The sequence below is a fragment of the Phyllostomus hastatus genome, unplaced genomic scaffold (assembly GCF_019186645.2).
Source record: "Phyllostomus hastatus isolate PE091 unplaced genomic scaffold, TTU_PhHast_1.1 phas_contig_283, whole genome shotgun sequence".
NCBI classification, from domain to species: domain Eukaryota; kingdom Metazoa; phylum Chordata; class Mammalia; order Chiroptera; family Phyllostomidae; genus Phyllostomus; species Phyllostomus hastatus.
Window position 1 is genome coordinate 14,617,306 of NW_025333833.1, and position 287,188 is coordinate 14,904,493.

A 287,188-nucleotide genomic window follows, 5' to 3' on the forward strand; every position below is an offset into this window, starting at 1 on the left:
CCCATTGAACACTCAGCCACATTGCCAACGCTCACTTGGATTCTGGAGGCCGTGTGAAAACAGCCCTCTCCCTAGGACAGCCTGGCTTTACCACTTAGCTTCCGCCCTCGCCATACCATCCGCCTGGTATGCATTCTTCCATGTTCAGGCCCGGGCAAGACCTCGGAGCTGAACTAATTCAACCCCACTGGGACCTCCATGTCACACTCCAGTGAAAAAATAAACTCAGGCCTCAGCCGGAGTGGCCTGCTCAGGGTCACAGAGCTGGTCAGAGGCAGAACCACAGTCCTGTCTCCAGGGAAGTCCTTTGCTCATTCTTTTCCACCACGCTTCGTCTTAGCGGCTGGGCTGGGAATTTGCTATCACAGTGACTTTAGAACGACGATACACAAATGCCACTCCAGTCCTCCAAGACCCCTAAAGACACTGTCCTATCTCAGGGAAAGAGCAGGAGCTGGGGTTTTACCTGGAGAGCCTGCAGGGATTTCTGTATCTTTAATCTTAGTCCTGTTTTGTCCAAAAGTTGAAGAGAGAAGTAGCTTTGGTTTTGGGGTTGTTTTTTTTTTTGGCAGGGGAGGGGCCAGCTTAGGCTCCATTATCTGATTTTACTGCTCTGTGACCCTTGGTGAGATCTGTAATCTCTTCATGCCTCACTTTCCTTATCCAGGAAATGGGGATCGCACCAGAGCACAAAGTGCTTTCCATACTTCCTGGGCCTCAGAGAGGCGCCCCCTAGTTTTCTCTGGAAATCCAGCAAGTCCACACTGCAGCTATCCAGCTATTTCCTTGGAAGTGTGAGAAACTGATCTTACTCCCTGGAACCTCCCACCCCCTTCTATCCCTTTGGAGTCTCCTCTGCTTGGGATCCTTTTGGGGATTATCAAATGCTCAGCAAAGTCGGTCACCACAAATTTGCACCTCATGGGTACAATAGGTGCTGCTTTTCGGTTTCCCGTTCCCTTCTCCGAGTGGCCCAGAATCTCGCTATGAGTTGTGGGACAGTGAAGTAATTCGGAATAGTATCTTCTGCGAGGATGACTTCAAATACCCTTTTCCACCTAAGAAAGGCTGAAAAGGCTGGGCTTGAGTCCTGGTGAGACAGCAGGTTCCTAAGGCATGTTCTTAGTTTTGCAAAGGAGGGCAGAAATGCAGGCAAACTCTTTCATTCCACAGCTGCTGGAGCCAAGGCTTTCAGGCTGGAATACTCCTCAGTCATGCAATCGGACTACAGCAGGGCAAGGCCTAACACCCTGGGTCCCCCTCCTGGCTCCGCGCTTTTTCCATCAAACCGGCTGCGGCTCACTAACTCCACCTCCGAAAGTGCTAAGGAAGTTCCCTCCCAGTGGCTGCCCAGGCGGGGTGGGGCGAGTTTGTGGCTTGGAAAGAACCGGGAAAACGACCTATTCCGACTCGTAGCACTCAGCCAGGAGAGGGGATGTGTGTGTGGGGTGGGGTGTGGTGGGTGGATTACGACACGAGGACCACTAAGTACCCTGAGGTTCCGCATGCTCTGGAAACAGAGCTCTGAGATTGGCTCTCGGTGAAGCCACCTTATTATCTCCCGGTCTATTTCCCCTGTGCAGTGTCTGCATGGGGGCGCCCTGCTTGGAGAGTTCCCCACTATAGGACGCACTGTGCTTGCTCCGGGCCGGAGAGGGCAAATTGCTACCACTGTCCAGCCTCTGGTGTTTTCGGAGGTCTCGGTGGGATTTGTATGTCTTCCCACTTTACGCCCCCTCCTGGAGCGGCGCGAGTTTGGGGTGGCTTTGGTCTCTATTTCTTCGCCACTCCTGCGATTCTTACTCCGGGGAGTTGAATCCCGTCCTCTGTCCTCAGCCCCCACCTTCTCAAACGTTGTCCAAACCTGCCACGTTAAAAGTGCGCGACTTCTCCCGGGCCTGCAGAAGGAGCTCCTGCAGCCCGGCATTCCTCGGATTCCAGCGCTGTGACGTCCCCGGGACCGCACGCCTCCAGCTCCCGAGCTCTGGATCCACGTTTCCGCGCTCCCCGCGCGCGCTCTCGGCCGCATTCCTCCCGCCCTCGGACGCGCGCCCGGAGCTCTCTCCGCCTCCCGGCCCCCAGTGCAGCCGAGCCGGGCCCGGGGGTGGGGGAACCGCGGCCGCAGGCGCCTGCTCCGTCCCCTCCCACTCGCACGGCCCCTTCCTCCCTCCTCTCCCGGCTGCTCGCGTTTCCTGCCGCTCGGGCTCTCCCGGCCCTTAAAAGTTCTTCCCAACTTTTCCTCCCCGACTGGGTGCTGCAGGCACAGGCGGGGGGCAGGTTGCTGTGCTCCTGCCCGCTTAGCTGCCTACCTCCGGGCTTAAGTCCTCGGGGAGCCGCAGACGCACAGTGACCGCTGGCGGTCCTTCTCCTCCCACTTTAGCCATCCTCCCCGGCCTCCTGGTCTCGTCCCCTCTCGGGCGGGACAGCCCCGGGTTTAGGTGGCTTTTCTGTACTCCTGCTCTGTGCGCCCCTGCGCCGACTCTTGCGCCCGGATCGCGGCGGAACTCTCCCTCCCCTTTCGCCTCCCCCGGCTTGTTCCCTTCGCCCCTCCTCCGCCAGCCACTGGAATCAATTCCTTGGGGAATTGGGGCTCCGCCGCCGCGGCGGAGGGACAGCCTTTCCGTGCGGGACTGCAGGGCTCCAACCGGGCCATGTAAGCAGGTAAGCGCTGTCTGGGGCGGAGGAGTCGGGCTGTAGGTTGGGGACCGCCTGGGTGTCCCGGGCGCCCTGCGGATGACTTGGGCAAAGGCTGGCAAAGCCAATTGGTATCTGAGGCGGCTCGGGACGCCGCGAGGGCAGCTGGGGCGCGAGGTGTCCGGGCCGCAGGAGTTTGCCGGGGCGGTGGGAGCCGCCCTCTGTGGGGCGCACAGCTGGTCTGGGGAGTTAGGTGGAAGGTGAGAGCTGTCTGCCCTGCTCGTGGTTAAACCCACACCCTCGCCCCCTCCTCTTCAATCCCTTCGGCTTTTTTGGGTTTGAGAGAGGGCCTCGGAAAGGTATCTGGGGATACCCAGGGGCTGGGGAGAGGAGGAGGAAAGACAAGGACAGTGCTGCCTCTCCAGCGGGATAGGAACGCGGCTCCCCACCCTCTGCTGCCCGGCAAAGGGGCAAGATCTTGGGAGGGAGAGGATTTTTCATGCCTTCCTACTAGGCCCTAGACGTGCCACCAAGATCCTGGGCTTCTTGGCCCCTACTTGGGTGATCAGGCTGGCTCAAAACTTGTGGCCACACAATTTCAGAACAGGTCTCCACCTCAAACTTTCTAACTTGTGTGTATTGACAACTTCTGAGGGCGGTGCTAATACACTCCCTCCTCTTTCTCCCTGGCATGACCCCTAAGTCTGGATTTTGAATACATGCCAGTGGGGCTCCCACCTTTTTGGACTAGCAGAGAGGTACTCTGACACTACCTCCATTTCCCTTTCCCTTCTGTTCCTGTCACCCCCACCCACAATTTAAGGGGATTGTGCGGTTTTCAGGAACTGGCTGGTGAGGAATCTCCAGATTGCAGGCTGCATATGTGGTTCCAGGGTTTCCACCAATGTGCTAATTTAAAGTGCGTTAGTTCACTCATTCATTCAACAAACCTAGCATTAAACTTCTCCTCTAGGCTAGGAACAAGGGATAAAAGATGCTATAACCAGATCTCACTGCAGCCTCGTGGAGGAAAGGAAACATTCTTGAAAATCCAATGGGGAATTGCAGTGCTGTGAGAAGTGCAAGGGAAAGCTTGCTCCTGGAAGTGAGAGGGTGACGTGTGCGCCCAGCTCACCTGGAGGACACAGGTAGCGGAAACAGCTTGTGCAAAGTGAAAGTCACCCAAAAACACGTACCAAATGAATGAGCCTGTCTGGAGGCCTGAGTGGGATTCATGGGCAGTGTGGCAGGGAGTGCCTTTAAGGAAAAAATATATCAGAAATTAAAGTGGAAGCATGTTACCCATGACAGGAACCAAGTCTCCTCCAGAGGAACCAGGGCTCTCCTTTTGGACACACCTCAGAGGTGATGCTGTTTCGCCTGTGCTATGAGCAGCAATTGTGAGACCAACTAAATGGTAGTTGGCACCAATTGGCCCATGCTGGGTTTCATTAAATGGTGCTGATCCTCTTTGCAAGAGCAGCCTGACTGTCATACGGTATTGATGATTATGCCACATCACAGACCCTTGTATGAAAGTTACCTGATGGCATGAAAAGTTTGCTGATGGCATGAAAAGTTTGTGCCACAGCAACGGTAGCCTTGATGCCTGGAGCTCAACAGCATGGTGCTCTTTCCCCAATCTGAATGGAAGACCATGCTGAGTGGGATGAGTTTATGCACCTGTCTCTATTTGTGAGAATGTGTGCTGCTTTCAAAAGTCATTATTGCTGCAGCACAGTTGTAAGGACTGCATTTCCTTGCTCTGAAACTTTATAAAAACTGAGGCTCTTCTGTCTGGTTGCTGTGGAGCCTGATGGTCCAGGATTCAGCCGATCCTTCCGAGAAAAGCTCCCTCTGGTGCTGTAGCATTCTCTGCATGGTTTGCCTTTCAAGGGTGCCTTTCCAGTGAGCTGGAGTGGCGTTGCAGTATTATTCATAGTGGCTGAGTCCTGGCCCAGGTGGCAGAGGGCCAGCTTTCAGTGACCTCAGGCCAGTACACGGGAGTGGGCAGAGCACACTGACTTCCTACAGTCTTGGGTGTTTATCCAAGCTCCTCCACAACACCTTCTCTTGTCTCAAGAATGGCCCCTTGGTGGGAGTTTGCCCGAAGGTCCAGGACCTGCATGAGAGAAATGGCTGGAGAAAAGCTTTCTTGCTAATCCCAGGTACCTTCCAGGCTTCTGTCCCTGGCTTACACACATAGTTACTAGAAACACTTCATTATTTGGGTTCGTGCATTCTGTGTCGCATGGCCAGCTGTAATGGAAAGAACAGTTAAGGCTATTTTAATGTGGAAGAAATGAAAGAATTCAGAGAACAATCAGATTTTTTTTAGGAGAGTTCTTACTTGCCCCGAATGGATGGGCCAGGGGTCAAGAGCTATGATGATTTTTTCCCCAGCACTTTCCAGCCTTATTAAGGACTTACGTGTGTTTTTTTTTGCTCATAAAATGGGGAGCAAACATAAGCCCTTTGATTGCACATTGTAGCCTACCTGCGATTCATATTTCCATTCTTTTTCACGTTCTATCCCACATTTGAACTTTTTTGCATAGTCACCAAGTGCTGTGTATCTTTTTTATTTTTAAATTAATTTTTAGAGAGGGGGAAGGGAGGGAAAAGGAGACAGAGAGGAACATCAATGTGTGGTTGCCTCTATGTGCCCCCAGCTGGGTACCTGGCCTATAGCTCAGCCATGTGCCCTGACTGGGAATCGAACCAGCAACCCTTTGGTTCACAGGCCAGTACTCAGTCCACTGAGCCACACCAGCCAGGGCCATTTTTTGAACTCACACTAAGCCTTAGAGCAGTGCTATGCACTTTGTAAGAGATAACTCGGGGGGTAGGGGGAAGATACGATGAAACAATCAGCCAATTAAAGTATTGCTGCTTGCACCGATTAAAAAAGAACAAGGGAAAACAAACAAGTTTTGGTAAGAAGGAGGTTAAGGTTAGTGTCTAAAATAAGACTGGGGTTCCCCCTCATGACTTGATTTACCCTTCCCCTGTCTGAGACCCGTGGAGGGCTTAGTGCGTGTCCCAAGGGTGTTTGTGTGGCCAGTTTTGCAGCTTTCTCGGCTCTCCGGGTGCTGGAGCAGGGAGCCAGGGGGAGGAATTCAAAACAGAGCTGGGTGGAATTCCAGCTCTGCCATCTTTTCACTGCGTGATGTTGGATGGACTTTGCCGCCCTTCAAGAATCTCAAATTCAACCTCAGTCTCTTTGCATCTACATGATGGGACCTTCGGTTTCCGACTTGGCAGAACATTTGTGGAGAATGCGGCGTGACGCTCCATGTGCCCCGCCTAACACAGTGCCTCACCCCGAGTAGGTAGGTGTTGGGTCAAGGATGGCTATTTATATGTTCGAGGAGTTCTGTGTGGCCATGAATGTGCCCTTTGTGTCATTTTTTCCCCCAGCAGCCTGAGTTCACATGTGTGCCAACATACACATAAAGCTTTGTCTTTGGCCTTTTTTTTTTTTTTTGGTCTATTGGCTCAGAGCAAGCGTGTTGGCTGGCAGCTGCCATGTGGCCCCTCCTGTAGGAGGGGGATGACAGTTGCAAGACTTGGCAGTAGGGGAGCTTGAGGAAGCAAAGCCACTTAGAGAAGGGCTGAGAAAAGGGTCCTTTCCCCTGTGTACTACTTACTATAGCAAGGGGCCCGGTATTTCTGATGTTGAAATCCAGCTAAGGAATGTTCGAATGAATCTGCCCGCCCTTGGCAAGAAGGCACAAGCTTCCCCAACGAATGTCTTTGCAATCTGAGTTCCTTCTTTGAAGCCCAAATGTGGAGTCGGCTTCAACACCTCTGCTGGAATGCCAGCCTCGGTCCGTGAGCTTTCAAGTTGCCTTTCATCTGAGAAGCCTAAACTACTTGACAAACATCAGCTCCTTGATCTTCATATCACCCTCCCAGGAGGAGGGAGTGTTAGAAGAAAGAACAAGCCAGAAAACATCAGTGGGGCAGGTGTGTGGTGTGTGCTCCTGAAGCAGAGTGGATGGTCACGGCCCGGCGGCCCGGCACCGGTTGCCCTGCGTGTGGTTTGCACGCAGGCCGGGAGGTCAGCGGGAGAAAGCGCAGGGAAATGCAGGTCTGGCTGGGAGTTTCGCCACAGGAAGGGAGAGGAAACCCACGTTGCCCGGACCGGCCATGCCTCTGCCATACACTGCATGCATGCTGATTATGAAAATAAATAATCTCTGACTTATTTATAATTCTGAATGAGAGGATATGATGCAATACTTGGGGATAAGAATTGCAGTCGCCAAAGATAAAAGCTAATGGCGACGAGAGGTACCTTTTTGCAGCAAGAGGGTGGTTGCGCGTCTAAGTTGGATTATAAATGGCACATTAACATTGTTTTAATTTCCTTTCCCTTTTTCCTGTTGGCTCTATATTCCCTGGCTTGGTTTTGTCTTGCTCTCCCGTCACGCTTTTGTTTGACGTGCTTCATGGTCCTTGCTATCAGAAAAAAACATATTGTGGCCGTGCTGAGATCGATCTTGTGTGTCAAGCTGGATACGTGGCAGATTTAGCTTGGTTCCTTAGGGAGAGAAATTAGGCTTATAATTAGCTTGACCCAGAGGCCTGCTGCATATCCTGTAACTCTAGGCGGCCACCCCATAAGCGCTTGATGTTGGTCAGCAGGGAGGGGATGGGAGAAAATGAGAGGGGGCTGGACTGGTGCCGTAACATCCTCTCGGAAGCAGAGTGTCCTCCTCACACTCGGGATTTTTGAGACTTTCAGTAGCGAGCTCACTGCATCCCCAAAGTGGGCAGCTTTCCTGGGTGTGCCACTGACCGACTTCATCTGGTTTGCCTCCCGAGTTTTTCGCTCCCAGGGAAGAGTCACTCATTGTTAAAAATTAGCAAGAGTTCCTAATGTTTACTTAAGTTCGCTAAAATGTTTACTTAATTTCCTAAAGCCTTTGGAAATCCGTCTTCTGGGAGTTCTTTCTTTCTTTCACACCCCATGCCCCTCAAGGAATTGGGGCATTAGCTACAGGCCACAGAGCTCAAGAGCCGCTGATCTAACAGGCACCTGGCTACCACCCAGGGTGCCCTTCCCCGGTGCCCAGCCCTGCTTCTGATGCAGTAGGTCTGGGGTGGGGCTCAGATTTTGGAACTCGGTGATGCTAATACTGTGGGTCCTTGACCTACTGTACTTGGAGAATCCTGGAGCTAAGGATCCTTGTTCTGGTTCTTCCAGTCCTGTCCTCAGGCTTGGTACGGTGGTCACTTCAGGTTTTCGCTGCATTGGTTTGACTCATTCTGTCCCTGGTTTTTCAGAGCTCCAGAGAGGCTGGAGTCACTTAATGGCCACTTATCCCTCCCCAGGCCCGCCTCGGAAGGCCTGAATTAGATGTTTCCATTTTAGTGGAACTGCTTGGCTGTCATCTCCGAGGCAGAGCCCTCTGCTTGGTTCCAGCTAGCTCGGTTCAGCTGGTACTTCCATCCCTCTGGGTATCGGATTTATATGCCAGACTCTCTACCAGCCTCCAGTTGAATTCACTCATTTGTTTCTTGCCACAAACGCTGCTGCTTCCGCCTCGGTCAGCGATACTGCCCCCTGTCGGATGACCTGCTGAAGCCAGGACCGCTGGCCCGCCTTCCTTTGCACCCGCAGTCTCTGTGCTCCAACACCAGTAACAAACCCGTCCATCCTGTGAGTTTTTGTCTCTAACATGCCTTTGGTTTGCTCCGGGCCCTCCATCCCCACTGCCTCCTGGGATGGTTCAAGAGTTTAAAGGCTGTGTTTTCATACATTCTTCATGTACTTTTTCCAATAGATTTTAAAAAACACACATCTGTTTTTTATATTATGTAAATGCTTCTTTTGCTTCTTATTCCTTGTGTGATAAGGCTTCCTTACCCCTGACGACCTTCCCATTCTTATCTGCTTCCCTTTCTCCCCCACCTCCCCTCCACCCCCTTAACATTTGGAGGTGTTTAATTCCCATCTCCTTTGTTACATGCATTCCCGTTCAGGGTGCCACCCAGGGTGCCGCCCAGGGTGCCGCCCAGGGTGCCTGCTCCTCCTTGCTGCAGTTCAGCTGAGGGGCCATCTTTCCTGACACCCCTTCCCACCGCCAGTTAGCACTCCTTTCTTTGTGGTCCCGTAGCACTTTGCAGTTGATCTATCTTGGTGAGTTTTCTCCTGCCACATATGTTTGCCTCCCTGTCTCCTCCGGTATGTCACAAGTGTCAGAAGCGTCTCCCTAAAGTATTTACGTCTCGCTTGGTTCAGAATCAGAATCTCCACCCTGTAAGGAGGGAGGTTGGTTCCAGTAGCCATGTCTTCAGGTTATGGGTGCCGACTCTACCCCAGTGTGCCCAGCACTTGAGATGATTTTGTTAAATCTCTCAACAACCCTGCGGAGTAGGTCGTATGATTGTCGCTATATCGCAGCGAATGAAATGGAGTTGATTTTTTTTAACAAAGTGTTTGTAGATCAATGAACGAATGCATTTCTGAAATGCTGACCTGAGGGTCTAGAGCCCAGCCTGGTCTGGAATTTCTTATTGATTCCCTAATAGGATGTTGTTCAGTGCCCTCATGAAAATGACATCATGTTAATGACTGTCTGTGAATTTTAAAAATTAAACAGATGTTGTTGCTGTTTGCTATACACATCTTATTCATTGGAGGAGATGAGTTACATCCCTAGGCTGACACTCTAGTGGTTTTGCTTTACTTGGATACTCGTAAAGATGTGATCATTGCTGCCCTGACTTTTCAAACCCAGGAAACCCTGCAGCTCAAGGGAGGGTGTGTCACTGTCGCAGATGAGTTAGTAAGCAGGGACATTTAGGGTTGAAGCATGAAGCAAAATTGCTTTTGCAGGGTTAGTTATATTAGAATATGCTTCACTTCCCATCTCTGCATTACTTTATACTGTATATTAAAGAGGAGAATGCTGAAATACCCAGTGTTCAACCTCTGGGTTACCAGTTTGTAAGTGGGGGAGAGAGGCCCTCCATGACTCCGGGCCCCTGCAGGCTTGCGGGTCTGCCCTTCCCCAGCTAGAACTGATCAGCAGCACTAATATCAATGATATTATCAACACATCCCAAGATGGGCTTTCTCCACTTTTTTAGTTCTCAAGTAAAAGGGATTAAGTCAGATTTCCTGGGCACGAGAGTGAATTTGGTGTGAGTTACCTGTGTACGTTGTATGCACTGCAGCCTGATAAGTAAGGTTTTCCACAATAATCCCCGGGAGGTCCTCTGCTTTCTGTAGACTGACGTCCCGTCATTCCCCAGGGGTCTGCCAAGCTGCAGCTGCTCCCTGAACAGGCCCAGTAATTCCCCTCCTGCGCCGATGCTCCTGCCTTGCCCAGGGACCCCGGCACGCAGCATTGCCTATCCGAGTGTCCCTGGAAGCCCGCTGTCAGTGCCACTTCTCTGGGTGCCGTGCCTGACCTCGCTCCCTGGCCAGGCCCTTCGGCCACTTGCTCTTGGCATTTTCCCCGATGTGCTCTGTGAGCTGGCTAACGTGGCTCATGCCCCTCCTCAGCCTCTCAGCCACTGGGAGCTGCCACCTGCCTCGCTGCTGTCCCCACCTCTCCAACCCCTGCAGACTCTCCCTTCTCGCTGCTGCTCCCCTGTCACTGCTCATTCAAGTCTGTCTCCTCCTTGCCCTGGGAATGCCTGCCAAGGCCGAGGCTGCCTCTTCTCCCCGTATTACAACAGCCCTTCCGTGAAGACAGCTATGTCAATGTCTTTTTGTCACCTGTCCCACTGCCGTCTCTTGTCCCATGGCTGCCAGTGTGGGGACCAGACCCCCCCCCCCCCACACACACACTACGGGCTCTTGATTTAAACAGGCTGATATTTTCACTCTCCCGTGTGGAATCTTTCTCGCCACTTTACATTGTTTAGAGATACATATGTTTGTAGTAAAAGGTATAAGGAATGTCAGAAGGATAAACGCCAGATACAGGGAGTGGGGTGTGGAGGAGGTGAGGACAGAGATGCGGTATTTTACTTCCTAAGCTGGGGGGTGGGGGCATGTATGTTTACTGTCTTCTCCCATAGGTCTCTCACAGGTTGAAAATATTTAGTTTTAATATCTTTAATCCTCCCTTGAGGACATTTTTCCATTGCTTTTAAAGAGAGAGGAAGGGAGATAGAGAAACATTGATGCCAGAGAGAAGCATCGATTGGCTGCCTGCTGTAGGTGTCTTGACTGGGAATCGAACCTGCAACCTTTTGGTTATGGGATGACACTCCAACCAACTGAGCCATACCAGCTCAAAAAAGTTTAATTTTAGAAACACACCGCATTGCCCGCTGTTAAGTGCAGACTCCCCAGCAGCATTCAAGGCTCTGCCTGCGCAGCTCTTGTTCCCCCCTGGCCTGACGCGGAGCCCTGGCTGGCCTCCCTTGGCTCTCCGCTGCCCTTCTCCAAACATTTCTCACGGTTGGAACCTGTGGTTTTGACTCATGCTGTTACTGTTCCTTTTCCCTTGAATTCCTTTGCACATCTAGTCACATAATAATCTCCTCTTCTGTTCTTCAACGTCTACTATGATTTTTACGTCTTCTCAGATGTTTTGTCTGACGTTCCCTTTTATCCTTAGGGAGAGTTCATTGTCACCTGATCTGTCTTTGTATGGAAGTTTACCCACTTCACTGTGATATACTCCGCATTGTATTATTGTTGTTTGTTCATCTGTCTCCCTGAAGTCTTTGCGGGCGTGTGTCATGTTGTCTTTACCTTTGGGTTCTTGGCACGCGCTGCCCAGTAGATATTCGATAGATAAGTGAGGACTTGTCGAGCAGTAGACGTGAGATTAATGCTTTTAATGGAAATAGTATTTTTCAAGGTGCGTCCAGAAGCACTTCAAAGCACCTTGTAGGGAATATCTCTTGGGCTCAGTATCTGAAAGGTAGACTGTCCATTGAGTAGGCTTACACGTGGATTTTCTAGTTCAAACCCATGGCTTGGTGTAGAAATGATTTCCCCTGCTTTTCCCAATGACCTTGTGGTGGTGGTGACGGTTGGGATCTGGGGTGTGTTCTGTTTTTCAGCATCCCTCCCCCACGCCCATCGCCATGCAGGGTGTGGACGGTGTCCCCGGCTGTGTGTGAGTCTAGGCTTGCACGGAGACCTGGGCTGGGACGCGGTCCCACTGGTCGTGAGGGCGACTCCTGCCATCAACCCTGCCCCCTCTGGGCTGGAGAAGCAGCATGTCCCTTTGGACGAGAGGCAGCAGAGTTTGTTTCTGTGGCAGACGTGTCCCACGACAGAGCTGTAGTGGCCGTCATGAAGGAGGACTGTGCTGTATTAGGTTTAGGAAGGGTGTGCTAGCCTGTCACCAGGGTCAGCGGTGACAGCTCAAGCCGGCAATTAGGTCTCATTAAAGACTCCAGCAGGCAATTAGCGTTCGCTTCTGCCAATGAAATCCGATGATCTATATTCAGCATATTCTTTTCCACTATGCATTTTGTAAAATGTGCTTTAGATGATGAAGGCGCACGGTTTTTTTTTTTTTTAGACATACACAAGTCTCCAAATTATCTCTTGAAAAATCAGGCTGTCGGAGTCCCTCCGTTTAGACCTGTGTGTTATACTCACTCACATTCGGGGTGATTGTGCTGTTTAAAAATCTGTACATTTTTAGAAGATCATATAAATTCTTTTATCCAAAGGTAAAAAAATTGTTATGGAATATCGTATAATTAGGAGATTTATGAAGGGGAACAAGTGTGACTAATGTGAAAAGAATGAAAACTCCAAAACAATGAAGTGACACCTACCGGTCTTAATTATAATCTTTAGAAAATTACTGTTTACTTAAGAGGCATCTAAAAATAAAGGCTGGGAAGGATGGTTTGTGTGGTGTTTCTGCCGGGCGGCTGTTTTGTTCCTTTTTTTCAAAATGAAGGTTATTCCCCGAGGGCCAGGTTAGGTGCGAGTGGGTATTTGATGCCCGTTCGTCCTTGCAAATAAGTTCGGGTGTTTTAGCTTTCCCTGTGAGTGTGAAGTGACCATTACACTTAGTCATTTAAGGAAAACCCTTCCTCCTTCCTTTGCTGACGGCCAGTCCTTTCTCCTCCCTCCTGTCTCCCTCTCTCCCTCTCTCTAGAATAACCCGACTTCGTTTGGGGGATTCCAATAGGTGAATTGCCGTGTCTGTCTTCACAGTTGGTGCTGGGGATGGTTAGTGCACGCACACGGGTCCAGACACCCCGTGCAAGGGACGACTGTTTCCGGGGGTAACTAGGGCTGTCTCCTCATTTTTGGATCCTCGATTTGCATTATTATTTCCCTCATTTGTTGACTGATAAAATGGTAATAATGACTGAGCAGTTTGAAGTCCATGTATGTGAGCGTATTAAAGACTTCAAGGAATCTTCTAGGAAAACAAAGCATGGCAAAGCGGAACTCATTTTATTAAGGACCTATTTTTTTAAATTTGATTTTATGGAGCACGTATCATCTCAAGAGACATTAATATCATGTAGCATACTTTCTAGAAAAAAGCTTGGCTTAGAAGGTTCCTGTAATAGAGATGTTAAACATTTTAAGTCTTCATTAGCATACCAGACTAACTTTAAAAAAATTAATTGGACTTTTGGGAGGGGCAGCACAGAACAAGAGCAAAATATCTGGCATTTATTCACAAAACCAACTTTGAGGGAAAGTTTCAGGGACAGTGAACACTGAGCCTGATGTCACATATTTATAATACAGTGAAGGCTAACATTCAGATTAAATGGGAGGCGCTGGGAGAACTGCATCCTCCAAAGAAAGATCCAGGTAAACTCACCAGCCCATCTTCTCAAGGCCAGAGGCTGTGGTTCATACATACACGACTGAAAAATCTTGGTTCTCCAAATCCTGGCAATCGGCGCTCCTCCGCCCTTACTTACCGTACTGCCAAGAGGAAAGCAAGCAGGCGAAGGAGGTATAAATCACTGAGGGCTCAGAAACACCACTGCAATTATTTTATTAATAGCTGCTACTGTTTAAGTTGTTTTGTGTAACTGGGCATTTAACAAAGGCACCGTGGCTGCAATGTGAACGCTTTTTTTTTTCCTCCAGCCTCTTTATTTTCCCCAGCTCATTCGCTCTGTATTTCCTTCATCGATTTTCCCTGCTCCCATTTCTGACCTTTCACAAAGCAGAGCTTCCTGTCTGGAAACCTCTTTTCCTCTACAACCTTTATACTCAGAGCAATCTTAGGAAAGACGTGTTATTTTTATCTGTAGTTCTATCCTTGAGGAATATGGATATTACAGGGGTTGTTTGCTCAAGTCTCACAGGTGGTAAATGGAGGAAGCGGGATTGGAGTCCGTTTTCTCTGAGCTCACCGCTCAAGTTCATCAGGCCCACGACATGCGGCCCAGAAGTCCACCCAGACCAGGGGCATCCGTTCTTTTTCTTTTACCTTTCCTTTCATCCAGCCTCATCAGTTTGTTTACTTAATGCATTTTGATGTTTTTGAAGGTGGGATTGTGTTTCTGTGGTCATAATCGTTAGGAGACTAACCTACTAAGGTACCCACTGATCATGTGACCATCTGGCATTTGCGATGTAACAAGTTTGAGTGGAGACATGTTGTGTCAAATACACCCCAGACTTTGCAGACTTAGTACAAAAAAAAAGGAATTGTAAAATATCTCATTGTGATTTTTAAAATTGATGACGTTGAAATAATATTTTGGATATAGTACGTTAAATAAAATCTATTTCTTAAAATTAATTTCTTAGCTGTTCTGTTTTGCTTTTTAAATGTGAGTCCTGGGAAAATTAATATCACCAGCTTGGCTTGCATTTGCGGTCCACATTGTATATTTTTTGGACAGCACTGTAGTAGATGGTTATCAAACTGTTCCTTGAGAGCTCTGGTCCCTGAGTGATGATGCCTCATGGGACGGGGGGCAGGGTGGGACACAGGGGTAAAGAAAAATTGTAAATTGTTATTGGTGATGGTGAGTAGCAGGCTCGATGATGACATCTTAGATGACCAGCCAAGAGAGACTGATACTAGCTGGCCTGTATTTACTACTTACCATGTGCTGTACTTTGTCAAGCACTTTAAGTGGATTATCTTTTTGATCCTTACAGCAACTCTGAGCAGTAAGCACTCTTGCAGGCTTACTTTATAGATGAGAAAATGAGGGCTTAGGACGGCTGAGGCAGGCACGAGACCCTACAGCCGGCAACCACTGGTTCACTCTGTAACACCGTTGGCAAGCAAACGCTAGTCAGTGCTGGCCCTGAGAGCCGGATCTGGGCGTGGGCTCTGAGCTGCTGCGCCGGTAGCCGTTCTGGGCCGCTGCCTCTCCGAGGGGAGAGGGAAAGCGGCACCTGGAGTGCAGCGGCCGCAGTCCTGTGTTCACGCAGCGTCTGAAGGGCGTGCATTCTTCTCCCCAGCACCGGCAGACACCAGCTTCAAATTAGGGAGTATCGTACAATAACGGATGCTCCTAACAAGGATGGCAAGTTATTAAAAATGATTAAATTGCAATTACATGGATGACGTATTGCAGAATTGTACCCCTGAAAGTTGTATGACCGATGTGACTTTCAATAAGTTTAATTAAAAAGACATTAACTATATATCAGAAAAAAAAGCATGATGAAATTATGCTTGATATACTACTTCCTTTGCTAATTCAAGTTTACCTGAAATGGGGAGATATTTATCAGAAATTGATTTTAGGGACGCTAAGCCCGCTTCAGAGCCAGCTCCATTTGTCCGTGTGTGATTCTTGAATCATACAAACGCAGTGGAATTTTCAGCACGGTTCATAAAGATCAATGCACAGGTAACACATCTTTCTTTTCAGATAGCTGATATTCTGTTAGAGCGTGCTTTGATGACTAGAAAGTCAGTTATCCCAACAAATAACTCTGGCTTTTTTTCCCCCTACAGTTCCTTTCCTTATGATCTGCCAAAAGAATCAAATTCATGCATTCAAATTCATGCATGCATCAATTATGATGCATGAATTTGCACTAAATTCATGCGTTCAAAGGCTGAATACTGACTTGCACTAGATTCACTGCTTGGCGTGTTTGCTAATCCTTCCATCATTTAGAGCAGAAGTGTGTTGAATAGAATCATTTCAGTTATGATTATGATATGGATAGAATTATTGAAAACTACATTTGTCAAAAAGTAGCATTTAAGTGGGAGTCAAAGATTATGTGAGTAAATACCTCACTGACAAAAAGAAGTAATTATAAACTATTAATGTCATTCTAAGTTAATTAATTTTGCTTGCCTCATTTTATACAGATGCCACTGGTATCTGCCTATTAATTCTACTTTTTCACAATATCTTTTCTTGGATCAGCTACTCTGTAACTTGCTGTATGTCGATGACCGTTGTATTCATTTTTGCTTTGGTAACAAAAAGGGTTTCACCGTCTTGGTAGCTTACGTCAATGAACACGTATTCTGTGCCTGTGTTCTGCGAGCTCTGTGGCTGGGCTGTAGCTCTTGGCGGCTCACTGGACTCCACTCGGCTCCACGTGTCCTCTCGTTTGGAAACGAGGCGAGAGAGAGGATAGCCCATGTCCAGCCTTGATGCTCCGATGGCTGAGGGCAGGGATGTAGTGAGAAGCGTGCAATCTCATTTAAAGCTGCTTCATGGAGGTGGCAAATAAGCCGTCTGCCCACATCTCATCGGCCAAAGTAGACCGCCAGCCAAGCCAAAACAGCACTGCGTCGGGGCCTGCACTCACCCCACGGGATTCCCAGACAACCCACGGGGATGTGGGTGGGGTCTGTGGTGGGAAGGGAGTCAGGGGTTGGGACAACCCCATCGTTTCTGCTTTCGTTGACTTCGGTCTTCCCTTGTGGTTTAGTATTTGCATTGTTTCTAATTTTAACACTTATAAATAGCATTGCTCTAAATGTTGGTGAACAAATTACATGTATTTACTTGGAGAGTATTTCTGGGGATATGGTTTCCAAAGTTGGCTTTCTGGGTCAAAGGGCATGAATTGCTTGTAGATCTTATTACACAGGGCCAGATTGCTCTCTCCAAAGACTGTATCAGTTTATGGTACCATCATCAATATTTAAGTATACAACCTTCCTCGTATCCTACTGGTGCTGGGTTTTGCAATGTTCATTTTATTAGTTTCATCATTGTTTACAGCTTAATTTTTGTCATTATTAATGATGGTATTTTAAAAGAAAAACTATTAGAACAAATTATATTGGTTTTCATCTATTAGTGAATAAAACAACGGCCACCTATAATTTTCTTTTGGATTGTAAAAGTCTTTGTAAAATGACCCATTTTCATCCTCTCTTTGTTTTCTTGGTCCCATGTTTTTCTCAGTATGACATTTCCTAAACATGTATTTATCCTGACTTTAAAACAAAGCAGTGAAAAAAGTGAAAACAAAAGATATACTTGATTTGAGGTCCTAGAACTTTTATCTGAATCAAATTAGAGGAATTATTGCTAGGGCCTTGGGTCGGTGTCTGAACCTATTCAGACATTGCCCTCTTGTGTGCATAACTTCAGATGTCTTCATTCCATGGTTTTCAGACTCACCGATGGCCGTATGGTTTACCTAGCAGAAAATACCAACTGAAACTTAAGAACCAGTCTTCCCTACCGTTTTCCCCCTGAAAGTGTAAACTAAAACTTTTTATTACCAAGTGTATCCTCTCCCTTGGTTTACTTTACAGAGTGTCATGTTACCTGGTACCACACTCGTCTGTGGCTTCTGCTTAGAAATAGTGGTGTCTAGACATACCCAGAGTGTCCGTGGTTCTGTTTCCCCGTGAGGCTTTGAGACTTCGCTGCTAAGGCAGAAACGCCGGCAGGGGAGAGAAGAGAAATCTTCAGGCCTGTGGGCAAGAATAGACTCCGTGTGTGTGAGTGTGTGTGTGTGTGTGTGTGTGTGTGTGTGTGTGTTGGGAAGGGAAGTGGTGCTGGCCTTAGGGAATGACTTTGGATTTTGCAACTACCCATGGGGTGCAAAAGCCTCCTACCTCACTTAGCGGAGCAATGTCAAAAATCCTCGGAACTGAGAAATGCACTCTGTGCTTTAAGGCACAGACTGGTGAAGCCTGTAAGAGACATTACAGCTCCGTGGGGAGCAAGTCCAAGTGTGTGAGGAGCAAGTTGGTGCGTGAACCAGACATCCGTGTGTGAACCAGAGTTTATTAGAGCAGTAGTAGTTGCCGATTGCAAAATGTTAGGAAGTGTATTAGTAGTGTGTATATTAAGACTCCTGTTAGTGTTGAAGAATTACGACCTTGGATAGATTTGCCATGAAAATCTTTGGATTTTTGTTCCTGAAGTGATTTCTTATTTCAGTTTAACCTCATTTTGTATAAGTCTTCTTAGGATTTGTTGCAGATTTCTTGTGGAAGATGAAAACCCACTGTTTATGAAGTTTTGTAACAGGTACATTTTGGGGAAACTGGATTCTGAGGCTCTAAGCAAGTGAGAATGAGGACTCTTCACGTTAACGTAGGAGAAACCAAGCAAGGACAGGACAGGAGCTTTTAGAGCGCAGTGCATTCAAATATGGTGCTTGTTTGTATTGAGTCGTTACAGATTTTGGTTGAATTTATAATAAGAAGGTGACTACTGAACTCTTCTTGAAGGCTATCCTGCTCGTTGTGAATGTTTTCTGAGACTGTTGAGAGTTTCAAAGACAAAAGAAGTGCTTGTGGTATGTTTCACTTATCTGACCTCTGTATTTCCGGACCTTTTGGGTCTGGGGTGGGTGGTCCCTGCGCAGCGTTGCCCCCGTGTCCCCTTGTCCACTCCCCTGGGCTGCCGAGTTTCTTTTCCGCTTTCCTGCCGGTGTTGTGCGTTGGCCCGCCGGTGGAATCACTTGTGCGGTGCGGTGGTCTGAATGTGCTCCACCCCAAATTCAGATGTTGAAATCCTGACCACCAAAGGTGAAGGTATTAGGAGGTGTGTGTGTCATTGGGGAGACGATTAGGTCACGAGGGCAGAGCCCTTGTGGATGGGGCTAGCGCTTTTATAAAAGAGACCCTAGCCCCGCGGAGCGCCCTACCACCTTCTGCTGTGCCAGGGTACAACTCAAAGTCTGCCACCCGGAAAGGGGTCCTCACCTGTGTTGGAACCTTGGTCTTAGACTTCCAGCCACCAGAACCATAAGCAATGAATTTCTGTTGTTTATCCACCTCCCAGTCTGTGGTGTTTGGTTACAGCTGCCCATATGGACTAAGACACAGCCTAACCTGATGGGTCGTTGTCAGGCAAAAAGTTATACTTGTGACTACTAGACTGTTCCAACAGTGTACCTGCATCCATCTGTCTGTTTCACTAACGTTGACTTTTAAATGTAACCAATAGCTTTTTAGATATAGGACAGGTTCTTATAACCCATTGTCTGTGCTATAGTGATCAGGACACGTTTGTTGGTGTCCATAAGTGGTTGGAGGCTGCTTATAAGGGGGGGCTGTGGCAGAAGCCTGTCAGTTTCCCTCAGGTCTCCTTGTCGTAGATCACTGGGGGACACCTCTGTTTCACTGGAGTGCTCAGCTGTCAAATACAAGTGCATTTCGGGGGTAGTTGTCTTGTAAGTGACCCACTGTCTTCTCTCCTTCCTTGCTTCTGGGAAGACCTTGGTCTCACAAACACTTTGCCTGTGATCAGTTACCCAGAACACAGAGATTTGGGCTCATCACTATTGACCTCTGCGCCTGTGGGTGTCACGCGGAAGCCCATTTTAAAAACAACCGTACTTCCGTTCCTAAAGTATCTCAGGAATCTTCTCACCAATTACCCCACCATTCAACATAGCGATTGTGTCTTTATGTTCTTTCTATTCTTTCTAAACCTTGTATTAACTGTATAACTGTGATCATGTCCTACGTATAGAATGTATTCAAATAGAGTAATATATCGAGAGAATACTTCTTGCTCTGCTTTTCTCTACACTTACCTTTTCAGACATACTTTTCCATTTCTACATAGTCACAATGTATGTATACATTTAATAGAAATAGAATAAATACACTGATTTAGTATGTTAAAACTAGCAATGTCTATTTATTGATTATTTGTGTTATTTTGAGGGGTTTTTGGTTAGTATATAAAAATTAATCTCTTTATACAAGTAATGTCCGTCTTTTGTTCTGATTATTTCTTTGGGTTGAATTTCCACAAGAAGGATTACTGCATCACAGAAAATAATGTACACGTTTTGGTGTTACTTATTGGCAAAACCACCCTTCCAAGGATTCTCCAATTTACGTGCCACCAGATTTCATAATTTATAAGGCTTATACTGAGTCATTGTTTTGTTTTGTAGATTAATATTCAGTACTTATCAGTATGATGTTGTCAACTTGGCGGCAAGGTCTTTCTTCCGTGAGTGGCCCTGGGTCAGTGCTCAGCACAGTGTGACTGAGTGAGTGTTAGGGAGACGTGCTGTCAGTGTTAGCATTTGCAAGATTGTAACTATTCATCTTTTTTTAAAAGAGTTAATTTATTTATTTTTAGAGAGAAGGGAAGGGAGGGAGAAAGAGAGGGAGAGAAACATCTATGTGTGGTTGCCTCTTGAGCGCCCCCTGCTGGGGACCTGGCCTGCAACCCAGGCTTGTGCCCTGACTGGGAATCGAACCAGCGACCCTTTGGTTCACAGCCTGCGTTCAATCCACTAAGCCACACCAGCCAGGACTATTCGTCTTTTTAAAAAAGAGTTTATTTATTTATTTTTAGAGAGAAGGGAAGGGAAGGAGAAAGAGAGGGAGGGAAACATAGATGTGTGGTTGCCTCTTGAGCGCCCCCTGCTGGGGACCTGGCCTGAAACCCAGGCAAGTGCCCTGACTGGGAATCGTGAACCGTGACCCTTTGGTTCACAGGCCAGTGCTCAGTCCACTGAGCCACACCAGCCAGGGCTGTAACTATTCATCCTTATGTGGACTTCATTGATTTTTAAATATTGGTTACAGATTTTATTTTGGAGTGCCAAAAAGCCATGAAGAGAAAATTTTTTAAAAACCTCCAGAATGCAGTTGGCCGACACACTGTGTGGGCTAATTCCTTTCCCCAGTTGTCTTTAAAAACACCCTGAATAGGCAACCAAAGTACCAATGCATGCAGCAGGCTGTCCTTGCTTCATTCCAACAGGTAGGGTGACTCAATTACCTTTATTCAGAACTTTTGAGTGCTAGCCTGATTTGCCCAGACACTCAGCCTTTTGGGCTGGGAATGAGCTCAGTCCCCTTGGCAATTAGGCTTCTTGGTATAATTGCTCAGCCGGTACCCGTCACTCCTGGTTGAACTCATCAGATCAAGTTCCTAAGAGGCAGAGCAAAGGACCAGACGCGATCTGTGGACAGAAGCATCTGTCTGCACCCAGACGGACGTCTCCGGTTGTTCTGAAGCATCTGGTCTGATTCTGACCCTCAGGCACGAACTCCTTGCTCCCTGGAGGCAGACACCCTCCTGCACCTCCAGGGCAAGGCGTGCCTTGGCCTTTCCCTGCGTGTGTCACTTGCTCTGTGTCCTACTTCACGACTTTCTTTCCTTTCTTGTTTTCTACCTTTTCTGTCGCCTGTCATTTCCCCACCCACATCCCAGACTTAAAGAAAAAAAAAAAAAAAACAAGAACACTCCAAAAAGTCCCTGGATTTTCAAATGTGTTGCCCATCGCCATGGCCCTTCTCTGCTGTGTCTGAGCCATTCCATACTGGAGTGTAACCTTGGTTCCCTCTCATTGGTGTATTTTGTGTCTGGGAGTGGTGTTCAAAGAACTCCTTCTCTACGAATGCTAGCTCTTTATGTATGTTTTTTTTCTTTCAGTGCCTGGGGACCTGGAGCCCTTACTAAGCAGATTCTAAAGGTAGTCTCCCATAGTGCACATTTGGTGATTAAAAGAATATTTTCCCATCTATGACTCTTTGCCCTAGGAAACCAAAGAGTGACTTCTTCGAATGGTATTTGGTATGTGTACACTTTAACTCCAGCCTGATTTTAATCACTTTGATCACACACACACACGTCTAAAAAAGCAACTGCCCATGAAAAAGGCCCCGCCATTATGAAGTGACTCCAGCGGGTTACATGAGAGTCCCTGAGGCCATGTAAGATGAAACCACTCTGGGCAGATGTGTAATGGGCCAAGTCCGTTTTGAATTTTTGCAAACTCTCCAACCATCCCCCATTATCACCCATGTGGCCTGCTGGAAAGTGCACTCCTGTGGAATTGCAGAAACTTGAGTCCTCCTTCTGCCACTAATTAGCTATTTTGGGTTTGGGCAAGGTGCTTAGCCACTCGTGACTCAGTTTCCTTGTCTTCTTCGTGAGTTAGCTGGTCCAGGTGAATGTGATTTTCAGGTTCCTAGCTGTGTACAGCCCTTTGAAAATTCAACAGCTCTACAGAATTTTGTGTTCCAACTCTGTGGTTGAATTTGTGGTCAGGCAAAGAAGGAAATCTCTGTGCTGTTCCTCTTCTCAGAAGAAATTACTTGTGGTCTGATTATTTTTGTCCAGGAAAAAATTCAAGGAGCATATTTAAGTATTAAATTAAAGAAACTTTTTTTTTTTGCAGTGGTAGTTCATGTTATGTGAAGGATTCTGTGGCGCACCCCCCCACCCCTTCCTGGTTTTTCCTTGTGAAAAATGGGGCTGTAATGTAGGCAATATACTTGTTATCGCATTCATTTAAATTAATGCTAATTGTGTTTGGACATATTTTCAGAGCTCCACCCTGGCCATTGAGGTCATTTTAGACAGTGTTAGATGTTGCCCTATCCGAGGCTGGAAATCACTGGGGTAAGAGCACGAGTGGAATTCAGCAGAAGTTTCTCTGTACTGGGGCAAAGGACACACATCCATTGCCCTCTGTGGAACACTCCCTTCTGTGACAGCGCAGACATAACTTCCAAACCTCTTCCCAGACATGTACTGGTCTGTCTTTCCGTTGCTGTGCAGGTCTTGAAAGTGCTGGCGGGTTGCAGTAGGTTATGTATGTGCCTTTGGCTTCTCCTGAGCTGTGATTTGTATCCTCATGGGCATTGCAACATCATCTCCAGGGTTTTAGGTTTCCTGACACCCTCCACGGCAGATTTCTTTATAGCGTACCCTTATTACGTTGGGCTTTTGAGAATTTCATAACTTATTTTGAAATAATTGGAGATGCTCAGAGTGGTTCAGACCGGAAGCTGGAAGCCCCCAGCCTATAAAGCAGTACGTGACAGGGAGGAGAGGTCCGAGAAGACTGGGGGGTGGGCCAGCAGTCTCCAGCCAGAGAGCCAGACCCCATGTGCAGGGGTTGCCGGATGTGAGTGTTGTCTGAAAAAAATAAATTTCACAGTATATGTGCTGTCTGTTTTTTCATCCTGTTCTATCTTGGGTTCTTTCTTATTTTTAAAAGCACACCCGATGTTGCTTACGTTCCATTCTAAGTAATTGGATTTTAATTTAACCAAAAATCTTTTCTCTACATTATACACCCAGACACATAGTTTGTTTTTATTGCTGTAAAGTGACATTCTTTCCCTTTTACTGCCTTGAAACATGCATACTGTTTTTACTTCTAGGCCAACTTTATCAAGGATTGGTTCCAAAAGTTCATAAATCAGTTAGCCCAAAACCAACAATCGATTTTCCTATGGAAGGGCGCTAAAATCGGTGCTTCCGTTCTGAGCCCTGCAGCAGGTGGGAAGGCTCCAGGCTTTGTAGCTGTGGCCAGGGCTCCTGGGACCAGCTGCCTGGGGACCTGGGCTCCTGCTCCCCTGGGATCCTTCGCAGAAACTGCCTTCAGTTCCCCCGTCGTCACATCCGTGGAGCCAGTCAGAGTAGTTACTCTGGGTTCATGCTGTGTTAGGAAAGGCTACCAACGAGGGACGTGTGAGGAAAATGGGAAGCTAGGGGAGGAGGTGGGCAGCGATGTGCTCCTATGAGAGCAGGGTCCAAGGTCACGCTGCCTTTAGAAAGACAGGTCAAGCCTGTCTCGGGTCCTTTACTGTAAAAATGGCAGGATTACCCGAGGACTAACAGCTCCTTGTCTTCTATAAGCTCTTGGTCTCCGCAGAGGTGTGAGTTGAGTGTTAAAAGTCAGAATAATTTTCATTATTTGGTATATAGTCAACTCCTGGTCACTATTGCAATTTAAAAAAATCTTGCATTGGTGTTTCTCTGCCTTTTTTTTTAAAGGAAATCTCTTCTTCAAAAAATTTTTTTATTGATTTTAGAGAGAGAGGAAGGGAAAGGGAGACAGAAACAGAGAGAGAGCAACGGTTTGTTGTTCCCCTTATTTATGCAGCCATTGGTTGATTCCTGTCTGTGCCCCAACTGGGGATGGGATTCGAAACCTTCGTGTATGGGGACAGTGCCCCAACCAGCTCAGCTCCCCTGGTTGGGGGTCGGGTGTCTCCCTGCTTCTCAATAGGCCTAGTGGCGGCCTCCTTTTTCCTCTCTCTCACCCGTCGAGCATTTTAAGTGTAATTGATAGCATCTGCAATTTTATTACATATTGAACGTGAAGTTGCACATGGTTTTCTTGCTGTTTTTTTTTTTTTTCTGGTGGTCTTCTCTAATTCACGTCCTTTACTTAGAATAGCCTGAGTCTGCCCACTGCACTTCTAGGCAGCTTCTTCCATTTAATGCCATTTGGTTTGGACTCAAGGAATGTTAGCTATTTTTTTAATGCTGGTTTAAGCCAAATGTTGAGTTTGTCTCAGAACCTAATGTAAACATGCATTGCACATACATTCTTGGTTTCGCTCTGCTGGTCTGGGTATTTGTATTCCGCTCGCTCCTTTTCGGAATATAGATAGTTATTTGAGTCTGTTGCATTAGCTAACTCTTGGTCAGTCATTTTTTGCAAGTTGTGTTTTTGGAAAGGAGGTACTTGTTTAATCAACAGCTTGCCTTAGTGGTGACTGTACCAACACCCAAATTGGCCATTTGATTTTCTGTTCAAGCTACTTTTGAATTGTCAAGAAGCTATATTACTGATCGGAAATATGGGGAAAAAACAATCTAAGAATCTTCTGATTTATATATATATTTGGAAATTAAATAAAAGCAAAGCAAGGCTCTCCAAACATGGTTGTAGGGGCCTCGGACCAAGTGCAGGGACTGCCGGTGGACCGGTGTCGTCCACACTGTCCTGACCGCTTCTTTGCCTCCTGCAGTGGGGTCCCCACTGAACTCGCCCTGCTCTTCCTTGTGTGTGTGCTTCTGCACAGCCACCACTCCTGTGTGTGTGCACGCTTTTCTCTCTGCTCCTTCCATCGTGTTCACTGTGGTTTCCAGAAACTTCTTTTCTGTGTGTGTGCTGGAGCAGGTGGCTAAGAAGTCCTTTTTGTCACTAAGGGATAGTCAAATACGTTATGAAAACAGCATATGTGTGTATGCATTCACATGAGAGGTCTTTTTATTCATGCTTTTAACATGCCATGTGTACCCTGGACCTTGTACTGGTTTATGCCTTTTTAACAAAAGGTCCTTTAAAAAAAGCATCTAGCTGCTTTATTATTTATTTTTCTTTGTATTGTTTTTCTTCTGCTTTATTTTTCTTTAACTGCCACTTCCGAAGATAAATTTCATTCTCAGCTGTGGAAAGCAGGTGACTCTCTCTCCCTGCAGTTCCTTCTGTGAAGCGGCATGTGGACCGGGGGCTGCTGGGAATCTTTTCTGTTCCTCTGGGATTGTAAAGGGAAGGCATCCAGCCTCCTCTGAGAGACACTGGCCTGGGGCAAACAGCCATTTAGGCCAGGTGGGTAGAAAAGAATGCTTATGACATTCTTTTCATCAGCTCCATGTGTGACCTCCAAGCAGGAGGTCAGGCAGTCAAACATTTGAGTGAACTGGTGAAATGTTTTGTATTTATTTACAAGGCTCTTAATCACAAGACTGATTCCAATAAACTCAACAAGTCACAGTGATGGAGGAAAGTATATGAGGCGTGCAGAGCAGTAAACATGGGGGCTGGAAGGACCTTCCGATGATGTGTAGCCTGCTCTCCTGTCCCTGCTGGGCTCAGTGGATTGAGTGCCAGCCTGTGAACCAGAAGGTCGCTGGTTCAATTCCTGGTCAGGGCACATGCCTGGGTTGTGGGCCAGGTCCCCAGTAGGGGGCATGTGCAAGGCAACCACACATTGATGTTTCTCTCCATCTCCTTCTCTCTCCCTTCCCCTCTGTCTAAAAATAAATAAAATCTTAAAAAAATAAATAGTGCTTATATTTAGAAATAGAGCAAATAACAGACGCCACCCATTCCTTAATCTCCCGCACGTGGGCCCAGCTGACGCAGATGTCCAGTGAGATTTTGGATGGTTCGGATGGTTTCTCTTCAGTCCTCAGCTCCACAGAACCCATTAGAAGTTCATTTTTGAAGATTCATCCTCTCTGTGTAAATAAACTATTTGATCATTATCTACCGTTTTTCATTCTTTGTGAAATGCATCATCCACCACAGTGGATGAGGAGAATAATAGTATTCTAGAGGAAAAAAGCTTGTATCTGGAACAGTTCATTTAATACAGCATTTAATCATTTAATGACTTTAATGAATGAAGAAGTGAAATCAAGGATTGTTGTTCCGGGAGATAATTCATGAAATTCTAAAGAAGGTTGTCCTGAATCTACCTAGGAGGTCTCTCTTATTAGTACTGGTAAATAGAGATTAGTGGCTTTGATAGGCTGGAAGCAAATTTTCATTGGGTAGAAACATCTCTGACATTGTCACATATTGTGGTGCTTCTTTATTTCCCCCAAGACAGTCATTCCGTCCTTCGGAAAAGAAGTCCACGGGTGCTGGGTGTGCAGTGCCCAGTTCAGTCCTTTGGCAAACACTGTCTGCTGTGTGCGAGGTGGAGGTAGTAGTTGGGGTAACGAAAACATACCAAAGCGTGGTTCCTTTTTTAGAGGGCCTTATTGCAAGTTCTTCGTATTTTAAGTCCCTGCTTTTTAAAGAGGACTTTTTACAAACTGTACATATTTTGAGTCTTTTCTCTTTCCTTCCCTCCTCCTCTGCCTTCATTTTTTTCCTCTTTTCACTTTATCTCAGAAGAGAGATGCATTTTACTTTGCTGGTGTGTTTTCACAAATGAACATTGATGGCTCCTGGGTACTGCTGAGACAGGGTTTTTGGAGGTGGGGGGTTAACCGATAATCCTTTCTTTAGCTATTTTAGCTCTGTTATTCCAATGAGATTTGGTGAGTTGACTTAGCAGTAACATCTCACATGTCCCCTTCCTTCTTCCCTCCCTCCCTCCCTCCGCTCCTCCCTCCCCTCCAACTTAAAAAACTGGTCTATTTCTCCCCTTGAAGTAGAGGACTTATTAGCGGGTTCCTACTGTATTTTGCCATGTATAATGCACACATTTTGCCCAAATTTTTGAGGGAAAAATAAGGCTACACATTATACATGGGCAGAACTCATTCCCACGTATAATGCGAATTACACATGGAAACTGGCAGTAAAACGTGCGTGTGCATTATACACGGGAGCACATTGTTTACACGGGAAGATACGGTGATTGTGGTGTGGACAGCAGGGAAACTTTTACTTTAAATTATGTCACTAGGGGCCACTCCCCGATTTAAATCAGGGAGGGCACATCTCATGCGTCTTATTTAGAGTCTATGTATGGATTGATTTTTGTCTTTAACTGTCTTAACCTTGATGGTAGGGTTCTCTCCCTTCCTATTTTGGTTGCTTAAGTTTTGGTGCAATAATGAGTTCAGAGAGGAGGAAGCAGCACGCACTGCGTCATGCAGACATGACGTTTGCTTTTGGGGAAAACTTCACATCCCCTACAGTGCTTTCGCAGCGGTGGAGGCAACCACACTGTATTGCGAAGGCTCAGACACAGCACTGATGGCGTCGGCTGGGTGGCGTGAGGCGGCCTCAGCAGAGGAAGGAATGGCTGGGTCTGGAGGGATGACCAGGGCCTTTAGGAAGGAGGAAGAGGAGAAAGAATGTGCTCAGGGGAGAGGTGTAAGGCGACCTGGGAGAGGTGGAGAGCGGATGCCTCTAAGTGCAGTGTGCGTTCAGGAAGCTGGGAGTCCGGCCTGCCTGGTGCTCAGGGCGTGGGTGGGACGGGAATGGGAGTTGCTTCGCAGCTGGGATATGACGGCAAATGTCTGAGCTGGGGAGACGTTTCCCTTCTCCCTCCAGTTCTTCTGGCTGGTCAAATAATTCAAATGACATGCAGCAGATTAACAGGAGAAAGTCAAAGTTTCAATATGTGCCCACAGGGAATTTACATAAGCATGACAATCCCAAAGACAGTGAAGAAAAGTGAGACATGTGTCATTTTGGACCGAGGATGAAGGAAGGTAAGCAATGCGCAGGTTGAAGACGTAGAGCAAACAGTTGGTAAGTCAGTTCTCACGGGGCGCCCAGAAACAACGGGGCACAAAAAAGAATCCAGGGACAGATTTAGGACCCGCTGCCTCATTGCGTTTTCTTCTTGGCCCAAAGCAGTCCAGCGTTCTCAAGCATAGACTGCCTTTCTGTTTCTATCTGATTCTGTCCCCAAAGAAAATAAATATGCACAGTCCTCACAGCAATATGCGTGGCCTGGGTAAGCGCTCAGTAATGGAGAACTTCAAACACACTTTACGAAACCACATTTCGTGTTTGTTTTGCTCTGGTGCTAATCTGGCAAGAATGACGCCCCACAGGAAAGTCGACATATCCCAATAAGTCATCTGTTTTACAGGAACGCTAGGTTTCAGCAAATGTAATATCTGCCTTGCGGACATTTTTCAGTGATGACTCTTTCAAACTTGTCCCGGGGGCAGGGGGTGGGGGGAATGACAGCAGTGTGTTATTTCGTTGGTCACTGCTGTCCTTGCAAAGGGTAGTCTGAAGCAGTGTGAATCACTTTTCAATTTGTATACATAAGTCATCTTCTTACACGGTGAGCAGGGAAAACGACCAAACCAAACAGAAAACATCAGACAGGAATTAGTGCCGTGGCTTCACCTGTTCGAGGTGGGTGGGGAAGGGCGAGGACACCGGGGAGGCAAATCGCTTCTCATTTTGTGACTGGGCTTGTCGGCTAGGCATGTGCCAATCCAGGGAGAGTTTTCCTGAGAACCTGGGGGTGGGGGTGGAGCGGGCCAGATGCGTCAGCCTGCTCGGGCCCAGGTGGAGGTGCACTTCCTGCATTCGGGGTCTGGCAAGAGGGGCTCAGAAGGACTGTACCCAGAAGGCAGGAGCTTCTTCGACAAGTCGGATACACCTCTCTTGATCAGATATGGGCAAAGGCCTAAGTGAGAATATCAGCCCAATCGTCGTTGGGCCAGGAAAGCTGTATTTTGCCAAATGTTTCATTTCCAAGGGCAGTGGTAGAGCAACAGCTTTTTGAGAGAGGGAAGGCAAATTCATTTTATGGGGTTAACAATACGATGAATATGCTGAACGCCGTTTTTAAAAATTCCAATACTGGGTCAATTTGTCATTGTCTTTTAATCCCTGAGGCCAGGCTTTTTCTGCCTAGTGAAGGATCGCTCTGGAATTTAGGGTAGTTGACTGGTCACAAGGCATTGCAGAAGTGCCGTTTCCTGGGCCGTGCTGCCATTTTATTAAGTCAGAAGACATATTGGGAGGAAGGATTTTTTCTCTTAAAAAATTTTTTTAAAGAATCTTTTCTAAAGGTTTTATTTACTTTATTTTTTAGACAGAGGGGAAGGGCAGGAGAAAGAGAGGGAGAGAAACATCAGTGTTTGGTTGCTTCTCACATGGCCCCCACTGGGGACCTGGCCTGCAACCCAGGCATGTTCCCTGACTGGGAATCGAACTAGTGACTCATTGGTTCACAGGCTGGCACTCAATCCACTGAGCCACTCCAGCCAGGGATGAATTCTTCTCTTGCGGTTAGATCTACTGGGTCATCGCCTTGGCTGCTGGAGGGGGATGGATGCCTGCTTGTTGTTGACTGGCGGGAAGGTACTTCTAGGAGACTGAATAGGGCTGAGGGTTTCCGCTTACTGTATTTTTCCATGTGTAATGTGCACTTTTTGCCCAAATTTTTGAGGGAAAAATAAGGATGCACATTATACATGGGTAGTGATAATTGCATATCTATATGTTTTTAATTCTTCTGTTTATGCTTATGCGTTAAAAATATAACTCCAGAAAGCTATAACAACATCTGTATGCAGTATAATACCCTGGAATACAATAACTGGTTTTGTTATAAATACAGATGAATGAAAACTTGAATTAAAAATTAAAATGAGAGATTTATTTCCTGAAAGTTTGGACCCAAAACGTGGGTGTGCAGTATACACAGGAGCACATTGTACAGGGCAAACTATGGTAGTGTGTGGTGTATACCAATGCCTTGCACACCTGCTCTTGTCCTAGGGGCACCCAGAGACTTCGTACACGAGGGTCCTGAGGGCCCACAGCTCATCTCTTTTGGAGCCGTGATTGTGTGGTGGTGTGCACGACACAGCCCCGGCAGTGACTGGTTTGAGCTGGGGAGTGGGGCAAAGGCTGGATCTGATGATGGCGGCGTTGGCGCTTCACTGTCTCAGAGTCCCCTCCCTGCCAGCCGGGGAGCTCATTAAAATGAGGTTCCTGCAAGGGACCCCAGATGTGGGAGATCACACTCTGTAGTGGTAGCACCTTGGGATCTGTACTTTAATAAATTTCTGAATAGTTTTTCAGTTGGAAAACTGCTGGTTCTTAGCTTCCCATCCACACACAACTGTTCTAAGCCCATTTTGAAATTTCGAAGAATCTCATCTCAAATGGCCCAGTGACGGGATGGTGGGTGAGCGGCCCAGAGCCAGTCTTTAGGCAGCAGTGGGGCACGTATGTGCAGCATGTCTTACAATCGTGACATCTTTGCGGAGAGCTTGAGAGTCTGTTCAAGCACTAAGTTCATTGCCCTGTAACAGGGGGTGTTTTATCTCGTCTGAGGACAGCCTCAGATGATTGATTTTGCTCCCTGGGGCTCTGTGTTGAATGTGCTTGCTGCTGTGGAATTCGTAGCCTCGGAACATCCAGATGGTAAAAAACAAATAAAACTTACCATTTTAGCCATTTTGCAGCATACAGTTCAGTACTGTCAAATATGCTCACATGGAAAACAGATCTTGCATGGGTTGTGCAACAGATCTCTAGGAAGTTTTCTTCTTGTGAACTTGAAACTCTAGTCCTGCGAAACAGCAGTTCTTCCTCCTTCCGTCCTCTGGTGACCACTGTCCTGTCTCTATGAATTTGACTGTTTTAGGTACCTCACACAAGTGGAATCACACAGTATTTGCCCTTTTGTGACTGGCTTATTTCACTTAGCATGATGTCCTCAAGGTTCATCTATGCTGTAGCAGCATCAGAGTCTCTTTCCTTTTTAGGGCTGAACCATATTCCATTGTATGCATAGACCACGTTTTGTTCATCCATTCATCTGTCAGTGCAGACTTGGGTTGCTTTTACCTCTTGGCTAACGTCAATAGTGCTGTTATGAACAGGGTGTGCAAAAACCTCTTTGAGATCCTGCTTCCAATTCTTTGGGAAATATAGCCAGAATTGGAGTTGCTGAATTATGTGGTAGTTCTATTTTTAATTGTTTTGGGAACCTCCATACTGTTTTCTCTATAGCAACTGTACCATTTACATTCCTATCCACAATGTCCAAGAGTCCCACATTCTCCACATTCTTGCCAACACTGATTTTCTGGTTTTATTTTTCCAGTCCTCACCGGAGGATATGTTTGACTTTAGAGACAGAGGAAGGGGGTAGGAGAGAGAGAGACACACACAGAAACATCCATGTGAGAGAGAAACATCGATTGGTTGTCTCCCACATGCACCCTGACCTGAGATTGCAGCCTAGGCACGTGCCTTGACCGGGCGGTGAACCTGCAGCCTTTTGCTGTACTGGACAACACAGGCCGTGTGGCCAGGGCTATTTTCTGTTTTTCTTTTTCTATTTTCTGGTGTGTTTTTGTTGTTGTTGTTGTTGTTGTTTTTAAGACATTTATTAGAGAGAGGGGAAGGGAAGGAGAAAGAGAGGGAGAGAAACATCGTTGTGTGATTGCCTTTCATGTGCCCCCTACTGGGGTTCTGGCCTGCAACCCAGGCTTGTGCCCTGACTGGGAATCGAACTGGTGACCCTTGGATTCAGGCCAGCACTTAATCCACGGAGCCACACCAGCCAGGACTATTTTTTTTTTGAGACTGGCTATCTTAATGGCTATGAGGTGGTATCTCATTGTGGTTTTGGTTTTCATTTCTCCAATGACTAGTGATATTGAACATTTTTTGCATGCTTCTTAAGGCCATTGTTTTGCATTTTATTATCTAGTAGGTTTAAATCTGGGAGCCTTCAAGAGTTGTAAACTAATGCATTCCCTATTATTGCCTTGGTGTAACATGGGAGAATCTTCTCAAGGTGATTGTGCTCCCTCCTGCACAGAAGCACATCGAGGAGCCATTAAAGAATCAGCAACTAAAGCTAAGAACCCTTGCTTGTTGCTTTAACTCTTGGAGAACATAGCCGAGTACCTTCGGTATCTTGGCACATGTTTAGACCTACCCAGAAAAAGTACAAACAAATTGAGAGGATCTCTAGCTATTGGTCCATTGTTAGGGGGTCACTTTTCATCCTGACAACACTACTCTGTGGAATATGATTAAGCTTTTTGAGGTGAGGTTATGGAGGGCAAGGATGGAGAAAAGGAATAGTTGATGTGACTGAGCTTTTTTGCAGAACGCTGAACCATCTCTTAGTGACAGAGCTTAGCATGTGCAGAAAGGACTGAGAAACTAAAGGCAGCCGTATAAGAAAAGGAAATAAATGATCAATTCCCCCTAGTCTAATGTTAAGTGGTGCTGACTAAAACAAAGGAAAATTGGTTGAATCAATCTGGTGAAAAGAAGAGTAATGTCTAAAACTCCTCAAATCCTGGAGAAGAGTCCATTTAACTCTGTGACAGCTAATTAGTAGTTTCAGGGTTAGGCACACCTGTTGAAAATTTCATTCTAGAGTTTAATATGCTAGGGTGAGCCCTGGGGCACTCGGGATTATTTGAGAAAAGGGACCTGTGTTGGGGCCTTGACTTCGAAGATGTCTTTTTCTGATAGAGCATTCCTGTGGGATAAGCACGGCTGCAGCCTTAGAAACAGGGGGCATTCCTGCCTCTGCATTGTCTGGTTTGCAGACCTGAGGGGCTGGGAGGGATTGTCTGGGCATTTGTTAGCTGGTAGGTTAATGGTTAACTCCTACGATGCAGCCAGACATAACACCTAATCTTTGATGAGACGTACTACTCAGAATGAATAATGGTTAACCATTCCTTACCTCTGACTAAGACCATATACCTTCCATACTTGTAAACATCTGAGACTGTGAAGGATTTTTTCTTCTTCTTCTGCAAATAAAATTTACATAGCACAGAAGTTTTATGACTCATTCCTTGCAAAGAAAGCAGGTGGTGTCCATGAATAGTTTGCAGCCTTTTAGGGACTAGTAGAATGATTGCTACCAAATTTTCATTTAACTCTATCGTGGCCGTATCTTGAGAGACCAATCAATATAAAATGGACTTTTCCACTGTGCAAAATATGGAAAAAAATAGCGCTGTTGTTAGCAGAAGAGTCTTTTAAAAAGTCTGCTGGGCAGCATGTAACAGTGAAATTTTCATATTTATGGGGTACAGTCAACTGGACTGGAGAAAGATAAAAAATAAAATCAAACAAAGGAAGCCAAGAAAGATTTGAGGTCTCCCTCTTCTCAGAGTGGCAGCTTTAAGCTGGGTGCCTTGCCAGTGACCTGGTGGCTGTCTCCCAGGACTCAGTCCCCTCGTTCCCCGCTAATGAGCTGGGGTCACCCGGCTCATGAACCAAGATGCAGCTTCAGGGTCATTATTTGTTACGAAGCTTTTGGTGCTTTTGCCTACTTAAGAACATTCTATAAACATTAGAAATAGCCTTTACGTTGTTGTTGCTTTGTTGTTGTTGTTGTTGTTGTTGTTTTAAAGCTTGGCTGGAAATCAGTCTTCGCCTGTCCTGAAAGTGTGTTAGAGTGTCGTAGTGGTGCTAATGATTTCACCCTCGCTATCAGGGTCCCAGCTATCAGGGCCCCAGCTTCCGTCCTCGGTAATCGGGCTCAGCAGTTGTTCTCAGCTTCCTTTCTTCCTAGAATCTGCCTGTGGTAGAAGCTGAGGCTGGCTGGCTGCGGGGCCAGCGTCTCTCTGGCTTGGAGTTACCCGAGGGGTCGTTGTAAATCTGTTCTGGACCGACAGTTGAATCTGGTTTGGAGTATTGCTTGCTTATTACAAACTCCTAAGTTAAAAAAGAAAAAAGAAAAAAGAAAGGACTTCCGGTCACGATAGTAGCATAGGCAGGCATGGCTCGCCTCTTCGCATGACCACATCAAAATGACAACAAAAATAGAGAACAACCATCACTCAGAACCATCAGAAATTGAGTTGAATGGAAGCTTGACAACTACGGAATTAAAGAAACCACATCCATCCAGACTGGTAGGAGGGGCGCGGACGTGGAATGGGCTGGTCCCTCAGCTATGTGTGATGGATAAAAATTCAGAAGGGATATCTCAGGAGCAAGTAGTCCCAGCCCCACACCAGGCTCCCCAGCCAAAGGCAGCCCCACCTACTCAGACTCACTCCCTCTGAGCTCCAGCACCAGGGTAGCAGCTGGAAAGGCACCAGTGGCGTACAGGGAGGACTGAAGTGTGTGGCATCAAGGTGAGCAGAGGCCATTGTCCCTTCTGTAAACCCTCACCCAACACAGGTGGCAAGCTGGTGCCATATCTGAGATTCCATCACCTGGCCAACACTATTTGACCCGCCTTGGAGATCCCCAGAGACTCTGCCCCACAAAACTTATGGGCCTACTCCAGCTGCTTTTCCATATGAATGGCTGATCTTGGCTCAAGCTACACAACTTTCTAAATCCTATCAAACAAGCAACACCTGGCCTCAGTGAGCCCGTGGTCCGGCGCTAGCAGCAGCCAGCCTAGATTCACAGCTAGGCTTCGCCTGGTAACAAGTAGCAGCCATGTCAGATTGCTTTATAGCTCAGGCAGGGTGGTCCTGGGCAGAACGCAGACAGGAGCTAACCTTGGCCTCCACTACCTGGGAGACCTCAGGGCCAGCACACCCAGTGGACAGCTACAGACCACATTGAAGCACCACCACCGTGCCCCTGCATAGCCGATCCTCCATGGAGGGCAGAGGTTGGTGGTCAGTGGTCACAGCCAATCACTGCAGCTGACTAGTGTGGGTAAATCCCTTCCATTGATCTGCCGACAGCAACCAAGGCTCAACTACAAGAGGAGGGTGTAGTCAGCCCTCAAGAGGGGCTCACTTTGAGTACCCAGCTTGGGTGAGAGAGGAGGCTATGCCACTGGACACCTACTACATTAGGCCACACTTCCAAGACACAGAGTCTAATACACAGAAATAAACACAAGGAGACTGTCAAAGTAAGGAGACAAAGAAACATGGCCCAAATGAAAGAACAGGTCAAAACTCCAGAAAAAGAATTAAACAAAATGGATAGAAGCAATCAGATGCAGAGCTTAAAACACCGCTTATAAGGATGCTCAAGGAACTTAGCGAGCACCTCAACAGCAAAAAAGATCCAGCCAGAAACGAAGGATGCGCTTGTTGAAATAAAGAACAGTTGACAGGGAAACCATAGTCGAGTGGATGAAGCTGAGAATCAAATCAATGATTTGGAACATAAGGAAGCAAAAAACAACCAATCAGAACAACAAGAAGAAAAAAGATTCCAAAAAAAACAATAGTGTAAGCTGCCTCTGGGACCACTGCAGAGATCCAACATTCCCATCATAGGGGTGCTAGAAGGAGAAGAGGAAGAGCAAGAAATTGGAAATCTGTTGACAAAAATAATGTAAGAAAACTTCCCTAATTTGGTGAAGGAAATCAACATGCAAGTCCAGGAAACACAGAGGATCCCAAACAAATTGGATGCGAGAAGGCCTACTCCAAGACACATCATAATTAAAATGCCAAAGATGAAAGATAAAGAGAGAATCTTAAAATCAGAAAGAGAAAAGAAATTAGTTGCCTACAGGGGAGTTCTCATAAGACTGTCAGCTGATTTCTCAAAAGAAAGTTTTCAGGCTAGAAGGGATTGGCAAGAAATATTCAAAGTCATGAAAAGCAGGGACCTACAGCCAAGATTGCTCTACCCAGCAGAGCTATCATTTAGAGTTGAAGGGCAGATAAAGAGCTTCCCAGGCAAGAAAAAAACTAAAGGAGTTCATCATCACCAAACCATTATTATATGAAATATTGAAGGGACTTACTTAAGAAAAAGGTCAAAACTATGAACAATAAAATAGCAAAAAATACATATCTATCAATAATTGAATCTAAAAAAACAAACCAAGCAAGAAGAACAGAGACAGAATCATGGATATGGAGAGCGTTTTCCTGGTTGTCAGATGGGAGGGGCTTGCGGGTGAAGGGTGAAGAGGTGAGGGGATTAAGAAGTACAAATAGGTAGTTACAGAATAGCCTTGGGGATGTAAAGTACCGTGTAGCAAACGGAGTAGCTAAAGAGTTTATACCCACGGACAGGAACAATGGTGGAGGGATTACCTGAGGGAGTGGTGGGTGCTGGGTGGAGGGGGGCAATGGTGGAAAAATCAGGACAACTGTTATAGCATAATCAATAAAATATAATGTAAAAAAGAAGACTGGGCTTTTTCCTTTGCAGCTAAGGTCTTTGAGAAAGCTCTGAGGGCTGGCTGCGCCTCCCATTCAGGCTTGGGCTCCTGCACGGGGCTGGTACCCTCACCTCACAGACACTGCCCTTGGAAAGGGGCCAAGCATTTCTCAACAGCCACAGTGCATATTTCTGTCTTTATCTTATTTGACTGTCCTTTGGAATTTGACATTGACCATGGCCTCCTCCTCCTTGAAGCGTTACCTTCTTGGGCCCCGCTGATGTTGCCGCCCCTGCCCTGGGTGTTCCGTTTCACTGCCCTTGGAGAGTGCTTCTCTGCTCATCACCTGTTGAGTGTGGGTGTGTTCCAGCATTCGACCCTCTGCCCCCCGCCCCCTCGGCCTGACAGTTTTCTCAAGGGTGTTCATCTGTGACTCAGACCCCTCTCTCTTCAGGGCCCACACATTCCAGCTGCCTACTGGATTTTCCGTGCGATTGACCGCAGATACCTTAAACTCAGAATGCCGCAAACGGAATTCACTCAGTTTCTTCTCAGACCCGTCCCTGTTCCCGTATTCCGTGCCTTCGTGCTGCTGTCACCTCCTGTTGAGTTAGAGACACGGGCCACTTGAGTCGACCGAATAAACTTCTCGTTCTTCTTACCTTTTTAATGCTGTGAACACCCAGCCCACTTCCTTACTCTAAGGTGGCTTTTTCAGAGTCACTATATCTCTTACCTCCTGCAGGAGGAGTCCCCAGAATTCTGGGCCTAGTCCCTTATCCTGAGGTATGTTAAGTTTTGTTTACCTATTGATCCATCCTTGATTGGGGTTAGCTGCGGCCAAGGTCATGCCATAGTCTCGCCAGGGCCTAGCAGAGTGGTGGTACCTTGGAAACCTGCAACTTGCTGAGGGTGTCTGAGCGCTACTCCATGGCTGATGGGTAGGCTGCCCTTGGCATTTAAAGATGGGGCTGGGATGTCAGCTGTGGGCTTGCTGGTCCCGAAAGCCCTGTTTCTGTGGTGCCTGTCATTTGTTTGTTGGCTTAAAGTTGGATGTGACAGCAATGGGCAGGAGGCAGTTTTGGTGCAGTGGGAAGATCACAGACTTGCAGTCCTTCCCTAAGGACTAGGGAGGAATAATGTATGAGAAGCACCTGATAAGAGCTGGTTCTCAATAATGATATGCTTGGGGCAATGACCCAGGGGCTGGGCTAGGTGCTCGGATGCAGCCGTGACAAGAAGGTTCCCTGCCTGGCTCAGTAGCAGGGGATGGAGGTCACAATCCTCACCTGAATTCTGACTCCGCAGCGTGAAGGTCTTCTCAGAGGTGAGGCTCAGGGCAGACTGTGGCAGCTGCTTTATGTTCCGTAATGTAAGTTGGAAGAGCTTTTTTTAGCCTCAGATGGACTTTCACACATTTTTATAACTAGTGGGGGAGAATCGGGGAATGGTGACATCACTGCTAGTGTTGTAATGACCAATTCCCGATTCTGCAATTTGGAGAAAGTACCTGAGTTTCCTGTTTCTCGCCCTTCTTGTAACAAGAAAGCTCTGTGTACAACATGGTTTGAGTCCTGGGAACCACCAGTCAGTTGCCCTAGGCTTGTCCTTACTGAGGAAGCTCAGAGGCTGACCTGTGAGATAACATAAATAAGTAAAAAGACGTAAGGCACCAACCCTGGCCAAGTAGCTCAGTTGGTTAGAGCATCGTGTCAATGTGCCAAGGCTGCCAGTTCGATCTCTGTTCACGGCGCACACAAGGATCAACCAATGAATGCATAAATAAGTGGAACAACAAATAGATGTTTCTCTCTCTCTCTGTGTCTCAAATTAATACATTTTTAAAAAAGACATAAAGCAAACCTCATCGGAGTATGTGAAGTCAGGTATGTTTGCTGCTGAACAGGTAGAAATACTTTATATGCAGATAAAATAAAAACAACTCATTGTTGCTGATGTTAGTCGGTGCTCTTCCTGCAGCTAACTATGTCACGTGATCTTCTCCAATTGCCCCGACGGCTTGTTCACAGACCAGCGTGACATTAGGAGGCTCCTGAGACCGCGGAGTGTTTTGCTCGGGGAGAGGAGAGCGTGAGCCCATAGGGAGCCTGTGGGGGTGTAACAGTCCTGCACCGAGATTGGAAGTGAGATCTGGTTTTGATCGCTCTGTTTTGTAAACTCTGTTTTCAAAGTTTATCTTGTCTCGCAAATACACACCTGCACATTGGAGATAAGAACGGGAGAAGGGCAGCTGATGATGCGTGTGGGGCTGTGTTCGAATACGGTTCCGTCCTCCTGATTACTGAGCTGTGTCAGAGCGCCGTGTCTGGGATGTGTCTCCGTGCCTCTCCCCACCCCGGCCCCAACCCTCTCCATGTGCCGGGGCAGAGCATGTGTTATTAGAGATTATTCTGAAGACTTAGTGAGTTAGTCTTTAGAAAGTAGCACTTAGAATGTCTGTCATGGTGAACACTTGTCTTGCCATGTTATTGCTAATTTTTATTGTTTATTTTTTTAACAAAATTGTATTTAAATTTTTACTCAGAACATTATGTTTCTCCAAATATAAACTAATATTATGACTTTTCATAACTTGAGTCTAAAATGCAAGATTCCCTTAATTAATTGGATTTTGTCTTTTCGGTTGGAATTTTCTTTCGAGGTAGCTTGTCTACTTTCGTGGGGTTAGGCTGCTAATCTATAGCATCATTAATCTATACTAGTAGTTTTTTTATTACAAATATGAGCAACTGATTTAATTTTTCTGTAATCTTTAAAAACTTTGAGGGAGATCTGCTTACGTCCCATGCACATAATTGATAGGAAGTGAGTACTCATCCCGCAGGTGTTAGTGTCCGGTAGCAGGACGGCATCCACGCAGCAGGCTGGACGTTGCACTGAGTCTCACCACCTCTCTGTTTCACTCATGCTTTTCACATGTGTTTCTGTTATTATTTCTAATGTTGTTGAGCTGTCTATTATTGAGAAACCCTTTTATGTAATCAAATAACTCGACCTTTGTTTTCAATAATTCTTCTAATTCATTTGATATTCAGCCACTATAGTTTCTCCAAAGCTTAAATTAAAATGCCAATCATTGTTCCTTAGCTTTAAAATAATAAAAATTTTGCCCTGGCTGGCGTGGCTCAGTGTATTGAGCTCTGGCCTGCAAACCAAAGGGTCGCAGGTTTGATTCCCAGTCAGGGCACATACCTGGGTTGCAGGCAGGTCCCCAGTAGGGGGCACTCGAGAGGCAACCACACATTGATGTTTCTCTCCTCTTTCTCCCTCCCTTTCCCTTTCTAAAATTAAATAAATAAAATTCCTTAAAAATAACATAAATAACATTTTTTAACTAATATTACAAATGTTTTTCAGGGCCTGTGATATACTGGGCACTATTTGCATAAATTTTTCTTATTTAACCTTTACCTCACTGTGTGCCCCATTATCGGAAGATGAGGCTCATCTTGCACCTCAGGCTTCCAGAGTGCACATCCTTTGCCCAGCCAGTAGGGACCGGAACTGGATTAAACCCAGTCTCTGTGTCTAGCTGCCGCGATAACAATTATTCAAAAATAATGGCTCTTAGAATTGGGTCTGTGTATGCCATGGAAAATATGGGAAATGTGTTTAAGTTAATTTTTCTCCATAAATATACCTGTTTCATATGGTGTGAAGAGTGCTTCTGCATTCATAGACACCACACAAAACTGTTTTCTTTTTAGGAGTTGTCTCATAGGCTTTTTTTAGAGAATTGATACAGACTGAAATTGGAAATAATTTAACAACTTTACAGAGAGTGTGACGGATCAACCATTAAAAAAAAGTTATAGTTACTTGAACTTCCACAGGCTTTCAGAGTTCTTTTGAGGGTGGAGGTAAAATGTATTTATTTAAACTTTAAGTTATATTTATTTTCGTTTGAGTAGGTAAAAGATCAACATAATGCAAGTTTTTGAAAGTACACAAGATTGTGCAGTAAAAAGTCTTCATTCTACCCATTTCCCCTAGTCTCAGTCCCTCTTATAGGTCAGTTGTTAGTGTTTTGTATAGTCTTGCAGAGCTATTTTGTATGCATATAAACACCTGTCTATCCCTACCCGCCTAGTACATACACCTCTGTCCTATATCAGTGTTGTCTCTTAGCCTGGAAGCCATTTATTTATTTTAGTTTACAAAAGGCCTCCTAATTCATCTTTCCTTCTGTGGATGTACCATTATTTGCCTCGTCTTCTGGGATAGAGCTTCTAGGTTGTTTCCAGATTTTGCAGTTACAAAAAATTCTTTCACACAAGCACGGGTGTTAGAATAAATTTCTAGAACTGGAATCGCTGGGTCCAAGGTTTGTGCATTTGGAATTTTAATCGATATTGCCAGATTGCTTGCCACAGAGGTTATACCCCCAGCAGTGTATTGGGGGACCTTGTAGACCGTCAGCTTTGGAGTCTTTCTCTTGGGGGTGGGAAGTAGAGAATTTAAAAATATTCAGGTACTCTGGAAATATTACATATATTTAAATATATAATGTATGCACACGTAAATATATTTTGATCCGTATTTCATTGTTGTAGAGTCATAGTTCCGTCTCTCTTTGGAAGCTGGCAGTTCTCACCACTGAGAGCTGTCTATCAGATGGAGAAATGATGAATAATAAGGCACTCTGAGGCACATTGGGATTCACGGCCTCTCTTTCTCTCTACACCCCTCTGCATTCTGTAAGATCCAGCTCAGTGCGGCCTTCTTCCGCGAAGCCCGTGATGGTTATGGCTCCCCGCTGGCCCGGGACCACAGGTGGACCCCGAACTCTACCACGTGCCTCCGTTACTGTTGATCCGCATCGTGTTTTCCAGCCGCGTCAGGGGGTCAGACGGTTAGGGGTGGCCTCTCTCGTGGCCCTGCCCTGTGACTTTTGTCTAGTTCTTGGCACGGAAACAATTACATTCGATACATGCTACTTTCTCAAGTTTTAAAAAGCCCTCCCAAACACTTTATTGTAACATTTTCAGCATAAACCTGAATATTTTTCAGAGTAGAAAAGTAATAATGATCATTGTAGAAAATGTAAAAAGTACAGAAAATGGTATAATGTAAGAAATACAGAAAATTATATAGAGCAGCAAATAAAAATCACCCAGAACCCTACTTTCCATAGGTAATCGCTCCATCAGTTCTTTTGTCCTTTTCTGTGTGTGTTTAATTTCATCGGGAACAACAGGCTGGCGTAGTTTCATATGCTCCTTTTCGCCCTGCCAACCACAGACAGTTCGAGTGTGTCGTTTTAGAACTTTTCCTGGGCGTGCACACACATAATGTAAAATGTAGAGAAAACTTCAGAACACAAATGAGAAACGAAACCACACCGTCACGAGGCTGCGCCTGCTTTTGCCACTCAGCGCTGCGGTCAGCTCCCTGCGTGTGAGTTCATACAGAGTCCGCTTCTTCTAAACGTGCGCACCGTGTCCCGTACAGTAGGACAGCCCAGTGGCATGCACTGCTCCCCGTCACAAATAATGCTGCGGGGAACAACGTCTTTTTACATAGATACATGCCAAATCAATCTTGTAGGATAGATTCCTAAAGGTGGAATTAAAGATCCTGCATGCCTGAGTTTTTACTGACGATGTCAAATGTCCCTTTTCAAATGCCTTACCTGAGTGTTTTCCAATACATATCACCTCAGTATCATTATCGGCACTGAGAATGATTACTCTCTTTTTCCAACGTGAGAGAGGAAAATATGGCGTTTTATGCATGTATAATTTACATTTCACCGATAGTGAGGTTGAGTATCCTTTTTTTTATCCTCACCCAAGGACATGCTTACTGACCTTTAGAAAGAGGGGAAGGGAGGGAGAGAGAAAATCACACCTGGACAACTGGGGACCAAACCTGCCACTCAGGCGTGTGCACAGACTGGGCATTGAAACTGCGACCTTTTGGTTTACAGGATGGTGCTCCAGCCAGCTGAGCCACACTGGCCAGGGCAGGTTGCATATCTCTATGTGGCTTCTTCAGTGTCTGTGTGCCTGTGTGCCTGTGTCTTTTAGCTATAAATTGTCTGTTTTTTTTTTTTTTAGTTTCTTATTATTCAGTTTTTTTTATACTGACTCTTTTGTCTGTTACATATGTTGCAAGTTTTTTTTTTTTTTTTCGCTCAGGTGGTTGTCTCCTTTGGCCATAAGGGCATTTTAAATTATGTAATAAAATCTGATCATATTTAGAAAAGACTTCCATACCTTCACATTTATAATGTATTTTTCTCTGGTGCTTTTATAATTGTGTTTTCTTAGATTTAGACTGAGTTCTATTGATTGAATGATTGAATTCTCTTCTTTTTTTCCTGTAGTTTAATCATGAAAATCGGTCTATCTTTCTATAATATTTTTATGATCTGCCAAAGGAGTGCCTTATAATAATAGATCAAATTAAAACTGAATGATGGAAGTTTACGTTGTTACAGATGAATATTTTTTGAGGATTTTCGAATCATTCTTCAGCTCTCGCTTAGCATGCCTTTCACACCACGTTCCCTGGTCACGTTCCCACAGCCCCCAGGACTTGGGCTTGGGTGTGTCATAGGGGATGTACAACTCAGCTCTGCTTTTATTATAATGTTCCATTTGAAAATAAAGGTATTCCTATAAAAAAAAGAACCAGAAAACCAGTGATTTGCCGATGTCTTTGAAGTCTGGGGTGCGGGGCAGGTTTCTCCGAGGGTTCTCCGAGGGTTCTCCGAGGGTTGCAGTGCCCCGGTGTCGGCCGAGCATGGGTCCGTGTGCACCGGAGCCGGAGCTCCTCCAGGAGCTGCCTGGGCGGGGCTGGCTCAGCCGCTCCTTCCAGCCCTATCCTGTTACAGCTAAGCAGTGTGTTCGGCAGTTTGACCTTCTGCTCTAGAACGCTTTGCATGCTGTTATTCCCCGTTTCCTCTCGGATACCTTTCTTGTCTGTATGCTGGGACCTGGTTATGCAGAAGCAGTAAATACTTCAGAGCATAAATATTTTCATTAAAACTGAAGTACAGGTCTACATCTGTGAGCACAAAAGTGAAGTGGAAAATTACTGAGTGCATTATAAGCTCAGACCCAAGAATGCCAGGAGGGTTTTATTTTTATGTTTAGAAAAGAAACATGAAGTGTTGTTTATCTGTGGGTGTGAAAAATATGTTAAAATAGCTTAGCATAACTATTTCAAACAGCCGTGCCCCATCTTAATTTGATAACTTTAGTCTTGTCCAAATACACTTGTCTCCTGGAGTGGATTAATGCCGTATTATTTCTTATTTGGACTCCTTTGAGTTACTGCAGACTTTTTGGCCATTTAATTCTTATTCCTCACCCTAATGTAACAGTTGACCTTGAACAATGCGGTGGTTAGGGGTCTCAACCCCCGCCCCAGTCAAAAATTCACATTTAACTTTTGATTCTCCCAAAGCTTAACTGCTAATAGTTGACTAGAAACCTTACATACAGTCAATTAACACATATTTGTATGTAATTTGTAGGTACGCTGTATTCTTACAATGAAGTAAGGTAGAGAAAAGACAATGTTACCAGGAAAATCACAAGGAAGAGAAAATACTACAGTATTATACGAATTCATTGAAAAAAAATCTGTGTATAAGTCGACCCATGTAGTTCCAACTTGTGTTGTTCAAGCGTCAACCGTATTGAATTGTTTTTTGGAAGGTGTCAAATCAATTTTAGTTCTTAGTATCATCCCTTTGGGGGCTGAGGCAGAAAAGCATACATCTCATCGCAAATGCTAGGCCCAGTTTTCAGGCAGTTGCTGCTGGGTCCCTAGTGGGTCGTGAAGTAATCTCCAAGAGCTGTTTCGTTCCATGAGCCGGACAAGAGGAATTCCAGGTTGCACAGGCACCTCTCTCTCCCTGAAGTTCACTTGTGGGGAAGATGACACATGGTCAGCACTGCTAATTATACTCCAAGGAGCAAAACCTCCCTCCCTCATCCTCTCCCTTCCATCCAGGGCTGTAGTAGTGACTGTTGGCCTTAGAAATGCCATGTGGCCACACGTGCTTTAGACGCCCAAGGATTTTATAGGTTTTGGCTCTCTCTTGCCTGGTTCGTGTAAGAGCTTCCTCTGTATGACTAGCTGCTAAGATCTTCTCTTTCCCCTCTCTTAGAAAAAATGAGCAGCTCCAACTTCTTAAAGTTAGCCCGTGGAACACAGTGGTTTCTGTTGGTGAGGTTGGCAGGTGAAGACGAGTGTCGCCATAAAGCGTGCGTTTGTGCAGGGGCAGGAACCTCCAGCCTCTCTGACCTCGAGGGAGGCTGGCCCAGGCAGTAGGGTGGACAGGACTGTGGGTGTAGCATGTGAGGAAGGAAGGGAGAAGGGCAGAAAGAGAGGAAGAGGAGGCCACTGGCAAGGGGGCAGAGACCCAGCCATTTATTTGGTTGTGTTCATGGACGCCAAGTGCCACCACTTTAGAAGTTCCCCACTCCTCTCCTGCACTTGCCTACAAGAACCCGTCGTGTGCAGGGTCCTCCCGGTGCAGTCGTTCTGCCCACGCAGGTGGCCTGGAGGGCGAAGCCCTCGTACATGGAGTGGGTGTGACGTGGGCCAGCACGTCAGCTTTCGTCATCCTCACGATCCCACACTGCCTCTGAGTAGAAACGGCGTCTATAGAAGTAAGTTGCGTGCTTACTACTCTGGGTTTTTAGAATGAGACCTAGTGTAGTAAATAAATAAGCTGCTTTCTTGGACAAGGGGATGGATATAAAAGAAAAATGAAGTATGGTAGGACAAGACGGGCGTTTTCTGGAGCAGGCTAAGTTTTCTGGGGGAAACCCTCGTGTCCCCCACCCATCCTAGAGTCTCTTCCCAAAACCAGTTTTCTGGGTCTCGGAGTTTTCATTGGCAGCCCGGAGGGGCGAGCGGGTGCGCTCTTCCAGGACAAGGGGATGAGAACTGGGAGCCCCCGGCAGCCCTGGCAGTCTGCAGCCGCCGCGGAGCTCCTGGCCGTGGACTGACACGCACTGCGGCATCCTGGGAACACGCGAAGCGAAGGGTGGCTGCAGGTTAGAATCCTTCCGGGCCGTTCCTGGTCCTGATTGATCATTGCCATGAAGTCTATAGAGGCTTGAAACCTATTTAAACAAATACAATTTTAAAAAGAAATTGTTCACTGAATATGGGGTCAGTGCCATCATAAGCAGATTATATAAATTCTGACATCTTTCATGTTATTTTTGTTTATATACGCGTATCTAAAATGGGAAACGCTTCTGTCGTCTCATTTCTAGCCAAGGATGTTTGGACAGATGTATCATGTAAGGACTGTGATTTTTAACGTGCTCTAGTGGTCAACACAATACCGTTACTGACAGGGCTCTGTCAAAGGTAGGTGCAGCAGTGGCAACTGTTTTATTCTGGGCTAGAGTATCATTTCTCAGGGAAATGCTTGTCTTGGGAGAAAAGGTTAAATTCAAGGTTATGTGTGAACCATGTTTTCCCCTCAAAGCTTCATAGAAACACTGAAATGATCTTTAAATGTGTAGCCCTGGAAGGGCCCTGGGTTGGTTGTGGAAGGGTCCCTCCCGCGCTCCGGCCACATTATGGGTGTGCCTTGGAACCATGAGACTGGAGGCGAGAGCGATGCTGGGTGTACCTATTATTAGAGGGCTGTTTTTTTGACCTGTACTTTACTACGACAGGTAACATTTGTTGAGCACATACTGTGTGCCACTTACTGAGCTAAGCTGCTGAGTCTAAATCCTCAGAACAGCCTTCGAGCTCTAGGCCATTGTTAGCGTTCATTTTATGGAGTAGGCGCCTAGTTTACAGGAAAGATGAGTTAAACTGATAGAGGTGGGAGGAAATGGAGTTAGGGCTGGAGCCGGTATCTCTGGCTCTGGGGCCACCCTGGAATGAGCCCTTAGCTCCGGTGCTCTTTCCTTGTTCATTGGTTCAGCCCACCAGCACGGCTGGTTTTATGCCTGCTGCGCACGAGCACCCCACTCGGCTCTGGAGCTCCGCAGTTGGTTGTGAAATGGCTGTGACCTTGAATGTGACTTGATGGCACATTGGGATAAGAGCTGTGAGAGAGGAGGCCCAGGGCTAAGCAAATCCAGAGAAGGGCCGTCGAACCTTGGAGAGGAGCAGTCTAGAAAAGTTTGCTGGATAGGTGCTACCAGCTGGGTTCTGAAAGACCAGATTGGAAAGCCAAGTAGGTCCTTTCAGGACAATAGCACCCAAGGGCTTGGAGAGCGGAAATGACGTGGTGGCTTCCTGCCTGTGCAGGCGATTGGTGCAGGTGGGGAAAAGGCAGGTGAGGGAGGGCATGGGGCATTGGGTGAGCATTTGGGCTTGGCTTTGGCACTTCCTAGCAAAGTCTCAACCTCTTCAGTCCTCAGCTTCCTGGTCTGTAAAATGGGGATACAAAACATGCCTATCTCAGAAGCATTAAATGACAGAATGAACTGGGACTTCTAAGTACAATGCTTGACATGTAGTAAATACTCAGTACATTGAAGCTGCAGTTATTAATCACCATCGTTATTATCACCATCCTCTTCCTCCTCCTCATTAGGCAAGGACCAGATCTTCATGGGCCTTCCTCATCTCTTATTTAATCTTTTGGAGCCACCTTAGCCTCCCCACGGACTGGGGAAAATTCTGAAGTCTCTGAATGTCATAGTGGGGGGTGTGTGTGAAATAAATTTCATAGTTAAGTGGCAGCAAGCTCATTTGGATGAAGTGCATTCTAATATAGCAGAGGCTGGGAGCCTATTCTGATGTCTTTGTTCTGGGGAAATTTGTAAGGAGGAAAAAGCAGTAATATTTGTAAGGAGGAAAAAGTGGTGTCACTTTTGCAAAAATCTCCTTAAACACAGCTGTCAAACCTGTCTCCTGGGAAGGCCATTTGCTCTCCTTGATCCTTAAGAATTCAGCCTCCCTAGATGCTGAGCTTCCTGGAGACCAGAACCACTCTGTGCTCGCCTTTGTATCTGCAGTGCCCGACGCTTGGAGGCGGCTCGGTGGCAATGAGTTGATGAGTGGATGCTAATGGTATTCCTTAATGTTCTGGTAGTTGATATTTCTAAAGAGGGGCAGATATCATTAAGAAAAAAAGATAAGGTTTATGCCAGTGCATTGTTTGGTAATTTTTCTGCGCTCAGCTACAGTATTCCCCTGCTCAGAGGCTATAGTGATTTCTTTTAAAAAATTTATTTATTTTAGACAGGGGAAAGGAGGGAGAAAGTGAGGGAGAGAAACATCAATGTGTGGTTGCCTCTCGAGTGCCCCCTACTGGGGATCTGGCCTGCAACCCAGGCATGTGCCCTGACTGGGAACCAGTGACCCTTTGGTTCACAGGCCAGAGCTCAATCCACTGAGCCACACCAGCCAGGGCTGAGCCACACCAGCCAGGGCGTGATTTCTGTTCTCTTGCACGCTGATACAGGCAGATGTTTCAGAGACAGTTAAGGTGTTTAGGGTAGGTGCACTTCAGTAGTTTCATCCTTACTGTCTAGCACACTGCCTGGCCCATCATAGGGCGTTGCTAATTATGTGTAATAATGACTTTCTTTTAAAAATGTCCCTTAGGCTATTTTCCTGAAATAGAATTTTAAGTTAATAAGGACAACAAATGTGACTCTTGTTTTCTTTTTTAAAAAAATTATTTATTTATTTTTAGAGAGAGGGGAAGGGAGGGAGAAAAAGAGGGAGAGAAACATCGATGTGAGAGAGAAACATCTATCTGTTGCCTTTTGTACACGCCCCAACTGGGGACCAAACCTGCAACCCAGGCATGTGTCCTGACTGGGAATCGACCTGGTGACCCTTAACTGTATGGACCACACTACTTAGGGCTTGTTTTCTTTTCTGGGCTCACAAGTTGGAGAATTGTCCGTGGTCAGTTCAAAGTTCAAGTTTGAGTGGAGATGCTCTTCTATGTAAAAGGTTGGCTTACGTGCAGTATGGTGTGACAGAAAGCCTTTGCTTCTCGCCTGGTGCCATTCCTCAGTGTTGCGTTACAAGGCCAAGGGTCTTTGGGTGGCATGGGTACAGTGTTTGAGGCCATGGACTTCAGGCCCCAGCTCTGCTCCACATCGATTTCTTGTTTCTGAGTTGGATCATTGGAGGTAAGTTTTGGCTGACCTGGAGAGCCGTCCCCTCCAGGGGAACTGCCTCCCCTCGCCCTCTCTCAGATCCAGTCTTTTATGCCATCACACTGATAAAGCACACACCTATTTTCCCCCAGGCACACTAGAGAGAGCCCCTTCCACCCAGCATATATCACTCTTTTATCTCGGGACAAATACTTTCTCAAAGTATAGATGGGTGAAGCTTCATGCCTTCCCCCACTCTTGTTCTTTTCATTGCATTTAACAGTTTTTGATTCATCTTCCTCAATTCTAGTCTGGCTGGTTTTTGAGACATTAGTAAGTTGTTCCTGTCTCATCCCTCCTCTGCGTTCCTTTCCTTTCTGTGTCTCTGCTTTCCTTTCTCTAGTCATGTGTAAGCTCCCACGAATCAGCGACCTTGGGGTGAGCATGACGTGGGATACAGGCGTCATGGACTGGTGCTTGTTTCAACACTGGAGTTGGCTCAGGAGGAGAGGGTGCAGAGGGATCTGTGTTCCCTGCCGCACTTACCCACGAACATATAAAAGCATATTGTTTTTTCTGGGATTTATTAGTCTTTTAAAAAGTCTTTAAATTTTTAGCTTTATTGAGGTTTAACTGGCATATATCATTGTAAGATATTTAAAGTGTCCATCATGTTGATTTGCTATATATATATATGTATGTATATATATGGTGGCCAAAAGTTTGTTTAATTTTTTCCATACGATGGCTCTAGTAGTGCTTAGTTGTCTTTGACTTCATTCGCAACAATTTTGTTAGATTGTATTGTGATAGCTGTCATATCAGCGCACATTAAAAAATCCTATCAAAATTGGTGAGCTTTTCTGTAGCTGTTTTAATATTGAAGATAGAAGGAGATATGCAACATTTTCAGCGTATTATGCTTTATTATTTCAAGAAAGGTAAAAACGCAACTGAAATACAAAGAAAGGTTTGTGCAGAGTATGGAGAAGGTGCTGTGACTGATCAAACATGTCAAAAGTGGTTTTCATAGTTTCTTGGTACTTTTGACTTTTGGCCAAATAACTCTTTGCTACGGGGCTGTCTTATGCCCTGGAAGATGTTTAGCGGCACCCCTGGCCTCTGCCCACTGGAAGCCAATAGCAGGAGATAGCCGACATACTCAAAATATCCAAATCAATAAAGTTATTAGTGAAATGAAAAATGTGTCTTTTATTTTATGGGAAAAAAAATAAACAGATTTTTTGGCCAACCCAAAATATTGTGAAATGATCCCCCCCTCCAGGTGATTAACACATCCCCGTCCGTCACCTCACCTGTTTGTCTGGTATTTCTTACTCCGTTGGCTTCATGGTGCCCTTTGTGTTGTGGCCGCCTCCTGACTCCCAGGAGGGACACCAGGCCCGCTTCTAAGTGCACAGAATAAAAACTGTAAAACACAGTGAGAGCTCAACAGTGTTAGCTAGGACGGTGTCTGTGGTAGGAGATAAGGACTTCAGCTCGTTTATTCTGCTGTCTTCCGAGGCACCATCCTTCCAGGGTAATTAGCTGCACTAATACCCTGCTTAGCGTTCACCTTTTCATTGGCTCGGTTTCCTTTAAACATCTGACTCATCCTTCCCACACACCTCCTGCATAACTTTCCACATGATCCAGTCTCATCAGGTAATTCCCCCCTTCTCTTTCTTCCCCTGGAGCCCTCCGACTTCCTGTTCTGGAAGGACTGGGAGGGGTAACACTTCTGAAAGACTTCGAGACAATTCCCCTACTTTTGGGCCCTTCCCTACTCACAGCCTCCACACTTGGCAAAACGAGACCACCTCCCCACCTCCTGAAACAGAAGAGACGACCTGGTGCCTTGCGCCTCTCAAGTTCAACGTCCAGGGGCTCACCTCTACATTGGCTTGCACTCCCGGGTGTTTCCTTCTGGGTTTATATTTTTTGATGTGGGGTTCCTGAAATTCTCTCCTTTCATCATGCCTGGAGCTTTTAGCATTTGTATCTTGTTCCCCTCCTCAATTGGAAGTGATTTCTCAATTGGGAAAAGAGCAAAACCATCTTTATTTTGTGACAAAGGAAAGCAATCTCCCAACCTCTAACTCCAAATTTTGATTATTGACTGGATTGAAGTCCCCAGACAGAGCAAGGAATTAAACCTAGGTATTCCAGACCCATTTTTAGTTTTCCTTTGTCCTGGTCTGTCTTTATTATTTGATATACACGAGAGTGGGCTTGGATTCTCTTTTGCCATCTTTCCCTGGTGAGAGTTTTTCCTTGAAGCAAAGATTTGATGGGAAAGTCCAGCGTGTATAGTCGGTGTTTTCTGTTGAATAATAAGCCCATCTTAATGAGTTAGGTTGTAAAGACGACTTGTCTCATTTTTGTTTTGCAACTAAAAGAACACAAGGAGAGGTCAGAGTTCATTGGGAACCACAGAGAAAATTAAAGGGCGATGAGTAAGTACCTAAAAAGAGAAGGTAAGACAGGTAGGACTATTTCTGTTGGAGAATCTGAGGCAGTGTCTTAATAAGAGTGTTAAATATGTGAAGGGGTAACGCGGAGAGGATGGGTCCTAGTGGCCCTTTTCAAGGTGAAAGAAAGACTTTAATGAGAAATAGGTGCAATTAGCAGGAGAGATTTAAGTGTATTTTACAAGAAGACATTTCAACACAGTGGAGACTGTTACTGAAATGAGCCACCAAGATACGGTCACCTGGGGTCTTTTTTGTCTTTGATGTGATTAGCCACCATCTAAAAATTCTCAACTTGGTAGAGAAGTGACTAAGCGCCATTACATTTTTTTCCAAATTGGTGCACTCTTTTGAGAGCATTCAGGCGCAGGTAGTAGGATGAAATCCTCATTTTTTTTATCACTTGCCTATTGAGGTTGCTGTATGAGAACCCTCATTGACCGATTGGACTTCCTGTAGCAGTCAGTATGCTTGACAACGGATGAATAGGGCCCCAGTACTGGCTTAAATGGAACATTAAAAAAAATGTGACCGAAAGATGCTAGCACATTTTGATTTTTATTCTTGTCTCGTATTGTGTTTGTTTGGAGCTCCCATTGCTTCTGTTTCAAACACTCCATTTATGGAAAATAAAATGAGCTTGGCATAATCTTCTTCCCCAGCCTCTCCCCGCTTGAGCTCTTTGTTTCTTCTTGAGCCACGTACCTTTGCCATCTTCCTTATTTTTTCTGGAATGTTCTGGACCCTGGGACAGTCTCCAGATGGTTGGTGTGCATCTTCGTCCACTCCTGCTTTCTCGCCTTAGCCTCTGCCTGGGCTGACCTCTCCGCAGCAGCCCAGCGTGGCTGCGGCTCCTCGTTCAGGTCCTTACCTCGCATTTCCCAGGACTCAGTGGGCAGGGAGGCGTCTTTCCTTGTTATCAGGGATTTCCCGCAATCAGTAGTCTGTGCTGAGTGAATAATCGTTTTTGAGGAAGTGATATGTAAATACAAGGAAGTATAGTCATTTGATGTTGGGGCCAAGTCATCTCCATAGTTACCGCTTGATGGAAGGCAACATGCTCTGTTCCTCCAAGGCTCTCCTTAGAGCTGCTGCTTCTGAGGTCGTGGCGGTGGGCTATCGCCGCCGAGAGAAAGGGTCCTGTTGGCTGCACACTGCATAGTGGGTGGAGGACTGGGCCTCGGAGCCAGCCTCTGCCACCCGCCAGCTTTGGGACTTTGGCCGGATTATACAGTCTCAGCTGGCTGTAAATTGGGATTGCGAGGATTACATGAGATAATGCATGTAAATCACTCAGATGATATTATAGCCGAAATGATAAATGACAACTGATATAATACTACTCCTCAGGGAAGACTTATTCCAAATTTTCTTATAGAGAGGATTAAGGAAAGGCAGAGAGATAAGTGGTTTAAAATACCTTTTTTTTTTTTTTTGGTCTGATACAACATTAATGCTCCAGAGGTTGCACAGGGGCAGGGTGGAGGTTTCTGCTCCCCTTTCCTCCTTCCGAGGACGGACGCGTTCCGTGCCTTTCTCTACACCGGTGGAAGTGCGGACACAGACACAGACACAGACACGATGACTGGTGTGACTTTTGTTTGCCTTGCATGTTACTCTGCAACTCTTCCCTCCCACCAGTGCACCATGGGCGCCGCTCTGAGTCAGTAGATTCAGATCGAACTAATGTGTAATAATGACATAATACCCTAAATAATACCCCCTGCCAAGATTTCTTTGGCCATTACTCCACTGTGGATGCTCGGGGTGTTTGTTGCTCTTTATACACAGCCCTTAAGATTCACTGCTTTTATTTCCAGTGAGTTTCCCCAAAGTGGCCTTGCTGAGTCACAGCACGTGTTAATTATAGTGCCGAGGGACTTGGGGTTACAAGGGCTGTATAAAACTTTGTTGGTTCCTGCCCTCTTACAATCTAGTGGAAGTACAGATGTGCATTCTTTTCCCAGGGATTTTTTTCTTTTTCTTATGCACATAGATTTCAGCAGGTGGTGATTTTTTTCCCCAGGGAAGTTTGAAATCCTTAACATTCTGAAACTTAGGTCTAAATCAAGAGAGTGGAGGGAGCCTCTTTGCATTACGTTTGCATGCTGTGTAATATTTGCTGTATTTATTCGAGATGAATTTGTCAGACGTTGTTCATGTTTAAGCTATTCAGCTCGTAGGAGCTAAGAGTCCAGTTTGAGGACTGACGCGCTGGACATTTGCCCTCCTGCTCTTGCTGTGCTCACACCCTGCAGGGCTGCAGGTGTCCCCTACGCGGGGGCAGCCGTCCCCATACACACAGCATCTTGTCCCCAGAGGCCCCGGCTTGCTCTGCCTCGGGCAGGCAGCTGGGCAGATTTTCAGCTGGAGGTCACCCAGGGTGACGGAGCGGTCCTACGCTAACAGATGATGGTTTTTACAGCAGCAGATTACTGTGCTAGAGGTAGACAGGTAATGTCATTTCTTCGTAATGTCAGAGAGCTACTTAGCACCACACAAATTTTCCTACGTACCCCCTTAGATGCCGTGTGTGTGTCTACTAGGCAGGGGGCGGAGGGAAGAAAGAACATTCCTGATGGCTCTGCTGTGCGTGTGCACATGTATGTTTGCAGTCTGTTTACATGGAGGTATCTACATGTGATACCTCGTGACCACCTCTGTTTAGAGGCTTTATTTTCTCCCATTAGTAATTATCGTTCGGTCCCATCAGGTGGGGTTGTGCAACTCTAACAGCTGACACTAGTTCCTACCTGCGTTCGTGCTTTCTCCCCTCTGAGTCACCGTCTGGGCTCTGGAGCAGCAGTTGCCTCTGACGCTCCAGAGCCCTCTTGGTTGTCCCCCTGGCTCCCTGGAGTGGGCGCCCATCTGAAACCCACCGGGCAGTCTGTCACGGTTCTCCGTCAGTGGGACTTGCACTTGCATTCACGTGTTGCCTCCTTATGAGGATCAGCCTTAACTTCAACAGTTCTGTCACCCTTGGCCTGTTGGAAAGCCGTTTTTGTTTTTACTCCTGTGCTACATCGCAGGCACTCGCTCTCTTTCCTTGGATTTCCTGCAGTGTTGGGTGAAATAACACCGATAACAAGGCAGTGAGAACAAACACATGAATGGTGCGTGCCCTGCACCAGCGCTGTGCCAGCCTGTGGATATTCCTAACTCCTGCAACCCTCCCAGCCGCTCGAGTGGTGGGTACTGTCATCACCCCGTGCTCTACACGCAGAAAGGGAAGTGGCCGCTGAGCCCTGGTCGTACAGCTCGTAAGTGGCTTCTGCGTGGGAATGCCTCCCCATCTGAGTGAGGCTGACTGGTGGGGCTCAAGAGGCCAGGGAAGAGGGCGCTGGACACGCAGACCCAGTTGCAGAGACTTGGCAGAGATGCTTGGCCTCTGCTTGTGTTTGGATAGGAAGTGACACTGATGAGTCCTCTCCTCTGAAAGCGCTGGACCTGGAAGGGAAGTCGAGGGAACTCGGGCTCTCAGGCAGGAAGGAAACGGGGGAAAGGGAGGTGTGGAAAACTTGGCTCCCGGAGGAGGTCGCTTGCAACGGGCTCTCACGAAGAGCCCCTCAGGGCACACATCGCAGGGGAGGGCGAAGCAAGTTCAAGGTGTGTTTACCCTCCGAGAGTTGCTTCTGTTTTGATGAGTGAGTCATATGACCAGGCTGGAAAACCTCTTTGGCTGCTCTTGTGGTTGTGTTTTTGAGATTGGTTTTGGAGGAGCTTGTGTGCGACGTGCTGGGATTGTCTCACAGCGCAGCCCAGTCTGGTGCTCTGGAAAGAAGCGTCCAGGTAAGAGCTGTGCTGCGGAGCTGGCGAGGGGAGAAGAGGGCACTGTGTGTGGCAGGGGCAGGACTCTGGTACTGGGCCAGGTCCTCTGCATAGAATAGCCTGGGGCCGAAAATTGGTCACCAGCCTCGGAGTCCATTTCTGCCATATCTAAATGAAGGCCATCGTGGGTGACTGAAAGTAGGCACCCCCCCACCCCCGTCCCCGCCCTGGTGTTCCAGTCTTCCTTATAGAATGTGCTTGCTTGCTCTGGTCATGGTTATTTTTATGTCACCAGGTTGTAGTCTCAGCCCCTATCTGGATATGATTACCGTAGTTCCCTGAGTAGGAACACCGGGTCAGATAATGTCCTTAGTGTCTGCATGATTTGGGGCACGTTCTTAACCTCTGCAGCCTCGGTGCCCTGGTCTATAAAATGGGGGCATTAGGAACAGCCTCAGGGCCCTAGGGCCCTTGGAGAAAACACTCTGCAGGGTAAATCCAGGCGCTCATCATTGCCTTGTTAGTGTCTGACAAAGGCGGGAATCTTCCATTCTGGTTCCCAGCTGGGATTAGCCCTGACGTTCCGGGGCCCAGTCTCCGTGGAATCGGAGAGTTGCAGATTCCACGGTCTCAAAGAAGGGTGGAGTCTTAGGACAAAGCATTCCTGGCGTGAATAGACAGAGAAGGCTCATCTGAGAAGCCAGCCAGAGTCAGCTCTTCTGGCACCGCGGATGATGCCAGTGGGACACGGAAGACTCCCGTATCTTACGCCTGATTGACTGGCCTTTGCATTTTATCCAAATTGTCACTTTACCTACAGAAAGAAGTTTTCCTGCCGCCTTTTAAAAATGAAATGAGCTCTGACTGTCCATTTGATCTAGTTAAACATAAGTTTTGTTTTGGAAGGGCAGGAAGGGGGTTCAGTTGGAGGAAAAATTCTGACCCCGTTTTTTCTGTAACGTACAATGTGGGCACTATTGTGTTATTTTACCAGGTTACTTGACAAATTTCCCTTGAAGAAATACTTTATTAAAAAACCCAACTTTTTAATATGGAAAATGCCAAGCATGTACAGAACTGGAGAGAATGGCATGGCCCCTCACATGCCTGTCTCCCACGAGCAAGGGATGTCAGCGTGGCCTGTGTTCCTTCATCTGTACCCCATCCCATCCCCCACCCCGTTATTGTTTAAAACACCCCAGATAACATATTGTTTTATCCATACATATTCCAGGTGGATTTTGAATGCCTTAGAAGTTTCAGTCAAGTCAAAAATGAAACTTTCATGTTTTAAGATTCCTTTTGTGGGAAGATTTTGTCTTTTTAGAGAAGGCAGTTATCCTCAAAGCTGGGGATGGGGAAATGATTTTTTTTAAAACAATTACCCGGGGTGGGGGTGTTCAACTCCTTGTCCTCCCAGAGTCTGCTTCTGCAGCCCCTCACCTGCGCCCCCTCTGTTGAAAACCCCATGATACTCCGTGGAGCTGGCCTGTTTCTCAGTGCTGGAGCAGGAATTAAAGATAGGGGACCGCTGCTCGGGGGTAAAAGTGATTCCAGGTGATGGGAGCTTTTCCTCTCAAGAACCATTTATTATTTTTAACAGCCATGGATGGATGGGGCTGTTTAAAAGTAGACTTTTCTGCCTTTTTGACCAGAGTAGGCTGGATATTACTTAATTGTTCCTATTTACTACAGGGCAGTTTTTGACCCGGTCTCCCATGCTGTGGAGTGCTTGTTTTTAGAGCTTATGTGTCCCCTCCCACCTTGCCACCTTCACCCCCGTCATCGTGCCCTTCCTTGTCTCCTTGAAACCTGCCGAGGCCCCGGAGGAGGGCCCAGGACTGTGTGCACACCAGGTGGGAGGGTGGTGGTGTTTCCCGAGCGCAGTGGTGGTGTTGGGATTGAGAACTTCGCGCCCTTTGACTGCTCTGGGGTGTTCTGGCTCCGCTTGCTGGTTTCCAGTGATCTTTCGCCGAGATGACGTGGTCGTGCGGCCACGGCTCGCGGAGGTGAGCTCGCACCTTGATAGGAACAGTTTCTCGGGGATCTTTCCTCTAACTTCAGATGTAGCGTAATGGAGCCTCGAGAGGTCTTGTGCATGGCTAGCACCCAGGAAAGCTGGAAAATGTGCTTTTGGACAGATTTCTCTCCATCTCACCACTGCATGTTTGAGAGTGAGTTAGGAGGCGAGAAACGAAGGAATTAAAAAATGTGACCGTTCTGCTTTTGTTGTGGCAGTTGCTTAGCAGCTGAAAGTTAGGGGCTTGCAGTTTAAGCCTTCCACAGTGATTTTACTTGGCTAAAAATAATTTGATGTATGGATATCATTTGGGCGTTCTACTGCAGTAAAATTTATAGAAGCAATGAATAGTCTAATTCTCACCAAGCCAAACTCACTTCTTTTTTGCCCTTCTCTGAGGGGGAAATCAGAGAAGACATTTTTCCAACCCCTTTCCTCCACCCCCGTTCCTTTTTGAAGTTCTCCTGCGGAAAGTGACCCAGTATTTTTCAAACCCAAGCTGCGCCGCACACGCGTTTATACACAGGACGGACTAGTTGCATCAGTTTTTCCTCTCCCACACCCAGACGAGGGTTACATAGTTCTGTGAGGTGTGCTTGGGAGCTGTGAAAATACAGAGTGCTAGAAAAGTTCCAGAGCCTGTTGGTAAATATCCAATGCAACTGAACAGCAGTTGGCTCCTAGTAGTGATTTGAGAACTTCAGGGGAAAAAAGGCAAGTGTCCATAGCATAGCTGGGGAGATAAAAAGAATGGGTGATGGCCATGTGTACGATTTGGGTTTTAATTTCTCTTTCAAGTCTCTAAAGACCCGACAGGTAATTCAGTAAAGAGGATTAGGCTGTATTGGGTTGATACTATGAACAATCCCTCTGCTTCTTATCCATCATATTCAAAGATTTATTACATCAGCTGAGTGGCTTTTTCTACATCATCAGAAAACCGTCTTTGCTCTGTGCTTTCAGCTGAGCAGGTTTTTCGTGGAGAATGTTAGGGAAAGAAACGAGAGTCAGGGACGCTGAGAGTCACGGAGGTGACGTCCGCGGTGGAGCTCCCGGGGAGCCGACTGACTCGTGAGGAGGGGGTTCCGGAAGGGACCGCGCTTTTCTGCATGTCCCTGTCCCTGCGCCGTGCGGTATAAAAGGCAGACGTGGTGCTTACAGAGCAAACATCCCGACAGACAGTTTTTGGCAGTCACGGGCACACAAGAATCCTGTTTGTCACCTCAGTTCCATTGTCGTTTTTGCAAAGAACTTCCATGGGGTGCCTCCTTTCTTGGGCCTTTGAGACCACCCCCAGCGTCAGGCACCTGAAGGTCTACAAAAGGGACACTTGGGTGGTGGGGATATTCTTTTAGAATTCTTGGTTCAGTTTTTCATCCCCCTACAGAGCACCAGTGAGCTGAATAACCTCTCATTCCGGTTTTGCACGGTTTAAGCCTCTCTTAAGCCACCCCCCCAAAGTCAGACCTATCTAAGGCTCCAAATTCCTCAAGTGTCACTGAGGTCACCAGGAGGCCCTGCCCTGGCTGGGCAGCAAACCTCCACTCCTTCAGGATTCATTCTTTCATCGCAACGGCAAATATTTATTTAGCTTCCTGCCATGTGTAAAGCTCCATGTTCGGTTTATAGGAGACCACACGCTGAATCGGACACAGACCTCTCCCTCCGGGATTCCCGGGGGGAGCTAAGACACAGGTGGGAATTTCTCCCGGGCGAGGGAGACGGGTGTGCCCTCAGCTGTGGAGGCACAGCCACGCAGGTTGTAAGACCCAAGGCCATTTGGAACCAATTCCCCCCGATGCTAGAGGAACCGTTGCTAACACCAAGCACTATATACATGTTACTGACTGAGATAGGACGGAGGCTAGTCTTGCCCACTCTGGGCGGGCTCCATAGGCTTTCCCTCGAGTGATTGACTCCTTCTGCCCTGGGTGGCAGTGCTGGGAGACACAGTTCATTTCTACTCTTGGTCCCTTTCCCCAGGGAATTGCCAGAGCCTCACAGAGCTTTGTGCTAAGCCCTGTATTCTTTGCTTTGCCCTTTTCTCTTCTTTTAAAAGGACCCTTTCCACAGTGCTTGGGAAGGTACTCAAAGCCTTCTTTTCACACCTGCCTTGCTGTCCTTTGAGCTACTGGCTTACAGTGACCAGGAAGAGGAAAGGACTGCACTCACACCTCCTGAGTGCCCCCCCCCCCACGTTTTCTCACTTACTGCTCACAAACGGCTGGGCAGGTGCTCTCTTTACAGATAAGTAAACTGAGGCTGAGGGAGGATCGATGACTTAGCATTCAGCACAGGCCTCTCTGGTTAACGCTAGTGCTTTGCCCCAAGGTTTGCCCGTGATCTTTTCCTTAAGAGTAAACTGGTTCTTTGAAGCACTCAGCTCAGCCTTCTTCTGCGAAGTGTCCTTCCTCAGCGTAGTCTTTAGCTCAACTTCCCTTTGCTCCTGGAGAGAAGGAGCTCGGAGCTAGAGAGCGCTCAGTGCTTGTGACACTTTCATGGTTTTTTTTTTTTTTTTGCTTCTGCTTCTTATTCCCAATTACTTGCATCTCTAAAGGGCTAGCATCTGACTCCCTGATCTGATGCTGCTTTTCTAAGATACACCTCATAAAAAGAGGATTAATAGATTTTATTTTGAAATGAGAATCAATTAATTAATGTTTTAGAAAAATCATGAGTCAGTACTGTTAGTTTTACAATCCATAGTAACAAAAAAGCCTGATTTTAACTTCCTGAATGGGTATCAGCAACAATTGCAGCCCGTATTCTGTACCAGATATATTCTTGAAGAGCAGATAAATAAAATCCTGCCTTTTGAGTTGCCTTTTTATTTTTAAAGGAGCTTCCCATTGAAACAAAACAAACACAAACACCTCGTAGTGAACAGAGTGATGACTGTCTCAGTGGATCTCTCTTGAAAAGCCAGCTCCATCAGGAAAATCTGAAGTACCATCAACATGGGCCCTTTCTAGAAGAGTGTGGCATGTAGTTCCACGTTGTATAATGCTCACGTGGTAGATATGATGAAGTCCTAGCAAACCACATGCGCCAGGCTTTTCACAGAGAACTTGCCAGCAGACTCCATGTCGATTCTGTCGTATGGTGGGATGTCGCGATCTTGGCTGTCTCTGCCTTTCAACGACACAGCAGAGGATTGGGCTTAAAATGCAGCAGGGAGCTGGGTTATGCTTCAGGTAGAACTGTGATCCGTTCTGGATAGTTAAAAAGTGGGTGAGTGACACACGGTATGGATTTTTCAGGAGCTTAAACATCGCAGGTAATTCCCAGATTCTTCGAGTGTTAAGATCATCTTCTCTAACCCTCTTGTTACAGGTTAGTGTCAAAGAGATCGTTTACCTGAGATAATTCAGGGGTAGCCTTTTCTGAGGGTAAGGAATGTCTTAAATGAGTGCCTGGAAGTTTTTTCCAGAAGCCCAGCTCTGTGGCCACACAGGTTCTGTGTGTAGATGCCATGAGCTTTTAATTTAGGTAAATGATGTGTGTGTATGTGTTTGTCGAAAATGGAGGAAATGTGCTTCTTGCTCTGGAGGAGTCTGGGGTCAGACTGTGCTGCTGCTTCTATGGTGAATCAGTTTGGTACCCTGAAATAAGTGATCTCTGGTGGGCGGGACCAGAGAAGTCCCACTTAAAGAGGCAGTACCACTTAAACGGAGCTGTAGGGAGTAGGTGTGGTTGCTGCCTGTTCAGCAACCTATTGGTTGCCTATTTTTTTAAAAACCTTTTGATTGTGAAAGTTTTTAGGGGTACAGAAAAGCTAAAAGGATAGTGCCATGGATAACTGGATGCCCACCACTGAGATTCATCAGCTGTTACCACTTTGTCATACTTGCTTCACCTCTGAATGTGTGTGTGGACTTGTGTGTGTGTGTTGTTTTTAGCCACGTGTTAGTAAGTTACAGGCACCATGACATTTTCGCCCCTACGTGTACCCCTTGGCATCTCCTAACACCACTCTCTTACACGACCCTAATTCCACCACCAAAAATGGAAGGAAATGAACTGTAACACATTCATCTCTAGTTCCTAAGCTCTATTTCAAATTTCTCTAATTGTTCTTGTCTTTTGTAGCTATTTTTTCCAAACCTAGATTTGATCAAGGGTCACACATTGCATTTTGTTTTTCTAACACTTAAATATCTTTTACTCTAGAACAGCTGCCTTCTAATCCTACCTTTTCAATTTTTTTGGTGTGCAATAAGTACAATAAGTGCATATTTATTTAATTTTTAATTTTATTTATTTTTAAAAAATTACTTTATTATTGTTCAATTACAGTTGTCTGCATTTTTCCCCCACCACTCCCCCCACCCCAGCCAGACCCACCTCCCTCCCTTGCTTCCACCCTCCCCCTTGGTTTTGTCCATGTGCCCTTTATAGTAGTTTCTGATACCTGTTCAGTTTTTGATTCATCACCTTAACCTATAGAAGGAACAGACCAGTTTTCTTATAACTTTTTTGTTGCTACCTTACCAAGGAAGTTTCTAGCAAACTGAAGATTTAAGACATTTTTTTAAAACTCGAGAGTCAGGCATTTCATAGGAGATATCTCGCCAAGTTGGCAGATGTTGCTCCTGACATATAACGTTTTCAGTAGTTAAAGCACTTTAATCTTTATTTGCAAAAATAATACAAGGCAGTTGTAAAGCGTTAGAACCATTTAGAAGTCTGTAACATACAAAGCGAGAGTTCTAGTTAATATCACCACTGGGCAGCCCTGAGATAACAATTCGTCATTTTGGTGAACTTACGTTCTTTCTCATTTGTGCGTGTTTTTCGTTTGTATGTTATCAAAACTGTGATAACCTGAACACGTTGTTCTGCAGCTTACTTTTTGTTTTTCACGAACTAACTGGGCATGATGGATGGAGTCCGAAAGAATGGGTAGCCAGGGTTGTTTTTCATAGTGGCGGGGAGAAATGTGCACCAAGCCAGCCGCATTCCTTCATCGGAGTTTAAGATGAGACACGCCCCGCTGTAAAAGTGCCTGGCCCAGGATAAGCTATGTGGCTTGTGCCCACAGAGCAAATATTTCCCTCTGTTCGAGGCTCCCCAGCTAATATAGGAATTGAATCTTGGGGTTTTGTGCTCTGTGTTTCAACAAGTTGTGGAAATGTGTGAGTAGTAAACTCTTCAGGGCTCTGTATTTGAATTCTGGCTCCCTTTCTGCCTTTTGGGGGCAGGTGCCTCCATACTCCTTTCTGGAGATATCACAAGATCGTCAGGTTGGCTTACCTTGGAGGTAAACACGATCCTCTGCCAACATAAAGCGATTTAGAAATGTTAATATATTTCACCAAGCCAAAGTCTCTACTGGCCTGTGTATTTTAAGCCGTCATAAAACATATACTTGTCATGCTCAGGAATGTGCTGAGGGCAGGCCTCAAAGACCGGCCAATGCAGTGTGGGGAGTGTGTTTTGCAGTGTTGTAGGGCTGTGCCCTGACAACTTGCACGAGGCCTGGGGTAAGGACATGGAGCGGCTGCTAAATACCGAAGCCACTTTATTCATTCAAGAATTCCTGCAAGTCGTTAGCCATGTATGTCCACCCACGTTGGGGGAGGGGGCTCAGGGGTAACTCTGTGGATGAAGGGTTTGAAGACCAGCTGAACCTGCCGGACTTAGGGAGTCCAGTTAACAGAGCAACCGCATGGACAGGAGATGGTCCTCTGAGCTTGATGGACAGCAGAAAGGCGAGGGGTCTGGAGGCCACTTGGCATTTCTTTGGAAACTAGGAGCCCCCGGGTGAGAGCAGTGCAGGCTCTGGGCGGAGTGAATGGAAGAGCCCCTTGGTTGTTGTTATTTATGGCTGTGTTCTCCATGGCAATGCTGCCCTCACTGGCATTTGGCGGGACCCCAGGGAGTCAGGAAATCTCGTTATTAGGAAATTAAATCATCTGTAATTTGGTGACAAGGAGTTTGCATCAAGCATTTTGTAACAACAAAATGACGGTAGGGTGGTTCCCCACATCTAGCTGTCGAACTATGTGGTAGAAGAAGGACAAGGAATTAGAATTTTAAGCACATTAAAGAATTTATCTATTTAAAAGTGTTTTTAAAAGGTGGCCCTGGCCAGGTGCCCTGTGGGAGCGTCGACCCAAACACCGAATGGTGGCGGGTTCCCTGCCTGGTCAGGGCACACACCTCGGTTGGGGGTCGATCAGGACGCGTGCGGGAGGCAACCAATCAGCGCTTCTCTCTCACATTGATGTTTTGCTCTCAAATCAATAAAAAGCATTTTCTTGGGTGAGAAGTAAGAAAAAAAGTAGGAAGCTGCTGACTGGATTGAATGTGTAGTTCCTCCATAGTCTGCTATTTATTCTAGGTAGATAAAGTAAACAAGAGGAGAAGTACTAAAATACTAAAGTCAACGTGGAGGCAGACCGTGCTAGTGAGAGCGAAGAGGCGGTATCACACACGGTCAGGAGGGGCAAGATAAGGTTTTGATCAGGGGATCATTTAAATCGGTGAACCTCACTTTTTTACTCTGGAAAACAGGGGTCACAAAAGCTACAGCGTAGGGTTATTCACGAGGTCGCGATGAGGTAATATGTGTTTAGAAGTTAAAAACAACTGGTCAGATTCCACTCTGATTGCTTCCTTGAGCGGTCAGGATTGTAGCGTGGAAAAAGCATGCACATCGCAGTGGCATGGACGGGTTTGGATTGTTTGCTGTGCAGGCTGCATTCTTGGACGAGTTCTTTTACTCTCTCTGAACCTCTGTTTCTTCAGCTATGAAGTGGATTTTATCCCGTCACCCTTGCCAGCTGAGACAGAACGCATGGGCTCTCCCCGGTGCCTTGCCGGTTCTAGAATCTGGACGTTCATCTTGGCGGGGAAGAGGGGGTGCCGTCTGTCCCGTAGCTTCCCTTCAGCGACTGACCTGCTGCTTCTCTGTCTGCAGCGATCCTGCAGAGTGCCACACTGGGTATGGACACCCTTTCCCGCGTCGGAAGGAGCGCGGCTGGTAGCGCCATCGCCTGGTCCTGAAGCTGCTAAGGCCACCTCAGGGGCGCGGACGCCAGGATAGGAAGGCAGCGTCCAAGGGCCACCGAGCCATGCCTTTCGGCCTGAAGCTCCGCCGGACACGGCGCTACAACGTCCTGAGCAAGAACTGCTTTGTCACCCGGATCCGCCTGCTGGACAGCAATGTCATCGAGTGCACGCTGTCGGTGGAGAGCACCGGGCAGGAGTGCCTGGAGGCTGTGGCCCAGCGGCTGGAGCTGCGGGAGGTAAGAGTCTGCGTGATCGAGAGTGTGAGCGAGAACTCACCCAGGGGGCCAGCCACCTGTCTTGTGGCACTTACCGTGCTCTTGAGCCTCTGCCTTGTGTTTAGAAGAATTTTGTTATACTTTAGCACAGGCTTGATCATACAGCCTTTAGGGGAGATGAGCAAGACACCCCCTAGAGCTTCCACAGGGTGGTGGCCTCCCTTTGTTTCCGCGGCTGAGGAGGTGCTGGGGGGATTGAAAATGAGAAACTCTCCTCGCCAGAGTCATTCTCTGTCTTTAAAAGAGTTGAGTGGAGAGCTGGAGCGGTGGCATTCCTGCCGCACCTCAGGGACAGAACTCCCATCTGGGGGGTGGGTGCATCTGCTTTTATTTCTGCTCGTTTGTTTCTATAGTTTCCTCTCCTAAGGAGAGAAGAAGAGAATAAGCACTTCGAGTGAGTGTGAGCAGTGAGGCTTTTTGTGGGGGCTTGGCAAATGGGGGTTGTGTTCTTTTTAAGATTCCTCCTGGCCCTTGCTTTCTTTGCACTGCCTGCGAGACTTCTTTGGGCTTTTACGCAAACACAGGGTTGACCAGAAAGACAGCCGTGCCGTCACTATTTAGAAGGGATCCTCACTTAGGGCAGTGTGTCCTTTCTAACAAGCAAGCCCTGTTTTTTTTCAGTCTTACAGCCGTTTCAGAGAAGAGTCGTGGTGAGTAATCCATACAAGCATTGGTGTCTTGAGAGCCATATGTCATACCGGCCGGTGGGTAAAGTGGCATGATTGAATGGTTGGAGCCATGTGTCATACCGGCCGGTGGGTAAGGTGGCATGGTTGAATGGTCAGAGCCATGTGTCATACTGGCTGGTGGCATGGTTGAATGGTTGCCAGTGCTGAAATGACTATAGTCTCCTGAGATTCAAGCCGTATTGAGGACAGATGAAGCTTAGTCATTGTCCTAGGCCCTGTGACATCATTGCCTAAGACCTCAGGGTGATCGAGAAGAGGTGGGTGGTGCCTGTTGGAAGTGATGGTGTTTGATGTCCTCACGATCCACCTTCCGTCCGTGCGCACAGGCACTGGGGCCACGGAAGGGCTTCCTTCCCCCTTGGTGTCTTCCGCAGACCGACGTTCATCCCCTGCGGGACTGCCCCACTGAACACTTCTGTCTCCTGCTGGTCGTCATGTTAGTACTCTGGGTGCGGAGCTCAGGTCTTTCCTCTGAAGTTCGTTTTCCAGCGCAGGAGACTGTCCTGCCCAGCAGATCTGTGTAGCTCTGACACAGTAAGATTACCATGTGCTGTCCTTGCTGGTTGGTGGCCGGCTCTTTTTTGCTTATTAGTAACTCATTGGGTGTGCATATTTAAACATAGGTATGTGCATGGGTATAAAGGAAGAACCTTAATACTGTAGATCGGTCAAGCAGGAGATTGGTCTAAATGCTTGGGAAAATTTTGGTTATAGATCATTTAAAAATATAGGTAGTGGTTTCACTGTGGAGTATTCCCACTAATTCACAATAGAGTAACTGAGTATTCTTCACATGCTTGGGGAGGCATATAGCACGTGTTTCAGTAGGTACAAGTGCAGGCTTCGGAGTCTTGGACTGGAGTTCAAGTTGTAGTCCTGTCGCTTTTGAGTTAGGTGACCTTACTTACTTACCTTATAAGGCTGCCGCAAGCATGAAGGAGATACAGTATGGAAAATGCGTAGTGCTGTCTCTAATAACATGTACTTGTTCCAGTTTGAGTCTTTTTCGTTGAAGACGATCTTGAGCAACTGCAGTGCATCAGGCACTGTTTTAGGGCTTGATGAAATGAAGCTGAAGAAGGCACAGTTTTATCGTTAGGACATGCGCAGACAAGTAGGGGAGCCCAGCGCTGAAACCAACAGTTAAGATTGACCGGAGGCCCCGTGGAGAGGCAGGGCAGGCACCGCGGTGCTGTCCTTAGAGAGTCGTGCAGCCCCAGCAGGGGATGGGAGGTTCCAGTGACAGAGCCTTCGCCCTTTGAACGGGGACTGGGCACGAAGAACTGGAGTTTTGCAGATCCCCGCGTGTGAAAAAGCAGCCCATTCTGGGGACTGAAGAGCCACCTCTGCTGATCAGCAGGTAGAGCCGCCGTGGAAGGTGCAAGGTGAGGCGTGTCTGGAGCTGTGCGCGGTAATAATTACTCCTGGCAGACTATTGTTTCGGCAGCGAGAGGGCAAAGGTCAACCCCGGATCATCCCGCCATGTGTTGTCACAGAGGATAACGCGGTGAAGTCCACATTCTGCTGTCAAGTGTGTGTGGCAGTGTGACTGATCTTCTGATGCCAAGGTGTGGTTGGCGTTTCATGCTGGCTTTATTTTGACGGGCCCCAAACGGGTGCATCCACCTTAGAGCAAATCACTTTCTTTTCTAATTGTGTGCTTTTGTTCGGTGACAGGTGGCATGGGAGGTGTGGGCTTTTGTGAAACAATCCCAGAGCTACTCCTGAGCTGCAGGGTGAGGCAGAGCCGTCTAAAGCTTCGCTCTGCTTCTCTGCACCCACACCTCGAGGAGGAATGCGCCCTCCACCCGGAAGCCGGAGTGGCGGGGGGCGAACACCAGGTCTGCTCCTGCCCCTGTACGGTGCACTGGGGGCAACTTCTGAGCAGAGCGGATGGTGGCGCTTTAGAGGAGAAGGTGGAAATCCGTCTAAACGATCACAAAACGCTGAGTCTTGAAGAAGGCCCGGAAACCAGACTATGGTGGACTTTTGGCTTGGCCCTTAGAAGTGTCCTGTGGTTTAGGTGCATCCTAAACTTTATGATAGCTTTAGGTTAGAAAAGGAAAAATGACTTTTATTTAATTATTTACCTACGTTAATTACAATTTGTGTTTTACCACTTAATTTTATTAGATAATTTTTTAAAGCAGCTTTAGGTTTACAACAAATTGAGTGGAGAGTGGAGTTCTGTAGACCCCCTGCCCCCACCCACCCCTACCCACTTCTCTGCTATCAACATTCCAAACCACGGGAGAACATTTGTCACAGGTGATGAACCCACATCAGTACAGCATTATCCCCCAGAGTCCACAGCTTCCATTAGGGTTCATTCTTGGTGTTGTATATCCCGTGCGTTCTGACAAAGTATAATGACATGTATCTATATATGGTAAGCTTTTGGGGGTCAACTTTGGTTTTGAAAGCACAGATGTGCTCCCGTTTCAAATGGCGTCCAGCAGGGCCAGGCCTGGTTCCTAGGGCCAGCCGTACCGTCAAGCCCAGGGAAGCTGAATCTGATAGGGCCCCTGCTCCGAGAAGCCCTAGGGTTTAGAGAGCAGGACAAGCAAGCCACGGAGAGAACAGCCGGTGCGGAGGCACAGGGACAGGAAAGCATGTGGAACTCCAGGGAGGGGCCGAGTTCAGTTTGCACTGATGCATTCGTGTGTGTTGTGGGGGGCGGGCCCTGGTGGGGAGGGTAGGAGTGTGGAAGGGCTGGTGGGAGTCCGCCTTTGAAGATTTTAATGTGTCTGGATAGGGAATTTTAGCTAGATTCTGAGGGTATTGTTTCCAAAATGTGTCCCAATAATGAAAGTAATTGCCACCTTTCAATGTCCTACCTGTTGTGCTGTGCACTTTCCGAATATCCACTCATTTGGCTCTCATAACCAGTCTGTTAGGTGGGTCCTCTTGCTACCCCTATTAGGGATGTCGGACCCCAAGACAGAGCGACCTGCTTGCCTTCCCTGGGCTGCTTCATACACAGGCAGGCAGCCCCCACGGTTCTAACTCCCCGGGATGTGCAGGGACAGAAAAGGGACCGTGGTAAATGCTTTGGGAAACACCCTTGGGAGCCCTATAGATTTATAAAAAATATGTTGACTCAGTGGTTCTCAGTTATTTTAGTGTTTTATCACATTCTTCGAATTGTTTGGGGAATGAAACACTACCGTGAGATGGGAAGCCGTCAAAGGATTTTAAGGCGGAGCCTGGCGTGATCACCTTGTGGCCCAGGAAGGGAACCGAATGGCAGAAGAGGAGCGAGGATCGGGGGGCAGGAGGAACAGATCGGCCGGTCAGGTCGACATAACAATAATCCTGGCAGGAGGAAATACAATGAACTCCTTATGGAAACAATTCTTTTTCATTGTTTTAAGTTCAGAAGAAAAAATAGGTGTGGATTTCTGGCCAAGAACGTTATTAAAGGAAGAGGTTTAAGAAACAGGCTCAGAAAATCAGAATTCTGATAATATAGTGATGACATACTTAGGACAATGGACCTCACCCCTTTGTTCTCCCCAAACGAAATCTTTGGGGGAACGTTAATGTAGAAAACGTTTGCAGACGGGACAGCTCCTGTAGTTCCATTTCCTTGGGACTCCCCCACCCCCCCACCCGCTTTGAAAAATCCCTGACTGGCGTTAAGAGAGAAAGAGTTCAAACTTGGTGGCCTCATGACTGAGTCTCATACTTTAAAAATAAATACATGGAGAAACAGCAGAGTTTGGTGGCTAGGAATGTGAGCTGGGATCAGACTTCCTGAGTTTGAAAACTGGCTCTGCTTCTTATTAGCTATGTGATCTCGGAAGGTGACTGACTGACTCCCTGGTGCTTCTGTTTTCTTACCTGTAAACGGAGATGGTTAGAGTTGCAACGCCCAGGAGTTGTCGGGGGATTAAACGAGGTAGTGTTTACACAAAGTCATTGTCCATATTTCAGTGTGGTGGTCTCCTCTGCAGGACACCACGCATGCTGCCTGGACCCCGCCTCCGCAGTGCGGGGACTGGGCTCTTCCTCTAAGTCTGCTTGTTCCATTTTTAGATGGCTTTCATTATTGCACACTGTGACGGCACATTGAAGCAAGTCTTTCAGTTGCTTGAATGGTTACCATTCCTTTGAGATTGGGCTGTCCGATGTGATAGCCCCTGGCCCCATGTGGCTACTGAGCACTTGAAATGTGCTAGTTTGATCTGGGATGGGCAGTCAGTGTAAAAAATACAGAGCAGATTTTGAAGACCTGGTGTGGAAAAAGACTTAAAATGCTTCACTAATCATTTTTATGTTACTTACATGTCGAAAGCATCATATTTCAAATGTATCATTTTAAATAGCATTTATCAACATTAACTTCTTAAATATGTGGCTTTCTTTACATTTCTACTAAACATTGCTATTCTTAGGCAGGGGAGCCATGCTAATCGTAATAAATAATATAAAGGATTTTAACAACATGTAAAAATATGCTAGAATTACTTCCTTTAAGGATAATCTTGACTCTCCTTTTAATTAAAAAATAATAAATGGGGAAGGGATAAATAATGTAACAAAGGTACCTGAGATACTCTTCACAGCTAAAGTCTATTCAAGATAGAGAACTTCTGTCAGAAAGTCCAGCATTCTTGGCACTATGATTTCAGTAACTCCTGAGCCTCTCCAAGACTAGACTAAGAACCCTGGTTTTTAAAGGAACCTAAAGAAAAGAAATCCATAATCATTCCATAGGGTGGGTGATTATCCTCCAACTTATCCCCTTTTTCTTTTGCAGATTTATATTTTTGTCTTTCCTAAAAGTTGATTCATCCAGAGCTATCAGCCATGGTAGAGATGCCATGTTTTGCTATTTTCACAATGGCTAGGGTTTTAAAGATATGGAATCTTAACACATATTTCCTATCATCAAGGAACAGCTAATTTAGGTCAAGGATATTTCTGTGGCTTGCTTTCATTTTGGGAGTTGGTCACTGAAGTGTGATGATGAGGATATTTGATTAGACAGAACACCGAACTTCCTGACCCTGTCAGATAGTGGTGGCGTTTGCTGTATTTTATACTCTGCTTAACCACATCTGTGTGTGTCTGATTGTGCAGGGGGCTAACGTGGTCGACCTCGATTAAGAATCGACTGAAAAGTAGCCTGCCCGGGAGACTTGTGAATTTGTATTGCTTTTTGTCTCTATAATGATAATCACATGAAATCTTATTAGTGCCATGTCAATTCTGCAAGATAAATTGATGCCAGTGTTTGCTTTCTAGACATAGAAGTTGTAGGTGAAATTGTTTCCCCAGTCTTAACTTGTAAGTCTTTTTTTTTTGCTTATTCTGAGTGACTTTTCTTGGCTGTGAGGTTTGCTTCTTGGGTCTATGTTAGTCTGCAGTTTCTTTTCCTGTCCTTTTTTGAAGAGGTTGGCTAGGAAACGAAGATGGTGCGGTGGTTAATTACAGACGTGTCAGCTGTAGAAATCCCAGGCCTACCAGCGGAGAGGTGGATGGCGCACAAATTGTTTTTCTGCAGTTATCCAGCGAATGCACAGGGGCTTATTTTCCAAAGCCTTTGGAATGTGGTTGCATGACGAGCAGCTTCAGAGTCTGCCCATAGTCGTCTTCAGGACTATTTGCCATGCCTCAGTGCGAGCCTCAGTGCCTCCTGTGACCCCTGCGTGTGGAGGCACAGCGACTCTCAGTTTCTGACTTTACAACGGAAATACTGGGTACCCCGGGCCACCCATCACAACTCGATGCAGGGAATTTTGAACTTTTGCTTCTGGATGATTAACTCTTTAGAATGCTTGAGATAAGATCGTGGATTTAATCCATACTATGGTCATTGCCAAGTCTGCTGGTGTTAGAGCTGTGCCATTGGTCGCAAAACTGGAAAAAACCCCCCACAAGAAATCTTTTCCTGTTAATAATCAGTGTAGGGGGGGTACCGTGGTCTCAACAAATAAATGAACAAACAAATCAGACACACTCCAGATTGTTTATAAAGGCAGTCTGTTCGTGATACCAAAAGAGAGATCTTACTTTGACTCTGAAGTATTCACACACCACTCTGCCACTGCAGAAACTAGCCTGGTTTTGAGGGCATGAGCACACTGTGCTTCCTCTGTTAATATGCACAACTCCAAACCAAGCAGGGGAGGAAACTACTCATGAAGATGGCAGTTCAGCGTAGCTCCCCCGCGTTGTTTCCTGGTGCTGCATTTTTAGTGACTGATTCAGAGGTGCGGCTCCTCTCCCTGGGAGCTGGTTCTTTGGTCTTCTTTTCCCATCATTGCAGTGAACTCATTGCAGAATTCCCGGCACCAGAGCTATTTTCCAAAGAGAGCTAGAACAATAAAATGGGATTGCTGGCTGACCAGAGGTACTGTGGGATGGGAAGGATCTGGCTGAGGCGGGTGCCCCCTGCGGTTCACCAAACCGGGCTCACCCGCATTCACTCAGGCAGCACACCGGGATCCTTCTGGCCGCGGAGGAGGTGGTTTCTATTTGGAACCATCCACCACACTCTCCTCAACCATGTGGCGATGTTTCGCAGGGAGGCTCAGCTTCCAGAATCCAGCTGGAGTTTGAGTTGGCAGGTCCCTTGTGGACAGGCCTGGTGTGGTCCCAGCTGGGCCTGCTGGGATTAATGGTCTCTTGGCTGATGCACGGGAGGGAGGTTGGTACACACGTTTGTCTAAGTGAGCTGTTAGGTTCAGGTCCCGTTTCCTGGGTGGCACTGTGCACACGGGGCAGAATAAACGTGCGCTGCATTGTAAAGGTGACTAGAGCAGGCTGGGAACTTGGAGACCATTTTCCCCCTCTCTTGAACACCCGCAAGCGGGGACATGGCTGGAGTGAAGAATGAGGGAGGTGGAGTGACGATGGAGAAGGTTACTTTGGGCACAGTATCTCAGGACAGTGTGGGGATGGGGGTCTCATGAACGGACTGCACTTCCTGCCTGACAACGGAGTTCAGCACTTCTAAGACTCGGTTGTTCTGGCTGTCTGTGGGTAGAAACTCTGTCCTCCAGGTGACCTGCCTCCTCCAGTTCCACCCTGCACTGGAAACCCGTGTTTTGAGTAGTTCTGTAGTCCTTTGACTGGGCCAAGGCAGAACGAGTCGCCCTGAAATATCCTGTGTCCTATGGGAAAGGCTATGTGGCAACAACAACAAAAAAACTTATGCCATGAATTAGGTTTTTACTTCATTTTTCATTGGAAATAGTTTGCCTCGTTATTTAGCGCTCTCGACTATTAACGATGGCTCAAGTCTGTGACCTTGCTGGGATTTCTCTTGCACCTCATCAGCCCCCTTTTTAAGTGTACGCACCTGTGTGTGTGCACGCGTACGCTGTGGAATATTCTTTCTCAGGTTTTTCGGGGGGTGAAGGTCAGGTGTGACTTAATGGGTGGGTGGGTGGGTGGGAATGACAAAAGGAGATTTAAAATACTAGCTGTGAAGCCTAGGATCAGTAAGAAAAATTTTTTTTAAAATTTTCTTTTGAAAAATCAACTGTAGAATGTTTATGCAGTTCCTGTGGGCCCTTTATAATTTGAATGTTACTAATTTGAGTGAATGTTATAATTTGAATGAAGTATGGCCTATAAAATTATACCCCCAAATGTCAAGGCTACTTTTAGTGAAAGGTAATAAATCATGGTTGGCTTGTTAAGTAACTGTAACGTTTGCCCTCCCTTTCCCCACCCGTGCTTATAAAAGGGCTCTTTTCCAACTCAAATAATTATTACATAGCACATTCCTGTTTCCATATATTACCTCATTTATTATATGCAAACTCACTGCTAGCCATCCAAAATACCCTTCTACGGCGCTGTGCTCCTTAAAGGCACTCAGTGTAGTGCAGAACTGCCCTGGCCCCTTTCCAGATGTTTTATTAAGTACCCAGATGACCTCACTTTGAGATTTGTGTGAGCCTAAGTCATAGACCCCCTCGGACAGCCTCGGAGTGATGGCCCCTTTCCCACCAACACCTGTAATGAGGCCGTAAAGAAAGTCCTGGGGAGGCACCGCCTCTTGACTTTTTTTCCTCATGCTTTTTAGATTTTCATCCTTGATAAGCTTTCCAGCTTCGACTTTTGCTTGCCCTCTCTCAGCTAGTGCCAGATCATCTCTGTTTTCTAATCTGTGGTTCATGAGGATGCCAGTAGGGCTGATGAGAAAGATTCTTCAGGCTTCCCAGCTTTTATTTCTCGATGATGATGATGATCGTAGCAGTAGCTGCAGCAGCAACAGAAATGGTTACTTAACATGTGTCCTCCACGAGTACGGTTATTCGGCATCATCTTGTTTACACCCCTCGGAACCTGCACCCCCATTGTACAGATGAGACAGGTCTGAGACGTGGGGAGGCTCAGTAACTTGGCCGCAGGCACTGAGGTGGTGAGTGCAGGAGCTGGGAGACAAACTGACTTCAAAGCCAGTCTCCTGCGACTCACCCACGTTTCACTTCCTCGGCATCGTCAGTCGCATCAGCACAGCTCATGGACTCGCTGAGGCTGGGAAAGGAACAACAGGCTCAGAACTCACTCAGGCAAGTGTGTCTGAGTGGATGGAAATAGCGCCTTGGCTCTCTTGTATTTTTGTTGCTCGAGAAATGCATAGACTTCTGGTGTGAACTTGCCCTTTGGAACATCATGGAGGAAAGCAGGTCAAGTCGCTGCTCCCACCTGAAAGTGTCATTTGAAAATATCCCGCAGCGTATTTGGGTCTGATGGAGGCAATTTCACATCTGGTTTTCTCGTCAAGTCAGAGTGAAAACTTACAACAGGCCTTGGTAGCGTTGCGGCGTGGCGGGCCCTCGGCATCGTGAAGCGGGCAGCCAGCTGGAGGGAGCGCCTGCACAGGAATGCCTTTGGAAATGAAACGTGGTAATGAAAACATTCTTTTGAAGGCAGATTTCCAGGTGTGCTCTAAAGCATTCTAGGCTATAATTGAAATATAAAAGAATGCTTCAAAAGCAGTGATCTATTTTGTGGCGATTGTAGTGCTAATCCTGAAATCTGAGCATTAATTAATATGAAGACAGGACTGGGTGCCTAAAAGCACCTGTTTTCATCATTTAGCACGTTGTTCAGAACGAAACTGGGTGAGGCTTCAAGTCCAAAGGGGAAAAGCTCGCTTTCATCTATCAAATCCCACCATAATCGGCCCAGGACAAGCACCGGGGGCCCCCGTGGCAGCTGCGAAGACGGGACCCTTCCACTCTGAAAGCTTGATATGGGGGAGAGATTTGCTGCAGCTCGTGTGAAATGAAGTGGTCAAGGTGATGTTTTTTTAAGGACTCCATTAAAGCTCAAAAGGAGGGAATCAGTTTTCAGTGAAACTCTGGTACTGGATGAAAATACTCTACTCTGTGGAAGCTTTCGCTTGGCAGAAGGTTCTGTCTTCGTTGTGTGATCGGTTACTTCACAGCAGGTGCAGGAACGGCGGGTTTGCCTTTGCCAGCAGGCTCCGTGTGAGATCATGGGGCACTCAGAAGCCACTGGAAAGTCCGCCTGGAGATCTTAGGGGAAAAGTCAGCATGGTCTCCACCCCCTTTACCTAACCGGGGTACATTGGTACCCACCCCCCACACACACAGCCACTATGGGGGTGGGTGCTGCCTCTGGATGCTCCGTGTAGATCACACTGTTCTGTACATGTGGTTTCTTTTTAATGTCCTGAAGTTAGAAAGTAAAAGCCAAACCCTTGTGTCTGGGCTGGGGAGCCCAAGGTGGCGTGAGACGCAGGAGCCTAGCTTCCTGTGTGGTCTCGGGAAGGCCCTCGCGAGCAGGAACTGATGCTGTTTTCCCCTCTCATCTAGACGCACTACTTTGGCCTTTGGTTTCTCAGCAAGAGCCAGCAAGCACGATGGGTGGAGCTGGAGAAACCTCTGAAGAAACATCTGGACAAATTCGCTAATGAGCCTCTGCTTTTCTTCGGAGTCATGTTCTATGTGCCAAATGTGTCATGGCTGCAGCAAGAGGCCACAAGGTAGGAGCATTTTTTTCCGCATTCCGCACGAGGGTGTGGGTGAACTGCAAGGCGTCAGCTGGAGTGGAAGAGCTGGTTGATTTAGGTGTGTGTGTGTGTGTGTGTGTGTGTGTGTGTGTGTGTGTGTGTGGTGTGTATTGGGGAAGAGGATGCCGTAGATGGAGGTTCTTTACCAGCTGCTTTTCAGCTTTAGGATTTTTGATTGAAGCCGAATAGCTAAGCCCGGCAGTTCCGTACGTTGCTAGTGCGCCGGGGAGAATTTTGTGTCTAGCAGCGTGGGCATATTTGTTGGAGACTGTGGGTAAAATACGCTAGACTTGAATAAAAAATTGGCCCCCTATTTACTGATTAGGCTACTCTTTCCCTCAAAATGTCCCCAAACAAAACCTACCTTCAGTCTTTGGATTTGAGGATCGAGATGGTAACTGAGGATGGGCGTAGAGTTGAGGAAAACGTTGAGAAGGTGAGTTCTCATTGTCCGCGGATAAATGAGAGGGTGCGGGAAGCCAGCGGTGGAGGGGAGACCCACCCGTGCACTGGTCCCATCTTCCTGCTCATTGGCTGCTTCAGCCTGAAGAGCATCGCCTTCCACCTTTGAAATGGCATTTCCCTCTCATCTGTAAAGAGAGGGATTTGGATAACTTCCTCATGGTTTGATAGTCTGCGATTCTATGAAGGAAAGAACTGCATTTTTGTTGGTGTGTGTATGGTTCACTGGGTGGTAAGAGTTTTTCACTAAAATGTGCTGTGGAGTGGTGTGTCTCCTCATCAAATGGTCATTTTCAGTAATGAAGGGAATTGCAGAAACTCTCTGATGTTTACCTTTTTCTTGGGTCACACACGGCACTCAGAGTGCTTGGGGGCCATGCCTGTGGCCTGCTGTGGGGAAGGAAGGAAGGAACAGTGTTCGACTTGGTTATTGCACCTGTTGTTTCTTAGGTTTTGAGTTTCTGAAATGAGGTACGTGCAACTTTTTATATACATTTTGAGGTAATAGCTTCCATCTGTTTTAAAATAAGAAAGCATCACTTAAATAGGTGGCATTTATATCAACAGAGGCCATGGGCTAGCTCACAGTCCGACCCAGAACACCTGTGTTCAGTCTTTCATCTACTGGCAGTACTTGGTTATATACTGTCATCCACTGTTCAAGTTATTCCACTTATCTAAGGCTGTTCTGTACAAGAAATTATTTACACCTCAAAGTTGGACGATTTCTTCTGGCTTTTGAATCCTTGCTGAGTGCCTTACGCAGCTAGGAACACAGCGTTAGGTCAACAAGTACTTGCTGATCCGTGGCTCTTGGGCCATTAAATGCAAAGCAATGAGCAACAAGACTGCAACATGGACTATAAATTAATGCACGCTGAGGAAAAGTTGTCTGTGATAAAGAAAACGAAGTGTTGTTGTTACCTCAGACGGTATTATTCTGTGAGGTCCGTTGTGGTAGAAGAGCAGTTGAAATGGTGAAGCACTCAGGGAATGTGTTTCCTGAATTTAGAAGAACCAGGTTGTTCAGAAAAGCGAAGACTTGGGCAGGTGGAGTAGCTGCCTGAGGATGGTTGAAGGCTTGTGGGCAAGGGATCCTGCTGCTGCTCTGCAGCACAGAATTAGGGCTGATGGCGAGGGAAGTTCACGCAGTTGAGAGACTTTGGTTGCTTGGCTGAACATAAGACCACAGTCTCAACAATAATAATAAAATCCATCTAAAAGTGCAACCAGCAGACGTGTCAGAAGGCAAGAGCCACGGAGTCTGGAAGCGAGTGGCCTAGAGTGGATGGCGGTGTACTGGCCGCCATATTGGGTAAGATGTTGCAGGAGACCAGCTGCTTTAAACAGACCAGGACCTGCTATCTCCAGTTACCTGGGGTTTTATTATAAATATGGATTCTAGGGCTGTCCCAGAAGTCTGAATGGGAATATCTGAGGCTAGGGGTCAGGAAGATGTATTGTTTAAAATAAAGTATATTCTTCAGGTGGTTCCGATGTTCATCCATACTTGGGAATCAATAAATTTGTTAATCTCTAAAGCTCTGTGCAGTTTTAGATTTTCCAGGTAAGTAAAATTAGCCCTGCATTATTTGACTGTCAATGTATGCATCCATAAGCTGAAACAAAGCAAAAACTGTTTACACCTCAAAATTTGAGGGAAAGAGCAAACATTTTTGGTGGTGATGGTGGTTGAGGCTGGAGATTAGGTGCACTTTTTTTCCTTTAGAATTTCTTTCTTTTTTCTTACCCTTCCCTCACAGTTCCTTTAGAATTTCTTCTTGTTCAGTTAGTTTGGTTTGTTTAAGAAGAATTCTAATAAGGGGGGTGGGGGGCAGAGTATTTCCCGACACAGGATTCTGAAGCAAACTGTATTACTGTCGTTTGCTCAGAAAAACTAACAAAGTAAGTTAAAACTTTGGAGGGCATTTTTAGACTTAAACATTAAGACTAAACTATGTAGATTTCAGCTATGACCTTCTTTTTATGACAAGGGATATTTAAAGTTAGGAGCTGGGTTTGCAGGAGGAGTGTGGTGTGTGTGTGTGTGTGTGTGTGTGTGTGTGTGTGTGTGTGAGTGATTCAGCATTGCAGGAATTTTTATTGCCCTCAGGGGTCTTGAAACTGGATTGCACTCAGGAGGGGGTCGGAGCAAATCAAAGACTACACCTGGGGAAATGGAGAAATGAGAGAGAAAAGTATTATAGGTAAAGAAAGGCAAATTTGTAGAGAAAGAAAGGACGGAAGAAGGGAATAGCACGCACTCGGGAAGGCCGGAGGTCACCAGCAATGACTCAGGTGTGACACAGCGTGACCTGCTGTGGGCAGCAGGCACATAGACGGTGGAGTATGGAGCCTTGGTTGGGACAGAAGCACGTTTTTAAGTGCTGGAGGTTTCTGGGTTTGATGTTAGAGACGAATAGATGAGCTGAATTCAAGGTGAAGAGTACTGCTGAGTCTTAGGAGCCTTCTTGTGCGGGGTGGGGCAGGAATCTGAGCTGCCCTGGGAGGTTTTAGAAGCATCTGGGGTTCCATCTGAACGTTGAAACTGTCTTCCAGGCAGAGCAGCCAAGGAGAAGCCGAGGCTGCGGGGCGGGATTTCAGAGGGATGTTTCAGGGAAGGAGGAGGGTTGGTGACTAATTCTCCAGCCATCCGCTGTTACCCGGGTTACCGGCATCTCAGGTGGGAGATGGGCCTTGGCATCTGAGAACACCTGGGATCTGCCACGTCGGACACAAAACAGTTAGTCTTTGTGGTGCCCACGGAGGAAGATATTTGCATAGATTAGACACAGAAATCTGTCTTTCATTGTGGGCAGCCCGTTGGAGGAGGCAACCATTCAACCATCTGTGCTTAAAAAATAAGCCTTTGTCTGGAGCCAACCAGACTTGTTTTTATCCAACACATGTTTGCAATGGTTTGGCCGCTTCTATTGGATGGTAAAACAGGTTCTATAGCCTTCTTCGGGACCAGCCTCTTCTTCCTTCTGAGTACAGAGAGAGAGTTTAGAGCTAAGACTCTGGGTTTTTGTCCGTTTGTTTGTTTGATGTGTGTGTGAACCCATATATATTAAGGCACATGGGGGTGAAAGGAAGATTAAGAGGCATGTGTTGTCATTTCTTGTCCCCAGGCAGTCCCGCCCTTGAAAATGTGCAGATTAGTAAGCCATACAGAACAGCACCACGAAAATGTGTGAGTGTTGTTGCTTGCAAACTATCTAGGAAGGCGAGACACTTTGTTAAAATGATTAAGACCAGATTTTTTTTAATTAGAAAATTGAGAAGCTCTGTGTTTTTGACAGTAATCTTGACATACTGTGTCTCCTCTCATCTCCTGGGTATGACTTTTGAAGAACAAATCTCTTCATTAAGTGATGGAAGTCGGCCAAGATACCATGATTGAGCTGGAGGAGCAATGGACAAATCAGGCCCTCGTTTTAGGTGGTAACTGAAGGACAGGAAAAAAGATACCAAAAGGAGAATACACACAGGAGTGCACAGAAAAGGAAAAAAGTCTCTTGACATTCTTGGAGAAGCGTGAAGCAGCTGGTGCAGAGGGCATGGTAGTGGACGGAGGGAGGATGAGTTGTGACCCCTTAGGAATGAAAAAGGTTCTTAAGTTTGTCAACCCCACTCCAGGCTGCTGAGAACATGTTACCTTGGGGCTTTGCAGATGTTCATTTTCCCGAAACCTCTGCTTAAAACGACACCGGAGATGGAACCGCCGTATGTCCCCCCCGCCCCCCGCCCACATTTTGCTTTGCTTCTCACAGTCCTTGTTGCCAGCTCTTCTGTTCAGTGAAGGGACTCCTGCTCCAGCAGTTCATCTTCCCCTGACTCAAAGGAAAGATTTTTGTAATGTGTTCTAATCATTTGCATAGCAACAGGCTCATTATAAACACATGGTTTTCGGGTTTTTCTGGACACAGAAAGAGAAATGATGGCTTGTGAGAGGTGGAGAAATTCTTAGTCAAACAGAAGGATCCTTAATAATAGCAAGGGGAAAGCCGGAGGACTCCTGGCCAAGCTGACTGCTTTTGGTTTAGCTCTGGGGGGTTTCCAAGTCTTTCTCCAGCGAGGAAGTCCCTCTTGAGTTTGTCTCTCTCCCCCCGCCCCCCAATACCAAAGAGAGAACTTTTTCAATGCAAAAATCGTTTTTGAAGACGGAATTTAGGCTTCAAAAGTTTACACTGTGACTGCATGCATGGTTTGAAAAATATTTAATTATGGGACATTTTTCCTTAACCAAAACGTGTTTGTCTTTGCATTACTCACTGTGGAATGGTATGTTTGCCTAGTGCAAAGGAGCTTTTAATTGTCCTAATGAGGTCAAATAACCTTGCCTTCTTTTCCAGGACGGGTTTGTGGCCTGTTGTTTAGGTGGGTGGTGCGCTCCGTATTGAAGCAAAGCAGGGGACCATTGCTGTACCCGGCAGTCTCCCTGCCCCCCAAGGACAGCCTCAGCACACTGTTGTACATCTGGCCAAAACTCCAGGTCCGTGGGACCTGGCCCAGGCTCCCTCCGCCTCGTGGGTGCTGTCTCCGAGTTTTCTGTCGATCCCCGCATGTCTCTAAAGTGAGGCTCTCTGCTCCTCTGCTAGGTGAAACTGTCCAGCGCTTATCCCCAGAGAGGTTTCAAACATACTTCATCTCTGTATGGGATTGCGTGGGGGCATTCCTCAGGGTTCAATGGTGTTCCTGTCTGGGAGGAACTCATGGGGAAGGCGTCATTCCACACTGGACACTGCGCCGTGTAGGAACCGTCAAGAGGGTACATGCATCGTTTGGAGGTGGTGAGTGACAAAGAGGTTCGGTTCTGACATTCTGACTATGATAGGAGCCCCTTTTCTCCCAGTGACCTTTCTGGGTCAATGGCCCATTGATGGAAAAGCCAGATTATGGGAAGCCTTCCGTTCCCCATCAAGGCCAAGAGGGTGTTTTGATTTATTTTGTTTTTAAACCAGGTTTCAGGACAAAGTTTTAATGACCTTACAAAAGCCTTCTTCACCTTTCCTTTCTTCTAAATGCCGACGATGTCCGCAGTGACACTCTTGAATGCCATTGGAAAGAAGTCGGTGTCCAACCGGTGTTTAAAGTGTCTCTTTTAAAAGCTCTAATTATGGTGATGTTTCCATTTCCTTTTATAACACCATTTATTTTGTTCCTCTGGTCCTTTGAGTTCTTTTATTGTTTTGAGATGCCGTTTTCATGGCTATCTCAAGTGTACCCATGGGCTGGGAAACGGGGACACTGTTCCAGTGCCCAAAGCTGCTAGAATGTGCTGAGGACGGCAGATCCTCCGCCCCTCCCCCCGCCAGGCCAGCTCCCGCTGGTGGATGGGAACTTGTTCTCTCTCCGTTGGTGACGGAGAATGCCGTTGCTCCTGCCAGATATTTTAGATATTTTAAGACGCTGTTGATGCTGGGATTTCATCTCAAACATTATTCCGTGGGGTTAATGCAACACAGAGTGAGATTGACAGAGGAGGATGGCCAGCTCTCACCAGCGGGGCGACCTCGAAGGCCAGAAGCACCCCGCTTTCCCAAAGCGGGAAGAGTTGGGGAAAACCTTAGCTGCCATTCGCGCAGTTTCCTGTTTCAACTTTTATTACGGCCTTCAGGCATTTTGTGAGTCCGAAGGAGGGTGAGAATGAGCAGATCTCAGCACCTTTCCTGCTGCCTCGAAGAGCTGGTTCTCTAGGCAGCTATTATTTCACTCCCGTGTGTTTGGTTGGTTGGAGGTTTATTTGAGTGGGTCCTTAAAGCTGACCGAAACCCTGGGAGCCTGGCCAGTGTCTTCCGGGACCAGGCCAGCCTGCTGGGCCGACGACCTGTGTGGTTAGTTGCCCTGCACTTGGCTTCGTGCTCTGCTCTTGCCCTCTTGAAATTCTTAGTTTTTGAACAACAGGCCCTCCATTTTCATTTTTCACTGGATTCTGCAAGTGATGGAGCCAGCCCTGCCCAGGACGGCCGCCTCCGCCCACCTCCGTCCACCTCCGTCCACCTCTGTCCACCTCCGTCCATCCACCTCGGCTCCTTGTTGTTAACCTTGTGAGTTGCTCTCAGTTGGGTGGATCGGAGTCGCCTGGGATGGGCGTGATCAAGGAGCAAAAGTAAATACAAAAAGCCCGCAGGGGAACAAAAATAAAATCTTCACTTATCTATGCAAATATGAAATTGGGTGCGTGGCCCCGATCACCATTTCTGCTCCTGGACCTGCCCCACTGGAAAATCCTACTGAGTCTGGGGAGCTGTTACAAAATCGATTTAATTTGCTTAAAGGAAACTGATTGATTATTTGCTCAGTCCTCAACCAGGATTTCCTCCTGTGGTACTGTGGAGCAGAGCACTCCGCAATGTTTATATTTGTCTTAATTAAATCAAGAGTACACCCTGGTGTCTGCTCCATCGTGCGAGGCTTCCAAATGCATGGCGCTGCTTCTGGTCTTCCCGTCCTCCCCACCCGCCAGGAAGAAGAGAGAGTTTGCAAGCCATGCCGGGATGTAGTTAGTTAGCTGTGCAGGCAGCCCTTCGCACTGGAACAATGAGGCATAGACCAAAAAGATTGAAGTTAACTTTTAAACACAACCTGGGTGTTTCTTTGGTATTCTTTCCCTTTAGGGGAGAGAAAACAACTAGTGAGATAAGTCAGAATTCTTTAGTAATGTCACTTGACATTATTATTCATGTAGGTGCCCTGAAATGAGAAAAATCAGGATTTCAAAAGGAAATACGTCTGAGACAGCCTTTATGTTTCAAAGGGAGCTTTCCTGGAATGTTAGGGTTCTTTAGTGTATCTGACTTTTGATTTTCTCCCTTTATAAAGCAAGATATCCTTCTGTATGTTTTAATTAGTAAGGCAACAATTAGTTAAAAAAATACGTGAAGTAGTACTTCCAAAAAAAAACCCCTTTGCTTTACCTGTTAAAATTATCTCATTTTTAATCATATGATTAACATGTGTTCACTAGTATTTGATGATCTGTGCTGAACTTCTCAAAGGCAAATAAAAATCATGTGCTTCTGGTGAGCCACTCTGGAAATAACTTAATTTCTGAAGCCAAGATATTAATTGTATCGTTGTGTAGTCCTTGATTTTCAAAGATACATTCATTCATTTGTTCATTCGCTCATTCACTGATTCCGAATTGGTTCAGTATTTGACCCGTGACATGAGAAGGGTTTGTAGCAGAGCCCAGACTAAAATTTTAGACTGTGCTATTTATTCAAAAGCTGAGCAGAGCATGAGGATCCCACACAGCAGTGTTTACCTTCGGTGGAGGGGTGGGGAGAGGGAAAAACCAACAGAAGCTGTGGGAAGAGGTGTTCTGTCGTGTCGAAGCATGCCGGCTGTGCTCTCTGCGTGTTTTTAAGACATCCACTTCCTTATAAGGCATTCTTAGGCTTTGTAGGGGCATCGTTATAACGGGTGGCATTGGGAATGGTGTATTAATTTCAATAATGGATTAACAACAACAACAACAAAAAGGCCCTTGTGGGGAGAAGGAGGCATGGGGAGTAGATGTTCTGGAATTCTTTGCTCCAGGTTATTCCTGGAATCTCAGTGCCGGGACCTGAGTTGGGCGCCGCGGGTGGGCACGGAGCAGGGCAGGGACAAGGGTGCTATGTAGTCACACATTCAAGTGGCCCACAGTGCCTGGGCTGCAGCAGAATCCTTTTTTTGTGTGTGTGCTTTATGGCGGGGCTGTTGCCTGACCCAGTACAAGACCGAAACCTCCCACCCAGGGGTGGTGTGACTCTCCCAGGCTCTGTGGAAGAACAGAGCTCACGCTGCATCCCTGACACGAGTGACACTGACAGTGGGAGCGGCCCTCATCTGTGTGGGGGCGGCTGCACTAAGTCTCTGCAGTGATTTTCAGCCCTCGCCGGGACCCCAGGAAGTGGGCATTCTCTTTCATCTCTTCAGAAAGGACTGTCTTTTCTAATAAAAGTTCTATTACTCGCAAGCGGAGGTTTCATCCGTTCAATAAACCAAATCTTGTATTTTACTTTGTCAGAGAAGCATTGACTACGTCCTTCCTGCCCCTCCCCACAACTTTCCCAGAGCAGCAAGGAGTCTGGTTTCTGGTGAAGTGCCAGCAGAGACATTCGGGGCACTCGAGGACCTGTGAAGTCACAGACTATGAACTGGTCCCACAGGGGTCGATTCTGGCCTCTGGGTAGGTGCTGTTTCTCCTGGACCGTTTTTTAAAGAATTGCATTTGGGTGCTTCCTAGGTAGGCACACGCCGTCTCGTTTGGCCCAGTTCCCCGACCGCCCACAGGGTTACTGTCAGCAGCATTTACGGCCTCACGTGACGGCCTGTCCCTGCCGGCCTTTGGGGCGTGACCGCTGACCCTTGCTCTTCCGGACACCTTGACGTGCTTCTCAGCCCTGGCTCACCCCCTGCGTCACTGGCCCCGTTAGATCTGTGCCACTCGGCGTGCAGCTGTCGTCACACTCAGCCACCCCCACGCCGCTGCAGACGGTTTGGCTGGACCTGTCGTTTCCCTTAACCCCTCGTGTGAAATCTTTGTCTCTGTGGCAGTCACTCCCCAGTGCCCAGTACCATGTGCCTCTGCTTTACTGGAGATGTGGCCTAAGTTTCTCAGATGTCCTCTCTATTTCTTTCAATATCTGCATCATCCCTGATCGCCCCTAAAAAGTGCCATCCACCGGAAAGGCACCGAAAATCCTATAGGCCAAAATAATAGTAGTAGTAGCAGTAATAATAATAATAATAATATAAAAAAATCACCCAAGTATTAAAAAAAGACAGCCTATTGGAGAAAGTACAGCTTGCCTTCTATCAAGACAGAGTAAGCTTGACCAGAATTATAGCCGTTTCCGTCTAGACATGGAACGCCACAGATGGCGGAGGCCAGTTGCTTTACTGTACAGATGCAGAAGCTGAGCACCAGGGCGATAAAGGGACTTTGCCCAGAGTCACACAGCTGCTCAGTGCCAGAAGCCTGGCTCTTAAGGCAGTACTGGAACAGTTTTAAGTGAACCGAGCCTGCAAGCCCGTGGATGCGACCCAGTGGAACTTCCAAAAAGGCTTTGCCCATCCTCCCCTCCAGTCCCCGGCTACTCTGAAGGAGATTGGCTGCAGAGTTGGAAGGGATGAGTTTTTTGTCAAAGGGAAGGAAGCGGTTTAGACGGAAGAAACAAAGGGTAGGGGAAACAGGCGCTTCTTTGAATGGGGTCCTTTAAATAGTGAGCATTATGTGGAGATTGGGACTCAGACGGGTGTTATTTAACATTTTTATCAGCGATCTGCAGCCGTGGGTGCACGGTGACAGTGCCAAGCTTTCAGGTGACACTGAGCGCTTTAGAAGATGGGACGTGGAGAGACTGGAAACACGCAGAAAGGTGTCGGCCAGTGTCGAGTTACCGGGTGGGACTGTGGAGTCACAGTGCTGCCTTCGGTGGAGTCCGTGCATGTAGAGGTGGAGTCGTCACAAAGGGGACGTGTGGCACCACGTTCCGGCCGAACTCTCTTCCAAGGTCAGCCTGTCAATCTTGCACTTGCCACTGGGGAGAGTGAGTGGAGGTTTCACCGGCATGAAAATGCGTGTCTGTTTTTCAGAGCAAAGCCCAGCAAATTTCATCTAAGTTCAGCTGAAATGCAGGTCAGACACACGGTGCCTGAATAGAAAAGCAGGGAGAGGATGCAGTGTCAGGAGCAAGCATTTCTGACCAGGATGTATGTTCTGGCTAGGATGAGAAGGTGGAAGACGTTTGTGATGGGAACTGAAGAGAGGGTCCCATAAATTGAAGGGAAACTTGAAAAGGTCAGAAATGCAGACCCTTGGGATCATTGAGCAACTGTGAAAAGACAGGTACCGATGGAAAACTTGGAGCGCAAGTTACGTCTGCCAGACTGTGCTATTTTGAATGATTGACGGAACTGGTTTTCAGCCTAATCTTCAAGGGAAATGAATAGCTAGTGATAAAATGTCGCTCATAAACAGAACTCTGCTCCAGTAGGAGCACAGCCTCAAAGGCAGAAGGCCTGGCGGTTAGCATTTGTTTCTTGGTCAGGCTCTGCAGGCTCCCAGACCTCCATCGTCTGTGTTTATAGTCACCTGGGACAACGTGCTAGCATAGCTGTCGTCAGGGTTCAGAAAGCACCTATCCCAGTAGGTATTCCAATAACGTTTGCTTTGTTAAATACAAAAGATACACTAGAAGGTATTGGGGAAATCACTGCATTCCTGGGAAGCTGTGAAGGTAGGTGTGAGTCACCTGGTGGAAGAATCAGTCCTGGCCATCACTAACTGAAAATGTCCAGTGGAAGAGCATTCTGGGAGATAGTTCGGCCTAGCCAAGTGCAGGTATTACAGTGCCACCAAGGGGCTTAGTACACGTCTGGTGATTAGCAGAGCCCAGGTCACTATATATGAACCCTAGTTTAGTAGAAACTCTATTGAGTACAAATTTGGTGCTGACTCATCAGTTTCAGAAGTCACAGTTACCCTCAAAAGTCAGAGGATTTGATGTTGAAGAAGATTTCAGATTTGCCCTTTATTCTGTCAGTCACTTCCCAAAGATAGAGTTGCAAAAACTAATTGAAGCGCAAAAAATTTGGTTGCAAAAATTAATTTATTGTGATCATTCGTAAACACATATTCTCCAGTTCCATACAAAGGGCAGACCCAGTCCAGAGAGCCCTGGCTGGTCCCCCTCCCTGCACTGAGGTTACCGGTAGGTGAGTGTGAGGACACAGGGTAAGGCAGGCCTGGCCCCCAGCCGCCCAGAGGGTCAGAGCAGCTGGCTGGTCAGGGTCTGAGGGCGGGTTCGCTGCAGCAGCAGGGGCTCATGCTAATCTTGCAGTAATTGTGATTTGAAGAGGGTGTGGTCTGAGGAAGATTAAACAGATTCCAGTTAAAGATTATTTAAAGAGATGACGGACTCTCGGGAAGTGGTGATAATTATTAAAAAACAACTACTAGGAAATTAGGGGCTCATTGATTCTTGGGGTGCGGTCCTTAATCTGCATGTGTCAGAATTGCCTGTGGTCCTTTTGAAAAAATGCAGTTTCTTGCCCTCCTGACTTTGCCGATCAAATCTGTTTTTAATCAGTGCCACAGGTGCTTCTTACTCTTAAGTTTGGTTAACTGGAGGGCAGCTATTTCCTGCTACAGCGGGCATTTGATGTTAGTAAACCGATGTTACAGGTTCTCTGGTGGACTTTAAGGAACTGGGAAGGAATTAAACAGTTGCAGAGTAACTAGAATATGGGTGGGCATCTTAGTGGGGGTTCTGGAAGGAACGAAGTGGAGAACCCGAGGTTCTGCAGGGGTTTTGGTTGGGTTGTATTTCCTCAATTTCAGATCACATTAATTAATTATTTAATTGTCTAATTAATTAATTATTTTTAAAAGTTTGTTTATTTTTGGAGAGAAGGGAAGGGAAGGAGAAAGAGAGGGAGAGAAACAGCAATGTGTGGTTGCCTCTGGTGCGTCTCCCTCCTACTGCGGAACTGGCCTGCAACCCAGGCGTGTGCCCTGGCTGAACTGACAACCCTTTGTTTCTCAGGCCAGCACTCAGCCCACTGAGCCACACCAGCCAGGGCAGAACACAATATTTAAACCTCTTAGTTAGAATTTATTAATGCATAAGAGATTATGCATAATGCAATATATGTCTACATATATATAAATTTAAGGTCTATGTTTAATGTGTAAGAATTTAGCGTTCTGTGGACCTTTAATAAAGAAGTAATAACGACGCACTGAATTATCCTGCTCTAGGACCCAGAAATCTTCACTGAGGCCTTTCCCCCAGGCCTCCAGGCTTTGAAACTGTAGATTTAATTTTAAAACATGAGAATTTTTCAAAACTGAGAATTTCACATATGGATTTCAGTGACTCTCTTTCCATTCTCTGATTGGTCCATTTCTCCTGCATTTAGATAAATGTAAGATGAAACAATAGGTAAATTGAGAAATAATAATAAAATTTCAGCCAGATGAAATCACAGAGTTGTGAAAAGATTCAAGTTTCTTTTCATGGTCCCTTTTTTAAAAAAAATATATATTCTTTTGTAGACTGCTTCATAGAATCTTTGATTCCAACTACTAAACGGAAGCACAATATGTTTAAGAAAAATGTAAAGATAGACACATTTCTAGATAGCAGGTGTCTTAATTTTCGGGACAAACTTTTGTGACCACCCTTCCACTGTAAACTGAGAGGTCGTTGAGTTGCAGATGAGTGGACATACATACCCATGATTTAAATATTTTCCCGTACAAGTACCAGAGTGTGATCCTGAGATCTAACGTTCTGACAGTTTTTCACAAAAAATATTCCACTCTTATTTTTAAAAATATGGCTCAGAAATAGTTTATTCACAAGAAGTTGGAAAATGCCAGATATAGGGAAGCTGTGTTCTTGACACCTGATTGATTTTTGAAAGGGCGTCTCAAATTATCGAACCGTTACACCCTAAAACAGGTATTCTGCCTTTCTGAGTTAATAGGGTTACTTGCTGGTGTGTAACATCGTGTAAGTGTAACTACAACACAATTAGAACTCCATGTAGAGTTTGAAGCTCTATAGGAGAAGAATGTTGAATTTCAGAGTCTTATCCACAGCCCTGTGATACTTGCATTTTACCTGGAAACACATACACATACTTGCAACATTTGACCCCACTTTACCTTTGACTCAATATAGAAATAATTGGATTAGAGAGCATGAAAATAAACGAGAGAATCAATCTAGCTTTTGATGTTGGGGAATGACGTATATATGTGTATTTAATTGTCTGGAGTCCTGTTTGCTGATATTGTGAAGGAGGCTCATTGGAGCATTGTACAGATTCTCCTCTTAAGTTTTCATTTAAGAAACACACAATTTCTTAATGATAACAAGGACATTACAAGTCATTCACTCTGACTTCCCCTTAAAGAAACCAGCTTGATCAGACCCCAGTCAAAGCAGTCCATGCATCTTCCACTTGACACGTTCTAGCCACTGCTTCACTCTGCCCACCCTTCACTACTGCATAATATTCCAGTGTGTGAATGTCCTACGGTGTACACATTGCATTGTTGAAGGTCATTGGGATTGTTTCCATTTTGGAGCTATTGTGAACTGTGCTGCGCTTAACGTTTCTGCTGCACGCACTAGCAACATTCTAGTGTGTATCCTGTGGACACGCTTGCACATGGCTTTAATGAGTGTCCTCATTTCTGCTGAGTCTATTTTACCCAACAGTTCTCCAAAGTTTTTCTTACTCCCAGGAAAACAAAAAGCAAATTTAAAGGCTGAAAAATCTTTGAATACTTGATCTTGCTTTCCTTTGCTCCCTATATTGAATTCATGATTCATGGTGGAGGTCCTTAGAGACATCAGTAAACATAAAAGCAAGCACTCTGGCGCTTCCTCAGTTGGGAGTATTGATCTTTCTTAATAGTAACAATAGTGATGACTACTAACATTTATTGGGTACTTAGTTTGTGGGAGGGCATAATTCTAAGCTCTTTATAGGTATTATGTCATTTAGTCCTTATAGCAATTCTTAGAGTTAGTGCTATTATTTTCCTCATTTTACAGAATGGGACGCTAAGGTGCAGAGTGGTTGAGTAAGTTTCCCCAGACCACCATGTGAATAAGCGACCGAGCTGTGATTCAAACTTCCGCAGCACGGCTCCAGAGTCCACACATTGACCCCTGTGCGGCACCACTTTCCGTTTAAACCCCTCCGGCCTGCTCTGCCCCTGCTCTCTGATTCCTCACCTCTGGCCTCAACTGCAGCGGAGTGGTGGAGAGTGCGAGCTTGTGAGTCAGACAGACCTGGATTTGAGTTCTAGACCTACCACTTGCTTTCTGTCCTTTGCTAGTACGTGAAGTACCTCCCTCTTCCTTTTTCCTTCCTGCCTTGGAAGGCTCCTCTGCCTTTGAGACTCGTCTCTGAACGTTTGTTCAACACATTATTTCCTAAGTATGAGGCGTGTTGTAAGATGCAGAGCGGCACAAGGTGCCACACCTGTCCTGAACGGGTTTTCCAATGTGTTAGGAAAGAGTAGGTGGTCACTTAAAAATACCTGAACTTCAAGGTAGTGGTGTATAATGGATGCTTCCTGGGAGCGCCCTTTATGGGCAGAATGATTAGGGGAAACTTTGGGAAGGTGTGTTAGGGTTTTCCAGAAAAGCAGAACTAACAGGCTCTGTCTATCTGTCTGTCTGTCTATCCATCTATCTGTCTATTGAGATTGATTAGTCGATTTTAAGGAACTGACTCACACAATCATGGAGACTGGCAGCCCAGCATCTCCATTGTGGTCCAGCAGCAGCCTGGAGACCCAGGGAGGAGTTGCTGTTGGAGCCCTAAAGTGGTCTGCGGGCAAATTCCCTCTCCTTTGAGGGAGGTCAGTGTGTTTCTGAAGGCTTTCACCTGACTGGATGAGGCCCACCCATATTATGGAGGATAGACTGCTTTACTTAAAGGTCTACTGATTTAAATTTTAATCGTACCTAAAAATTACCGTCACAGAGACATCTAGAATAATGTTGGACCAGACATCTGGGTACAATGGCCTGGCCAAGTTGACACACGTAATTAATCATTGCAGGAAGTACCATTGGCATTGGATTTCAGTAAGTGGATCAAGACTGTTGGGAGGGAAGACGAGCCAGGCCAGAGGCTGTAAGCCCATTTTCTCCCCAGCATACACACCTGAAGGGTAAGGGGACCCCTTTTGGCAGCAGGAACTCACTGGTGGTGAAGGCGGAAGGTGCGGTGGAAGCAGAACACTCCTACAGGGGAAGTTAGAGGAGAGGAAACCTGTCATGTAAACTCAGGGTTTTCCTAGAATGTGGTAAGAAGCAGCGAAGTTGTAGCAGAAAGAGCCCCGGATTTCTATTTTGGGGGCATGCCTTCCCTTCTGGGATAACTCTGTGCAAGCTGACTGCCTGCCGGGAGCCAGTTCCCGCTTCTCTCAGAGATGATGGAGTGCCCTCCTCCCGCCGTCGACACAGACCAGGGGCCCCCAGTTCTGCGTCGCTTTTAGTGCCCCAGTTAATTCGCTGTGTGAACTTGGGGGAGCCAGTTAGCTTCTCTGTTATTTTCTTAATCTGTTAAGTGAGTTACCCTTTGGCACAGTGGGTTGGAAGTTTCAATCTTATAGATATAATTAAATCTTTTTGCATATTTTTTGATTTCTTAGAAGAAAGGGTTTTTTGGAAGTTTAAGATTTTCCTGTCGCTATTGGGTCACAGGGTCCTGGTCTGAAATCTCATTCTGCATCCTGGAACTAAATTGTGCGATTTCTTCTTTAGAGTTTGAGCTAGGTGATCTTGGAGGAAAACTACTGTCTCCCATATCTACAGCAGCCAGATTTTCATTATAAAGGAACCACACTTACTTTTTCTTCTCGTCATAAAACCCTATATTTTGAAAAAATTATCTACCTCTATTTCTTTGTAAACATTTTATTATAAAATACAGCATATTTATCCCATGGAATCACTAGTATAACTTAACACGATTTTACATAATTAATATTGTAGTTAATTTGGATAGCCATTATGGGCACGGTACCACCCAGCTGGAATTTTCATTCATTCATTCATTCAGCCATGGATGTGTGCGTTCAGTAAGTATTCACAACAAGATCTCTTGCATGTTAGGGATCTTCCAGTTATTGGAGATACAGCAGCGAATAAAATAGAGTCCCCACCCTCACGGTCACATTTTTGAAATATATAAGTTATGAATGTCTTCTTCCGTATTTATACAATTCAGGTTGGGAATTATAAGAACCTATGGTACCCTAGTTATCTGAGTGATTAAAATCAGACACCAAACTATATGCTTTAAAAAAAAATTGTGAGGCAATGTTTTTCAATTCCTGTCTAATGGTTTATTTTTATGTAATAATTGTCACAGGTCCCCACCATAGAGAAAATGATACCCATCAGAAGATGCTGATGTTTATATAAACATGTATATGATAAAGTATAGAAGAGTCCACTGTGTTCGTTCTTTTTTGTGTATGCTTTTGATTCAATTCTCCTTTAAATTTATCTTAAATTTATGATCATGACTTTTATGAGGAAACCAGCCTGTGTATAATAAGCACAGTCATTCCTTTATTTAAGAATCAATGAGCCCCAGCTGGTGTGGCTCAGTGGACTGAGCACCAGACTGCAAACCAAAGGGTTGAAGTTCGACTCCCAGTCAGGGCACATGCCTGTGTTTTGGGCCAGGTCCCCAGTAGGGGGCATGTGAGAGACAACCACTCGTCATTTCTTTCCCTTTCTTTCTCCCTCCTTTCTCCTCTCTGGAAATAAATAAACAAAATCTTTTAAAAAAACTGACGAAAGTTACACAGAATGTACTAGCTTGAGAAAGTGATGACTTAGTTCGGTGTGGAACTAAGTGCACAGGACTTAGGTGCCCGTGTAAAGGTGATGGGGCCCTCGATGAGTTTTCTTCTTATTTTTTAAATTTTTTTAAGAACATGTTTTTAAAGATTTTATTTATTTATTTTTAGAGAGGGAAGGGAGGGAGAAAGAGAGAGAGAAACATCAATGTGTGGTTGCTGGGAGCCGTGGCCTGCAATCCAGGCATGTGCCCTGACTGGGAATCGAACCTGCGATGCTTTGGTTCTCAACCCGTGCTCAATCCACTGAGCTATGCCAGCCAGGGAAAATATAAATAAAATGCGTGGACTAGTAACTATTCATTCCAAAAAACTTGGTTTTCCTCTTTGATCTTTTTAGTGCATGTATCTTGGTCAAACTATGCTGCAAAGACCCCTTGTAGCTGTCATCCTTCAATTTGATGATGGTGATGTTTTTTAAAATAAGACAGTTTCATAAAGAGGATCCTGTGGGGAGTGCCTGTGATTTGGGCTTTTCAGAGATTTTGCCAAAGACTGGCTGAGGGTAATGTTTGCTTTCTCACTTCCCACCGCATGCTTGTTGCACGGCCCCCTGACCGTTCTGTATCCGAAGTCGAAATTCAGATTGTAGAAAACAGGTAAAAATGTCTATGAACTTCATCCTGCAAAGGTATTTCTTTATCAGAGATCTGAAGCAGAGGATTTGGGGGTCAAAGAAGAAGAATAATGATGGAAAAAAGCAAATTCATTACCGTATCAGAGACCCCCTCCTCTGGCTTTAAAAAGATTGGAGGAAATATTTGACGAAAGTGGTTTAATGAACTTGTAGGTTTTAGTGAAAGATAATCTGGAGATATGTGTGTGTACATATATGTATATATATTAAAACACACATATATCATTATATACTATAATATATACTATAATATAATACTATAATATAATGATATATAATTATATAATATATTTCTTAACCAATAGTTCATTTCATTTCCCACGAATTTATTTGTTAAGACACACTCTGTTAATTTTCCAAAAAGAAGTCTTTATTTGAAAATTATGTTTTGGTTGCTCAGGCCAAAAATTCCGCAGTCACCCTTGAATTCTGTCTTTCTCACACACTCCATTTTCTACCTTCAAAATACGCCCGGACTCGATTTCCTTGCACACCCACTGCTGCTTCTGTAGTTCAGTCCAGAGTCCTTTCCTCTGCCTGGTGTCCCTGCTTCCACAGCAATGAGGGTTATTGTTTGAGACACTTGTCGGTTCATGTAGCTGCTTCGCACAGCCCCTTCCGCTGGTTTGCCGTCCCACGCAGGGGAGTCAAAGCCCTTACGTTTGCCCTGGAAGGACTCTGAGCTGTACTGCTAGTGGCCTCTCCCTCGTCACTCCCTGCCTTTTGTCCTCTTGCGCACTCCTTGCTACACTGCCTTCCTTGACTTTCTGCAACACGCCCACCGCGTGCTTTCCTGCAGGCCCTTGTCTCTGCTGAACTAGAACATCCTTTCCCCAAATACCCACAGGGCCAGCTGCTCCGGTCCTTCAGGTCTCTGCTCAGATTCACTTTATGGACCAACCTTGCTTGTCCGCCCTACTCTCCATACCTCCCATCTGACTTTATCCCAGTGAACTTACTCACTCGATTCCTGCTTGAGGTCCCCACTGGGACGTTAAGATCTTTGAATGAGGACCGGAACTGGGATTTTTTAGTTCATTGCTGTATCCCTAGTGCCGAGAGCAACTGGCATGTAGTAGGTGCTCACTAAGTTTCATTGAATGATGAATAAATAATTGAATATATTTAGTAGTATATTTCTAACATTTTACCGGTAAATAGGGTCTAAGTTGGTTTACTTTTCAAGTGGTTAAGAAACCATCACAGTGACAGAATTTGACAGCTTTTCTACTGATTTCAAACCAGTAGATTTTGTTCTGGTTTCATGAACATATTAAAATATAGGCCCTGTATCTTCTGCAGTCCTAGTTTTTAGGAGAAGCCGACTGAGCTTTTTGTGCAGGGGGAGTTTGAGCACCTGCTTAGCGCCTCCTCTCTGCAGAATCGTGTCCTATGAGCATGGCCTTACGCCTGGTGCAGCCACTGAATGTCCAGAACTGGTCCCCGCTCTTGATTCTGTGCCTCTGGGTTCTTGGTTCCTAAAGAGGCCTGTGATGTTTTCCCGCTCTGGTTTCTGATGAGATGCTTTTGAATTCTTACACGTAGAATAAAAAGAAGGTGTTCATAGCAGCCTTCTCCACAACATGGAGGTAATGAGGAATTTTCTCGGATGTGGAAACTACAGTTCTTTGCTTGACGGTCTGCCTCCCTTGTCCCCATACCTACACAGTGGGCTTCTTTCTACCTGTGTGCCATCCGCTGTCACTTTGGGTCGTCATTGTTTTCTCTAGGAAACCCTGCTGGCCCCCTTGTAGTGTACTACAGGCTGTGAGTTGTAAAGGATTGCCTTGCAGAGACCGGGGCAGTTAAAAAAGTGCATCTCTAAAAGAAGAAAGGACATCTAAAAGTATTTAAAATTGCATTCAACAAAAGGGGATCAGTCCTTCCACCCTGAACCCCCAGAAGAGATTTGAAAGGAGGAAGTGGAGAGAGGCATTTTCCATGCCTGAGACTACCAAGCACAATTTTGGCAGAAATCACAGCATGGGAAGATGCTGGATTCTTGGGCAGTGAGATGTTCGCTGGTTTGGTATTTTATCTTTGGCAATTGTGTCTACACTTGATATCCCCAACTGCTTTTGAAGATTCTGCAAAAGAAAAGTATCCATGTCCAGCAGCAAAAATTCAGTAAATGGTCTGTGGATTCACGTGGTAATGTGTTTACAACCTTTGGTAGTTTTGTGCTTCCTTCCTATTTTTCCTTGGAGATTGATGCTTCTGACGTATAGATCCCACAGACAGCACCAGTTTGCTACGCAGGTGCAGTGTGGTGATGCAAGAGCCTTTGACCAAAATCAGGAGGCTAGTGTGGGGGTAGGGGGGCAGGGGGGCAGTCACCTGGTCTCTCTGAGCCTCCGTTTCCTCCAGGGTCAGGGGGCATTGTAGTGACTTTGTTAAAGGGCGGTTGTGAACAGGAAACGACACTGATCGTGACTCATGGAAACACTGGGAAAATAGCTCTGCACATGGAAAGCCCTGTTATTATTGAGGATGATTGACTCTTCTGGTTTCTGAACATCTAGAAAAATTGAGTAGAATTTCCGTTGTGGGGAATCCAAGTCTTCCAAGCTTTTGATGGGCATGTGGTGCGCTTTTGTTAGTTCTTTCAGAGTGCCCTGGGAACGGTGAAGTTCCTTGCAGCCAGTCTGTAATTGACCGGCTGTACATGAAGCCACATCGTATGTGGCTGCTGTGATGTAATATAAACATAATGATGCTCTAATGGAAATGTACAGTGAAGACCTACTGTGTGCTAGAGGTTGAGGGGAAATACAGAACAAAAGAAGCCTTTAAAATAGCTAAGAAAGCAAAGATAAGCATGCATAATTAAATAAATTGCCTAATCAATACCATGTTAGAGTTACAAAATGCAGTGGGAATGCAGAGATTGGACTGAATTATTCCAGTTTGGTGGCTGGAGAAAGGCATTAGCTTATGCAATATAATATAAAATATTAGTGTAGGTGATCCGGGGATTTTTCTGTTTTCTGCTGAGTCTAGTATTGTTCCACGCCAACTTTTGGGTGGCTAACTTCCAAAAAAAGCATTTTTTTCACCCACTGGGTTTCTCTGAGTCAGTAAATGGTCATAATGCTTTGTGTGCAGTTACCAAGTCTAGAGTCCTCTACTGGGTCTGACTTATTGAACAAAAAGGCGTGGTCCATGCCCCCAAGGTGCATACAGGCTTGCTAGAGATAGGTGGGTGGATCCTAGAAATACATAAAATCTCGGACATTGAAGTAATGTAACTGGGGAGAGACACGGATCTCACTGGCCAGCTAGAAAGTGCAGTGGGGGAGGGATCTGTCATGAAATTATGGAAATTAAGGTCATTCCGCAGGATCTTCAAGTAGCTCCTCTATTTTGACTCGAGGGCAGAAATACCAGCAATTTTGCTACTTCTGATGAACGGCCCATTCAGCCAATGTAGTTTTTCTTTTCTGTCAGTGTTTTAAAACATACTCTTGGTCCTTCTTTCAGTCCGTAGACATCTTTAAGCTGCAACTATTCGAAAATGTGCACTAAGTGACAGAGCGTGGGATGAGCACCTGCAGAGTGTAAACGCCAAAGCCTGGAGCCCAGAGATGAAAAACATTTAACACTTAGATTAGTCAGTAAGCAAAACCCAGCAGCCAGAGTATAAAATTAGATTTGGCTCGCTCTGGGGGACAGAACGTAGGTGGGGTCCCGGTTTCCGTGCCAGGGATGCGGGAGGGGAGGATGGAGATGGCTGTTCACGCGGAGTACCAAGGTGTCAGGGCCCGGTGACAGCATGGACCGGAGACAGGTGATAAAGGATTCTCAGCCATCACCATGAACAGGGAAAATCACAGTCAATGACAGATCACTCCCTTCCAGCATTCATCTTAGACTCCACGTCCTCACAGCTGGAAGATGGTCCTTTGGCCTGGCTTGTCACTTGCCTTTTGACCAATATAGAATCTGTTCCTGGAGGCCAGCAAGCGTGTAAGAGTTGGGTAGACTAGCACATTTGATTTGTAAGAGCCGAAGTAGGCCCCTTCTCTGTGCTGCCTGCTGCCATGGTAGGACACTGGCTTGAAGAAGGAGGACACTTAGTACCCAGTGGTCTATCCATACTGCGTCCCCTGGTCACCAGCAGTGATCAAGTGCCCTGTGTATCTAGCCACCTGACTTAATCTAGGCCGGGAACTTCTAGTATAGTCTCCAAGGATGTATAATTAATTAGTGCCTTTCATTCCATCGTTCATCCGTCGAACATTTGTTAAGCCCGTAGTCAGTATTTCCTGCTCATTTCTCAGACGTGGCTTCGACAGGCCAAGTGGCTTCTCTTGGCAGTCACTGACGTGGGAGATTGTAGGAGCTGCCTTTAATTAGAATTACAGGGAAGGACTCAGGCCCGGCCACAGAGCCAATCCTAATGCCCCATACTTGTTGATTTTTATTTATTTTCACCTCAGGCTGGGCCTATTGCTTATAAAGGTAATGTTCTTCCGTCTGCCAGCTCACCAGATTCTGAAGGGTGTTACACAGACTTTCTTAGGGACGAACCTGGCTCTTCACCAGGAAGACGGATCTTTAGGCAGTTGACTCGCCCAGCTGCCAGAGGCGATGTAAGGTCCCTTTTCCCACAGGGGAGCTGCAGGGAATATGAAGGACACGCGATGTTCAGAGCAGGCAGGTACGTGGTTTGAGCGGATGAATCAAGGCACATTTATGCCCAGGGTAAGAGGGAACCGGCTCCCAGTTGTGCAGTGGTAGTGGAGAGGGGGGGCTGTGGCCTCGAGAACCCGCACGGAGCCTCGTTGCTCATTGGTCCGCGCTCCCCTTGCCCGCTACGAGGGTGCATTGCATGCTGCTGATCTTCGGCTGTGACGCACCTCTTCCCTGCTTGGCAGCTCAGAAAGCAGTTTACATCAGTCACACGGAAACAAATGGTCTACACTGAAGGGGTATTTCTTTTAGGGCCATTTTTTAGGGGCAGTTTTAGGTTTACAATAAAATTGAGGGAGAGCTATAAAGTTTTCCATATATCCTATTACACACACACCTCCCCCATCACTCACTAGAATTTCACCAAGATGACCTACGTTGACACATCATAATGACTCCAAGTCTGTAGTTTACATTAGGGTTCACTCTTGGTGTTGTGAATTCTATGGGTTTGGACAAATGTATGTCATGTGTCCATCATTATAATATCACACAGAGTTTTTTTAAAAGATTTTATTTATTTTTGTTTTTAGAGAGAGGGGAAGGGAAGGAGAAAGAGAGGGAGAGAAACATCAATGTGTGGTTGCCTTTTGTGAACCCCCTACTGGGGACCTGGCCTGCCACCCCAGCATGTGCCTGGATTGGGAATCGAACCAGCGACCATTTGGTTCGAAGGTCTACACTCAGGCCACTGAGCCACACCATCCAGGGCTCATACAGAGTATATTCAATGCCCTAAAAATCCTCTGTGCTTTGACTATTCCTCCTCCCCAAACCCTAACTCCTGGCAGCCACTGGTCTTTTACTATCCCTATAGTCTTGCCTTTTCCAGAACGTCACATAGTTGGAATCATACAGTATGTAGCCTTTGCAGACTGGTTTCTTCCACTTAGTGATATGCAGTTAAGGTTCCTCCATGTCTTTTCATGGCTTGATAGCTCATTTACTTCTAATGCTGAATAACATTCTGTTGTCTGGACACACCACAGTTTGTTTATGTAGTCACCTACTGAGGGACTGGTTGCTCTCAAGTTTTGGAAATTATGAGCAAAGCTGTTTGTCAACATCTGTGTGCAGGTTTTTGTGTGGACATGTGTTTTCAACTCCTTTGGTTCAATTCCAAAGAGCATGACTACTGGATTATATGGTAAGAGTATGTTTAGTTTGGTAAAAAAAACTACCACACTGTCTTCCCAAGTGGCTGTACCATATTTGCATTCCCACCAGCGGAGAGTGAGTTTTTGTTGCTCCAGGTTCTCGCCAGCACTTGGTGTGGTCAGTGTTGTGGAATTCGGCCCTTCTCCTAGATCTGTAGTGGTGTTCAGTGTTTTCATTTGCATTTCCCTGGTGACATAGGATGTGGAACATCTTCTTATGTATTTGTTTGCCATCTGTCTATCTTCTTTAATAAAGTGTCTTTTAAGGTCTTTGGCCCATTTTTTAACTTGGGCCATTTTTTTTCTTATTGTTGAGTTTAAGAGATCTTCGTATGTAAAGAGCCATTTATCAGATACGTCTTTTGCAAATATTTTTCCCTCCATCTGTGGCTTGTCTTTTGATTCTCTTGATATTGCCTTTGGCAGAGCAGAAGTTTTTAATTTTAATGAAGTCCAGTTTATCAACTATTTCTTCCATGGGTTGTGTCTTTGATGTATTTGAAAATGTTTGCAGCCCTGGCTGGTGTAGCTCAGTGGATTGAGCGTGGGCTGCGAACCAAAGCATCGAGAGTTCGATTCCCAGCCAGGGCACATGCCAGGGTTGCAGGCCATGACTCCCAGCAACCGCACATTGATATTCTCTCTCTCTTTCTCCCTCCCTTCCCTCTCTAAAAATAAATAAATAAATCTTAAAAAAAAAGAAAATCTTTGCACACCCAGGGTCATCAAGACTTTCTCCTGGTGTCTAGTAGAGTTTTTGTGGTTTTGCATTTTGAATTTAGGTCTGTCACCCATGTCGAGTTGATTTTTGTGAAAGGTGTGAGGTCTGGTCTAGATTCAGTTTTTTTGCATTTGTAATTCACATTTGTCCCAGCGCCGTTTGGTGAAGAGACTGTGCCTGTTTCACTGAGTTACCTTTGTTCCTTTGACAGAGATCAGCTGACTGTATTTACGAGGCTCTCTGTCTGGGTTCTCTTCTGTTCCATTGATCGGTTTGCCCGTTCTTTCACCAACACCGCACTGCCTCGATTACCCTAACTTTACAGTCAGCCTTAAAGTTGGGTAGCATCACTCCTCCAGCTTTGTTGTTCAGTGTTGTTGGTTATCCTAGGATTTGGAAGGAGGCTTCTTTTTAACCCTTTGTCCAAAACCAAGGGTTTCTTAAGGCTTCTGTTTGGTGTAAGATGGTTACATTTCTGAAACTCTTAGGTGCCTCTTTCATGCCATAGCAGTGACATCTGATCATCTCACCAGCAAGTGATCAATTTCCCTCCTTGTTTCTCTGTCAGCATTTTATCTACTCAGAAATATTTATTGAGTGTTTACTTAGTACCAGGTACTGACAGTAAATGGTGAGACCCAGCCCCTGGTCTGGGAGGAGGTCATGGCGGGCTGGGGGAGGTACCGGCGACCATGCAGGAGGCCTGGGTGAAGTGCTGGGGGGCTGGGACAGGGGTCCCTTAACTTACTGGTGAACAGGGCTCAGCTGAGCTTTGAAGGATGAGTGGGTGGTCCTCTGAATGGAGGGGGATGGGCAAGAGCATGGGGCAGAAGAAGCAGTGAGGACGCAGGAAAGAACGTGGGGGAGGGGTGGGGATTGGGGAGCACAGTGTATTTAACACAACTCCAGTATGCGGTGTGGGGTGAGGTGAGAGTTGAGAAAGTAATTTTGAGTGGGTCCCGAAGACCGTGGTGTTCTGTATCAGGAGTTGGAACTTCTTCTTGGTTAGGGCTTTTAGATGTTTTGTTTCGTTGAGGTAATATTCATGTCACACCATTTTAAAGTATACAATCCAGTGGTTTTTAGTGTATTTACAGAATTGTGCAACCATCACCACTGTCTGATTCCGGAACGTCAGCAGTCCCTCTCCATCCCCTCTCCCCACGGCCTCCGGCGACCACTGACCCGCCATGCCTGTCTGTGTGGATCCGCCTGTTCGGGACATTTCTCGTAAATGGAACCATACACTGTATGGCCCCAGGTGTCTGCCTTCTTTCACTTAGCATCATATTTTCAGACTTCATTCATGTCGTAGCATGTCTCAGTACCTCATTCCTTTTTATGGCTGACTGACTATATTGTCTGGATAGATCACATTTTGTTCATGAGCTGATGGACATTTGGATTGTGTCCCCCTTTTTTTTTCTATTATGAATAATGTTGCTATTCGTGTACAAGTGCCTGTGTGAACATGTGTTCTCGATCCCCTTGGGTATATACCTAGGCGTGGAATTGCCGAGTCATGTGGTAATTCCATATTTAGCTGCCTGAGGAACTGCCAGACTGTTCTCCAAGTCACTGGAGGTTTTTAAGACAGAGCAAAACAGACTTCGAGTCTATTTGAACATCATCATCTTTAGGGCAGTGTTTTCCTCCGAGGTGAAGCATTTCTGCTTCCGATGCCGTGTCTTCCTGGCTCAGGGCAGCACAGTCTGCAGTAGTGAGAACCACTGGTTCTCTTCGGTTCTGGCACCGGGCTTGCTGGAAAGGAATCCATGCCCAGTACCATGTGGGGGGGGGCGTGCAGTGGGCAGGAAGAAGGGACATCAGGGTATATTCTCTCTCCCTCTGCGACGTATGGTAGAGAACGAATTTTTCTTTTTTAAAGAGAAGCCTTGATTAAATGATAGGCTATTATTAGGGAGTTTATCGTACTTATAAACTGTACTTGGGTTCCCTGTAATTTGTTATAATTAATGCAAGAGTTCAAGAGCAGAAAGCAAGGATCAGGTTGGAGCATGCTGCTCTCTGTTGCAACACCTTGCTGTCATTGGCCTTTTCTCACTAGTAGTTAAGGTCCCTGTGTGTTTACGTGCATTTAAACAAACATCGTCCTTTTTAGGAAAGAATTGCAATCCTTTGACTCACTGAAACTTAAGGAGTCTCGGTGAAAAGTCGGTGTCTCTGGCAAAACACTATTGATCGATGAATGCTGAAAACTTCTGGAATTGACCTTCAGCCAACACCGTCTTGTCTGCGTGTGTTTGCCTGTGTGCACATGTTTGTGTTGCCACTCGTGTACATGTATTGGCTGGTGTGTGAAAAAGGCCAGGAGAAAAGCTTTCCCTTTTAAGGTGATCTTTGTCGAGTTATAGTTCTAGCCTTTTCTTTCTTTCTTCTTCTTTTTTTTTCACTCTCTGCTGTTGGGTGATTTCAGCTTTGCATACTTGCAGGCGGGTTGGCTTTGTAATTTGCTCGATGATAGTTTTAATGGACTGTCAACTTGAACATTCATTAACTGTAAGAGCTTGTAGATAGTGCATGGGCCAGGTACCAAACACCTTATTATACCCGAATAATCGTGAACTAAAAGTCTTCTCAGGGGTTTTGAGGATGGAGGGATGGAGGGAGGGAGGGAGGGAAGGAGGCGGGCGGTCAGGTTTATCTGGTTGCCAGCCTGCGAGCACAGGGTTTATCTGGTCCCAGCAGACGGGGACCGGGGTGGACCGCCCTGCCCATTATCTGGACTCACAGCAGTGAACACCCTCTGGAATGGCTGGAATGTGCTGTTTCTCTCCTGTCGTATCCCTGTCCATCCGAGAGTTAAAATTGCGCTCTGTTGCTGTCCTGTGCCCCAGAAGCGTAGGATAGCATGTCCTCAGCTGCCTCTTTTTTGTCTTTTATAGCAGAGAAACATTACATGTTTCATTTTTTCATATTCATTTGCCTCCCCCGCCCCATATAATATCAGCCAGAAAGCAAGGTGAGCGCTTTGGTGCGTTCTGCACTGGCCGAGGCAGTGGGGAGGGAATCTAGGTGCCAGTACATCCTAGCAAGATTCTTCTGATGCTGCTGATTGTGGAGGAAGTTTTCTAGTAAGGAAGGGGCTTTTAAAGTCTTAATGACAATGTCAAAACCATCTCTCCCTCTCCCTCCCCCTCCCACCCCAGGACTTGTAGGGAAAGACTTCACAGACTGAGGAATCTAAGGGTGATACTGGTATGCCCCCTGTCTCTAAATTGTCACATCCCTAGTGACCATGCACATGGGAAGAGATAAGCCGGTTTGGCTGACCTTGACCTCCAGAGGAGGGCAAGGCCAACCGAGCTGTGTGATAATAACCACGATACTGCAGGTTCGAAGTTGCAGCTTACACTGTACTTTCACTGGCCTGCTTTTAACTATGAAGAAGCATTGGCTTTCCATCCCAGCTCTCCTGGGGCAGTGGGGTCGGCAGAGCAGTGCGTGGGTGATGTGTGCTGATCGTATCCCTTCGTCAGGTGGTGCTATGGTGGCAAGAGAATGACGTCTGGATAACTTTCTTCCGATCCGTGGTATAGAAGTCTTTACTCAAAGCCAGAGTCCGTAAAGACTGTGTGTGACACCGACGGACTGCTGTTTATTTTTTAAAATCTGCCTTTGGAAGTCCATACACTTAAGGGGCCCGGTTGGTGCTGCCTGTGGGCATGGCCTCTCCTGGCCAGGGGCCTCCAATCACAGACCCCAGTCTCCAGATTTGACCTAATCCCTCTGTGCATCTTATAAAGTTGTAAACAAGTAGTTAGAGGCACAGCTCACGCAGTCTCCTTTCCCTTCCCCTGCCGCCGGAGGAGAAAAGTAAAATATCCCAGAGGCTCTCACTGGGAGAGAAAACAACTCTGAATAATCCATGGGCCAATTTATGAAACATGTCCTGTACTGGGTTCATACAGAACAACTTCTCGGGTCAGTGTTTGCCTCACGTGCTGTGGCCCAGACCACCCGATGGGGGAGCAAGGGCAGCTTGGTTACTGGAGTCCTTCCTTGGAAGCACTGGGCCATAAAAATCACCAGGCAGTGGTGTTTTTATTCCTGTCTTTATGTTTAGACCTCGGTGGAACTCACGGCTTGCCTGTGATGGCTGGGAATCAAATCCCACCCTCATTGTGGACTTGTGGGGGGTGAGCATTAAAAGGAGCTCCGAGCTCTGGTCTGTCTGTCCCTGCCTTGGGGGAGCACAGTGACCTTGGGCAAGTCATTCTCCCTCAGCACAGTTTCCTTCTCTAAAAACAAAAGGGTTAGACTTTTTGAAATCCTTCTCTTATGAAATAAGTGAGGCCAGCTCACACCACAACAATCGAGGACCCCCAGCCCTCTGTTGTCCTCAAAGACAAAGGCTCGTTTCTTGCGCACCTTGTGTGTCTGCTGTGTGCCCTGCCCTCTGCCCCCCCGGGGCCCAGGCTCCCGGAGCTGAAGCCCCTGCCTGGACACTGCAGGGCTGAGGGTGGGGCTGGGGGGTGGAGATGGGAACCAGACACACACTCGATCAGAGGGCCTCGGCCCAGGAGAGGCACAGGTCACTTCCGCCCCCATGGCGTGGACCCCAGAGCTAGGCAGAGTTAATGAGGTGGCAGGTGTGTGGCCCTCCGGAAGGGAGGCCCCCTGGGGAGCAGCAGCAAACTTTTGGAACAGCAGTAACTGCCTCCCGCCCTCCTATCTCCACGGCCCTGTGATTTGTGCTCAGGATGTTGAGTCCTTGAGTAGAAGCAGGACCAAAGTCAGATCTTAAGGCTTTGGTCTTTTCCTGGCTGTTCCCTGTGTGAGGCACGTCCGCCAAACTGGGCTTGGAATGAGGATTTCGCTCGTGGGAGGGGTGGGAGACATATTTTAAAGGTGACATGCACTTGGCCTCTGGGTTTCTGGCATCCTATTGGGGGTTCTGGGGTCACACAGGTCATACCTTTCAGGACACCCACCACGTGGAATTTCTAAATCCGAGAAGTAGTGACGGACTTGCAAGTAAACCATGGTTGCCTAGAAGTCTCTCACATGCGAATTAAAGAGAGAGATTGCGGATCTTAGCAGTTCATCTGTAAGTGTCGAGGGAGATGTTATGGAGAGGAATTTTGAGAGGGTTCTCTGACACCCCTGTGAGATGGTAAGCTCTGTTGCCTCGACCAGACATGGCGCTTTTTGAAACTTCCTTTTCAGAAATCGCAGGGGGAGGAAGGAACACAGACAAGTCAGTTATTTTCTTGAGATTACATAGAAATGTTCCAGAGAGGACAGACTTCCAGAGACCGGTGTCACTTCCAGTGACTGTCGGGCTCCAACTGGAATGCTCGGTGCCACAAACCACCGGGAGGCTTTTCCGTTTCACCCACAGAAACCCGCGTTTAGTGCGCAAATTTGATCTTCCCGGCAGATTCAAAACAAAACAAGAAACTTTGAAAATAGACATTTGACCCCTATTCAATAGGCGTCATTGTGCTCCCCACTTCTTCGAGGGAGAACAGAATCCTAGCCTCAGACCGCTCATCGGACCTCAGCAGTCAGATGATTTCCAGGTCTTTGAACGTGAAAAATATTTAAAAGTTTGCCTTGTGAACTTGAGTTTTTTCAAAAAGGATCCCTTCGGAAAGTTGGCAAATACTTTCCTGGCATGAGCATCGGGGTTTTTTTTTTTTGCTTTTCCCCTCCACCCAGAGCTGTGACAGGGTGGAGTATACTTCCATGAAATTGCATGTTTCCAAAATAGGATTCACTCTTACATTTTACCGCCGTCGGAATCAAATTGCTAATCAAAAATAAGCAAACCCCAAGCATGCTGGAAATAGAATCACAGCTCATATTCTCTAATTTAGTCTTCATCTAGGATAGAATTATTATATTTTTGTAAAAGTGCCTTTTGAGCAAAAACGTAGCGCATAGTTTCCAAGTGGTCCAGGTTCACGCCCCCCCCCCCGTGCCTGCATTCTCGGGGAGCGCTGTCCCCGAGCTCCCGCGGTCACGGCGCCGGGCCCTGAGCGCTGCTCAGATTCTCGCAGGCTGGAAGGCTCCCAGGAAGAAGCGCTGCATCAGCGCCTCGGCTTTGCATCCCAGTACAAACCCACACCTACCCCGAGTGACCAGGAGCAAGCCTGGTGTGCGCCTTGCTGGTGGGTGGGCGTTTGCTGTTGCCTAGGACGGTGGGATGGGTCGGTGGCAGAGCTTGCCCGTGCCTCCCAGACGTGATAGTTGCAGAGTGAAGTTGGGACCAGCACGGTGAGGACACTAGAATTCTTGTTTTGCTGGATCTCGTGGATGAGTTAGTGGACAATCTATTCCGCAAAGGTATCAGCTGATCATTTTCATCTCCAAGGTGACACGTAAAAAAGTCTCGAGCTGTGGCAGATAATGCCACGATAATACCTTTTAAAATATTGTACTCATCGGTTCTGACTAACTGACCCCTTCCTAGTGCTCTAGGGACAGAAACGGGACAGCAGTGGGCAGGAGACGGTGAGCCTTTGTGCGAGGCGGAGCCCATCTCAGACCTTTCCAGGAGGTGCCCCGGCTTCTCGCTGACGCAGACACACGGGCAGTGCTTCGTCAGTAGGTTATCTCCTCGTCAGTGATGCAGACTGGAAGTAAGAGCGTGCATTGAATAGCGGACCCTGTAAAACCATTACCCGTGTTTTAGTTGAGAGGTAGGATGGGAGCAGGAACGATAGGCTGTGTTTCTATTATACGTGAAGTTTGACTAGGAAGGACTTTTAACTGACTCCCGGAGTTGGTTCTTCTGTTTCGAGGAAAGTCTTTTTTTCCCACCAGAGACAGACACGGTTGTCTGTGTCGTGTCCAGTGGACTCGGAGGAGAGAAGAAGCAGAGATGACACTGGAGTGGGCGGCCAGCCTGGCTATTCCCTCCACCGGGCGTTAGATCCCGGTGTGAGGATGTCTGTGTCAGGCTGGGGCCAGCAGTGGTTCACTGTCATTGCTGATTGCCTCTCTCCAAAGGAACTGGACCCGGGGTCACTCCAGACTTCCCTTAACCGACATGCCAAAGTTAAGAAGAAGAGAGTTAGGGCTCCCAGGAGTTCAAAGGTCGTTCGTGTTTGCAGGAATGAATGCTGGGCGAGTCTGATTCTTGTAGAGGTGACCGTGTGTTAAGAGTGTGGTCGAAGGACGTCGAGTCCCAGGAAGTAAAGGTGTGGGGTGACCGGATTTCTAAGTGTTTAGGTCAGTCTGAGAGTGCAGTGAGGTTGGCAAGGCAACAATAGCCTGTGTTCGCTGCCGAGACCAGCCGTCTGGTCTGAGGTCGGCTGCTGTGTGCGGACACACTCTGTCCGTCTGCAGTTCGCAGGCTGGAGAACATTCTTGGGGCTGGAAGGCGCGGGGGTGCGTTCGATGCGATTTTTATGAGTCACAGACACGCAGGGCGGGCCTGGCTTCGGAGAATTGCGTCCCGTCCTTGAGCAGAATTCCAAAGAGGTGGCCTATCCGTGATCTGCCCTTCCAAACTTCTGAGTTCAAAAAATGGTGCGTGTCCCGAGTTTTCCCAGGAAGCCCGTGCTGAACCTGGCTCTAGCAGCTGTGTCCCTGCGGGCACCCGGGTGCGGAAGAGCATTTTCATGCTCGGCCTCGGTTAGGAAGGGCTGGTCCTTATCAGCGGGTCACCCTGCCGGCCCGCGGAGAAATGATGTGATGCGAACGCACTCCAACCCAGAATGAACGGGATGTGGCACCTGCCACATCAAAGGAAGGCAAACACGGGCAGAGGTCACTTTCCATCTTTCAGAGAGCCGACCTTTGTCAACATCACCTGTGTGTCCTGCTGTGGACACAAGGTTGGACATCCAGGGACATTGATGTGGTGGGAATGTATTCCAAGTATGTGTTTTTTTAAGGTTATCTGTTCCTCTCTTCCCACGAACCAGGTATCAGTATTACCTGCAAGTCAAAAAGGACGTGCTGGAAGGGCGGTTGCGGTGTCCACTGGACCAGGTGATTCGGCTGGCCGGCCTCGCCGTGCAGGGTAAGAGACGGGGGGGCGGGGGGGGGGTAGGGCCCGGCAGGAGGCCGGAGTGTGAGTTCCCGTTTTCCACGCGATTGCGATGTTGCCAGCCTCGCGGAGGGAGAAGGGCAATGGACTTAAAGATCCCTCAGTACCTCCCTTTTCGTTTCTAGATAGCCGACGCTGGGAGTGCAGAGTAAGTGATTTTGTGGCAGAGGGGTGGATTATCTTCCCCAAAGCTGTTTGCAAATTGCTTGTGCTTGTGTGACCTTCGTTTTATTGGAAAAAAAAATAGCAGCTTCCATCCTGCCTTTAATTAAAGCTACATTTCAGGGTCTGTGGGACATTTTCTCAGAATTATTCCACTGCCCAATGGGGTCATATCTTGTGGCTCAATGCTGTGACCGTGTGGCTTTCACATCAGTTTCAAGTGCGTTAGCTTTCAACATCAGAGCGTCACTTATTCTTACACAGTTACAGAGAGAAATTTAAAGTGCCCAGTTGTAATGTGAAGCAACAAACATTCGACCAAATTTATCTTTCGATCTATCCTGCTTAGGCTTGTCGGGCAACTTTTTTATCTTCTCTAAATTGTTACACATATTTTTACATATATTTGTATAACATAATGCTGCTTAATTTTACATATATCTCTACATTAATCTTTATTGAGCGATAGCTTAATCGTTTTTAGTCCTTTTCAAAACAAGATACAAATATAATTCTTAAAGACAAACGTGTTTTCCTTTCAGCCATTATTTTCTTTAAAATCAGTTAACTTCCCAGTGTAAGCCTGTCAGCTGCTGAGTGCTTGCTGTGTGGGCTGTCATTGTAGAAGCTGTGAACTGAACTTCCCATCCCAAACTCTGAACTGCAGTTGAGTCTTCTGGGTTCTGAAATGTTTATAGAGGAAGCCTTCCCTTGACCTCTTTCATTCCAGGGTATTAGCAGTTTCGTGATTTTTGTTGGCTGTGTAACTCCTAGTTGGCTTCCATTGTTACCCTGTGGATGGAAGGACAGTAACGCATTGTATCCCATCTGTCCACTTAAAGACCGGAAAGGGAAGGAGCAGGGCCCGGAACAGTGTGACGGAACAGTCCGTGGTTACAACGGAAAAATCATTAAAATAATGGAAACAGACAGGAAGAAGAGAGAGAAGGCCCAGTATGCCCCTCATCTTCAGATTGGGTCTTTCTCCTTTCAAAAAGCTTTCTACTCCATTCATGTTATTCACTCCCTTTCTCTGCTCTTACTCTTCAGCCATCGGGCTTGTTGCCGGCACTCTGGACCGGGGGAGACCCTGGTGATAGCTTCAGGCTGAAGGAAGTTGGTGAACTTACTCTCGATTCCCTTCTCACTGGGTCCTTGAAGCTGGCGCTTCGGCCTACTGAAACCTGCTCTAGCTGTAATATCTGTAAAACACTTTTCCGGAGACCCTCACTGGGCAGTTAGGAAGACACATCAGCACAGATAGACTTCGTGATGAAATATGGTAACTGATGACCGTTCCCGAAAACCGGCAGAGCGTGGGACCTTCGCCTTCCCGAAGGCCTCCCTGGGTTGGTAGTTAGTTACGTGCATCCCCGCCTTCTCGGCAACGTCCCTCTGCTGGATTCTTTATCTCTTGTTACCTTCAAGATACCTGAACCAATTTCTACGTGATGCTAATTTTTTGACAAGCAACGAAGTTTCATGCTGCCATGGGTTTTTTTTTTTTTTGAGAGCAAGGGGAATCAGAAGCAAGCGATGTGTAGACCTGTGATAGGGGCTCACCGTGTTCCTTTTGCATGGGCTCAGACGCAGCACAGTGAGGTGGGAATGGGATGACACAGAATTTTCGGCGTCTGGCACCCCGTGAAGATGTTCGGTGGGAGGGGTACAGCTTTGCAGGGCTGCTCGCCAAGGGTGATTCACAGCGGGAATTTCCAGCTGCACATATATGAGGAGACACAGATGGGTTTGGCTCCGCAGTTCTCTAAATGAGCCTCGAGTTAGAAAGTCCCCTTGGCAGGCATTTGTAAGACCTGTGCTGATGTGTATTTAATAGGAAGATAAATATAGGTTTGGTTTAAATGTTAAAAATAGCTTAGAAATCACTTTCAAATTCCCCCATTCTTCCTAGAAAATCGAGTAGCGGCGCTCCAGTGCTGCTGTTGACAGCATTGCTAAGTAAACACGGTAACAGTATCTAACACACCGTGGCACTGTGTCGGTTCACCATTGCGCAGAAGTGGGGTGCCGTGCGAGGGGTAAATGTGACGATAAGTCCACCCGATTTCATTCCGTCTTTAGTTTCATAGAGAAAATGAAATTTTTATCCCTTCCCTCTTCTCTGCTTTTCAGCTGATTTTGGAGACTATAATCAGTTCGATTCTCAAGATTTCCTCAGAGAATATGTGTTGTTTCCTATGGTAAGTATAATTTCCTTTTTCTTACTTAATTTTCTACCTTCTTTGAGTGTCAAAAAAATTTTTTTTGAAATCTCAGAGTATTTTACACACACTTATTTCCTGGGGAGGAAAGTGCATGAATTTATAAAGTACGGACAAATTTTGTAAAACACTGGAAAAGTAAAGCTGTCTTTTCCCACCTGTTCAAGTCACTTCTCTGCCTGTGCCCCAGCGCCGCCGCCCCACCCATGACACCACCAGTGCCACCACCACTACTCTCCAGTGCCGCAGCTGTCTTCCTTCCTGACACCAGAGCTGGTGTCCGTGGTTCCCTCTGTGTGGAACGCTCCGCCCTAGACCTTCCTGTGACTTGTCATTTGGGTCTTGATTGAAAGGCCACCTCCTTGGCACATTTTTCCCCTTGACCACCTATGTGATGCACCCCCACCACCAACGCTGTCTTGCAAATCACCACCTTCGCTGTGTGTGCTTGAGAGCGCCCAGGAGCCGAACTGGTTCTCTCAGCCTCTCTGTGTGTCTCAGCAGCTAGAATGTCAGCTTCGTGTTCCTCAAGCCGGGGCCCTCTCTGCCTTGCCCACTGCTGTCCGCCACTTGGCCTGTGCTCATCACAGTCTGTTGAATGAGCCACGAAGTAAAACGTCCATTCCTGCGTTAAGCTAGGGAAGAGGCGAGGCTTTAATCCCTGGGGAGTTTTTGATTGTTTGTTTTTTGGTAGCTTTGGGGTAAATGAGAAGAGTTTTGACAAAGAAGGATTAAAACAGCTGAAAAGCCCTGTTAGGGGAGAGCTCTGCCCAGGCCGACATTTCTGGCTCTTATTTTGGAAATCGTAATCACTCAACACATATTTTTTGATCAACTGCTTGGCCCGAAGCTCTGACCTGGGTAACTAACCCCCGGGGGATGAAGTTATACAAGAAACAGTGCTTGTTCTCAGGCAGACAAAGAGTGGTTGAGTCAGTCGGAAGTTTGCAAAATCCAAACACAAGGTCAAGTGTATTAAAGCACATCAGGATTTTATGTAGGGAGAGGGTTACATGTCTTTGGGGGATTATGGAAGGATTAAAGGTTAGTGTGTGAGTAACAGGATGGGCAGGACTGCCGGCAGGGAGGGAACAAGGAACGATGGAGACAGAGGCAAGGAGCGGAGGCAAGGTGGCCTCCATTTGCAGCACTGCGTAAAAGTCCGCCCGCCGGCCGGTCGGTCACTCAGGCGTGCTAGAGGGGGCCTGAAGGCAGCTGATGAGACTGAACAGCTGGGGAGTAAGACCGCATGGGCTCTGTCCAGGGGGTTGTAGACCCCTCACTTGGAATGCTGCCGAAGTAGAGCATTGAGACCATTTGTGGGAGCAGGTCGGATGAGAATCTTTGTGGTCCTCTGGGTCAGAGATGCCAGTTGCATATTAGCAGTGAAGATAAAAATGAGAGAGCAAAGCGAGAGATGTTTGGGAAGTAAGATGGGCAGAGCCTGGTGGCTGATTGGCTGTGGATCTGGGAGAGAGTCGGGTGTGTGGTGACACCTGAGGTTTTGAGAGACTAGGAGAAGTGAGGATGCCCTTGCTACCCAGAATCAGTGCACGGGATAGATTTAAGTTGGTTGACGGCCGACCTTATTCTTACAGGTTAGGAAATGCTGCACGATGTCTAACTTTGCACGAACAGCTCCTCCCTTACGCTTTTTCCCTCTAAGAAGACAGCAGTTTTATGTTCTGGGTCTGTTCTCTTTTATTCTTTATTATTCCACCAATTACATCAACTTCAATTCAAACCCTGTTACTTAGCACAGAAATTCTTCACGGGATTTAGTGTCCACATGCTTGAATCAACATATCTAACCTCTCCAAAGCGCCCCTGAAAAGTCAGGATATTTTTTAGGGTGATTGGAAGGAGGAAAGTGTGAAGCTCATACCTTAGAATTTCAGACCATGTGCTTATTTTTTTTTGGTCTCAAATGGAGACAATAAATTAGGTTGGTAATTTTTCACAATTTTACCTTTCTCTCATTAATGGTCTTTAAAATTTTTTTATAGATTTTATTTATTTATTTTAGAGAGAACGGAAAGGAGGGAGAAAGAGAGGGAGAAAAGCATCAATGTATTGTTGCTTCTCACGTGCCCCTACTAGGGACCTGGCCCACAACCTAGGCATGTGCCCTGACTGGGAATCGAACTGGTGACCTTTTGGTTCGCAGGCCTGCACTCAGTCCACTGAGCCACACCAGCCAGGGCTAAAAAAAATGTTTTTAAATTTACTGATTTAAGAGAGAGAAGAAGAGGGCAGGAGAAAGAGAGAGAGGGTGAGAGAGAAACAATAATGTGTTATTCTTCTTATTTATGCAGTCATTGGTTGATTCTTGTATGTGCCCTAACTGGGGATCAAACTTGCAACCTCGGTGTATCAGGACAACACTCTAACCTACTGATCTACCCAGCCAGGGTTCTCATTAACTATCTTTATCATGCAGCCTTTAAGCAGAGATCAGGCTTGGGTGATATTTATGAGTTTGTAGGTGGTGAAATGCCTTGACAGGTTAAAGTACGAGACACTAAAGGAGTTATTTTGTGTATCATACTTTTTCAGAGTGAGACTAACTCCACTGAGCTCTGAGCAAATCAGACATTTAAGCAGCGTAGGCCTTGTTAAATCCCGCCACAGACAGACAGATATCCATGTCATTCTCGCATATAAAACTTTCCTCTTCAGGGTAGTAGCTGCTAGTGACACGAGGCTGCTTATGCTCAAATTTAAATCATTTAAAGTTTAAGTAAAATGTAAAACTCAGTTTCTTCGTTGCATCAGCTACATTTGAAGTGCTCAATAGCGCAAGCTACTTGTGGCTGCTGTGCTGGAAAGCTCGGATACAGACAGTTTGCAGCGTCGCAGGCAGTCCTGTGGGGCAGCGCCCACAGTGCTGAGCAGAAGCCGACATCAGGGTGCACGCCTGAATCGCGTGCGTTCCTAGGCCGTTGCCATCGGCCACGTGGCTTCCACACCCCCCCCATCCTGGACACGTCGTGGCCTGTGGTCAGGAGGTCCTGAGGACAAGGCTCAAGCATTCTGTGCCCATGTCCTGTCTCCGCCCCTTACTGGCTGTGTGAACTTGGGCCAGTTATTTAACCACTTTCTCACCTAAAAATGAGGATAACAAGCCTACTTTGATTGAGGATGAAAGGAGAGCATGCCCGTGAAGTACTTAAGTTGGTACGTGGCAGACTCTCAGTGAGTTTATTTAGTTGTCGTCATCGTCATCATCATCATCGTCATTGTCATTATTACTCTAGCATTGTTATCCCGCCTCCATTGTGCAGGGACAGGGATGCTGAAGAGTGTGCTTTCCCGGTTACAATAGTGTATGCATCTCGAAATGGAAGCAGGCAGAGGCCAGGCAGATGGTGCACATGACTGTCAAGCAGCTTTGCATGATTAAAAACTCCCGTTTGACAATAATGAAACTTACATGTGGCATATTGAGTTCAGTTTAGTACACATTTATGGATCACTTACTGTATATTGAAAGTTTTTATAAGCTCCATTGTGTAAACGCTCTGCGACAGGGTCCCAAAAATGATATGGAGAAGAACAGATGACCTTGGGTGCCTGGAATCCAGGGGAGGGAGGGAGACGTGGGCAGGGAGTGTATGATGAGTGTGAAATAACTCTGTACGGAGGACCTAGGCAGGCAGACTAGGTCAGGGCTCCAAGAGAGACTCAGTGGAAGAGGTGGACCCGGCAGGGGGAATAGGGAAGCCCTGCCCCAGGAATGGTAGCTGAGAAGGATCCCAAAGTGTGGGGTGACATTTCATACGAGGTGATGTCATGGGTCAGGGTGGTGCTCCCAGGAGGGGTCAGCACGAGTGTGCGGGGAGATGGAAAAGCAGTCTGTCTCAGGAAGAGGGGTTTGCCTGAGCCCTCGAGCCCTTGACAGAGGGGCAGGGAAGGCTGGGTCACAGCAGAGTGCTCTGAGCGCCAGGCCAGGTGTTGACCTGGTTGAGTAGGCAGCGGGGAACCATGGCAGGTCGTAAACTTCCTGCTTGGGTCCAGAAGACCTTTCAAAGAGAAGAATGCATTCCTTTGGAGGGGGAGGGAAGATGGGATGAATGGCTGTGTTTGATCTCAAAAACTAACCGAATTTGTCAAATGGCATTTCTGCAGCAGAGAAAAGAGCAAAGTTAAGAACACAGGGCGCCGCACAGGTGTGCGGCTGTGCACGGGCATGCACGCGGCCGTTTTTCATTGGTGCGGGGCCACTGGCAGGCCGTGGTGGGGCAGGTGCCTCCGGGAGGCCCCGGGCCCGGAGTGAGGCTGCTGAATGACAGCGGCAGCGGAGGGGCACCTGTGGGCGTGTTCTGCTTTCCCAGCAGGAAGCAGAGGTTTAAAGGAGCAGTTTTTGATCTTCACTTAACCTTTTTTTATCTTATTCTATTGCCACATGCCTTTTATTCGCTTTTCAAAATCAGTATTGTGTTGTCACTGCTACTCAGTGCCTAGATGCACAAACACACACAGCTGAATCTAAGCCATGTGGTATCTTTGTTATTATTCCACAACATACAACTGAAAATGTTGAGCTTAGTTCCTATCATGGCCTTGACTCATTTCAATGGATGGCCAAACAGGAAACCACAAACTAATCAGTTAACACGTGAGAAGTAAGACCTGCTAGTAATTCCCTCCATCTTCTCTAAGGTTTCTCATGACCATCTGCAGAGCTGAAGAATTCCCAGTATATGGTTGTGCTCCCATTTTTCAGCTCTAAAAAAAAGATAATTCCTTTTCCTTTTTGCAACTTGAGAGAGGATATTGCCTGTAGTCCCGAGGTATGCCTTTTGGAGGGTAGTGCTTCACTGATGAGACGTTGTTAAACTGCATGTGATCTTCACGTGAGCGGCATTGTGGAATCCAGGGCACGCGGCATTCTAGACATCGCCTGCGCACCACCTGGAAGAGCCGCCTCCCTAGGACACACGCACAGTGCAGGACCCCCTCTGACACCCCCCCTCCTGGAGCTCAGGGGAAAGCGGCGCACACCTGCGGCCTCCTCCCTGCCGGGCCGGGTGGCGGCAGCTGGCCCTGTGGCTTGAGCCTCCCCGGGGGCCCCCACCGGCTCTAGAGTCACTGTCTGTCAGTGTCTCCGGAACCGGTTGCTCTGGTCTCCTTGTCTGGGATTTGTTCCTCCAGACTCTATCTCTGCAACCCTGACCAAGCTTTGCTGGTAAATGTTTATTTTACCAGCCCTGTGAAGACTCCTTCCATCTCTGAAGGGGTGTTGGGGAGACGTGTGTGCCATTGGCGCTGATCCTATGGGAGCTGCCACGCCCCTGGTCCCAGGGGCCTCAGACTCAGGTGGTGGGGACACCAGCGGGTCAGCCACGCAGCTGCTACCTTACAGAGCTGCCATGACGCATGTCAGCCGTCCTGGCCCCCTCGGCTCCCAAGGCCCCGTCATGCCGGCATTGAGCGGGCAGGTGGCTCTGACTGGGTTTGCCGGTGTTGTGGCGGGGGACGAGATGGCCAGGCACAGTCCGTCCCTTCCTAGGCTCAGCCTCTGAAGGGATGATGGTTTGGGAACGCATCTGCCTTGTCCCTGACCGTTCAAAACACGTCAGTGCTCAGAAAGCGTTGTTAATAAAGTTGAGTCTGAGAGGCAGGCAGATAGGGAAGAACCAAGTGAATAAATAAAAGCTATTCCTGGACCCTGAAGACTTTGGGTGGCAGCCCCCCAAAATGCCTTGAAGTCGTCCGAGCCACGGTGGAGAGCCTCATTAGAAAAGGGAACCTAAGCCCCCAGTCCTAAAAACCACAACCGTCCACTCGAAGGGGTGCAGGGGAGGTGGGGGAGGTGGGGGGCGGTGTGGAGGAGCCAGCACCCGGGCGAAGGCCTCACCTGCTTCCTGCTGTGACAGGATTTGGCCCTGGAAGAGGCTGTCCTGGAGGAGCTGACGCAGAAGGTCGCGCAAGAGCACAAAGCCCACAGGTAAGACGGGCGGAGGGTAGGGTCTGGGGGCCCGCAGGAAGCTGAAGCTCTGTCCTATCTGAGGCAGGAGGCTCTTGGCCCCTACCCCAGTCCTGGGCCTGAGTCAACACAGTTTCATTTCTCCCAGCCTGCCCTTCAGCTCTGCTGTGAGAGGTGTGTGTAGCTTTGTGCTATTTGTCCTCCCTCCTCTTTCTGTTTCTTTTTTCCCTTTTCTTCCCTTTACTGACCGCCCCCCGTCCTGCCTTTTTTTTCCTTCCATACCAGAGAGAGAGCCCACACACATGTGGAGGTGGTGGCCAGGGGAATTTTTCTCTGTGACCTTCCTAAAAATCTGTTGTTGGGCCCGGGAAGCCTGGGGCTGCACGCGTTTGGAGTGAAGTCGTAAAAGAGCTACTTTGGGTGGGACAGTGAACATCACAGGGGTCAAGGGGGTGAGCAACTGTAACTGAAGGAGGCACCAAGCGCTTGGGCGCAGGGACACAAACACCCTTCCCTCCCGACCTCAGAAGACCCACGCAGTGCTCCTGACATCTCCCATCTCAGCCACTCGGCTCCCAGAATATCATCCTCATCAACTTTGTCTTGTTTTTTTCCTTTTTTTCTTTTTAGTGGCTGTGATTTTTTACCCCCCAGGTAGGGGAAAAACTATTCTTTAAAAGCAGGCTGCATTATTCTTAGGGATGTCTGGAATAATTATTTAGGCCTTAAAGGGCTGTGGCTCTTCATTAAATGCTTCGCCTTCCTCTTATTACTCCCTGGTGAGCAAAGGGCTACTGTTCATCAATTACTTAGTGATGCACGGGGCCCTCACAGCTGGGTGATGATTGCTTTTCCCAGGGCTGCCCGCAAACCGCAGCTCTGGAATGCGCCACGCACAGGGTGGGCTCTCCCCCTGACTTGGTTTGCCCTTAACTGCTTCCTCCTTTGCTGCCTTTTGATTTCAGTGGAATCCCGCCAGCCGAAGCTGAGCTGATGTACATCAACGAAGTGGAGCGTTTGGATGGATTTGGACAGGAAATCTTCCCCGTGAAGGTAGCCTCCCCGGGCCTGGCCTTGCTTCAGCCTCCTGGGAAGGGCGTTCGGAAAACCAGGGCTGATAGCAGCAGGCCACACTGGCTTGGCTTTCTCACTGCCACGGGGGATTAGTTGGCAAGTCCAGTTTACTCTAGTAAAGCAAACATTTTTGTTGTAACTAAGAGATTTTGAAGTTTTCCACGACTTCAGCAGAAGAATGTCTCTGTAGGCAGCTGGCCCGAGTGAGTACCAAGCACCAGCCCATCCTGTGCAGGAAAGGGATAGGCACACGTCCAGTCTCATCACGGGGACAAGGAGCCCGGTCACGTGTGCCTTAGTGAAGACCTTAACCCCTAAGTCTCTTCCCTGTACCTGCCGCCTCTTCTGTTCTTGAAGCCGACACAGACGGTGTCTGATGGAGAATGAAATGTTTTCTTATGCCACCATGCTTTATTTCTCCCGTCCTGTGGGTTTCCAGCCCCTCCGGTGTTTTCTGGAAACTATGCCCAGGAAACTGTCACAGCACGTCACTTCCTTTGCCCCAAACCCCGCTCCTGAAGTTGGTGTGGTTGGGGGGTCACAGTGCATGGGCATTTATAGAGCTGAGCCCATAATGCAAACTCATTTTCCTCTCTCTGTTGAGGACCAGCTTTACAGAGGACAGCATTTTTATCAGAAACCTAAAGCAGCTGGCACATTTTGGCAATTTGGGAGCCACCTGCCATCTCAGTGCAGACCTTGCACTGCAGACTGGCTCCGCTGGCTGTTTTCTGAGTGTTCTGCTCCCTCTCCATCGCGCATTTGCAATTTGCCTGACTGGGAGCTTCCCGTGCCCATCAAGTAGCACAGAGCAGGGTGGCCACAGCTCGGGGAACTGGCCCTTTTCCAGATTTGTTTCATTTTCTTTTGCTTCTCTAACAGCTGCCCTTCAGAGGGCTGTGGTCCATTTTCCTAGCAATAATGCCTTGGAAGCCATCTGCATCCCACTGGCGTTTCAGCGGCCCGTGCATCGTCACAATACTTTGGGTCATGCAAACAGAGTAAACTCTTCTCCACTTCTAGGAAACTGACTCCCAGTCCCTGGGAGTCGGGGTTTTGTTGTGGTGGTCATTTGCTTGTTTTGTTTCTCGTCCTTGTGAATCGTGGGAAGTAGGGGCAGTGGAGATAGTGTTGAAATCCACTGTGCTCGGTTCTGATGCACTTTCTAGCGTGTTCTTTAGTGGGAAGAGGCCAAGGAGGACCCTATACCTTACCCTGCGTGGGCAGACAGGCATTTCTGACTCACTGTGCGTGGGCGTAAGTTAGCTGGGCTTCTTTTTGTTCTTTGTTTCTTTCCCTGCACATATCTGTTCGTGACTAAGGTGACCACCGACAGACCACAGCATTCCTGGCAGCCCCAGGGTGCGGGGTGGGTTGGCACTGAGGTGGTGGGAGAGCAGACAGGAAAGGGGGCAAGTTCGGGTCCTTCCTGACCAAGTACAGTGCAGAACCACGATGTGGTGGATTTGTCCTGGGGAGGAACACTTCCACAGAGCGGGGGCTTTACCCTGAGTGGGGCCTCAAAAGTTCTCAAGGGTGGAGGAGTACCAGTCCATTTCCCGGCAGGTGTGCCCCCCTCGCCCACACACACCTGTACGGTCAGCGCTCCTGGACTTGGGGAGGGTGCTGCGGAACGAGTCAGACACGGTCCGGAGCCTTGCCCCCGGGCTAAACTGCACGTCCTGCCCTTCACTTTGAACCCGTGCAGTGCCTCGGGCATCCGTCCTGAGATTTTTCCGCTGCCCCGCCCTGGTGATCCGCTCCTTCCTGTGCCCCCATCACCACCGGACTTCTGCCCCGATCTGCTGGCAGAGCGCCCGGGGAAGCCTTTCCACAGAATGTTCCTTTCTCTTCCCATCTCCACTCCACCTCTCTTCCTTTCCCATGCACATTTTTCTGCCATGCAACTCACCTCTTCACTGCTCGTAGCGACAAGGCACCCTCTTTCCTTCCCGGCTCTTTCTCTCCTAAGCCTTGCTGCTCTGGCCGGCAGCAGAGTCTCACCTTCGTCCACCCTGCTGGAAAGCTCCTATTCTAACGTTAGCTTTGGCAGGTGGGTGGAGAAGAGATCCCTGAGAGGGGGCACTGCGTGTTGTCTTGGTGTCTTAAAAGGGATCAGAATTCTGAGGAACGTTGGGGCCCTTCTTTCCATCCTGGGCCTAGACGTGCGTGGCCTTCCCCTCTCTGCACAAAGAGCATGTCCCCTCAGCCAACGCAGGGGGCTGAGTGACAGTTCATTCACTGGATGTGGAGCCTCATTCCCATTCTGCTGTCAAGAACATGGGTGGCCAGGCTGTGTTTTCCCAGGCAGGAGGTTGGAAGCACCTACTGAAGATTAGACACCTGAGTCTCCCCAGTACCTGGCCCAGCAGGTCGTAGGCGGTGAGGTCTGCAGTGCACAGGCCCCGCCCGTGTTCACAAAGCTCTCAGTCGGTGTTTAGCACCCCCCTCTGGACTGTGAATAGGCAGCCAAGCAGCACCCCCCATGGTGCCCTGGTAGGAATGACAGAGGCCAATGCAATGAGAGCAAAGCCTGGAAGACAGAGACCCTACAGCGTGGAGGACCCCCTGCCCAGAATACCACCATCCTGTGAGCCTCAGAGAGAAGTATATGCAACCTCCTTGAGGGAATAGATCCCTTTTAAAAAGGAACATTCAGAAAAGGGAACTCTCAGAAATGAAAAGTATGATATCAAAAATGGAGAACAGAATAGGTTAGAAGATAAAATTAAGAAAATCTCACCGAAAAAACTAACGGCACGTGGGAGGCAGAAGACAAAACTAGAGGGACAGCTGGGATGTCCGACCTCTGAATCACAGGAGCTTTCAAAGGAGTAAACAGAGGGGACCGGAGGTGGTAATTCAAGAAAATTCCCCAGAACTGATAGCCATGAGGTTCTAAAGTAGAAAGCCAAGCTTAGGCGGTTCATCTAAGGCACACAGTAGGGCTTTAAGCATGGAAGGTGGTGCCTTCAAGGAAAAGGAAATTGTGGGCCCAGGTCTGCTGTCGACTTGTTTTAAACAAGCTCTAAGGAAACACAGTTCTTCAAACTATGTGCGTATATAATTGCACGTATGTAATGTGCATATATAATGAAGCTGTGTGCATGCACAGTTTTGATTTAAGAAACAAAAACTAAGATAAAACGAGATACCCGTAGATGATTGGGAAAGGGAAACTCTAAAGTGCTAAAAAAATCTCAAAACCTAAAATTCTGTAAAACAGAATATGTGTTGTGACAAATTGAGAAAAAGGAAAATATATACAAATAATACATACGATGTGCAGTGAGGTGCGTCCCTTCAGGGTCCGGATGCCTTGTGTTGTGATGCTGCCTGTGACTGGTTCCATCTGTGGGCGAGAAAGGGGGCGTGGTCCCCACGGGTTGCGGCGGCCCGAGTGCTGGGCGCTGCCAGCCCGTTTATGCTCACTAGTGATCTGCATCCTCACGACTGTCTTTTATTGATCTGGTACAGGACAATCATGGAAACGGTGTGCACCTGGGCATTTTCTTTATGGGGATTTTCGTGAGAAACAGAATCGGAAGACAAGCAGTAATACACAGGTAGTCTTACTTGCCTTTTCTCCTTTTTTCTCTTTGAGGGACTCTAGAAAAACCCACTGAACATCAGAGTTGGACAAATGAGTTGAGTCAGGCCATCGATCAGAGCTGAGCTTTTCTCAACCCAGTGAATGTCAGCTCTCTGGGATGTAAGCAGATTTGGAGAAATTCATCTCTTTCCCCGGGGGCCTGTTTTTGGTGGTGCGGGGAGAGCGGGGAAGCCTGCTTCCCACCTGATGCCAGAAAGTGCTTTGTCCAGAACAGGGACTAAGGGGAGTAAGTTATACAAGCCTGGTTGAAAACAGGCTCTCCAGTCACCTCTCGCTGATTCCCTTTGCTGGGATACCCATGACCAGTCATTAAATTCAAACTGGCCTCTCCCCCGCTTGTCCTGCACCCTCTGCCTAACCACAGGTGTTAGGAGAATGCAAACTAGTCTTTATATTCACAAACTCGGATTCCTTGTGAGTGTGTTTTTAAAAAGCAAACAATTTGTTATAAAGGACTCTGGACTGTTTTGACCCTTTAACGCTCTTTTCCATTTGACATGAGGGGCATGCCCGAGTGCCCCCTCGATTACAGGTCAGTGGGCTTGCTTTCTATTTGTACCCACAGATTCCAGGTAGTGTCAATGACCTAACAAATGTGCGTGCTTGCTCTTATTTACCAGGAACTAGGGCCTGTGGTTTTTGGAAGAACAGCTTTACTGTGTGTGCATCGGATGGGTGGAGCTGTGCGTTTGGGCAGGAGATCAAAGACAGGTCTTAGAGAAAAAGCACAGTCCGCCTTCTGGAAGTAAACCTCGGCCAGCTACGTACTCTCTGGGTCAGCAGCTGCTGCTGGCCACGTTGAGAAACTGTTCCCACCGAAAACTTCCTGATTGGCCTCCCCCCACACCCCCGGTCCCCACCCTGCCATTATTTTTGTCCTTGATTTTCTCTCACCCTTTGAACAGAGGTATTATTGAAGCGTGAGTGGGGAGAGAGATCTTTGGGGTTACAGAATGAACTTTCTTTTTGGACATATTTTGTCAACTCCATTTACCTACAAGAAAGTACAGATTAATTGAGTAAAACATAGAAATATGTACAGAGTTGTAACTGTAAAACTTTATGCCCATTTAAAGCTCTCCAGGCATTTGGCCCTACACAGTTCTCCATGGCATGAGAGAATAAATATTCCGTTGAACCGATAGCTCTCCAGTACATGCCCAGGGCTGATTTCAAGATAGCGGTGGTGATTTCTCCATAGCTGAATCAGTGCCTTGGAGAAGAAAATAGCAGTTTGAAAGTTTGCTGATTGTAAGCCACTCCCAGGATTTGTTCAGTTTCCTTAGAAACTGCTTCCAAACCTCTTCCTTTAGTACTTCTCATGAAACCCCTTACAAGGTGGGGATTTTTCTCTACTATGATGTCATAGGAACCATGCTACTAGGTGAAGTCATACGGTGCAGTGAGGGGTAGATTCAGGGTTTTGGCAATTGACTTGAAGGCATGCAGCCAGGGGAAACCAAACGGCTTTTTTCTCTAGAGACCTTCACTGAGAAGCGTGGGGCTATGGGGCCATGGAGATGTGATCTGATGGGGTTTCAAGTTGGCAGACAGCTGTGCCGAGCACCTGTAGGCAGTGTGGCCCCGGCAGATGTACTTAAGCACAGTTGGTGCTGGTGTCACAGAAAGGTGACTGGAGGAAAACCTGGAAGCCCCAGGTACAGAAGTCATCCATCCCCGCTGGGCAGAGTGGATGTGGCTAAGTCATGTACTCATTTGTGCCTGAATTGCCTCATCTCCAAAGTAGGTGCCTTCCCTGCCTCAGAACCACAAAGAATTGTACTCTGTACAGATAGGAAGCAATATTATTACGTTTAATTCTTCCAGCAAACATTTAGTGTGTGCTGTGTGCCAGGGGCTCAGTGCTTGGAATACAGAAATGAAGAAAGCAGAATCTCTACCCAGTGCATGGGGCCTATAGCCTAGTTTGGACTTGTTAGAGATCTAATCAAGAAGTAAGCAACTGTCATGCAGTGTCGTAACTGACAGAGGAGGACACCAGGTTCCTTCCTGGCACGTGGGTGGTTGGGGATGAGGAAGGGCTTCCTAGGGAAGGTGACTCCTGAGCTGAGTCGTAAAGGGATCACCTGGGCAGAGGTGGAAGTGTAATGAGTAAAGCATGAGGGGGCGAAGTCAGTGGGCAGGCATTAGAGGCTGGCGCTGAGAGTGCAGGGTAGGCAGTAGTGAGAGACAGTTAGAAGTTGGCTCCAAGCAGCATGGGCAGCAGTAGCCTCCTTCCCCTTGTCTGGTGGTTATTTCTGTGTATCACCTTTTAGGATAAGGTCTCCTTGAGGAAGGAGAAGGATGTGTGTGTTGAGTTCACAAAAATGTAGGCACATTAAACACCTCCTAGGCATTTTCGGTAGGTGATGCAATCAGTAACGTGCATTACAACACAGACTCTATGTGCATTCTTCGGCCTAGATTCCGGGAACATATGAACTTCAAATAATGTGTTCCTCCATCATTGAAAGCCGGGATCACCAGAAATACTTCGTCATTGTGAAAACGTGTAAAACAAGGCAACAGAAGTGCCTTGCAAATTTTCCTCCTACTAGTCAGAAAGGAAATGATACTTCACCAACAACAGTATCTAGATATAGTTTACATAGGATTTTTAGCTATTTAAATAGATGCATGTCGCATTTTCTGTTCTTGTAAGCCTGTGAGAAGGAACATTCAGCTTTTAAAAATGCAGCTAAATGGTCATACATAAAATTAGACTCAGCAGTAGCCAGGGACCCTCCTGTGTGGATTCACGAATGCATGGACCATTTGGGGGCAAACTTGTCGCTTTTCTTTTGACCAGGTGGAATGATTTGGGGAATATCACTCATAACAAGTCGACCATTCTGGTGGAGCTCATCAACAAAGAAGAGACTGTGCTTTTTCACACGGTAAGCCATGTGGACAAAGGCAGGGTCCGGCAGGCAGCTTGCTCTTGAACTTCTCAACTCATACTATCCTTTCCTTGCTCTTCATACCTTGAGAGAAAATTCTATTGCACTGAAGCTTCCAGCACTTGCCCAGTGCTGTCGTGACTTGTTCAGGATGGTGGTAGTGATTTCAGGTTCAACATGCCTCCTTTCCAAGCCGAGTACTGATTCTTGCACCTGAGTTCCTCCACCTGCCTTACTGGTGATGGGTCGCATTGCCTGGCTGGCCACATTCCTCAGCGCTCTGGTTGCAGTCCTCATCACGTGAGCCCTGAGGCTATCACATGGCATTTTCTTTTGCTGGCTGACCTGGATTTTGTCCCTCCTCGTAGCCCAAACCTCATCTGAACTCAAACAAGCCATTGTCCTTCTGTTGAGGGCTTCCTCGAGAGCCCAAGCTGTTCATGCATTTCTCTGCCGCTCATTTAATGATGCCTGATATTCATTCATTCTGTGCTCTCCCTGGATTCATTCACTCATTCATTCATTTGTAAAGCACTTGGTTTGGAATTGTGGGAAGACCTGCCCGTCCATCAACGCAACCTCAATGCCATGGGCATAAAGGATTCTTTAGCACACAATCTGGTCTCGTCATCCTTTGAGGGGCCTCATATACCTGCCTGCCACTCAATTTCAGCACATCGGTTTGTGGCTCAGGGTGTTATTTTGTGACGGAAAGGAATGTGTCCCTGTTTAGAAGAATCCTCGTCAAATGCATAAATAACCAGAGAAATGTTTATTTTTTTCTCTGTCTCTTCTTTTCCCAGGATGATATTGAAAATGCCAAGTATATTTCTCGGTTGTTTGCTACACGGCACAAGTTTTACAAACAAAACAAAATCTGCACTGAGTAAGTAAACATTTCATCTGTCTTCTCAAGGGGTGGTTTGGGCAGATTAGATTCATGTGCTCGAGGGATGCTGTCAATCACTTTCTCCGTGCAGTCTTTTCCCCTGGCTCCTTGTAGAAGCTGAAGGAACAAGGTGAAGCCGGGCAGGAGTGAGAGCACTTTAATGATGAGGCCTGGGTGGCGCAGTCAGTGCCTATGCCGGGAGAGGAGATAATTCACAAATTGACTGGAATGCCCGACTGCCTGGATGGCTCAGCCCACTATTACTATCAGTGCCTTTCCAACCTCTGCGATGAGTTTGGAGGAACTGAGCCGTTCCCAATTTGCCAGGGTGCCCCTTCGTGTCAGGCGTGGAGGATGTTCAGAAGCGTGTGCCACAGCGACGAGCCAGCTTGAAAGGGAAGAAGCTCCTGTCATCCTCAGCCCCGTTTCGCTCACACAGTTGGGCAACCCTGCGTGTGCTTCTGGGTCATGTCATCTCCCTGTAAATGAGAGGCCAGGGTAATTAGAGGAAGCCTTGGAAGACACTAATAGATGTCCCAAGTCCGCGCATGTGTGTTTTAAATTTAATTTGGAAATCAGGATGATAAAGGGAGTCTGATGAGGGAACTTAAATGTGACCTGACCTTGGATACGGCGTGCTGGGGCTCACGCTATCGTTGCCTTTGCCTTGACTGCCTTCAAAAGGTGTTCCTTGGCCGAGTGCGTCGGCCGTTTGGGTGCCCGGCGTGTTTAATTTTGTTTCAAAGAACTTCGGGGATGTAAATGCAAGGGAAGGACTGCCTTTCCACTCTCCCAGTGGACACATCCAAGAGCGCGCGAGTGCGGTCCTAACACAGTCCTGCCGGAGCGCGCATTTCAGAAGTGCATCATCGGGTGCTGGCACACTTTTTTCTCTTCGCGATGGAAGCTCTCTCACAGCAGTCCCGGCAATTGGCCGCTGTCAGAGCCGGAGGCGCATTTCATAGTGTTAGATCTGCCAGCAGAGTTTGCAAATGTCCATCAGAAGAACCCTGATTGGGAAGTGGCAAATTAAGTCGCCAGAGCTACCTTGTGGGCACACAAGCACACGTGGCTTGCTTGCTTTTGGACAGACTCCCTCTCGGTCCTTTCTTTGCAGTTGTTTTTTTTTTCTTCCCATCGTCATTTGTCCCCCTGTACCCTCCTCCACCCCTGCCTACCCCCTTCCCGTCAGTCACCACACCTTTGTCTGTGTCCTTCAGTTCTTTCTATTTGCAGTGGCCTTTCATATGAGGGGGTGTCTTTACCATTAACAAGAGTTCTATAGTCTGCTTCTTTAAGGTGAATTAAAAAGTATGTGAAGAAATGAATTTTATTGTAATAAAATTCTGGTTTGACCATTTCTCAGCAAGAGCATTAACTATAAAATTTACAGATTATTTCTGTTTTGTGTGGTGTTTTCTTTAAGTATCGGCAAGCATCACACGTTAGACTGACAACTCAGGAAATGATATTTTTCCTTTCTACTCTTGCAATGGCTGTTCCTTTCTTCTAACCAGGTGTGGGAGGTTCCCAACTTCCTACCTGAGAAAAACTGGGACTCTTGAAAGCACACACATACCCCATGTATGCAGTAAATTCTTCAAACGCTTGCAGAGTCTCAGCACAGGCTCCATTGGGGCCGAACCACCTCTGGAGCTGGATGAAGCCAGCGTCATCGGATGGCTTCCCTCTCCTCAGGGCTCCGCCCTCTGACGCCCGCGGGACTGTCCTGGGTTTTTTCCCTTCTCTCACTGAGTTACTACTCGTCACCTGCTGAATCTGCTCCAGCGGGTGGTTCCCCTGTGTCTTCACTTGGGGAGAAAAAATGTAGAGGAGAGAGGGAAGGATGTTTATCAATAAGTCTAACAATATTGTATTCGGCCACTTGAAAAAATCCAGTATCACTATATTATAGTTTCCAACATTTTGCTAAAAAAAGATATTTTTATCACCCAAAAGATAAGAAAGATGAAATACCAAAATAAGGAGAATGCTTTAAATTGAAGAATTTTAGCTTGATGGCCCACTGCACATGTCTGGGTTTGGGGGGGCTTATTTCTCAAAGGCACCTTTGATTTCAGTTCTTGAGAATTTGATGATATTCTTAATCCCCACTCATTTTTAACTCTATATTTTTTAAAAAATCATGTTGAGTCTCAATCTGGAAAAGATTTGATCAGATGGATATTTGCAATATGTAGTATTTAAAAATACCTTTATACGTCAAAATATTTAATTTATTTTAGATTTTTTAATGTTTAATTTTGGCAGTATCTTAAAAATATTTTTGTTCTTTTTTATTATGAAAGGATTTTTACACATATACAAAGGTACAAAAATACAGTTTTTAAAAATCCATGTAATAATGGTAGAATGTTTGTCTTTCTTGTTTCCTTCATAATCCTTCTCTAGAAATAAGCTTCATCCTTCTAATATCACTTTGCAAACTTTTTGTAGAAGTACCGTATGTTCCAAACATTTTGAAAATAAAGAAAAGAATAAGAGGAGAAATCAGAATTGTTCTTAGCTTTACTCACAGAAATGTTTATGGTTCACTGTCAGTCTTACCGTCTTGTCTGTCTTAGGTCTAGTAAATAATAACCACTCCTATTTTTCAACTTTTTATGTAGACAATCCAATTCTCCACCACCCATCCGACGCCAGCCCACCTGGAGCCGAAACTCTCTGGTATGTATATAGCTGTCGGTAATCAAGTATTCCATCCGTTGGGATGGAGTGTCCTTTCAATCCTAATTTGAGAGGAGAGGTGACTAGGGCATCGTGACCAGGTGAGATCAGGTGAGAACACAGAAGGGCTTCAGTCTGCAGAGTAGGTGTGATGCATATCTGTCCCGTCCCACTGTGCCCCTCACGCCCATCCCTTCTCTGAGTGAGGCTCAGGGAGAGGTTCTCCCCCTTGAGGAAGTCTTATTCCAGGGTGATGAGGCCGTGTTCCTGCAGCCTGCGACGTACTGTTTCTGTGGACTTGTTTTCATTTGTTGTTTTAATAAACTTTCTGGTTGAAACATGTAGACACGCCTTCAGAGATAAGCGCCACAGATTCTTCTGTGTTCACTGCCATAGACAGAGCTTAGTAAACCCATCAGAAAACGCTTTTTAGATGAGCAGAAATCGAAGGAGCCTAGTTGATGTTCTCAGGTCAAGTACTCAATGGGGAAGATTAAATGCACTTTTCCTGATTTTAAGAGCAACAAAATTTGAATGCATCCACTTTTCTACCTAACATTAGCTTTTTTTTTAAATTTAAACTGCTCTCCTCATCATGTGAATAAGGAAACACAACTCTGATTTCACTACATGTGTTTTGTCTTAGGCTGTGTCTTATTCTGAGAATTCCTTAAAGGTAATATAATAAAAAGGTATTAAAGAATTGATTTTCTTTAAAGTTTTCTACTTGTTTTAAGCCATAATTCATTAGTTTAGGTTATGATTTTTTGTACATAGTTAAACATGTGACCTTTCAATTTTTCTAGATGAATAGTTTCTTTGAGTTAAAAGACAAATAAAATGGAAAATTTTAATACATAATATATATAGGGTATACAAGAATTATGTATTTTTAACTTGTCTTTTAAAAGGAGAGTTTTGAGTAATTTTTTGTGGGGGGGATGCATAGACGTGAACCCCTAGAGTTCTAGAGTTATATCATCACGTACTAACTCCTGAGCATCCATGTGAATGCCGTGAATCTTGGCATTATTTATTCACACGCATCTGACAGGCGCACTTGCTCTGGAGATCTGGGGGTCACTTGGAGCCCTTCTCCAGGAGGCGCAGGAGCTTTGTTCACGGCACTGGTGTCTTTACTCTTCTCCTTTGTGAATATTATTCTTGTTTCCCCTTCTTTAGACTCCAGTGTTTTTATTAGTGAGATAAGGTTTCCTTTCTGTCCAAGGAACACCGTGGGAGGCAAAGTGTTTTCAGTCTGTCTTGTGATCTAATCTCTAACCTCTCGTGAAGATTAGAATGATCTAATCTTCATTCTAATTATCTGGAGAAGACTAGAGGCTTTCCTCTTGGATTTGCAGGAAGGCAGTCTACAGGAAGCCAGATTCATGGCGTCTCTCTTGGGATTGAACCACTTCACCAGGGGTTCCTAGGACTGAGTGAGAGTCAAACCAGATAACGTCGTTTCCTTTGGCTTCCTTGCTGATAACCAGGAGGCCCGATTACCCTTTTCCCTGCCCTTCTGCTGCCTATACTGTGGCATGCCACTGGGTGTTGTATTAGCAGGTCTGGAAAGAAATAAAATAATATGTTAGCAGATGTAAAAGGTGGAATAAATAACGTAATCCCTAAATGGTGTCAGGGGGATTACTTATTATTGTCCTTTGCCTGTATACTTATGCCAGTTCATAAACAGTCCCTTTTTGGTTTGTTTGTTTGTTTTTTAAATGAGAGCGAGAGAAGGCAGTGAGCCACCATTGTCTGTATTTCCCTTCCCTTGTATGCATCCCTCCCCATCATTTTCCTTTTTTTTTAATCCTTCAGACTGGTTGTCTGACCCTGGAAAAATTGAGTTGAATTATGTATTACTAAGAATTGGAAAAATATTTCTAAATTGCAACTCAAAAACCTGCCAAAGGAGATTTGGAAATTTTTAAGAGAGCTGATATAACGCCTTTTCTTTGGTACCCTGAACTTTCTTACATTAATTTCAATTCTTTGTCTCTTCTTCCCAGATTTTAAAAATTTTTGGATCCCTTGCCCTTACGTTTTGTTTTGGTTTGGTTTGGTTTTTTTCTCCCTTTGATGCTGAAGCCTTATTTGTAGCAGACAAGTTATTCTCCCAGAACTTCAGGGAACGCTCGTCCTCTGTTGAGAGAGGCGGAGAGAGTGTGACCCCTGCTGGCTTTGGCTCGCTTTTTGGTGTCATCTCAGTTTTTCCCCCAAAGCGGCCACATTTCAGTGAATATCTGTAAGGCTAATTTTAAAATAATCAAATGGAAATATAAGAGGTCATTCAGTTTGGTAGTTTATAACTTTAACGTTCAAAATGTTTTAGCATCCACACTCGTTCTGCAAACAAAGCCTCCCCTAGAACCCCAACATATGAATAAAATGGACCGTGTTTGAAGAAGGGGAGGGAGGAGGCTTGGTTTGATTGACAGGACGCTGAGACCTACTGAGGTTAAATGAGTAGCTGAGGATCACATTAGCGACCAATCACGTTTCCTTTGTTGGCTCACCAAATACCGAACTTATCTAAGCATTGTTTTGTTCTTCGAAAGTTCTGCCCTCCCCTGCAGCAGGAAGCTATTCAGATTGAATCTGAATGGCCATTTTTAAGAGCCTTTTGGAAAAGATTCCTCACTGGAGGGGTAGTTGGTTGACCTGGATTCTCTGCAGGCAGCGCCTTTCACATTTGAGCCTAGGATGGGAGGGCCAGTATGCGGTCTTGAGAACTGTGGGCTCATTGTTGTGAATTACATTTGTGACTTTTATGTAAATTTGCAAGTGGGCCCAGCCTGACACAGCCGCCCTGTTTGAGCGTGATGGGGCGCTGTGAACTGGGGTCCTAGGTGCAGCTGCAAGGGTGTTACGGGCCTGTGGCTCCAGGAGGCAGCCAGTTTTGAACAGAGTGAAACAGGGCGCCCCCTTATTCTCATTACTCTAACATGGAACTTAATAATATACGTGTTTTCTGTTACTCCCTTTAAAAAGGCCGTGGTTAGGCAATCGTATACTTTACAAAGTGCTCCCGATATGATTGTCTAAGCATTGTGCTGTGCACCTGAAACTAATACAAAATAATATCGAATGTGAACTGTAATTGAAAAACACGGTTGAGAAAACAACGACATTGTCCGTTTTAGATTAGTGTTGCCTTGTGTACTTAGGAAAAAAAAAAGCAATTTGTTTCTTAGAGATGGTGGGGTTCTTAGGTTGCACTCTGAACACATCTCTGAAGGATCCAGCACTTGCTAGCCATTGTTAACGTATCATACTAATATATGCATTTTTGTTCTATAAAAAAAGCAGTGGGAGCTTTGCAAGTATGTTAGACAATAGATTATAAATGGATGTGTCCATGTTGATTGTAGGGTCTTTGTCCTTCTCACCTGGAGCCAGCCTCCTTATTTCTCCTGTCTTGTTTCTGCAGTCCCGACTTGGTGATGAGGTGCAGAGGGCTGGGCATGGATGAGAAGAGGGGGCTGGGGTCCAGGGTGGGTGGTGGAGCGTTTGGGTGCGCTGCCCTGCAGATGCGGGTGCGTGCCGGGACGGTCCTGCGCTTGGCTGGATGTCCAGGGCAGCAGATGGCCGTCAGTGCTGCGTGCGACCCACCGCCTGTGCTGTGTTCTCTGTTTCAGCCCCGGCAGCAGCCGTACATCCTGCCGCCCATGCACGTCCAGTGTGGCGAACACTACTCGGAAACACACACTTCACAAGGTAACTCTGGCTTGCCATTTCCCTCCTTAAGACGAACAGTTGATTATGGGTAAGCAGGAAGAGGACTTTGTTGTATTTTTTTAGATGACAGCGACACTTTCATTTTTAATCTTGTCATTGTCTGAATGGCAGCCAAGCAGCAGCTTCAGTTTGTGAGAAGCATAGGATATCGTTTATCCCTGAGAGAAAAATGTCCCGAGAACTGGCTGCGAAGGGGGTTGGGAAGAGGCCATGAGCAAGGTTCTTCCCTCCTTCTTCTTGCAAGTGGGCTTGGAGAAGAGAGGGTGTCAGCGAAGCCCAGCAGAGCACCCTTCCCCCTCACTGCCAGGAACTGTCAGCGTGGCTTTCGTGGTGACAGGGGACACAGGCCTCCAGAATAACTGAACAAGTACACAAATGATGTCCACCCTGCACATTAGCTGTTGCCCCATCTCTCCCACCAGCCCCTTTCTCCGAGCACTTGGGAAGGAAATGTGTTACATTCCTCTCTTTAAACTCCTGTGCGGAATGTGTGAACAAACCATTGCGATACAATGATTATTGTAATGACAACTAACATTTATAGAGGAATTCCTCTCCTTCGGCACTCTTCTCGCACTTGCAATGTATCACCTCTTTTAACCCTCAAAATAATCCTGCTACTATTTCCAATTTACGAGTACGGAATTGGGATACAGAAAGGGCATGGGAGGAGTTTGTATGTGAGAACGGGCATCTCATCCAAGAAACATTCAGGTTTCTAGGGGACATGTGGGTGGAGACTATGGCTTTGCACTCTTTCTGACGTCTTTCAGTGAAGTCACCCCTGTGAGTGTAAGGATGGATTTAATTGAAGCAGGATGGCGTGAAGGTTCACGTGCCTTTGTTTGACCTCTCGTAGACAGCATTTTCCACGGGAACGAAGATGCCTTCTATTGCAACTCTCACAACAGCCTGGACTTGAATTACTTAAACGGCACCATCGCCAATGGCAGCGTGTGTAGCGTTCACAGCATCAACTCCCTGAACTGCTCCCAGAGCTTCATGCAGGCGTCTCCTGTCTCTTCCAACCTCAGCATCCCCGGCAGCGACATCATGCGCGCCGACTACATCCCCAGCCACCGGCACAGCGCCATCATCGTGCCTTCGTACCGGCCGACCCCCGACTACGACACGGTCATGCGCCAGATGAAGAGGGGGCTCATGCACACAGACAGCCAGAGCCAGTCCCTGCGAAATCTCAACATCATCAACACCCACGCCTATAACCAGCCGGAGGACCTGGTGTACAGCCAGCCGGAGATGCGGGAGAGGCACCCCTACACTGTCCCTTACGGGCCACAGGGGGGCTACAGTAACAAACTGGTGGGTCCATCTGACCAGATAAACCCAAAGAACAGCTCAGTGCCCAGCAAGCCAGGGGCAAGTGCCATCTCCCACACGGTGAGCACCCCGGAGCTGGCCAACATGCAGCTCCAGGGCACCCACAGCCACAACACAGCCCACATGCTCAAACACTATCTCTTCAGACCGCCGCCCCCCTACCCACGGCCCCGCCCCGCCACCAGCACCCCAGACCTGGCCAGTCACCGCCACAAGTACGTCAGCGGCAGCAGCCCCGACCTGGTGACCCGCAAGGTGCAGCTGTCTGTGAAGACCTTCCAGGAGGACAGCGCCCCGGTGGTGCACCAGTCGCTGCAGGAGGTGAGCGAGCCCCTCATGTCCACCAAGCACCACGGCACGGTGAACAAGCGCCACAGCCTGGAGGTGATGAGCAGCATGGTGCGGGGCATGGAGGCCATGACGCTCAAGTCCCTCAACATCCCCATGGCGCGCCGCAACACGCTGCGGGAGCAGGGGCCGCCCAAGGAGGTGCCCGGGGGCCACGAGGTCCCCCCGCTGCCCCAGTACCACCACAAGAAGACTTTCTCGGATGCCACGATGCTGATCCACAGCAGTGAGAGCGAGGAGGAGGAGGAGGCGGCGGAATCAGTGGCCCGGATCCCTGGGATCCGCGAGAACATGGAGTACAGCGCCCAGCTGCAGGCAGCCTTAGCCCGGATCCCCAACAAACCCCCTCCCGAGTACCCGGGCCCAAGGAAGAGCGTCAGCAACGGGGCACTGAGGCAGGACCAGGCTAGCCTTCCTCCTGCCGTCGCCAGGGCCAGGGTGATGAGGCACGGGCCGGCCAAGGCCATCAGCGTCTCCCGCGCCGACCAGCTGGCCGTCAATGGGGCCTCCCTGGGTCCGTCCATCTCGGAGCCCGACCTGACCAGTGTGAAGGAGCGGGTCAAAAAGGAGCCCGTGAAGGAGAGACCCGTGTCCGAGATGTTTTCCCTGGAGGACAGCATCATAGAAAGAGAGATGATGATCAGGGTGAGTGTCGACCCCGCCCAGGGCATGCTGGGGGGCGGGTACACAGGCTGGTGCCCCCCAAAGCTCCTCGGGCCCTTGTCCCTGAGAGAGTTTGTCGGGAAAGCGCATGCACCTCCGACACCGCAGAAGGTGCGAAGGCGTTAGAGATTCAGAGAGTCACCTGGCAATGAAACAAGTGCCATTTTATTTCACAAAGCCTGGTTTTTGTCCCTTCCAGTAGCTCTCCCGTTCTTGGTACAAAGAGCAGGCATGGAGTTGGGACGTTACAGGTCGGTGGTATTGGGATGGGGATCTAGGCCAGCACTTTGCTGTTTGCTAAGGATCAGACGTACCGTGTGAGCTGCGAGGAGCTCACCTGCCTACCCCTGTTGACCTTTTGGGGGGTTTTCCCAGAGTAAAGCATTTTTCCCCCAGGTAGATATTAGAAGAGCAACATCTCTTAGGAGCTTTCTCTGTCCATCTGTATGTCAGGGTGGCCCACCGATGTTGACTAGAGCATGGTGTGTCCAGGCTGGTTTTCAGGTCTTTTTCCATAGATGTGTAACACAAAGCCAAGAACATCACCATGAACTGGTAATGGTAAACGTCCCTTAGGACCGCCCCGGCATGTTTTAGGAACTCCGGAGCTGTCGTAACTTAAACTTTGCTTTGAATGCCATTCTTTAGACTTCCTTCATAAGTCTCCCCGAGTCTGCAGTGGGAATCAGCCTGCAAAGATCAGTCAAGGGCCAGTGTTTGAAGGAAGCCAAGTTCCGGGGTTCAGGGATCCAATCTGGAACAACTCTGTTATTCTAGACAGACCTTAACAACTCTCTCAGCCTCCCAGTGCTGGCCGGCAGTGGAGTGGGGGCTAAGCGTTGGGGGCAGGTGTAACTTTTTCCACTGCTTGCAAACCTGGAGGGGAAATTCTGACCGATGTGCTCATGCCTCTGGTGACCCAACCACTTGGCTGGGGGATGGAATTCGAGCGGGGCGCCTTGGGGGAGGCTGTGTAATTTATGGTAGAAAGGGATTTTCAGCACTTCCTGGCTCCAGGCGCCCTCCTTTAACGCAGCTCAGCAACTTCGCTGACCCCATGTTTATTGATGGTCCGTCCCATGGGCTCATTTTGGGCAGGTCCCTCCGCTTCTCTTGTTACTTGTATTAAACAGAAGACCGTAGCCAGACTCAGGGCATGGATTTGCTACACGGAGCTTCATGCATCATCACCGGGCAGCAAGGGGCTTCTCCCACGTGTCCCGTGTGCTGTCCCATCCTGTCCAGATGGATAATAGCGAATAGCTGACCTCACCCTTAACTCGTCAGGAGCATTGTTGCCCCATCCCTACTGCACGGTCCCCCGTGAAATTTTGCCCAAATCCCACATGCTTGGGAGCCCCAGGACTGCTCCCGGGGTGGGTGTCTTGACCTTAGAGCAGGGTCAGGAGGTTCCTCAGCAAGCCAGTGTGCGGGGCATGATGGTGACAGTGCCGCGTGGTTCTCCATCCGACTTTTGATGAGGAAGCTCACCCCGGCCTCCTCTCCACACGCCCGATGCCCCTCTGCCCTCCCCGCCAACGGGCAGCTTTCCCGTGGCTTAGAAGAAGGTAAGAAGAGAAGGCTGGGCCTCCCGAGGGTAGGGGAACAGTGAGAAAATGCAGCCCGAGGGGAACTCGAGGGGCCGGGGTGGTGAGCACTTGCCCTGCGGCCAGCTTTCCGTAGCTCAGGAGGAGCTGCCTGTCTGTTGGATGGGTGACCCGGGCCTGCGGTCTGGGCAGCCGCTCGTTCTGGCTCCTGCTGCTGCCCAACCACATTTAGCTCCTGACCCGAAATCCAAAATCCGCTGCAGGGAAGAGAAAAGGCCAAATCAGATCTTTATTTTCTTTTTCCTTTTTTATCTCTGGCAATTAGCCGATATGGTACGTGAGAAGGAGCTGAGAGAGAGGGTTTGTCCCTGGGCTGTCCTTTCCCACCGGGTGGGCGAGTTCGTGACCTGTTGCCTTAGGCCCCGGGAGGGGCACCTGTCCTGCAGGCAGGACTATCAGAAGGGCTTCAGGCCCATTCTTCCAAAATTAGGCTCTCAAAACTTTGCAGAGTTGTGAAACCAATTCTCAGCTGAAGAGATCATGGGGGATGGGGGGATTCTCTCTCACAAAAACAGACTTATAAGCAAGCAAACAAAAAACCCCAAAATGTAAATTCAGATTTTTCTAAATCTGCCTGGGATGGAGAAACCAGGGTCACTAATTTTTTTTTAATTCTCACCTGAGGATATGTTTATTGATTTTAGAGAGACGGGGAGGGGTGGCGGGAGAAGGAGAGAGAAACATTGATCACTTGTTTCCTGTATGTGCCCTGACTGGGGATCGAACCCACAAGCTAGGCATGTGCCCTGACCAGAGATCAAACTAGCAGTCTTGTGGTTCACAGAATGATGCTCCAACCATCTGAGCCACCCAGCCAGGGCCAGGGTCACTATTTTTAAGGCTGTTATATGTTTTGGCTGAAAGTTCTTCAGTAGTTTTCTCACTTGTCACAGTTACTCCCCCTGAGAAGCACCTTTGGTTTGCCTAGTGGGTCCTCCCTGTCCCTGGAGGAGGCACTGTATCTCAAGGGCAGTGTCGCTCACAAACGCAGGGCCCGCTCAGGTGCGGGTGGAACCCAGGGAATGAGTGAGATGCCATCCCCTCACCACCACCAGAATAACCCTCTCACTCTGTGCCGTCTGCCAGCGCCACGGTCCCATCAAGACACCTCTCTCTGGGGAGTAGATTGATAAACGATGGACTAAGCAAATCCACTAAAAAGCTTGAAAAGAAACCAGGGGTACGAGGGCCCCTTCATGTGCAGCAGCGGAGGGAGTCTGCAAACTGGTTCACTTCCATTTGGCCCAAAATCTCCCCATGCTTTATAAAGTCCCTCAGTTCTGCCGACTTGATGACAAAGTGATTTTGGGGACATGCTCTCACTGGGTTGCGTGAAGTGAGTAAAGGAGGTGTTTCATGCCCTGCCCACCTCCGAGGTCACGAGGCCACACAGCAGGGGGCCTGGCACTCAGCACTGACCGAGCCAGCCTCAGACCGCAGTGCCGGTGAGGACCCAGAGGCCGTCCGAAAGCCACCAGCGAGGGCCAGGTGTCAACCTCCAACCTCTCCCTACGTGGTCTGCTCAGCCCCCAACTGCGTATTCTCACAGCTGAGTCTCGTAAGCGGGGTCCCACCACGGTGGTCGGGAGCCGTGGCCACGTCCACTTCGTCCTTCATGAAGGGCCTGCCCGGGGCGTCGTCCTAGCTGGCCCCAGGCTTCGGTGGGAGCTCCTTGGCTAAGTCACATCAGCTCTCATTCTGGGAGTGACAGTTCAAGGACTGGAGGTTCAGTACAGGATTAACATCCTTCTAGTTAACCCCTCAGAATGGAAACTTGAGCAGGTTTTTCTTTACAATGTGTGTGTTCAGCTCTCTAAACAGTGCATCACACAGTATTTGTGTGTGTGTGTGTGTGTGTGTGTGTGTGTGTGTTTTGGTGAGCCCCTGTTGCAGGGTGTATTAGCACCTTGCTCGTACATTGGGGTTTTTTGTTTGTTTGTTTTTTCATTGTTTTTGGTGAGCCCTGTCGCAGGATGCCTTTGCTCTTGTTTGCTTGTTGTTTGGTCACGGATTCACCTATTTTAACACGAGAGCTCTGTAGGCACGGGCTTCCTCGGCACAGTGGGAATTGATGGGTAGGCTGCGTTTGGATTTGCCCTGCTAATGGTGAGTGTCTGCATTCCTTGGCTGGGGAGTCACAGATTTGGGGAGATTAAAACACATTCCAGAACTCCGCTGGTATTATAAACAATGAGAACATGCCTTTTCTTGCCGCAAGAATCTAGAGAAGCAGAAGATGGCAGGCCTGGAGGCGCAGAAGAGGCCGCTGATGTTGGCAGCGTTGAACGGGCTCTCGGTCGCTCGGGTCTCGGGGCGGGAAGACAGCCGAGCTGACGGCACCCGGATTCCCATGGACGAGAGGGTAAGCACCGGGCCGGTCCAGCACGTGACCCACTCCCTGTGCTCTGAGGATTCCAGAGCCCTCTCCTTGCCCAAACATGCCATCACTGGGGTTTATTTGATGAATTAATTCTATTTGAGATTAGCGAGACGTAGTCTAGCTGTGTTGTAATAAGTGGGTCTGTGCCAAGGACCTGATGTTTCTTTGTCCAGTGGGCCCAGTGGCGGCTGCCTGAAGAGACCAGCCCCTTGACCACGGGGCCTCGGTCGGGTCACTCCGCGTCTTCGGGCCCCTTTCCCTTTCCGCAAAGTGAGAAAGTTAAACAGTTGACGTGGCTCTCGATGTCGATGATTTTTATGAATGATTACCATTATTTAGAAAGTGAGTATTTCACCCAATCATTTACAGAGTTCTCTTAATGTGCTGCTTAAATTGCATGGTAGTATTTTCTTTAGAGGTGAAGGAAGGTGATCCTTTGGTTCCTGAATTTGCTATCAGAGGTTGAAGAAACAGGTGTGGAGTGCTAATACCAGGAGGGTTTTAGATTCCTGTCAGCATATGTGAAGTATTAGCCTGTTTTTAAAACCAGAAGGGACTTTAGAGGAATTATTTAATCCAAGTAATACCTATTATTGTAATTAGTAGTTTGGCCATGGGAAGAATAAAAGGAGAGGGACTTTTATTTTAATCCTCAGACTTGCAGGACTATGCACCAGTAGCATCTGCGGATTCAGCCCAGTGAAAGGAGCTATGTTTGTGGAGAAAAGGATGTTTGGGTAATTAAGACCAAAAATCTCCTTACATTAAGACTTTAAACAGAGGTGTCAATAACAAAAATACCAATTGTGAATTTCAGCTCTTGCCCGGTCTTGCAGATTTGTCCCGTTGAAGGTGTAAGTGCAAAGGAGACTGGTTACTGGAACTAGCAACATGGTCAGTAATGAGACCAAGTAATCAAGCTTCACTTGGACGTCTTGGAACTCCTTACTAACACCATCAGGGTCAATGTTGAAAGAAATCGGGTTGTTTTGGTGGGGCTTTTGGTTAAAATCGTCCAGCGAGCTGAAGATTCATTTCTGTTGCAGTTCAGAACCCTGAAGAAGAAGCTGGAAGAGGGAATGGTGTTCACGGAATATGAGCAAATCCCAAAGAAAAAGGCGAATGGCATTTTCAGCACAGCGGCTCTGCCCGAAAATGCTGAGCGCAGCCGGATCCGCGAAGTTGTGCCCTATGAGGAGAATCGAGTCGAGCTGATACCGACCAAAGAAAACAACACGGGCTACATCAATGCCTCCCACATCAAGGTGAGGCGGGGAGCGTGCCGGGAAGGTCTGGAGAAGACGGCTGGGTTAGAGGTGAAAATGCAGGGAGAAAAAAGTGTTGGACTGGCCGCCCCTGTGTACCCTGGCTCGTTCCCAGACCCCGAGGGCATGTTTTTGACCGTCTGGGCCTTTCTTACTTCCTCACTGGGAAGGGCATGCCTGTGTCTGCAGCAGGAAGGAAGCCTGGGGGCCGTGGGGAAAACATCAGGTCAGCTACTTCTGAAGGTGGCTCGGGACAGAGGATTTAATTTCTCTCTCTCTCAGGTTATAACTCTCCCAGAAACGCACATGAAAACCTTGAGTTTTCAGTTTGTAATTAGCAGATGAGGGAGACTTTGGGAGTCACAGGCATTGTCTTACTGCATGGACGTTTTTGTGACGTGCAAGAGCCGCACAGCTTACCCATAACCCCTGGTAGTGCTGCAGGGGAGGCCTGTGACACCAGAAGTCCCAAAGTCGCCTCGTATTTAGAAGAGTGGACCAATTTAAACATAAACCCAAAGGGGCGCTCAGTAGCGAGTCTTGCGAGATTTGCCGCATCATTCAGTATGTTAGTGTCCTTACATTTTTTAAATATTTCAGTGGCTTCAAACCTTTCCATCTCAGTATTTCACAGATTTTTTCAATTAGCTCTGGTTGACCCCAAATAGAATTGAGAGTTATGGACACTTGGGTCCATACTCCAAATAGCTTACCTTCCTCAGTGTCTCTAATGACAGCACATACTTGCTTAGAACATCACCATTTGCTCTGCCCTCTGAAGAAGAAAAATTTATTCATGAACTAGTGTTAAAGCAATTGTTACAGGATGTTTTTAAACAGTGTAAGGTCCACATGATTGGTCTGGTATGGTCAATAACCTCAGAAACCTGTTTCTGGCTTTGCCCGGAGTTCCTGCCTTTCTTCATTGGACTTTTCAGCTGTAGCCAAATCCTCCAAAATGCAGGCAGATGTCTGGCCCATATACCAGTTATTACAGTTTTGGTACAAAATATGACAAGCCTACTTGAGGTGGGGCGTAATGCTTTTGCACACAGAGCATAGATAACTGCATATATTTTTAAGTGTCAGGAAGTGCTGTCAAAAGAAATATGGAAGAGTACCGTCATGGGTCCGATTGCGTTTTTCACTCTTACTGTTGAGTGAGAACGAAAACAATGAAAAACGAACCCAGGAAACCCTTCAGTGAATTGATGACAGCGCGATGCATGGGTTTCGTTCAGATTGCGAGACAATGGCCAAAGCCATGCAATCAAGCAAAGAGGCAACTCACACAGCTGCTTCTTGATAGAATGCCTATGGAAATCTTGCATGGCGATATTATACTGTGCTGTTCTTTTGGCCCAATCTCCTCTCCCATTTTCCATCTGCTGTCTGGAAAAATCTGTCAGTCGGCATCAGCTGGGCCCACTGGGTGTCCTTTACGGAAGCACTCCCTTCCCCAGTGTTCTCCGGGGCCCACATCCCATCTGTGGATCCGGGTTAGACATGGGTGCGTTTAATAGACCCATGGAGCTTGCAAGAACTTGTCCGTGGTTTTGGAATAGACTCGTCTACCTTGCCAATGTTTTCTCCCTGGGTTCCAAACGGCCGTTAACACAGAACAGAGATTTTTTCGCTCCAGAGGTGGAATCACATCTGTGAAATCTACCTAGCAGCACTGGTTGCTGTGTTTTTAATGCAGTTTTTAATACCCTCCTGTCAATACTTGGAATTTGCTGGAAGGCCCCAGGCAGCAGCATACTCTGGAAGTATTTATGGTTCCTATATGGTGGGTGCCAGGGAGGCTGATGTTGAAAATCCATCCCAGCTCCACTGATAACCCAACTCCTAGCCAGCCAGCAACTATATGGATGTTGCCTCCCACCAGTACTTGGAAAACGGATTTTGCTTGCCAGCTTTGACCTAAACATGCCTTGTGTAATCAAACGGTAACTGACATTGTTTTTGTTTGAATCAAGTTAGTCTGGAGTTTCATAACATAAGGGAGGGGAAAAGTTTCCAACAATGGTCCCTTCATTGCTTCTAGAACTCCTTAGAGTCTGCCATGGCGGCCGTGTGAGAGCCTGGCTTTGCGACCTCAAGGCCCAGGAATGGAAAGGGACCCGGAAGGAATCCTTGCCAGGGCCACCGTTTCAGCCGGATACCGTGGCCTTTGGGCCTCCGGACACAGCTTCTTATTTACGATTTTTCTGCTGCTGAAATTTGCAGCTGCAGAATTCTTCTCCCGAGGTCACTCTGAGCGCGCGCGGGGTAGTGATTTTATTTTCCAAAACCAACTCATGGCTCCAAAGTTCGGTTGGATGCTGTGGGGCGGCACAGGGGGAGTCAGTGACAGAAGAGCCCGTGCTGTTGACTTAAGTGGCTTTGTGACGCCTCTACCGTGGGGGGCACAGTGCAGCGGCAGGCACCACCGAGGTTTACGATGCGCTTCTTACCAAGTCAGCAGTAGAAGGACATCACTCCTGAAGCCACTCTGTCCACGGTGGACTTCTGCACTGTTTGGAAGGATGCCACAGAGCACTGATTCTCCAACTGCGGGTCACAGTGTCGTAGTGGGGTGTACAGTCAATTCAGGAGTCAGGACCAGCTTGGTTTTGAAATAGACTAGAGTAGAGAAAAGAATGGGTTATCAAAGTGCATTGCACATGGTAAACATGGCTGTCGTTCCTATAATAAATTCTGTTAGGTTATATACACATGCGTTCATCCAGTATTGTGTGTGTGGAGATACGTGTGTGTTTGAAGTGCACTGGTTCGTACATAGTTACTGTGGGTTGCTGACAAAAATGTATTTTAACAGCATTTTCCTATGAACCCGCATGGCCTCGGGGTATTTGGTAATGGCACTGACCCACGACGTGGCCTGCCCGGGGTCAGCAAGTCCTGCACTTGGGGCTGCTTCACCAATGCTGTCCTTGGTTTGCAGGTGGTGGTTGGTGGGGCAGAATGGCACTACATAGCCACACAGGGGCCCCTGCCGCACACGTGCCACGACTTCTGGCAGATGGTGTGGGAGCAGGGAGCCAACGTGATCGCCATGGTCACCGCGGAAGAGGTAAGGGGACAGCGGTCTGTTCCGGGGGGCGGCAGGGGGCTGGGGGCGGGGGGCGCTGGCCAGAGAGGGGCTGCCCCCGCCTCTTCCGGCAGCACTGTGCTCTGCAAACCCTTTTCTCCTTGGCGTGCATGCGTCTTCTCTTCTGACGTCCGCATGAATTCGTTTTGCTTCCCAAAGACAATGTATTACATCCCATTTCCATCAGCCTTTACACTCTCCTCCCTGCATGGCCATGAACTAAAATCAAACGCACAAAAAGAGCCTGCTCAGCCTTGGGTGCTGAACGAAGCCATGGTCTTTCCATCGGAACTCGAGAATTTGGGCCACTTTGGGCGCATGGCCAGCCGGCCTGCCCTCCTGCTTATCGGTGGAAAAGAGACCAGAAGCTGTTGTTCCTGTGGAGGTCTTTATTCTCTCAGGAGAGAAAAGGATTTTTTTTTCTTCCTTTGCCAAGTCAAACATAGTTGCACTGTTGCAAACAGAGAACTCTACGTGGCAGCATGAGAATGGGCACACGCCACAGAGTGGTTCCCCAGGAGCTTGCTGTCCGTGCAGAGAGACATTTTTTTTGTTTCTTTTCTTGTTGCATTCTCAAGTTTAAGAAAAAAAAATTCTTAACCACTTCCTTTCGTTCTTTTCATTAAATTTTAACTTATGTTTTGAAGTCATTTGAGGGACTGGTTTCATGTGGTTTTTACCACGTATAGTGTTACACGTCCCTTTGCTAACCATTTTTAAAAGGTGAGGAACAGAGAGGACTGGGGGGAAAAGGCCCATTTTCTTCATCGACTGTCCCATGCAGTTGCTTTCCAGGACGGCCCGTTAGAAGCTAGTGGTGAGAGGGACTTCCCCTCTTTAAAGCCCCTGCCCTTCTCTGACCTTCGATTTGGCTTTCCCACAAAGAGTTAACTCTCCTAAAATCTCTAGGGTGGTTGTATCTTTTGGAATTGCACGAGATACAGTTGGGAGGATGTCATTCAACTTGACGCAGGGCACCATCCGTGCTAACCCGAGGGCCACAGTGCCTAACGAGACAGGCGCGGTCGCTGTCCCCAGGGAGCTTGAACCCTAGAGTGAGGGGTGGGGAGGGTAAGAACCGAACAAGTCACATAAGTTCAGACAGTGGCGAGTGCCCCGGAGACAAAGCAGACAGGTAATGGGACAGAGAGTGACTGGGAGCTTCTTCAGATGGGCAGCCCAGGGCCCGCCGAGGGGTGGCATTTGAGCTGAAACCTGAGTGACGGAAGAGGCCAGCCTCACCAGCACGAAGTCCAGTGGTCTGTCTGTGAGGCAGCCTCCGAAACTTGTCATTGATTTAGACGCTCAGCAGCAACGTAAATTCAAGGCCTCAGAGAAATAAAAGAGGCAGGCTGCTTCGAACATAACAAGGCTTTGCTACAGCCAAATAAGTGAGGGGCAGCTTCTCTGTGTCCCCCAGAGATGCGCTGTTCTGTCGGTGCGCCAGGCGTCAGGACTCGTGTGAGGAGCCAGTCCCCCAGCGCTGGCTGCCCACTCCCGCCGCACGGCGTTTCTCCACTGTCTGCACCCACTCCCTGCCCGGGGTCCCCTTGTGAGCCCCCATCTTGTCCACCCCCACTCCAGGGATTTCGGAACCCTGCAGAAAGTTTAGAAATAGACCCTTGGTGTAAGCACCTGAGAAGGCACACTCTCAGAAAAGATCGAACGGTGAACGGAGAGAGCAAGGTGGTATGCCCCACTGTTCTCTCGTTCAGGGGTCGACTGAACTAAAACAGATGGGTCAGGCTGGGGAAAAGGTGGACGGACACTAGGTGGTGGAGGCTGTGTCCATCATCAGTGCATGTCCTAGAGAGAGCAGAGCCCAGGGCTGAGCATCAGAAACGCAGAGTGTGACTCAGAGTGACGGCTAGAGCCCGTCACCCCACTGCCTAAGGTCGCTCCATCACCTTTGCTGGCTCCCCACTGTCTGTGGCGTGACATCCAACCCCCCTGCCATGGACCAGGACGCCTTTCCAGCCTCCTCTCGACCACCCTCTCCCACACTGCAGCTGCTCTGCAGACCTCTCTGTTTCTTCGACACCCCAAGCTGGTTTCCCCCCTCTAGACTTTGCGCTGGCTCGTCTCTCTGTAACATTCAGCCGCAGCTCAGTTGTGAATCTCTTACCTTTTTCATCGCTGTCACTACCATTGTACATCTTATTATGGGTCTTAGCTCAGATTTATAGGGCCTAATCTCTGGTAGGCACCGCACAGCGCTGCTGAGTTAGTGACTTAGAAGCTATTTATATTTTTCTCTGTCCTCAGATTTTAAGATTAAGAGGATAAGAGCTTCCTTCCCCTGACTTATTTCCAATTTTGCTTTTGTGTGTGATTCAGGAGGGCGGACGAACCAAGAGCCACCGATACTGGCCCAAACTGGGTTCCAAGCACAGCTCAGCCACCTATGGCAAATTCAAGGTCACCACAAAGTTCCGAACAGATTCTGGTTGCTATGCAACCACGGGCTTGAAGGTCAAGCACCTTTTGTCTGGGCAGGAAAGGACGGTGTGGCATCTGCAGTACACTGACTGGCCGGATCACGGCTGCCCAGAGGATGTCCAAGGATTTTTGTGTAAGTTTTCCCTTCCTAGTCATGGTTTTACCTGCTGAATCAGCGGTCGTATCTGTGGGAGGTGAAGTGGAAAGGGGATGCTTTCCCTTAAGAGGCAAAAGTATTGTAACAGTGATGCATGTCACTGACGGATGTGACCCTTCGTATAGTGTATGCAGGGCAGAGAAGACAAGTCATGGCACTTACTGTATTCTCTTTACTTGTTATGCAAATAAGCGAAAACTGTGGCAAACTAAACCTTCTACCTGGATTTAGAACTTTAGCTACTCGTTAATAATTATTCTGGTGCATGCTACATGTCCGAACCTTGAAAACATTGTGCTGAGTAAAATAAACGAGACACAAAAGGACAAATATTGTATGACTCCCCTTATATGAGGTTCCCAGAATGCATAGCTTTGCACAAGTAGAAGGTATAATAGAGGTTACCTGGGGTTAGGGGGTAGGGGAATAGGAGTTATTATTTGACTGGTACAGAGTTTGTTTGGGACAACAAGAAAGTTCTAGAATGGATAGCGGTGATGTTTGGACAAGGTTGTGAATATGCTTAATGCCACTGAAATTGTATGCGTAGAAATGATTAAAATGATCAATTTTATGTTATGTGTACTTCACCATAATTAAAACCACCCCACAGAACACTAAAGTTAAGACATTTATTTTTTGCTCTCACAAGCCCTGTATTTCCCGGTAGCAGTAAGTTTCCGTCAGGACCTGCGATTAAGATGCTAGGAATTATGGAAACCCACTTGTAGGCTTGAAACGGTCATTTTTGGAGTCATTCATTTCCATGCTTTTTCAGGATGTGCTTACCTGGGAAGCGCATTCTCTCCCAGATTACACGCAGTACTCTGTCTGAAAGGCCCGAGCTGGGCGTGTGCCCGCCATGTGGCCAGCACAGCCTGGACTCGCGGGACGCAGGGATGCAGCGATCTTTGTGTTAAAGGTGCTCGAGGTCTTGTGAGAAAGGCAGGCCAGCGATTACAGTCCAGGGGTGACAGCAATACTGTCACCTGCCTTTTTTTTAAGGTTTCGTTTATTTTTTAGAGAGAGGGTAAAGGAGGGAGAAAGAGGGAGAGAAACGTTGATGTGCTTGAGAAACATCAATGTGGGTTGTCTCTCACATGCCCCCAATTGGGAACCTGGCCCCCAACCCAGGCATGTGCCCCTCCCAGGAATTGAACTGGCGATCTCTTGGATCCCAGATGGGCGCTCACAGGGTACCCGCTTTTTGATGACAGCTGCAGAGCGTCCCCTTCCTTCCTCGCCTAAATGCCGTGCCCTTGGGGGGAGAGCCCATTCCTTCCTGACCCCGCTAGGAAGGAGGCCTAGGAAGGAGGGCGTCGGGCTCTCTGAAGGTCTATTGTTCTGCCTGCTGGGTGGTTGCCTCCCCAGCTGGTAGGGTACCTGTGGCTAGTGCCAGGGGTCCATCATCTGGACGTTGGATCAGTCCAGCACTGAGAGTTTGCTCTGCTGTTCCTTCAGAGTGGGAGGCAGGGCAGGGAGGCGGGGAAGACAGAGAAGACAGGCTTTTAAGCACCATTCTCGAACTTCTCCGCAAAGATTTCGATGCAGACTTATTTTGCTGATACAGGTGTTTAATTTCCCATTCGGGCAACGATGCTACCGCAGGAGGTGGAGGCTGTAAGCAGAGAAGAGAAAGGGGACTGGAACCCCAGGGTCTAGAGCAGGACCTGGAGAGGCTTGGCCTGAGGTCGAGCCGCTGCCCGTAGCTCAGATCCTAATAAGCGGGGCAGTGACCTCTGCAGAACTCTCCTCATTGTAGCGTTCTTTTTATTCCCTTCTAACGGGTTGATGCGAAGCGTTTCCAAGATGCAGACTATGGAAACCACAAAGGTAGATCAGATGGGTGGATCAGATGGGTGATTGACCGCCAACGCCGGTAAAAGATCGAGCCTCTAAGGTGGTTGAAATTAAAGCCAGATCTTCTAAATCAGGACCCACGGAAGGAAGGCCCATCCGAATGACCGAGAAAGCATTTTTAAACGATCTACATGTGCTAGTTCCCACTCCTGGGAAACTCGGGGCAGGTGCGCCGAGTGGGGTCTGAGACCCGCTGGCCCTCCCAGCTTCAGCTCAGATCGCCTGTCTGCGCGGAGACTGAGCGTTTCCAGCCCCCGGAGGGCCTCGCTGAGTGACAGCTTCGTCCGTGCAGTGGCTGGAGGGAGCGCCCGTGTAAACCCAACTCCCCCGTGCCGTCTGAAACTGCCTTTGTTGGGGCCTCTGCCTCACAGACCAGCATTTCTGTGACTCCATTTAGCATAAGAAAACCCGGGTCCCTTGTTGGGCAGCATCGCCTTTTGTCGGACAGCGTCACCCGCTGTCTTCTCCGCGCTGCAGAACAGCGGGTCGGAGGCTTCCCTCCCTGCGCGGTGTGCGGCTCAGGGCAGCCCCTCCGTCTGCCCCCTTGCTTGTCCTGTCTCATTTTGCATGACTGCCGGTGGCGCCGGTAGCGATCGTTGTTTATTTTGGGGAATTACCCCAGATTGCTTTGTACTTAGATGAGTTTATAAAGGAAATCGGGAGTTTTTGTTCACTGTGTGTAAACAGATGCTTTTCGATGGGCGAGACGGGTTTGCACGCACCTCCTTCTCTCGCCCTCGTGAGCGTCTCCAGGTCTGGTGCACCCTGCTGCGCTGCTGCGTTAGGATGGGATTCTCCTGAGGGCCGGGAACCTCCAAACCCCCCGAGCCAGCTCCTGCAAACTCTCAGTTACTGATGGGCTTTTTCCGGACTGTTGGAGAACTACATTTCTACCCTTATTTATTTATTTATTTATTTTGATGCTCGTGATGGCCAGTGTTGCCGTAACTTTTCACTCGTGCCCCTTGGGAGTAATGAACAGAGCCCCGCGCAGCCCTGCTGAGCTGAGCAGCGGTCGGAAGGGGTGGGGGAGGTGGCAAGACCCCGGGTCCCAACACGTCGCCTCCAGAAATGGGGCCGAGGGTGGCTTATCGTGAGCTACTCCTTGAACCTCGGGCATCCCAGCTGAGAAGCAGGCCCCATCGAGTCTTATTTTAAAATCTGAAAATGAAGTCAAGCCTCGGTTGACACTCACTCACTCCGTGAGGAGAAGGGAGAAAGGGGCAGATGGACGCTCTTCCCAGCAGAAATTGGCTGCGACAGGCGGGCGATTCAAGGGGCCCTAGCTGGTGTTCTGATCCCCGTCTGTTAATAGTAGGAATCGCTGTAAGTAATGTCGAGAATCATCTGCTTGGGGGACTTTGGGATTTGCAGAGGGGAAACCAGAATTTAATTTTTAAAAAAGAACTATTTAATTTAAGGAACAAATTCTCCCATGGACTAATTGACTCCCAGCTGGTCCTTTCTGGCTCCAGGACTTGTACAGTGAGTACCAGCCAAATAATTAGTGTCTTGTAAGAACTGTAAATTATTGTCACTTTAAAAAAAAGAAAAAGATTCACCATCAGTTTTTGTCTTTCCCCCCTCACTTGTATGCAACGCCCCGCAGGACTGGGGTGACCAGATTCGCATTCTGTCTTGCAGCCTACCTGGAGGAGATCCAGTCGGTCCGCCGGCACACCAACAGCATGCTGGAAGGCACCAGGACCCAGCACCCTCCAATCGTCGTGCACTGCAGTGCCGGGGTGGGGAGGACCGGTGTGGTCATCCTCTCCGAGCTGATGATCTACTGCCTGGAGCACAACGAAGTGAGTCACTCTGGGCTTCCCCAACACTCCGCCTTGAGCACATCTACCCACAGCCACCCTTTCTCCTCGCGTGCCCTTATTTTCCAGGGCCTGATTTCCTCGGTGCTGGCCCGGGCCTTCCAGACCCGTGGTTCCCTCTGGGACGGTGCGGTGACACTCACTGCCTCCCTATCTGCTGTCGCTCACTGCGCCGTGCGGAGGTCCACAGCGTACAGGAGAGAGATCGGAGTATGAGATAGGAGCCGTTTAGAAAGTCCCATCTTAGTCAACGTCTCCTTCCAGAAGTCGGCCGTGTTTTGTAGACAGTCTGGTTTTATTGTGGGTAATTTCCCCTGGCGGGTTATTCGGTCGCGTGTAGTTCAGATGCGTCTGGCGCGTCGGAGACGTGTTTTGGCCTGGATCCTGTGTGGAATGTGTGGAGTGTGAAACTGGCTGTCGTTCTTCAGAGCGGGTTTCTCGCAAGGGGTTGTTGTCGGCTCTTGTCTAGGCCTGCGGCGGCGTGGACACACACAAAGCGGGGTCGACCGTCTGCGTGCCTTTGCTGAGGTCACGCCCAGCTCTTCTCCCCAGAGAAGGGGCCGTGGCTGGACTGGCGGCACAGTGCATGGATCCCCCTTCTTGCCGCAGATCAGGGAGGTACTCTGAGGGGCTTCGGAGTTCCTCAGGATGAAGCACGCAGAAGTCAGGGCTAAAGAGCATCTGCCTTGGGCTGCCCTTGTTTTTTTCAGTTGGGGTCCTCACAGCAGCCACGTGTAGGGACTGGGTGCACGTCCGTCCCCCTGCTCTGCAGGCGGGGAAACTGAGGCCCAGAAACTGGCTAGGGACTCGTCCAGTGCCATGTGGCTCCGAAGCAGCGGTGCCTTGGAGAGAAACGAGATCCCCTACCCCTGGCCCCCAGTTACTGCCAGTCTGCCCTCCACCTCCAAACCCCGACAAGTGTCCTTGGGTCCTTGCTCATTGTCTACGTTACACAGCTTGGCGAATCCAGGAAACTTTTAAAGTGGTTCGGTAGTTTTTAGGGAGTATTACAATGCATATGCTGTGAAGGGATTTATGTGATAACATGTGCACTTACTCAGTAGCATCAGCGGTTCCGAAATTGGATTAATCATTGCCCCACGAAATTCATTATATTGCAATTTCCAGGAAAACAATAAATGCTACATTTAGATGTGTTCAAAGGACTTTTAAACTCCCTGCTTGTAAAGAGTTAATTTTGGAAACTTTCAGTCTGTACAGATGAACGTTTGTACAGCTGAAACACAGGACAGGTGTTTGGTATGACATGGCCTGTCATTGAAAAAAAACAGTCAAAGTGACGTAAGGGAGATTCCGTCATCTTCTATGACTTTTCACCCTTCTGTCCCCCATACGACTTCTCGCTCGTTGCTTGCCTGTCCCCGTTAGAAGTCTCCGTAAGTCTGCAGCGGAGTGAATAGCTTGCCGCTCAGTCCCAGATGCGCGCCATGCTGGGAGATGGGGTGAGACACAGTGGACCGGGGGACCTGTGACTCAAGCATACCCTGGGTGCCCTGGGGGTACCGTGGGCTCCAAGGAAGGAAGAAGGGTCTTGTCACCCCCTCCCCCCTTACATGTCACTGCCTCCCCCCTCATATCACTTTCTTCATCAAATTCTTCTTTTCTCCATTCCCTGTGCATGCCCCCTCTCCCACTCCCCTCCTCGTTTTCACCTTAAGAAGCTGTTCTCTCTCTCATCTGACATGAAGGATGGCTCTCTTGAGCTCTTTGGAGACCCATCAAAGACCTGGCCTCCGTGATGCGATGCCGTGAAGGCTCACTGGTCACCAGATGTCACTGACCCAGTAGAACATAAACGGCTCACGTCAGAGCCAGCCCAGCGCGGAGTGAGGGGTCCGGCCCCTGGGGCCTTGCGCGGACTTGACCAGGGCTCGGGCGGTCACCTCTCCCTGGCGTGTCCAAACATAGCGGATTTCCTCAATGCCCAGTTGCATGCCAGAACATTCTTTGTCGCAAAGTGGCCGGTCCAGAAAGGACTTCTGTTCCCATTGATATTCAAAGATAGCTGGATGACTCATATTTTTCACTTCCCTTCCCCAGCACAAATATAGCCGGCCTCGCCGGGCCCGTTTCCCACGATGGCTGTCGGTAGATGGGGAGGGAGAGAGAAGTCCTGTGCCTCGCCCTGCTCCAGGCCTGGCGAGGGAGCTTCAAACCCTTATTTTGGGAGAGGAGCGGGACATGCATAGCGTGTTCATGTGTTTTTTCAGCAAAGATTTTGACAAATCACCGAACTTTGCTGCCTTCGTGTCGTGGCTTCCGCGTTAACCCACTTTATGTTTCATTCCGTCACCCGTGCAGTCTGCATGCTGTGGCCCACTGTTGTTGGCCGCCGAGTGTCCCCTGCCACATTGTAACGCCCGTGCGTTTTCTTCGGAAAGCACGAGTTTGTGGTTTGCAGTCCTCTCTCTCGGCTCCCTGGATTCAGCCATGTGTCCCAGGTTAGCTAATGACAGAGGACCAGGTTCTCACTGGCCAAGCAGCACAGTGTCTCGATCTGGCTGCTTTTCTGGATCAGTTGTCCCTCCTTCACAGAGCCGGGAGGAGGAGATGCCCTCTGGGCAACACTGAGCAGGCGTCACCCGCCTCAGGGTTCCTCGGGGTAGGGGCAGTGGACATCAGGGCCCATGGGCATGAGTCCTCAAGGCAGCTGGGACCCTTCCCTCGAGGACAAGGAGAACCTTCTTTGTCTCGTCTCCAAACCCGATCAGAAAATCCCGTCTGTCCTTGAGGCTGAGTCTTGCAGGCTCGTGGTGGTGGTGGTGATGGTGGTGCTGGCGGTGCTAATGATGGAAATAGGAGTAGAGGTGGTGGGGGTGGGGGAGGGGGAGGGGAGGAGGTGGTGAGGGTGGGGGAGGGGGTAGTGATGACGATGACAAAAATGAAAATATTACAGTAACAACAGCTAACCTGTATTTAGTGTTCACCATGTGCCAGGACTATTGTAAGAGCCATATACTGTTCGGGGAGCCTTCACTGTTAACTCTGTGAGGAGGGTCTTACTAGCTCCCTTGTACAGCCCAGAGAAACTGAGGCACAGGTGGATGAGGGAAGGCATCCACACCCCACACCCACAGAGCGGTAGAGCGGAGGGGCAGCACCTGCTTGTCCTCATTAACATGAATAAAATAATAAGGAGTGCTCTTTAGGGAGAACTCACTGTGTGCCGCACACTGTGCTGAGGGCTGCACATGCACTCCTTTACGTGGTCCTGGGAGGTGGGTACTATCCACACCCCACGCCATTGCTCAGGAAATGTCACTGACTTGGGCGGGGCCACACTGCCATTGGAGGAAAGCACCGTTGTCCTTATTTACCAGTGAACTGAGGCCGAGGGACATCACGGATCCTGTCATTGGGCCATGACAGAGTTGAGAGGACCAGTCGGGTTTCGTTCCAGCCTCCAGGATTCCCCTCACACACTGGCCTGCATTGAAACTAGGACATCCAGGGTACATGCCACCCAGGTTCTCCAGCTGCTGGTGTCAAGTCCTCGGCCGGGGAAACTCACGGTGGGGAGGGACTGGGGGGGGCCGAGTCCTCGGCCGTCTCCTGTCCCTGCACGTGGACAGTGAGCGGCCGCTCCTTGGATGGAGGAACTCCCCGACCCAGCACCTTGTGCTTCTTCTCTTCTCTTGCAGAAGGTGGAGGTGCCCATGATGCTGAGGCTCCTCAGGGAGCAGAGGATGTTCATGATCCAGACCATCGCTCAGTACAAGTTTGTCTACCAAGTCCTCATTCAGTTCCTCCAAAACTCCAGGCTCATTTGAGCCCTGGACGCAGCTCCTGGAAGAGGGACCCGGCGCCGCCTTGCAGCTGGGGAGGCACCTCCAGACAGCCTCTGCGCCCCCCGCAGGGCGCGGACGGCGGGGGTCCACAGGACACATGCTCCCTGAGGACGGGAGCCGAGATCATTCATACACACCATGTATTATTTTATATGAGATAATTTATTTTTTTCCCCTTTGGAATAACTTTTGTGAATCATTGTAATGCCGTACGTTTCATTTGAACCACATTTTGACCGATCTGCATTGTAACACGTTGGTGGGGAAGGTGGCCTGGTGGACCGTTTGGGGGACAGGGGCACCAGGGAACGCATCTCTGGGGAAGTTGCAGCCAGACAGGTAACCAGCCCTGCAGTTCATCAGCTTAACTTCTCATGTCCGAATCAAAGATGGCAAGAAAATGAATTCCTCCTAAAATATAAAGATCAGGCACAAGACCCTTTTCTGAAGGAAAAACACTACAATTCCCTTGCATTTCGGGCTGATGAGCCTTGATGGCAGATTCCTCCCTTCCTCCTTTCTGTCCTCACCCTCAGTGGTCTTTTCCCAGCCCCCACCTCCAGCCTGGAGTGACAGGTGCAGCAGCAGGCGGAAATCCCGCCCTTCCAGTGCAGCAGTGCCCTCGCCCGGGCTGACCGCGGAGCTCTGTTTGTGTCTCTGTCGAAGACCCCGTAATCGGGGCCCAGAGCCCATGTTTCCTTGCCGGGGGCTGCACCCTCCGTATTTGCGGCTTCGCCTCATTTGCTCGGTGGGCACTGGGCTGGTGGCCTTTGAGGCCCCGGGCCAGGCCATCTGTGCAGCTGGGCCTCTTGCCTGACTGAGAGAAGGTGACGGACCAGAGTGAGAAGCGAGGGGAGACAGGAAGGCCCTGGATGCTGTGTTGGTTTATGAAGTGTGTGCTGTGTGGGGACCTGAAGGTCAAGGTGCTGGGGCTCTTCTGTCTGTCCATCAGTCGCCAGGTCAGGGAAGGGGGTATAAAAGAAACAGCTGGGAAAGATGATTCACAGGGGCCGCTTGACACCCAGCAGGGGCCTGGCCAGCAGCCACCCGGAGGGGACCCCACTGTGCTGGTACCATCTCCGGGCCTTGGTCTGTGAGAGCAGCACTAAGCCCACTCGGGCCCTGGAGTCGAAACCTAGCCCGCGTGATGAAAGACGGGGGTCTCGCACGAAGTCCTGTGGGGGTCTCCTTCTCTCCATGCAGCCCACCCTGGTCATCTGTGCCGTTAACGCCGCCTCCAGTGACGCCCGGTTCTCACCTTGCCCCTTCCTGGGCCTTCGTCGGTCGCCGTCCTTCAGAACGTCTCAGGTTAGGGCGCAGATACCCCAGGTCGCATCTTCCATCTTGCTGAATTTTGGGGTGTTGCCCCCTCCTCTCTAGTTCTTCTTGAACACAACTTTTAAGTCGCGGTTTTGCTGTCCGAGTGGGCCCCTGAGGTGTGGCGCCGTGCCTTCTCCCACGATTGCCTGGTTTCCTTTTTCTTTTTGTCTTCTCCTGAGCTGAAAGCACAAACATCCAGAGAAAGAATGGCATGAAATCAACCAGCAAGAAGAGAAGAGTGTGCCTTTGTGACTTCCGGTCGCCACAGACCGACAGATGGGTGTGGACACAGGTGCCCGTGAGTGGCTTTGGCCTGTGAATCAACTCAGTGTCCCATCTGGCCGGATGGTACGGTGATCTTTCCCTTGTGTAGACTCAGAGTGTCTGGTGACGGAGGGCGGCGTGTAAGTGTCTGTCTTACACCCCAAGGCCTAAAGAGTCAGTCGAGGAGTGTAACAGCTCCAGCTGAGCTCTGTAGATTCTGGCATTCGGGTGCATATTCTGAAAAAGAGAACCGTTAGCATGCCATGTACCTTCAGTGGAACAGAGCTCACAGCCCGCCCTCGAGACGCTCAGAACTTGGGTCCACAAGCAGAGAAGTACTTGTTTCCTCTCCTCGGAGACTTCCGTCCTCGGGGTAGTCGGCTGCGAGGGGTGGCCGGTCAGGCGGTCTGCGGCTCACTGCCCGAGTGTCTGATGAGCGGTACCGGCACTCCGCCTCTCTCTCGCGGGCCACAGCGTGGGCCCTGTGGATGCGTCTCCCCAGGACGACGTGCAGGTCTGCTGTCTCTGAGCTCATCACTCAGGGGCCTCCCTCCTCCCACCCAGGGTTACCTCCTGGTGCTGCAGGAGCACTCCTGAATGCACAGTATGCAGGAAAGAACCGGGTTTAACATCTGACTTCCCAGCCAAAGTCTATATGGAAACCCAAAAGGGGGAAAAAAAACCACTCGAAAGTTATTCCACAGCTTTCCTTTTGAAAAACAAATGCTTTGGGTCCTTCAGCATGTTTTGCATTCCTTTTCCCACCCCCAGTGCACACCAGCCTCTCTCCTGTTCAATGAGCAGTGCCATTTAAAGTTCGTCGGTGGCATCTGCATAATAATTGCCCAGAGACGCTTCATATCTGGGAAGCCGGCCAAGGAATAAACCTGGGAGCAAACTGCATTAAATTAGTTATCTGGTCGGCGCTTTTGGAATGAGTTCCTGATGGTGGACCAGGTCCGAAGCTGGAGCTGTTGGGCTCGGTTGCTGTGGTTTCAGTTTGAAAGGAGAGAATTAAATAAAAAAATGGAGGGGAGGATCCCCACCCCACAACAAAGACTCCAAACATTTTCAGGCTTTTGGTTTCGAAGCCGTCCAGTTGAAACATTTTCTTCCTCTGATCCGCTCTCATTGGGGTGCGTGGACCCCGTGTCCAGCCTTGTTGAGTCCGGTCACTGGACCGCGGAGTGGGGTGTGAGCTTGGCGGTCGGCTTGGGCCCTAAGGAGGCACCACCTCTGAGTAGGAGCGTCTGGTGGCGTTTCCGCTGGCACCCGCGATTGTCTTTCCCTGCACGGGAGGCACGGGAGGCACAGGACGGTCTGGCTGCGTTCGAGAGGGGCGTCAACCATCAGTTTCTCACCAGAGGGCAAGGAGGAATGCGCTCCTGTCCTCGGTTGGAGGGGAACCGGAGGATCAGGGCAGGGGAACGCTTCTCTGCGTGGAAGACTTGGAGTGATAGACTTTCAGGAGCCTGCACGCAGAGGACTTCACTTCTAGAACCTTTGTGGCCCCAAGACTGTGAAGAGAAACAAATTTTTTAACTGTAATCAATGCTGTTGTTTGCTTAGGTGTCTGTCCCTTGGCCAACTCGGCCCCCTCCTCCATCAGCCTGGACGCCTGGACAGCCTGGAGCGGCCGTGTGGGCCGTGCCGTGGGCCTCGACCACTGGCCTGCCCGGCACCCCCTGCACCTCTGCCCTGTCTGCTCTCAGCCTTTGCAGCTCCGTTATCAACCCCAGTGGGTACAGTGGGGCAGCGTTTCCATCCTGCTGCCTGCCTTTCTTACCTTTCCCAGCTTAATAGAGTTGACCCATACGAAATTTTGGGGAGTTGGACCGTATTTCACTTATAATAACAGAAAATCCACGTGGAGCGACCTTATACACAGAGTGTGTTTCTTCCCCCGACGCAGCGTAGACCCCAGCACAGCGGGGCAGGTCGTTTCTCCAGGCGAGAGCTGAAGGACGCGGAAGCCCGTGCCGGCAGGCAGCGTGGCTGTCCGTGCGTGCGCTGCCTGCCTGGCTGCAGAGGCCTGCCTCATGGCGGGGAGGGGGCTGTTCAAGGGCCTGGAGGTCACTCTGCAGAGGCGTTAGCGCGCTGTTGAGTCTGCTGGGGGGCGGGGTGGCCACCAGGCACAGCACTGTGGGGTGTCCAGCTGCCGTCCTTGCTGGATGTGCCATCTGTATGAGCTGACCTCAGCCGGTGGTCAGGGGACAAGGTGTGTGGTCCCCGAAGGTGTCCTTTCAGAGAGCAGAAGGTGCTTTGTCCTCTCTCTCCAACTCCCAGTGCGCGTTTGATGGGGAAGTGGGCACACCTCCTTTCTTTTCTTTTGTGGGAGACGTGTCAGTCACTCGGGGTGGGCGGCAAGTGCAGGGGCCTTCCTGGGCGTATGCCAGGGAGCTTGGACGCGAGGAGGGGACTGGGTCAGACCCAGGTTCGTGGTCCTCTGCCCTTCACTCCACCTCCGTGTCAGGACTAGTTGGGATCCTGGTGTCAGAAATTCCCAGAAACACCGAATAACCCTGGGTGGGCTCTTAAGTGGCCCTTTGTGGGAACTCAGCTTTCTCTGGTCTCACCAAAGGTTCGTCTGCTGCTGTGCTGAGTTGTTGCCTCTGGTTTTCATCAGACACTTCTCATGCTCTCATGCAGTGATTTCTTCTTGTGAGCAAAATAGCAGCCCATGTAGCAGTGCTTCCAAATGCAGGTTTGGGTTTTCCGTGGATACTGCACACATTTTCCAGTGGCCCACAGCCTTGTAGGTGACACACCAGTTGGCCCGTAGGGTGGAAATCTCTAAGATGCTGAGTTGTGTTCGACACTTCCCTTGAACTCTGGGTGATAAAGCAGGATGGTTCTGGTCTTTGCCTCAGTTTTTAAGACTTTCGAGGGCAAAAGACCTCAGTGATGCATCTGTTACAAGTAGCAGCAGCATGCCTGGGAGAACTGAGAGGTGTATCCAGTGAAATTCAGCTAGCCCATCAACCTGGGTTTTTTTTTTTTTTTTTCAGATAAGACCGCTTTGCTTATCTTTTCTAGCTTAACACATCTGCATCTGTTCCGCAAGGCCAAACTCAAAGGCTCTCCGCTAAAATGTCCGTGACCTTGGTATTGAGTGTCTGGTGTCAGTTGATTTCATAGGACTGGATGGTTTTCTGTGGTTTGGTGCCATCAAGGGGAGGGTGTGCATCAGTTCCTGCTGTTCAGAGCTTTGGCCAGGCCTCCGATCTCAGCAGCAAATCCAAGGACGTTTCACTGTAAGACAGGAGGACTGGAGCTGATGTGCAGCCTGAATGTGGCAAGGGTCAGCAGGGAAAGTCTGTTTCTTCTGCCGCACTCGGGGCCATCAGGATCGTTCTTTCCAGAAAGTTCCACAAGCTTGTCCAGGGAGGACCTATGAGTGGGGAGAGGAGGAGGGAGGGTTTTGGAATCAACCCTGAAGTTGCTACGAAGAGAGTCATGGATTCACAAATAATTTTCTGGATCCTAGAATGTCTCTCGCACTCCTCCGTCCTTTGCTGTGAGGCTAGAAGCTAGGCGGTGACACCCCTGGAGAGACCGCACTGCCGTGTGGGGGTCTGCTTCACCCTTGCTCCGGTGTTAACCCGTGTCCTCACTGTGGTGCAGAGCTCGATGACGCCATGGCTTCTGGGCGCCGCCTGGGTTTGCTGTTTGCAAGTGCTGTCTCCCGTGGCTTGCTGGTGGCCCTTCCTTTTTCATCAGCAGGTTCCGCTCGTCCATCCCCGTGGCTCGCGGTCAGAATCACAGCTCCCCTGCACCTTGGTTCTTCTTTCCTGCTGTCCCAGAGGCCTGCAGGGCATTTTCCCCTTATGGCAAGTCACCTTTATAATCAGGGCCCCAGAACAGGGAGGACGTCAGGAGGGAGGACGTCAGGACAGCAACTGCAGTTGTTGCTTGTCTCGCTAGGGGGCGCAGTGGGACTATTCTGTGAGGTCCCCCTCTTCACCCGGGACACCTCATCTGCCAGGGGCTGTGCCGACCTCTCCTTGTTTTCCACTTGCATGAGGGGCCCGCCCTCATCAGCCCACCTTCTTTTCTTTCCCTACCTTGTCAGGGAAACCCCAACACAATAGTTTAATCTGTGACCAGATTAGTAACCTGTATTCAACTCTTGAACCTCTCCAAACTGTGTAATCAGGAAATAGGGTTTTAATTTTTTAAAGCTATTTAGTTTTGAGGAGTAAGATCTGGCAATGGAAATAAGCAGAATAGAAAGCGCCAGGAAGCTGCCCCGACCCACCCACTCCCCCCCTCGGGGACAGCCCCTCGCTCAGCAGCAGCGGAGAGGGGAGCACGGGTGGGTTTGGTGGACCGCCCTCCTGACGACGATGACTGACAGCAGCAGCACCTGCTGTTTATGCCAAGGTGAACACACACGGATCCCCAGCGGCTGCACTTGGCAGAGTGGGGTCTGCGGTCAGATTAATTTGTTCCTGGCTCCCTCCCGAACCAGTTCCCCTCGTCATAGCCAATCTGGTGAAACGGAAAAAGCTCTGGACTCCCCAGGAACTTTTGACAATTCGTGTTATGGTCAGTTCTATCATCTGGCGGGGGGGTGGGGGGGTGGGGGGAGGGTGAGCTGTTTATCCACTCTGTGCCTTGCCCTGTTCCTCCTTCCCCATCTCCCGCTCCCGGGAAAGGCAGATGCCTCCTCACAGAAGGTTTCAGGGAGAAAGCCCACAGGACTGGACCTGGGCTCTGTGTGCCCTACGGTGGGACTGTTTGGCTAAAATCTCAGGAATCTTGCTTCCAGTTTAGCATCAGTGGGGCTCAGCAGGGGTGCCCCCAGAGTTCTAGGCGTTTCTCAGGGGCCTCCGACCCCCCTCCGCTGCAGTGTTAGCTAATAAATAACCTTCAGCCTGGGACCGAAAGCTGTAATCCAGAGCCATTTTGTGTTCGACTTGAACGTTGTAAAATGTTACTGCAGTTCCCTCTCACGGAGCTTTCTTGCCACTCTTTGGAATCTTAAACATGAACCTTATCCTTTCATTACTAAGGTTCCTCTTCATCAGAGATGCTTCCCTGGGTATGTCCTTTGTTCCTTTAACGGTCAACTAACTTGTTTGAGGAGTCAGAAATGGGAAAAAAAGTTTTACATATGCAGATGACTATTAACTATGTAACCTTATGTGTAACCTGTGTTACATCAAATAACAGGTGTAACTAGTTTGTTTCACTGGACGACTGTTATGCTACTTTATTCAGTATTCTGATGCTTTCCTTAGTCTGTGTTTTATAAAATGTTGCAAATGGTGGTATCATTCAAAACAATTGACATTATCAGCTCTCATTTCTAAACGATACATAGACAAGCTCCCAATTTAGAAACCAGTTTGTTCTGGAAGTTCTTGGATTAGCCCACAGAAACCTCCTGACTCCCAGCAGAGCTGAAATTTCGGGTTATGTCAGCGAGAGCCGGTTGGCTGTTGCTGTGGGCTGACCTGGAAATCGAACCACCTGCTCGGTTGTTGCAGTGAGAAATGCATTCCAGGTTGGGGCTGGGGCTCCCGAGTTGCTACCTTGCAAATGGAAGTCTACCCTCTTTACTACCAACTTGTGAGGGGAGAGAGGGAGCGGGGAGTTTGTAAGACATTCCCTAGGTTGGGAAGTGTTTACCGAAATCCATGCCAACTCTACTTTGTCATAGGCTCCCTCTAAATTTAATAATATTAAAAGCCTTAAATAAAACTATGCATGCTATTCTATATGCTTTTTTATATCAGTTAATAAGCTTATGCTTGGCAGCTTTATACACAGTGATGAGGTGTATAAAACTGACTTCCGACAGTATTTTTTGCACTGTTTCCTGTTTTTATAACGTCTTATTTAGATCCTGTTACAGAGTTGCGTATTGTTTGTTCTCACTGCCACGGCTGGGCTGTGAGATGTTTCATATGTGCCTTTACAAAGGTGAGATCTCTATTCTAACCTTTTTTTTATAAAAGATATCTATTGATATAACATAATGCAATAAACCTTTTTTCCCAGAAAAAAAAAACATTGAATTTTCTGTTTTCTGTACTATGTGTGTCTACATTGGTTGAAAGCATTGCATGGAATCTCTTTTAGGATTATTTTCACAGGCACAAGTGCCGGGTGTTTTAAAGCCCATGTATCTCTACCCACTTTGTATTCTTGCCTAACTTGATCATAGTAAATGCCCAGGGGGACATTGCAAAGCTGCCACTGTTGGGACAGTGTCTGAGTGGGGCGCACGCCAGGCAGATGGAGCGAAGACTCAGCAGAAGCGGTCCTTCTCACAGGTGCGGCGAAGACCCTGTGACGCATCAAGTCCCTCCCCCCAGCCGTCATGCACTCAGATCCCACGCTGTCCACCTGCAAAAAGCCAGGCACCGGGCTGCTAGAGAAGACCCGAATTTTAGTTTTCGTCTTTCAACTTTCATCCACAGCCCAACTCGTCCACAGTGCTGGACGTGGCTGCCCCGCCCCATATTTCTCGCAGCCTGTCGATGGCCAGTGACACACACGCTGGGCCCCTGGTGAGGACGGCGGACGCTGTGTCTTGGCCGAGTGGCAGGGCAGTAGCACTGCGTCTGCAAGGGGCCTCTCTCCGCCCCGTCACCAGACCAGGAGTCGTCCACCCCCAGCAGGGCCCAGCGTGGTTCCCGTCGTGAAAGCGAGAGCACCATACGCCTGGTGCCAGGAGGTGGCGGGTGTCTCACTAGACGTACAGACAAGTCTGTGTGTGTGTTGACTGTGACAACAGGTACAGTTCTTGGAAGAAAAGCCACATAGTGTTTTTAAAAAGATGATGAGATAAAATGCCAATGAAAATGGAGGGAAGTCCAGTCCTATGGTGAGAGAAGAGGTACGCATACTGATTTGTTTTTATCTTTCATGGACTGAGTAAATAGACCCATTGTGTTTTCTTTGGTAGATAAAGAGAAAACGTGGTTTTCTTTAATTGAAAGATACAACACTAACAGCCACTAGTAGATGGAGCTGGGGTAGAAACTTCTAATATAAGAGAACAGAAGATGAACATTTAAAAAATATATAAGAAAATATGCAGTAAAATGACAAAAACAGGGTCAGACATGTCTATTCTGTGATTTTACATTTTATTTTCTTTAATAAAAATAAATGGGGAGAACTCATCAGACTTAACCAGCCAAGGAACACTGGAAGGGAAACTCGTTCACAGCAGCTATAGAGACATCCAAGCCATGAGTTGGGGCGAATGTGGAGGACCAGTGGAAACATAACCGAGCCCTTTCGAGGTAAAACGTAGACAAGCCGAAAAACCACTTTCTTGGACGGAAAAACTCGTTACTATGAAGAGTTCTGCTCTCTGTGTAGCCCTGACTCCAAGGCGATTCTCGTAGATACCACAACAGTATTTATGTGGTGGCGGGGGGTGGGGGGCAAGGAGAGGTCAGGAGAGGACTCGGCAAAATGACTCTCAGGTACTTTGGAGGGTTAACTTTGGGAGAATGGTCAGACAAATTCGAAAGAACACAGCAGATTAGCTCTCACGGATACTAAAAGTTTTGCAGTGCAACAATAATTAAAGGAGGATTTTCCTGGCAAATCAATGAAAGGAAATAGTGCAGAAATAGACCTAAGTCTTACGGGAATGGGAATGAGAACATTTCAGACCAGCGGGGGAAATAAATCATTTAACAAATGATCCTGGCATGAGGGGCTAGCAATGGTGAAAATTAAAGTTTAAGATACAACTCCAGACAGATCAAGGACTTCCATAAAAAATGGTTTTATTTCTTTTCTTCATTTTAAGAGGAAAACAATCTGCTTGGGGACAGGAAGTGACATGAAAAATAAAGTTAATGGACAACCAGGGCAAACATATTTCCCATACAGGACAAAGAGCTAATATCCCAATATACATTGAGCTCTTAGAAATTATTATGAAAGGTGTGAATTGCAAAATAGCGAAAACTGCTATGGATAACAACTCAGAGAAGAAACACAATTCCTAGGTATATGAAAAAAGTACCCAGTCTCATTAAGAAATGCATATATAAAACAAAGTGCCCGGTCTCATTAATAAATGTGTATTTCACACAGATAGGCAAAACAAAAATTTTTTAAATAGTACTGTTATGAGGGTAGAGGAAAACAGATACTGCAGATATTATTATATCCTACTGGCATCCTGATACCCTTTTTAAAAAAGGAAATGTGGCCATATTTATTCATATTAAAAATGTGTCCACTATTTGATCCTGGAATTCCACTTCTAGGGATCCATCCCCCCCAGATGCTACCACACGTCAGCAAAGGTGCTGGTCTAGGATTGTCCATGAGGCTTTGTTGGTAACAGGAGCAAACTGGAAAACCACAGGTGCATCATGGGAACGGCCGAGTCGGTCACAGCACTCGGGGTGACTGATGTTCTGCCTCCAAAAAGAAGGAGGCAAATCCGTGAAGGCTGACATGGAAAGAGGCTCTTAAGTCAGAGACGGTCACAAAAGTATGTGGGCACCATTCTGCCTGTGTTCCTAAGTCTGTTTGTCTAGATCTGGAAAAACTGAGGTCCCATGTGCGAACAGTTCCAGTGGCTTCCTCTGGGGAGAGGGACTAGTGAAGAAGAAGGAACAGCTTGCTTTTTTCCGATGTTTGTGTTGTTTTAAATTTCTTGAAAAAAATTTATAAATTCTGTAAAATGCAGGCAGTTGGTGGGCTAAGCTTATTTGAGGCTTAGCTACTGAGTAAATGAGCTTTACAACACACGAAGCTCCCCAGCGCCAGGACCCTGCCTTGCTCCTCTCTCTGCCCTGGGAGAGCTATACAGACTGTTGCACATAGTAGGTGTTCAGTAAGGGTCTTAACGCACTTGACCAGACGAGGGAAGGCATCCTACCTGCCGGGGCCAGCTGTGCTCGGTGATGCCTGGGTGTGTGGAGATGGGAAGGAGAGATAACACAGCAGATGCATGGCCCTCCAAGCTGTTTGCGTATCAGGCGTAGAAGAGCTTGGCCTTGAGCTCCGTCAGGCTTTGAGTATTACCTAATGGGGAAGTTCCTCTCTTCAGATTACGAGAAACATCCCTGCGCCCGGAGCGCGCCCGGTCCTGGGCCTTGTGTCTCCGCGGCCGTTGCTAACAAACAGTCCCCGGGGTGCTCCCTGCCAGGCTGTGGGGAAGCTGGATTCCCGCTCCCGGCCTGCCTGCCGCGTGGGGAGAGACCGTGTTTGCTCCACAACACAGAGTTGGTAAGGGCGGGCGTTTTTTTCCCTCCTTCTCGAGCTTAGCCTGCAGGGTTTCCAGACAAGGAGAGGACTGCACAGGCCCGTCAGCAGAAGGAGAGATGGGAAGACTGCTTTCAGACGGACGAGGAGATGGCCCAGAAAGCGAGGCCTGGGTGAAGCACCCACGCGCACTGAAGGGAGACCGGACGACAGACGGGAGAATCGAAAGGGACACGTGCTCCTGCTGGGCGTGCGGGGCACCCGGGCCACTCACTTGTTCTCCCCGACACGTAAATTCCCACTTTTTAATTTAATCTATTTTAATTTTTTTTCAGTTACAGTTGACATCCAATATTACATACGAGTTTTAGGTGCACAGCGTAGTGGTTAGACATCGACCTGGCACCCCCCCACACACAGTTATTGCGATATTACCGACTGTATTCCCTGGGCTGCACTGGGACTGTTATGGGCTGTTTTGCATAGTAGATGCTTAATAAACGTCTCATCGCACTTGACCGGACAAGAGAAGGCATCCTACCTGCCGGGTCCGACCGTGTGCTGCAAACTGTGTGTGCGAGGCGTGTGGGGGTGTGGCCGTGAGGAAGGAAGGGTAACACAGCAGCAAAGGGAGGAGCTTTACCTCCCGGGGACTGTTTAGTAACTGCCAATTTGTATCTCTTCATCCCGTCACCTTTTTCACGGTGTGTTTTTTTCCCGTCTCGCATCTTCTTTCTTCCTCCATACGCACTGTATTCCAAAAGCAACTTCAGCCTAAAGCGGCCACCTGACCCCCTTCCGGGGGAGTGCTGGCTCACTGCCTGACACAGGGGACATGTCCTCCACTCCGCAATGGGGCTCCCACTGCCTCCTCGAAGTCCTCCCCACAGACAAAAGGAAACACAAACTTCAACCACTGTTACCTTTTTTATTCTCTTTCATCACTCAGGTTTGTTCAGAACGTTATAATAATAAGCATGAAGGGAAAAATAGTAACATTTTTTCAAACTCAACCTGTCCGAAGTATAATACATGAAACCATGCCATTCCCTCTTAGGGAAAAAAGCATTCAAAAATGAATGTGACCTTAAGGTTAAAGATTAAAACCAATGCCAAGTGAGCTGTGTAAGGCTTGAGTGCAGATGGTGTTCTCCCTGCAGTGAGTTTGCAGAAACGCCGGAGTGATGTGCAGGATTTGAAATATTCAAATCCTGGAGGGCTTCTGCACACGCGCGTAAAACCGCCACATTGGCACAGGCTCAGCAGCGCTCGATTTCCTGTTTGATCTCAGAGATGTACGGGTGATCTTTGCCGTGGGCCACTTCCATGATCGCCATGGCCTAGGAGAGAGCGAGACGCACCAAGGGTGAGGAGCCGGAAGCCAGTCCCCGCACACCTCCACCTGGGCTGCTGTGCGTGCAAGGCGGACTTCCTGCTCTAACGCGCAGGACGCAAACTGGCTTTCAGAGCCTGTGCTCTCCTCTTCCTCCGGAGTCTGGCTTCACGAGAGGAAAAAAAAGGGTAAGATTATCTAGGAACCGAAGAGCCACCCAGTTTCTCCCACTGAGTGAAATATTCTGCAAGAGCTGAAGACGTGATGCAGAGAAACTGATTGCACGATATTTTTGCCCCACTATTCTCAAGGTTTCAGTAAAAACTGAACTCTGCTTTAGGGACGGAATTACTTGGCTGTACTCAATCAAGTACACAGGCAAGGCTGGGACAGGGAAGTGCACAGGGAACTCCACATCAAACCTGTTTTGATTTGAAGGTTACATTACTAACCTATGAGATACAACTGAACTGTTTTCCCTTTTAAAAAGTGCATGCTTTCCTCTTCATACCCGCTCTTAAAAGAAATGAAGCTGAAAAATCAAGGTGCAGGATTCACTTGAGGCTGCTCCAGAGAGAACATATTTAATAAGAGTTCTTTAGAGTGAGGGGATATAATGTGAGAGCATGTCCAGTAGCTCCGTCGCGTCCTAGCTGTGTGACCTTGGGCAATTTACTTTACCACTCTGTGCCTCCATGTCCTCATCTGTAAAATGGGAAGGATGCCAACCTCTCAGAATTGTTAATGCACATAAAGTGTTTAGAACAGTGCCCGGCACATAGCAAGTATATATCAAATGTCATCCATGAGAATTTATTTTGCTCCTTTGTATTCAACCATATTACTCACAGAAATTACTCTTGTTTTCCCCAAGAGGGGATTTTTGATGGCTGTGACTGTGACAGTGTTCCTTGCTGTTATACCATCCTCTCCCCAGATCTCAGGCCAAGAGGAGGCCGGCCAAGGGACGGTGCCGGCCTTCAGGAACCACCTGTTCAGTCGTTTCCCAGGAATCACCTGTTAAATGCCTCCTGCACCGTCTGCATTCATTTCATGACTCACGTTCCTTGCTCGGATCTACTCTACCCTCCTTCTTTTTCTTTTTTCTTAATATGCTTATTGATTTTACAGAGAGAAGGAGGGAGGGCATGAGAAAGAAAGGGAGAGAGAGACAAACATCCATGTGAGAAAGAAACATCAGTCGACTGCCTCCCATACACGCCCCAATGGGGGATCAAACCTGAAGCCTGGGTATGTGCCCTGACTGGGGATTGAACCTCCAACCTTTTGGTGTACTGGACAATGAACGCTCCAACAAACTGCATTGAACCACACCGGCCAGGGCTCTCTACCCTTCCTTGATCCTGTATTTCATTACCTCCCAGCACTCTGCAGTTGTGACCTAACTGGTTAATTTCCCCCCAAACCCCTAAGGCAATGACTATGTTACCTTGGAAGACAAATTCGCCAGTTTAAAAACGGAAAATGTTACGCTTCACTCATACTCCTAGCCTGGCGAGGCCGTGAGCCTTCCGTGTGGGATGCAGGACCTTGCTCCCATCTTCCTGAGTAGGGAAGATTTGTGGAATCTAGAGAATTAGGCATCCAGGCTAGCCAGTGGCCCCAACATTTACAGACATTCTCTTGCAGGAATGAAGAGATTGTCCCAAAGATTACCCCTTATCAACGTTAATTTATACCTGAAGGACAACGAGAGTCTGTTGGCACAATCCAGCTGCTGTACGGTGAGGGTTGGGGCCTGGCCCCAGGTCCTCGGGCAGCACCGGGCAGCTGTCAAACACGGGGTGAGGTGGGGCAGATGCTGCCCAGGGTCCTGGTTTCCCCTGCGAGTTAGTCACAGCATGAGTGGGAGTGGGGACCTGAAGCGTTCCACTCAGAAAGATCCCAATTTCAATCAAGAGCCTACTGTGTACCCAAGGCCAATTCCTTAACCTGTGTGCATCTCCATTTCCTCACCAGGAAACTCTATCTCAGTTTTGTAAGAATTAAAAACCACGCGTCCGGGTCCTGGCCTGTGATTGGTACTCAGCGAACAGCGACACCGATGATTAAGTGCACTTTAGAAACACTCCGAGTCTCACTGCCCTGACTTCCCCACAATGGGGCATCGTGAACCTGTAGGCCTAAAGGGCAGACAGATGGCAGGTGGCCTCACCACGGGCTCCCGGTGCCCCCAGTGGCCTCTGTCCACAAGCACAGCTTTGCCTGGGCAGGGCAGTGTGGTCCCCCCGCTGTGGGCTGAGCCTGCAGTCAGCCGGCCGCTCGCAGCCTGCACGCCCCTCTCCTTGCAGGAGGGCCTGGACGCCAGCTTGGCAAAGGCTCGATGATGCCACCCTCACCTGCCAACCCCACCCCCCCAACTCGTATGGACGGAGCGGGTCAAGAGTGGGCCTTCGCCACCCCCCGTTACTCAGCCTCCCGTGGGAAGAAGAAATGATGGCAAGGAGGGCACCCAGGCACCGAGAAGCCTGCGTCCCCCGCGCCACAGACGTACCTTCCGCAGGGCTTTCTCCCCGGCCACTCTGTTCTCCAGGCCCATGTACAGTCTTCCCAGCTTCAGCCACATGGAGGCCACGTTGAGGGAGTACGGTGGGTAATGCTTGCTGGGAGAAGAAGAGAGAAGACAGCGGCCGCCTGGTCAATGCCTGCGGCACAGCCCACAGGCCGGGACAAGAAGCCACAGTGTCCATGGCAACCAGGCTTCTCCCAACCCTGGCGGGTCTGGGCGGAGAGCGGGGACGGGTCGATCCTGGTTAAGGGCCACGGATGCACCCCATTTCGTGCACGGCGTGTGTTGCCGAAAAGCTCCAGAAACACTGCAGGGTTTCCCCAACTCAAAAGCATTTACCAACACAGCATTCGACCCAGTCCCAGATTTTTGTCCTAGGTGCCCCCAAGGCAGAGCACTGGGAAACCGTCTTTTCGGGTAAACTCCCTATTACGAGGACATGGGGCCTCTCCCCTCATTTTAAAATTACTTAAAAATATGCGCAGACTAATACGTCTCAAGACCCCCGCTTTCTATCGCACTCTGTGATACCAGTTGTTTAGCAACACTGTCAGCTCCCCGGAGCCAGGAGAAGGCCTCCTGTTTCTTCCAGACATTCTTTCCGTATTGTTCAGTAGTGAGCTCCACACACAACACTGTAGGTACTGGCTGCCTGGTGTTAACTGATGGCTGACAGACGGATGGGGGTCCCCTGGGAAGGGGACCTTTCCCCGGGGACAGAGACCAGGAGGTGGCTCCTGGGCTAGGATGTGTGCACTGGGGGGGGCGGGGGGGCGTGTAGGAGGTGTTTATTTACAGCCTGGTTTGTGCTGCTCTACCCTCAAAGTCCATCCAGAAAAGACACATTCTGTTTGTACGTCTGGGTGGGGGCCCGGCCCTGGGGGCAGTGCCAACCCCCACCCCGGAAGGCCGGAGCTGGGGCTCACTTAGCACAGGAAGGTCCAGCAGAGCGAGTTCCCGCTGGAAGAGGAACCACAAGACAGAGAGGATCTCATTCATTCTCATCTCCCCTCCCTCCTTCCCTCCCTCCAGATCTCACAGAGGAAGGTGTGCAGGAGACCCCAGGACTTTCTTACCCCCCCCCCACCCCCCGGGGGAAGAAGGATAGGCTTTAAGATGATCCCGGAGGCAGCAAATTCTGTTTCTAAGAGCAAATTTTAGGAGCCGCTTCCCCTTGAGCTCCCCCTGCTGGCCGATCAGGGCACTGTGGGGTAGGCAGAGGGCCAACTTGGCAGCGGACAGTCAAACCAGACATAAATTGAACAGTCCCTGGTCTTAGAAGGTAAACAGAGGGCTTCTGAAATTCCTGAGAAACACCTGGAGTGCCCCTGGAACACAGGGGTTTCAGGTCCGACGCCCAGATTCCGACCCCCTCGGTCTGGAGGAGATCCTGTCCGCGCATAATGTAGATGTGCTCAGCCAGCACCCCAGTGATCCGATGGGCCGTCCCAACCCCGAGGTGCCTACGCAGAGCCTGAGGGCCATGCCACGACCTCCACCTGCAACCCACTTGCAGGGTTAACAACCCTCTCAACAGGAAACTCCCCCACGGCCGCCAGTCACCGCGACTATACTGTAACCCAGCTTGTTTCCGTCAGACCTAGGCGGGATGTGGAATAACCACGGCCAGCCTGCCCAGTGGTCCTGGAGTTTCCTCATTTGCAGACTGGGCTGCAGTCTAGAGAACCACAAGGGGGCGGTGTGAACAATGATGGAAAAGAAACCAACGGGCAGCTTTCTAGCACTGGTCTGAATTAACGACAGTGGCTACAGCACCTGGGCAGGTCCCCGGACGGATCTGGCCCCGGCAACCCCTGCACAACCTCAACCTGCCAAGCCAGGTGTCTCTTCTAGGTGGCAGAGGGAGGAGGCAGGGCCCACTGAAGCAGCGCCCTGCACCTGTACCTCTGGACGCGGGTGCAGAGCAGAGAGAGCTGGTCTAGGCACCTTGCAACACGGGACAGTGAGAGGACAAGGCTGCCTAGGTGCACATTCCAAATCACCAGGTGCCATTCCGGGCTAAGACGAGCAGGAGGGCCATGGCAATCACCTGTAAGGCTTAATGATTTTCTGTCCGTAGCGCAGGGCTCCTTCCCAGTCCTGCATGTACAAGCAGACGCCCATGGCCTGGTACATCATGTGCAGCATGTACACGTTACTGTCCTCAAACACGGAGCTCATCTTCTCCTGGCTGAGCTCGCAGATCTCCAGCAGCTCGCTAGGGGGTGCCCTGGAGTCAAGGAAATGACCGGCCAGCCCACTAGGCTTGGAGACTTCCCAAGGCAGGCTGGGTGTGAGGAGTTATTTTGTCCACTTCCCCCATATACCCTCGCCCTCTGAAAAAGTAAATTACAGAAGGCCAGCCAAAAGAAAAAAGGAATCGCATTTTTCTTGAAGAAACAAATAGGGAAATCTGAAGACCTCAACTGGTAAGTAAACACAACGAAAGAATTTTAGCCACAGGCCACAGACCCTCAGTTCAGCTGTAAACAATGCCGATTAGAAACAAGGTACATTTAAACCGTCACCTAAGGTGAGCTGCAGCGTTGTTAAGGATGAAGTCCCCACCGTGGGTAAGTTCTTCCTTATACTGAGAAGTCGGTGTGCCTTTCTCTGGTTTCCTCTACCCGTTTTAGTTCTTATCTTAGTACAAATCTATTGCCTTTTCGACACCCAAGAAGGCGCTTCAGTGCAGTTGTTAGGAATGTGGACAGTGGTGGCCAGAGCTGTGGGTCTCTGGATCTGCCACGGGGGTGGGCGCTGTGTCCTTTGGGCAGATTATCTGGTATCTAAGACCCTGTTTCCATCTCATGTGGGGCGATGTCCTGAGGCATGTCCTTGTAAGAACCAGGGGAGACAATATAAGCAAAGCCCTCGGACACTGTGCCCAAAGTAAAAGACTCCCCAAAATGAGCACTTTCCAGGAACTGTTCTCCATAGTTTTAGACGGTAGAACTCTTCCACCACATTACGCTCGTGACCAAACTCGCCAAACAAGGAGACAGGGATCAAAGTCATAAACGGATGTGGTTGACTCCAAGTCAGGGGTGGTCAGTACAGCTTCCCCCATTTACCAGGAGGCCTTCTTCCTCCGCCACTCAGCAGCTGAAGCCCACCCTTCCGCTCCCTCTGCCCGGCTCCCCACCAGCCCCTCGCGGGGGGAAACGTCCCACCGGCGGCAAAGGATATACTTGTAGTGCTTGGCCCTCCGGAACTCCTCGATGACGTTGCGGGCGTATCTGACCATGTCACGGACCGCGTCTGCCTTTGGGGGGTCGTTGAGCTTCCGGATTTTCACCTTGGCCTTATCCTGCGGGAAATGTGCACAAGTGCACGGCGTTACCTCCCGTGGAAACCCCACAGATGCGGAAGCCTCTCAAACAGTTCCTTCTGCCGGGCAGAGGGGCCGCCCACCCACTCGAAAGTTACCAAAGGACGAAAGGAAGTCAGGGGAAGGATCGAAGAGAAATTCAATACACCATTACCTTTCTACAAAAAAACACAAACTTCCTAGACAATCTGCATCTAGGCTGGGCACCTAGAATGTGTCTGCTATGGGCAGACACGTGTGTGCAGAGACCTTTGAATCAAAGGAATAGAATAAGGAGGGGCGGCATGGACAGAGAACTCCGGGAGAGGCCCGAGGGAATTCTGCTCGTTCTGAACGGGGTGGGAAGCCTGAGGGTTGTGCTCCCATGCTTCTCCCCTTCCCTCTCTCCGGAGCAGTCGTTTCTCTTCAAGAAATAGCAACTGGGCAAACGCTTCTCTGCGTGGTACGGCGACATGGAAACGTTTGCATCAGGCGTGAACAGAGGCCTGGCCTCCCCGGGCCCTCTCAGCAAGGTGGACTGAGAGGGTCAGAAACACGGAGGGCGGAGACGCCCCAAGTCACACGGGGTTGCTGGTCTGGCAGAGAGGGCCGGAGACACAGTGGATGGCCAGCACCTTTGCCGTAAAGGCGCTCTCGGGGAGCTTACCTTGTCCTTGGTGGTGCACTCCTGGCACTCGCAGGTGAAGAAATAAGAATCTCTCAGCCGGTCATTCCTATCTTCTGTGGGATACAGGAGGTCGATGTAGCTGGTAAAAATCTGGGGGGCCCAAAGAGTGGACGTTGCGGCCTGCTGCCGGTCGGCTCGCTGCTTACCCTCCCTGTGGCTCTGCGCACACCTGCGGCAGCGTCCTTGCAGGGCAGACGCAGAGGACGCCACAGGGTAGGACCAGCATGCTGACACGCAGCGACCCCCTGGTGTCGTCCTCCTCCTTGTGGCAGGGACAGAGGGCTTCTCGTCCCACCCCCTGCAGAACCAGGGAGCCCCTGGCACAGGAAACTGGAGCCCTGGAAGCAGCTCCACCCCCTCCCTCCCCACAGAGACCGAGCTGGGATTCATCTCCTGGACGGAAGCAGAGACCCCTGGGCAAAGGCCCTGCTCATCCGTGCACCGGCCCCCGGCTGGCTCTGCCTGGCCGCTCCTGCTGCACGCGCGAGCGGGGACGGCTCAGATGCATCACTGACGTGTTTCCCTTTCTCCCTCCACCTGCTGGCAGTGCAGCGAGAAGCTCGGCTGGGCAGGCTGGGGCGAGTCGCAGAGGGAGGGCACAGCTCCGAGGACACTGAGGACGCGGGCGTGCTGCCGCCTTACCCAGCTGGGCCGGAGAACGGGGAAAGTCTTCCCTGTGGGCTCATCGGGTCTCCCATCCTTGCTCCTCTGCTTTTCCTAACCGGGTCTGTAACTGAGACTTGGAGCATGTGGACCAGCCCGACATTGAACTGTCCGTTATCCGCTCACTGGGACGGCCTCGCTGCTCGTCCCACACCATCGGGCAACTGTCTGACTGCACAGACGGACATCACAAAGCCGACAGCATATCAGGGCATGGCAGGCGGGCAGGCAGGGGCACCTGCAGGGGCCGCCGAGCTCTCTGCACCCCAGAGGGCAGTAGCGGAGGCCTCGCGGCTCCTCGATGCCCTGGGCAGTGGGCTTCTTCCTCTTTGAAGGCCAAGTCTCTCCCAAAGCAGCGCCTCCCCCCAAATGAGGCTGCTGCGTTTCCGGTTTGTGAGAGCGCATGAGGGCACACGAGGGCACACCGAGGGCACACCCATGGGAGCAAGCCCTGCCAGGGACCTGGCAGTGGCAGGAGCCTCCTGCCTCCCTTCTTTGAAACCACGGACGGTCACATCGTGCAACAAACAGAAGAGCCCAGAAGGTGGCGACAGAGGCCGCTCAGTGTCCCTGCTGCAGGCCCAGACAGCTCGCTGCTGGAGTCTCCAGTCAGCCGTCAGCCGAGGAAGCACGGGGCCTGGTCACTCGCATTCTCTGCACGCATGTGTTTTCACCACAAAGGCGCCTGGGTGGTCCCTACCAGACATTCGGAAACCAAGACGCTCCGGCCCTGAGCACCATGCCCTCACTGAGGTAAGTTTAGCAAAGAGGAGGACATCTCGGTCCAGCGGAGGGTCAGCGGACAGCCTCCGAGAGGCCGAGGCCTCCCTCACTTAGGGCGCTGACCACTGCATTTCACGTTGAAAACCAGACACGCACCTCAGTGTGGTATTAAAGATTCCTGAACTGCAATGTAATCAAAAGTGTGTAATTACAATCTCCAAGAATGCATTCATTTTATTTTGTATTATTTACGTAAGAACAGAGCCTGCGTCCAGCGATCTGCTAGGCCAGCCCTTTTAAGGTGAGCCGTCTATGAGGTGGTCACGGAATCACAGCTCGGGCACTGAGCAGTGACGGAGCACATGGTTCTCTCCGCATCCCTGTGTCGGGAGGGGAGCTACGGGGGCCTCCTGGCCACGGGGCCCCTCCTGGCCCTGGCAGTGCGTGTGCGACCGGCCGCCTGAACTGCGTCCCTGGAAAGCAAACTCTCCCGAGACCAGACTCGGACTTCAGAGGAAGCGCAGACTCTTGGCATTTGCAGCCGTAACTCCACAGCTGCCGCTGGGCTGCTTTTCTGCTTTTCAGTCACAGGGCTTTTGACCTTTTGGGGGACGGGGAGCAAAACAGGCCAAAATTCACTAATTAAAAAAAAAAGCCCAAAGCCCTGGCTGGCTTAGCTCAGTGGATTGAGTGCGGGCTGCAAACCAAAGTGTCACAGGTTTGATTCCTAGTCCGGGTACATGCCTGGGTTGCAGGCCATGACCCCCAGCAACCACACAGCGATGTCTCTCTCTCTCTCTCTCTCTCTCTCTCTTTCTCTCTCTATCTCCCTCCCTTCTCTCTCTAAAAATAAATAAATAAAATCTTAAAAAAAAAAAGCCCAAACTCCATCGCTTGGCAATAGGAATACACAGACTGTAACGGCAATCCAAAATTTTGCCCTAGGCCGAGTTGGCCGACCCCTTCCTCTGTAAATCTCTGTAAATCTCCTCGAGGAGTTTCGCTCCCATTCATTCTGTCCTATTTTTCCTGGGATGGAAGTGGTGAGCATGACATGGAAGCCAAATGCATGGGACCCCCCAGTTGTATGTCACGATTGTGGACACTGGCCCGGGGAGGCCCGAGGATGGACACGGCATGATTACCCGACCTCCCCCAGCCCATCCTGCCACCTCTGGCGACTTTTCGCCCTGCCTTTGAAGACAGCCGTCTGCAGCCCATGGCCCCAGCCACCCCGGCCACACACTCACCTCTTCTCCCGGGCTGATTGCCTGCACGGCTCTGACCTCTGCCAGGGTCCCCTTGTAGGTCACAATGACATTGGGGCAACAGCTGTGATTCATCAAGGCGACGCTGTCAAGCAGAAGAGAAAACCCCATTTACTCGGTGACACAGTCTAGGCAAATCCTTGGCTGCTCACTTGCTAACTCACAGCCACGTTGCAGGACGTGAGCGAAACCACCTAACAGTCCACCATCGTATTCTACGAGGTTTCTCCGCGTGCACCGGTCATCTTAAATGCTCCCAGTACTGAACAGTGAAATGTGCCATGCAAAACAGTGACACCTAAGCCAGAAAACAAACAACACCCCACAACAAGAATGGCAGCAACAAATCCCACAGAAACCCCTGCCTGTTGGGTGGAGGGCTTACAACCCGACACCCCCAGGAAACCGCCGCCCACGGGACGCTGTGCAAGACGCACGGCTGGTCCTTTCCAAGCCGCTTTTTTATGTTAGTGGATTATTTCTAACACGTTTTCTTCAGATGTGGAGAAGCCGCCCCCGGGGGAGGTGCCAGCTGCCTACGTGAGGGCCTGTGATCCCCCGAGAGCCCTGGAGGAGCCCGTTGGGGTCTTGGCACCTCAATTTGCTCATCTGGGAAATTGGGACACGGCTGCACCTGCTGCTCGCTGTCTGCTTTTCAGGGACGGCGGGGACAGAGAGACGCGCCTGTGCGAGGGGCTTTGAGCTTTCTGATTCTATCAAGGTCAAAGTTCTGAGAACAGAAATTTCTAAACTACAGGGGAAAAATGCTTGATCTCTGAAAATGCTGCCTTTGAAATCACAATGCCGAACTGATTTCAGTCCAAAGGGATTTTTTTCCCCCAATTAAATCTGCCTGGAAACTGGGGCTCATGTGGGCACTCACGTCCATACGCACCACTGCTCTGGTGGCCACTGGCACTTGCCTGAACCCTCGGCCACCAAGACCCCTCTCCTGTTTGCCCCCAAACTTAAAAAAGGCACAGGGGTTGCAAAGCCCACCCAGGATGAGCTGCCTGGGGTTTTGTTGTGGACCAGGTGGGGGTGGGGACAGCCTTCCCCCACTGCCCAGTTGCTCAGAGGGCTGAGTGAAGTCTGGCGCTGGCCTTGAACCTGGGACAGCATGCAGCATCTTCCCTGTCTCGGCCTTGGGGCGGGCCCCCTGCACCACGAATTACAGCCCATCCGGCTCGTGACCAAGTGCTGCTCAGGAAGTGGGGGCCCAGGAGATCCGATTGACAGGTGCACCGAAAGTCATTAGTGAAGGCAGAGCAGACTTCTAGAACCATCCTGCAGAGGAGGTATGAAGTGTTCCTACTCAAGACAGACTCCTCGACATCTTTTTAAGGAAGGTTGGGGGGGATGCCCTGAAGGCCAAGAACCTAAAGCCACTCCTGCTCTTGCTGTGGTTCTTTTCTGGGCAGTCGCTGAAAATGCTGAAACCTCAGACAATACCGCTCTGCACCCGCTTCTGGTCTTATCCAAGGAGCTGAAAGAACAGCCGTTCAAGTTCATTGCAGGTCTGACGGAGTCAGTGCCAGCCCCCCGAAGAGAGTCTCGTGGCCTTTCTCTCCTCCTCCTTCCTCTCCCCCAGGGCAGAAGTCCAAAAGAGCTTCTTCCCAAAACACTTCTTTCCTCCCTGTCTGCTGGACTTCAGAAACCCGCAGGCAACACTGTTTATTCCCCTGGGAATAAACACTGTGTTTCTGGGGTTCAGGGAAGCCCGTGGCAGCTGCTTAAGGAGACTCGGACTAGTGCAGATTCTTTGTCCTTCAGACCTGTGCGCAGCACAGAGCTGGGTGACACCGGCCAGACACCCCCGGAGCCCAGGTGTCACCCAGGCACACGTGGGGGTGTCAGGTGTCCCACAGCTGCTCCAACCCAAAGTAAATAAATACTAAGCAATGTCGCTTTGGACAGAATAATCTACCGCGTGGGTGAACTCAGACAGGGGGTGCAGGAAGGCTCCCTCGCTCCCCCTGTGAAGCCAGGGCTTGACTTCGGGGGGGCTGAAGCACTCTGAGAAGACTCATCGCATCGAAAAGACAATGGCAAAGCCATTCTTGGCCACCCATTCAAGTCGGAGCTGTCAAGATCTCCACTTGTCAACTGGCCAGCCTTTCTGGAGTTACTGCAGTATTCCTGAAGTAGGGAGAGCCACAGGGCTTTGCAACTGCCTCCTGGCTCACTGCTTCAGTGCACCGTCTCCCCAGACCGTGCTGTGTCTACCCTGGCATTTTCACACAGGACGGGTGGAGAGGCAGCTCCTGTGTTCTTCACCTAAGCCTATGGGCAATTGTTGGTTGGCAATTAATGTTTCATTCTGAGTGCAAGAACCCAGAGATTTCCATAACCACAGGTATGCAAAAAAGCACATTTCCCAGCAGGGCACATTATAAAATATTCTTTAATAACAGCTCTCAACCTAGCAGGACTTAACAAGTAACTGTTCTCTTAACAACTACCTTTGAATCCTTAAACGTAGGGGAAGCATTTTGAAATCTAGCGGAATTAAAAAGGGGTCTTAATTCACTTAGAGTTTCATGTCTGACACACACAGTTAGGTAGGTTATTTTTTTTAAATCAAATGAGTGTGAAGTAAGTAAAAAAGAAAAGAAACGAAGTCAAACCCAGCCTACTCAGGAAATATTGCTGATCCCAAATGAGAAAGTTCTTCATCTTCAATTGTGAAGCCATTGCAGTTAACCTATGGTGAGAAGGTGGGAGAAAAAAAATGAGTGTAATCTTGTCTGGATAGAAATCATTTTGTTAATTTCTGACTTTTAACAAGTTAACAAGGAAGAAGGTCTGGTTTAGTGACTTTACAACCTTTCTTTTGGCCAAGTATCCTTTGTTCAAACAAAACTTACTCATCAGCCTCTTGTATAAGCAAATAAAAGCAGGACTATCAGGGAAAGCCCCCTTAGCCTGGCACCCTACCCACCACACACGGTCACCACCCAACCGCACACCACGAAGGGCCAAGGACTAGAGCCCGCCGCACATTTGAATGGGAGTTAGTCTTCCCGGAGTCCAATCCCATTATCTGCAGTGTGATCCGGAGCCCATCTCTGAGTCCCGTGTCCTCGACTTTCTGACTTTCTCCCGTTAAAAATGAAGTCACTTAGCGCGGCACCCATCTCCTCAGGGGAAGTGGTAAATAGCAAAGCCCTTAATACGGCCGATGGAACCATCCGCCCCTGGAGAGGCAGAGGGGCCTGGCACTAAGGAGCTGAGACCTCCCTTCACGGCCAGCCCAACCAACCACTGGCCGCTTGCCCATCCTTGAAAAAAGATGTTACACTGAAAAAGACCAAGGGCAGCCCTCGCCATTCCGGAAGTCTTCCCCAGTGCTAGCAGGAAAATACACCCCCGATTTTATGTTGCTCCATAAATGCATTTTTTTTTTTTTGCAGACACTCATGGAGAACTTTCATGGGCTGGGCGCTGCACACAAAGGCTGAACGCGCCCCAGTCTGTGCCCTCAGGAAACAGCCAGTCTGTCGGGAGACAGTTCCGGGGTGCTTTCATTTGTATCTAAAGTTTCAGAGCAGGAAGGGGGCTCAGACTCTACTTTCCAGACGGCGAGACTGCGACCAGGGAGGAGTGGCGACTGGCCCAAAGCCAGCACCTAAAGCGGAGAGCCCTGCTCCTCCCAAGCCACTAGCAAGGCTGTCTGGGAGGGGCGCCTGCAGAAGGATTTCACCCGGGGGGGCAGGGACCGGGCTCCCCGACACGGGAGACACCGCACTGGTACATCTCAGGCCAACGAATGGGCTCTTGAGAACTGGCATCCGCGGCACACTTACTCTGGGCCAGGCCCTGTGCCGGGTGCTGCATATTTACCCCCTCACGTCTGCAGTGCTACTCTGACATAACCCATTTCACGGATGTGGAAACTGAGGCTCCAGGTGGTCAGTGATTCTCTAACTTGTCAAAGCCACATAAGTAACAAGTGGGAAAACAAGGAGTTGGAATTCCAACTAGACATTCTGACTGCGAAGTTGTCGGAAACACGTGCGTTTCTTTACACTACACCAAGTTTCTCTGAAAATCGTTCTGATCCATGAATGCTAATGTGGTAATTTTACTTAAAAAATTAGAAAGGGCCAATGTCAAAGGCTTGAGAATCTTGGTACACAGAGAAGTAAAGGCTCTGATGGCTCTGACTTACAGTTTTTACAATTCAACATATTTCCAATCAGGACTTAACCATTTTCAACACAAAAAGAGATTACCAAGGGTCAGTAGAACAACACGGTCTTCCACACCCTGAGGTGCTGGGCATTTCCACACGGATGACTTGGCATACCATTGTTTTCTGTGCCAACTTCAATACCCTAGCCTATTCTGTCATCGGGGATTAACCAACCACCGTCCAGCAGTGACCATCAATCAACATTAGGTAAGAGTTCAGTTAGGATTTTCATCCATTCAACAAGTGTCCTGGAGCATGGACTGCAAACAGGACACAGAGCACCGCAGTAAGTACTGAATGCTCTACTGAAATACACAGCCTCTGACCGGACACTCACATGCCTCTGCAGCATCTGGTACCCACAAAACAACAGTAAATGTTCGCAGAATGAATGAGACAATTTAGCAACGGTTTTCAAAACTGATCTAGCGACTGATAACTTAGGGCTGGGAAATTTGTTCCTTTGCTTCTTAGTCTGTTCCTCTGCGTGGAGCTCAACTGGACCAGCCCACGCCTCCAAACGCCTGCAGGCTGGAAGGCTCTCTGACCACGGGGTGCTTCGCTCCCCGGCCCTCCCCCGCACGCTGTGCCAGAGTGTTTCTTCCTGCGTGAAGGCTCCTGGAAGCACAGTCCTCACGGCTCCTTCCTTGGAGGCGGTGATGCTGTTTAAGCCAAGTTGCTCAGCAGTTTCCCTGTCAGCTTTCCCTGCCTTCTGAAATATCCCAGGAGGAGAAGCACGAATTTGGGTGTTAAGAGGGAGGCATGGGCCACAGTCCCTTTTTTTCAAGTCAAATCGGGCGTAAATGCCTTGCCAAAGCTGTTCTCACAATCAGCACTCAGCCTGGGTGGAGGCTGCGTACCAGAAATACACTTCCCGGCCGTGCGGGTGTTCCCAGTGAGCAGACGCACCTCCGGCCGTGGTGGGAGGGCAGCACCTTCCGCTGCCAGCTGCGGCTGGGCCACAGGGTAACCCGCGCCACCCTCCCGTGACCCGTGACCTGTGACCCCGAGAGGAATGAGGGCTCAGGGGCTAGGACTGCGGACCTGCAGTGGGGGGGGGGGGGCTGAGAGGCGGGGCCGGAGCATGGTGGGGGGCTGGGACAGCGCCCGTCATTTTTGCTTCAGAGTTTTCTTTGGGGATACTGAATGTCCCTTTCCAAATTTACATATGAAAAAGATATGTGTGGGTATTTGCGTGTGCATGCAGTCTCAGGATGGATATTATGAATTGATGAATATGAAGTCTATGAAGGAAGGAATTACGTACGGTTATGTGTGTGAGAGTGAGTATGTGTGTGTATGCACATATGTTTATATCTGTCTCCTTGATTTTTCTGAGTCAGTTCAAAATTCAAAGACTCTGAGTCATTTTCACCACAAATATACTTTTGCTTGTGGGATCAAGTGCCTTGGTTTTTTGATTCTGAAAATATGGCCCCATACCTATTATGTCACCACTGAGAAGTGCCATCAGCAGGCACTGCTGTCTTGGGGGGGGGAAATTACCTTTTTTTTTTCACAGCTAGAAGTGAGGAGAAGATACTTATATTTATTTCACCTCTTCTGCTTTCTCGTATAACCATGCTTCATCTAACCCAGAGAAAAAGTCACTTATCTTGTGTTAAAAAAAAAAATAAGAGAAGTCAATACCTCAACTTGCCATTGGTACCCAAATCCACTGTTTTAGGATGCTTAGAAGAGTATCTTGTAAATCATGATAACATAAAAAATAGGAAGGTTTTCATTATTACTGCTTTAATAGTCATAACTTGGACCCACTTTGCTCTGAATGAGCAACAGCGTTGTTTTCTAACTGACAGTCACACAATAGAGACACATCTGCTCGCCAAGGAAGCCCTCCCAGTGTTAGAACGTACTCCTGGGGGTTAAAGACTCCCTTCTGCCTTCCTGTGCGTAATTTTTAGAGTGGGAGAATTGTGGGTGCTTTTTCATCTTTTTCTTCTTTTCAGTATTTTCTTAAGTGACACATGCACATTGTAAGAAATCTAGAAAATCATCCAGCAAAAAAAGCATAGATTTTCCACAACTCAGCAGATGACCAACTGTGAACTTCCACTTAATCATTTTTCACATACGCATGCGTATTCTCATACTGGACACATTTTTATCTTGCTTTTACACTTAATGTTATATCATCAATGGTTGTCCACGTCTTCAGACATTCTTTAAAATATAACTTACAGTATATGCCATAATTTATTTACCAGACTCTTACCAGTGGCCATTTATAATATTTCCTTCTTTTTTTTTTTGGCTCTAAAGAGAACCCCACAGGAAAAAATGGCAGGCCCGCCTGTGCCCATAATCTCTGATTGCTTCCTGGGGATGCATGCCTGGAAATGTAATTGATGGGCCAAGGGGTACACAGCCGATGCTTATTCTGGTCTAAGAACAATGTGCAACTTTCCTCCTGAGCTCTCTCATGTGTCTAGAGACAAAGGTTCGGCAGGAGAATGTAGCTCCTTGCACCCTGGAGCAGTATCCTGGTGTTTCTCTCTCTGGGAAGATCCCCTTCAGTGACATGTGCAGCTCGCAGGGGAAACACAACTGTATTGGGGAGAGAAGTCCCCGGTAGCAGGTGTGCCAGGAAGGGCCACCCTTGCAGTCTCACGAAGCCGAGGGTGCCGGCTGCACTTTCTGCTCTATTCTAAATGAACCTAGCTGTAGCCTTCCACATGGCTGCCTGGCAGCTCTCCGATTGCTTGGAAGTTGCTCTTGAGTAGAAACTTCTCTAATTCTGTATTAAATCAGCTTTCGGTAAACCTAGGCTTCTCCAGAGATTTCTGACAAGGCTCCCGGTGCCCAGGCACCCCAGGGCTCCTCCCTGTGGACGGTCCTTCCCAGGGCCATCAGAGTGGGCCTCTGTCTTGAGGACATCTGTGTTGGCCTCTGCTTTACCAGGACAGTGTCGGCCGGAATAGAAAACACTGCTCTCAGAATGGAAGGTTTAAGAGGAGAAAAGTAAAGATTCATGTAGGACCCGCAAGTGGTCTTTTCAAGGAGCCTACTGTGTGCTGTGGTGCTGGGGCACAGCCACACGTCTGTTCTTGCCATGACTAGAGGCAGAGGGAAGGTGAATTTCCTGAGCTCCCCCCATCAACTCGAGGGCCCATCCAGAGCCGACCCTGACATGCTCAAGGTCACCTAGCAAGGCCGTGTGAAACGGTCCAGCAGGTCCAGAGCCTTGTCTTCACAGAGGCCACCCCTCTGTTCCTGCTCCCCTTCACTGAGCGTGCGCTGGGACCAGGCGCGTGGGCGGGGAAAAGCTACATCCCGTGTCACCTGAGGCTGCGTCCTCACCTGTGCGAAGAGCGTTACCAGGCTCTGGTTGTCAGGGAACTCGAGGTGCTTGGAGTAAAAGCGATGGAGAGCAGAAATGTCACTCTGAATCAAATCCTTCTTCTCGTTGTCTAGTTTATCCAGATCTGTGGAGAGACACACCGTTGTTCACCGGGGAGAAAACTCTGGATTTTGGCTATACCCTTCTCTTACTATAAATGGCAGGGAGGAGAGGGAAAAAATATGAGGAGCCCCCCCCCAAAATATTCTTGCCCATCACCTGGCCTAACTGATGAACCCGAGGGGAGGAGAAGCATGCCACTTCTTCCTTCTCTTCCTCTGACAGCCAGAAGTCACTCAGGACGTGAAATTAGCCACGAGCTTGGAGATGCGTGGCGATGACCGAGAAGCAGCCTCAGAGCACTCTAGCCGCCCCCCCCCCACCCCCACCCACGCTGGCCCTGCAATCTGTGTCTCGGTCAAGAAGCTGGAGAGCTTCTGATTTCAAGTCTTTCATTAAGGACGTCAGCTGTTTGCAGGGCTGCAATTCAGCAGAGATCCAGAAATACTCTGCGTGCCAGGAGGGTACACGGGAGAGAGCTCGGGGTGCGATCGTTCATTCCTCAAGCTCCTCCTTCCCCTTAATTACTTCCGAGTAATCCTGTCAGCTCAGACAAAAAAGTTAGTCATTTTTCAAACGAGCACAGAAGCCCAAATAAAAGCGATTGATTATAAAACCACCAGCAGCACTAAGACAGACTGTCCCTTCCTGTCTCCAGTCCTGCCTCGTCCGCGTTAGATGTGGAGGTAAAACGACTCCTCAGCCGGTCCCAGGCACTTACGGGATTCGAACTCCGTCACGGCCAACAGTTTCTCTGAAGGCGTCCTCTCTGGGTGGCTTTTCTAGTCGTTGGGGAAGAAATCACACAGGTACAGATTTTAGCGACCAAGGCAAAGTGCGCTTTCGCTTTTACACTGACATGAAGAAAAAGCAACAGTTCTCCGTGAAGTAGAGAAAGCCCTCCAAGAATCCACCGCTGGGGCTCTGAGAGCGTTTGCCCGAGGTCCAAATCCCAAAGACTCCTTTGAAAAGCTTGTTAAAGCGTCTGCTGTGTTCCCAACACCCCGATAATGCTATGCACACAGTAGGCTCAGAAATGCTTGTTATGGGAAAGAACCGCGGCTAGAAAACAACTTTTTAAGGGCCCCGACTTGAAAAGGACTGAGTCTACAGATGAACCAGCCGATTGATTATTTCTCCTTCTGAAAAGGAACAAAATCAAACCCCCCATCCATTTTACACTTTCTTTAAGCATAAGCTAAAATGATCTCCAATTCTGTGTTTCAAAGGGAACACTTTGGGTTGTGTCTGTGAGCCCAGATTCGCTTTAAATGTGTTGCTGCCTTTGTTCTAGACATCCCGAGAGGAGCTAACAATAGTAAACCCGCCAGGCTTTGAGGACATGAATAAACTTGGTGTTGACAAGAGTTCAAACGCAGAGCTCAAGAGCTGGCCCGAGGCACGTCTTTGTCATCTGGCTATTCAATTTGGGGATACAGGTGGTCTACCAGGGCGCTCTCACCTCTCTAGTTAACATGTTAAGCTTCCCCCTGGAAGTTGGGTGGCCTGTCTCCCCTAATCCTTTGCAAGCTACTGGAATACAAATGGTCTGTTTTTTTAATCACCGCGTCCTAGAGAGATGAAAATGTGGCCAGGTAACTTTTCATTTAATAGACTATTAGGAGTCGCAGTAATTATAATAAAAGTTGAATGAAACTGGTATAAACTCATCATAGCATTCGGAGGAGCCTCCTGGTGCGGAAACGTTTCAACAGTTCCTTTGGGGAGCAGAAATCTTCCATTCACGGGGTATGTTTCTATAAGATTAGTAGTTCATTTTGCCTGGGAAAGCTTTTCATTCAGGAAAGTGCACCAGCTTCTTCGGAATTCTTAACCACAACGCTATAAATAACGTCGCTGAGTGGGGGTGGGGGGGTGGGGGGAGCGAGCAGCTTGGTCAGCCAATCCTCCCTGGGTGCTCACGGATCTAGTTCGAGGGCTCATTTACCCGGATGCCTCCCCAAGTCACACCAGCTCCCCCTACCCTTCCCTTCTGACCAAGTGCTCTGCATGTACTTAAAGATGACTGCTGGGATCCAAGAGTTAACCTCCTCCAGGGAAAACAAGTCTGAGGACTCCACCTCCTTCTGCAGGCGCCCTGAATGCCTCTGGCTCCCCTGAGCAGGCGCAGTGGCATTTCGGCAAGCACCTGACCCCGGCTGAGCATAACGGAACGGTGAGCTCAGAGTTCGGAAATGACCTACTTCTGTTTACGCGGCCCAGGATCCCAACTTAGTCTGGGGTCAGGTGTGTGGTAATCGTTAAGATCACATTTGGCTTAGATTAAAAAAAAAGTTTTAAAAGGGGGGATGCATAAAGAAGAGGTGGATGAAATTTCGGCTTTAAAAGATTTAGCTCTGGCTGGTATGGTTCAGTGGATTGAGCACTGGTCTGTGAACTGAAAGGTCACCGGTTCGATTCCCAGTCAGGACACATGCCTGGGTTGCAGGCCAGATCCCCGGTTGGGGGTGTGTGATAGGCATCCGATCGATGTCTCTTTCACACATTGATGTTTCTCTCCCTTTCTCCCTCCCTTTCCCTCTTTCTAAAGATCAATTAAAAATAAAAAAGATTTACAGTACACAGGCTCTGCCACCAACTGCTTACTAGCAAGCAGCTCCGTGGACAAAAATACCTTGTAAGTCTCCTGTGGCCTATTTCACTGTGTCACAAGGACAGGTCCTGGGTGGCTCCCTGCCCCCTTTTTAGCTCAGTGCTCTGGAGATCAGGCGTCTCACTAACCGGTGATCAGTAAGGACTGAGCAAACAAGGAAGAACAGACGGGCTGTTCCTCCATCATCTTTGGAGGAACCCGTTGTCAACCGCCATGTTCCCTCAGCTTCCCCTTGCCCACTGCTTTCTCTTCTCCTTTGCCCGCCTGCCCGCCCCCCCCGTTGCTCCACCCCACCCCTCCCCTGCCTAGACAGACAGGGCTCGTAAGGAGACAAGAAGGGCAGGACACTGTACGGGCCAGGGGCTCGGGGTGCCCTCTCTGAGTCAGAGAGGAGAGAGGGGAACCTCAGTGCTCCACAGGCCAGTCTGGTTCCCTACGATGCACTCACTGTTTTCAATCCGGTGTTCATGCCTTGAAATGCCGTATTTTTCTATGTGATCCTAGCTCATTAAAAAGGCATACAGTGTAATAGCTGGGGCCCTGCTCCTGGCCTGGGGTGAGCGACACCCTGCTGCAGAGGGTGGGTGGCAGGCCAGCTTGCAGCTGGAGCTCTGTTCCCAGCCCCGTCCACACGGACGCGGTGGGGAATGCAGTCCAGGAAGGATTAACAAGAAATGATCACCATTGGCCAGTTACTCGTCCCTCTGACCTTTAAGGAAAAAAACAAAAACAAAATAAAATGCACTTGAACGGCATCCCGCGCCCTCACCTGTTTGGCCAGGATCCTTGCCGTGAGCCTCACAGTCTCTGAGGGACTCCAGTTCTCCCCAAAAACAACCATGGGAGAGCATTCCAGCTTGTGCATGGGCCAATCTTCTTTCTGGGAAGGTTAAAAAAAAATTTCTGAACACACACATACTGGAACGAAGTTTGAGAAGAGAGGATGCAACAAGTCCCCCCGGCTGAGGTCAAGTGAAATGTGTTTCCTTTTGGAGAACAGGACGATGCTCACAACGGCTGGAGATGAAAAACATCCTTTAAGGTAGACAGGGTTGCATAACATGCACTCAGGCCCGGCCAAGGTCGCCAGGATGCGAAAATTCGCTTTGTGTTTTTTCACGAGTGTCTCGCGTCCTTCTGCAGCCTCTCGTCTTTCCGGACGACACGCCCGCCCGCCTCTCTGTATCCGGGGAAGCTGTGGAGGCACCTCGGGAAGGGCTTTGGGTCCGAGCCGCGGATGTGGCCCTCTGTCCTGGCTCTGGTCTCACTTCAGGGCACACATCCGGGCTTGTGCCCAGCAACTCGTCCCCTCTGATAGGGACAGAAACAAAACACGAGTGGGGGGCCTCGTGAAGGGCCCGCGGGGAGTCTGCTGGGGGCCCCTATGGACTGCCTGAAGACTCACTTGATGAAACGGGAAAATGGTTTTCCTTTCTCTGCCATGTCTTGAAGCTTCTATGTCCTGGTTGAAGGTGGAGGACACACACTCAGGATGGGAAGGGTGGAGAGGCATGGGGTCCGGGAAGACCGGGGGGAGGTCAAGGACAGGAGGTGCTGTGGATGCCATGGGAGAGAGTGAGGAGTGGGGAGGGAGTGACCAGGGCAGTGCTGGTGACAGGGTCGATGTGGGGTGACTGAGAGGTGACACCGTGGAGGTCATCGCCGACTCTGACAAACACCAGGTGTGGCAGCGTGAGGGGTGACAGGCTGCTGGCAGTGGACTCAGAGAGAGGGAGGGAGGGAGACATGGAAATGGGGAGACATGGGGGCTTTGCAGGGTGCAGGGTGGAGGGGGCCCATTTTTTATCTGGGGAACATCAGAGCACATTTGTACACGGATGGCAGTCTCCAGACGCTCTTCCTCCCACTGGAGGTGGGTGCTGTCCATTCTTCCCTTAGGCTTTCCTCCTCAGAAACGGCAAGTGCTTTCTTTCGGATGCTTAGGCCAGGCACCTGGAGTCCTCCCTGCTGCCTCAGTCTCCCTCACACCCGACGTTCACCACCCTGTTGAATCACCGCCTCTTTCTGCGGTGACTAACCTCGCCTTCGACCCCGGACCCCCACCGACAGTGGCCAGCAGCGCAGCCGGCCCCACCCTCCTGCTCAACGAAACTCAGCTCATGCCATCTCCGGGCACAGAGCCTTCTGATGGTGTCTCAGCTTAGAGCAACCGTGGAGCTGTGTCTCCCTCCCTCTCTCTCTCTCTCTCTCTGAGTCCACTGCCAGGTGAGAGGACCTGGGAGGCCACAGGTGAAGGGAGTCACCCCCCACCCCGCCCCACAACTCCCACCAGCTCCTGAGCACATGGGCCCCACACTTTCCTTGGGGTCCCTCGAGCAAACCAAGCGTGGTCCTGCCTCAAGACCTCTCTCGCGTGCTGCATTTCCCGGCTGGATGGAGCCTTCCTCTCCTAGATACCTGTATCGCCCCCCCCCCACTCCATGTCTCTGCTCCAAGGGCACCTGTTCAAGACACCTGCCACGAACACCCGGCCCAAAACAGCACTTCCTGTTTCCTCTTAGAACCTCCCACCACCTGATAAATTACATATATGTTAGTTTCCAGCTTAGTATTCCTCCCCCCACGGAAGTAAAGGAACTTTGTCTCTTTTGTTCCCATCTATAACCCCGGGACCTAGAACAGTGCCTGACTTTTCCTAGGCATGCAGTAAAGCCGCTGAATGAATGAAGATGTCTCCCTACCTCCTCGCCTACACCCCACTCCCACGAAGGAAGGACACAGTGTCACTCAATGATTTAATGCAGTACATGACACAGACCCTTGGCTCAAGGTCTGTGCCTACACGATCTGCAGAGTTAAATGACACCATGCCAAATATACCTAAGAGCAGGCAGACAAAGAAGTGACAAGATTATACACAAGGGAGAAGGGGATCTGTTTGTAGCGAAAGCCTAAAATAAGAGCACAGTGATGAGGTCAAGAGGTAGGAACAGGTAGGCCCAGCTCCTTGCAGGCAAACCAGCTCCCTCCTCAGATGCAAAGCAGAGAGAGAGCGAGAAAAGAGGGCTTCAAGGCCGAGGATACTGAGGAATAGGGGAACACAGCAGCTGGGGACAGATGCATAATCAACACCCGAGAACCAGTGTCCATATGACCCTGAGATCTCTAAGCAAAGGCCTTCTTAAGAGGACCTTTAAGATGCTGGTTTTCTGCGCTGGCTGGTGTGGCTCAGTGGGTTGAGCACTGGCCTGAGAACCAAAAGGCCACTGGTTTGATTCCCAGTCAGGGCACATGCCTGGGTTGTGGTTGCCCAATAGGGGCCATATGAGAGGCAACCACACCTTTCTCTCCCTCTCTTTCTCCCTCCCTTCCCCTCTTTCTAAAAATAAATAAAAGAAAAAAAAAGATGTTGGTTTTCTGAACTGTAGGTGAGGTCTCTAGTGTTTAACAACGACCCCCTTGGGAGAAAAAAGTTTAATATTAACATTTCTTAATGTGATTTATTGATTATTTATCAATATGCTTAGCACAAAATAAATGTTGCTGTAAATAACACACCATGTTGACCTTTACTGATGTAAACGCCCTCAAACGGAGAGCACCCTAACTGCAAGGAGCGCTCTGGGTGCGGGAGCAGAGGGCTGTCGGGCAGGCAGGTCGCTGGTCCGAGGTCGTGAAGCCTGCGTTCCCGCGCCCGCCCTGCAGGGCAGCAGCTCTGGGGCACAAGTCAGGCCTCTCAGTCCCTTCGTGGCCGCGGCCACGGCCGCAAATAACATGATCCCTGAGTTACTTAGCAGGTCCAGAGTTCTGAGCTTGTGATCTTACACCTTCCAACGGCGATAATCAGATGCAAAGCTTGAAGACTACGGAGAAATACGGGACCTGCAAAGGATAATCAGGCCTTCCTGTCTCTGCACAGGGACGTGTGAGGATCGAATCCGCTCACCCACAAGGAGCACTCAGGACAGTGCCTGGCACACATGGCGCCCCCTCAGGCAGACGGTGGTAACTGCTGGGTGACGGGTCCGTTCACTCATTCACTCATTCATTCCTTCATTCCTTCGATAAGCTCTGCCACTGACCCTAGAGGCAGGGATGAGAGACGAAATCTTTGACTTTCTGCAGTTTGTGCTTTCATGAAACCACGAGGTAGAAGCAGGAGTGCCCAGGATGTGACACAATCCCACCGAGCAGTTAAAGCAGGCGCTGGGCAGCTTCCAGGGAGTGCAGCACCCCGAGAATAAGTTTCTTCAAGGGAACTGATCAGAATAATGGTAAGTTTTCACTTTCCATTGGAAAGTGATGGCCCACATTATCTTGGAGAACCTGACTGAGGGAATGTGCCCCAGTTTTACACATAAGATACTATAAACAATCAGCTTGGACAAAATAGGAAAAATTAGACTAGCCTTTATATATATATATATATATATATAGTATTAGCACTTGCTTTGTACACAGAGTGATTTTGCAACCCTTTCTGCTTTTTAAAACATTTGCCAGTTTTTCTAAAACTTTTAATCCTATTTTCTTCAAAATTCAAGCTATTATTACTCCTGCCCTGATTGCAATCTTTGTAACATTTTATGTAAACTCGAATCCAATTTTCCAGAAAAATAATATACAAATAAGCGCACAGGAAAGATTCAGAGAGATGTATACCAAAGCTTTACTCGTGACTTTCTCTGGAAAGGCTAGATTATGGGTACTCTTCCTGTTTTCGCAGTCCAGACTTTCTGAGTCTTCTATAAGAAGCACAGATTATTTGTGCACTAAACTTAAACAAGTAAACTTATATAAAAGTAAGATAGGGATTCTTTTTGTACCTTTAAACTTCTAATTCATTTTCAAGCCAATGGACTAACAACTCTGCATGACTTTCCTTTCTGTGCATGGACAAAAAAGCTTAGAGATGCATGCATAAAGAGTTACAAAATTGTCTCTTGGTGCCCAAATTTCCAGCCCTGGAAGAGAAGAGTCGTTGTTAGGTCATCCAGTTGCCTGCAGAGCGAAGGACACATTGTCTTTCTGGCTCAGGCCACTGGGCTTTTCCTGCCAAGTCCCCTTCTCTAATTCTCGCATTAGATATCTCTCTAGTTCTCATGGTGCCTTCAAACCAGACACAGCCCACTGGTCCACAGGTCTGTGGGCTTCCCTCACATGTGGACGAGTGAGAAAATGCCATCCGATTTCTGCTTCCCACTGCCATTGCCTTCGAGAGAAGGAGTGCAAACGGAAGCAGATGCGCACTGACCGGCTCCCACCGCGATGACCGACGCCGCTGGACCCTCCTCACGAGGACACGTGCTTTGTCTCGTGTTCCCCATAAGAGTGATGGGGTGCACTGAGTCATTCATACACTTTTTCCTACTCTAAGACGTGCAAAAACGCTTCTGAACATTGTTTAAAAACGAGTGGCTGCGTTTAAGATGCTTCTTGTGTTTGCCAGACCAAAGTGAATTGAACCCAGATGGAACCTCTGACTCTGGCCCCACTCACTCGTCACTCAGGACCATGACAGGGTCATATGACCATTTCTGAGACATTCTCTACACTTCCGTTTTTTTCTGGGTGATAAAAGTCAAGGACGTTCTCACATCCTTAGCCACATGCTCCTCACACATACTCTTTTTTTCTTTTAATCCCAGCCATGGCATGCCCCTTCAAAGGCACTCACAACCCCATCACCTCCATTAATAAAACACAACCAGTTTTTTTCTGTTTGTTAATGTTAAGAAATAACACCCTAGAAGGTTCCACTCCCCAGTGATTCCTCTAAAACTATTGACTTTCTAAAACTATTCTCCTAAATATGTCATGGTGCAATTTAATGAAGTCTAAGTGAGTTAACAACACATTTAGCTTTCTAGGCATACCTATACAAATAAATATAGTTCATTAAAACACACACAGATCACAAAACAAGCCTAACTAAAAAGGGATTTCTATTTCATTCATATTTCCCTCCCATTACCCTTTTATGCATCATCAATTAAAACACTTCCTCTGGCAGGATCACGCTGGGTGAAGTGAATGAAGAGGAGAAAGGAAATGGGACAAGACATGGCCAAACTGTATAAAATACGGCAAGATCCTAAAGCACTGGGGTTCACGAGAAGGGTCTGGGGAGAGTGGACAGCGCGCCTGGGACCCCCTGAGTCCCCGCACTCCCCGGAAACCGGAATCCCTCCCTCGGGAGGGACGTGTGGCTGGCACTCTCGGGAGATTTCTGGCAAAGCAAACACGGGAAGGGGCTCCTCCACTGAAGGCCGCTTCTCTCTCGCTGACCCACTCCCACGGAGCCTCTCCTCTGAGGGGGCCCAGGGGGTCCCCGCACAGTGTCGGGAAGTGGTGACAGGGCTCCTCGGGCAGTCCAAGGCCGGTCCCAGTTTCGCCACTGTGTGGCCTTAGGCAGGTCCCCCAGCCAGGGTGGACACGGCTTTCTTATCTACGGACAGGCTGGACCAGAGAATCTTCATTCCTGTCCCACCCTCTGCTGGGAGGCACTGAGCCCTGAGGACTGCAGGGGGGTGGGGCCTCGCTGTGACGAAGGCCCTGATAAGGGACTAGGGACCAGGGCTAGGCTTTCTTTTTTTTTTTTTTTTTTTAATTTTAATCATTGTGCAAATACAGTTTTCTCCTTTTTTACTCCCAATCCAGTCCCCCATTCCCACCCACCCCCACTTCCCTCCCATTACCACCCTCCCCTTAGTTTATGACCATGTGTCCTTTAAGTTTGTTCCTGTGAACCCTTCCCACTGTCCCCCTTAAATTCCCTCTTCTCTCCCCTCCGGTCACCGTCAGCCTGTCCTCTATTTCAGTGTCTTTGGTTATATTTTGCTTGTTTCTTTGTTTTGTTATTTAGGTTCCTATTAAAGATGAGATCATATGGTATTCGTCTTTCACTGCCTGGCTTGTTTCGCTAAACATAAGCAGAGAATCACTCAATCACTTAAGCACCTTCCTCACACTGGTAGCCACTCCGGTCTCCCTTAGTCTTATCTTTGTCCTGCGGCAGAGCCCCTGCTTTGACCCCACCCAAGCATTCCCTCAGGCGGAATCCCGGGAGAGCTTCTTAATCCAGAGCAAATGCCTCAGATTCCTCCCTGAAGCCTGTGCCTACCCAGCAAAGAAGCAAAGCCCTTTCGGGCCAGTGGTTTCCAGGCACTTCCTGTTACTTAATCCTTAGGACGCTCTGTCTCCTCACACCACACTGCCCTGCACGGGCTCAGTCCTTCGGCACTAAAGGGTGGAAAAGGTTAGAGACCACCAGCCTCCTCCTTCAACCACAGGAGACAGATGAAGCCGAAATGGAACTTACAGGTCGAGTCCAGCCTAGCACCCTTAGAAACAAGGGGTTTCGGGAGCTGTGTTATCACTGGTCCTCTAAGAGGGTCCTCTGGGCACCAGACACCTAACAGAAGCACCGAAGAACTGAAGTGCACGAGTACTCTCCAGGGCTGAGGGTGCCCGGGCCCAGGAACTGGGCGAGGGGCAGGGAAGACTCCACCTGCCCTGAGGCTGAACCCAGCAAGCTGTCCCGGCCTAAGGCCTCTGAATGCGACTTAGTCACCAGACTGCATCCTCCATCCGGGGGTCCCTTGCTCTCCAAGCAATCTCACTATGATTTAACCACCTGTACAATTTGACTACAGGAAGAGAATGTACGGACTGTCATCCGCCTGTTGTCGAGTAATAAACAGGCACACGGATTGGTGTGCTTGGTCCCCAAGAGAGGGCGCCCCTCACTGTGTGCTCTTTTGTGAGGTTCTGAGTCGGCAAATCTGGGAGACCAGGTCCTGCCTCCCAGGCAGGGGAAACCACGTGGCCACCTCAAAACCCCGGCATGCACCGTAGTGATTCATTAGAATAATGCCACCGAGTGAGGCGTTATTAAATTCACCGAGTGAGGAGGGAGAGAGCTTAGCAGCAGGCTCAAGACACCCAGAGGTAGGTAGCTCAGCACCTCACGCATCCTGATGTTCCCTATTAACGCAGGGCTTACAGTTACAGAAGTGAAGACTCATTTTGTATTGTGATAAGCAGCAGCCGTACAGTGCATACCACTAGTGTTCCCAAGGTCTTACAATCCATGCTTTCTCTTAGCTTAAAAAAAAGCCCCCTTACCTCTAAAGTACGCCATACACTTTATCCTTTGCATAAACCTCAGCTTTGGTCCCGCCTGAATTATTGCAACATTATTTTCCACAAGCCCTCACACCTGTACACAGTGTGAGTTTACACAGAACATTCACATTTATCGTATCGCTTGGTCCTTACAATTCGTAATGATGGGCACTGCTGTCCTTGTTTACATATGAAGGAACTGGGACGCAGGGACATCCTTGGCATTGCCAAGTTCACAGAGGTAGTGAATGCAGAGCGGGGCTCACGTCCTCCTGCCGGTCTGTGTCATATCATCTGAACTGTATGTGATTTACTACCTTGCTTGTCTAAAGAACCGGAACGTAATGAGTCAACTTTTCTAGAAGTGTTTAACTTAAATATAGAAACTGCTAACTTGTCAGGCCTGGAACCACACCGTGGAAGTCCCGGGGCTCGAGATGCCCCCCACCACGGCAGCAGTCCAACCACAGGGTAGTCTAGCCACACTTGGAGGGAGCCAAGCACGATCTCTCCTCCTCAGAAGAAGGCACACTCCCCGAACACTCAATGACAAGCCCATTTACATTCTCGCTGTCGCCCGGGTCGACCACCCCTGGAAGCCTGCCGTGGGACACCCAGGGAGGCAGGCAGTACGTGTGGCCTTCGGGGCCAAGGGAGCCACTCCCTTGCCAATGGCACAGCCTGTGCTGCATTCTGGCAAGGGCCCGCTGCGACTGGAGTGCCACAGTCAGATGACATAAGGGCTTAGCAACCTCTCCCAGTGCCACCTAATGCTCTATGGGGACATTCGGAGGCCAACTGCTTGGGGAGAGAAGAAGGAATCAGATAAAATAGTGGGTAATCAAGGGTAGATGGGGGGGAGTGAATGCCTCCAAGTCACTCCCTGTCAGCTGGAGACACTGTGTAACAGCACCAGCATTTCCCAAGGTGTATTAATAGGTTCCCATTAAAAAAAAATAGACTGGAGAAAGTATACAGAGATCAAAGGTCATAGTCTCCCCAAAATCAGGTCGTCAGAACTTGGAACGCTTTTTCTGTGGAATTGCCTATGAACACTTGGGAAACTGTATCTAGCAGGGGCGTTTGGAAGACACCACTGCTGGTCCCCCGATGAGCCTGCAAGACTTCCTCCGAGCTCCTCCTTAAGCTCCCCATTCCCGTGGCACAGGGGCCCCTCGAGACTTAGCCACCCAACCAGACGGGCTGTGCTCCGCACGTAGCCAGCCTCCTGACCCTGCTCAGCCCCAGCTCCCAGTCCGAGTTTGCAGCAGCCGCTCTCTGGCCGGTCAAAGGCGGTGCCGGGGCTCACCTAAGTCTAGCTGGAACCAGGCTGGGCTCAAACAGCCCAAGGGTGACGTGTGGCCTGCTAGAGGGATTTATAAAAATACAGGCCTACAAGGTAAAAATTAAAAAAATTTAAAGACAGTGTTTTAACACTGCTCATCGGTCATCTCTGCACATTCCATCTGTTGCCGGTGGCCTTGCGGGCGGACTGTCGACCTTGGAGACACACCTGCTCGTGCCCAACGTGGTTATCCTCGTGTCTTTCCCCCTTCGCCTCCTGCTCCTCTTTTCTGTCCTACACATGGGCCCCTAAATGTTACTGCCCTGGTCCTGGGCCAGCACCCAGGGGTGTCCAGCCACATCCTCCACCACAGCAGAGCTTTCCGGCCCTGGCTGCAGGAGGACACGGGGGAAGCTGTGACGAGGAAGAGAAGGATGCGGGGGGTCCCGATTTCCACAGGCAACGGGGCCCTCCCTGCCAGTTGGCCCGGCACCTACCTGACACTCCACATCGCAGTAAAATGCCTGCTTGCATCTTCCACATTTGGACAATCCTTCTTTCCTTAAAAACAGAAAGGGCACTGTAGTGGCGGGAGGCACAGACGCGCGAAGCCGCACATTTTTATCACGCGATAATCAAAGCCATCTGGTCGGGAAGCAGAGCCAAGGTCCCTCTTACCTTCCTCTCCCGCTGGTGAGTGGCATTTTCCCAAAGGAGCTTTTGACCAGATTCGGCCCTTGAGGAGGAGTGAGCTGGTCAAACAGCGCACAGTCCGCCATCCCCCGCCCCCCAACCCTGACAGCGTGAAGGGCGCTCTCCCAAATGGCGAGCAACACACTCTTGGACTCGCGCGCCTGGGCTGGGACACACAGCTGTCCACGTCACCTGCGCTATTCCTCAGGGGTTTGGGGCACGTCAAAGGCCCTTAGGTCCTGATTGGCTCACCTGCTAAAGAGGGACAGACATCAGACCATTTCGGAGGCTTCACTTGACAAAGACAGAGGACGGGGGGTACATTGCAAACTGCAGTGTGAGTGGCAGCTTTATTATTCGGAGACACCAGTGAAACAGGAGGTAAAATTGAGTACGTCAATAATTCAAATGTCCAGAGAGCCGAGTTTGAGACAAATGCGACCCAGCGGTGGAGACATGCCCTTGAATAAAACATGATTGGATGCGACTGGTCCATACGCCCACTTTCTCAGTGTGCTACTGGGCGACTCTTCTGCCTCTTCCTAACCAGGGCAACACTGCCTGTGCGCCGCCATATCATTCGCTTCCCGTAAAGAACAGGGATAACGTAGCTTTCTGACTGTTACGTGTGTGTGTGTTTGTGCTGTTAGCTAAGCCACGGCTTTTTGAAAAACCGTGAAGCTGCCGAATTGAACCACACATGACAGAACCCTTAAAAGATTGCTTGGAGGTGGGGAACAACCACGTCATTTCAATCAGACCACGGTCTGTGGAGCGTCCTGTCTAATTCTCAGGCACGGCCCTGAAGCCGGCTTGCTGACCTGTGGCTCTGCCTACACCATGCGGGCCTCCTGCCACGGCCAGGGGAGCCGCGCTGAGCAGAGCCACCTCGTCGCCCCCTCCCTGCAGCCCCCGGGGGAGCTGGTGTTTTAGCATGTGCACAGAATCACACTGCAGAAGCTTCCTTCGGTCCTTGTCAGCCAGTGGTAGTCCCCACACTACGCCCACGGAATCCAGAACGCGTGCCAAAAATGCTACTGTTGGCACAGAATGGGCCGCCTCGCCGTTTTCGTGACAGCACTTGGATTCCGAGGAGCTGCCCGAGGAACCGGTGGGAGGAAAGCACATCTTGCGGCCGGGGCATAAATAAACGTTCCGGGTTCGCACGTCTCAACAGTTCCCAAAGGAACCCACCCACGGATGCAGCCGGGTGTATTCATTCTCTGGCCTGAAATACCCCCAAGGCGCTAACTGAAGAGTTCCAACCTCTGACTTTGCTCCTGGGAATGTAAAGCCAATGAGACGCGTGTTCCTTGCTCACCTGCACTTTCCAACTAGGGACAGAGGACAGAGGCGCCCTTAGAAACAGCCCCAAAGGGGCAGGTAAGCAAGTGCTCGGTGATGAGGGCCCTGAAGAAATGCCGAGGGGAGGGAGAGGAAAGACGGGCAAGGCCAGGGAGGGAACTGCCAAAGTTCTTCCCAAAAAGAAGTGTGCTTGCAAATGGAGAAGGGGCGGGTCGATGCCACCCCGTAAAAATGTCCGAAGTCATTTGTTAGTGTTCGTTTACGCGAGGGAGGGGCCCCAGGATCTCTGTAAGTTTGACTGGAGCTGCTCACTCTTCCCACCAACCCGCCTTCTGCCCACCCCCAGGAAACAACGGAAAATTCTGCCAAATTTCAAGGGCTCCTGAACCCAAAGCTGCAGAAGAGCCTCTGAAAATGCCCTGAAAGGAAAGATTAGGAAATTATCACAAAATATCTTTATGAACTCTATGCCGTACAGAAATCAAGGATTCCATAGGTTTTACAGAGCCAGCAGTAACATTAACACGAAACAAGCCTTGTTTGCAGGCTAGAAGAGCTGCAGTCTCTGACTCTGAGCTTCTTGCAGCTTCAAGGTACCATCCCAGGGAGGGAAAAGCCAGTGGGGCTCTGGTGACCAAGGGAGGAACTCCACGGGGTGCCATCGAAATCATAACTTGCCCAAAGGCCAGGCTTCTCAGCACATCCAGTCACCACGTCCACAGCCACAAACCACAAAGGAAAAGGCTAACTTTTACGTGTCGACAATAAGGTACGTCACTTCCACTAAGGATCCCAACGGTCCTCCAATTGTGGTCTGCAGACCTCTGGGGTCCCAGACACCCTTTCAGGGAGCTGGGGGGGTCAAAACCATTTTTGAAATAATACTACAGCCTTGACCTGGGTCTCGGTACAAATCGAATCAGCGGCACCAAACTACCCCAGGGGTCATTGTCGTCTCCACTTCACGCTCCCAGAGCAAAGGGGGCAAAGCCAGCTTCCCTCAGGATGTCCCTGGAGGAAGCAGTAACAATATTAATTTTATCCCATCTCGACTCTCCACTATGTATCTTTGAGATATGCTGTTAGGGGACCAGCAGAACGCACAGCACGATGGCTGCCTCCGGGAAAAGCCTGTGGGATCCCTGCAGTTGCAAACAGGATGGGCTGCTTTTTCTTGCATTTTTTTTTCTAGAAAGAACAACTTTAGACCAACTGTGGTTACTCAAACTTGAGTATCTGGAAGATCTGCTATTTAAATGAATGAAGTGAGCCTATCACTTCCAGGAAGACAATTGGCAATATTTGTTGCTGCTGATAAAAATGGGGCTTTCCAGCAGAAACTAGAATTTTGGAAAACATGTGTCTGCCATCCTGAGCTTGACGGCCTCTGACCTGATGAGATTACAGTTGTGACTGCTTCCATCTGGTTTCATGAAGTGAGTCACCTTTTAGGAGGGCTGTCTACTTTCGTGAACCAATATTTTCTAAATGTCCAGTGTCTGATGTTTAGGCACACCCCAGAGTCATTCAAAGTACCAGACAGACGAGGGGATTTTAATGTGGCAGAGTGCATACAGTTAACAGACTTGGCTTCAGGATGCACACGACAACTAACCCCTGAGATAATACCACCAGCTGAGTTTTGGTGCTGAATCAAGGAAAGCCACAATTAACTGATAAGGCTATTAAAATACCCCTGCCTTTCCAATTACATATCTAACTGAGGGCGGACTCTCTCCGTACACTTCAGCCCAAACTACGTAATGCCCCAGACTGCATTCGGAAGCATATTTGTAAATCCAGCTGTCTTCTGGAAATCTAGACATTAAAGAGATTTGCAAAATTGTAAAACAATACCACTATTCACTAATTCTTTTGTTTTGGAAAATAGTTCTCAAAAGCTGTCAACAGTAATGGTTGTTATCTAAATGAAGGACATACTTTTCTCAGTTTTCATTTCAAATATGGTAAATATTGATAAATATAACCCATGTGAGCAAAAGCTCTTTGGCACTCTCAAATTTTAAGAGTACAGAGAAGGATCCAAGACCAAAAAGTCTGAAAATGGCTGGTCTATCTTAATGATCCCATCAGCTCCATGAAGAAGATTCCTAATTTTCAAATGAAGATAAGGAGGATCCCAAAGGTGAAGAAACATCCACCCCAATGAGGTCATTCACGAGTAGGCAGCAGAATCCGAATTTAAACATCTAGGTGCACATTTTGTCTTCATCATGCACAAATATCTTTCCTTGAGTAGTCTGACAATTATCCAGGAGCACATACTACATAAAGCAAAATCAACCTATGTGTTTGATGTGTTCGGATGAGCCAACAGCAGTAACAAAGCATGAGTAAAGGCATTCTTTCCTCTGGTCCGCATTATGTCCCAGCTCCAATGGTATCCCCCGGATGTTACTTCAAAGATGCAAAGGGAAGCATCCAGGATCATTTTGCAAAATGAGATTTGGGGAGGGAGCACTTTCACAAAGAGGGTCCCTTGACTGTGACATGGGAATTGATTTCACTTGGCATGGGCTGGAATAAAATAAGGACTGATTCTGTAGTTAGTGCAAAGAAGGTCCCTGCCTGTCACTCAGTGCCTGTCACTCAGTATGTGTGGTGCGTCTAAGTGTTCCTCAGACAGCCACTGGGTGAGTCCACACCAGCTCAGGTCCTCCGAGAACTGGGTGACAGAACACTGACGCTGTCAGGCTGACTTCACTGTACGTTTGCTTCTGCCGTCAACTACCTGGTTATCTGTGAATGTTCTTAGATCCCCGGGAGCCAGGCTGCCTCCGGAGTGCAGAAGGAGAAAAAGTAACCAGTTACTGATAGTGGACAGCAAAGGAGTCTACTCTGATCTGCTTTGGTATGCGCAGTTCCAGGTGAAGTGAGGTGGGGTTGGCGGGGGATCACTGTTGAAATTATCCCGACACATCGCATGCTTTGGTTCTGTTCACAGCCAGGGAAAGAGGTCAACTTTTCATAAGTCCACTGGTTGAGACTCAAACTAAAATGTGCTGAGCTGGTACCTGCATTGTATGTGCATGTGCTGGGGCGAGGAAGGAGGAGAGAGAAAGAGACCCAGTGTTTGACTACTGCTGACTGAGAAGTTTAGCCAGAGAGAAACTCCATACGGGGTATCTACTTTCAGTGGAGGCGTATGCAAGGCATTTGGCATAAACTCTGTTCCTACAGAAGACACAGCCGTAAATCTTTCATTTGCCATGTAACGTGATCAGAATTATCTAGGTTTGGGGGAAGACTGCAAAACAAAGAAAATAGAATTCTCCTCGGAGAGAGTTCCCTAAAGGTCATTGGCAGGAATGAACCGAAATGTAAACTGATGAAACAACCCCAAAGGAGTGGAACTCAAAGAGAGTGAAGGGTGAGTCTCGAGTAACCTCTCCGAGTGTCTCACCCTCGGCGGCCCTTGCCCCTCGGGGCTGGGGTAGGGCCCAGCCGTTCCCATGTGATCCGTCTGTGTGGGGATCTTTAGAAAGCTCCCCCACGAGATTCTAATGTGCTCCCAGAGTGCCTAGGCCCACGGTCATCCATTGGGCTGGAGTGCTTTTCGAGGGCAGAATTTGTTGACATGTTGAAGCATCCTTCCCCGCAATGCAGATTTTTTTGTTTCTACAATGTAACCTGTCTTAGCAGTGAATGGCATGCACCGGGTGGAATATTGGGTGGTTTGGCTCCCTTGATGATGGCTGTTCGGGAGAATAAGGTGGCGGACACCGTGTGTTTGAGCCACGGCAAGATAATATTCCAGAAGCCAGAAAGGAGTTTTGAAGAGACAGCCTCGGCTTTCTGTCCACCTCCCTCTGCCACCCACTTCACAATTTAGGCTGAAATCCCACCTTTTTGCCTCTGGCGTCAGCTACCTGGTTATCTGTGAACGTGCTTAGATCCCCGGGAGCCAGGCTGCCCCCTGAGTGCAGAAGGAGAAAAAGCAACCAGTTGCTGAGAGTGGACAGCAAATCCCTTTCCCCTTCGGGTGCTCGAGGTTCCAGGTGAGTTTGGGAAAATTGCTAATCCTTTCTGAACCTGTTTTCTCCACTGTAAAGACAGAGCCTCTGCCTCACAGGTTTGTTATAAAAATTAGATGAGAAAATACAAGTTGACATTGCCTGGGACTACACTTTTAATGAGCCTTCACTTTTTTCTTTTTTAAAGTGAAGTCAACCACGGAAATATCTTCGGTGTGCCCTCACTCAGACTCATATTTAGAGGATTTATGTTTCTAAAGCCTTTGTTTTATGGGCAAACATTTACCCTGCTGTGAATGGAAGGGCTCTTTGAACTTAAGAAATTCACAAAGGGAAGAAAGAAATGCTACAGGAAAAATGCAGGGATTTGATTATTAGTGACGGGAACAGAACTTAGAAGACACGCGCCTGTCATTTCTTACGGGAGGAGACACACGCAGTGATTAATTTTCTTGCTTTTAAAATTCGGAAGCCACGAAGATCAACAAGTTAGAGATGTAATTAACAACTCCTGCTAGTTAATGTGTCGCCGGGGGTGCTGTTGGTCTAGATGAAAAGGGTTTGATCCTGTGAGCTCCCTACTTTCTGCTACTGAAGCGAACGCTTGGTGGGTTTCACCATGAAAGAAAATGATTCCGGCACGGAGGGGGTTTGCAATAACAATTACTTTTAACTAACGCCGACAGAAGAAGTGGCAAGTGTGCGCCGCCTAACAGAGACAGCCCCGGCCAGGCGGAAAAGAGAAAAGGAAAAAAGTCCAGCGGCGCAATATCACTTCGCCGTGGGTTGAAACAAGACAATCAGACACAAAGTTAGCCTCCCACCCAGAGAGAGTGGTTACACCAGCAAATTTTTATTTGAGGGAAATAAAAATTGGAGGAATTGTCATGGAACCCTATTATAACCCTAGTCAGGGGACAAGGATAATACGAAGGCTCTGGGTTTTTGTGTAACAGTGAAAGATGCTCCATATCACTTTAATCCACAATGTAGCAGTGAACCGGGACCCATGGGCAGGGGGGAACTTCTTCCCAGAGCCTGGCTGCACCCTCCCCTTCGCACCTGCCTTTGTTCTCGGGCTTGTTAAACGTTGGAGCCCTGGGGCCTCCAGGGGAGGCAGGAAATATTTAGGGCAGCCAGGGAGCAAATAATAGGTTTCTCCAACTATTGGAATAGAAGCTAGATTTACAAGGAGAAAGCTGGCCTTGGTGGTCCCGGCAATGAATGGTTGGCCTTGCCATAAAATGATAAAACTGGGGGTGGGGGCAGGGGTGCTGGAGGGATGTAGGTCAAAGATACACATTTTTAGTTATAAATCCTGAGGTTTTAACGTTCAGCATGGTGACTAGAGTGAATAATAAAGTATTGTGTATTTGACAGGTGCTGGGGGTGGATCTTAAGCATTCTCACCATACACACGGAAAAGTTAACTCTGTGTGGTGCTGTGTTAATTATCTGGATCTCAGTCATCATTCCACGGTGCATTTGTATACAAAACCACCACACTCTGCACTCTAAACGGGCACAGTTGTGTTTGTCAATTACTCCTCCATCCACATAAAAAATATTACATGTGTGACTCCACACCTCACTAGTTGAGTCAAGCTCAGAAAGGGAAAAAGAATGGCGACGCTGATTTAGGATTTGTTTTAATGTAGGCTCTGGTTGACATGGCGTTCACCTTCGCCTTGCAGAGAAAATGCTCGAAGCCTACACATAGAAGAGAAAAACGGAAGGCCTCCAGGGACCGCTGAAGGATGCTCTCAGCCACCGGATGACACCTGCACGCACGCCTCGTCTTGTGGGACCTGTGCAACCCGAACGTCTCGAGCCTGCCCGAAGATCGGGTGTATGCTCTTTAAAGTTTAACATTTGCCTCTGGAAACACTTTCTTCCTTAACTTTTGTGTGAAATCAGAAGGACGTTTCCTACCGATTGGAAAGTCGAAAGGAGAGAAACAACAAATGCCTTTCTCCTGAACCCAGTTCTCTTGTACAGGAACAGGCAGAACGTGCCACGCACCATTGCTTCTAAAGGGGCCACGCACGGAGACGTTGTCACCTGTGCTTTGTGATGAATACCAATAATATTAGGTTCCCCCGGTGATTCAATAACAAGGAAAAGGACAAAACCGAAGTCACATAAATTTAACTATTTAAAAACTTAAAATGCCCCTAATAGTACTCCTCACTTCAACACTCTGACCACAAAGTAGGAGAAAATATGTAAAAATGCTTTTTAAAACCCAATGTGAAGTGTGAGCTCCAGAATATGGTCAGGCCTTCCGCAGCCAAACATGAGTATTAACTCTTTGCCCAAGAAACAGGCGAGCTGTCCTGAATAATGGTCTTAAAATTCTTTGACAGATTTTTGGTCAAGCTGTTTTCATTAAAAAGTACTGATTTTACCAACTAATAACTTATAAACTGCCACACACAAAAAAAACCCCAAACGGTCCACAGAACTCTCTTCTTTCCTTCTGAAGCTTTAACGATGCATTGTAATCATTAACCAGTGTTTTACTATTAAACTTAAATGGCCAGTCGAGACAAACAGTTCTGAGACCGTTCTTCCACCACTGATTAAGATTGGGGTGTCAGGTGTTGGGGCTAATATTCATTTAGCCTTCTGAGCTTTCTGGGAAGACCTGGTGACTTTGCCAGCTCCAGCTGCCTTCTTGTCCACTGCTTTGATGTCACCCACAGCAACTGTCTGCCTCCTGTCACAAACAGCAAAGCGACCGAGGAGGACAGTCAAGGGAGCTCTCAACACACACCAGCTTGCCAGGAACCACACTGACGTGGTGGCATTGTGGGTTTTAGACCCTCGGGGTCATCTCCCAGCTTTTCCCCAGAACAACAACCAACTGTCTGCTTCATCTCAGCCAATCTGCAGCAACATGAGCTGTGTGACAACCCAGCACGGGTGCGTGGCCAGCACTGACGTGGCCTGGATGGCTCGGGATAACTACTTGAGCTGTGAAGCCAGCTGCTTCCATTGGTGGGGCATTTTTGCTGTCCCCATTCACACTGCCACGACGAATACCTTCGAGAGACACGTTCTTGACATTGAAGCCCACGTTGTCCACAGGAAGAGCTTCACTCAAAGCTGCAGGGTGCATGCAACAGACTTGACTTCAGTTGTACTGTCATCTGGAGCGAAGGTGATCGCCACGCCTGGTCTGAGGACACCTGTCTCCATTCGGCCCACAGGGACAGTACCGATACCACCACTTTTACAGACATCCTGGAGGGGCAGACGCAGGGGCTTGCCAGTTGCACGTATTGGTGGCAGGATACAATCCAGGGCCTCAAGCAGCGTGGTCCCACTGGCATCGCCATCTTTCTGAGCGACTTTCCATCCCTTGAACCAAGGCACGTCAGCGCTCAGCTCCAGCACGTCATTGCCATTCCAACCAGGAATTGGCACAAATGCTACTGCGTCAGGGTTGTAGCCACTTTTCTTATTGTAGGTGCTGACTTCATTAACAATTTCCTTGTATCTCTTCAGGCTGTAGGGCGGCTCAGTGGAATCCACAGCACCGACAATCAGTTGTTTCACACCCAGTGTGTCAACCAGAGGGCAAGCAATGGATCTACCCATTCCTGGCGATGCCTACTTCGAATTCACCAGCACCAGCAGCAACAATCAGGACAGCACAGTCATCCTGAGATGTGCCTGTCATCGTGTTTTTGCCTAAGTCTTTGTGTCCTGGGGCATCAATGATGGTCACATAATACTTGCTGGTCTCAAATGTCCACAGGGAGGTATCAATGGTGACACCACACTCACGTCCGGCTTCCAGCTTATCCGAGCCCCAGGCACACGTGAAGGAGCGCTCCCCCACCTCAGCAGCCTCCTCAAATTTTCCAATGGTTCTTTTGTTGATCCTACCACACCGGTAGACCAGATGGCCAGAGTGGGAGACTTGGCAGAATCTAATCATCCAATGATGATGATATTGATATGAGTCTTTGCTTTCCCACTTTGGCTTTGAGCTGGTGGGTTTCACGACACCTGTGTTCTGGCGGCCAACCCATTGTGGAAAAGCAGACATTTGTCTTTCAATCCCTAATGATTTCATTTGCATTTCTGAATACAGATCACTTAGCACATGAGGCAGGGAAGAAGTAGGTTAATCTACCTGAGCCAAGAAGTTTCTATCCCAAGAGTATCATTTTCTATGTGTGAAGTATTGTGCCAAGCTCTGGAGGAATGATATTTTTATCAAAATTGGGCTTTCTGAGGAAATAAGCCCTGCCTTCATGACAGTGATTAACATACATATCGGGCAAGATGACTCTGCTTTCAGATGACACCGAACTGAGAGAAGGAAGCTGCTCCTAGGACTGAGCTCATTCAAGACACAGACAAAGGGCACATCCAGGGAACGTCATCCCAGTGACCTCTGGACCCCCAGGCTGGAACGCAGTGCCTGGGGCAGCGGGGTGTTCGGCAAACACAAATACTACAGTAAACTGCCACCGATATGTGCAGATAGAAAGTCGCAGCTGAGTAAAGTGAAGAGATGTGTGGGCTTAAACACGTAAGGGGAAGCTTCGGGATAGAGATGTAAGTTGAGTTGGGTGTCTCTTGAGGATGAACAGACCTGGGGTATCAGGCCTTCCCTGGGATGGGGCTGGGGAAGGGAATAACGCAGAGGAAAGCCGTGTAGGCTACAGGTGGACAGGAGGAATGAAGAGTGACAGGGCAGCTTTGTGGGACACTGCAAGGACCACCCGGGTTACGTTCGGGGTCGAAGTAAACAGCAGGGAGGGGTCACACTGGGTAGGACGGGGAGGGCACTGAACAGGGAGGACTGGAGCAGTCAAGATTCCATCCTACAGAAAACGGGAATCAGCAAAGGGTTCTGCACGTATCCACGAGGATTCAATTCCAAGAATGAACAGAGTTGTCTATGCAGGTAGATGACAAGGCCTGTCCAGAGAGCCACTGGTAAAATCAGTTACACAAATGAGACTATTTGCTTAATCAATATTGACTCAGGTCAGAGAGTGCCAGGCCGCGGGCTAAGTGCCCGGGCTACAAAGATGAGGTCAGAGTGGTTCCTGTGCTCTGGGAGCAAGTGTGAGGAAGGCCGGGTGCACAAGGAGCTATGGGAGCAAAGGCGAAGGGAGTTGATCCAGCCTGCAGAAATCAGGATGGACTTCTCAGCACCTGAGAGCCATTTGGGCAAAGAGGGATAAACGGGGGACTTGGCCAGATGCATGTGTGTGCACATGTGTGTGCGTGTGCAACTCGGGACTGCTGGAGCAAAACCAACGCTGCAGAGCAAGTTGGACTGAAACATCACCGCCCAGTCCTGGGGGCCCCCGTCAGGCAGCCCTGACCCCACAGTTCCGTCAGGGCCGCCTCTGGAGGTTCACAGGAAGAGAAGGGGGAGCTGGACTTCTTTCTCCCCCTCCTGTACCGAGAAAAGGTCTAGTAGCGAGGTGTTTTGGAAGGTCTGCACACGTGCCCGAATCAATGAAAGAGTGAAGGAAATAAGCAGAGTGTTTCTAAGTCCCTACTACCGTGTGAGCTTTAAAGTTTCTAAGGTGAAAAAACCCTAAAGGCCTTTAAGGGTGACATTTAGAAATATTTTCTCAGGTGTACGTGGAGAGTAAATTTCATTAACTCCTAAAAACTGTCTACCTCAAACTGTTGGTCTTTTACTACAATACGGGGTGGTTGCAGGTTCAGGAGACCTAAATACTATCTGGTCAAACTTCTCCCTTTCTTTGCCAGTCACGAACTGGAGTGTGTGGTGAAACATTTTGGTTGACCAAATTTTCTTTATGACATGCATGGATCACCGGGTTTCAACAAAATAGAAGAAAATACTCAACCCCAAACCTTACTGTCTTCATTCAACACACCATTTGCTGAAACCATACCAAGTTCAAGGCACTGCGGGCAAAATAAAGGCGAAGAAAACCTCTTCGGATATTAGCTCTGCAGTGTTCCGGATTTGTATCCTTTCTTCACAGTTGCCTCCCAGGGATTCAGAACCCTGCAAGTGCTCCGCCAAATAAACACTGGTTGTGTACATTAAACACACACACACACACACACACACACACACACACACACACACATACTCAGGAAGCTGACCATCGGCTCACAAGTAAACGCCTTACTGTTGAGGTTCGGGGAACATCTGAAGCCACCACTGTGAACAGCAGTCGGCACTCTGTCACCGAAGCAAAGTTTGTGTGCCCGGCACTCTGAAAGGCCGAAACTCAGAACGTCAGGGTTTGGAGTAAGAAAAGTTTATTGGCCGAGAAGGTGCCAACCGAGAAGATGGGTGACATAAAGGAGCCTCAGATCCGTCTTGCTCGCTGGACTAGGTTTTAGGGCTTTAAGGGGTGGGGGACAGGTATACAGAAGTGCTGGCAGGGCAAGTGTTCATGGGAGGACCTTGGAACTTGGCTATTGATGGTAAAGGGGCATCCGCACCAGATTTTTCTGGCTTCTGAAAGCGTTCCGGTGCTCAAGCTCTGGTTATGTCCCAGTCCTTTGGTCCTGGGGGCAGGGGCTAGACTTTGGTGCCAGCTGGGTACAGCTGGAGGTCAAAGTGCCCTCCTCTGGTGCATGCTTTCGCTGAATGACCTGTTGTATCTGAAAAGCGGTTAAGCGTCTCCTCAAATGGGATAGGACAGGAGTCCCCAACTTTTTTGGCGCCACAGACAGGTGTCGTGGAAGACAATTTTTCCATGCACCGGGGGTGGGAGGATGTTTTCCAAATGATTCAGACGCATCACATTCAAGCTCCCCTGCCGTCCAGCCAGGTTCCTAACAGGCCCAGGCCGGCACTGTTCCGAGGCCTGGAGGTTGGGGACCCCTGGGACAGGACGGTTTTGAGCTGGTTCTACGGTTCCAAGTCTAGCATGTACTTGTGTGACTGGCGGGGAAGAGGTTCTGCACGTGGTACAGGGCACGTGTTTCCTGCACAAACATCACCGCGGTGAGGGAAATCAGCAGAATGTGAGCCCGGGGCCCTGAAGAGCACTTTCTGGTACCCACACAGACTGAAGTGAGAAAGCCCAAGTTCTTTTCACTTTGTCACAGATTGTGGTACAGCTCCTCTCAAGAGCCGGGACATCAAATCCCTGATATTTTTACTGGGCTAAGATGAAAAACTGCATGTCGTTAGTCAGCCAGATTTTCTCGCCACCTCCCTCCCCCTGGTGTGAAATTGGCTTCTTGGGTGAGTGGTCCTTCTTTCTTCTGGGCGGGCATTCTGAATCCTGTGGGCACGGACATGCCTGTACACCCTAGTGCCCATGTGGACACACACCAGTGTCTCAGCTACTATGGAGAGCTTCGGCTTCTAGGGACTACAGATGTATCAAGGATAATGCATTCTCAGATCCACTCCTTCCTGTAAAAGCTAACCTAATCCATTTTAATAATATCCATCAATATTGCCACTTAATCACTTAAACCTTCCACTTCATGTATAAGAGTCACCAGATGTTATGCTAATAAATTGGCACACACTAAGGAGCTCCATACTATTTTTAAATTTCTGATTGAAGAAGAATCTGAGAGACGTGGCTGGATTCTCAGCAAATGCATGAACTAGGAAGATAAGCTGTTTTCTGAGCTCTCAAGACTTTTTGGCATTATTTTCCTGCTAAATTGCATATTTCTGTCCTTCAGAGAAGCCTTGAAGAGACCGGATTCCCTTCTATCCTATTGTGTTGGGGGGAACGCCTATGCCATTGAAAAGGGCTGCTGAGGGTGGGAGGAGCAGAGTCCGCAGAAGTTACACAAAGTGAGGTGAGTGGCTTTGTGACTGGTCAGCGCACAAGTGCTAATGAGGCCAAGGTCATGGGTTCGACCCCTAAAAAGGCAGTTATTTCAGTCAGCTCCCTGCTGGAGGACTGCACCCTAAACTACCACAGATCTGCTAGAGGTCCAAAGATGAGAGGGTGGTTGGGAATGTGGGTGGGAAAGTTGATATACAGAGACTGGTAATGCAAGGCCCTTGAGAGGGGAGAGGGGCCTCTGGTCCCAGAATCGGCCACTCTCCAGGGTTAAGGGGTCAGGGGCAGAGTGGCTTCCCTTCTAGGAACTACTGCGGAAAGCCACGGAGCTGCCGGGCTGACCAGAAGAAGGCTCAGAGTTTGAATCTGGTCAAGTACAACCAAGGTACCCGGGTCCAGGTCTGCCCTGCTCCCTGGTGATGACTGGGACATACACTCCCGTTCAGAGACATGCAGGCGAGCCCAGCGCGGGGCTGTCTGTGAGAGGGGCAGGAAATGGCAATAAGGGATCAGCAACGGGAGAAAGTCTCTTCAATCAAATTGGCCTTGCACAGACCAGGTGAGAGCATGCCCGGAACTGAAAAATATGAACACCTCACTCACTCTACACCTGAGGTCCACAAAAAAGGTGTGTGTGTGTGTGTGTGTGTGTGTGTGTGTGTGTGCATGCGTGTGCTCACGTGGTGGGGGGAGTGACTTCAGTTATTGACTCCAGGAATATAACTAGTTATCATTACTGACTGCCTTCTTGGGAAGCAGAAATAAAGGGGCATGAAATTGTGATGATTTCATATTGTCTTCATATGGACAAGGAAAAGCAAGGGGAGATTAACCTAAGGCGAACGAGGTAAGCCTAAAACACCGAAGCAAATAGAACCTGTCTCCGTGATTCTCTGTTTGAGGTTCCAAAACAGACAACTTTGCTGCCCCAGGTTCTCCCCAGTTCTGTGCTCTCCCAAAACCCAGTCGCTGCTAAACTATAGCACTGAACCCCAGACCTTTCCAAAGAAATTTAAGGCATTTCTTAGCATTTTTAAAGAACCTCCCGGGAGACAGTGTGCAATCTGCTTTTCCCGCAGAAACGCCAGGCGGGGAGCTCCTAGAACAGCTGCATCATAAACTCTATTTCCTAACCTCGCTGATGAACTCTGCACAGAGCAAGGTTCTGGGGAATGGCTGTGTTTAAGAAAAAGAAGGGTCCCCTTCTGATGCTGCCCCCGAGAGCACAGAAACAAACTCAGCATGTAGGTCTGAAAACTAAGACGACAGACAAAAGGACCACGGCCTGGTGTTCTTGTTGCGTTTTATTACATAATAATCAGCACATGCAAAAAAAAATCTATGTAGCTCTTAGGCAAATTCCAAAGCACTGTAATCCAAATATCTCTGAACCCAAAACAGCATCAGCTACAAGATGTCTTGAAGGTCCAAGACCGCTGAATCAATTTATTTGTTAAACTTCTAAAAATAATGCACTAGTTTGTTGAATCACCTATTGAGGGAGGGGGGCGCAAAAGAAAGGAGGTGATAACTACTGCATTTCATTCAAGGAGAAACCAGAGGTGAATGAAGTCCTGGTGGCCCAGTGTGAAATGCACAGGAGATTCAGGCCCAAGCGGGCAGAGGGAGGCAGCTTGCGCTCAGAGTGGGGAGACAGGGCTCCATCCACTGGTGCTCTTAGAAGGAGCATTGGAAGGCTCCTGAGAAGGCGCGTGACAATACATGACAAAAGACAGGTGAGATTCAAGGACACAGCTTCACCTGCCCAACTCTCAGTTTCTTCCTGCATAAAACAAGATGAGGCCCCCTCTCTCCCAGCTATCCTTGAGAGAATTGAAATAAGAATGGGTCTGGAAATACTTTACGAGCTGCAAAGAGCAATGTGATTTAAAGGAATGTCACTGTATATGGATCCTCAGATTTTTTTTGATTGTGAGGATTCTGTGCAATTGCTTTGGGGAGGGAAAGGTGTTAGATGGTGGTTTTAACTCACCAGGGTTTGAAATTCACTTCAAGATACCCCGCTGTTGCTCTGTCCCTTTCATCTCAACTCGTTTCCAAATGGGCGGCTTGGCCACTGAGCCCCCCTATACGCTGTAACAGAAACGATGTTCCCTGCGTGTGAAATCTACACGTGTAACAGCGCTGGGCACTCTGAAGTCTCAGAGGGGACAGCAGAGAGGAGCCTTGGTACCTCTGCTATGGAGAAAATTCTGTTTTCCTCCATGTATCTTTTCAAATATTTGTCTAATGTCATAGTAAAAGAGTACTAAAGTACCTAAGGCCTTTGAAGCTAGAAAAGGCTCTTTTTTTAAAAAAAAAAAGTTTTACCTGTATAGGTTTATTATTTCATTCCTATTAGGTTTTGAAAAACACTGAAAACCGACCCCAGACACCCATCATTTTTCTGGGGGGACCCAAGGAGGAGAGCTGCTGCTTTTGGCTCCAGGCCAGTGGACCACCTGAATGGAGACTCCGCTGGCCAGCCGTTCCCGGTATTTCCTCCCCAGTACCCCCACCCCAGTCCCAGCACCCTAAGAAAGTCCCTGGCATTGCCATATGTTATCAGACTAGTTAACATTTAGCAGCAGAGCGCATCCAACCAGCACAAGCCAGACACCGGGCCAACTGCGACAGCTTCCTACGGGTGAGGGCTGTGCTGAGCGCTCGACTTCCACAGTCTGAGGACCAGCTCAGTGGGTGGGTGTTAACGTGCAGGTCGTACAGACGGAGGAACCTGGGAGTTCAGAGAGGTTAACTAGTTTGCTAGGAGCCAAACCAAGCCGCCAGGAAGGGACGAAGCCAGGATTCAAACCGAAGGCCCTTCTTCGCAGTCTCGAAATGAAAGGAAAACTTGAAATGTCGACATGTTGAAGGTGACAACACAATATCTCACCTGACACACAGATGGCTGGATTGTGCATGCATTAATGGTAAATTTTTAGAAGAAATCTGATGTCTGTATTTTTTGGTCTGATTTTTGAATCGTGCTATGTTTACAGAAATGCATGTAAGAAGAAGGGGGGATTTCTCTGTGAGAGCCAGTGTCCAATTTTCATTCAGAAAGCAAGATAATCTAAGAACATGGGAAGCCATTTCTCCCCTTTGAGACTCTCCCACTCTCAGAAAATGTTCCCGGAACAAGGGGAACCACAGCAGCCCTGGGGACCAGGCCCCTCCTGATGGGCGGAGCAACTGAGATGGCTCTGGCAGTTTGGTCAAACAGTGAGGAAGAGGAGATGAATCCTGCCACCAGATCAATCTGGGGGACCTTACGTCTTTATAACTGCTGAAATAAGACATCTCCATCAGAATGTGTTAGCCATGCAAACATTTTAAGCTAAAACCACCCCTCTGAGTGAGCTGGCCATAGTATAAACTCCTTGAAACTGGGCTCCAACAACTCTATTTCAAGGAAGCTAAGTGGGCCTTCCTACTTTCCCTCCATACTCTGAACAAACCGACAAACAGACAATATTCTTGCCCTGGCTGGTGTGGCTCAGTGGACTGGGCACCAGCCTGCGAACCAACGGGTCACTGGTTCGATTCCCAGTCAGGACACATGCCTGGGTTGTGGGCCACGGGGTCCCCAGTAGGGGGCATGTGCAAGGCAACCACACATTGATGTTTCTCTCCATCTCCTTCTCCCTCCCGTCCTCTCTCTAAAAATAAATAAATTAAGATCTATCAACGACAACAAAAAGACAATATTCTTGCCCTGAAGTGCCCCATGAGCCAAAGAATAAAAGATCAAGAGGGGAGCAGCCGCCCACCTGAGGAGCTGCTCACAGAATGAATATTCAGATGGAACACTCCGTTACAGCGAATTTTTCCTTCTGAGACAGACAATGCCAAGTGTTAAAATGTGTCAAATACTAAGTTGGAACTATGACGTAAACCAACCTGCACAAAAAGTTGGCCCAAGGCCAAGAACACGTGATTGCGCCTGAGTGTGTACGTACATAAAATGTGTCTGAGAGGTCAGATGAGGAGAGCTGCCGATCCGGAGACACATTTTTAGAAGCTGCCTTCCAGCTGCTGAGGCAAGGCACACATCTTCGCAAGTGTCACCTACCAAGTCTGAGGAAATGCGATACAAATTTAAAATTGTCTGAATTGTCCTGACAGTAATAACTCCATTCCATGGTGACCTATGAAACTTCCCTTTTTTTTCAGCCATAAAACATCATTATTCCTGAAGAAATCACTTATTTTCCTTCAAAATAAGTTAAACCCTCATACAATTAATACGACAGGGGAAATCTCTAGTGGCTCATTTACCGAAGCGATATTGTTGACTTGAAACTTCTGACACAAGAAAGGATAAGGAGTACTTTTTGGGGGAGAGAGGGAGGGGTGCATCTTGCCCTGTATGCTTCCATGTTTGAGAATTCGGCTCCTACCCCTGGGAGGCACCGTGAAGACATAACACATGCTCCTCTAGGACAGGCGCACACACTGGCTTGTCGTCAGTCGCATACGAACAGTTGACAGGGGAAATGGTGTTAAATCTACGAGAAGGGTCTAATCACTCACTCTAAACTAATCAGACTTAACGGAACTCATAGAGTGGATTACCAACGTATTCCTAATGTCGTCGGTGTCACGGTATCATGATTTCTTGAGTGTTATTTTAGTTGACTTCAAATGAGAGGACATGACCTGTGGGTGTTGACAGTTCACCTAAGTCAACAGAGCAGGTGGGGGAGGTGCCTAGAACCACCCTAATGCGTGTGGCAGCCCCGGTGACACTGATAGGCGTCATTCCGAAAAGGGGGGGGGCTGGGGGCAAGCTTTGTCACATATGCAAAGTTGCCATTGAATGTACACAACTGTTCTAAAGGTTGGGGGTGCGTGGGGTAGATACAGTTAGGAGACTCACAAATAAAGAAAAGCAGCTCTCAGCTCTGCTTCTCCCTTCTGAACCCAGACGGATTTGATCTTTAATTCATTTGAGGAGTGGACTGGTAACTGCTAGCTGAGTACCTACTATGTGCCTGGCACTCCGGTCTTCACTCACACCGAGGACCACCAGGATCCCTAATGAAGCCAAGGGGGGCTCCTTCTGTGGTAGATGACCATGCTTTGCTCCTGCCACTCCAGATGCCCACCCTGCATCAGACTCTGAGCCACAGCAAGGCTCAGAAGATCAAGGGGACCAGTCACAGCAGCCTTTTTAACTTTGGGAAAACCCAGTGCTCACTTCACTCAAACGTCGCAAAGTGGTACCATGACCCTTTAGCTCTTGGCTCACCAATTCAAAGAGACACATCACATACAGCCCTTAAGCTGCCCACGGCATGATTCTGCGTCTAGTTCTTTCCAGGTTCCCCCAAGCGGAAGACAGCTCTGGTAGGGAGTCTGGCCAAGATTATTATAGTATTTAGCTTTTGTCCCTTCTTTTACTATGTCTTAATGTGGAATAAGGTGCGCAGGTCTCAGAGATTGAGTACTTCAGTAAATGTTGGACTTGAGACCTGAACTCGAAGGGGACCCACAGTAACTCAGGTTCACTTAATCTCTCCCAAGAATCACCATTTCAAAGATGAAGAGCCCTCGCTGGTGCAGCTCAGTGGATTGAGTGCTGGTCTGTGCAATGAAAGGTCGCCTGTTCAATTCCCAGTCAGGGCACACACCTGGGTTGCAGCAGCCAGGCCGCCAGTTGGGGGCACACGAGAGGTAACTGATAGATGTGTCTCCCTCCCACACATTGATGTTTCTCTACCTCCTTTCCCCATTCCCTAAAAGTAAATAAATAAAATCTTAAAAAAAAGGATGAAGAAACTGAGGTTCAAAGAAAGGACAGTAGGGCCCATTTCTCAGAGAGCAGTGGAAGGCCAGGCACAGACTCGACTCCTAGCCACTTCCTGCCTCGCTAATTTTCCTGAGCACCAACCAGGGAGGGGATGGGCAGAACTGAAAAGAATAGATTTCATTCCCTTAAGCATAGGTGTGACAATCTGCACACAGCCACACTTCCTCTGTGGGCAGTAGTTCCCTTGCCTGTAAAACGGTAGAGAAGGTGTTGTATGGGTGGTTTCTAAGGTGCCCCTCTGGCCTGAAACCGGCTTGAGGGTATAATGATGAGCGGGTGTATGTGAATATGTGTGCATATGACATGCTACAATTAAATGCCATTTTCAACCACACGTTTTGCCTAATCCCCCCGGTGACCATGTCTTCTTCCCAGTCCCAAACCAGGGCTACATGTGTCCCATCAGTGCAGTCCCTCGGAATCCCAGGTATGCGATCAGTGCCCCTCTAGCTTCTCCCCAAACACCAAGTGCAGAGATTGAGAAGGAAGAGGGGCCGTGCACTTTACATGAAATAGTGTCATTAAGTTCCGTGGAGGAAATGGCAAGTCTGTGGCAGAGCTGGGCTGTGGGGAACAGAACACACCGCAAGAAGCACAAGTTAAAGATGACAGACTATGGCTGCCCGGACCTGGGGCCCCGCTGGCAGTGCACCTAGAGGGCAGCGCGTGACCATATGTGGAACAAGGCTGGCTCCGAGCCCACGCTTGAGGGCAGTACCCTGCCCTCCCAGCTTGGCACATCCCGCGTAAGCAACTCTGAAAACGTGCGGTAAAGGGCGTGCGGCGCCAACGTGGCCTCGGCTTCCTACTGCACATGGCGTGGCCCAGAGTGGGATTAAAACGATTTTCCCCGCCCGCCGCACCCGCCGCGGGGGCCACCACCGAAGAGGCCGGCGCTAGGACCCCGCGCGCCGCGCGCACTTCCTGCCGCCGCGGTCCCGGCCGCCGCGCGGCGCCCCCTGCTCCCGCCCGCCCACCGCCTACCTGGCGAAGCAGTGCTCGCAGTGGTTGCCCCGCTCGTTGACCGTGAGCACGAAGGCGTAGGCCGGGCAGGAGAAGAGCAGGTCGCCCACCTGGAAGGGCCGCAGGGCCCGCAGCCCCCGGCCCTTGCCCGGGCTGGAGAAGCGCTCCAGGCCGCCGTCCCCCTCAGCCCTCATGGTGGCGGCGGGGCGGCCGGGCTGTCAGGAGGGGTGCCCGGCGCCGGCTGAGCTCGGGCTGCGGCTCCCCGCGAGCTGTTATTGGAGCGGCGTCACCCAGAGCTGCGGGGGGCGGGGTGGGAAGCCGCCCAGCAGACGCGGCGGTGGCCACCGCTCCCCGGAAGGGACGGCGGCCCCGCCCGGTCCTCACGCGCTCCCCTGGGGAGGAGGACGGGCCCCGCGGCCCCGCCCCGAGCGTGGGACCCTCGGCGAGCGCCCCACGATCGATCGGGGCGGTTTCGGTTTCCGGTGTGGCCGTGACAAAGAGCTGCAGCCCTGGCGGCTCCTGGAAGGAGGGCGCGAGACGTCTGCGCCTCCGCGGCGTCTCGGCGGGGAGAGCGGGAGGCCGTCCCCTCGTGGGCAGGGTGCGGTCGCCTACGGGGACAAGCATCCAAGGCCACCCCTGGACCTTCGGCTAGTCCGGGAGAGAGGATGACCTGCCCTTGCTGACTTGAAGGGAGCAAAGCTGTTTCTCAGCCTTACATGGTTAGACCCTAGAAGGAGTGAGTCATCGGGGAACACGGAAGAGAAATTACAGTAGGAAAGTTTGATGTGCTGAGGTTTGTGAGGCTTTAAATCTCCCAGGGAGTCTCGGGGAGTGTTGGGTGTGAACTTAGTCTTCCCTGTGCCCCCCAAGGGGCAGGTAAATGCGTGGACCGAGGCGGAAGTGCCCTGGGCCGCAGAGCTCACGGAGACTGCGGACACAGTGATGCAGAGGAAGTGGGCCATGACCTCGCCTTCCAGGAATTAGGCTCTTGTTAGGGGCAACGCAGCGGCGTGGCCAGCGCCCTAAGCTCGAGTTCGCGATGGCTATAACCAGTCAGGTTACGAGTCGCCCAGAGGACTTGAAACACCTAAAGCGCATAGGACAGTGGTTAGCGTTAGTCCTGCGCACATGCAGCTACTGGCCTCACTCACATGAGAAAGAAGGATGTGACCTGTGTGCAGGTGGGCTTATGTAAAGGCCGGAACGGGATGTGCTTACAGTGGAGGCTAAAAGTGTGAAGAGAGAAGGAGAATTTTGCAGAAAACGCTAATGCTTAAAACTCAAGTTTGTTCCCAAACTGTGATACCCATGTAAGTTCAAGGCTAGTTCAGCAAAAGGAAAGATAAATGGGATTTGGAATCTGTCATGAGATCAGTAGCATTTCTGACACTTCAGTGAAATTCCCTAAATGAATAAGCCTCTAGCCTTCCTTCAAAGAAATACATCAGGAATACTATCGCAATCACGCATTTGAAGAAACATTCACTGAGAGCATCCATGATGTGCCCGACACCGGGGTAGAAAGGCGGACATAGATCTGGGTCTTTGCAATCAACACATTTACAAGCCAATAACAATTACTGTGAGTTATTGAGCATTATTGGCCAGGCATTATACTAACGCATTAATCACAGTATCTCATTTGATCCACAATTACAACAGCCCAATGAATTAGGCGTAATGTCTCCCCGTTCCAATATTAGGCAACTAATACTCAGAATAATTTCCAAGTCCACAGTAAGTTTTGGATGTGGGTTTCAACCTCAGGTCTGTCTGCAATTGAGGCCCACGCTGTTAACCCAAGTATCTCTGTGCAAAGAAATACAGCTCACTGAGTGTTATAGAAATGGCTTGGACAAAGTGTTCTGTAGGAACACAGGCAGTAAGTAAGTGACAAATTCAGCCAGAAAAGTGGGGGTTTGGTCAAGGCAGGTGCCACCTTCAAATGATGTTTGAGCTGAGCCTAAAGGACGTGTGGGACTTTGCAAGTACAGGAGCGGAGAACAGTTTTCCAGGCCAAGAGAACTACTGCAAAGGCAGGGGACTTGAAAGAACAGTGTGCAGTTGGGCCCCCTGAACGGTTCTGAGTGGAGTGTAAGTTCTCAAGGAGAGGGCTGGCAGTGATGCAGAAATGGGGGAAGGGCAGCTTTGCAAGAGGAGAGTTTTGTCCCAGGCATGGCGTGGGAGTCCCTGGAAGTGTTCAAGCAGAGGGGTGCCATCACCAGGCCAGCATTGCAGGCCCAGTTCTACTGGCAGCTTTGCAGGCAGACTAGGAGGGGAGGGGCTGAACACAAAACCACCAACCAGTTAAGGGACCCTTGGCAGTATTTTAAATGGCAGGCGAAGGAAGCCAGAAGGAAACAGCGGCATTAGGGAAAGAAGTAAAGATACGTAAGGGTAATTCCAATTTCTTCCTTAGCATAAGGTTTCTCCACGTGAGGAGATATGTGGCAAGCAGATAACAGATAGTGTCAGCTTTCTAGCTGTAGTCTAATCAATCTTATAGGCTGAAGACAGGAATCATAAATATCCTAGAATTTGGGGACTGGAAGAGGCATTTTTTTTTATCGAGGAAAGTAGGGCCCTGTGAAGTTAAGTAATTTGCCTAGTAATCCAGTGACAGGTAGAGCTAGCAGGAGATGCTACTGCATATTCATTGAACATTTAAATATTCACCACATGCTTACTGTGTTCCAGCAATAGTGATGTGGGCTGGTGATATAGTGGTACTGAAAGCTGACTTACCCCTGCCCTCACAGAGCTTTGTACGTCCTGGTGGAGGAAGCAGGCTTCAATCACATGATCACACAAATGCAATGAAAACTGCCAGTGGTCTCAAGTACTTAGGTGAATCTAACCTAGTCTGGGGAAGCTTTCCAGAGAGAGCAACACCCAAACTAAATCCAAAGGATGAATAGAATTTAATCAAGAAGAGGAGGGACAAGCATTCTACACAGAGGGAACAGCATGTGCAAAGTTCCATGGGTAGGAAGAAGTATGACCTATATGAAAGACAGCAACCCGAGCAGCACTGGAGGGAGGGTGCTGCTCCAGGTGATTTTAGGAGGTGAGTGGTTTTGTCGGACAGGCTACAGGAGTCCAACCAGCCTCTGGCAGGTGCCAGGCCACGATGTTAGCTGAGCTTCAGGCCAGCCACACTACCTGAACTGATTCTAACAATTGTGTTTTATTACAGATGGATTCATATGTTAATGAGAGAAATTTCTCAAACCCTAGAAGTTTCAGAATACAGCGCATACATTGGCAAACCTTGGGTGAATTTGGGGGCTCTATCGTTCTTTAACTCTGATTGGCCGGGGGGGGGGGGGCGGACTCTAACCAGCACAAAGGTGGTAAGATGACATAGAAGTAAGCAGTTATAAACAGCAAACAGTTTACCATTTCAAGGATTAATTGTGCAAAGTAATCTACTTGTTTATTTTTTGTATTGCAAGTATGTATTTTTTTCCTCTTTCACTGAGAAAGGTTTCCAGTAGCTAAGAAAAACAGTAGTGTAGCTACGGGGTTGTCTTTCCAGGTAAGTGGTAGCTGGAGCAACTTCCTCTGGTGATGAAGGGAACTGTGACTTAAGAATGCTGGAAAAGAACCAAGACTCCTCTCAGAGAAATGCCTATGTTGAATACCAAGTGACTCAAGATGGGAAAATAGTTAAGCAACAGCCATGAATTTAGGAATGTAAGGTACGAAGGAAACTGTTTAAATTACATGGTCAAGGAATGGCAACAAACCAGCTCGGGCAAACCGATGACAGCACTCTTATTGCAGTTCACGCTTATCACTTCACCACTCGGCATTCGCACATTCCGTGAAAGTCACCTTGCAGCTGCCAGCGCTCCTCCACCTTTTCCACCGCCTCTGCCCCACGGTTGGAAGGAACAGAGTTCTCGGTCACGTCGCCTCACTGTAGCTCAGAGGAGGCGGCCTGAAGATGAAGGTCCCCTTGGCTCAATAACTCTGACCTAGAAATCGATCCAAGTGATGAGTGAAACTTCCTTCCTACCACAAATTAGCACGCAAAGAGATAGCTCTGGCCCAGGGGAATCAAGCCTTAGCAAAGACGGAACACAGATGCACGTGGGCAGTGGTGGAGCTGTACCCCGTGCTGGTGTACCTCTGCATGTATTTCAGGTTTCGATTAGTCATTATGTACTTACACCGAGGTAGGCAGACCCTTGCCATTCAAAGGTGAAAAGACCAACCTATATGCAAAGAGCTATGCAGTAGCTGAAAAGTGTCATCCAGAGATAGCCGGCGCTAACCCCTGGGACCTGTAAATGTCACTTTATATGGTTTCCAAGGGTCTTGTGGACGTGTCAAGTTGAGGAACTGGAGGTGGCATGAGGATCTTGGATTATCAGGTTGGGCCCTCAGAACAGTCACAAGTGTCTTTATGAGAGACATGGCACAGCCAGAGGAGGAGGCAGCAGTGTTATCACAGAGGCAGAGATTAGAGAGCTTTGCTACAAACCCAGGAATGTGATGGACGGCGAGGCAAGGAACAGGCTTTCCCCTAAGAGCCTCTGGAAGGGGGCAGGCCTGGGGTCCAGCCCTTGGGTCCAGCCCTGTGATTTCAGACGTCTAGCCTCCAGCTGCGTGAGATGGCACATTTCTGTGCTTTTAAGCCACCCAGGCTGCGGTAACTTGTCACAGCAGCCATAGGAAACTGATACAAATGATAACACAATGAAGTTTGAACAGGGGAAAGAGTACAGTCTAGTAGAAAGGCTTCACAGAGGACCTGACAATTTAGCTACACCCAGAAGGAAGAAGAATGATTGACCAAGGGAAAGAGCCCCAATCCCCCCACCCCACCCCAAAAGGATTTAAGAACCTGAAGGTATCAATTCACAGGGGAGGGGAGGATGTGGCAATCCAGAGAATTATTTTTCCTTATATTTAATAAACACCGACATAGCTCTCACTATGTACCAGCTGCACTTTAAATATATTCTCACTTTATCCTCCTAACATTTTATAGATGAATACGCTGAATCGCTGTAGTTAAATCACTTGTCCAGGAGAACTGTGGGGGGAGGACTGAAAGCAGGCTGTGGGGCTGAGTTTAGGCCCTGGACCGCTGCGCCTTGCTGCCTGCGCCACAGCCCTAGATGAGGGATCTCGGGGGAGGCTGGAGCAGCAGAAGTGGCCCCGTGAGGAAGGGCTCCGACTGGCTCTGGGCACAGGGTTAGGTGCCATGTGTGGGCACGATGGAGCCAGAGAATAAATTTGGCTGATGTGATCCAATTGTTGTCCCAGAAAGGTCATTTTCACAAATGGAGGATACATTACAGGAGGGTGGATGCAGGGCTGGGGAAACAAGGAATCAAATGCATCGGACAGTCCGGAAGAAGGGTGTTGCTGGCGTGGACAGGGGCAGCGACAGCAGTGACGGAGAGGGGGCGTGTGGATTTGAGGACCTGCGGTGATCAAGCTCTGGGATTAGCGTGCGTTCAGAGAAAGGAGAAGGGGCAAGGTGAGCCATAAAAACACAGTCTGTGACAGCTGACATCACCTCCTTCCAATTCTGCAAGTTCACTCCTGCCCACCTTTCATCCTGTGAGTACGCCACATGCAAGATCTGTGTCATTCTTTCCATCTCTGTGTTTCTAGTTTTACCTCCCTCCATGTCAGGTCCTGGGCCCCTCTGCCCCTGTGGTGTCACTGCGGGGCTGCTGCACTCGCAAGGGTATTCAGAGAGAGCCAAGGGTCATCCATCCAGCTCTGTGTCTCCTTTCAGGTCCCTTACCTTTACCTCCCATGCAGTGGCATTGGTTTGAGGAGAAACGATATTCATGTCTTCGCTTCTCAAACATTTTCTGAGTGACTGAATTCTGAAAGGGCTGATGAAGTTCTGACGGGTGATGACACTCTGATGTTAAGAGTATGTTATATGGGTCACATTTGACCCAGCTCCTAGACTTTCTCGCACCATAACCCAGGAGTAAATAAACAATACCAGGGGGTGGATCTGTGAGGAGTTTGAGATCAGAATCTTTATTCAGAAATAGTTTAAAAGTATTATAAAAGGGATGAGCGTTGTTGTTGTTTCAAGGGGAGTATATCGTTACTTTCCTGATCATGGAAGCACAGGTGCTGGCTTACAATGCTGATGAATCCAGATGGCCAAGGCACTGTGGAAAGCTCCACCCTCTCGCTGGTGAGCCAAGGTGTGGACTTGGACAGGAATAAACCTCTGCTTTCCAGCTGAAGTGCAGCAAGGGCGTCCCTAATGCATGATTTACAGACTTGACATGAGCCTCTCAGCCGCACTGCAGCGTTTTCACCAGAGGCAGGGTTAGTTACCATAGACGAAGAGACTATTTTCATCGGTGGGAGGACCACCAAAGCCAGAGAAGGGTGCATAAATAGCTGTTTGAGAGCCACATCGATCAGTTCTTAAACCACCAGCAGTGTTCTCTTGTACTTAGAGGAAAGGAGAGAGAGGGACAGATGAAGAAACAAAACTTAAGCTGGGTTTGTTCTTAGCATTCAGGAAAGAGTAGTGCTAACTAGATGCTAAACACGGCATTGAAAGCTATCAAAAACAGAAGGCCCCATTACTGGCATACTTGGTTCTCATTTAGACTTGTCAGCTTTTTTTTTTTTAATTTCTGGGAAGTCTTACTGTCTTTTCCTCCATTAAAAAAAAAGGCACTAAAGCCCTGGCTGGCGTAGCTCAGTGGATTGAGTGTGGGCTGCGAACCAAAGTGTCGCAGGTTCGATTCCCAGCCAGGGTACATGCCTGGGTTGCAGGCCATGACCCCCAGCAACCATACATTGATGTTTCTCTCTCTCTCTCTCTCTCTCCCCCCCTCCCTCTCTTCCCTCTCTAAAAATAAATAAATAAAATTTTAAAAAAAGGTACTAAATGTCACAAGGTGTAGAAGTTGTGCTTATTTTTATTTTGCTGAGAACTGTTAACAACGTTCTTTTTTGGTGGAGGCAGTGTTAGGAACTGGCTGGGCGAGGAAGGATGGGCACAGAATTTGAGAGTGTCACCAAAGGCTCCTGACTCGAGCCACTCACCAGAGCCAGATTCTTGGTGTTTTATGCTAAAATCCCCTCTGACATTTAGTGAAAGCAGAAGAGTTCCGTAAAAAGAAGAGATGAAGCGTGACATTTAAAGCAGCAAAGCCGTAGTCCACCTGTTTTGTAGGTTTAATCTTTACATAAAATGTGACTGTATCACTGTAGTTTATTTCTTTTATGAGAAGGAATAAAGATACGGGAGGAAAAAAAACAACAGAAGAAGAATTTATGCAAAAGCTGAAAGTGGTTAACTGTCATCATTGTAACTGTGAGTTACTGCAACGCTTAAAATAAATCTTAGGTTTGGGGTTTTTTTCCTAATAAGAGTTAAAGATTAGTAACATTAAATGTTTGTTTTGGGGGAAATCATTAAAATGGAAGGTAAATGCAATATCTTTTCTTAAGCTGGGAAAAGAGAAGTTGTTACTTTGCTTGATAACAAATAATGTTTTACAAGATGTTATCTCTTAAATACAGCTAACTGAAGACCCAAACAATTATTTTGAGCTATTTGGGAAAATGCACACAGGTCGAAGCTGTGGAGCAGGAGCCCCTAGACCCAGATTTGGTCCTCCCGGAAATGAGAATGTGCTAGAAGAAACATGACATGTACTCAGAAATCCATAAAAATGTGCTAGGGTGTAAGAAGCCTCATGAAGGCAAGGATTTGTCTGTTTTGCTCCAGGTGATGCCTGAAGCAGGGTAGCTACTCAATGAATAGTCGGTTGTTCAGTGAACGACAGCACAAGGTAGTGTTGAACCATATGAGAATTGTAAAAAAGAAAGAAATTGGTAATAGGAAGGGCAGGTAACTCCAGCTTCTTTGAAGTTTTATATGTAACAAAGATAACTAAGCAGATAATCAGGCCACGAACAGGGTCTCCTTTGCATTTCGATTGTTTTTCAAATGCATCAATTGCTCTGTCATTGCTTATGCTCCCCAGCTCAGGACTGAACTGCAACCTAGGTATGTGTCCTGACAGGGAATCGAACTCGCAACCTTTCGGTTACCAGAAGATGCTCCAAGCAACTGAGTCACACCAGCCAGGGCAAAGTCTTTTACATTTTTTTTTAAATTTAAGTTTTCCCTAACTTTTATTCTGCTTTTATTTTTGGTCATGGAAATCTCCCTTCCTCTTTTTGAAATAGAGTATCTACTAGTATTGCATTCGTCTTACTCAGAACGGAATTTAGAAAATGCTACTCTAGTATCAGTCTTATTGAAAACTACTAATTACATGCCTACATGTACCTGTTACTTTATAGGAACTCTGGAAAAATCTTGGGAATTATTTAGAGGAAAGATATATTTTAGACATTTCAGAAGAATACATCTTTGATTTAAATTGCCAGATTAACTTCCAGAGTAGGTAGACTTTCGGTATGAATATTTTGGTGGGACGTTGGAATTGTATTTATTTATTTATTTTTAAATAGTATTCATATTATTAGAACAAAATGGGTTCTTGGATGTAAAAGGAGAATGTAGGATAGAGGTTTTAGCTCTTTTGTGGATTTGCTGGGGGAGAGGAGTGGATTTGCATGGGGAAATAGAATACACTGAGGAGAAAATTAAAAAGAGAGAGACGAGATTGTCAAAAGGAATTAAGGAAGGAGCTTATGAACATTATATAGCAATGAGTGAAATAATTAAGATAAAAAATTTGGTAGAAAATGAAGAATATCAAATCCCATTTATAATAGGTAAAAACCAGTAAGAAAAAAATTGGGTGGGATGGGGGACCCAATAAATCCAATAAAATAATAGTGTCTGGGTTTGGGTTTTTTTTTCTCTCATCTCTAATTGTGGCTTTCATTTTTATTTTTAAAATATATAATAAAATTGAAAAAAGAGAAATACTAAAGGATCAGACACAATTAGGAGAAGAAAGGCTTATGGAGGAGGAGGAAGATTGCGGTGGCGTCGAACAAAGGCCGCACGCAGATTAAAGTGAACGCAGGCAGAAGAGAGAGCGCCCCGCGTGTCCTGGAGGGGATCGTTAATGGCACGAGCGCTGTGAAGTGGACAAAAGCCAGTCTGAAGTGGGGTCAGATGAGAGAGCCGGAGAAGAATAAATTTTTTTTTAGGACCTAGGAGCATAATAATTCACTTAGAGGTTCCCCTCGGCCACTGCTACTTGCATGTTGGGATTCTGCCTGTACCAGTTTTTTTTCCAGGAGGCAATAAATGAAAACCTTAAAAAAAAAAAGAAATCCTGTAAGTTTCTTTGCCCTTATATTTGAACTGAATGATAAAGAAGTGGCAAATTCTCTTTCTGAGCTGTGCTGGAAATGCTGCCACATAGAAATCTTAATAATATACTCTGTGCGTGGAATTTAAAAACAGGAGGACTTGGTCGTCCAAGGTCACTGCAGACGCCTTTTTTCCTCAGTGATTTGTATATATTTTATCCATAAAAGACAAATTATTATGAAAGGATATGAAATATAGGTTTAAGAAACTCAAAGAACAAAGTGTATTTTTGCTCTTTGAATTTCTTAAAATTACGTTCTTAAGACTCCTGCTGCTTACCTTCAAGCAAGCCTTGGAAGTACTCCATGACACCTGGTTAAAGGACAAACGGAAGAGTTTTCATGTGTATAGGAAATATATATACATATATAAATCACATGGGAGAGAGAACATTCAAGTCTCCCAGTGTCCATACTTATTAACTGAATCAAATGCCCGCGGTGGGTCTGATGGGAGCACACGGTAGCAGCCTCTTTGTATTGCAGCTCAGCCAGAAGCATTTATCCCCTTGTAAGTAAGGCCGCGGGTGCAAACAGCGATGCGAAAGGAAGCAATTATGTGCATTATTCAGTTCCCTCAACACTTCTCCAGGGTTTGTATGTGCGTGGGTGTATGTTTGTCTGAAGCCCCCATGGATTTCTCTCCGTTCACCTTGGCTCTGTAGGTCAGATCTCAGGTAAGAGTGACAACTGAAATGCGTACAGCACTTCCCATATGCCAGGCACTGTTTTAGGTGCTCTGGCTGTGTTATCTTTGTTCAGTTTTTTTCAGAATTCTATGGTGGTTAAATGGGAAGTCGTAGGTCCCTAGAAGCCAAATGCTGAACTGAGATTCAAACACAAGGGGCCTATTTCTGAGGTGGTCCTAGGGGAGACTGGCATGGAGTGGGAGAAGCAGGCCAGGGGTGCATCTAGGGCCAAATCCCGCTATCCGTCCCACAGGGCAGCCCTGGGCTATAGGCTAGGAGAAGGGGCTTGACTTCCATCCAGCTGCAGAGTCGTTGGTTAACGAAACAGGGGTAGCAAGGTGTGTGTGGGTGGGGTGGAGAGGTGGGGGGAATCCACGAAAGAAGAGTACCGGGTGCTAACTGAAGAAGGTGGGACAGAAGCACCTGCATTGTCTGCTACAGGTATGTACAGTGATCTCCATGGGACTTTTGAGGCCACCGAGTCTCGCCTGAGATCTCAGAGCTGGTAAGCACAGCACAAACTATTTTAATTGGATTGGGTTTCCAAAAATGCCGAATGTAGGCGGAGGAACAGTCCGTTAATTCTCGGTGAAACTGAGCTTCAGCTACTCAAGCCCCCAAGGTAAGCTCGCAGAACCGACTAAAGCGTTAGACGATTGGTGCGCTTTGTAGAACCTACGTCTCCCCAACCACCCAACCGATGGGAACTGCCCACTTCTCGGAGAAGCATGTGAAAATCAAGCCTGCAAATCGTTCTCAACAAGACGCATTCATGCAGATCCTGTTTTTATATTATGATACTGTCAGTGTAAAACACCAACCTGGCTTTCTATACACTCATCCTCCTCCTAATCTCCTATTTTTCAAGCAGAGATTATTTTCCTCTCTGAGTCACTACATGATTTTCTTGGTTTAGTTTTGGGGTAACACCATGTGTTTTCTGAAACATTTTAAAAATTCTTATTTTAAACTTGAAAGGAGTTCACTCAGTTTTTTTCTAAATGGATTCTCTTTATGTTTCTGTTTTATTTTTTTATATTTTAAAGATTTTGTTTATTTATTTTTAGAGAGGGAAGGGAGGGAGAGAGAGAGAGAGAAACATCAATGTGTGGTTGCTGGGGGCCGTGGCCTGCAACCCAGGCATGTGCCCTGACTGGGAATGGAATCTGCGACACTTTGGTTCGCAGCCCGAGCTCAATCCACTGAGCTATGCCAGCCAGGGCTATGTTTCTGTTTTAAAATGGGGAGAATATACATAATACTTGTCTATCCTTTCCCACTTGGTAAGAACAAGAAATGTGTGTGCATGGCAGTGGGTGACCCGTGAAGTGACCTCAAGAGTTTAAGAATGGCTGTGCTGGAGCAGGCGACCAGGAGAGAAACAGGTGCCAGCCCAACCTGCAACAAGAGGATCAGCTGGAACCTTGCGGGTCCGGGGAAGATGCCGCAAAGGCAGAGAAAAGGAGTAGGCAGAGCAAGAGCACTTGTGGGGAGGCCCAGGGAACGAAGGAGCTGTATAGCTGTCATCCATATGCTTTGGGTGAAGGGGAGAATGCTCTGTTTTTTTTTTCAGCTACCTAGCGAGCATGACACTGTCAAGGTGTGTTGAATCCTAGTCTCTGCTATGCCATGAGGACTGTCTTGGAGAGGAAAAGGATGGGAAGGCTGGAGTGCCTGCAAAAGATTCGGAGATTCCAGGTGATAAAAACGAACACTTCCATGGTGCTTATCAAATGCAAGGGACTGTTCTAAAAACGTACATCTATTAACTTCTTAAATTGTCCGACTAACCCTATTGGGTAGGCCTGGTATTATCTCCATTTCACAGAAGAGGAAGCGGAGGCACAGAAAGTGGAGGCACAGAAAGCAGGAACAGGATGACTTAACTTGTTCACCGTCACACAGCCAGGTGGTTGTGGAGCTGGGATTGGGGTTCAGGGTTCCTGCTTTCCGACTCCATGCTTCTACCCATTACTCGCTCCTTCCCATAGAAAATATGGAGAAGGTGCTCATCGCGTTATTACTAATTATTTATTTGTAGTTTAATTTATTTCTGAGTGCTTTGCGATTTTTGGAGACATCTCTTTCCACGCCGCATAGTAGCTAAACTATAGGAGATGCCTTGACTTCGGAAAGTTAGAAGCACCAAAAAGGTCTTCAAGTTGATACAAGGTAGAGAAATCCACACACGGTCGGAAACTTGAAGCGAGGCAGCCGCAGGGCATTTGCGAGCTCCCTTCGTTTGGAGAAGATGGTGTTCTCAGCGTGTGGAGCTGCCTCCGGCAGCAGTGATACGCAAAGTCACTCTCGACACTCAGCTGCTGGCTAAGAAATGGACTGCTGGAACCAGATCTAGTGAGCTTCATGTTACCATGGTTTGGAGGAGGTGTGCAGTTACTGTGATATATTTAGTCTTCTTCAAAACACTTAAATTTAAGATGAGCTCTCTTACCAAAATATAATGTATGTTGGTATTACTTGTGTCATTCGCTTTATGTTCCCAAAGAAACAATCACACACCTATTCATTCTGTTGAGTAAAGCCAACATCCTACCCAGTTTACGGTTTGTGGACTGGACTAAGGGTGGGGTGAGTGCGTGGGCAGGCGGGCGGAGTTCACGCCCTTGCAAAGGAGCCAGGAGAGCAGCTAGTGCCTCTGCTGCCCTCTAGAGGCGTTCCAGACAAAGGCAGCTCGTCTCTGAACCTTCCCTGTGGAGAGCCTGGAGATGCCCCCCTTACTCTCCGTTTTGAATCTCCAATAAATGCCATTTGTCAAAAGGCGAGGAGGTGAAAACACTCCGAGCTTCCAACGCTAATAATGGGGCTTAGTTAAAATTCTAAGCCAGGCCTTTGGTAGTTACTCTGTACTCAGGGAAGATACAAAGCTTCTGTCCTGTGTTTCTTGCCCCTCCCCCTAATCTCAGACAATAGACAGACATTATTCAAGGTTGTTGTAAAACTACGGACAGAGCTAACACAGAGCATCTGCCACAATCCATACACTAACCTATTTAATATAAATAACAGCCCTGCCCCGACTTGTGGCTCAGTTGGTTGGACATCATCCCACAAAGCTAAAGGTCATGGGTTCAATTCCCTGTCAGGGAGCACGCCTGAGTTGCAGGTTTTGTCCCCCGGGGGTTGGCACATAGGAGAGGCAACTAATTGATGTTTCTCTCCCTCTCTTTTTCCCTCCTTTCTCCTCCCTCTACAAATAAATAAATAAAATCCTTAAAATAAGTAATTAAATGACAGTCCTGTGAGATCTGTAGCACAATCATCTCCATCTTACAAACAGGATAGCTGAGGCAAAAAAATGATTAAATACTTCTCACAGTGTATGAGTTGACAGAGCTGGATTTGAACCTGGGTATGCCTGGCTGCACGGACTAGATCTGTAACTACTTCACTGTACTGGGCCTTTTATAGCTATTAAAGTGTGCGTCAGAAGTCTAACTTTAAGGTAGAAGTTTTGCTAAAAAGATTTTTAACCTGAATCTAGAGGAAATAATTGGCCTGGACACTGTACATGACATGATAGACAGAAAAGGAGGAAGAGGAGAGGAAAAGGGGGAGGAGGAAGAAGTGGAAGGAGAGAGGAAGAAGGAGCTATTTTAGAGGCATGGCAACAAAATGGGACGCACGGCCCATGGGTATAGCTAAATTTAAAAACCATGACTATAAACAATATTATTGGGAAATTGAGGAAATTTGAATATGGGCTATATTGGATAATAACATATTAATGTTAAATTTCTTGAGTATGATCCTTTTATTGAGGTGATATAGGAGTATGTCATTCTTAAGTGATACTTGATGGAATATTATGGGGTGAAATGTCAAGGTATCAGCAATATGGTATCAGGAAAAAAACAGAATACATACATGAAAAAGAAAGAAAGGAGGTATGGCAAAATGTTAAAGACTGGCAACACAAGATGCAGTTATATGCTGTTCATTATACCATTTCACCAACTTTTTTCAGGGTTGAAATTTTTAGAGTAAAAATTAGAGGGGAAATAAACTCCTTCTCAAAGTGAGAGCCAGACAAGGATGTAGCCAATGTACCTGCCTGGACTGCCCGGGGAGTCCAGGTGCTGGGAGGGGTGCTGGGGCTGGAGGCTGTAGGCAAGTTTGAAACCTGTAGACGTGTGTGCTCTGTAGGTGTGTGAGATGTTGACGCCTATTTATTAATGCTTTTCCATTAGTAATAGGTGTTACACGCATCAGTGTGAATTTTCAAAACATATCCACATTTCCATCCAATGGAAAATAAATAAAGCAAATTATAAAGCCCTTTGTAAAACTAAAACAGGTTTGATTTCAGTCTTAGAGTTATTTCATTTTTGTCTTCAACAAATAAGGCATATAGAGCAGTCTACTTTTCTTATGTGTTGATTCAGGAAACAAATGTCCCAAGTGTGAATCAAGGTGTGTGAGATACACAAGTAAACACACCAAGAGCCCTGAAGGCATGGTGCTTATCTTCTGGTGGGAGAGGAGACAGTAAATGCGACAAGGGCAGAGAATGTCAGAAAGTGCTCATTGCCAAGGAAAAGCAGAAAAGTAGAGCAGCATGGCAGGGGATTGGGGCAGGTGGTTATGGAGGAGACAGTTGCGATTTTAAATAGGAGCTCCATAGGCTTTATTCAAATATGACGTCATGACACCTGGAAGGGAAGTGGAAGCCAGCAGTGGGGGAAAGTCCCTGAGGTGAGCGCATGCCCAGTGTGGCTGGAGCCGGGTGATCGATGAGGAAGGACTGGAGGGTAGGAAGTCAGAGCGAACACAGAGGACCAGTTCGTAGAGGTTATTACGAAGGTGTTGGTTTTTATGTTGAGTGAAAATAGGAAGCCATTGATGATTTTGAGTAGAAGAGTGATGTGGTCTGACAATATGTAATAAGATCAGTATTTTAGGGGGGAAAAGCTGGGAGCAGGGTCCCTGGTTAGGCTATTGCAATAATTCAAGCAAGAGATGACAGCGACTGAGCAAACATCAGTAGAATTGTTGGCAGAGAGATGTGGTCAGGTTCTGGAGGTGTTTTGATAGGAGAGCCAGTAGGAAGGACTTACTGATCAATTAGTTGTGTTTGAGAAAAAGGGACACATCCATGATGACTTGATGTTTTGTCCCAAGCAACTGGGAAATTGAAGTTGTCTTCCATTTAGGTAGGGAAAATTGGGGAAAGCAGATTGTGAGGGGGAATGCCATGAGATGAGTTTTGGACATGCTGAGTCTGAACTCTCTGTTAGACATTCAGAAGGAGATGTCGTAAAGGTGGTTTGATATGGAAGTCGAGATTAAAGAGAGGTCAGGTCTGGATATTTAAAACTGGTGATAATTGGTATATGGATGGTATTTAAAACCGTGAACCTGGGTAGGGCCACCAAGACAGTGAGTGTGGACAGAGAAAAAAGACCACAGAACTGTGACCTTGCAATTACTCTGTTTTATGTTTATTATATTTATGTTTCTCATTTTGTTTTGAAAACTGTTACACTGCACAAAATAAAACTTGACAATGATCTGAAGATTATCTATTAAATAAATTTGCAAAATGTATTAATTTTTCTCAATTATCTGGTTTGATTGTTCTACAAATGTCTGCATTATTTAGACACTAGAACAGCTACAGTTTTAGCTGCTTCCTCCAAGTGTTATTTAATATGTTGACCTTTAGGACAGTAAAGTTCAAAAAGCTTTTGAGTAATTCTCTAGGTGGGGCAACCCTTATCTGTATTTATTTTCAGAATTAAAGTAATGTTCTGCTGGAATATGATTATTCTTTCCTTTTTTCCTTGACAGTTCTCACTTTGGTGTTATAGTAAATGGCTTTAAAAGTTGTGCCTGCAGAACTACCAATCAGGGAGAGAGAAAAAAGAGAGTGCTGTCTCTAGGCAAAGATATGTAAATATATTTGTTATTTTACCTAATACAGACAATTGGTGAAGATAAGGAGTTCATTCAACAGCAAATAATACCATGTCACGAATGCATTTTATTAATAAGATTTGAATATTAATGTCAGATTCATTTTAACATTCTTTTATAGTGAATGGGGTAAATGTGGACAAATTCAGGAGCATTTTTTCATAATGAATTATATAATTGTGATAGGCAATCTAGATAATGTAGCCATGTGATGAGATTTGTCAGTAAAGAAAAACCCAATTTGATCCAGCTTTAAAAATAAAGGAGTTCCTTGACTCACATAATGGACAATACAGAGGTAGTCAGGCCTCTGGGTTTGTTTAGCAAGAATCTTATGTTGTTTTTGCTGTGTCTCTGCTCTGCCATCCAATGCGTAGTCTTCAACCCAAAGCTGGCTTTCTTTACAGGCTGAGAGGGGCTGCCCAAAGTAGGACCAGGTGGTCCCACATTCACCAGCAGATAAGCCAGGTGAAACTGGGGAGCGAGACAGAATGTGCAATGCAGGGTCCCAGCACTGGGAAATAAAGCCTCAAAACACCAACTGAAAACACCTGTGGGAGTTGAGGTGCTGGGAGAAACTCTGAGCCTCACAAGAGGGTTTGTTGGAGAGACCCACAGGGTCCTAGAACGTACACAAACCCACCCACCTAGGGATCAGCACCAGAAGGACCCAGTTTGCTTGTGGGAAGCAGGGGAAGTGACTGAAATTCAGCAGAGAGTGGAGCAAGTGCCATTGTTCCCTCTCAGACCCCTCCTCCACATACAGTGTCACAATGCAGCTACTGGGTTGCCCCGCCCTGGAGAACACCTAAGGCTCCACCCCTCACTATGTAACAGGCACACTGAGACAAAAAAAAAATGGCCCAAATGAAAGAACAGGTCAAAGCTCCAGAAAAAATACAACTAAGTGACAAAGAGATAGCCAACCTATCAGATGGACAGTTCAAAGCACTGAGAATCAGGATGCTCACAGAATTGGTTGAATCTGGTTGTAAATTAGATAAAAAAAATAAAGGCAACACTAAGTGAAATAAAGGAAAATGTATAGGGAACCAATAGTGATGGGAAAGAAACTGAAACTCAAATCAATGGAGTGGACCAGAAGGAAGAAAGAAGCATCCAATCAGAAAAGAATGAAGAAATAAGAATTTAAAAAAACGAGGAGAGGCTTAGGAACCTCCAGGACATCTTCAAATGTTTCAACGTCTGAATCATGGGGGGTATCAGAAGGAGAAGATGAAGAGCAACAAATTGAAAACTTATTTGAACAAATAATAAAGGAGAACTTCCCCAATCTGGCAAAAGAAATAGACTTCCAGGAAGTCCAGGAAGCTCAAAGAGTCCCAAAGAAGTTGGACCCAAGGAGGAACACACCAAGACACATCATAATTACATTAGCTAAGATTAAAGATAAGGAGAGAATCTGAGAAGCAGCAAGAGAAATGGAGACAATTATCTACAAAGGAGTTCCCATCAGACTGTCAGCTGATTTCTCAGAAGAGATCTTGAAGGCAAGAAGAGGTTGGAAAGAAGTATTCCAAGTCATGAAAGGCAAGGACCTACATCCAAGATTACTCCATCCAGCAAAGCTTTCATTTAGAATGGAAGGGCAGATAATGAGCTTCTCAGATAAGGTCAGGCTAAAGGAGTCCATCATCACCAAGCCCTTATTATATGAAATGTTAAAGGGATTTATCTGAGAAAAAGAAGATAAAAAATGTGAACAGTAAAATGACAGGAAACTCACAGTTATTAACAACCACACCTAAAACAAAAACAAAAACAAACTAAGCAAACAACTAGAACAGGAAGAGAATCACAGAAATGGAGATCACATGGAGGGTTATCAGCAGGGAGTGGGAGGAGCAGAGAGGGGGAAGGTATACTGAATTAGTAGCATAAATGGTAGGTAGAAGATAGACAGGCGGAGGTTAAGAATAGTATCAGAAATGTAGAAGCCAAAGAACTTATATGTATGACTCATGGACATGAACTAAAGGGGGTGAATGTGGGTGGGAAGGGGTGTGCAGGATGGAGGGGAATAAAGGGGGGTAAATGGGACAACTGTAATAACATAATCAATAAAATATATTAAATAAAAAAATGAAAATTAATAAAATTCTGAGGGTAAAGGATTTCCAACCTGGAATTTTATATCCTGCCAAACTGTCATTCAGAGTAAAGATATTTTCTGGCATGCAAGGTATCAAAAAATATGACTGTTATGAACCCTTTACCAGAACTAACTAGGGGATGTTGTAGGTCAAAACAAGAAAATCAGTCAAGGGGAATGACATGGTGTCTAGGACACATACCTAGGAAAAAAGAAATTTCCTAGGATACTAATGAAGGAAGATCATAGGATGTAAAAAGTAAATAGAAACTCAACATATTACATCCACATTTTGTTGACTTTAAGATGCTATCAATGATAAAATAAGCCATTATTTTATGTACAACTAAGAAAGAAAAATCTCTGCAATCACATGATGACACATTTACTTGATGTGAGTTCTGTGTGACGTATGAGTCAATCACATCAATCCCTGTTGCTCTGAAATTTCCTGCTTTTTAATGAGGGATTTGGTATATTTTCTGGTCTTCAGTTACATTGCTGTGATAAGGAATCCTTTCCATAACCTCATTATCCAATGTAAGGTAGTTTCCCTACTCCTGGGTCTTTTTTTCTTAGATCTCAAGACAAGCACTTGGTTATGTTTTGCAAGAAAATATTGAATTGCTGTCATTCCTTCAATGACAAATATTTGCTTTACTAGTAATAAATTTATGTGCCACTAGTGACTCTAGGTTTTTTTTGTCTTTCTATATACATGATATTTATTTGTTTTAATGCCAATTCATAGTATAATCTTTCTGGAGATATTTTGTACGGCAGTCACACTCAACATGCATGGTGCTTATCACATGTGAATTCAACTGAAGCGGTGACATCCTCACCAGCTTTAACCAAACTTATGCACATGCAATGACAACAATATTGCAACAGCTGTCTGGACAACCACAGTCGAAAAACACATCCAGATTCAAGAGATGTTAAAATGTGAGAAAAAATAATTACTTAATAAACTAGCTCATCTATGACTAGCATAAACATAGTAATAATAATATAAACACTAAATATGAACTAATCACAAGTTAAGATTGAACTGTATTAGAGGAATGGGGAGGGAAAATATATACATATTAATATATGACAATAAGCCCTAGCTTGTGTGGCTCAGTGGATTGAGTGCTGGCCTGCCATCCAAGGGGTTGCTGGTTTGATTCCCAGTCAGGGCACATGCCTGGGTTGTGGGCCAGGTGTCCGGTGGGTGGCGTGTGAGAGACAATCATACACTGATGTTTTTCTCCCTCTCTTTCTCCCACCCTTCCCCTCTGTCTAAAAATAAATAAGTAAAATTAAAAAAAAAAAAAATATATATATATATATGACAATATGTATGATGGTGCTGGGTGCAGCAGTGTTGAAGAAAAGCTAAATCCTTTTTGTGGTGAGAGGGCAATTGTTAATGCCTAATTTTGAAAATTCATGAGTTACAAGTAAGCAAGTTATTGGAAGAGAACATTAGCATACATGTATATTAAACACCTAAAAGAATGGAGAGAGGCCGTCTCTGGATAACAGTTTTGAAGCCAGAGGACTCCTCTTTTTTAAAATAAGGTTTTGAGCTATTGGAAATTTTAGGCTATGCAAGCACAACTTAGATAAATATAAAATGTAAATTTGAAAGAAGTCAATGGCAACACAAAAGTTCACATAATTATCCATTCCCGGTAAACTATATTGTAGTTCACAAGACTTAGCTGACATTTTAAAAGCCACAGGAATCACTGTCTACCAGGAGACATAACACAGCCCACATGACGTCAAGTCCATCATAGGTCTGTGGCTCTCACGGAGTCAGTAGTTGCACAGAACTAAGAGATCTGTGCTGTTACTGAGAGTGCATTTTTATATTTTCGTTCAGATGTCGTCTTACCCAAATATGTAGTCACGAAAAACTTTCTCCCTCTAAATATCTCATTAATGTTGGCATTTCTGGTCATTATTCTTTCCACTTCTCTGCACGTTGGCAATCGCGCCTGCCCGGGCCTTTAGCTGGCCCCAGTGTCTCCTTTACCAAGTGTGCCGGTCGACCGCACATCTGAGGTTGGTTGTAAGCTGGCGGGCCAGATTTCTTAGTCAAGAGGCAGTAGCTCTCATTTCTTAGTTAATCTGAACCCTCTGACTTGTCCATCTGGGAGACAGGATTTACTGTGGAGTGCCCTGGAGCAGGAGTCAGGAGACTGGATTCTTACCTGGGCTGGGTTACCTGAGAGTCTCACCCGTGTACCTTGTTAATGGAAAGGTTCAGGACAGGAGCTCTCTCGGGCATCTTGCACTTACACTTTTGTATGATTCTGGGCATCTGTATTTACCTACATGTCTCATTACCAGATTGAACCACAGGATAAACTAATTGTGGTGTTTTGATGAAGCTCTGAACATCAGTGTGTGCAGTAGGTTGACAAACGAGGCCTTAAAAAGAAAAAGAGGGACCTAAGGTACTGGACAAAGAAAAGAGCTGGGTAAAGAGCATGCCCAACTTTTTATAGTAACAAACAGTATTAATGTTACTTTCCATACTGGCAATGAACATGCGGGTGATGTTCTGGGGACAAAGGCTTCTGAGCTAGGCGAAGCACACTCCTGAGTGAATGGGGCCCATATTCTATTTGTCTAAATATTGCTTCTAGGCCAATTCACTACTTTAAGTATTAATCCATTGGATTTTGTCCTGTTTCAACTATCGCTGTTTGTTTTATGCCCCCTGTCATGTCATCGGCTAAGGTAGAAGCGGACTTAGCAAAATCGGATGAATAACTACTTTGAAAACATGTCATGTAGGCACCATTCATTAAAACATTAGAAACTGTCCTGAAAACAATATCAGACTGTAACTAAAAATACTCAGTAGATGCACATTATGCACCATCCAGAAAAATACCCTCAGCTCAGTTTCTGTGCTTAATGGAAACAGCAGGAAGCATTGCCTGTCTTAAGAGTTCTGTGAGACCCAGGAGGCCTTAAACGACGAAGCGTGCTCACGGTGCTCGTTTGTTTGTTAGTCCAGGCGGCGTGATCTTCGCGCTACCGGGGAAGCCGACCTCCAGTTAGAGGACAACTAGCTCTTGCTTTCTCACTTCTACCGCCTCTGGCACACATGCCACGAGGGGGAACCAGATAAACAACAGAGTTTCATTCCTGTCACCAGGAAAACTCACGTGGAATGTCAACTCTGTGTTCAGGCAGTTGCACGTTATTCATTATTTAAAGCCTGTAAATTTTACAAGTCACTATTTCAACGGTTTTCAATGATCTGAGGATTTTTTTTTTCCAGATTCATATATCTGGACCTCACCCTTTGAAATTTGGCTCAATCTGTCTATAATTTATATATTTTTGAAAACTACACTAAATGCTGGTTCTAATATCAAAGATGGTTAAAAAACTTGCCATTATGACAATTAAACCCTTTAATAAAACATTTCTGACACAACCCACTTGTCTTAAAATCTGCCTGAAGTTTAGACCATTACTTTATGGTCTTTGGGATGGAAATCTTAGGGATACTCCCTGTTAGCTGGGCATGCCATCTACTTGTTTCTACACTATTTCATTCAAGGAGAATAACCAGTACAGTCTACTGTAATCATCTTTATTAGTTTTCTTTTTAAGGAGGCTTTACTGAATTATTTATTCCATATCCCTCAAAATATGAGGAGCAGGGGGACCTATAAGTCTTAAAACATGACATTTGAAAAAAATGGGTAATAAATTATTTTACCACCACTTTTCAATATCTCCTTTCCCTCCTTGACTTTCCCTCATTTGTAGGATCAATAGCCACAATATGTAGCCATTTCCCAAAGATAATGCAGTTTCAGAACCTCACAGTATTTGTAGATAAAAGATAAAAATTTCTTTTTAGATCCCCTCACCTCAGTTCCTTCTGACAGGAGGTAAAAAAACTCCAAAGGGAATACAAGTCACAAATAGATTTCTTCTTCTTTGCTCGCCCTCCAGTTTTGTTTTCTATTATTATTGATGAAAGATAATAGAGGTCTGAGTGATGGGAGTGAGGACAGCGGAGCGAAGATTGGGACGCTGTGACCCACCTGGTTCAGCGGGACATATTCTCAACAAAATCGACCCCTTCGGGTCACAGTGCGTCACACGGGGTTGACACCGATGGGAGGCTACAGATGAAACCAGCTCCACACGCAGTGAGGAACCGCGAGGGGACTTAGAAGCAGGGCCGGCTGACTCGGGAGTGCTGCCTTCATGGCGGAGCTACTCAGCAGGGCCCTCGGGGTCCTCCGATGGACGTCCAGCAAGGCTTCTTGCTGTTTGCGCTTCCCGGCCTGCCCAGAGCCCCAGACGGCCCGGCCCCACACCGCCTTCGCCGGCTTCAGAAACCAAAGTCTTTCTTGGGTTAGATTTTATCCCGTCTTTTCCTGGATTCATTCTTTAATGCGCACACACGCACATACTTTACTTTGCAACGAACGTGATGAAGGGGAGAGAAAGATAGGTGAAGGCTCCAAAAGAACAGACAGATCCTGTCTTTTATCTCAAGTCTCTTTGCTTCTATGGTTCATGGGACTTTGGTTTTGGAGTCTCAGCCCAATTTGAACATTCAAGCTGCCTATTACTGGTGGAAAAGGGGGGGAAAAAAGAGCCGCTTCCCTGTCTCTTTGCCTTAATCTACTGTTCACGTGGAAGAGTGTGCGGCTGACCCACACCTCGCTGACATGTCAGCGTGCAGCCGCAGGGCGAGGGACGTTTGATTTATAAATGGAATGTATAATAGGCACGATGCCTTCTGAGCCGAACGTTCATGGAAAATCACATGCCGCTCACATGAGGGACCAAGATCTTTTTTTATTATTTTAATGAATTGAGTTTTGTCAGTGCACCAGGGAGATAAGAAGATACCTGCCAATAACCCTCTGATTGTGTCCTCGGCCAATTGGTGGTACTCCTCTCGTCAATTGAGTTTGTGTGTTAAGTCAAGGTTTAGCTTTGGATTTGAAGCTCTCGCTCAAACAGCCACAGACGCTCCGACGGTGGAAACCATCACATAATTCTCTTTGTTTCTTTAAAGAGCACGGGGTTGGTAAAAAAAAAAAAATCCATTTTGGGAAGACTCGGTCTGAAGATAATGATAGTGAAGATGAGAAAAGACAGCAGGTTGTAAGTTCTGGCCTAAGTTTGGAAAGAGGGGGAAAAAAAGGTTGAAAAGGTAATAAACTACAGCAAGGCCAACAGATCAACCAACACGAGAAAAACCAACAGGTAATAAGGGGCCTCTGGAGCTTCTGAAGAATAGAGATCAGTAGGAAAGCATTTTGAATGAGAAATAAAATGCTCCTTCCTGTCAGGGAGAAAGCGGGGGTGTTCAGTGCTTGAGAAATGGGGGAAAATGCAATTAAAACCCAGAGATGAATAGAGATCAGGTGAGAGAGGATGTCACCCCTCGGCCTTTGGAACTGTGACTCTGCTGCCTCCCCAGATCATTTCTTTCCTGGAACAAAGGGACAATGTTGTGAAGAAGTGGGTGCCAGATACTTCAGGAAAATGAGACACAGCGAAGCGGATAGAGGAGACAAAACAACTGCAGTCATAGGCAGCTAACCGAAGGCAGCTGAGGCCCGAGACAAAAGGCGAAAATCCAGAGCCAGCAAGATGACTGAACCATGGGAAGGAAGGAGGGGAAGATGATTCACAATAACATTTGAAAGACATCGGTTTGAATATTTATTAGCGTGTTGCACACTGCGTGGCCCCAGGGAACTGCCTTTGTTCAGTGAGCCGTCTCCCAGATTTAAGGCAATAAACAGGAAAAGAGCTTGAAAGATGGCCCCGGATGCGTGGTCCATGGTGTTGGAGAGTGGCTCTGAGATAAGACCGTGGCCCTGAGAGGCTGGTGGAACGGAGGCGTCGTCCGGGAGGAAGATCGTCTCTCTCCACAGTCGGCCTCCGAGAGGAAACGCATGACTGAAACGCTGTGAAAAGGACTCCTTGTCATGAGACTGAAGTTCCCACCACATCCCAGCCTGGGCCCATTTCATTTATGTTTAATTCATCCTGGAGGCAGACAGGAGTAAAGGAAGGAGGAAGGTCAACTGGAGGATAAGGGGGCCTCAGCGCAGCCTCACGTCTGTACTTGCATCTATGTTCTCTCACATAAACAGCCACATCGGAAGCGATTTTAAGTGAGATTTATGGTCCATCCATGTCAGGAATTTTCCCAGAAATTAGGACAGAAGGATAAGTTCTTGAAGAGGATGACCATCATCCTTTAGGATTCTAGGCCGTTGTCAAAACGTCAGTGATACACTCCAACTATGGTATCCCTAATGCTTCATTATTGAGCATTATAGCTCAGCCAACATTGAGCATGTTCCTTCTATCATTTGTTCTTAATAATAAAATGCATTTTCCCCAAGCTATTCAAAGATCTACTTGTATAACTAGTTGGTCCATGTTCATTCTGGCAATGAGAAATCACTCGTAAGTGTGGAACTGCTCTTTAAGCATTTATTAGTAAAAGTCTGCCCCACATGGGAAACAAGAGAATCTAAATGTAAATTTAAAAAACTCAAAAGTTAGTTTCCTACGGAGTTGAGATGCCATGCCAAATGCTTCACGAAAAGACCGAGAAGCAAACTAGAACAGAACTGCCTGAGGCGCCAGCGAGCCCTGAGTTGGCTGGTAGCTTTTGTGTGTAGGTAGCGGAAAATGGGCACCCTTCCTAACCTTGCAGAGCACTCGGTCATGGAGTAAACGGCCCGCACTGGCGTGGGAATGGAAAAGGAAGTCGGCGCCGTCTACTTCAACACCCAGGGCAGCACAGTTTCCGCTGCAGAGCCTGGATCACTGGCAGAAGTCGGGGTTTGTCGAAATGGGCAGTTGAGAAACAGCACTCACCCAGGGCATTGCCTTGTTGTTGGGAAGGAAATGCACATTTAGAGTATCAGCACACAAAGGTTGTTGTTACCTTGTGCCTGCTGCAGGTGGGGCAGGGCAGTCTGGGGAAGTAGAAGCCCACACTCTCTCCGTGTGCCCTCCTGTACCTTACGGAGCGAGCACACAGACCATGGTCCGCTGAGGGAGGACAGCAGTGCGTTCTGGAGGGTCAGTTCAGCCGGTGTGCACCAGTATGTCTCGGTCTTCCCCAGCTGGTGGCATGGGTTCCTCAGGCCGCTCCTGCGCATGTGAAGACACTTCCCACAATTTGCTGAACAGAAAAACCAGTGCAAGGGGATTTGTTTTACACAGAATGCCAGGGTCCAAACGCAGAGAAGTCCTAATTACACGTTCTATCGCTATAACATTCATAGTTTGCCAATGCTGTTAATAGGTGTTAACTCACTTAACTCTCAGGGGATGATCACCGTTTTGACTCGGGAAGGTGACTAAGGACAAAGTTCACGTCTCGTTTGTCTTGAATCATTGCCTAACACAGCAGAACCCGCCGTGATCGGTGTGTGCCGAATAAGAAAAACATTTATTTAGTTTCAAAAGAGATTTAAATGTCTCAGGAATTTATTTAATTTCTCTGTTTCTCATGTAAGAAATAAGGTGTTTGGACTAGATTTGTCCACGTTAGTTGGATATCAAAACCACTCTGGGCTTCTTAAAGGAACAGATGCTCAGGCTTCTGCCCAGTCTAAGCAGAATCTCTAGCTGTGGGTCCAGCAAAATCAGGCTGAAGACATACACACTAGATGCTCTCTGGAGACCCTTCCACCTTTCAGGCTCTCTGAAATAAAAGGCTCCTGAGTACTTGAAGTGTGTATTTCTCATTAACTCAGTGACAAATACCTAAATAAGGACAGGGGGCTTCAAGACTTTGCTTGTAAGAAGTAAAGATGATGCATCTTGAAATGGTCATGTAAGGCACAGAGAAAAAAAGCATGCTTAATATACAATACTGATTTACACACTTTCCAGAGAAGCTCTGTCTATTGTCGCAAACCCTTGTGTTTATGTAGAACGTTGTTGATGACTTCATCTCATTACCTTGTGTGGTTTTTGACAACAGTTACTGTCGCCCCTCTGCCCCCACCCCCACCACCGCCATTCTATTTGTCTTCAGAGACCCGCACTGACAGGTCAGAGAGGAGAGAACGGAGGGAGTAAGCACACAGAGAGCGAAGGACAATAGGAGGGAGCGTGTTTGACCCTGTTAGTCATTATGGGATATTTGCATTGTTAGTCAGCTAGCTAATTGCAATTTAGGAAGCCGTGGTTGTCTGTCTTACTCAGATGAGCCACGCTTACACGGTTTCTCTCTTGCCACGAGTGGTAATTTCATGGTGACTTCTGTCCTTCTTAAACAGGCAAATTTGGAGTCACCTCAGGTTGTTTGCAGCACAGGAACACTGCTGGGCCTTCGGGGCAGTTGTGACAGCTGTAGGGCAGGACTCGGGACAGGATCTATCTGCTAAAGCCACACAGGAGGGGACTGATTAATGAGGAACTTCAATGAGTCTAAAATGGAAATGTTAGTGTTTCCTTCCTTTTTTCAAATGAATGTAATGTGGACCGTTTTGGATTTAAGACCACATTAAGTAAAAAATAAAGACTAGAAAGGAGTCACAGCTGAAAAGACAAGAAGCTTAGTTTTTGTGTCACTGATGGCAAAGTCAAGGTGAGAATGTTTCTGTGGGAAGGATGGAGATTTGAGGGGGTATTCCCGGACCTCGTCTTAGTCAACAAAGGCGTGTGAGTGTGTGTATCTGGGGGGCTGGGGGTGGGTTGAGGAGTGAGGATGATCACACTTGCTTAGCTTCAAAGGAGGAGGAAAGGGCTATAAAATCATTTTGGCTAAATGCACCCAAGAAAAACTCTCAGTCAGGATGCCCCACAGCAACTGAGATAAGCTATTTTCATTCTTGAAGATGTGGTTTTCATTGAGAAGACTTCTCAGAGCCATGAGCCGTGGGAGGGAGACGAGCTTCCTGGAAGCGAGAGAGGCAGCCGTGACTGCACAGGGGGGATGTTCTTCCTGGAAGAACTTTGTTGGAGGAGACACTCATTCACGAGACAACTTTTGAGTTGTAATGAGCACATACGCAATTACAACCATATAAAAATATCTACATCTATGCTAACAAAATGGGGGAAATTTAGGGTGATATAAAATTTGCAAATTTCTTGTATGTGTGTGTGTGTGTGTGTGTACGCATGTATTTAAACATGTTACATTCTTAAAAAAAAAAAAGAACGTACGCCTTGGCCAGGTAGCTCAGTTGGTTAGAGCCTGGTCCCCATGTGCCCAGGTTGCAGGTTTGATCCCCGGTCAGGGCATATATTGGAATCAATCAATGACAGAAAATCAATGTCTCTTTCCTTCTCTTCCTTCCTCTCTCTTTCTCTAAAAAAAAATCAATACATAAAAAGTAAAAAGAACATTAACAACCAATGTGTCAGGAGTTATGTAGTTTCTTTAACAAATATCAATTGAGAACCTATTGTGCACCAGCCAAGAAGCTCCCTTGTCCTCTCCCACCTGGGCAGTAACAGGAGTGGCTTCTCCGCAGTGAGTCCCCAGCCTTGACCCCTCAAGGCCTCGAGACAGACGCTGCTGCCACAGAGCTGAGGCCCAAAGACGTGTCCACAGCCCACTCCCTGCACTCTTCCTCGTGGGGTGTAAGAGTCGGGCCTGCCTGAACGGAAGGAACACAGCAAGTGGTTTCTGTAGAAACATTTTTCTCCCATGCTGTCCTTAGAAAAACCCATCTTTCTGAATGCAAATTGTCAGCTTGCTTACCTTCAGGAAACAAAAATAGTCACAGTCCTTCCCCTGGGACATCACGTGGAATCACTATCAGGTTCCGTCCCTGGGCGTCAGCGGTCCGCTTCCCCGCACGGGAAGGGTGTTTTCACTTCCACGACGCCAGAGGCAGACAGGTCAGTCCCAATTCGAAGTCACGTGAGACACCAAGATGAAGGGACTCCGAATAGTTCGTCTGTACCAGTCTCTGCAAACACACACACACACACACACACACACACACACACACACACACACACACTTTCCTTGCAATCGACATGAGGCTTTCGTGTCTGTGGTAGAGTTCGATTTTAGGGTTCAGTTTCACAGGATGCAGCAAACGCTAAGACATGGCACGGCATTAAAAAATAAGACATGGCCGGGGATGCACCTGCAATGTTTCTCCAAGTGCTTAGACTCCCTGCAGCAAACTCACCCAGAAGAGTTGATCTCAGACTCAGTTCCTATTTAAAATTATTTGAGTCCATCTAAGAGAGTTTAGAGGTATAAAACGAGATTTCGGAAGGTATGGGGTCGCAATTACACCACAGAACTCTCACTTTGAGTAAGCCGGCCGACACTGGCGCCCAGACACAGGAAGGTGACCTGTGTAGCTGACCACGCCCGTTCATCCACTCTCAGAAATCCGCTGATCCTCACTCAGAGCACATCCTTCCAAGTTTTCTTCCATACTCTTCCTCGCCCCGCCTCCCATTGGCCTGCCTTAGGAGTCTCTTGATCAAATTACCTGATTCTGATTTGAAAATTCTCTTCTAAAGTTTTATATGTTTTTTACTTTCCCCTCACCTCCCAGGCTTTTACCGATTTTCCAAGGAAGAGCTTTAGAGGACATTTCTATAAACCATGGAGAAGAGGCCTGACCTTGGGGCTGTTTTCTTCTGCATGACCTTCTCACCCTTCTTCCTCCCTGAGCAGAGGAGCACAGGTGGACGAAACAGCCCTGCGTGTCACCATGGAGGAGGCCATCCACGGCCTTCTTGGTTCACTGTGCTCAGTGGGCGATGATGTTAATGATGATGGTGACGCGTTTATTTGTAGCTAATGTTATAGATTGGGCTCAGTTCTTTGGCACTGGTCCTCTACTGTCCAAAACAGCTGTATCAAGTCAGTGATGGTTATTCCTCTGTCAATGTGCAGAACACTATTGTATTATAGATGGAAGGAAATGATACAGTAAGTGTGAGACAATATAGTCCTTGCTGATTTTAAGCTTATGGTACAACTGATAGGTAAGTGTGTATGTGTGACTATATATATTTATATGAGTATATAATATATACACTATATTTTCTATTTAATAATACTATATATACCAAATACTATATACATGAATATATATAATTCACCTTTACATTTTTGGACAGCTTGATAGGAAGCTGGAGTAGAAATGCACTGAAAAGTATCTATGAATGAATGAGTACAAATGCAATCTCTGTAAATAATGATGGTCTGGAGGAAAACACAAAGAAATAATTCACACCATTTAGACTCAAGGGACTAGCTGAGTTGAATAAATTAGCCTATTAATATTATAGCATCATAAAACAGAAAGTACTCAATAAATATTTTATGGCTGACTGAAAGTTTGTTTTTGTTTTCCTCATTAAAGTGTGTGATGAACAAAGCTAAAAATATATGGCTTTCCATGTGGGGAAGCCACGATCACTAAAAATTAATCTGCTTCAAATTCCCACAAGTTATCAGCTAGTCTTCAAGGACTCAAGGGATTGTTGACATTAACCAGGATTTCCAGGAAATCGAGATTTGATTCAAATTGAGAGATGTAAGATTTTATGAACCCAAAGATTTAAAAGGCATTAAAATAAATGTTGACTAATCCCTTCAGGAAATCAGTCTAGGATTAGATTTTATTCCTATGACAAATTAAAACTTCTCAAGAAAGTGAATAAAATACCAACAGAAAAAACATCTGTTGAGATATATAAAATATATATTTTATTTGGAAAGTATAAAGAACAATACATTTTGTTGATATTTTACTTGTAATTCTTATTTGCAGAATTTGCTCAGTTGTATTTAAATATAGTATCATAGGTTAATGCCATGAACACATTGGATATTCTATTGTTTTTTCAGGGTGGAAATAATGCTTACACCTGAAAATACTTCATCACAGAAGGACACGGTTACCATGAGCTTCATAAACTCTGTAGAGAAACCCCTTCCCTTCTCGAGAGCAGGGGGAAACCAGGCTCGGAGGGAGCTGGGCTCTGCCGCTCAGGACACTCCAGGGCTCTCAGCAGAGACGGCCTCGGTGCAAGGTCCTCCGTCTTCCCCACAGTCACTGGCTTGATAGGGGATCTTCAAAAAGGAGCAAACCGCTGAGTTGCGTCTTGAAATTTTTCCTGATTATTTGAAGGCACCTGGTTGCTAAAAATGTGGTAGAAGAACCACTGTTCACTGAAGCCTGAATGGAGTTTAGGGGGGAAGATCACACTGAGGGGTCTGGAAAGCTACCAAAGAACCCCCCAATAATAGTGGTGATCACAAAAATGTTTGTTAAGTGCTAAGTATTTTAAATGGTTTTTATTTCTTTTACTTTCAAAAAGCATGATCTCATTTAGTCCTCCCAGTAACCTTATAACATACATTATTCAAATAATATGTTGTGGATCAGGAAACGGGCTCAGACCGGGGGAGTATAAGTTACCTACAGTTTTACGGCGGGTAAGCCAGAACTTGAAACCGGGCAGTCTGACTCCAGATCCCCAACCTGGAGGGATCTCCAGATCCCCGACTTGGAGGGATCCAAGTGTTACAGTAGGTCCCACGGAGGAGGGAGATTTGCTATTCGACATCAAGGAGACGCCCCAGGTAACAGAGCTCATGAGGGCAGCTCCTGCAGAGATCTCCAGGACTCAAGGAAAATCTGCCCTGAAACTGCATCTGGGAACCAAACTGCCATTTCTCTTCAGTCTTAGAGTGAAAAATTCCAACCCCATAAAATACCAGAAAAGCTCTTGTGATTTTGTTTGTTTGTTTGTTTGTTTGTTTTTGGGGGGTGCTTTTTTTTAAAAAATAAGACTTCCTTTGTTTGATCATCTTTTTTTCACTGGGCTTTCTGGGGAAGGTGGTTAATAACAGGCTTTGTTTCTCAGACTCTGGCGTCAGAACTGCCTTACACACTCTTAAAAGATGTTGAAGACCCAGAAGACCTTTTGTTTATGTGGGTTAGTTCTACAAACCAGTGTCCTAAATTAAAATTCCTGAACTGTTTAAAGACGAGAATGCACACACCCACAGGCTGTTGCCCTCAGTGCTGCCGTCAGCACACATCGTGCGGCTTCTGGAATGCTCGACCGCACACGAGCGAGCGAGAGAGTGAAGGCGAAGGAAGCCGTGCGTCACGGAGGCAGTCCTGGCCTCGGAGGTGCCTGCTGCTGCTGCTGCAGCGAGAACCTCTGCTGCTGAGGTGCACATTCTGGCTCGGTCACTGATGACTGATTGGCCAAGCTACGGAGTGTCACCAGGATTCAGTTTTGTCACCTTGAAATGTGTATAACAGTGTCTTTGTAGGTTTAGTGTTAGTATTCAATGGAATGATGTATATCCATACCGTTGTGTACTGTTATCAAATGGGGTTGTGTCTGACCGAGAAGTCCTCGCTCATTAGCATGATTCCATAGTGCAGCGGAGATTATCTGTACCCAGATACCGATCCATCCTAATGGGGCCCTGTCAGCCTCTTCTTCCGTCCCCACAATGGCCACCCATTTCTGAATAAAGTAATACTGTTTTAACAAAAATGCCAGTTTTCTAAAATGACTGTGACTGAGCAGAGAAAGAAGATAACAGAATAGTTATTTAATACTTTTATAATATCTGAGCATTTTATTGGTTAAACAGGAAGAATGATGTATTTCATTGACATTGCTTAATTTTCATCCATCAAGAAAATATATTTTCACAGAATGATCTATTTCATAAAGATAGTATTTGTACAAGGGAATAACTCAGCTCAAGAGCTATAAATATGGTTAAAGTTAGTATCTGTGATCTCCAAAACAGATTTTCAAGTGTAATGTAACTTATTTTAGGCTTATTTTATATGCTAACATTCTGATGAAGTAGAGTTAGGAATTTGCTAAGATTTGATTCAATAATTTATGAATGGCCATTGTTTGTGGTATAGTGTCCATTTTCTAAGGAAATGCCTTGAAATATATGGAAGATATATGTAGCTATAAAATTTATCTTGGTTCTATGTATAATTAAGCATAATACAATAATATTTGTAATTGGCCCTGGCTGGTGTTGCTCAGTGGATTGAGTGCTGGCCTATGAAGGGTCACCAGTTCAATTCCCAGGCAGTGCACATGCCTGGGTTGCGGGTCAGTTCCCTAGTAGGGGGTGTGTAAGAGGCAACCACACATTGATGTTTCTCTCCCTTTCTTTCTCCTTCCCTTCCCCTCTAAAAATAAATAAATAATCTTAAAAAAATAATATTTGTAATTGAAATCTCCATGAACTCATTTATCTTATTCTTGCCATTAATAAGGTGTCCACTTCATTAATTTGGTCACAGGGAGCTATTGTTTATATATATTAGGATTGACATATTAGAACTGACATGCCCATAGAAACTGAATTGAAGGGAAGAGAAAAGGGTCACAAAAGCGTCTAAATTTTTCCTTTGCGAGAAAGGTAAAATAAACAAACAAAGACAATAGGTTGCTGGAGGCCTTCTTTGACTTCAAAGACATCTGAAACTTTTTCTCCACAGCAATATCTGCAGTGCGTCAACTACTCACTTCTGCGGGGTGTCTCCATGGAAACTGAGGCTTAGCATTGGAGCCTGACGCTCTGCAAGACTTGGGAACACCTGCCAGCTCAGAGGTCCACCTGTGGTCAGAAGGCTTCACTATCGGATGAATTCTACTGATTGGAACACCCATATTCCAAGTCACGTGGATGAACCTTGGATGAGGACATTTCGCTCAGTGAAATACGCCAGTCGTAGATGGTGTATTGCACCATCATGATTGGATTCACCATCATGACTAGGACCCATCACACAGGATTCCACTTAGATGAGCAGCCTAAAATAGTTACACTCATAGAGTCAAAGAGAGGAATGACGGGGGCCAAGGGCTGGAGTGAGGGAAATCGGGAAATTGCTAATCCACAGGCATACAATTTTAGGTAAGCAAGAACCGTACATTCCAGAAATCTGCTGTAAAACACTATATCTATAGTTCACAATACATATTGTACATGTAAACATTTGATAAGAAGGAAAAGTGTTCTTACCACCATAAAATACATGTTTTTAAAAACTACTCCTTTCAGTGAACATTCCAGATATCTGTACTGCCTTCTGAAAATAAAAGGCATGCAGACTGCTCAGCCCGAGGCCCACAGCTGAGAGCTTTGCCTGGACCTGTGACCAGGTCTGAAGGACTCAAGGAGACCCTGACCAGTTTCCCTGGAATGCATCAGGAGCCGTTTTTTGTAAAACCCATGACTAGCTGTGAATTGTGGAAGTAGAACACTCATGCGTGATTTGAGACGACATCGTGCTAGCCTTAAAAGCAAATGGCGGTGTTTTCTATCCCTCCTACTTGTTTTTGAGAGAAACCTGCAATGGCAGGAAAAACCAGACTGTGACCCGCACTGAAGAAGGGTCAACAGGGAGCTACTTCAGGCGAAGAGCCTGAAAGGACCCCTGCCAGGTGCTCCAGATGTTTCCTCTCGCCTCGCCTCATCTCTTCATTTTTATCTGTCTTGCACTCTTGCCAATTTCTTCTACCTAACTGCACACTTCCCCCTCCCCTGACCAATGCTCTCCACCACATCTTTAAATAAGCCAGAGGCTCAGGACCGAGAAAGGGCCTGTTGACAGAAGGGTTCAATATACTCCAAGCAGCGTCTACTTATCCGCAAGTGTGAAAACGCATCCTTATCTATTCTCAGCTCACTGCATGATATTCCCATGCCATCTCCAGGAGGTGTTTGTGTGCCCGTGCCAGTGGGCTTTCTGAAGCCTCGGAGTAAAGACTTTTCCCCGGAGGACAGAAGATTAGGGATGTCGGAGCCAACCAGACGTTTCCCAGGCTCCGGTGTTGTCGCGTTAGCCAGCGATGAGCGGATGTGAGCTTCTTCTGATCGCAAGGAAGAGCAGCGCTGTGTTCCCATCTTCCTGATGTCATCTCCGATTGTTATTTTTGCTGCACTTCTAAATAATAGGGTTTCTGGCAGAAAGACTTATCTCAGGATTCAGCAGAGCACTGTTCTGAGATCCCCAGGCCTCCGCAGTGATGGATTTATGCAGGTTGTGATTCTCTGACTAATCGGCTTTGAATGAGGTGAACACTTGGGAAAACCAAAATGTTATTTCCAAGATTTTTACATCCTAACTGGAAATACACCAGGAAACAGAGAGCAAAAACAAAATTATTTTTCACCTTTGAATGTCAAAATGGACTTTGCATTTGTCATTTAAATTAATGGAAAAAATGGATTACTCAGTTGCACTTCTTCCTTCTTTACACGAAATGGCAAGACCTTGCAGTAGCATTCGGCCCCCCTTTTTGCTAATGTAAGTGATTTTAAACATTGCCTATGTGGCCCCAAATGGAATAATTTCGTGGCTCCCCACTCCCTGCAATGAGAACACGCAAGTGGTTGCTTTTGCCCCCGACATCAGGGGAGGGGGAGGTTTCCCTAGCTTCTCCGCACACTTCTGTTAAGAAGCCCAGAACTGAACCTCTTCCAAAGGAGGTCACAAGATGGAAGGTCGCCTGGAACACCAGTCCCAGAAGTGGCGATGCCATTGCCTGACTGTCTCCTTTACTCCCAAACAGCAACACCCCGTCCCCCAAGGAGGACCTGGGATCCGGACTTAATAGACAGGGAAACTTCGGGGTGGGGGTCGGGGGCAGTTCAGTGGTCTGTCCAGTGAACAGAACCAATTAGTGTGGAAACGGGCAGGAGAACCCACATCTGACCAAATGCAAGAACCGTTCGTTGTTTCTCATACTTCATCGTAGCCCGGGGGAGAGGCGCCGCGGAGAGTCCTGAGGACGGGCGGTGGGATTAAATGAGATAAGACCCGTTGAAGGCCTTGGATGGCTTGCTGCAAGAAAATGACCTTTTTCTAATTTCTCAGCCTCCAAATTTCCTCAAATAGATCCTCCTTCAAGGGGCTTGCTCCCCCACCCCTGCTTGTTCAGGGACTCAGTGGGGAGCCCCTCCATGAGAGGAGGGTCAGCCTGCTCTCTCGGAGGCTTCCTTCTCCAGGTCAGCCAGGCCGCGCCCGGCCTCGCCTGCCCTCGCAGACCCCCGCCGCCCCGCCATGTCTGTGTGTTGGTGAAAAGGAAGAAAAACACATGATTAAAAACTGGGTCGCATTTCCCATTCAGCATGCTCGAAGCACTTAAAGGAAGTTAATATGGTTTTTTTAGAATTTCATTAGGTCTGTACTTGGTAACTACTCTTTAGTTATTCTATTCCCTTAAAAAATAGAATTTTTGCACGAGCAAGTCACACAAACTCTCCAGGCCTCAGAGTCCCCTCAACTGTGAAATGAAGAGGATGAAGTTTGAAATGGAGTTTGAAAAACTAACTTCAAGTCTGTAAAATAAGGGGTCTGCAGAGTACACATTGGACCAATATGTATATAGTTCAAGGCAAGCATGTAGAAGGAACTCGACGGTGCAGACCACAAACTCTCCAAGGGCAGGGATCCCCCTTTTTAATTTCTCCTGAGTCCTCTAATGCTTGGTGCTTAGCGCCGGGCAGGTGTTCGGCAAGCGTTCCTGGACGCGAGGCCAAGTGCTAAGCGGCAGAAGCTTTATTTGTCCACACGAATCTCTGCTGGGGGCCTCCCCTGCCAAAAGGAGGGAGTGAGTTCAAGATTCCATAATTAGACACTCGGTGTTTGCACCAGGCACTCTGTGTCCCTGCTTGTCAGTGCGTCCCAGCGATGACACAGTGACAGTTGCCAATCTCTCTGGGGCCCTTGTTCAGCTGATGGGAATGCTCATTGTACTTCATTTTTATTCTTGACAGAGGAAAAGCTCATGATTCATGCCCCTTGCTGGAAGAAGAGCTGTCATTTTATGACTCCAGAAAGGAATTGTGCCCACCTTAGACTGTAAGGAATGGGTTTGGGGGTGAAAATGGGAACCCTGAGAAAAGACCAGTCTGTTAGCAAAAATCAAACAGATGTAGTATACGTAGTCGGGAAAGGGAAATGCATATATACTTTAACCCATTTATTGAGTACTTATTACACATTTCACTGGTTTTGTGTAGGATATGTATGTTATTATCCCACTTTATCTTCGCTAACCCCCTATGACAAAGCTAGTACAGTATTGGCCCATTTTAGAGATTGGAGAGTAGGTTCGGAGAGATAAAATAGCTTTCCCAAGGTCAAGTTAGTGGGAACTGGTGAGCTGCCTTTTCTATGATCCCTGAGTTGCTCTCCTGTCCCCTCCCCTCCTTCCCGGGGTGTACGCAGGGAGGGAGCAGACGCCAGTGTGTTTGGGCAGCTGCATGTCTCCTGCCTTCTCCCTGTCCACAGTTTGTGCTGAACAGATCAATGAGTACTTTTCTGAAAAACATGTTCTGTTGTTCTTCTTTGTAGGGATCTAGAAGCTGGACATATTTTGTAATTTTTTTCAAGTGATTTCCTCTTCCATCCCTATTACTTTAGTTAAAGAAGGAAAAACAGCCGGGATTAGGAATGACAGCAACCACAAAGACATCTCCACATCTACAGTTGGGAGTTACTGTTGAACTGGATCCTCACATCATAGCCAGGGAGGCAAGTCGGGCAGTATGGCTGTTCCCAACATATACACAAGGAAGGGAACCCTGGGTTCTAAAGGGCATGTTCAAGGTCACTCAGATGGTGAAGAAAACACCAAATGCAAATCCAGATGATTGACCCTGTTTGGGATTCTGAAAATACAGAACAAGTGAGGCCTTAGGCTCCATGGGAATTCCAACACCTGGGAGAGGCTCCAAAGAGGACAGAATGAAGGATAATGTGTGTAAGGGCACCCTCAGCCAAATAGGCGAAGGTCAAACAGAACAGTCAAGCAGAGAAACCTCGGAGGTATTTGCTGACTACTTAAGGGAATTCGTGGATGATTAAAAAAATAAATAAAAGACTTTCCAATGAAAAACTGTGATTTGTAAACTAAAATAGTACACAGTTTGAAGGAAGGAATGAACACTGCTGAGATTCTAATTAATAATTTGAAAGACCAAGCAGAAGAAAAAAATCTTAAAGCCAAAAAGGAAAAAAACAACCCAACTCACCATCACCCTCCCCCCCCCCGCCCCCGGCCTGAAGAGAAAGAAAATTATGAGGGAAAAGATAAGAGACTTGAAGAATAGACTCTGGATGGTCAACATGCACTCAGGGGGAGTAGAAGAAGGAGGAAATAGATGAGATGGGGGGAGAAACATAATGAAACAATGAACAGGAGAGATTTGGGCTGAGTTGAGGCTGCTAGAGAAATCTAAGAGGGGACCATAGGTGACAGGCAGCTTACCTAGCGCATGGGATTCAGGCTCTGCCAGATCAGTAATGAGGAAGAGGTTATTATGTATATATATTTATAGTCTAAGGTCTAAAGAGACACATTGGGGAGAAATATATACACACACACACACACACACACACACACACGTGCACATGCACACAAAGTTTGTGTTGCTATATGTGAATATATGTGCATATATAATGTTCCTGTCCTGGCTGGTAGCTCACTTGGTGAGAGCACCATCTGTGTCTCTTTCTATCTTAAATTGTAAGTTTAAAGGCAGGATCTACATGTTTGTGTTCTGTGGTGGCTAGAGGTATTTAATTTTGGCGACTGATTAACTTTGGCTCTTTAGTCTTTTTTCTTTCTCTTTGCACTCTGGCCAGAACTTTAGGTCCTGGACAAGTATCTGTTGCACTTGGGCTGCTCCGGGAGGAAAAGACACAATGAGAAATGATCTTGGGGGACAGGAGTGGCTAGAATTTCTCCTTAAAACCGCAGTCCCGCTGCCTCCAGGCAAAGCGGTGACGTGCCCCTTGGTTCCCCACGCAGCCGTTCGTCCACCCTCCCCTCGGGACCAGGGAGCCCCTTCCTCATCCTGCTCTGCTTGTCAACAGACTCCCTGGTCCAATGGGCACTCATCATTGCTTTCCAAGGCGAACCCTCCCGAAGCTGTCTGTGCTCGTTCTTTTGGTTCAAATCCAGCGGGAAAAAACCTTAAAAGAACTACTTCTAAAAAGGTGAAATTTTAGGGAATTATCAGGCTATGAAAGAAAGCATTTGGGGTCAACAGAACCTCTGAAGAGCTCCTCAAATGACAGGGACTGGCCCCTAGAAGAATGATCCAATATGAAACACTAGCAAGTTGGAAAGGCAGACCCATTCAGCCCACGTGACAAAGGGGTGGCGTCTGCTATCAGGCCGAAAGAGTGCACCCCCGGACTTGGCAGAGCCAAATGTTAAACAGCAAGAATTGCAATGGAGTCACATTGTTTATTTCATTATAAACGGTGCCACCCAAGAAATGGGAAGCTAAGGCTCAAAAGCCTGATGTCCCAGATGGCATGTAGGTTACAGATTATATAGGGGGAACCACTGTGGGTCAGAGGTTCGGGTTCACGATGGGAGCTAATTGGCTGGAGGCAAGGTGAGGGTAAGTAATCATTTTTCCTGGTCTTGCGCACAGCTCTGAGGTCTGTTCCCGGTGTCCCCCTGTCCTGATCTCATGAGGAAGCAGCCAGGGGTCATTCCCCCTTAGGGCACAGGAACTGAAACAGAACTTAGGTCAAGATGTCACCTTTTGCCTGCAGAGGTCCGACCTTGTGACCATGACTCAGGTCTGGGCTACTGTCTTCGGCTGCCTCGGGGGTTGCTGCTTATCTGGGGGAAAGGCTGGTCTCTGAAGGCCCATGGAGAGAAAGAGAGAGATAATTTCCAGAGCAAAGATTTAAAGCTAAATTAAATCAAAGTCACAAGGACCCTGGGTTTCACGTCCAGATGGCTGATCAGTCAGATTTTGGTGCAATTTCCTTTCCTACTCCCCCACCCCCCGCCCCGACTCACGCAGCTCTGGAGCGGCAGCCCCTGTGTAAGGCGCTCAGGCTTCTCTAAAGTGCATCCCAGGAAGGGCTCCCCGATGAGTGCACAGCCCCGATGGAGGGACACTCAGCTGGGAGAGACAGCTGACAGCGGGGGCTTCCCATTAGTATTAATTTAGGCATCCAAGGGAAACCTGACGACACCGTGAAGGCAGCAAAGACCTTGACTGGAAGAACAGAGGATAATAGGGTGGAATTAAAGAGCGTGTGACGTGGGCTGCATGGGCTTTGAACCCGGTTCTGCCATTGAATGGCAAGTAACCTTGAGTGCGGTCCTCACTGTCTAAGCCTGTTTTCTCATGCATTAGAAAAAGAGGCAATAATACCTTCTTCTTAGGATTGTGGGGCTTAATTCAAAGTCATTCTGTTCAGTACTCGAAAAAAAAAATAAGTGCTTTCCTTTTGCTTTCTTTCCTCATGTTACTTTCTAGCTCAGAAGCATCTAGAGCCAGACTAAGTCTCATGATTTATGGCCCACATTTGGTCAGTAAATGAGTTTTGATGGACTTGAGTGCTATCTATATTTTTCAATTTAAGCTATTGTTTCAACATCTGGAGAGTTACACAAAAATCCAGATTTTGGCTTTTGTGAGTGAAGATCAAGATCTGGTCACCACAAGTGCCCTCTGGCCTGCTTACAGCTCCTTCAAACACACCAGGGCTCCTCTTCCTTAGTTCTGCGGCTGTGCTCGAGGGCCTCTGACCTGTTCCATCCCGGGCTGCGCTGAGCTGCCATCCTGGATTTTTTTTCCACCAACATCGTGGGGATTCCCGTCATCTCTTGAGTTGAAGTCCCGTTTTTGGGGATCCATTGTCTTTCCTTTCCTTGATCTAGAAATTTCTTGAGAAAGAGTGCATGGAAAGGAAAGTTTGAGGACTTGAATGTCTACATATGTCTTTATTTTACCTTCCTATCTGTTTGATAGTCTCACTAGGTAGAGAATTTTGCATTAGGATTATTCCCCCACACCCTGAATTGGGAAGCACTGAATTCTGTTGACTGGCAATGTTAGTCTGTTTCCTGATCCTTTTAAAATAAGTCCATACTCTGACTTGTCTTACCTCTAGAAGCTTTTAGGATCTTCTCTTAGTCCCAGTATTCTAAATTTTCCCAGGATGTGCCTTATGTTGGTTCACTTCCTTCCATGGCCCTAAGTACCTTATGGGCTCTCTATGTGGAAAACTCATGTCCTTCAATTGTGGGAAATTTTCTAAATTATTTTTATGACAATTTCCCCTGTGAGAGAATGTTTCTGAGAACAGTGGGCTGGAGGCTCTTAGTTACCATAGGGTAAAAATAAAATCATGTTTGTTTAAATCCATCGTCACATTGCCAGCATCTGAGCAGTAACACTGGGCATTTGGTTTGCTCAAATGGCACTCAATGACTGTTAGTAAGCTGAACTCAACTGAGGTGAGCTTCTTGCAAAGTGTGTGTCAGTATTTACATTTATGACCACACTTCCCACATTGCTCAGCAGAGGCACGTGAATATTGACTGACTGGCTCCCCTGCTGACCCCTCCTTCCTTCTGAAGGATCAGTCAAGCCAGATTTCAGAATGACTGGCTAACTGTTAGTATGAGCGCTCCCAAACTTTCCATGGCTTTCCCTTGAAGTGTTTCTCGGCTAGCTCATCCTTATCTCTTCCCACAATGAGGCTGGATTTTCCATGCTGGGGGATGGGGGAGAGGGTGGTCAAAGAAGGAGGTGGGATGTGAGTCTATCAGTTTCCTGCAGAGGTGATGGAAGCTTTTCCTGCCTGGCCTGCCCTTAGAAAGAACTGCGTGCTAAGGCACTTACTCCTGGCTGGGAGAGCCTGGGGCCGAGGCGGGGCCGGAAAAGATGTACAAACCTGTCAGAAAAGTGCAAAGGAATGAAGGGTAAGTGCAGGAATTGCTGAATTCAAGTGGAAATCCTTTGGAATGCTTTTTTTTTTTAAATGGTAGTTTATCTTTTCACTCAAGACCGAAGTTTGAAAGATCACAGAGAAGAAGAATGTTCAAATATCTTCTTTTAAAATAAAAAGAAATATTATTCTCACCCTCCACATTCTGCACTTAATTTTAGAATTAGTAAGACATCTGGTTGCAGCTGAACAGAAGTGTTTCTAAAGAATTTGGGGAGTTGGGCATGAGTTTCTGCCCACGAACAGCAGGCTCTGATTGGAAAAGTCTTCTTTACTGTCTAACAAGCCAGCCATGGGCGTGTCTCCCATTCTCTTCTCCTGGGGTGACATTCCCGCACCACAAACTTAAAAAAAATTATTTCTTTAGAGCAGTTTTAAGTTTACATCACAATTAAACAGAAGGCGTGGAGAGTTCCCACATACCCTCTTGCCCCCGATTACGCACATCAGTCCCCGGAGAGGGCATTTGTTACAACTGGAGAGCCCACGGCGACACACCATTCTCCCCCGAAGCCCACAGTTTACATTAGGGTTCACCTGGGGGTGTACATGCTATGGGTTTGGGCAAATGTATAACGACACTGGCCCATCATTACGGTATCACACAGAGCAGTTTCCCTGCCCTAAAGATCCCGTGCTCAGCCCCTCACCCCTCGCTCCCCCTGCCTGAGAACCGCTGGTCGCTTCACTGTTCTCTAGTCCTGCCTTTTCCAGAATGCCATACAGTTGGACTCATAGGGTATGTAGCTTTTCTGACTTCGTTCTCTTAGTATCGTACATTTAGATTTTCTCTATGTCTTTTCATGGATTGATGGCTCATTTCTTTTTAGTGCTGAGTAATATTTCACTGTCTGAATGTACCACAATTTATCTGCTCACACACTGAAGGACAATTTTGTTGCTTCCAGCTTTTGGCAATTATGAATAGAGTTTCTATAAACATCCATCTGTAGGTTTTTGTGTGGACATAAGTTTTTTTTTGGTAAATATCAAGGAGTGTGATTGGGTAAATATCAAGGAGGGTGATTGCTGGATCACACGGTGGAACAGGCTTAGTTTGGGGAGGAACTGTCAAGCTGGCCCCCAAATGGCTGCACCCCCAGCAGTGGGTGAGAGTTCCGGTTGGTCCACATTCTCGCCGGCACTGGGTGGCATCAGCGTTCTGGTGTTGGGCCATTCTAATCAGTGTGTTGTGGTGTCTCACTGTTTTGCTAATTTGCATTTCCTGATGACATATGATGTGGAGCATTTTTTTCATACACTTATTTGCCACCTATATGTTTTCTTTGGTGAAGGTGAACACCAAATCAATGGCAATCTGTTAATCAGGTTCTTTATTTTCTTATAGTTGAGTTTTAAGCAAGCACAAACCTTTTACCCACTATCCTTTGGGGCAACTCCTCATATGAGGTGATATGGACTTAGATTAATTACTTAGATTCAGCTCCTAAAAAAGAGGGTGAAGATTTAAAGCAAAACCAACTTTTTGTGAGATTTGGTTCGCTTTAAACCAAAGGTCGAAAGGATATGCCATAAGGAACAGCAGCTGGTAGGATTATATTAGCCCCGAAGAGCCATCAGAAATGGACAACCCAGTAGCAACTTTTTGTGGTCTGCCTCCTGCTTTGGCAGAAGCCATCCCAGAATCACGGGTCTCAGCGGCCTTCCTAGTTTCACTCAGTTCCCTTCCACGAATACTAGCAGCACGGCAGCCCTGCTGCCGGTGTGTCCTCCTTTCTTTGCCTTTCTTGAGCACAAACTCGTGTGGAGGAAATATGGAGCAGAGCTCTAGAATTGTGTTGTTCAAAGAGCTCTACAGAATTTTTGTTCAAGTCCATTTGTTTTGTTCCCCAAACCTACAGATGTCTTTGGGGGCATTCACTCTGGGCCTGGCACTGGATCGGCTTCCCGTGAAAGGAGTAAAGAAGGTGAACGGCAGTGACCTACGGAAAACGTTGCGGCATAATGGATGGAGGCCCACACGACAAACCCAGGTAAGTGGACAATTACGGACAGGTACGCTGTCTGTGTGGACAGAACTCTTGCAGGGAGAGTCCCCCGAGCCTGGACCCGGGACGCTGCTTAGGGAGGGAGATTGTGTTGAAACTGTGTCCCGGTCTGTCTGCTCCCATTTACGCCTCCTGCCTTGGCTGCTGCTGCAGTAGATTCTGGTCCAGCAGGGCCCATGGAACCCTGACTCTCATACACGAGTGTCTATTTTACTTGTAGAGATCCCTTCCTTAGGTCATGGGGACTTGGCAACAAAAGTGTGCACCTCTCCTTAGAGCCCTTGTGGCCGCCATCTCTGCTACGTGAGAGGTGCAGGAAAACTGCTGACTTGCGGGCCATGCTATTTCACGCGCATTACCCTTCAGGGATAGTCCTGTATCGGGACCATTCGCACACCATTTTATGGCTCAGAAAGTACTTGTGGGGCTTGTTAGTTGTCCAGACTAAGAGATATTCATTATGTTTGTATCCCTTTACATGTTTAATTATAGACAGAAAGAGCACTGCAGGTAAGTCTGCTACCTGAATGGCCAGGTTTCCCAGAGTCCTGAGAACTGCCAGTTCATGCCACTTGCCCATCTTACCGGTTTTAGAAGAGTTATTGATATATAAACTTGGTTAATTTGTCAGAGGTCTTAGTGTCTTTGTATTTAAGAATATTAGTCTTTCATCATTATGTTTTGCGATTTTTACTTTTGTTTTCAAAGTGCTTTTTGCAGTTCAGAAAACTAAAATGTCATGAAATTTGATAATACATGATCCTTTATTGGTTCTGAGTTTTCTTTAATACTTTGAAAGATCTTTTATAATCTAACAGGACAATCAGATGCTCTCAGGGGTTTTTTTGGTAATTCTTTTTACAAAGAATTTACCGCTGGTTTCTTCTATTTTCATGGGAGAGCTACTCAGGAAATGAATCCACAGAACCAACTTCTTTCCTTGCTCAGCTGGCAGCCGTGAGCTGCTGGGAAACCAGGAGCAGATAACAGCAGGTCCATAAGGTTTTGGTGGAGCCCAGGCTGGCACACAATAGGTGCTTAACACACCTTTTGTGGAAAGCATATATTGCTGGCTTTTGTCTTAACTCATTAGGGGCAGAGGTCTTCCGACTTTGCCAAGTACTTTCCAGGCATTATCTGCACAGGCCCAAGATTTCCTGCAGTAGAAAGAGAGGCTGGGGAGGGGCGGGTGGCTTGGCCGGCACTGGCCAGGGCCTGATGAGAGTTTTATAGAGGAAACGCCGTGCAGACACAGCTGGGGCTGGTCCTCCTCACGGTACTAGGGCTTGGTGACTGGAGAATTTCAAACAATGACAGTTTCTACTTGGAGCTAGCTTGCTTTGAGAAAGGACTTGTTCCTTTAAACAAACCATATTGGATGCAAACTGCATTTTGTCCCGCACACTGGGAGCAGGCTGGGTGCCCTGCTGTGGTTTCCAGACCTTTCCTTGTCGCTTTCCGCCATCTACCGGCCACGGCGCAAATTACTCCTGAGTTACTTGAGATTATTCCTGTGGGTTAGGATTCCTGTACCTTCTCGATCTGAAATACAATTTCCCAGAGAGGCGATGCCGTGATTCACCCAGATACAAAATTGATTTCTCTCAAGATCACATTTCTGAAGGGACTGAATTACCGGAAGAATCACTGTGTTATTCTTGTGCTTTTGTCTGAGAAGCAGGATTTGAATTCCAATCATTGAGTATAAGTCTTGGCTCTACGACTGACGGAGCGACTGTGGGCAAGAAGCTCAGCTCCTTGGAGTTCTGTCTCCTCATTTGCACCAGGGGGATTACACTAGATCTCGCCTCATAGGGTTTAGGCTCAGATGACGTGGATTCTCAAATGTAAAGATACGGTCTCTGGCCCCTCCCAAGCACTGGATAAAAGGTTATCTGTCACTTGCTTGAAGTCTGCCTAACAGTTTAGGCAGGCATTAGTTAAGAACACACTTCATTTCATAAATTAGTTATTGTTTATAACCTACGTGCAACATTTGTATAGTAATTTTGTTTCCAAACTGCTTCTATTTTCACTCTCAAGACCCAGCTCAAAAGCAGCAGCTTCTATTCTGGAGTCTTCCTTAATATGTCTTTCTGGAACAATCCATCTTCCCTCCGAGCTCTGCATAGGCCTCCTTTGGACTACTGATCTTCACCTTGGGGCATAGCCCTGTCTTGCTGTGCACACTGCCCACGAACCTGAGGGAAAGAGCTGGTCTCACTCATCATCGTGTCTCTCACCGTCTTTCTCGCAATGTGACGTCATTTAGCAACTACCCAACAAATATTTGTTGAAAGGAAGAATGAATAATCCCATTTGGTTCCCCCCAGGAATCCCGAGTCAAGGAGAGCGGACGTGAATAGCACCCACCCCACAGATGAAGAAGTGAGAGACCTGCTCACGTGAGGTGGGATGGGAGAGCCAGGGACTTGGCCACGCCAAGAATGTACGTGAAGGCGGATAAAGGGGAGAGAGGCTCACCCTCAGCCCATGTGTGACGAGAAAGGTTCTTGTCTGAAGCTGGTCTCCTGACTCCCAGGCCTCATCGTCTCCACTGAGCTGCACCCTTACGGTTCCTTGTTTCTGCTGTCCCTCCACGGGTTGTCAGTGTCACCTGTGCTCAGGAGATCAGTGCGTTGGGTCGAGATGTTAAAATAGTTATTTCCAAAATTCACTTGTCAAGGAGCCAGAGAGTCCCACTGGAACAACCACGTTACTGTGTATTTATCTGGTGCAGAGGCCCTAGCTCCACGGAAAGCCGGGGACCCCGTAGCATCCCTGGGCTGCTTTCCTCCATCACTCTTTTCTACCTGACTCCCACGGGCCAAACGGGTCTCTCCGGTGACTTTCAATATTCATTCAACAAAGGCTTATTGAGCACCTACTCTGGGCCACACGGACTGCTGGGAACATGGGGAAGATGTGGTCCCCGTCCTCTGGCTTATAAATGAGTGGAAAGCCAAGCACACATGCATAGGTAACAGTCACGTTGTGGGGCTTGATTTAAACTCGGTTGGTGATTTCAGTGTACTCCAGGAAGGTCCCTGGAGAATGCAACTAAAACATTTTCCAGGCAGACCTTTAGGTGATTTTCAGACACAAGCTCTTAGGTGATTTTTGACCAAGGAATCTATCTCTCTTTCAGTTCTTTCTTGTATTCTTCCAAACAGTGTGCCCAAGTACCAAGGAAAGGGAACCCTTTCCCACACCCCCAGCCACTGGTTGCTCATGACCCCAAGGAGAAGACCCCCGCTGAGAGTAAAAATGGTACCTCTTTACAGTCTGAGTTCAAAGAAACGTTCTTCCCTTTAGCCAGACGCCCTACCGCAGGCTTGTAAAGAAGTGGAACGCGGCGGCCTGGAGAGGCAGTGGGTTTTGTTGCAACACCCTAACCCCAGAAGCGCAGGCAGCGCAGGCAGTATCAGGACACGGGGAGGCTCTAGCAGCGGCGTCCAGCCTTCTGGCATCCCTGGGCCACACTGGAAGAAGAAGAGTTGTCCTGGACCACACACTAAATGCATTGCAACATGTAAGCACACACACACAAAAATCTCATAATGTTTTAAGTAGATTTACGATTTTGTGTTGGGTTGCATTCACAGCCATCCTAGGCTGCATGTGGCCCACGGGCCGCAGGTTGGGCCCCCCTGCATGCCTCTGGAAGTGGGGGTTGCTAGAGAAAGTGGCCTGGCTCCCCCAAGGACATCGCAGCCATGGGTGCTACATGGGACCCAGCTGGCTGGGCCGGCAGACGCTGTGAGTGTTAGCAGTGATGCAGCGCCAGCCCTGAGGTGTGGAGTAGGCGGGGCAGGGAAAGTGGAATGTTGCCTCCTCTGTCGAGTCCCCTCATATAACAGACTCTGAACCCCCCATCTGACCCCCACTGCTGACTTTCTGTAACCTGTCCAAGCGCCTGAGGTGAGACAAAGAACCAGAAGAGACAAGTGGTGTCTCTTTGTGGACGTCCCTGCTACTCTCTTTGCCACTTCTACAAGAGTTCCCTGATTTGGGGGGAGGCTGGCAAGGAGATGGAGCTGTGAAGGAAGGGGACCCAAGGTAATGATATAACACCCAAACATCCTGAGTCAAGGTGAATGTCAAGACCTGGAAAACATCAGTAGTTTGTTCTCAAGGTGGAGTTAAAAACTAGAAGTGATTCTTATTTTGCATACATCTAAAGGTAAATACATGATTCATGTTTGCTACCAGTATTGAGTTCTAGGTCACCGTAAGGACACACAGGGGACAGAGGTGGCCATGGGTCAGGGTGGAGACTGCACTGACTTTGGAGGCCGATGGAGGAGGTTTGAGGATCCTGCTGCTGGCTCCGTGGCTGACGCTCACCTCTGCATTCGTTTCCTCCTCCAGAGAACAGGGAGAATAACGTGTCCCTTTCAGAATGATTGTAAGGGTTAAACGTGTATGTCAAGTACAGTACGGTACCTATTAATAGTATGAAGAATCTGTTGTCTTGCCTTCAAGGCACTTGTAGTTCACTTGGGGTGCTAAGACTATCATAATAATAGTCACAGTTATGTTTTGTAACAAATAATGCCTTTGCAAGTCACACAGGAGTCTGAAGCAGGGAGAGAAGCACCCTTTGAAATTCTATTGCATCTCAGATTGGTCAATACAGACTTATTAACCACGCAGTAGGCTCTGTTATCAGAGTAGGACGTTCCATTCATGGGACCTGGAACCAGAAGGACCTGGGTCTCAGTCCTACCCATCTCTGCCACTGACTGGAGGCGTGACTTGGGGGGGTTACCTAACAGACACCTTGAGTCTGTTACTGAGTTTTCTCACTCATCGAATAAGGTTTTTGGTACTACCTGCCCCATAAGTTGCTGTGAGGAATAGATGAACTGATACACATAAAAGGTTTAGCAACCTCCCTGGCACGTTGCAAGCGCTGAGTAAGTGAAGACTGCTGTCATCACATCACCTTCATCATCATCATCATCATCATTATCACCACTACCACCACCACCAGTCCCTATGCCTAGGATTAGGGATTTTTTTTAAAAGATTCTTTTTTTTTTTGCCTTTTACACCTGAGTTCATTAGATCTTGAGACCATTTCTGATTTTTGAAGCCTTTCATAGGTATCCAGGCAGACTATAACCTATTTTTCTAAAACCAAAAAATCTTTGCCTGGGAAATTTGCAATGAGTTGACCTAGGGAAGGCCGGCTACCCTCACGTAGCTCCGCCCACTTTGGGAGGGTGCTTCCTGAGTGCACCCCATGACGCGGGCGTAGAGGTTACAGTCTTTACTAGGTCTGCTGGTTTTTACAGGACCGAAACTTATCTTGCTCAGGCTTTACAATGATGCGATGGCCAGCTTTAGCAATTAGGGGTCCCCACTTGCCGTATCCTTGGACATACATTTATGCACGGCTGTGGTTAGTGTATTCCAGGATGTTCTAAAGTTCCGTAGCGGGAAGAGTGACTGGGCTGCCGGTGTGCTGCATAGGAACCGCCTCCTTAGGGAAGGAGCACTTCTAGCATTCGAGTGGCGTAAATTCAGGAAGTCAGTCAGCTCCAGAGGAAAGAGTTCCTAATGTCTGAATAAGGGTTTACTGCCAGTTTATGAGAAAGAAAAGACAAACAAAAACAACCAGAACAGGACAGCATATTAATCACATTCAATCTAAGAATTATGAATGGTGAAGTGTAACTCAGCTCAGATACAGGGGTAGGGCAGCTGGCCTTAAAGTTCCTTTTGCTTTGTGCTGTTGAGCTCCTTGGGTGGAAGGTGGAACAGAACCCAGAACAGTTCACTGGGAACTCCCACCATTGCAGGCCACACAGAGTTCTCTCAAGCATTTTTTCAAAGCCGTTCGCTATCTATAACAAGTCAGCCTCCGTGAAGGAGAAGGACATCTGTGTATTTTTAGACAGAAAAGTGCTGTCTCCTTGTCATTGGGTAGAAAATGCTTCTCTCTCTGCTTCCCTTTGTGAGGGCTTCTGGTCTCTCACAAGAGAAAGGAGCTACCTGGTAAATAAAGATAAGCTGTGCTTATTAGCAGAGATTTGCAAGGGAAGAGGCTGTTTAAAAATGGATAAGGAGGTAATTGTGTTCCGCTGGCTCTGAAGCAGGGCCCGGTGTCCCTGCGTCAGGGGCGGGCAGCCGGCGAGGAGCTGAATGTGCCTGCCACCCCGGTGTGACCCGGAGTTCGCAGGGACAAAGCCGCGCTCAGTGGAAGGGACTGCGGGCCTTTGATGGGGCCAAGCCGTCCTGACAGCAGATCTCCTCGCGGCAGGCTGACGCTCAGCCAGGAAGCGAAGCACTGTTGCTTTTAGACGGCCCTTCGGAAGAAAAGAGACCATCGTGCAGGGCAGCCGAGTGCCAGGCTCAGGTCGGGAGGAGGCACCACGGTGTGTCTCACCTCCCCATACTCCTCCGGTGACCAAGGACTCTCTCGGACAGAGCCTCTCGAAAGGATCAGGTGAACGGTTGGAGGCAGAAATGCAGGATGGTGGTGGAGGCCGTGTCCACGTGATGTCCGACATCAGGTTCAGAACTGACCCCGTCAGCTCCCCAGGTGTTTCCACATGCACAGACGTTTGCCAACGGGAGGGCAAAGCGATCTCTTGACTGAATGTTGCATTTACCGTCTGATTGCTCTGGAGAAAGCGGTCTGTTCTTCTACCCCTTGTGCTTTCGGGTGGGAAGAACTGATAGAGGCCAAAGACAAAGGCACCCAAGTTTGCTGTTGAATGCTCATCTCCCGGCTTCCTCCACCGCCCCCGTCCAGGGCGCAGAAGGAGACGGGAAGCCTTGCGTGGAGTGGACAAGTCGGCTCCTTGTACCCACGCGAGCTCAGCTTGCCCTGACTGTGCCGACTCTGTGGGATGCCGGCAGTAAAAGCCAGGGACAAAAATCACCAGGACAAGGACCTGGTCCCTGTGTGCCTGGCCGCCTTCCCACATCCCTGCTGTTTGTGAGCGACCTGGAGTGAGGGAAGGCAGGCTAGGAAAGAAGTTTTGCTGAGAAATGTGGGTATCTTTGCAGGCTTGACATTTTTTTCCCAGGCTAATTCGTGAGCATGATGGACATGTGTGTGTGTGTGTGTGTGATACCTCAGTGTCATAAATAACAGAACACTAAGGCTGCTTGCTAGTAGTTGGGGATCAGCTGTCAACCTTCCACCACCACCCCAACAAATTTTTTGCTTAAGGCAAAAAAAAAAAACCAAACAAAACCCTGGTTATTTGGATATTTCTGAGGCATAAAGAATAGCTGTGAACAGAATGTTATTGAAACATTCCTTTTCGGCTGTGATTTAATTGCTTGGAAGTGTGGAAATTCAGTTTCTAAATTTCCAGACACTGTCTTTTCCTGGCATGTTCTCTTCAGCTGTCTTTGCAGAAACAAGCAGACTGCAAATGCTTCTGGAGCAGACCTGCAACTCAAGCGTGCCCGCGGTCAGGGGTGGATTCACCAGGAGCGGATCAAGCTTAAGCTTCGGGCTCCTCACTTTCATAGGCTGCTTTCAAGGTCCCTGCAAGGGGCCTGCTGTGTGTTCACATGGTTGCATAGTTTTGTTAAATTTGCAAAAGTGAGATCTTTTAAAAATACAGTTTTTCTTCAAGAAGTCCACCCCCGTGGTTTAAGTTTAAGTTCCTGAGCAAACTCTTAGAGTGATGTGATCATTTATTATAAATCTCCTGGCTTAATAAAGGACTGTAATTAGGTTAACTTAGAACCATTTAGAAGAGGGATTTTTTGGCAATCACCATTGTCCTCTCAATGTACCCAACACCATTTTTTATAGTTTGATCCGTCTTGAGGACCGTGGCTACGGAGGATAGAAGAGTTCCTGGAGGGTTTCACAATGCCAATGACTCGGCAGAAAATCGTAGCTCCTAGTTCTCGACAGGAAGGGGCTGCCTCCTTGTCTGGGGGACGTTCGCTATTGGCAAAAGGACTGCATGCTGGGTGCGTCCTCTGGGCCCTTTCTTCAGGACTTCCTCATGGTGGAAATGATGAGGGACCCTCGCATTGCCTTTGCCCCTTTCATCTCCCAGTTGTCGGGGGGCAAAGCTGGGTTCTCCGTGTTTCCTCTGGTTGGCTTCCAGAGGAGCAGGAAGCGAAGGGCTACCTCAGGGCCCACTGTGGGGTCGGGAGAGGGTTCACGACATCCTGGAGGCTCTGTGTTGTCTGAACCCCAGCTCTGGTCCGCGTGACCACGCAGAGCAGGGAGGCTGCTGAAGTGGAGACAGCGGCAGGGCAGGTGAACTTCGTGGAGCCCGGGGTTCGTCAATACGGCCCCAGACCTCCATTTGCCCCCTCTCTCTTCGCCTTGCTTCTTCTCCCTGTGCGTTTTAAGTCATTTCAACAGACCACCTGGTTGGCGCATCTCAGCTTGCTCTGCGGGCCTTCTGCTCTCTGACCTCTGAGGTGCTATGCCTGGGAATACACTTGGAGGCCACCACTGCATCGAAGTAATCTTCCACATGATAACATTAATCAGGGTTATTTACTCCGGTAATAACTGGCAACAATAATCCAATATGGATGTTTCTTGTCAGGCAGCTTTCCTGGGTAGCTCTTCTCAAAGCTGACCCCAGGGACACAGGAACGTTTGATCTTATGGCTGCACCTCCTTGAAGACTTTGAAATCTTCTCCATTAAACAGGCAGATGGGCAGAGTGGAGAATTACATGTGGGAGGATTGCATGGGCCAGAACTAGAAGTGGCACACATTACTCTCACCCACATCCTATTGGCCAAACTAAGTCACATGGCTGTGCCCAATTGCAAGGCAGGCTGGGAAATGTAGGAAAAGGGAGAAGGGATTGAGAAGAATCAGCTAGTGTTGGAATGTGGCTATAAACTAATACCAACCATGAAGAGAGGGTATGCAATCTTCATTCCTAAAAATTACTATTGCAGGATTATTCTGTTTCTATGCCTTGGGGCAAGGTGGTTGAAACTGGTGGCTTCTTCAGCCAATTAAAAATGGCACAAATAACTAAGACCCACTTTGGAAAAATTAGGAAATACTGATTCAAGTGACTACTCGATATACATTTTAATCAATGGTATACTATATTGGTACAATTCTGCTGAATAATAGGAAGGGTGCAGCTTGACCTATTAAGACTATATTGAATCACAGAATAATTTAAAGCAAAGAATTAAATAGAATAATAGAATTTTAGAGCTAGAAGAAACCTTAGGAATTATTTAACTCAAAGCCCTCATAGATGATGAAGTTGAAAGCAAAGGAGAGGAAAGTCCATTTCCTGAGCTCTGATGATGCTCTGAAGTCGAAATTCTCTCCAGCCCACGGGGAAGTGTGACTTGACTTACCAAAGTCACACAGCCACGGTGAGAGCGGGACCCAGCACTTCTAATCATGAGTCAGTGTGCTCTCCACATGTATTTAATTAGCACTTCTCCCCTCCCCGTCTCGTGTGTACATAGAGACATTTATGCTCTTCTTCCCAGGCACTTATGCGAGTTTAATCTACAGTCTGCTGAATTGGAAGAAAGACTGTATTCGCAAAATGTGAGGCTGGCACGTCTGTGGTGCTACATCTGTAATAGCATCATTTTCACGGCTTGTGTGATCTTTTGCATATAGCGTCAAAGTATTTTGCGTGCTAGTCACCAAGTTCCAAGAGAAATGGGATATTCTTTTCACTGGTCTGGAAAAGAGCAAGTTGCAGTGGCTGACTTCAGAGGGACCCATTGTCTGGGGCCTAACAGGTGCAGCTTTCGACAGTAAGGGTCAGATCCCATTACCACTTGAGCTGCATGGATCACTGACCTTGAAAGGGGTCTGCACACACATCAGTGTGGGGCCCGGCATTTAGGAGCCCCGGCCACTAATCTGAGCAGCTATCTGGAGCTGTGAACGGCATTTAGCAGGCGTCCCTCCATTCTTCCAGGCTCATTGAAGAGTCTCAGTCCTTCTCCTCCTGCTCATTAGAACTGACACTTCCCAGGCCAGAAGGATGACCAGGGTGAACCAGAGAAGTGAGGTCTTCATCCTAAAGGACAGGGTACAGTTTGGGGCCAGCTGCGGATGAAAGGAGTCACTACTGGCTTTTGGGACTTGCAGTTTGAGGTGGTGTCTCCATTACAACAAACAGTCAGGTGGAATATCTCAAAGATACCTCAGTTTAAAAGTTAGATGATCCAATCAAGTCATTTTCTAAGTAGCCCACTAACAAGAGGAAATCCTCTGCTTTAATGCATGCACCTCCTGGCCACTCTTGATTTCTCAGATAAACAGGCTTTTCCCTCTGAAGCTGGTTTAATGTTCTGTTTTCATTTTATTTACTTCGTTTAGTGTGTAGTTTGCTTTTGTCGACATGGAGGTCATATTTGTCAATCTGGCTAATTTCTTCAAATCAAGTGAAAGGACAAGATGCTATAAGTGTTTCAGTAACTGAACTGAATTCTGAGGGTCTGTGGCCCCTGCATGGCTATTTAATGGGCAGATTGGTTTGCCACTGGGTGCGAACAAGGCAGGTACCGAATTTCTTCTCAAGCTGAAATCAGGTACATGTTTACAACATAGCATGTCGCATGCAAAGATAAGTGAAAGAAAAATGAACTAATCATTTTAAATTTTATTGAGATGTAATTGACATATAACATTTTACAGGTTTAAGATGCGCATGTTGATTTGATATACACATTTATATATTGCAATCTGACTGCCATCTTAGCATTAGCTAACGCCTCTGCCATGACACAGAATTGTAATTCTTTTTGTGATGAGAACAATTAAGATGCAGTCTCTTAGCAACTTAGAAGTTCGTAATACAGCATTGCTGACTATGATCGCCATGCTGTGCGTTGGAACTCAAGCATTTACTTACCTACGAGCTGCAAGTTTGTACACGTACATGACATCTGCCATCCCATTGTTCTCCAGGGTTGATTCAGTTTGTTAGGGGGGCTGTGTGGGTGTCCCCTTCTTCCCTCACTGCTCCAGGTGCCCTGCTGGGACCTACAAACACACTTTCAAGGTCTTAGTTCCCTCTGTTTTGTATGTGGGGGATGGAGAGGTTGTGTACATTTCTCAAGGTCATTAGGTAAGAAGATGGCAGATCTCTCATTAGAATCCAGTCGGCTTAAAAACCCAGGTTATTTCAAGAAATGTTCTTGCTCCCCAGTGACATGGTAGGACGGTGTATTAGGTGGATGAATCAGTGAAGGGTTCAGTTAACAAAACAGTACAGGAGCAAAAGCTTAGCCCTAAGGATGTGGCATAGCTCGTTGGCTGGGGTCCCCTTTGCTTTCCGGTGGCTGTTGTCATGTATTCCATGGTTATTACTGCCTAGCCCTTTTTTCTGTTCGTATATTTTATTGATTATGCTATTACAGTGGTCCCACTTTTCTCCCCTCCCCCCCTCTGCCTTATACCCCCTCTCCTCCCTCCCCTCAGGTCATGTCCATGGGTCGTGCATATCAGTTCTTGGGCTTCTCCATTTACTGTACTATTCCTGACCTCCCCCTGTCTGTTTTGTACCTACCAATTCTGCTTTTTGAGTCCCTGCACCTTTTCCTAGCTCTTCAGCTTTCTTTCAGCGCCATTTGGGAACCAGACCTGAACACAACGTAACATAGTCATCTGTATTTCTCCTACACAAATACCATTCTTTACTAAGCGATCAGTTTTTTAGCCCACCCCTCCCTATTTCTCCCTACTTATTTATAATAATCAGTTTGCAAATAATTAAGTAATAATTAATTTCAGCATATTTTTTTTGCACCAGTAAAGGCAGAAAACTAAGCTCCTCCATGTAAATAAAGTACTTATTTTCTTTACTTGCTACAGCCCCACTACTACCCTGAGTGGGGTTTATATAGCTTTTGCTTTCCTCCTAGACTTCCCAGGAAGATCATTATCCATCTCTTTTGATGGCAGTTACCAGTGTTACTCAGATAAAAATTGTCAATTAAATTCCTGAATTGTGACCATTCATTTTCTTGCTTCCTGCCTGTCATTGTGTAGGCCATACAAACACCCATGCTCACGTTCTCCGTTTTTCTTTCTTAAGACGGGGGTAGACACCATCCCTTCTTCAAAACTTGCTGCTGGGTAATGGACTTGCTCAGAGATCACCCTCCACTATTTACTAAGTGATTTCTGATTGGAGGCACCAGAGCATCAGAATATATTGAAAACTCGGTCGTGCCTCTGCTGGTTATTGCATGTTTACTTTCCCCAGTCATCCAGGCCTCGCAGAACCCCCAGTGCAGCTCAGTAAGGGTGACTCGGATCCGGTCTTTGTGTGTTCAAATAAGCCAGGTATGTTTACTCCCCACTGTTGCAATGCACATGTCCTCGTCGTGCGTCAGGTGCCCAGAGGTCCAGGATTCTGATTGGAGAGGAATTCCTAATGAGTTCCCCCGCCTTCTTCTGCCGTTGGAGTCCTTCCTGCACCGCCCTCCCATCCTCCACAGGACAGCGAGTTTTTCTTTGATGTCTTGCAGTCTCCACATTTGTTTCATTTCCTCTTCCAGAGCCACACACTTATTTATCTTCCCTGTGTGTGTGTTGGGTGTGTATCTGCTTAGTGAAAGAACATTTTTAATAACCTCTTCTGCTTTTATGATGTTTCTATTAGCCTTCCTCTTTTATTACACAAGCTGACCCGGGCCCCATCAAAGAAGGAAAGGGGCCTTTAACATACAGGAGGCCGTGAGAGCAGAGTAGAGACACATAGTGTCGGAAGCAAAATTTAAAGTGGAGGGTCGCGCAGTTAGAAAGGCGGCGGAAGCGTGACTAGCTGGAACAGTCGTGAAGGTGAACGGTGAGTGTGCAGGGTCGGTGTCTCAGGAGGAGTGTGTGTTTGTGGGTGGAGGAGAAAGGGGAGGGGCTGTAGAGCTCAGCCATGAATACAGTGGCTCCTGTGAAGGAGCTGGGCTTGAGAACAATACAATACAAACACTGGCTTTTCAAGTCTCGGATGGGTTCGCCTGGCTTGTTTAGGTTTGGCTTTTAGTAAAATCTATTATGATTGCTAGTCTTTGCTTTTATCTCTTTAGGAGCCCTCTCCGTTGTTCTGATATTATGTTAGACTGCATTTGGGTGGCGGGGGAATGGCTTTAAACATTGGATGACCAGACAGGAGGTTGTTTTGAAAGCTTCATGGTTAGAGGGGGAGAGGCAAAGGGAAATGTGCCGACGTTCTCACGTTGGGAAAGGATTGTTTGGAAGGAATGAGATTTCAGGAACTGCTCGAATAAAGGGAACATTCTAACTCGCAGAGCGTGCACAGGGAGAGGAGCTGGGGGCAGGAACAGAGGCACTGAACGGAGAAGCTGGGCAGCGCTGTGAAGTAACTATGAACCTGATGCTGATTTTGTGGAAGCTGCGGCCCTGAATTTGCCCATATCTGACACCCCTGCTGTTCGCTCCACTGTTCCAGCATCGATTTGGGATGAAGGCCTTTCTTCCCTTTTGTCCCGACCCACCGCCGTTTCCTTGTTGGGGAATGAGGTCTGGGTCAGGTGGAGTAGCCAGCTGAGATGGCATACAGAAAAATAAGACGGAGGGGGAAAGTAACAAAATTGGGATATGGAGTCGGTTTCTCTCCTACGATAGATAAACATCCATAGATAGCCACTTCATTCTCCTGAATTCCCATCTCCGTGAAACTCCAGCCCGGCTCCATTAACCTGTCTTGCAGGAAAACCCTCCCCTGTCCCCAGCAGGGTGTGACAATCTCCCTCCTTTACTGCAAGAGCAGGTGCCTTTCAGTCTTTCTTGTCTCGCTGTGGACAGAGATTACACCTTACCTCTCCTTCACGTGCCTACACCAAGCGCCTAACACACATATTTGAATCAAATACAGATGAAAATGCAGGGAAGATATTGAAGTGTGGGCTCTATTCGGACCGAACTGGCAAACTGCTTTTAGTGTGCACTGATCACGTGGATATTGTGTGTGCACACGCACGTGCTTTAACATCTACATGGAAATGCATTATTGAAGGCAGTGGAAGGGTTGAGGTTTGGCATTCAGGCTCTTGATAGTTTGAGGTTTATCCTTCTCCAGCTGTGTGGTGTCGGGCAAGGTCTTAAAATTACCTTACTCAAGTCTTCTGTGGTGTGACTGGGGATGAAACTAGCATCTGTCTTGTAAGTTTTCAGAACAAGGTGATATCATACACATGATGTCTTAGAACAGTTTCTTTTACTAATGAACATGTGATAAATATTAGCTATTGATAGTATTATTATTATTATCATTATTATTATTGTCTGGCTTACAAATTCTCTCCTCTGTGTAAGTCTTGTCTCCAATCCCAGATTGTAAACTTCTTGTGGGTAGAGACTCTCTCTCTTCTGTATTTCCTAGCTCCATCTTAAGTATAGGAAAAACATCTAATAAGTTTGTATTTCTTAGTTGTTGGGAATAGGAGACACTGCAGAGCTTGGAGAGTGCTTGCTGCCTTGCATTCTCTGACAGCGCTCTGGGTGGAAAAAGTATAAGGTAAATTTTAGCTCTGAACCCAGAAGGATCCCATATTTGGTCCAAAAGGCCACCAGCCTCTGGGAGTTCGAGAGTTCTACAACATCCTTTGCTGCAATTGCCATCATCTACCCTGCTGTATTTTCCTGAATCTCTCCGACAGTCTGAAATCTCTTCCCTTTCAAAGGTGATTTTAGTTTTGGGAAAAGCCAGAAGTTGCAGGGCAGCAAATCAGGGTGCCCTGGGCAGTAGGGAGGTTGAGTCACCTGGGTCACTGATCTTTGTTGATCGCAACCTGTACACATTCAACGTTCTCAGGTGTTCTGCTTGTTGCAGGTCTTCCAGAATGCGGATCACTTTCAACAGATTCCTGACTGTCTTTGAAGTGTTTGTGCCACATTTTTATTTGCGCTGCACTCTTTGCATTGTCCCGGAAAGCCTTCTGAATCATCTGAATAGTTTCCACAGAGGAATGCTCAAGCTTAACACAAAATTTTATGCAGATTTGTTGCTCTACTAGCTCAGTCACTTTGAATACAACAGCCACACACTACACATGCCCACACAGTGTCGTCTACTGCCCCCCTGACTAGCACAGTGAAGTCATCACTGTTCACACATGTGCATTCAGTCCACTCTCCTTAGCTGCCAGGTTACGTTGATGTCACGCAAACCATTTTTTTTTATATTAACACTGGCTGGATTTTTTCCCTGACAGACCTTGTACAGCTAGAGGCAAAACCTTTTTCAACAAATAGCATTAAAAAGGAATTATACTTATTCTAACTACTAATGAAGCCCATGTTTTAGGGGGCTAAATTCCAGCACAGCTAATGAATTCATGTAAATTCATTAATTTTTCCTTGTGTGTTTTTTTAAGTAATGAGATTTGAACTTAAGTTTTGGTTCCTTGCTATGTCTTGAATAAATCTTATCTAGGATAATGTTGGCTTCTAGGAATGTTTAGTGTGAGTTTTCAGACTCCTTGCAGGAAGGAAAAGGAGGAGAGGTCCCAGCTAGACTGTGGTATTGGGGAAATATCTTCATTTCTTTTTCAAACATTTTGAGACGAGCGAGACTCCGCATACCTATCGCTAAATAAATGTCCCTTCACCAAGAAACCATCAGATATTTCAAGAGAAATTAAATCCTTTAGACTCCGATTCTTTTACACTTGACTCAACAGAATCTTTTGTAAGGGCAACCTGATAGCTAAGAAACCCCAGGAGCCTTTATTCTTGAACTAGGAGGTCACATTTTTTCCGGTGCTCATTGCAACTTGAACCGAGAGTAGCTCAAGTACAGCTTCAAATTTGGAACCCACAACCTTGAGGGAGTTGGAATGCCCGGTAAAATCCATTCTCCTGCACACTCACTCAGAGGACACACTGGGCGTAGGGTGGGCATCCTAGGGAATCATGTGTTCTGGGGAAGGAAAGAATTGTTAGGGCCAGTCCGGATATGTCCAAGGGTCTGGTCAGGGGCAGGAGTGGGCCCATGCAGCGGCCAGGAGTGGAATTCTGAAGTTGTGTAATGCATGTGCCAACATGGGAGTGGCACCTCGGGCTTGTGGATGAGGCAAGCATGCATTGTGGAATGAGCTCTCAACAAAGACTCTGCAGTGAAAATGACACTAAGTGTTCATTCATTCCCTTAACAAATACCCATGGAGCAGGGGCTATGAACAAGCATTGCACAAACACCGGAAACACAGAGGCGGCAAGGCAGAAGCGTCCCTTCTGTCAAGGATAGACAAAGCTGGACACCAGTTAAAAGGGGAAGGACAGATTTTGATTGGCAATACTTATTGCCATAAGGAAAAGAGTCCATTCTGAACTGAAATCGGCTTAGACCTTAAAGAGGTGCCGGGTGTTTGAAAAGGAGAATGAGGGGGAGAGAGGGGAGTGAGTGGGGGTGCAGCAAGTCACAGAAGTAAAAGATGACGCAAAGCAGGAGGTTGGCCCAAGTGAAACCCTTCTGGGAGTGCTACATGGTGTTCATCGAAATTCTGCTCCTGCCCTCCCACAGAGGCTGGGGGATGGGGCCCTGTCTTCGGGGGCTGGCTGGAACAAACAGTACATTCTTTGGGCGGACTTGAGTTTTTGGGCAGACACACTGAGGGGGTCCAGGTTCATCCTAGGGATGTGCCCCTGAGCTGTTAGAAGCGATGTCAGTGTTCCTTCCCATCTTCTAGGGCAAGGTCGAGGCCTCATTGGAAGAGGGCTCTGAAAAGCCTGGCTGGAATTTGGTCAGAATCTTTATCACGTCCCTTGTGGAAGTTTATTCTGTCAGGAAATCAGAGAATAACACTTTAATTAAAGTCTTTAATATGTCTTTGCAGTAAGAGTGCTTGTTCTATACTCCAGGTGTTCTTCTCGGGATTAGTGAAGAGGCAATCTGTTAATCTTCTATGACATTAGTTAACATGGGACATTTGAGCAAGAACTACCCTGAGTCAGGTGTCATGTGTGAACGAGATCATCCTGTTTTGATGTGTTCACTTGTCGTCCTCAGAAAGTCGATCGAGACATCCAGGCAGTTCGCCTCTCCCTGTGGCACTGAGAAATCGATGGACCAGATAGGTCGTTTCAAACACATGCGCGTGTCTTCCTTTCTCTATTTGGATTTTGACACAATGATTTGGACACCTCCAGAGCCAACTAAGTCTCCAAGTAACTTCTTCTCTTAGTCACCCCCTCAGCCCCTCCTTCTCGCCACCTGTGAGTCTTCAAAGTGGGAAACTCCCAGTCTCAGGCACAACACACACCTGAGCAAAAGCAGAACCTGAGTTCCAGTTCCGTCTCTGGCGCTCACCCTCTGTGATGCCGGCCCAGTCGTCCCTCCCTCTGGGGCTTCCGTCTCCTGCCCCAGGCTCAGCAGGACACCGTGAGAGGTGCCCGCGGGGGACAGTGCTCTGAAGATCAGGACCTGCTATGCGTGTGCTAGTTTCCTCGAATTTCATAAGGCTGGATGGCGCTCGGGACGCGGAGCCCCGGCTTGGGTTCTCTGGGGGGAGTAAGCACGTAGAAGATGTGGTTCCTACCCTACGGTTCTGACAATCAATTCAAGATGATATAAGGAATTAAACATGGAACATGGCAAAACACGGGCTGTGATTTGTGTTGTTCTGGTTTTGTGCTTTTCGGGGGAAGGAGTTGAAAAGAGCGTGAATACATTTTCCCCCGCTCTGCCTTAAGCCCTATAAAGGAGTGTCTAGAAGACACATTACACTTCCTGTGCTATTGTGGCTTATTGGAATACGGGATGCAAAGTAAGGCAGTGATCTGGCCGCATAAGCAAGGAGGCCAGCCACCTGCTTCTCTGATACAGTGCGTGAGGATCAAGACCTCGGGCCACACAGTGTCCCCCCCTCCCCACAGGGCCTTTGCCAGCTTGATGACTGATAGCCCCTGATGGGGAAACAGGACTCTTCAGAAGAGCCTTTTCTCCTGAGACACATTATGTGTCCAAAATGGATCAAAATCTCACTTCTTCTCTCCATCTTCAACTACAAGTTTCACCTGAGTTATCTGTAAATTTAACAGTGACTGAGGTTCAAAGTCCTGTTACTGCGCAGGCCTTGACTTCTTGTCTATTCTGAGCCCTGAGCAATACTCCAGAGTTTGGGGCTTGCAGCAATAACAGGGAACACGGAGATATTGTCTGCATCTCGGCAAGGTCCTTGGCATTTTAGACCTGGGGCTGCCAGGCTGCCCCCTTCTCCAACCCGCTGCCTCCAGATGAAGGGACAGCTCAGGACGGGGTCTGAAGCAAGGACAGGACAGGCTCAGGGACAGGACACTCAGTGCTCCTCTGGCCCCCTCTCCTCTGCTGTGAAAATTATGCTGCTGGGAGAAGCACTCACAGCCTAGTAGGGGCATCAATAACAAAAACTTTCCCTGGAAAACCCACAAGGATGGAAATCCCAGGCCTGATTTTCTTTTGGTTCGAAATGCACGTTGTTGCAAAGGCAAGTGACCATCCTCTATTGATGAAATACCTTGGACATTTCTTTCACAGCCTGTGGCTGCCGTGCCTGACCGAGCAAATCCTGCTCTCCTGCTCCACTCCCTGGAGGGACGCCTCAGGACCACAGTGGAAAAAGCAAATGATCGATTAATGATGAAATTGGTCAGCTTGCCAATAACGAGAAATTGCTTTGTCCTTCCCACTGCAAGGATGCCAGCTCAGCGTGCAGCCTGTGCTGGAGACAGCGGAGAGGAGCTCTGGTCAAAATGAACGCAGACGAACTCCCTTGAGTGTTTTTGTATGGACACACGGACGATAAGAATGATGCAGGCGTCTGTCTTGTTTTTGACCCACCCACAGTGTTTCCCCTAGTCTCATGGTCCGATATTTATATCACACAGCCTTATGGTCAGATATATATACTTGCAGAAGTAGTGCGGTGGCAGTCGTCAAGTTTTGGTCAGGCCAGGCTTCTCTCCCCTTTGCTGGGGTAGAAGAGAGTGTCCTGGGTGAACATGCCAATTTTAGTGCACATCAAACCCTCCAAAGCAGCACGATGACTAGAAGGCCCACTAGGAGTCTGCTGTCCCTGTGAAGAAACAAAATACGCACGTGAAATGACATGAAAATAAATACAAACCACATCAAAAAAGAGAAGTTCATAAACACAGTCACTGTTTTTATGTAGTATTTTTGAGATCCTAAAATTATGTATTTTTTTACTTTAAGAGAAATATTAATTTTCCTACAAACATTTAGGAAACGCATAAAATAACACAGATAAAATCACTATTAACTGCAATCCAAAAAAAAGCAATTGCTTCACATTTTAATGTAATTATTTTTTTAAAAAGCTTATAGACTTTATTGTAGAAGAGCACTTCGTCCACACTCTATTTACTTATTAAAAAAATTGCTGGGTGCATTACACAGTTGTGCAGCCTATTCTGATATTCTTACAAAGACATGGATACATGGATACATAGGTACAATAGATTCTTTTATTAAGTATATTAACTAGAAAGAAAACAGATTATTTTCTGTCATGTAATGTTTTGTCCTGGTATCATGAATAATACATGATCAATACAGAAAGCTTAAAAAGTACCCATTATTCTAATACTAGGAAATAATAATTGTTCAGTTTTACAGTTTATCTTCCCAGCATTTTTTGATGCAAGTAATGTATATGTATAGGTATAGGTATATGTGAATATACCATTAATATTTTAACTTGGAAAGGCAGAAATTATATCAAAAGTATGAATGCCTTATCCTTTAGGATTATTTTATGAATTATCTCATGAAAAATATCTGAGTAGACAATTTTGTTCCCTGATTTTTATATATTTTTAATTTCACATTGTAGCATGGACATTCTGTGGTTAGTTCCCCTGAAAAAGGCCAGAGTGATTTAAGGTAAAGAAAGGAATTTCACTTGTCAGGGAGCACTTTCTGGAGGAGGTGAGAGTGAAGATCAGGGAGGACTCTCTGGAGGAGGTGAGAGTGAAGATCAGGGAGGACTCTCTGGAGGAGGTGAGAGTGAAGATCAGGGAGGACTCTCTGGAGGAGGTGAGAGTGAAGATCAGGGAGGACTCTCTGGAGGAAGTGAGAGTGAAGATCAGGGGTGGGTAAAAAGCTCCAGCCTCACACCCACCTCACCCACTGCCAGCCTGTTGGCTGCCTCCCAGGGGGCTCTGGCCTCTGAGGCACTGCAGGTGGCAGGCCAAGGTCAGTGTCTCCCACCAGCAAAAGACAAGGGAACGTTCTGGGGGTGCAGTGGAGTGGGCCAGCCCCACTGTCAGGAATCAGGCTTCCTGCTTCTTCTTTGCTGACCAACAGGCCCTCTCTCCAGATGGCAAGGCACTGAAGGCAAGAGGAGAGGGTGCCGGCTGGCAAATACTTACCTGCTGCCTCTAATACTATGTTTCAAGATACACACGGGAATTTAAAAGTATTCCATAAAAGATAAAAAACAAAATTCAAACATTTCAAGCAATTAGTAACAAGTAGCAAGCAGGCCAGATTCTAGAGAATTTGAATTGTGTCCTCGGGCTTGACAAAGTAAGACCCTGGGTTCATAGTAGGCCTCTTTAATCGGTGATTCATATCAGTTGATACACATCACTAATCATTTTATTTAATAATCACACGGGCTGCAGACAAGCTGAGAGATTCGCTATTTGGTCGCTGGGGTGGAAATCATGCGTGTGACAGAGGTCATAAAAGTGCATTTACTATGAAAAACTCTAAATGTGCAAATTTCTCAGTGGAAAGAGATCTGGGCACTAGACTCAGTTTTGTTTTTGTTTCTGTATTTTGTTCTACCTGATTGGCTGAGTGGCCTCAGACAATCACTCAGCTTCCTCTGTGACTTGGGTTCCTTTTCAGTGCCTCGGGCTTCGTAATTTCCAGTCACCTACTGCGGGGCTCGTAAGGCTTTACTTGGCTAATAGACATGGAAAACACTTTGAAATTTAAAATGCAATATAAAGATATTATTGCCTGGGTACCTTTATTACAACAATCCCTTAAAATTCATCAGAAAGAGCCCTGGCTGGTGTGGCTCAGTGGACTGAGCGCCGGCTGCGAACCAAAGGGTCGCCGATTCAAATCCCAGTCAGGGCACATGCCTGGGTTGCGGGCCAGGTGCCCAGTGGGAAGCACGCAACAGGCAACCACACATTGATATTTCTCTCCCTTTCTTTCTCCTTCCTTTTCCCTCTGTCCAAAAATAAATAAAGAAAAAAGAAAAAAAATTGATTGGTAAGTGAATTAAGATTCACTGATTCCAAACTGGTTTTCTCTATGGACTGAAGTAGGCGACTATTATGTTTGGAAGTATGGAAGAGAAACTTCCTTTGTTTGCCTGAACTTCTTATAAAAAAAATCGAGCATCTTTGAAGCGATACACTCCTGAGAGCGCACATTATTCAAAAGTCGATGGTTATTCTGTATACAGCATGATTTCGTCTTTTTATAGTCATGTTTAAATTTGCATTAAGGCATCTGGCTGCTGCTTGGGGCAAGGACTATGCGTTAGCCACGGCCCTGTCCCCGGTGCCTGCGTCGGGGTCTGGCACACGGCAGGCATTCGGTGCTCACTGAATGAACGAGTGAGTGAAGAGCGACGGCAGATACGGTTTCTAGGGGTTCAGGAGGTAACGCGGCAGGTTACGGACAACCATCAGAGAAGTCACTGTGTGCCAGCTGGAGTGCCAGGGCTTCTGCTCCATATGCTACAATATTTATCGAAAATCCTTGGTAAAATATTCTGTGAGCAATTGCATGACAATGACTGTGTTCCCAAAGACACAGATGGTGGAGGAAGGGGGAAGACCATAAACTTCTTCTGTAGGGTTTACTGAAGCTATGGGCCACACACCCACCCACCTATGCAGCCACCCCGTGAGTCCATGTCTGTGAAATGAGTACACACAAACACGCACTGAACCACACCCCCACATATATTCCCACCGCCTGGTTTGATTATCAAAACCCATAGCAGGTGAGTGGTACCCGACTCGCCCCAATGGCTGCATGGGGCCCAGGCTCTGATGGGAGCCAGAGTCCAGCAGCCTGGAGTGGGTGGGTGAGTGGACAGAAGTGACGATAGACCCTGGGTGTGACGTCTGAGTCCAGGCAGGGTGGTCCAAAGGGTGAAGTGTAAGAGATAGGGAGGGTTAGGAGAGCGGGGTCTAAGAGGCAGATTTCGGAGGGGTTCCCCCTACCACACCACAGGGAGATTGAAGAGGGAGGGGGCCCTGCCATCCAGTCCGTTAGAGGTGCTCAGCTAGTTCAGATGGTGCAGAATCGTACCTAGAGCTTGGGTGTTCTAACTCCCAGGTGACTTCTGAAGGCCAGCGCAGAAATCGACACATGCTCCCCACAGGACAACGTGCTGGGCATATTCCAGAAGTAAACAACCGAAAGCAAAAGGTCAGTGTGGTGGACACTGCGACAGGCACCGCCCGAGTCCCCCTCAGGAACAGAGGACCAGTTGCCCAGCTGGGAGACCCCAGGCTGCCAGCTGCTTCCCTGCTCAAGGCAACTCCTTCCCCGCGGCCTGAATGCAACGACTGCTCGAGTAAGGAGGATAAGCTGTGGCCCCCTCATGCCACCTGGGGGCAACTCCGAAGGGTCAGCCCAGCTGCAGAACCCCAGTGGGACGGGGTGAGGACGGCCCTGACACGGCATCGGCATCGCCTCGTCCCTCTGCCTGTCGCTGCCTCCTTCCCCAGGTGTTGAGCCCGAGGCACTGCTAATACACACCTGCCAGCAAACCTCCATCTCAGAGTCTGCTTTCCGGGACCTGGCCTGCTTCCTGGCTGACAGTCAGTTTGTCTTTCGGAGTCTGGCGGTGACAACAAGGTGTGAACTAAAGGACCTGAACACTTGATCCTAATGTCAGGATCTAAATAAGAGGTGGGAAGACCAGGCGAGGTCCTGGTAGATGAGCAGTGTGCTCTCTGATAATCCTGTCAGCTGACTTCACACTTTCAGAGCCTCTCATCTCCACCACCTGCTGAGACAGGCAGGACGAGTATGTTTCTTTTTGCCCATTTTACCGATTTGGAAACCAACGGCTGACCGAGGGTTAGCGACATGGATAGGACCAGTAAGGAGCAGAACAGGGACTTTGAACTCAACTCTTTAGATCTCAGGTTTGCTATCCTTATAAAATACATGGACATGGGACTATCCTAAAATAAATGGGGATTTATGGAGACACCGCAAGCAGGGAGGCAGGAGAGTCATGTGTGACCACAAAGGACTGCGACAACAACAGCGCTGTTAGGTGGGGGGGGGGACTCTCGGGGATGTTGGGGTGGGGGGTGGGGGGTGCTCCCCTCTCTCTGACATGAAGAGTGAGAAGTGAGAGACCCGGGGACCCTTTCTGGGATTGGTAGCTCTAGCCCCAACCTGAAAAGCCACTTTTCTGTGCCGGGTTCCATGGCTCCATAGGAATCACACCATCGCTGTCGAGATATTAATTTTTTGACAGCAAAGGATAATTTTCTCTATAGTCACACAAATTACACATATATATTGATTGACATATATAATTTTATATTTTATATACATATGTAACTTTAAACCATATATGTGTGATTTACACCCCGCTCCCGCCCCCTGTCCCCCTTGCCCCCCAGCCACCGACTACTTTCTGTGGCTGTTGTTTCTTAAACTGTTTTCCAAGCTGCCCGGGTTCGGGCGGTATGGAGGGTTTCCAGCGTGGTCTGGGGTTGCACTGATTCCTCAGGTTGATCTGTGCGCTGTAAACACGCACACCAGTGCACGCACGGCAAGGCGAGCCCAAGTTTTCTCACGGTTTCTTTCCTCCAGAGGCCTCCTTCTCTGTGTCCCTGAGACGTTAACAGGTGGTATCCAAGGCAGTGTTCTTTGGAGTGGGCCGAGTGCCCCGCCCCTCCCCACCCGACAGAGAGCAAACAAGCCGCTTTCTGGTGTCTGTGACCCGAAGGCGTCCCCTGAGCAGAGCGTGGCACCGGCTGCACGTTCCCGTTAGGCAATTAGCTGATTGCTGTCGCCAGTAGCCCCGCACTGCACGTGGGGGCTTCTGCGCCTGCCCACCTCTACTGCAAACAGAGGCACGTCCCCGACTTTGATAGCTCCCTGGGCTCCGGTGCAAAACAGCCACGGCGTTTCCATAGCGGATTCCCCAACTACAGCATCAGGGGAGCACCGAGTTACAGCAACTGTAACGAGGCACTCTTTCCAGATAGAGATGCAGAGAAGTAATCCAAACACCATTAAATAATCGTCCTCATTAAAACCAAACCAAAGCAAACAGTCATTCTTAAAGGGTATTAAAGGGGGGAAAACCCAAAATGTTTTAAGAGATGAATAATTAGCTCGTTAATTTTATTGGATAATTACACATCACTGGTTTTTCCAGAGTAGTGCATTTTTTTTTAAATTAAAAACGACTTTTAGATTTCTCCCCTCCGATGGGCACATCAGGAGTGCAGAGAGCTTTTTAGCATGCAAAAGAAATGAATCGCAATATTAGAGAGTGGGCTATTTTTTAATAAGAAGGCAGCCTTTCCTATCACATTAATCTGCTCCAAAAAGATGCTCCTAATTTAGGAGAAATTAGAGGCAGAGTCTACACAGCAAACACCTCCGCTAATGCTTCATTAGTATGTATTTTCACATAATTCAATTAGCCAAAAACACATATGCACGCTAGCCGCACTGCTCCCCTGTTCTGGGAGTGTCAGCAAGACTTGGAGCAGATCTGAAACAAAATTGCATAAATGGCATGTACAGCTCTGTGCATACAAAGATACCTTCAGGGTTCTAATAAATTCATGAAACTTTTTAAAGGATGATTTCCTAGCAGGCAATCACTTTTAATTAACAGGATCACCTACAGCAACACATGTCCTTCAAAAACTTACATTATTTTTTCTTTTTGAATTTCAAAGTTTCTGTAGTAAAAGTTGAATAGCTGAGTAGCTTAACCTCAAAAGGATTCCAGGCTTTTATGACAGTTATAAATCACTGTGGTGCCTTCTTTATAAGAAGAAAAGATTCTTAACACAACAGAGAAAGAAGGAAATCTCTTTTTAGTCATAGCTAGAAGCAAGCATTTCCTCCAAAGGTCAAAAAACTTTTCCTCAGTTAAAGAATAATTTTAAGGACATTGCAGCTACTTGTACAAGTAATCTCTTCTAATTTACTTTATGAATTAAACATTCAATTTCCAGGGCTGTGGTTTGACACAGGATGGACTCACCTCTTTCTGCAGCTGGCTTTGGAGAGGTTTTCCTCTTCGGTTTTTAGTAAACATGGGCCTTGGCTGAATGTGGGGTCTTACTTAATTTAATGAGCCCTTCTGCATGGGGAGAATGAGGCTGTATCCACTCGCCAAAGGGTTCAGTTGGGTGGTTCTTGTCATTGCTCTTCAGGCCTTTGTTTGGAAGACAGGGATGTGCTCCTAGGCTGACTAGGGCTAATGGTAAGATAGGGAAAATCTGAAAGAGACTCGGATGATTCTGAAACATGGGAGGAGGAAGGGATGCCAAAAAGAAACCTGTTCACCTTCGCACCCTTTGGGCTTAAGGCACTGGGGCTGTTGGATAAGAAGATGCCGGGCTGCAACAATCCCACCTGGCGAGGGGTTCCCCCCACCCCACTTTCCTGCACCCCAGTCCCAATCCCTCTCCCCCAAGGCTCTTCTCTAAAATAGGAGGCTGCCTTGGTTTTGTGATTTCCCCAAATGGGAGGAGATAATCCTTGGGAATTTGGGGAGGGGGAATTGGGATGCTGGCTTCTGCTCTTCTGCAAAGGTGGTGAAATGCCTGCAGGGCGGGGAGCACACTTTCAGGACCACTGGGGCGAGCAGCCACGTACCCAGGCGCTCCCCTGTACTGCATGGCCCTTCCTGAGGCCACCGCGGGTTCTCGCCTGGGGGGCCGCAGCAGCAGCTCCCCGCTGGTGCTCCTGCCTCTAGGGATGCTCCTCCCAGACCCAGTCTCCACACAGAGTCCACGGCCCGGTGTTCAAGGAGCTGCCCTGGTCACAGACTCTGTTAGGAGTTAGGACACAAGAACTCTCAAAACGTAAATCTGATCATTTATTTCCAAGCTTAATTCTTTCAATAGTTTCCTAGCGTCCTTAAGAAAAAACAAATCTCAATTCCTTAATTTGGCACCGAAAGCTTTTCTGTTTTCTCCTCTGCTTATATTGCCAGGCCCCTTTTCTCTGTCGATCTGATTCTCGGCTCTGGCGGACTGTTTACAGGCCCTTCCCCTGAACTCCAACCAAAGGGCTGTTTTCTTTCTCAGATTTCTTTTTCTAAACATGACTTTTTAGTCCAAATCTTTGGAGGATTTCTTAACCCCCCTTTTTTTCAGTTTGAGTAAAAGCCCCCTCCTAGTTAATACCTCCTCATCTGTCAAGCCCCCATTTAAAATTCACCCTTTCCCGTCCCTTTGGAAGACTTCTTCACATTCCCCGAACTGTAGACCCTTCTAGGGTCTCTCAACGCACGTTCTGTTCCTTTCAGGGACCCCCTCCTTTACTCAGTGAGTGCTTATTGAGCACTTACTATGTGCCAGGTGCTCTTCTGAGTGTATAATGAACAGACGGGTCTATGTTCCAACGCAGCTTATGTTTCAGCGGAGGAAAATAAACACAACATAGCACACTAATAAATAAGTAAATACATAAATTAGTGACTGGGCCCATTGTGGTGGGGGGAGCGTGGCCCGCTTGTAAAATCAGGCGCCGAGGCAAGGGGCTCTGGGAGGATGGCACATGTGAGCCGAGGTATGAAGAGTGAGAAGAAAGAAGCCAGCCCGAGAATGTGTAGCTCAAGGTCATTCCATAGGCAAACAAGGAAAAACAAGCACAGAGTCTCTGAGGCGGGAAGCAGCGCGGGAGGTTCAAAGACAAGAAAGAAGGCCGTGTTGCTGCTGCGTGCCGCGTGTCTTCCACCTTTCGGCGGCCCGTCTTAGCCGGGGCTCACGTCCTAACCTGGGCCTGTGAGCCGGCCCATTCGGCTTTCACAGCCATGAGTGTATTACGACTAAGTCTTTGTCCGAAGTAAAGTTATTTTGGCCTCCACAGGCCATCCCTTTGCTGTATTTCTCAACCTGTTGAGAACTAAGCGTGGAGGAGGACCGCCATGTATGGAACCCCTCGAAAACCCCAACGTTAGTGAGTGTGTGATGTACGTGTTTCTGCCCAACCAAGTCCGTTTCTTTGTGAGGTTCTTGGTGTTTCTTTTCCACGTAGGACTTTTTAGTTTTGCATGCTCACATTTATTGTTATTCTTTTCCTTTCTTGGTTTTTAGGTTTGGTTCATAATTAAACGTTTCTCATTTGGAAATTAAAAATAATATTTATTGTTTCTTTTTGTAAGACTATAATTTAACAGAGCAATGGTGGGTTCATGGCAAAACTGAGGTGTAGAGATTTCCCATGTACTCCTTGCCCCCCCACACACGTACAGTCCCGCCCCGCACTATCAACAGCCCCCACCAGGGCGGCGCACCTGTTGCAAATGATGGACCTTCCCTGAGACAACAATATCACCCGAAGTCCAGAGTTCATTTTAGGGTTCGCACGTGGTGTTCTACATTCTATGGGTTTGGACACATTTTTAATGACATGTATCCATCTTTATAATACCATGAAGAGTATTTTCAGTGCCCTAAACATCCTGTTCTTTTCCCTAGTACTTTTAATATTGCTTTGTTTTTGCATTTAGGTCTTTGATGTATCTGGGCTTTATATTTGCCGTAAAATGGTAGAGATTTACCTTAATTCCTTTTTTCCCATCGTTATGAGGGTGACATTGACAAATAGAATCGTAAGCCATTTGAAGTGTACAACATGATGGTTTGATGTGTGTATACATTCTTAAAGGATTCCCACCATCAAATTCATTAACACATCCATCACCTCACAGGTACCTTTATTACTATTGTTTGGGTGAGAATGCTTGGGGTCTACTCTCATAGCAAACTGCAATTATACAGTACAATGTTATCAGCTGTAGTCTGCATACTGCACATTAGATCTTCTTAGCTTGTTCATCTTATAAGTGAAATTTGTACCCTTTTGCTTCCAACCTCTCCCCATTTCTCCCACTCCCCAGCCTCTGCTAATCACAATTCTACTCTGTTTCCATGAGTTCAACTTTTTTTTATATTGCACTTCATGTAGTAACATGAAGTAACATCATGTAGTATTTGTCTTTCTCTGTCTGGCTTATTTCTTTTAGCATAATTCCCTCGAGGTTCATCCATGTTGTTGCAAACGGCAGGATTTTGTTCTTTTTAAAGGCCGAATGATATTTCAGTGTAAATATACACCACATTTTCTTGAGCCTTTCATCTGCTAATGGACATTTAGGTTGTTTCCATATCTTGGCTGTCGTGAATAATGCTGCAGAGAACGTGTGAGTAGAGATCTCCGTGTGAGACGGTGATTTCATTTCCTTTGGATACATACTCAGAAGCAGGATTGTTAGATCATAGGGTAGTTACATTTTTTTGGAGGTATCTCCATACTGTTTTCCAAAATGCCTGTACGAGTTGACATTCCCACCAACAGTGTACAAGAGTTCCGTTTTCTCTACATCCTCGTCAGCATTTGTTATCTCTTATCTTTGTGATAATAGGCATCCTAACAAGTGTGCAATGACCTCATTGTGGTTTTGACTTGCATTTCCCTGATGATTAGTGTTGCTGAGAACCTTGGATGTACTGGTTGGCCATTGTATGTCTTCTCAGGAACTATGGCTATTCATGCCCTTTGTCCATTTAAAAAAATGGGTTGTTGTTATTATTTTTGCTATTGTGTTGTGTGAGCTCCTTGTGTATTTTGAATATTAACCTCTTACAGAATATGTGGTTTGCAAATATTTTCTCCCATTAAGTCACCCCTCTCTTATTGCTTTCAAAATCCTCTCTTTGCCTTTAATTTTTGGCAGTTTTGACAGCTGTCTCCATACAGGTCTCTTTGGCACTGTCTGGGCTTCCTGGATCTGGATGTTTGTTTCTCTCCTCAGGGTTGGAAACTTTGCAGCCATCTCTCTTTGAATAAGTTTTCTGTCTCTTTCTCTTTCTTTCCTGCTTCTGGGATACCTGTGATGTGCGTGTTGGTCCGCTGAGTGGTATCCCACAGGTGCCTTAAGCTAACTTCATTCATTTTTCAGTCTTTTTCTTTCTACTCCTCTGACTGGGTGATATCCACTGTCCTGTCTTTATGTTCACCGATACTCTCTTCCACCTGATCTAGTCCACTGTCGCACCCCTCTATCAGAATGTTTAGTTCAATTATTGTGTTCTTCCACTCTTTGATTTCCATTTGGTACTTTTAAATATTTTCTATCTCTTTATTGAAAATTTCACTTGTTCATGCATCACTCTTCCTAACTTTGGTGAACATTTTTTTAGTGCTATTTTGAACTCTTTGTTGAGTAAATTACTTGTCCATGTTTCATTAAGGTCAGTGGCTGGAGATTTATCTTGTTGTTTTTTTTGTTTGGAGAATATTCCCTTGTTTCTTCAATGTTTCTGATTGTCTATGTTGGTTTCTGCACATTAGATATATAGCTACCTCTCCCAGTCTCACCGAGTGGCTTCCTAGAAAAGATGAACCTTGTCAGTCATCTGGCCTAAGTGTCTGGTTGCCTCTTAAACCTTTGTGATTTTCCAAGCCTTCATCTTTGTTCTTAGTGGCTCCTTTTAGCTTAGGGTGTGCCAAGTCATGTTGGTGAACCAAAGATGTAGGAAACACCCGCACCTATTTAGGTTCCCAAATGACCCTTAATTTCTGCCCCTTTGGCTCCTGGCTGCCAGCTAATTGAGAGCCAGACCTTCATGCAGCTGCTGGGAAATTCAGGACATTAGATATGAGGTGTAGCCACTGGCCTGGAGAAACCAGGAGCTGGGTGTTTCTGCCTACTCATTCTGTGCTGAGCCAATGTCACTGGGAGTGCTGGTGCACCCAAATAGAACTGCTTGTTGGTTTTGTGTGGTCCTGGGGATTTGTGAATGTTGAACCCTGTCAGCTACCAGAACTAGGTGATTTGGGAGCCAGTCCCACAGATGGCAGCCATGAGTTGGGGTGGTAGATGTGTGGACAAGCTCCTTCCTGGGAGAAGCAAGAGACAATTTTACCATCGGAGTGATCCAAGAGGAGGAGGTGGGCAACATGCCCACCAGTTCTTTTGTGCTCCCAGGAGATGTCAGTAGCTCTCGGATGCAAACTGATTAGAGGCTGGATCCTCCGGCAGCAGCTGGGAAAGCATTCAATCAAGCTTCTTCCAGGGGAAAACTGCGTGATGGGTGTTTTTGCTGATTTTCTCTGTACTGAGCCTGGGAGATGGGGGATAGCTGCAGGAAGTATTTAGTTAACAACTGCTTCTTTGTGTTCTATGGTTTCATGGGACTTGTGAATGCCCAGCCCCTTTGGCTATCAGGGCTAGGGGACTGAGGGCCTGTCCCTTGGGTGGCAGCTCTAGGAGTCAGGGCACTAGATGTGTGGACAACCTCCTTCCAGGGAGAAGATGGTGACTTGGTTTTATTGTTGAAGCAAGAGGGAGGAAGAGGGCAGAGACATGGTCCCTGGCTCTTTAAGGCTCCCGGGAGGATCCCAGTCTGCAGCGAGATGCAGGCTGATCAGCAGCTGGGAAAGTACTCAGTGAAACCCCTCCCAGGGGTGGACTGGGAGACAGGTGCTTGTGTCTGTTCCCTCTATGCAGAGCCCAGGGGGGTGGCTGTGGAGAGTCCTTGATTGCTCATTAATAAACTGCTTCTTTGTTTGCTGTAGTCCTGTGGGACTTGTGAATGAAATCTCTACAGGCTCTCAGAGCAACAAGACTGGGGGCCCTACCTTGTGTGGCATCCTTAAAAGTTAGGATTACGTGGTCCAAGCCCTTTGCTACTCAAGGAGAAGCTGGGAGTCGCATGTTCCCTCCCGATTTTAAGTCTCTGTGCCAGAGATGGGGTTAGTGGCAAGAGTGTGTCTCAGTCTTTCCAGTCCATTCTGGTGTGTGTATTTTCTCAGACACTTGATATGTAGGAGTCATTCAACTAATATCTGGATTTCTCTCAGAAGAAATGATCTATTTGTAGGTGTACATTAATATTTCAATTTTCCAGAACATAATTGACTGCTTATACCAGAAATAAAAATGACCCCGTGATGCATGTGCATCTGTGGGAGAAGGGAAAGTCAGGAGCCTCCTCCTCACCCCCTTGGTGATGTCACTCCCACAACTTAGTTCATTTTCGGAATTTCTATCCTGCTGTCCTGACAGTTTACCAAGTAATCTGGCTCTTAGCCACTGGATGTCATGGCCAACTTCATGTGGAATTGCATTCCTCTATGTGTTTCTGGCACTATTTTCTGCTCTGTGAGTGTGTATGCTTAATCTTGTGCCATTACCCAGACTTCTAATTGCTATTTTATATTTGGCAATGGTAGTCACTCTTAATTATTTTTTATTTGCAGACTTTTCTTGGACATTTATATTTGTTTACTTTGTCTGGAAATGTCTTTATTTTATGCCTTAAGGTTTCCCCAGTGTTAACCTGTCCAGACAGTGTTAACCAGTCTGTCTTCAAATATCTTTCCACTTCCTGCACAACATAAAACCTTCCAACAGTGTATCATCATGTCATCCTTTCTTTCTTTATTGTAATATTTGGACATATATTTTATTTCTACCTAACATATATTTTATATGTGATAAACCCCACAACACATTTATATATTTGTTATAAGCAGTCAATTATGTTCTACGAAATTAAAATATAAATAAAGTATTTTAGATGCACCCACATACTTATCACTTTCAATGCTCTTTCATCTTCCACTCTGAAATGATTCTTTTTGTAAAGTCTTTATTTCACCTTACTTTCTAGTGGTTTTCCCACTGGATATAAAATTATAAGTTGGTACTATTTTCCTTTCTGCACTCTGAAGATGCTATTACATTGTCTTCTAGCTTTCATTGGTTTTGTTATGAAGCATGCAGTCATTTTTACCTTTGCTTCTCTGTTTAGAACATGCATTTTTCCCCCGGCTCCTTTTTAAGATTCTTTTTTGCTGGTTTTTAGCTGTGTGTGTGATGTTGTGACATGATTTTCTTTTTGTTCAGAATGCTTGAAGTTTGTTGAACTTCTCAGATCATTGGATTTGGTGCTTTCATCAAGTTTGAAAATTTCTACTATTATTTCTTCATATGTTTCTCTGCCCTTCCTCGGCACTTCAGTGCACATGTTATGCTGCTTGTTATAGTGTCACAGTTACTAAAATTCTATTTACCTTTCTTTGTCTTTCTTTTTTGATGTTCCACATTGGATAGTTTATAATGCTCTGTTCT

General features: G+C 47.6%; 2 protein-coding genes across 6 annotated transcripts; one reads left to right on the top strand and one right to left on the bottom strand.

Annotated features, from left to right (window-relative positions):
* Positions 1 to 2,094: 2,094 nt before the first annotated feature.
* PTPN14 (protein tyrosine phosphatase non-receptor type 14) lies at positions 2,095 to 156,791 on the top strand. Of its 4 annotated transcripts, XM_045838313.1 has the most exons (20): positions 2,095 to 2,661; positions 5,899 to 5,966; positions 63,489 to 63,816; positions 74,348 to 74,517; positions 106,508 to 106,605; positions 108,928 to 108,995; positions 114,896 to 114,966; positions 115,911 to 115,998; positions 119,497 to 119,585; positions 122,442 to 122,529; positions 123,336 to 123,418; positions 126,052 to 126,109; positions 129,754 to 129,832; positions 130,713 to 132,187; positions 136,031 to 136,174; positions 137,239 to 137,457; positions 140,405 to 140,533; positions 142,889 to 143,123; positions 146,652 to 146,815; positions 150,496 to 156,791. In XM_045838313.1, exons 3-20 carry the CDS (start codon positions 63,643 to 63,645, stop codon positions 150,622 to 150,624), a joined length of 3,561 nt encoding a protein of 1,186 aa, XP_045694269.1. In that variant the 5' UTR covers positions 2,095 to 2,661; positions 5,899 to 5,966; positions 63,489 to 63,642; the 3' UTR covers positions 150,625 to 156,791. The 4 variants fall into 4 exon arrangements, with proteins under 4 accessions (XP_045694269.1, XP_045694267.1, XP_045694268.1 ...); XM_045838311.1 differs by lacking the exon at positions 5,899 to 5,966; XM_045838312.1 differs by lacking the exons at positions 2,095 to 2,661; positions 5,899 to 5,966 and adding an exon at positions 54,443 to 54,567.
* A 5,538-nt stretch (positions 156,792 to 162,329) lies between these two features.
* On the bottom strand, positions 162,330 to 212,747 carry SMYD2 (SET and MYND domain containing 2). 2 transcript variants are annotated; one of them, XM_045838725.1, is made up of 13 exons: positions 212,098 to 212,747; positions 192,031 to 192,094; positions 182,930 to 183,040; positions 180,268 to 180,328; positions 179,447 to 179,571; positions 174,567 to 174,634; positions 171,913 to 172,015; positions 169,256 to 169,366; positions 168,468 to 168,588; positions 167,329 to 167,503; positions 165,264 to 165,372; positions 164,449 to 164,592; positions 162,330 to 162,755 (listed from the first exon to the last, which is right to left on the bottom strand). In XM_045838725.1, exons 1-13 carry the CDS (start codon positions 212,268 to 212,270, stop codon positions 162,675 to 162,677), a joined length of 1,446 nt encoding a protein of 481 aa, XP_045694681.1. In that variant the 5' UTR covers positions 212,271 to 212,747; the 3' UTR covers positions 162,330 to 162,674. The 2 variants fall into 2 exon arrangements, with proteins under 2 accessions (XP_045694681.1, XP_045694682.1); XM_045838726.1 differs by lacking the exon at positions 164,449 to 164,592 and having other exon boundaries at positions 212,098 to 212,739.
* Between the last annotated feature and the right edge of the window lie 74,441 nt (positions 212,748 to 287,188).

What these genes read in the sequence shown, in the direction of transcription:
- PTPN14 (XM_045838313.1), top strand. Translation starts at nt 63,643, where the DNA reads ATGCCTTTCGGCCTGAAGCTCCGCCGGACACGGCGCTACAACGTCCTG. An exon ending in AGGAAATCTTCCCCGTGAAG is followed by an intron (nt 115,999 to 119,496) that starts GTAGCCTCCCCG and finishes GATCTGGTACAG; the next exon opens with GACAATCATGGAAACGGTGT. An exon ending in AAAGAGAGATGATGATCAGG is followed by an intron (nt 132,188 to 136,030) that starts GTGAGTGTCGAC and finishes TCTTGCCGCAAG; the next exon opens with AATCTAGAGAAGCAGAAGAT.
- SMYD2 (XM_045838725.1), bottom strand. Translation starts at nt 212,270, where the DNA reads ATGAGGGCTGAGGGGGACGGCGGCCTGGAGCGCTTCTCCAGCCCGGGC. An exon ending in TGCGAGCACTGCTTCGCCAG is followed by an intron (nt 192,095 to 212,097) that starts GTAGGCGGTGGG and finishes TCTGTTTTTAAG; the next exon opens with GAAAGAAGGATTGTCCAAAT. An exon ending in CGTGACGGAGTTCGAATCCC is followed by an intron (nt 179,572 to 180,267) that starts GTAAGTGCCTGG and finishes GTCTCTCCACAG; the next exon opens with ATCTGGATAAACTAGACAAC.